Consider the following 288,358-nt stretch of genomic DNA (forward strand, 5'->3'; position numbering starts at 1 on the left):
CAAAGATGTTTTGTTATTTCATATACCAAATCTGTAGCAGTTTATAGAATTGATGACAATTTATTTTAAGAATTTGATTATGGGTGTTTGGGTTTTTGTAGTGGGTTTCTGTCTCATTGACGTATACCAGTATTTCCCTTTTCATGTTATTGTGTATATATATTTCTCTAATTCTATGGAAATTTATCCCTTTTCGAACCCATTGTATAAATATAGATTCTTACATTGATACCAGTGGATTATCGGATTTATCCAATCGAGATAGTTAAATTATCAATTTTAAAGTTCGAGCCGCCTCGGCGAGTACTTTAACATTTATAATTTAACTATCGAGATTGGATAAATCCGATAATCCACGAGTAACTATGTAAGAATCTGTTTCTCTAATGATTAAAAAGACATTTTCTTTTTTTGTTTACCGAAAATCCCCTTCGAGTGCCTTTCACATTGCACGAAGTTGTCAATTTCATTAACACCTGTTATCATATTTTGGTTCATCCTGTCAGCCAAAAAGGTCATGACCCTTAAAATCATCCAATGATCTTCTGAGATCACCAGCAACCACACGTTGATTAAATTTTTTTATACAATTGGTTCGAAAAGGGATAAATTTCCATAGAATTAGAGAAAAAAATTTAATCAACGTGTGGTTGCTGGTGATCTCAGAAGATCATTGGTTGATTTTAAGGGTCATGACCTTTTTGGCTAACTGGATGAACCAAAATATGATAACAGGTGTTAATGAAATTGACAACTTCGTGCAATGTGAAAGGCACTCGAAGGGGATTTTCGGTAAACAAAAAAAGAAAATGTCTTTTTAATCATTAGAGAAACAGATTCTTACATAGTTACTCGTGGATTATCGGATTTATCCAATCTCGATAGTTAAATTATAAATTTTAAAGTACTCGCCGAGGCGGCTCGAACTTTAAAATTGATAATTTAACTATCTCGATTGGATAAATCCGATAATCCACTGGTATCAATGTAAGAATCTATATATATATACTTCAGTGATAATTTGCACACACTTTTTTGTATGTAAGGCGTTGTTTTCAACACCAATATAAATTTACCTATACAGTAATTCAGTTGCATTATAAGGGCATACTGTAAAACATGGTATGGTACGATGGTATGGTATGTGGTATGGTATGGTGGTATGGTACGAATACCATCATACCATGGTATGCATGAATGGTACCATGGTATGGTATGATGGTATGGTACAAATTACTATACCATGGTACAAATTTTTATACCATGGTATAACTTGATGGTATGAAGCATTATGTAGGGTTTTTCGAAGTAGGAAATTTAGAAAAGTCTTTATGCTTTAGCTATTCTTAAACAGGATTTTATTAATTATCTGTTTGCTTATCTTTCTTTTTTTACCTATTCCAAAACAAACTCTTTTTTTCAATAAGAAACAGGAACAAGAGTATTTGTTGAAAAAATAATGTAAACAAAATATTCATTGGTTAAATTTTTTCAAGACATTTAGAATCAAAACAATTAATTTAGTAAAACTATCATGCTGAAGAAAAACAGTCAAAGTGTGGTTGGTGATTAGTTGTAGTTAGTAAGAATATAATCTGCTGTGACTAAAACTTTTGTTCAATTAAAGGACTTTTTTATTGCTATTTTTTTATTGCTGAACAAGTGTTATTTTGTCCACTGTAATTAATTTTGTCATATTAACATTTTGGTTATCGTCTGTTAAAGTCATTAAGTCAAATGGCTATCCTGCTATAAGATTAACATAGCATGTTCTCTAGGTCACGTAGTAAATACTTTTATATGATTTATATGTTTTATTTTTGTAAACAAAGAGTTGGAGAATATTTGGAGATTATTTAGGTCAGTTGGGGAATATTTGGAGATAGAGGTATATAAGAGCCCTCTGTTTAAGTGTTTTAAAAGGAGAATTGAAGGCTAGAAAAGACCCATACAATATGAAACTTTAAAAAGGATTTTGTTATTCTGGGCAGATTTTAGCATATCTTGGGAGAACTTGTAGATTTATATAAAAGTTGTGTTACATTACTTTTCAACTGTATTTAGTTTTGATATTTTTGTCCGCTCAGACTATTGCGTGGTTTTGTCCGCATAGTATTGGACACTATGCTTTGGGTTTTTTCTGTGTGCACAGTATTGGACATTGTTGCTTATTTTGATGCGGAATGTAATGAAATCCATTTGTGATGCGTGAAAGTGATGTACCGACGAATCTTTGAATGTACATTTTGTAAACTGTATATTATGTAAATATTCCTGACAAAGCCATTTTTTTAAACATAGGGGGGGGGGGGGGGGGGTCCATATATCACAAACAAAAATATCCGTTAACTAGTACTAAATGAAAACTATGAAAAAAATATATATAAAATTAAATTAAATTAAAACCTTAATTTTCATAAACCATAGATGTAATTACATCTATGCATAAACTTATTGAGCAAGTCTGTATTTAAAATATTCTATCATGGCAGATATAACATGTATAGGGACAATATGTATTCATAATATTCGATGGAACATCAGATGAATTTTTTTTTTTTTTGTCTAGCAAATGATTATAACCCTTTATTAAAGTCTCAACTAAGAAATCTCAAACGAAAAAATGTCGTTCTTAGATGTTGATGTAATTTTAATGCATCTTAAAATAACCATCTCAAGCTTAATTGCCGAAACACTAAAATAGAATGGTTGGATCCTATGGGATGTGTTGTTGCATGGGTGTTTTATAATAACACAATTTTCTTTGTTGTTGTTTATCCTGAATTTCAAGATATAACTGGATGTGATTATATTATTATTATTACATATAGTATACAAAATATTCAAATTTTGCAATTAATAAAAAAAATGAAATAAAGTTGTTTAATAAAATCTCACATAACAAAAAAGACACATTCCTTGGTTGATATTGTGTATATACTTCCTTGTTTTTATATATACATGAAGAAAACAAAATACTCTCTACAACATATGCTATCTATCCATGCATCAACAGATACAGAAGATTATGAAAAACTTGGTAATGATAACTAAATTATCTAGATTATAATCATAAGATATGCAGTACTTCCCAAAATTTCAAAGAATAATTGACAGCTATTCTACTGCCAGCAAAGCGTCAGAATGGGACATTATATCTATCTATCTTATCTTAACTTAGTAGTTATCTGATATGTTTAAATTGAGTTTTTTTTTCCTTGTTTTCTGTTCACAGCATAAGGTAAGGGATAGTCTAACTGGTTTGTCTACATCTATTTATTTTGTAAAATTTAATTTTCATAAATAAAACAGATATATGTACATAATGTCAACAAATAAAAAAAAAATCATATTTTAGATTTTTCAAAATTTCCTACTTCAAAAAACCATACCATGCTTCATACCATCAAATTATATCATGATATCATAATTTGTACCATGGTATAGTCATTCGTACCATGGTATAGTAATTTGTACCATACCACCATACCATACCATGGTACCATTCATGCATACCATGGTATGATGATATTCGTACCATACCATCATACCATACCACATACCATACCATCGTACCATACCATGTTTTACAGTATGCCCATTATAAGATAGATCTACTGGGCCTCAAAAAATGCTCAAAACAGTTACATAATCTATGACTTCTACAAAAATAATTTGTATCACTTTTGCTTTTTTTTTTTACGAAAAACATAATTTATTTTCTATGTTATTATTTAGTGTACATCCTCCTTGTTATATCTGAGACTTAATTGTCTGTTATAATGTATAAATCAGAAGTGTCTGGTATAGTCATTGATAGAGCTGCCCCTAATTATCTAAACTTTCTGTCAGAACTGTTTTGAGATGCTGGTTTCTAAGCAATATTTCATGGACAAAATATTTAGTGTGATTGATAGACCATCATTTTAAAATTTGTATCTGTTCGTTCACCCTGTTTTTACATGTTTTGGTCAGTATAAGGATATTACCAGTAGCTAGTAACGATATGAACCACACGGCTGTGTAATGGTGAGTGACTTTTTATATAGATCATTTTATCTTGTTTTACAGCAGGTATACTTTAATATTGAAAAATAAACACAACGTTTGTTATTGTTTGACGTCGTCGTTATTTTTGGCATTACCTATAGTTCTTGTTAAAATCTTGTTGGGTTTGCTACTATTTAACATATGTATACTGGCTTTATCTGCGAGTTAACGGAACCATTTCACGTGGAATGGAAGAGTACAATTTACTCAGCATTCTCAGTCTCAGAAAGCTCTTTTTGGAGCTACATGTATATTTAGTTATGTATATAGCCTTTTTACATGTCATACTTCTGACGTTGGCTATTTTAGAGGTCCAACTTTTTTTAAATCCTGCATCCTCATCTTAGTATCTCTTGTTAATTTACAAGCCATTCTAGCAAATTAACTTTCAGCTGAGAAAATCACTATAGTTGATGTACAGTGTGTTTTTTTAAAGTTGTTTATCGGGTGCCATTTGAGTAAATATGCGTTTTGAACATCTAGCTATAGTTATGCTCAATTTGGTGAACGGTGCCGTATTAAACATGTTGTTATGAATTACTTCTTGCTCTACACTATGTTGAATTAGTCTCTATGCAAATTTAAGATAAAAAAAACAGCAACATTTGAACCGCTGTTCCTTTGGTTTTTTTTTGGTATCATGTGCTTGTTTCTGTAATAATTTTGTGTCATGAATTGAAACACATTGATACTCTCTTTTTTCCATTTTGTAAATTTTTAAAAATGCATGTGTAGCAAACATGTCACAGCGGTTAGGGGGACGGTTTGGATCCCTCTAACATGTTTAACCCTGCCACATTTTTAATGTATGTGCCTGTTCCAAGTCAGGAGCCTGTAATTCAGTGTTTGTCGTTTGTTTATGTGTTATACACATTTGTTTTTCGTTCATTTTTTGTACATAAATAAGGCCGTTAGTTTTCACGTTTGAATTGTTTTACAATTGTCATTTCGGGGCCTTTTATAGCTGACTATGCGGTATGGGCTATGATCATTGTTGAAGGCCGTAAAGTGACCTATAGTTGTTAATTTCTGTGTCGTTTTTGGTATCTTGTGGAGAGTTGTCTCATTGGCAATCATATACCAAATCGTCTTTTTTTATATTGGTTTAATTTTACACATTGGTTCAGCAAATTGTGACGATAGGATTGACGGGTCCGGAAATATCGACTGCTACTGGGAAATAATGGTATATTGGATAGGGGCACATTTGTTGCCTTTGATGAGGTCACACACATAAAGTATTAGATGTAATGTACCTATTCCCACTGGACTTTTGTTATGGAGGTATGGATTTCCCCGCTAAATTTGGTTAAACAAATCATAAACGTTGAAGAATACGCATTTTAGTACTACATACCAATGTCCGAATCACTTAAGCACAGTATATTATGTTTCTGGCAAATATAGCAACATTTATTTTGAACATCTTGTCTATAAAAAACATCAGGAACTCAGGATTTGTCATGTAAAATTGTAACCTAAACATAAAAAAGTCAGACACAACCTTGAACAAATTCTTGGCCATCTTAATATCTACAGAGAACTTTGAACTTGAATTATTTCAAATAGGTCAGGATATGTTGAAATATACTTTTTATCGGTTTTGATGTACAAAAACAACATACTTGATGAATAAACATTAAGATAGTATCGAACAAGTATATGATACATTTCAAACTACCCTACGATCTCAAGATAAGAAATGTATATGTCTGAAAATGATCTTTCAAATCCAACTTGTAAAGTGATTGGTTGCCCGTCTTTGAACTACTTATAGAATAACTGGTGTAACCATTTCAAATGATGAATTTTACGTCATTTGCTCTCTGATAGAACTTTTTCTGTTTGGCAGTCATACCATATCTTTTTATTTTTACATAGACTAAGCTTCACTGAGTGGGCGAAACTATCCTCCCAGTTGCAGAGAAAGTGAATACTTTCAAAGTTAAATATAAACAAAACGAAAACATTATCTGTGGTTTTGGAATGATTTTAAGTTGTTTTGCACCATGATACCAGTCTGACAAATTTAGATAAAATTACAATGTTAAGACAGTGCTATTATTTGTCTACATGTGTGTCTTAAGAGTTGCCAGATTAATAGTTTTGTTCAAGCTTAAACACCATTTTTTGGTGGGGTTCGTGTTGCTTATTCTTTAGTTTTATATGTTGTGTAATGTGTACTATTGTTTGTCTGTTTGTCTTTTAATATTTTTCGTCCCTCTTTTATTTATTGCCTTTATATTGATCACTGAATTCACTTAATGACTTAAACAAGTATTTTATATTACCCAGTATTGCACAGTTTTCCCCGGAAAACCCATTAACATCCGTGTTTTTCCAGTATTTTTCACTACATACTATGCAATACTTGTATGAAACCCTTGTTATTGCCTACCGTGCATACAAGTTTGGTAAAAAGTGTATGTTGTTGCAGCTTGTCTGATACTATTGAGTTATCAATGATTATGACAATATATATGCATCAATTAGAAATACTTCACACTTATAATTCTACATACATTAGCATCAAACCTATTACATAACTTATTATCAAAATTCAATGTTATGCAGATCAAGGATAAAATCCCGTGGAGGAGAAAACTTAATTATTGGTCAGTCGTTTTGAATTGGTAAAAACTAGGGATAATCCATCTTTAAATGTCGCAGCAGAATTAGAATGTTCCTTACATTGTGTTGTAGTTACGTCACATGCCTTAGACGAAGATGACCTCACGACCCTTTTGATTTATTATTATTGTTATATCTAAGAATTATATAGTGTGACTCACATTTATATCATCTAAGAGAAAAAATAGTAGAAAACATATGTTCTTTAATTATCTTAATAATTATCCGCACGTGCTGATTGCCGGGAGATGGTAAATTGATGAGGGATTAACTTGCTTCAGTTCCTTTCCCCGAACATCACTAACCAATATCACCAGACAACCCCAAACAGATACTGACAGTTTGAAAACTAACAACTGTGGAATCTTTAGTGCAGTCAAATTCACAAACCACGTGATTTTATATTCCGTTTCTAAAGATATTTACATTTCTTATCAAAATATTCCATTTTCCTGTTGAAGATTTGTTATCTAGTAGAGTATGAGTGATGAGGCTGGGGTAATCCTAGACAGTCGTCATCACTTTCGGCCGAGCGCTCGGCACAACACGGAAAATGCATTGGAAGACAATACTATAACATTAAGGATGTAGTCGTGTGACTGAAAACTTTTCTATTCTATCAGCGGACCAATTGTTTTATATATTATGTATCGTAGCCGATTAAATTATCCAAGGGATACTTTAAGGAAAACTGTAAGTTTTTATATTTCATTGTTTTAGCTTGCTTGTTATTTGGTGGTCAGTTTCACTTTCCCTGCATCGACAACAGTTGGGCATCATCAACATATCAAGTAATTGTTATTGTTGATATCACGATTTAAGGATGAATTTTTTTTTTGACTTTTCGTCAAAGTTTCATCATTTATAATTGAAACCTATATAGTTATCTTTTTTAAACCCAGTCAGATTATTGTTGCCTTGAAATACACATATATATATATATGTAGGTTTAATTATCGTCTAGGATTTCGGTTAAATTTTTTTTTTTTGAGACGCGAGTAATGTCAGGTTGACACTTTATCTGTTATCTGTTGGCATAACTTTCCATCTTATTTATGAACAAAACAGACAATGCATACACGTGTAAAGACATTTTATTCATTCTTATAACTCTTATTGAACATTATTGCTAGTATATAAAAGGAATTCCTGTTTATTTAGGAGCAATTTAGAATTAAAAGATGTTTTGCAATTAAGTTTGCAATATTACAATAATGGTATTTCTTCGGCATCCGTATGTTGAATGATTTACAAAATGATGATTTGTAATATTCTCTCAAAGAATTACATGTTCTACATAAGAAAACTACTTAAGTTACGATAAATGGTAAATTATAGAATTATCTGGTCAATTTAAGGGGTTACTATATTGACATTAAGGTGTAACATTGTATGTAATAGCCCCCCATCTGGAGATTATCAGTGACCAGATCATCCAATTAACCTGTGTGTATGTGTATGTATGATACATGTAATAACTGTGATATCATCCCTGTAGTGCAGTTGGCATGTGTTATATGTTCCTGAGTAAAAGCATATGTAACATATTTCTCTGACATATCTCCTATCTGTTTAAAACTTATCTTTAAAACCATGTATTATCCATGTAAGAGAACGGCAAATTGCAAATTTCCATCGCAACACTAGCATGACTAGTGAATATTATTTTTCTATTTTAAAAGTTTTGTATACAGCTATTTTAATCTCAATTGCTAACGGGGAAATTTTGTGAAAACATGAAAAAAATGATAGAGTTCCTTAATGAATGTTTAGGGAACCACCATTTAACTTCAAGAATGGGTTACGGCTTTTTCATAAAAACATGTAAAAAAATATCTGATCCCTAATTTGATGTACAAAAAAGTTATTGCGGTCCAGTAGATGACAACGAAAAATATTCTGAGTACCTTATAGTATTAAATGTTTCTGGTTCTGACAAAATACGATACCCCCTTTTGAAGTTAAATGGCTGCTCCCATATCTGTTTTTAATTGATAAACTTATAAACAAAAACTGAAGTAAATTGTTTGTTCTCTTACTCTACATATACTGTGTATACTTCGGTCATTTCGTACAAGTCTGGTAGACAGAACGTTTCATGTGAGACAAATAAAAACCAATAAGAGTTGATAGCCAAAATCAAAACTGAAAGTAATACACCATATGCCTTGTTTTACAATATTTCATTCGGGTTTTATTTGTAACATTTAAAATAAAGAAAAGGGGAAAATTATTCTGACTGGGGTCTGGTATTTGAAACAATTTGATAATTCTGTAATGATTCTTACTTTATCTAAAAATCAGATTGTTTGGATTGAAATCAAAATTGGCTCTTACTCGAGTTTATTTGTTCCATTGAGTGCCAAATTGTGTGATCACACTGATAATATTATCTTTTACTTATCAAAACAGCAAATACGTTAAAAAGATAAGAAATTCTGTTGTGGGAGGTGGATTAGAACAATGTCGAAAGGTGGATTAAGGATGTTTCTAAGGGGAGACGGGTGAATTAATAAATGTCATGTTTCTATATTTAAGAAATTGTCATGTTTCTATGGGGTAGGCATGGTAGGTGGACTAAAGAAATAGTCTTGTTTCTATGGCGAGAGGTGGACTAAAGAAATTGTCATGTGTCTATAGGAGAGGTGGATTAAAAAATGAGTCAAGTTTCTATGGCTAGAGGTGGATTAACGAAATTGTCATGTGTCTATGGGTAGAGGTGGATTAAAGATTTGTCGTGTTTCTATGGCGAGAGATGGATTAAATCATGTTTCTATGGCGAAAGGTGGTTTAGAAAAATTGTCAAGTTTCTATGGGCAGAGGTGGATTGAAGAAATTGTCATATATGTATGTCGATAGTAGTAACATCAGGTCGTTGCTTGCATCTTGTAAAAGCAGTTGGTTCCGTCAATTTAGGGTATGCAGAATTTTTGAAAATTTGTTTATTCATGTAATTTGTATTAAAGAATTCGGTTCTAAAAGTACAAGTTTTTGTCAATTCTTGAAATTCGTAAAAGTACAGGCCACAATGGTCGTTAACTTTCTACAAATAAACTCCTCATATATACCAGGATTTAAAAATTGCATTTACGCCAGACGTGCGTTTCGTCTACAAAAGACTCGTCAGTGACGCTCGAATAAAAAAAATCCAATTGTTTGTTCCGAAATATATTTCTGATTCCATGTAGTTGTACAAGTATATACAAATGAGTTTGTTTGTTAGTTCATACTTTCAAAATATGACTTTTGTGTCTTAATTTTAAAAGGGACAATGTGATATCTACGGTTCCATAAGCTACTGCTGTTTAACTCTTTAATTTAGTTTCAAAATCGTCCTGATTAATATAGCGACATGTGCCATGATTGTCAAATAAGACAGCTATCTACCAGAGACTAAATATTTCAGCATGTAGTATAATGCGTTGTGGTTTGGCATTCATACACTGTAAAAATCGTGCTTAGGTGATACATGTTTAGATCTAAACGTGTTTAGGATTGTTTTAATTTCTAAACACATTTTTCAGTAAGCACATTTTAAACATGACGTGAATTTAAACACGTTTAAAAATGAAAGTGTATAGAAATTAAACACATTTTTCTAAGCTAAACACTATTATAAACACAATCCTAAACACATTGTACTGAGACACGTTTAGATCTAAACATGTAACAAAAAAGCACAAAAGATCTAAACACCATGTTTACAGTGTAATTTGAAGTATGTTATGAACAAAGAGAAGTGTAACAAACCGAATCAAACAACTAGGTACCCCACCAAAAAGGGAAATGGGGATTTAGCATTTGAAATGGCCAATAATTAGGAATGGTCAATAGAAAAAAAACCACATATCAACCATGACAAATATTCAAATAATTTTTAAGCTACTGTAAATAATACCAGCTGAAAAGGAAAGGAAAGATTTGTTATGTCTGGGATGTTTAATTTAATGATGTGGTAAATTAGGATTATTTTAAACGAATCAATCTTTCGCTTGATTTCCTAAACGTGTTAGTTCAAATCTCTCTATATAATACTTAAATCTCAAGCTTTACATGTAACCGAATCAGCGAGGCACTTGTATGTGATTAACAAAAAAATGATGTGGGTTATGTTGGCATTGCTGTTTCCATCAGCGTTTGCTGTAGTATAAAGCTGTTTGGTGCAAATCCACGTGAAAAGGAATTACATAATACTAGTTGTTGACTTGTGGAACAACAAACAAATATAAACTATAGACTAGTACTATTTGTCTACCGTTTTTGTTAGTATTGGTAATGTCTGACGTCTAGAAGAGTTTTGTTTATTTTCTTTGCTGGGTTGCTATTCCAATGACATATGCATTGCTTCTTTTCAATAAAATTAAGAAAAGGAATCATGGGAATGGGGAATGTGTCAAAGCGATAGCAACCCGACCATAGAGCAGACAACAGCTGAAGTACACCAATGGGTCTTCAATTGAGCGATTGAGTATGTACAGTGATAATGGACGTCATACTAAAAAAATATGTATTTATATACTAGTACAGTGATAATGGACGTCAAACTAATGCATGCATACTGGGTGGCTATAAATGTTTCGTTGACGTCTTCCCTGAATCTCCTTCATTAAAGATCTTAACCTGGATTTTATAGAAGGCCAAGCGCCCTGTAAACTATAGAATGGAATACAGCTAAAGATGATTAGGTCTGAAAAATTAATTATGAAAAACACATATGGGATGCCTGGACCTGGGTATATATTTATATATATAAATGAAATACCAACCAAACGATGACAATTAGGCGGTGGGTTTTTCTTTTTTTAATTGGTTTACATTTTGTCATCTCTTGATCTTTAAATGTTGACTTTTAACGACTGGTCTATTTGTGATAATAATAATAATAATCTTTATTCTCATAAACCATAAGGTACAACGGTACAGAGATATACATACATATAGCAATGAAAACAAACTTATTTATAATAACATCTTATACACAAACATACATACACACAAACATACACTAACTATCGTTAAATACACACATGCACATGTATCAGTATGTACAGAATATACAAAATAGGGGTTATGTTATTGCCTAGAGAACAAATGATTTATTTATTTGGCGTATAAATCTACATATTTTTTTCTAATTTAAACCTGTTATTACAACTCATTACTTCTTTGAATTCAAAATATTTGGCCTTTGCCACAAATTTTTATCAATTAGTTTTTTTCTGTCATTTTCAAATAATTTACATTCCAGAATATAATGATATTCATCACCAATACAGTTGTTATTACATTTCAAACATTTTCTATTTTCCCTTTCTATACCATTCCACCGTCCTGTTTCTATAGGAAGTCTATGATTTGTGGTTCTAAACTTACACAGCGTATAGATATCTTTATCTTCCAATATATTTAAAAAACATTCAAACTGAAATGTCTCCTTAAATAATCTATAATTTATAGATTTTGGTGAATTTAATAACATAAGTGAATGCCATTCTTGTCTAAATTGATCATGTAGGCGCATCTTTATCGAAGGGATAAGCCAATCTGCGCTTGGAAAAAGCTGAGTTGTCCAAATATAGGAAAAGCCAGTATCATTAAAAACGTTTCTTAAAAACTTTAACCATGGCGATTCAAAATGATTGTCGACCGACAATTTGTATAATAATTGATAAGATAAATAAGACAGTTTTTGAATCCTTTCCAGATAAAAGTCTTGTCCAAAATGCAATCATTTTTAGTTTGATATCTAGTTGAATAGGAAAAATGCCAAGTTCACCATAAATCATATAGTTTGGGGTGGATGATTTTAACTTAAGTAACAATTTACAAAATCGTAATTGTACTCTTTCAATACATTGAATATTTTTACAAAATCCCCATACTTCTGAGCCATACAAAAGAATGGGCTTTACCATTTTATTAAACAGTTCTACTTGACATTCAATAGCTAAATTATGAATGCGACCTCTTTTTAAAACCTCATACATTGCTTTTGTTGCCTTCTCTGCTTGCCTTTTTATTGCTTTACTAAAATTGCCGGTCCTGCTAAATAATATACCAAGATAGTTAAATTCATGAACTATATCTATATCTGCCCCATTTAAGGAAAATTTCAAATCTGCACAAGGCCTTCCCCTGGAAAACACCATGACTTTGGTTTTGTTAACATTAACCTTCAGTCTCCATATATTACAGTACTCTCCAAATTTGTTTAAATTTTTTGTAAGTCTTCTTTTGATTCAGACATTAGGACCGTATCGTCTGCATATAACAGAACAAAAAGTTTCAGATAAATGTTCAACTTATCTTCTAGTAAATCTGAAATAACGTTAAGACCTTGAAGATTTTCTGTTTCTAAAAAATCTTGCAAATCGTTCAAAAATAAGGCAAACAGAAAAGGCGACAAATTCTCACCTTGCCGTACACCAATATCACATGAGAAATAGTCTGATTTCTGTTTATTATATGTAATACAGGATTTAATATCTTTATACATATTTAAAATAACATTATATATTTTCCCTTTAATACCATTTAAAAGAAGTTTGTACCACAGAGCCTCTCTCCAAACCGTGTCAAACGCCTTTTCAAAATCGACGAATGCACAAAACAGCTTTTTATTTCTATATTTCAAAATTTCAAAAAATGAGTATAGAGCAAACAAACTATCAGTTGTCGAGTATGATTTTCGAAATCCAAATTGGTTTTCATTTAACAAAAGTGTTTCTTCAGAGAAAAGACATAATCTTTCATTAAGTATAGCTGTAAATAATTTACCAAGGCAACTCAAAATTGTTATCGGACGGAAGTTTTTTGGATCAAACTGGTTGCCTTTACCTTTATATATAGGTTTTATATTTCCAATTAGCCAAATATCGGGCAAAACGCCGGAGTCAAATATGAGATTAAATAGCTTCTCATAGATCGGAAGAAATAAATCTGCAGTAGATTTCATGTATTCATTTACTACATGATCTTCACCGCAGACTTTGTTATTCTTCAGATTTTTAATGCATTTAGCTATTTCTTCTCTGGAAATGTAGGCATTAATTTTATCGTTTAAATGATCAATATCAACATTATCAAATATATCTGTATTAGACATTTCTTGATTAGGGGGTTCTTCAACCGTTTGGTTCAGTTTTTTTAAAAAGTCGAATAAGTCCTCGAGCGGAAGATTTGGTTGCTTTTTTCTGTTTACCCCTATTCAAAAGATTCCAATACTCCTTCGGGTCGGAAGTTTTCATATATTTAAGTTTATTACGCATTTGCTTTCTATACTTTTTACTATTCGCATCGAGTGTCTTTTTATATCTTTTCTCTGCTTCTGAAACCTCTCGTTTAAGTGTATTTGTTTTTCTAAACTTAAGCTTTCTTTTAAGTTTACGATAGTTTTGTCTTTCGAATCTACATTCTTCGTTAAACCGAGGGTTATCTCCCTTTGGGCTTCTTATTTGTAGATTTTCGTTTTTGGGTATCTTGGTGATGAGACTACTATAACACAGTAGTATATTTAATCTAATACGAGACTCCAACTCTATCGGCTTTATTCCACTCCTGCAATCGTGGCCACAATATGCAGACAACACTGAGATTCTATGTATCGCACTCATTTTTTCAACACCACCATGCCATGGCTGCCACGTGTCAATCGTTCTACTTTTATTTAATGCTAGAACATTTATTTTAAAATTGTCAGTGGATATGTCAATTGACTGAATTCCATCAAGATAAGTTTTACATTTCGGTTAACTTATATATAAAATTCCATGAACTCTAAAACAATCTGAACATCTTAAATATCGTAGGCGTCTGTGCTACTCTCGTGTTTGTTGGCGCCTTGTTCAAGTCGAAATCATATCTTGTTTTAGCTTCATCTGAGAACAACGCCTTTCTTGAGTTGTTAAGAGTTAATCGTCTATATTCTTTTATTTTTCTTATAAAAATATATGACTAATTTATGATTTTTTTCAAAATACATTATACACCCTTGTTGCACTTAATTGTACTTTTGTGTTTCTTGATTTCCTTCCAAGTACAAACCATAAAGAAAACATAAACTGATTTGTGTCAATTATCAAAATTTGCAAAGTTTACGTAAAGAAAAAAAAACCAATTTGACACGTATTTAAGGTTAAATTTGATATTTAACAAGGAGAAAAAAAACACCATACATTCAATTTTGAATAAATACATTACCGTTCTTATTTCCGAGAAAACTGGAGTTCAAATATAGCTTGTGACAATATAGATGTAAATGATATTGGGGAATATCATTGGCGAATAAGGCAAACTTTTATTAATAGACTTTTCCGTTTGTAAACATTATACAACGTTTCACTTATTATTCCATTTATTCATATTTTATACTAGAATTAGGTTGAAGTAACGAAGTTAAGAATTAGTTAGTTGGAGTATAATTTGATGAAGACTATCTGTACGTAAGATGTCGTCGTTGATAAAAGTGAAACATTTGCCACTAGACATTATTGAGCAATCAATCGTCGAATTAAGATTCTATACGAAATAAGGTTTTAAGAAGTATTTGCTTATCATTTTTATACGACCGCAAATTTAAAAAAAAATTTCGTCGTATATTGCTATCACGTTGGCGTCGTCGTCGTCGTCGTCGTCGTCGTCCGAATACTTTTAGTTTTCGCACTCTAACTTTAGTAAAAGTGAATAGAAATCTATGAAATTTTAACACAAGGTTTATGACCATAAAAGGAAGGCTGGTATTGATTTTGGGAATTTTGGTCCCAACATTTTTGGAATTAGGGGCCAAAAAGGGCCCAAATAAGCATTTTCTTGGTTTTCGCACTATAACTTTAGTTTAAGTTAATAGAAATCTATGAAATTTTGACACAAGGTTTATGACCATAAAAGAAAGGTTGGGATTGATTTTGGGAGTTTTGGTTTCAACAGTTTAGGAATTAGGGGCCAAAAAAGGGCCCAAATAAGCATTATTCTTGGTTTTCGCACAATAACTTTAGTTAAAGTGAATAGAAATCAATGAAATTTAAACACAATGTTTATGACCACAAAAGGAAGGTTGGTATTGATTTTGGGAGTTTCGGTCCCAACAGTTTAGGAATTAGGGGCCAAAAAGGGACCCAAATAAGCATTTTTCTTGGTTTTCGCACCATAGCGTTAGTATAAGTAAATAGAAATCTATGAAATTTAAACATAAGGTTTATGACTATAAAAGGAAGGTTGGTATTGATTTTGGGAGTTTTGGTCCCAACAGTTAAGGAAAAAGGGGCCCAAAGGGTCCAAAATTAAACTTTGTTTGATTTCATCAAAATTGAATAATTGGGGTTCTTTGATATGCCGAATCTAACTGTGTATGTAGATTCTTAATTTTTGGTCCCGTTTTCAAATTGGTCTACATTAAGGTCCAAAGGGTCCAAAATTAAACTTAGTTTGATTTTAACCAAAATTGAAACCTTGGGGTCCTTTGATATGCTGAATCTAAAAATATACTTAGATTTTTTATTATTGGCCCAGTTTTCAAGTTGGCCCAAATCGAGGTCCAAAATTAAACATTGTTTGATTTCATAAAAAATTGAATAATTGGGGTTCTTTGATATGCCAAATCTAACTGTGTATGTAGATTCTTAATTTTTGGCCCAGTTTTAAAATTGGTATAAATTAAAGTGCAAAGGGTCCAAAATTAAACTAAGTTTGATTTTGACAAAAAATAAATTCTTGGGCCTCTTTGATATGCTGAATCTAAACATGTACTTAGATTTTTGATTATGGGCCCAGTTTTCAAGTTGGTTCAAATCAGGATCTAAAATTATTATATTAAGTATTGTGCAATAGCAAGTCTTTTCAATTGCACAGTATTGTGCAATGGCAAGAAATATCTAATTTCACAATATTGTGAAATAGCAACTTTTTTTTTAATTAAGAGTTATCTTTCTTTGTCCAGTATAGTAAGCAAGAAATATCTGCAAGAATTTTTTTTAATTGGAGTTATCTTTCTTTGTCCAGAATAAACTTAAATCTTTGTTATATACAATATATACAATGTATATTCACTTTTTACTACCAACTGGTAAATTTAAATAATCTTTACCATTCAGTGATAACAAGCAGTTTTTTTACATCTTAATATTTTATGATGTATTTAAATGAGTAGTAATTGTTGCAAACTCCATTAGAATATTTTAATTGAAATTAGTTTTGGAATAAGGGAAAGGGGGATGTGATTAAAAAATTGGGTTCAATTTTTCTCATTTGAAATTTCATAAATAAAAAGAAAATTTCTTCAAACATTTTTTTGAGAGGATTAATATTCAACAGCATAGTGAATTGCTCTAAGAGAAAACAAAAATTTTAAGTTCATTTGAATACATTCATTCTGTGTCAGAAACCTATGCTGTGTCAACTATTTAATCACAATCCAAATTTAGAGTGGAATCCAGCTTGAATGTTGTGTCCATACTTGCCCCAACCGTTCAGGGTTCAACCTCTGCGGTCGTATAAAGCTACGCCCTGCGGAGCATCTGGTTAATATTATATGGATAACTGTGTATGCCATTTCAAGTATGAGCTTACTACAAAAAAAAAAATGGAACGCGAGGCACAAGATTAAGGAAAGGCTTTGAGATATCGGTTCATGTGATAAACGATTACACTTAGGTCACTATCATCAGTAATACATATTGCAGCCTTGTCATCGTGTGTTATATATTTAGTTAGACTTGTTTACAAGACGTATCTTCAAGCCCCTCTTAGTGTATTGAAGTTTTGATCAATGTCGTCGAAAAAATTATAAATTTCAACGAAATAATATGTTTATGAATGAATGCATTGTTGTAAAAGAAAACTTTGATCAGTTCATAATGTTTACAAAATTAATTTGTGAATAACACTTGATTGTAATTTTTTTTTGAAAATATAATGGCGGAAAGTATCTTAAACAACTCTTTATGCTTAATATGCATCATATGTTTTTATAATTGAACGTTTTGTCTATCTGGCACACGCACTGCACCTGCTTGTGTACTTGTATAACTGCATCAAACTGGCTCTTTAAAATCTGAGGATCCTTTAAGGTTTCTGTTAGATTCAATTCAAACAATTTTACAGCAGCATCATTATCTTTTTACATGTTGTACGATGCTAAATTTCCAGATTCGCATATAGCATCATATTCGTGATTTCCTAAAACGTTGATTATAAATTAAAAGAACAAATCTGGCATAATAATTAAGTGAAGGTGACGGATACATGTATCGTCTGCATCTCTAGAGTTTTTTCTCTCTAAAAGTAGGAAATGAAAAGTCATGAACAAAACCCATTGGTGGACTCCGGATTTTTTTTCGTTGGTCGGGTTGTTGTCTCTTTGAAACATAACTCATTTTCATTCTCAATTTTGTTGTTGTCCCTTTTTTCGTCCACACCACATTTCCATTCTCTATTTTATATAATTTTCTCCATGGAACTTGAAGTCCTAATCAAAACATATATGCAGTAAAATTATTGTGGTCATATATATATAGAAAAAACACATTTCATTGATCGGCACAATCATATAATTATTGCATAAAGTCTTGTCACTACAAGATGTCATATTATCGCTTTTTGTGCATTTTTCCTTTGATCTTTTTTGTGATCATTTTCATATCATGCTTCTCGCTTGAGATGGAAACATTATCGCTAGAAACTAAGGAGACCACGTGGCGTTGCTAACGAAATTGACATTGAAATTGACAACGTCGTCATAGGTAAAATAGCGATAAACAGATTATCATTCGTCATCTCAACTTGATTGCTTTTCTCACTTTCGCTGTTCCAGCTCAAGCGAGAAAATCAATCTCGTTGAGATGATCAACGATAATCTATAATTATATCATTTAGAACACACAACGAGTTGTATGTTAAAATGCAAACATCTCGTTTGTGAACGATGTATAATGAATTTAATTATTAAAATATGTATGAAACATAAAAAACCGGAGATGAGAAATCAATATTATCATTTTGCTTCATATTTTTTCAAGGCAATTCAGGAAAGTTTGTAATAATTTCATTTCTCTAGCTCACTGTATACAAAGGAAGACAACTCTGTAATTATTTTCGTTAGCAAAATTATAAACTGACAACATCTTTGAGTGGATAAACATGATAAAAACAAACGAAAAAGTTGACAGTATATTTTTAAATTCACAAATACAATTTTTGTCGTAATCAATGAATTATCTTTGTAATGAAATCATTCTATAAGTTTAGAATTAGTTTGAATAATGAAGTAACTTGTCTTTCTTTCCCTTTATATTTGGAATATTGCCAATATCAGTGTTGATGATGACCTCATCAGATACCTTTATAATGAGCTACCGTCGAATAATGTTTTCAGTTGATAAATTCTTTCTGCCCGCGTATTACAGTAGATGTAAAACGCATCTGAAATGATTAAATACATCGGTATTTTATTTAGGCTGCATACGTACATCTTCTACAGCTATACTGTTAATTATATCTTAATTAATTATCACTGGTAAAGATTTATACAGAGTAAAAAACAACTCTAGCAAGAGTGCAATATTAACTCTAATATGACCTCTACTACTTATTCCAATGAGCGGATATTTGTATAGGCGAATGGTGGCTTTGCATTATGGGCGAAAATTTAGATTTTTGTTTTGCAAGTTTCTGTATAATAATCTTACCACACGCTCCCCCTTTATTGAGATTTCTTGCTTTTCAGTGTATATTTCGTCTGAGTTTGTACCGTTTGAGCATCTTCTTTGGGTGCCACCAGGATTTGTTTTTGTAAATATTCTTCGTGCATATAACTTATTGTGGAATCAGTTGAACGATTGACAAAGTTTTCATTATTAGATCATTCAACATATAAATGTTGATATCAAAGTATGCTATGTTATTAACCTTTTTTAAATCTATTATCCTGATTGTCATTGTTAAACTCATTCATACATATTTCACTTTTCACTTACAGGTTCATTAAAGGAATACAAAAATGAGACGAGAAAGAACGGTAAAGTAACTTTGATGTTGTCTAATTTTCTTCTATTCTTATTCCCGGTCAATGATGTAACACACCATGTATTCATGTCCTATATCTCACCACCAACACACTTTTGTCACAATATCTCACAATCTTGATGCATGCAAAATTTAGCACATTTTCACACAAAAAATCTTTAATTCTAGCAAGTGTTTTCTCCTCATTCGTTCTTGTGTTCATCATGTTTATTATCGTAGATTAATTATGTGATTTGGAAAAAAACGTTTTTATCAGTATCAGTAATACTACTATCAAATACTCTTTCAAGCATCCATAAAACATTTTCCATAAGACAAATCATTGCTCAGTTTGGATAAAGTTGAGGTGACATTTTATACCCGTTTCAGTATTTGAAAAGGTGACGATCAAGTCTTATGGTCTATGCTATCATAATTTCTTTGTGATCATGTGAATGTTTCTATTTATTCACCAAGGTCTCGAGTACATTTTGTCGTTTTCAATTTTGTTTCAACACAGAAGTTGTCTTATTATCATACCACAAAAATTTATACCTGCATATGTCAAGGTGAAAAGTCAGGACTGAATATCATAACATAAAGTCTACACTGCATATGGCAAGGTGAAAAGTCAGGACTAAATATCATAATACAAAGTTACCATTGCAGATGTCAAGGTTAAAAGTCGAGACTAAATATCATAACATAAAGTTATTACTACATATGCCAATGTCAAAAGTCAGGACTAAGTATCGAATCATAATATTATCATTTCATATGTCAAAGTGAAAAATCCGGACTAAATATCATACCATTTGGTTATCACTGAATCGGTCAAGGTGAAATATAAGGACTAACTATCATACCATACAGTTATCACTCCATATGTCAAGGTAAACTGTCAGGAATAAATATCATACCATAAAGTTATCACTCCATATGTCAAGGTAAACAGTCAGGACTAAATATCATACCATAAAGTTATCACTCCATATGTCAAGGTTAACAGTCAGAACTAAATATCATAACATAAAATTATCACTGTATCTGTGAAGGTGAAATGTCAGGACTTAATATCATACCATAAAGTTGTCACTCCATAAATCACGGTCAAAAGTCAGGATTTGATATCATACCAGTAAGTTGTCACTCCATATGTCAAGGTTAACAGTCAAAACTAAATATCATATCATAAAATTATCACTGTATCTGTGAAGGTGAAAAGTCAGGACTTAATATCATACCATAAAGTTGTCACTCCATAAATCACGGTCAAAAGTCAGGATTTGATATCATACCAGTAAGTTGTCACTCCATATGTCAAGGTTAACAGTCAAAACTTAATATCATATCATAAAGTTATCACTGTATCTGTGAAGGTGAAAAGTCATGACTTAATATCATACCATAAGTTGTCACTGCATATGTCAATGTAAAATGTCAGGCCTAAATGTGATACCATAAAATTATTACTGAATATGTCAAGGTCAAAATGATGATTAGAATATCATATCATAAAGTTATCTCTATATTTGCCAAGGTCAAAAAACAGGACTAAATATCATACCATAGAGTTATCACTTCATCTGTCTATGTCATAAGTCAAGACTGCAAAAAAACTTTACATAAAGTTACTAGTATCATATCTGCCAAGGTGAAAAGTGAAAAAAAAATATCATATCATTAAGTTATCACAGATTGTATCTGTCAAGTGCAAATCAAGACAACAGTAGTATACCGCTGTTCAATAATCATAAATCGATTTAGTATAAATAAAGACAACAGTAGTATACCTCTGTTCAATAATCATAAATCGATTTAGTATAAATAAAGACAACAGTAGTATACCTCTATTCAATAATCATAAATCGTATAAAGTCCTATCTTTGTGTTGTGTGTCTTTATTTAATGATGGAGAAGTTAGGTCACAGGCATTGATTTGTCGTTAAAGCCTGGTATACCTTTGATTATTGTTTACAATTGTGTTGTGCTCTGCTAATTTATGTTTATCAATTGCCACTATGTTTGGGATGATTATGTTTTGTTGTCAATGCTTTTTAAACTCTAAATTGATTAAGACTATTAAATGTTTTGACTATGCTCAAATAACTCTTATTTAAACGAAACGCGTGTCTGGTGTATTTCATTATAAGTCTGGAAGCTTTGTTGTGTTATTACAGTCAACTGGTCAATGACATTGATTGTGGACGTTTCGCCCAACAATTGCTCTACTAGTCAAGAAGTCCGCACCCGTGCATGCTTATGACAACAACACTAATTGATGTAGTATTTTACTGTTATTTTAGGGAAAGCTTACTCTCAGTCATAGATGGACCTTAAAACTAACAAATGGCACATCGTTTAATTTCAGATTTCTTGGTTTGTAATGTGTCTTCTGTAGACAAGTGGGATGGTCGACGTACTTTATTATAAGTCTGTTTTTTGATGGTATTCCTATATAACAGAGTAAAAATACTTATGAAAATATGTTTTACCGGTTTATAAAACGATCATTCAAAGCTTCTTGTGAATGAGTCATTTGCAAAACTTAATAGCAAATTACACAATTCATTTTAAAAAGCAGAAAGCAATATATTTTACGTCATTAGAATCTTAAATGATAAATTTAGCAGCTGAAAAAAATGTGTTGAGTTAAAAAAAAATGTATCTTAATTTACAATTGCTAAAATAAAGTAGCTTCAATCATCAGATCGAAAATATATGAATGAAAAGCAGAACTCGAGATATTTTGGGATTCATGTTTATATTATTGTTGCTAAAGATATCGGTTATCATATGATGGTTTCTATTTTTGCAAATCAATCAAAGTCCTACTCTGTATTTTGTTAGCCTTAAAATTAAATCATTGCATTTGTTTCAAAAATATTGATATCAAATATTACTTAACTGGAATTTAAATATTGTTGAATGAACTTTTTCTGTGTCCGTTGTCTCTCGTTTTGGCTTATGAGTATATACATGTTCATTTTCCACTCGATTTCTGGCCTACTTTAATAGGACCTTTAATATGCCACATTTTCCCATCCCCAACATAGGTTTTTCTATAAGTTTAAACTATATAATGCAGTAGATACTAGTATATGGTCATTCAATGCAAAAATCAGAAACCATGTAAATTTTTAACATTATTTATATGTTAAATATTTATTTTGGGGTTAATAGTTTTTGGTTTACATTTGTTTTGGTTGGTTTTGATTTGGTTTTAAATAAACTGCAATGAGGAAAGACAATCAAATCAAACACAAATGTAGGTTTTTTTTTGTGTATGATTTGTTTATTTTGAGATCTTTATAAAATCTTTCATTAGGAGGTGGTTGTTTTTGGTGGGTTTTTTTGGGTATTGTTTTCATTTTAGGGGAGTCTTTTCGTTTTCTTGTTATTGATTTCGGGCGTGGTCTACTAACTGTTGATAGTTTTATCGCTTCACGAGTCTCCAAGTCTGATTACATGCACGTTTATAGAACTCAAAGCGATACCATTAATGTTTGCCTTTAAATCCTTGTAAATCGGAAACAGACCTAGATAATGATTTATGTTTATCTACCCTCAGGCATAGATGGTCCTAGAAGCTAGCAAATGACACAACGCTTATTTTAAGATGTCTTGGTTTGTAATGTGTATTGTGTAGACAAGTGGAGCGTCCGACGTACTTTATTATAAGTCTGGTCTTTGATGATATTCCTAAACTACAGAGTAAAAATACTTAATGTGGTTTATCGGTTTATAAAACAATCATTCAAATCTTCCTTGTGAATAAGTCATTTACAAAACTTAATAGCAAATGATAAAATACATTTCGAATAACCGAAAGCAAACGTCTGGCGTAAATATAAAATTTCAATCCTGGTATCTATGATGATATAAAAAAAAAAGAGAAAATGTGGTATGAATGCCAAGGAGACAACTATCCACAAAAGACCAAAATGACACAGACATTAACAACTATAGGTCCCCGTACGGCCTTCAACAATGAACACAGCCCATACCGCATAGTCAGCTATAAAAGGCCCCGATAAGATAATGTAAAACAGTTTATTCACAACCACTGGGTGGATGCCACTGCTGGTGGAGTTTTAATTCCCATGGATATCACAGGCCTAGTAGTCAGCACTTCTGTGTTGACTTGAGTTATCATTGATATGTTTATAATTATAAATTTACCGTTAACAAAACTTTGAATTTTTAAATATTTAGGGCTTTTCTACCTCAGGAATAGATTACATTAGCTCTATTTGACAAAACTTGTAGGAATTTTTTATCCTCAATGTTCTTAACTTAAATACTTTATTTTTCCTTTTTAACGTTTTTTTTTTTTATTTGAGCGTCACTGATGATTCTTTAGTAGTCCAGTAGTCAGCACTTCTGTGTTGACTTGAGTTATCACTGATATGTTCATAATTATAAATTTACTGTTAACAAAACTTAGCTGTATTTGGCAAAACTTTTAGGAATTTTTGGTCTGAAATGGTCTTCAATTTCGTACTTTATTTTGGCCTCTTTTACATTGTTTTAATCGAGCATCACTGATGAGTCCTTTGTAGACGAAACGCGGGGCTGGCGTAAAAATAAAATTTCAATCATGGTATCTATGATGAGTTTATATATTACGTCATAATAAACTTACATGATACAGTAAGTACAAGAAGGTGAAATTAAATTTGTTGAGTTAAAAGAAATATTAAAAAAGGAAGCTCTTATCTAAATGTACAATAGCTAAAATATATTAATAACTCCAACTATCCGATCGAAAATATATGAATGAAAAGTTGAAATCGAGATAATTTGGGATTGATGTTTACATGTTATTGTAGCTAAAGATATCGCTTATCATATTGATGGTTTCTTGTCTTTACAAATCAATCAAAGAGCTACTCTACATTTTATTTGCCCTAAAATTAAAACATTACATTTGTCTAAAAGATATAAATATAATTAACTGATATTTAAATATCGATGAAAGAGCTTATTCTCTGTCCGTTGTCTCTTGTTTGGCTTATGAGTACCTGCCCATCTAGGTCTCTTTGTTCCATATATGTTTTTCTCAAACATTTTCCTTAGCATAGGATTTTCTATTAGTTTGAATTTTAAATTGAAGTAGATATATGTTTTAACTGTGGCTCCCTTACAAAAAGAAAAGACATGTATATCCTCAAGATTATGTATTAAAGTAAAGGTGTAGTAGTTATGGGTGTATTTGTTTTGATTTGGTATTTCGTTTTGATTAGTTTTGATTTTGTCTGATTGTTTAGGGTAGGCTGCAATAAGGAAATACAATCGAATTAAACACAAATATAGATGTTTTTGTTTTGAATTGTGTGATATGTTTTTTTGTGATTTTTTTTTTTAAAGTGGGAGATGGGTTGTTTATTCTTTTTATATTGTTTTCTTTTTAGTGTGAGTCTTTCTGTTTTCTTTTATTTATTTCGGGCGTGATCTACTAACGGTTGATAGTTTTACCACTTCTCGAGTCTCTAGTTATAATAACATGCTCTCATATAGAACTCAGAGCGATGCCGTTAATGTTTGTATGAAAATCCTTGTAAATCAGAAACAGACCTAGATAATGCCGAAACATTAAAATTACTCATCATCAACAGCAGGATTTTGTTGAAACATTTATTTACATGCTTTTATGCGAGATACATTTGATTATTCCGTGGTTTTCTGTTTAGTTTTATGAAAATATATGAGGCATTAATGTCAATTGAAAACTTTTATGAACATAAAATTTGATGTTTATGAGAATGTGCTGTTAACTGTTATCATTTCTTATGTTTATGGATATGGCTACGTCAATATATCTTAAAATAGAAAAAAGTTCCTACATTAAGATTAGTCGTGCACGAAAATTGTAAAAGTGACTCTTTTATTTTAATGCCCAAACAATCTGACATTGTAACAGAACATGTATATATGACCAAGCAAACAATATTATAACCTTCTGCGACCAATATTTCTGGCAATTACGAGTACATATACCTCCAAACTAGAAAAATATTAAAAAGAAAATTGAAGATATATATGAACGAAAATTTTGGGTCATATAATTGCATCAGTCAACGATATTTCAAGATTGTGCCTTTTCTTCCATGTTATGCCTCGTTAATGTCTTTTGCAATTCCTATTTAAGCTAAAAATTTTGAATGTTTATTTCGTACATCAGATTTTATTTTCTTGTTTGTTGGTGAACCATGGATTTTGAATAATTTATTTTAACTATAGAATCAAACGCTTTTCAGTCATATTGTTTTACCCATCCAATGGTTTAGGTTGTTGGTATAGTAATAGCCATAACGCTATTATATGGGTCCATAGTTTGTCAAGCAAATACACGAGTATATAGACTGTAAATACAACAATAAGATGATGTGGTATGAGTGCCAATGCGACAACTCTCCATCAAGGTAACAATTTATAAAAAGTAAACCATTTCACTCATAACAACCAATCTGCTTCAACAAAAAAAGTACTAGGATAACAAGAGGATAACAAGAGGGGAATTGACTGTCTAGTGAATTTAGAAATTATTTCAAAGTACCACAAGTATATGTATCTCATTGATATTTTTGATCTGTTAAAAGAAAAGGCATATCCTCAATTAGAAAATGGTAAACATTTTCTTTGTTTGAAATTGATGTAACACATGTGACTATTGGACCATTCTTTAATTCTACAGAAAGATGTTGTTGATATTTTTTGAATTTTTATATTTTTTGAATTTTTATATTTTTTGGCATCAGTTTTATTTTGTCTTGTTGAATAACACATCATTTGTTTTCTAAGCTAGTTTTCTAAATACATATAATTAGAGATAAGATTGCATTATAATTCCACTGATCCCCAGTGGTACTGCTGATAATTACAGACGGGAACCATTCACCTGTGGATTGACTGAAACTTATAATGAGATTACCTCTGATCAAAAGAGATTGATATAATACAGGGAAAACATCAAAATTACCACATGTACCTACCAACAGTGTGTTATATCTTCTTCTATTGTTTACACGCTCATTATAATCAACATAACCTGTGTCACGTGATTTACTGTTGCAATTATGCCAAACTTTCATGGCAAGAGAACTCAATTCTGTCTTCTTAAATTATACGAATATATCTCATTATTTATTGTTTTGTGATGGAATATGATAATATAAAAATATTTGAGCAGTTTCTCTGAGGTGCGTTTTTTCTATCATTTCAGCCTTCGTTCGATAGAGGATACGGAAGTCTAAGTAGCAGTCGGAGTCACGGATCGGTAAGTAAAAATTTATTCGGTGCTCAAGTAAAAATTCCGAACACAATCACTACTACGTTGCCCTCAATTTTGTTTTTATCTTTGGCAAAGTCGTTAAGATTTTATAATTTGCATGTTTTTATATAACGAAATAAGAAACATGTGTTCATGATGATTTCTGTAAATCGTTTACCAATAAATTATTCTGAAGACAATATAAGATATAAAACCATAATTAACCCCAAAATGCACATTTGAAAAATATCAAAATAAACATCATAAGCGCAATACTCGTGATACGATATCTTAATCGAATAGATGATTGGTGTACCGTTTTAAAGATTTTTCACAAAATTTTCCTTTTCAAAGTAACAATTTGGCAGTTTTCTATCATACTTCTTAAATTTGTTGTAATCATAGCTTTACAATGTATATATATGAGATAGTATGAAAAATAAGTTTTGCAAACAGACAATTAGAATAAGTCTGAAATGTCCTCCTGCCTTTTGAAAACTGTCAACGTTTCATATAAAAAAAATAAGTACTTTTTTTACGAGTTGAATGATACCATTTAAATTAGATTACGTATCTAACTTCAGATAATCGCCGAAGGTTGTACTGCCCCTGGTTCTCAAGGTCAAATTAAACATGCATATGTTGTCCATGGTTGCTTTGTACACAGATACTGTACTTGCTCTTTTATTCTTAAGCCTGCCTTTGGTTTAGTTCATCACTGTTGCGTTTGCATGACTTCATGATAAAAGCTTTAAACTTGCTACATATTATTAAGTTTGTATATAATGGACAGTACCAGATGTTTATAGTGAATTTATAATTTTGTTTTAGTGAATGCTAGAAAAATTGATACTATCTAACCAATCTAGTGTCCTTATTTTCTGGTTCTTGACATAGATACGAGTTGCGCAGCAGAGTAAAGTTAAGTTTGTTAGGCTTTTTAAAAAAAAATGACTTCTCGCTTGAATTGTTTTACCTTGTCTTATCGGGGCCTTTTATAGCTGACTATATGCGGTATGGGCTTTGCTCATTGTTGAAGGCCGTACGGTGACCTATAATTGTTAATGTTTGTGTCTTTTTGGTCTTTTGTGGATAGTTGTCTCATTGGAAATCATACCACATCTTCTTTTTTTATATTTCCAATTGTTCAAAGCATTGAGTAGTTGTATGATATATACATGATTTAAAACAGATATGTTCAAAGTATCAAACTCAAGATTTTTGCCGTCTTTGAGTCACCAATACGTGGTCGCAGGCATTAGTAATTAATTATTTAATTAGTGATTAATTCCGCATTGCCATGTGCACTTTATCTTATCAAACGTTACATATACAAAGGAGTGGGAGCATTTCTATCGACGACGATGCCATATGTCTGTCACTTTCGTTGTGTATTTGTTTTGTAATATGGCATTGTGTTAAAAGTCAAACATCACTGACAGGCAAGTTTCCAGGATTGTCATAGCGATATCCTTATTGTTCTTCCTAATCTAACTCGTAATAATCAAACAAACATCGACGTTAAATATTTTTTCTAAACATACTAATAATAGCATATTTGAAAGTGTTCTTTAAAACACTTATGATAATGTATAGACTTCTATTAATTTGAATACGGGAAAATGATTTAACGTAACACGATGGTAACTATAAAATAAAAAAAAGTACATTTCATACTTTCAAAAACCATCAATGTAAATAGTACAACATAGTCATATAGTCATAGTCATAATACAACACGGACACTCCGGAACTTCATACAGTCAAAAGTGGCAAAGTTTCGCGGGAAGTTCGTATAATAAAAAATCCAGCCTAAGGTTGTTGAGAAACAAAATATTTGCATTAGTTTGTTTAGTACCACATTCGCATACTGTTTTGTTTCCCCATATGTTAGAATGGTATTCTATAGATATTGTTCTCGTTAGTTACTTACTGATACGGTTAAAGGTTCAACTATAAAAGGGAACACACTATTGCGTTGCATTGACCACCTATTTTTCCAAAAGGGTGTGTTTTATCTTCAGCGTATGTCAATCGATGGTTCTGTCTTTCTTGAATTCAATAACACGTATTTCCACTTTTCTACTCCCTCCCTGTAAGATTTTTTCAGACTCTTGAGTCGTCTTAAGTTCATTTTATCTTAATCGAGTAAGCTTATTGATAGATATAAGAAGATATGGTATGAGTGCTTATTTGAAGCTTATTGATGGTCATCTTGGAAATAAATGTTAGTCTTGTTAGATTTAATATATTGCTTTCATAAAGAAGTGTCGTTTAAATGATTAAATAACATTTCATACGTAAAAAATAAAATTTCAGAATTTTCACGCATGCATTTGATTTTGAAGAGGTAAAACTAAAATACATGTCTATATCTAAAGTGTTTGCCAAAATAGAATATTACTCTACCAAAATGTTGAAATTTAGAAGCAAGCGCTATCTATTGAAAAAACTCAATTTGTTTGTCATGATAACCAGTTTCATAAGGAAAACACACAGCTCATTCCATTCTCAATTAAAATTAACCTTTTCATGAAATGCGTAAAAATAAATCAGTTGCCATCGAAACAGAGTTTTTCAATAAAGAACGAAAGCAATTTATTAACTTTCCTGATGATCGTAAAGTCTGCTTAAAAGTTGTGGCTTAGAAACTTTATTGCAAAACGGCGCCGCACCTGTCCACGCACGTGCCTTACGAAACCACAGAAAAATGCGAAGGAGGCAGCTAATAGGATTTTCATCCTTGATTTGTTTCTAATAAGTTCTCCCTCTTATATTCACCACATGTTCGTAATCAATTATTATGAATATAAACAGTGATAATGGGCCATGTAGAAGAAAATTAAAGAAAAAACGCTTGGACGTAAACGAGTAATTATATATACTAGTATATAAAATTGTGTTCACGAAAAGAACTTAAAGAAATTTGCTTGTAATGGCTCATTCATTTATTCTTATTTTCTAAAAATAAATCTGAACTGAGTTCCGATCTTTATATTATTGATAATGCCATTGTATCTACAACAGTTTGACAGTTCTTGTATACGTTGTTATTTTTTTCTCCAAATGCTATCACTTTAAGTTTAAGAGTTTGGACAAACAATGACATACTTTTAAATTTTCTGTTGCTTTTGAATGGAGATCGAAATTGAGAATAGAAACGGAGAATGTGTCAAACAGAGAACAAACCGACCAAAGAGCAGTCCATGGCCACCAATGGATCTTCAGCACAGAGAGAAAATCCTCACAGAGGCGGATCCAGCCATTTTAAATTGGGGGTTCCTAACCCAGGACAAAAGGAGGGGGGGTCCAATTACATGTCGCCATTCAAATGCATTGATCGTCAAAAAAAACCTGGGGGTTCCAACCCCCGAAACCCCCCTCTGGATCCGCGCCTGCCTCAGTACACCCCGCCGGAGGACTTCAGCTGTTCCTTAAAAGATATGTACTAGTTCAGCGAAATGTACATCATATAAAAAAGACCCTCTTTTTCTAAATGCCTCTCATTAGTAAATCAATCAACGTAGTTTAAACCCGGAGAAAAATTCACACAAAGAATAAAATATCATAAATGTGCCTACTCAACTATAAAAGTTCTGGCCAAAACTAATGTTATCCTGGTTTTTGCTCCAGTGAATTTCATATGAATGTAGCTATTAAGATGGTACCAAGCTGAAATAATGATTTTCTTGTGGTGCCATAAAAAGCGAAAATTAAATAATCTCAAAAGAACATGGGGAGAATGATTTTTAAAAGAGTATCTCCAACTCTCTCACAGTTTTGTTTATATTTCACTTGTTCGAACAGTTTTCCAGTCATTTGATCTTGTGTCGAACGTTTCTCAGGCATCGTGTTTATGAATAAGCAAGTGTAAAAAGGGAGAGGGATGAATAAATGAATCAGTGCTTAGACAAGTCTGCGAAAATTATTTAAGCAGTGATTCTTTTGACTTATGAAAATACAACACAATCGATTTTCAATATGGTACTTCTATGCGTGGTGTCATTTTTAAATGCTTTAAATGTTTATAGCTGTTTAACATCCTCTGTAACATGTAAAAAGAGCAATGACATTATCATCTCATTAATCAAGCAAAACATAGAATGTTCTATTCCTTCTTTGAAATAATCACAATGACGTCACTCTACTTTTGACGAATGATTCTGGCTTGAAGTACATAGAATCTATCAACAAAAAGTTAATTATAAACAACATAATTAGATATTTGTAATAGTTTGGAAAATTGTCAAGGACAATGTGTTCTGTTTAGCAAACAACAACCTGTTAAACAAAGACTGTTACCTGCCAAACTCCAACACGCTATGACATCATAAACATTTCAAACAGTAGTGACTTACATGCATGTACATGCAAAGTCATAATAAACTGCAGGTTCAATATTCACATTTGTATTTTTACTTCATACGACACACAACACAACAAACCAGCGCAAGTATCCATATGTGTTCGTTCCATTTTATGTTTTCCATTTTTGTGCTAAACTGACTTGTCAAATTCGCCATTCGATACATCAAACATAGGAAAGTATTTTTACATTACGAAACATATGGAAAAAGTCTTTTGTCAAAGCACCGGCGGTATTTTGTTTCACAGAAAAATCGTTTAGTATATATATATGTCTCTATAAATTTATAAAAACGTCGAATTTTTGCATATTACGTTACATTTAATTTTTTTATAAAGGGATTTGGTTGGTATGATTGTCAATGAGATGTATCTATCAAAGACCATAAGTATGAACACTTATTAATCAGGTGACCGTACTACCTTCAAGAATGAGCAAAACCCATTATATCGTCAGTAACAGCAACCACGTGATTACATTTGCTGTCATCAGACAGGCACATACATAATGTGGCGGGAACAGTCTTGCTCAACCTTTTCAAACATCAGAACATTTCACTATTTCTTTAGCCATTGTGCATTTATAATTTATAAAATATTTCAATTGATTCAAACGTGCGGTATAAAGGGGAAAGCAAAAACAAAAACAAAAAACAAAAAACAAAAAAACAATAATTTAAGTCTTCTTAGATTTAATCGGAAATACATTTTTAGACATTTTGATTTACATGTAACATCTCATAAAAGGTAAATTACCAATTTCTGTGTGCACGACGAAAGTTTCTGTATCTGTCAGAGAGTTATAACCTTAATAAAGTATGATGGAGACAAAAGTTTGGAAGTTGAAAGCTTACGTACTTGAGAGCATTAAATCTTACGGGCCTTACCAGAACAGTCATAATAGTCTTATAAAATATCAACTTTGCTTGGAGTTTCAATCATAGTTGTAGACACATTTATGATATGTGGAAAAGAAATTTCAGACCTGCATGCATTATCAAAATCATGCAAGTAAAGAACCACTTTTATCTTTTTTATTTTTTTATTACTAATTACCGTTTCGTAATTTATATGGTTTTGTATTGCTGAAAAAATAGTTTCGCTTATTTCCATGTTGTTTTGTTTTATCCAGGAATGTCTTTGCACATTTTGATCAGCATCTTTTTATACGACCGCAAATTTTGAAAAAATTTTCGTCGTATATTGCTATCACGTTGGCGTCGTCGTCCGAATACTTTTAGTTTTCGCACTCTAACTTTAGTAAAAGTGAATAGAAATCTATGAAATTTTAACACAAGGTTTATGACCATAAAAGGAAGGCTGGTATTGATTTTGGGAGTTTTGGTCCCAACATTTTAGGAATTAGGGGCCAAAAAGGGCCCAAATAAGCATTTTCTTGGTTTTCGCACTATAACTTTAGTTTAAGTTAATAGAAATCTATGAAATTTTTACACAAGGTTTATGACCACAAAAAAAAGGTTGGGATTGATTTTGGGAGTTTTGGTTTCAACAGTTTAGGAATTAGGGGCCAAAAAAGGGCCCAAATAAGCATTATTCTTGGTTTTCGCACAATAACTTTAGTTAAAGTAAATAGAAATCAATGAAATTTAAACACAATGTTTATGACCACAAAAGGAAGGTTGGTATTGATTTTGGGAGTTTCGGTCCCAACAGTTTAGGAATAAGGGGCCAAAAAGGGACCCAAAAAGCATTTTTCTTGGTTTTCGCACCATAGCGTTAGTATAAGTAAATAGAAATCTATGAAATTTAAACACAAGGATTATGACTATTAAAGGAAGGTTGGTATTGATTTTGGGAGTTTTGGTCCCAACAGTTAAGGAAAAAGGGGCCCAAAGGGTCCAAAATTAAATTTTGTTTGATTTCATCAAAATTGAATAATTGGGGTTCTTTAATATGCCGAATCTAACTGTGTATGTAGATTCTTAATTTTTGGTCCCGTTTTCAAATTGGTCTACATTAAGGTCCAAAGGGTCCAAAATTAAACTTAGTTTGATTTTAACAAAAATTGAAACCTTTGGGTTCTTTGATATGCTGAATCTAAAAATGTACTTAGATTTTTGATTATTGGCCCAGTTTTCAAGTTGACCCAAATCGAGGTCCAAAATTAAACATTGTTTGATTTCATCAAAAAATGAATAATTGGGGTTCTTTGATATGCCAAATCTAACTGTGTATGTAGATTCTTAATTTTTGGTCCAGTTTTAAAATTGGTCTAAATTAAAGTGCAAAGGGTCCCAAATTAAACTAAGTTTGATTTTAACAAAAATTAAATTCTTGGGCCTCTTTGATATGCTGAATCTAAAGATGTACTTAGATTTTTGATTATGGGCCCAGTTTTCAAGTTGGTCCAAATTAGGATCTAAAATTATTATATTAAGTATTGTGCAATAGCAAGTCTTTTCAATTGCACAGTATTGTGCAATGGCAAGAAATATCTAATTTCACAATATTGTGAAATAGCAATTTTTTTTAAAATTAAGAGTTATCTTTCTTTGTCCAGTATAGTAAGCAAGAAATATCTGCAAGAATTTTTTTTAATTGGAGTTATCTTTCTTTGTCCAGAATCAACTTAAATCTTTGTTATATACAATATACAATGTATATTCACTTTTTACTACCAACTGATAAATTTAAATAATCTTTACCATTCAGTGATAACAAGCAGTTTTTTTACATCTAAATATTTTATGATGTATTTAAATGAGTAGTAATTGTTGCAAACTCCATTAGAATATTTTAATTGAAATTAGTTTTGGAATAAGGGAAAGGGGGATGTGATTAAAAAATTGGGTTCAATCTTTCTCATTTGAAATTTCATAAATAAAAAGAAAATTTCTTCAAACATTTTTTTGAGAGGATTAATATTCAACAGCATAGTGAATTGCTCTAAGAGAAAACAAAAATTTTAAGTTCATTTGAATACATTCATTCTGTGTCAGAAACCTATGCTGTGTCAACTATTTAATCACAATCCAAATTTAGAGCGGAATCCAGCTTGAATGTTGTGTCCATACTTGCCCCAACCGTTCAGGGTTCAACCTCTGCGGTCGTATAAAGCTACGCCCTGCGGAGCATCTGGTTATCATTTGCCATTCCGATCGAGGGTTAATATTTACTTGCCAATCAGGTTTGATGGTGATTGATTTATACTGGTTGGAATCCATAGGGCTGAGCTATCTCGGGTGATGCACTGGTATTAACCCGCTACAGATAAACAGCTGATTGAGTCGCTGATGTCTGAGATGCATTAGATTGGGAGGTACCTTACGGGGGAATAATTAAAAACAAATCGATTTAGACATTGTTTTTAACATTTAAAAGATCATTTTCTGTAACCTCCCTTACAGTTTTATTTCACTGAACAATTCGTCGATCTTGGATAATACTTTTTTTAAGTTTTGGATCAATTAAGTTAATATATAACTGGTATAGATGGTTGTCATGGTAATAAAAGAACAAACATTTGTAAGTGGATGAGATAACATTGATGTACGTAATAGATATAATGTTAATTGAAACGTTTCTGTATATAAATAAAAGTACTAGCAGATATTCAGCATGATCTTAAGTTTGTTAGACAAACACTTAATCTTTCAGTTATAACATTTATACCGATTTTGGATTAGATGATTTAATACTGAATAAATGAACACACCCAATAAAGACATGGTTCTGTCAAAGGATGTCAATCAATCTATATATACATTTAAAGGACAGTATTCTGCTTTTAGTTATATAATGCAATTCACTCCTACCCCCCATAAAAAACAACCCCGAAACATTTGAATTCAATGTCAACATGGTCAATATGAGCAGATATAGTTCCTATTATAAAACCGCTTCCTCGGTCTTTCAACCATCCACATTGTTTTTTTATTACCCTGATATTCTTTCCTTTTTTTTCGATCCAAATTATTGAATAAAACCAAGAAAAATATTTTACAAAATGGATAAAATGGGATGTTGGGTATGATCGGGTATGCGTTAAAAAGACAGCAGCTGGAAGACTCATAAAAAACAACCGACATATTTCTTTGCTTAACTTGCTATAAACCTGGAGAATGGAGAAAATATGGGTATAGCCCAGGACAAAAACTTATGTAAAGTTATTTGAGAAAACCAACAGACCAATTCAAGTTAATAAAATTAGGCGAAAACTTTTTCTCACATGCATATAAAAATAAAATATGAATGCACACCATTAGTTCGACTTATATGTTCTATGTATACAAAGATAGCTGAAAAAATAATGACATGTCTTTTTTTATTTTCAGCTTTACGATAACGTAGGAACGAGTTATGCTTCAAAATACGGTGGAACAGGAAAAACTAGTAGTTATTTAACACCCTCATACGGATCATCCCCTCCTAAATCATATACACCAACTTCTAGTTCTAGAGATAAATCATACAGTCAAGGTCAAAGAGACAAGGCCTATACTCCAACTAATAGATACTCAGGATATAGCGTCGGAAGTGGCATTGGTGTGAGGGACCGAATACAAAAATTTGCCGGAGGCGAAAGCCGAGGGAACAAAGAAATGTATACACCTCTACATAGTGTAAGAGGAACCTCCCAATCAAGAGACGTTCCCGGTTATGACAAATATTCAACAAGAACTACAAGTTCAGACCCTTATGCCAATCGATCCGGTTATTTATCAGACTACGGTGGAAGCAATCGTTCTTTAGCATCTTACGACAGAGGATCTTCCCGTTCAGGTCGGAGCTACGGAGGACCTCCAAGTAGGGAGAGTTCTCCGATAAGTAGTAGATCATCACGTTACGGGGACTATACCAGTGCATCACCATATTCTACATACGAAAGTTCACCTTCAGTGTCACGTCGATTCGACCGACAACAATCTGTCGATTATTCCCCAAGGCGGGAACCAGATGAATCTCATAGAAGAAGAGATTCTATCAACGAACATATAAAGCCTCCTCCTCCTCCCTCAAAACGAAGGGAGAAAATAACTTCAGACGAAACTGATACTGATGATAGCGCACCTGAGGCTGAAAAAGACGGCTCGAAAGGCCGATTTAAGATATCCAGAGGTACCTCTCCTATGCACGAGGGCGAAACCCCTAGAAGAGAACAAAAAAAGAATAAAATAAGAGACAGAAAAGCTATTGCCAGAACAAAAAGAATACGAAATACTACAAGAGAAATAAGACGAGAAAACATTTACAAAGAATTCAAAGAAATGGCCGACGCATCGGTACAAACAAACGACGTAGCACCAAGAAGGCGAGGTCGACGCCAGGTCAGTGAAAGCGATGACATGAGAGATAAAGCAGCTCTTGCAGCAATGGCTATGATGGAAGAATCAGGTGGGGCAAATGGTCCGAATGATTCTTTTTATAAAACTCGAGATAAATTTAACGATCCTTCTGTTCCTGCCTCTCCTGGTTATACCTCATCTGATCCTAATACCAAGCGTTTCTCTCACAGAGACAAAAATGAATCCTTGCATGACGTTCCAGGAGAAAAATCTTGGAGACAATCTGTTTATGGTGATGAAGCAGAAGAAAAACGAGGTAGACCAAATCCGCGCACAAGTACACCAATGTCTGCAACAGAAAAACGATCAAGCAGAAACTCGCAGATATCTGACCGCGAGTCGAGACCAGATTACAATAGATCTTCATCCAGAGAAAGCATTTTGGATGATAACCAAAGTAGGCGCAGGCGCACTAACAGCAGAGAAATATTGGATGTACCTGGAGTTCATGACGAACAACCTCCGCCATTACCTCCAAGACGCTTACGAAGTAGGGAAATGCTTGATGCGCCCGACCCTGAGGCACCTCTTACACCAGAAACTATATCATTGAGAGACAGTATTGCTAAAGTTCACGAGTGGAAACAACAGCTTCCAGAACCCGATTCTTATTATGGTGACCGTCTAACAGCTAAACCATTGAAAGGAAGACGGTTAGATGGAAAGGCTCCAAGTGACCATTCTGAAGAGTATTTTTCTGCCCAAGATTATCCTCCGCCTCCGCCTCATAAAACAAGCAGAGATGTTTCACCAGATAGAGGGCGCACTGGCCGTGAACAGCGCCAATCTGGGGGTTATTACCGAACTGACTCACGTGCAGACTCCGTTCGATCAACAAGAGAGAATTCACCTTCTTATTCACGTGATACGTCGCCAAATAGGCTAAGGTCACGTCAAAGACGAAATCTTAGCCGAGAACACTCAATTGATAATGTGTTTGATGATGATCCAAGACTTCCAAACAAAGATTTCCGTAAATCTGCGCTCAACAAATCTGAATCTAATTATTTCGAAAAAGGCGATCCGGACGGTGTACGGTATCGCAATCAAGATGGCGTTCCAATGAAGGGTAATCGAAAATCAGGAAGTTCTTCCGATGCATTTTCTAGGGACGATTCTCCAAACAGAGCAAGGAGGATGAGAAGGGAAGGGTCCAGAGAAGATATAATTGACGACAGACGTCCGGGCCATACCAGTGATAGCTCAAATTTCGGTTTTAATAGAGAAGGTTCGCCCAATAGGAATCAAGCCAGACGTGTTCGAAGCAGACAAAATTCCCGAGAAGACATGCTGGACGACAGAAAACATTCAAGGCCTAATTCTAGAGAAGGTATGATAGATGATCGTAGGTCAAATATGTCAAGTAGATCAAATAGTCGCCATAACTCTCGCGAAGATGTTTTAGATGATAGGGGCAAACGATTTTCTGCGAGAGATAGACCTCATAGTCTTGCAGTATCAAACGAAAGTCTCGCACACTTAAGTAATGAAGGATCCCTTCGTTCTATAAATTCAGTCGTAACTGATGACGGCACTGTTAAAAAATCACCATCGTCTGCATTTTCCAACGAAAATCAGGCACTGCCGGACATTGTGAATGGCGGGAAACTGTCTCCCAGAAAAGACAAAAGTGGTTACATAAACCAAAAGCAAGACATAGATCACGTGTTAGATGAAGTTCATGGAGCACCATCCGATTTATCCCGCCGTATCGGAAGTCGTGGACCAAGGCCATCGTCTGCTGATGGATATTATATGGATAGTAAGAATATTGATGAAGTTTTGAATAGGAGGTCACAAAATCTGATGGATACACCTGTACCTAAAATCCCAACCCCCTTAAAGCCATCTCCTAATATCCTAGGTAAATATTACTCTGGAAGTGATGGCGTCACCAAAATATGCTTTCAAAAATATATTCCAAATCTAATTTGATTTCGATAATATTGTTAATAGCCCTTCGGAATTCATATCTTGAGGACGGCTTCACTCTAAATATTGTGCAACACTTGATTTCCCGGCATGAAAATAGTTTTTATAGTTTTCATTTTCTGACTATTATTTGTCCATCTTTTTCTAAATTTCTGTATTCTCTATTTTATAATTACGATCTAGTATAGTGTGTTGTGAGCGTAAAAAGGTGTATCTATTCCGCTTTTGTGGGTCCGTGGTTGTGTTATGCACGTTTTTTTTCTCTTTTTCTTTTAACTTTAAGCATTCAAGTGATATTAACGATAATGGTAATGCTTTTACGGTTGTTTTCGTCATTTTACATACACGCTATATACTTAAACATACACTACTCACAACTTCTCGTCCAATAAGAAATCAGCATTTCTCCTTTTGTTTATCATAGAACAAATTAGTGCTATAATTTTAGGCGACTATAGTGATGTTCAAGTTTCGTATACATCGATTAAGAAGAGGCTTTGTATTTATTTTTACTTTGCTGATTCCATTGATTGTAAAGGTAACTAAAATACTTTAAAATGACTGAAAATGAAGAACAGTCAATTGTAGTTATAATTAAACAGTCCCCGGTCTCTGAAAAAGATAAAATTGTTTTGGTAAAGGTAATATGAGGTTACTTTTTAATCCTTTATATCGAAAATTTCAAGAAGTGTTAAACCTCAAATAAGATCACATTGGCGGATCCAAGGGGGTCCTGGGGTTGGAACCGCCGTTTGTTTTGGCCGATCAATGCATTTAAATGGTGACATATAGCTGGAACACTCACTTTGTCCTGGGTTGAGAACCCTCCTTTTTAAAATGGCTGGATCCGCCACTGCATCAGATGTTTACAAGTCATAAGTCTGGCGTGAATTAGTAGGACTTTAAAACAGCATTATTTTTCATTTATTCTAGGTAAATAAAATAGTTCTTTTCAGTTTCAAATAACTTGGGTATGAGTTGAGTGTCCATCAAAATATTAACCACACAAAAAAGGATCTATTTAAGTTTGCAATGTCTTTCAAAATTGCTGCTAACAGCAGAAGCTTGTCACCTTTTCAACAATTCTACGTGCTAGCACTTGGTAATGAATATGCATGCGTAGTTAAGGTATTTTTTTTGTAATATATTTGTTATACGATACACACGGGTTGAAGTTGTTTAATTACTTGTTGTTAGTTGCTACAAAACGCTACAATGTGTGCATTTTTTATGTGACGAACAAGATGGACTTAACCTCTATTTCACATCGACAGAGACCATTTGCATATTCGTAAGATTGAAATATGTGCTAACATAAAATTCTAGAAATGTGTTTCAGTTAAAGTTTCCATTGTTACTGTTCTAGTACATCTCATGTGAATCAGAGTTTGGGTCCGTCTTTCTATGTACAAACGCTTTTTGTTGGGCATGGTGAAAGGCAGACTATTTTCGTCTGCAATGGTGGGGAATTTCCACTTATTCCAGTTTGTAGGCACACTCTATAATTCAGAGACTAGATGATAACTTAGTCCTGTTGTTCCTCTATATATAAAACTCATCTTCAATAGGAAGGAAAAGCGCCGTAACCCGAAGAGTTTATCTAGCTTAGATATGGCACCAACATCAAATCACCTAAAGGACAAAATTAATTAAAAATCTTTAAAAATCTAGCTAAGATGGTTCGTTTATACAGACGCATATAATGAACAAAATATATTTATTTTATTTCGGACCTTTGCAGTTTTATTAATGTAAATATAAGGAAATCTAATGTATACTATAATCCGGAATCTTTCATATATAGAGGCTCGCCTGGACCAAGTTATCTTGAATTATTGACTTCGCACGCACTTTCTTTCTATTAGCCCCTGTCTCGTCACGTCTATACGTCAAAGGATAAACTGATCTTTTTAAACAAATAATTTTTTGGTTTTTTTTTTAGTTTTTTTTTAAGTATTTATATTTCATAGATAGAATTGATCAGTTTGTCCTTCAAGAACCGATATTTTTATGGAATGTTTTCACTCTGTCCTTCTTGAACCAGAAATTTGTGATCTCCAATTCTTTGGAAACGCGACGCGATTAGTGGATGGTTGAGCAGCACAAAGACCATCATCAAGATCTATCCGCATCTTTTAAGTGGAAGTTTCTCGTTAATTTATGTTTGTTTCAAATGCATTGAGTTATGTATTGTTTTATTGGATAAAAAAATATTAACCAATTACATTCTATCGTGTAAAAGCATCATGAGAGAAAGATACAGGACGGTATAGCTCTTGCGCGGTTAAGATGTATAAAGGCGCCAAATAAATTATATTTTTGGGATTTCAAAAGTATAAAGTTTCACAATATCAAAATATGATTTTGGTCCCTTCATTTGCAAACATTAAAAAGAGACCCCGAGTTGAATTAAAATAATGTCGAGCAGATAGTTGCGAACATTTTGTGTAGAGTCAAAATATGTATTAATCTTCGTTGTTAAAATTTGTGTTGGTGGTAAAAGATTCTTTTTCGTATTTTCTCAAATTTTGAAAATGCTTTTGTTTGAAATATACTTCAACACTGTATCTTTCTTTCAAAATAAGTTATGATAAATTGTGTGAGATATGTGCATCTTTTAAACAATACATTGCAATGATAGAACAAAAAACACAAAACAAAACCAAGCACTGGAAGAAATGTATGTTATGAGTATAATTGTATTTTAAGTAAGTAGAATGATATATTTATTATGATTAGTAAGGGCTTTTTCAGTGCAGTGCTATATATACATGTATGATAAATCTTGACAAGTTATAACCAGAAACAAGAAAAGAAATAAATGAACCCGTCATTTTATCGCAGTATCCTATGCTAGCCAAGGTTATACATACACTTTATTCTACTTTTTATGTGTGGAATTTTGTCAAGGATAAGCATAATTTTGTGTTGATTGTTCATTTATTACTAGGATATAAAATATTAAGTGATTTTCGTCTTTTGCTGATAGATAGAATTCAAAATGTTTCGTTTCGAACTTTGGTTAAATATGAGGATACTCGAATTTCTGAAATGCGAGATAAAACGCATTTTTCATTTCAAGTTTAAATGGCAAAATATTCATTTGTTATTAAGTTTAAATTGGATTAAATCGCTTATTGAATATTAACTAAATATATAAAAACTTCTTGAGAATGTGATTTTAGAGTAATATGTCCTATTCAGAAAGTGAATGCTTACAATGGCATGCGGAAGTAAGTTTTTCAGCCACAAATTACAACTAATGTGAAATTTGTGATTTTAATGCAGAAGAGAAGTTGGTTGATATTGATTCACCAATCATCCCCAAGAAGGCCACCATCGTCAATGCTCCACCAAATAGAGGCTCAGATGCCAGGATGAGACGAACGATTTCTGAGACTGGGCAGCTGATGTGGGATACCCTAAAGAAGAACAAGGGATCAGTAACGATAACAGATATCTTACGGCTGTGTGAGAAACCAACTTCAAAAGTGATACGTGTACCAGGGGTAACAGAAGGATTCAGCGATGTCAACTTTAAAGGTTTCCCTAACGCCAATGAAATGTTGGAAAACAGTGGAGTCGATGTTAAAAAGGTAACTACCAAAAAAGACAAGGTCTTTATTAACACCTATTTAGCGGCTGCTTGTAAATGTCTGTGCATCCGTCCACGTACATTTCCCGTTAGAAAATCGTTAACTTTGAAGCCGTTTCCCTAGCGCTAATGAGATGTCGGAGAACAGTAAAGTCGATGTTAAATGTTACTACAAAATAACAAGGTCTTAATTCACATCGTTGTTGTGGCTTCTTGTATACGTCTGTTTATTTGTCCACCCTAACACATGTCCATGGCTTGAATCTCCTTTAGTTTCTATATATATAGGGGGATCATATATTGTTTGATATACTTGTATTTTGAAATTATTTAACAGCATGATCTTTCGTCTCTCATTTATTACCGAAATAAGTTAAAGTTGTTCATCGAAGAATACGGATTTCATCATCCAAATGTTAATGGTAAGTTTCTCCAAATAATCTCACAAAATCTCTAACACTATAGTAAATGGTTTTGTATAGAACTTCCAAAAATGAAGCCACGATAACCAATGGTATTGTGCATGTCCTATTCTGTCAAGTAATTATGGAGGTTGTATTTTAGCTGACTCGATTTTGCTGAGCACATTTTTTCAAAGCGACAAGGTTTTCCCCATGGAGCGACGGTTAACTTTAAATATAAATCTTAAATGTGTGTGTGTTAGAAGAGACGATATAAGCTAGATAAACGGCGAGGGCGGGGAGAGACAAAAAAAGCGAAAATATGTTTAATGTGTATCTGTTTAATATAATTGGTTTTTATTGAATTTTTGCACTTTTTGAATTTTATAAAAATAAATCTGTTATGCGATGTCATACATTTTGGAGAAACTGACCATCTAGTTTAGTATTGTAAGGGAGGTAACTCTGCCATCCTTATGGATATTTTTACTTTATACTTGGCCGCAAAAAGTTATTTGCAAAGATCGTAGTATTTTTTTTCAAATAATTTAATAACAATTATTTACCCACCCACAAACTTTTCACAATGCCTTATTATGCTCGTTTTGTATTTGCATTTAACGTGTTTAACTCAGTTTCACATGTAACATTTATAAACACTTTAAGATCATTGTTATAACATGTTTATTGTAATTTTGTTTTGCTATGCACATGTACTGATACTACTATAACACATATGTGACATGTATTAAGATCATGCAAGTTGTGAAAATATGGTAACAGGAACGGATTCTAAAATGCCCGACACAAAACCATAAAGGCCTACCCAGGGACTTTCTATACTATAACTAGTACTTAGCTATAGAAAGTCCGTGGCCTACCTCAGTTTTTCAAGTCTATTCAGACATTAATTCCAGAACCTTAAAAATCACAAAATTGTATTGCTAGATGGATCTTCCCGAAAAATAAAACTTGAGCAATAAGATATCAAATGAGAAGGGCATTTAAACCTTAAATGCCGACCGGCATGAAGAGGATAGGTAGATTATACCCTTGTATCATCTACGACCCATTTTGTGAAAGAAAGAAAAAATGGGATTAAGAAAAACAGTTTCGTTTCAGTTTCTTGTCATTATAAGGAATCATTATTTAAGTTGCAATTAATTTTATTATAAATTACACCGTGTATAGCGTCTTTTAACGAAAAGAGGGCTAATAACTGTAATTAGCTTACATGCAATGTGTTAATTAGTTAATATCACCACACCGTAACACATTAACATGTATAATTAAAAAAAATCACAGGTAATATGTCGTCTGCTAAACACCTGTTCTCAGTCCGCACAGGTGAACAAATGAATCATCAAAACAAACCAAGAATACATACCGATATATGATACAACATTTGATAACTGGTCATTAATTGGAAATATCTCTTGTGAAACAGAATGTTTATTTAATCTTGTTTAAAAAAAATCCGTTGTTTCAACTTTGGAATATTAAAAAAAATGCGTTTCGGCGCAGGAATACAGAACCAACCGGGTTCAGAGGTCAAACATGAGGAATCAATAAGATCAAACATGGCGACCTTCGAGTGTCGAGTGCAATATTTGGATGATACAGATCCATTTACAAGTACTAACTTTCCAGAACCGACTCGACCGCCTTCATTCATATTTCACAGGACTGTTCCTTTACAAAATCAGATTGGAGGGGTTCATAAATTGCTAGGAGCTCCTCACAAAGTAAGTGTAAAGCTTTTATGTGAGCTTGATTTCAGGTAAAAATGTTTACATATGATACCGAAGTGCAACAGACATCAGTTTATTTCAAACTCAAATTAACAGTGAAATGATTATGATTTTTAGAAAATTTTCATTTAAAAAAAACGTCGAATCGTATCTTGAATTTTATGTCATTAATAAATTAAAGAACAAATTATTTTAAGGATTACCACAATAATAAAAGTAAAAGAACATAATAATTGTGATACAAGCACCATTTATCGTCGTGTCATATGTTTTCGTATGTCATATGTTTTCGTATCAACCACATTTCGTCGGTTTCGGCTGCATACGCGTACATTGTGGCGTGTTTTTCGGTTTCTATATTTAGAACAACAACACCACTACAACTTGACATATTTAAAACATATTCAACGTCGCTTTTTAAAGACGTTAGAACAAATTAAATAAAACTGACCTATTTAGCCATTTTTATTTAATGTCAAAAATATGCATCACTAGAATAGCTATATGATAGAAAAAAATTCTGAAGGGTTAAAATAAAGTCCAGATATGTTTTTTGCAAGTCAGATACCGGATCTTCAAGACATATGACTGTCATGTGTTTTTTGGGCCGTTTTAATTACGAACCAGCGAGTTAAAATTAGTAGGGTTCTTATATAAAATGGTTTTCAAAATCTATAATTATTCAATATTTCATTTATAATTTTTTTGTATACATCCTTGATTCATGAAGATGAAACAGTCTTGACTTTTTATATTTAATCCTAAATTTTGAAAACTGCATTTTATTTTAGAAAAAATAATGTATTTTGTACAAACCAGGTGCCAATCTGAAATTAATCAAAATCTTAAAATTTCAGCACACAATTTACCAACCTAAAACTATTTACTAGTAATTTTTAGTACTGAAAAGTATTTATTTACTTTTTTTATGATTCAAGCGATCATTAGAACCACGACTTTAGAAAATATTAATTTCCGGATTTTGTAGTCATTTCCTGTCCGTGTACTGATCCAATTTTTATTTCATACGAAAACATATGACGCCGTTTTTTTGACATACAAAAATCGCAAAGTAATCGGAAACAGTAAAAAATCGTAGTAAGCATTGAAAAAAAATCTAGATACCTTAAATCAATCTACAGGACACGCTTTTTAAATTTGAGTAAACACCGGAATAAAAACTCAACAGTGAAAACTGTAAGCAGTGAAAATTGTTATTAGTACGAAAACACATTACATGATGATACTTTACCTGAATATTTGAAAACACTGAACAATTCAATATGTGACAAGCTGGCCACAGGGAGTCTGGGCTCATGGTCTAGTGCCTAAAAGCAACGACTGGCGTGATGAATGATGAAGGTCCCAGATTCAAATCTGATACTGGGTGCTGGAAAATTTCAGTATTCATCAGAAGGTTTTTTCACCCTTCAACACACATCCTTGGACACAAAATCAGAGTTTAGAATAGGGTAATTTAGAGTCCTCTGTTTGCCCTGATTTTGACCAGGAGATCAATCTGTGAATATTTCTTACTAGTCCAAATAATTATGACGTCTGGCAAGGCTATTTTTTTTCGGGGACGTTGTAGGAAGGCGTTCCAGAAAAATATTAAAATAGCCTTGCCAGACTTCATACTTATTTGGACTAATCTCTCACATGTCTAACATTCTTAGGTGTGTCTGTTCCTTAGAGCAGTCCAATGGTTCTGTCAGAGTACTAAATTTGGCTTCCTCCTCCATAATAACAGACTTCCACATGTACTACATGTAGTACACCCTTTAGTGTATGGTGTATCTGTTGTAAATATGGTAATGAGCTGTCTACTGACACATCCCCAATTAGCATTAACTAACCTACACGTATACATTTGTACATGGATTCCACTGTATGCTCTCCGCTCTTGAGGGGTGCTCTGAACAACAGAGGGATCAACATAAACACACACTAGCAGCCTTTTAAATCAACAAAGTCTGAATATAAAAAGGAAGCTTGCATAACATGTACATTTAAGATAAAAGTTCTAAAACTAGTTTATGATGTTTTTATACATATACATTGTATGTTGCTGCATTTGCATGTGAATTTTATCAGGGGTGTTTAATTTTACATGTCTTTATGCATTGCTTGAAGCTTGTTATATACTATAATTAAAAAAATAATTAGTAAAAAACATTGTGAAGACTTAAAAATAATTCCCTGTAGAACAATTTTGTCCATACAAACATGTATGTAACGGCCTTATTTATGTACAAAAATTCAACTAAAATCAAATATGTAACACAGCATCAAACGACAACCACTGAATTACTCGCTCCTGACTTGGAACAGGCACTACATAGAGAATGTGGATGGGTTGAGGATGTTAGCAGGATCCTAACCCTCCCCTAACCTGGTATAGTGGTATGACTGTACAACGTAAGAACGAACTATAAAAATCATTTGGAAAAATTAGTTGAACATTTTTCAAGGAAAAACAAATTGTACAACATTTGTATTTTTCTTGGCTTGCACCTGGCATTGCAATTGCAACAACGAAGGGACATGCCATTAGATTACATGCAGCTATGTATATAAGATGTGATGCATGTGACAATTATTCACTTCTTTTCATGCATTATATTACATTCATCATGTACATGTATTCATGTACATTGACTAATGGAAGGTCTCACAATTTATAAATATACATGTAGAAATGTAGAAAATATATTAGTTATTCTTATGTTAATGGATATGATTTCAATAAAGTTTCTGGTAATTTGTACCACTGGATAATGTGCTTTGTTTTGATATTTTCTTAAAACTATATGAACTTTTACTTTTGCAGCTTGAAGACTGTGCATTACAGATTTACCGCTATCACAATGGAACTCAGGGAGATTATGGAACTTATTTAGATCTTGAAACTAATTTAGATGAACAAGGAGAAGAGTTAGAAGGATTTCAAGACCAGTAAGTTTTAAATTGTCTGGTAATGATGTCATGAAATTAATAATAAGTTTGTCGTTGTCATGCAACATGTGCGATGTTAGAAATTTTAGATAAATTAAGAAATAATTATATTATTTTGTTGTATAGATGTACATGTACATATGTCTACTTTGTATGCTCAGTACTATACTGTAATGTTAGCATTTGTCTTTGTTTAGTTTACATTTTGTGCTTTAATTCCAAACTGCTGATGAATTCTGTTGGACCAAAGAAATAATTAGCAATTCTGTAACATGACATTTATATGTCCTTAAAACAGTGATTTGTTTGTTGTGTTTGTGATAAGATATAATGTTGTATGCAGTAGTGAGTGTTTCCTGCCTATTTGAGTAAGACATGAATACTGACACATTGTTTTTTGGGGTAGGGGTCTTTGTCTTTGTTCCCAAGATAAAAAATCATGTATCTGTATAATTCTGTATATATACTGTATATGGAGGTTAAATTTAAAATTGAAATTTTCATTTTGAACTCCTTTTGAACTGAATATTTTGTTCTGGAGCATTTTTTTTTCACGTGTAAGGACATTAAGTAATTTTAGTTTCTTCTTTACACATTCAAAACAAAATCCTTGTACGATGTACATGTAGTAAGCAAAGTTAGGACAGCTACATGTATTATCTCCCTTGATTCTGAGTTTCAGTCAACAAAGTATTCTGTAATATCATTTTATTGTAGCAAAAAACAAAGTGAAGAAAGGTATGTTATGTTTTGGTTGCCTTGGAGATTTTTTGTTTCTCCTTAAAAAAGGCAGTATTTTAAAATTTGTTACAATTTGAATGGTTTTGGAATTTTTCCGAGGTTTGAGTCAGTGGAAGGATTTAAGAATGGTGTTTGTAGCAAACAAAAGAATGGGTACTGAGTGATGATTTGCACAATGTAACAGTCCATGTAGATATATTAGAAATTATTAATAACTTTTTTTAATTTAGGTATAGATTTCATTTAGTTTCAGTACAGAGTGTGATTTTAATGCTTCAATTAACTAACAAATATTTTGACATTTGCTAACCTGATAAACACAAGTCTATAGTTTATAAAAAAAAGACTTTCTTTTCATCATAAAGTAATTTTGCATTTAAAGGATGCTGACTGTCATCATGGTCATAAATTTGGAAATGGGATTGAAATATTTCATGCAGAGAAAACAAGTTTAACCCATCCATATTTTTTCCATTAGATATTCTAGGCAATATTTTAATATTAACATTAACTAAACGTTGTGTGTGTTAACTGTCCAGCAAGTTAGTAATATCGTTGGTGATATTTTAATACTTTTGTTCATTTAGATGGTTTTTTTATTGTAAGATTAGTTGCTGTTTGTCCGACAATCCACCTGTATTCTAGCCCAAAAAATTGACAATTTATATGAAATGTCTTACAGTGAAAAATTTATAATAACTACCCGAAAAAACAATAAGCTATCTTTAGCTCTTAACAAATGTTAGGCAACATCATAGCTTTAAGTAATATTATTAATCAGAAATTATATGAAATTATACATTGACCACTTTAAGCCTCTGGTTTGTTTTTGAGTGAATCCAAACATTGATCAGAAATGCATGTTTTGTTGAAGAATGTTAAAAGCTGGTACAAATCTTAAACAGCATGTGGTTTTATCAACAAATTCATGTAAAGTTTATCTCATGTTATCAGACAAGTTACTAAATACAACCTGTATTTCCTGTTTCCTTCCGTAGTACGATATTCTAGCCAATATTGCAATTATCGTATAATGTATACAATATTGGTTAGAAGTTAATTTAGATTTACATCTATAGCTCATTGTCTTTATTTCAATAAAAACTCAATTTATACATGTACGATTTCCAAAAAAAATCTTAAGTATAATCTTTTCCCAACTTGCTTGAAAATATGACATGATAAGATTAAATAGATAATTTCTTTCAAAATTTTGTTTGCTGTAAAAATTTGTTCAGAATATGATTTTTCTTCAGACTTTCTGTGTAAGCCTTATTTTGATTTTGTTTAGCCTCAATTTAAACATGGTAATTGAAAATCTGGAATCTTATGTATTATAAATGACCTATTAAATTTAACCTGCTTTTGATAATGATACATGTACTGTCAAACTTCAAATTTTAAAATTCATATTGGCCTGCATCACAACTTCATAAGCACTTGGCTATGTTTCCTGTACCAATATTCTAGCACATGTGGCTAAATCTATGTTGAACTTCTGTTTTGTAGAAGGAAGAATGCTTTGATTTTACGAACACAGCTTACAGTAAGAGTACATGCAGTTATAGGTAAGTAATCACATGTAAATTAATACATATTATACAAGGACTTGGTGACCTTGTCAAAGTATTTTGATTGATAATGTAGATACTTTTTCTTTAACTCCATTCCCAAGTGAAGGCCTGCTACATGTACATGTATACAGATACTTTTTCTTTAACTCATTTACAATATTTTTGTCCCAGTGAACACAACCTGCTACATGTACATGTACATATTGTATTAGTATAGAATGTTTTCCAAACTGATTCAGAATGACTTATATATAAAACTAATTTCAGTTTGTAATAAATGTTCAATGTGCACATATATTGATATAACAAAATGCTGAGCTCAGCATAATATTTTCTAAGTTCACATTTTATTGATATAAAATATATATGATACAACTCTCCAACTAGAGACCAAATGACAGAGAATTCAAATATATATACATGTATATAATTTATAAAGAGAGAAATATTATAGTTTTTTGCTAGAGGGTCTATTTGTTTTTTTTAAACACACCCAAGATGACAAAGTGTAAAAAAATATCCTACTGGTTATGGGAAGTCCTTTTCAAAGTCAATCACCCTAAACCTTTTTGACCAACTAGTGTGTGATGTCAAATGGCCCGACTCTAGGGGGACAGATTTCATGAACAAAACTACTACTTTTATTTCAGAATGCTATTACTAAAAACTGTAGATAGTATATACAATGTATGTGTACATGATTTTAACACCTTCCTTGTTGAATATTGCTGTATTTCTTTTCGAACTTCATGTTTCTATTTTATTCCCAACTTCTAGTTTAATGATGTATTTGATTTCTATACAGTAATTTATTGAATTCTTTCTCCACTAAATCCCCATTCCAATGTCTTGTCAACATGTAAACAAATGACATAAAGCGTATTAATGTTATCTAACTGTGTTTTTAAAGCTTTAATATTTGATTATGACCTAACCCCCTGTGGTATTCAGCTTTCATTGTCACTGATCTAAGAAGGTATCAAAGTGTATAACTATCTTATGGTGGTCTTTAAACCTTAATCTAAGTATAAATATTAACTCAATCATACATGTATTACAATTATTGGAATTTCTTATTGTGTATACTAAATAAATAGTTACTGCATTTAGGGTGTAATAAATATTTGAAAGTCAATAAAAAATGACAAATGATCATAACTAGATTTCTTTGTCAACAAAGGTGGTGTAGGATTGAATTGATATATACATATTTATTCATTTCTTTATATACATACTTTTTGTTGGATTTTCGTGTTGTATTTTATGTAGTAGATGACTCATAAAAGTCATGACAGTACTTTATTAGTATTAAAAGGTATAGAAATTTTATGTTGTCAGCTTTTGAAGACTAGACAACTGCATATGAAATAAACATTTGATTAAAGATCTTTAACATGATTTGAATACATATATATGAAAGGATATTTATTTATTTTCTAATTTATTCAAAAAGTTTAAAAAATTTAAAAGATATATTCAAATGGCAACATGAAAATAAGACAACTGATTTATCCATATTCCATAAATCTACAGCTTGTGAAACTGATCCAACTCCCCCCCCCTAAAAAAAAAAAAAAATTGAAGAAAAAGTTCTGGTAAACTGGTAAACAGGAAAAGATCATGTAGTTTAATTTTGTATCAGATTATTCTCTTTAAGAAATACTCCTAAGTGAACAAATTAGATTTAAACAATTGCAACAGAACCTTGATTTCATGGTTACTTTAGTACAGATCTGTTTTACAAGTCAACCATAACTTTTAATTGTTTAACAGACCAGACTGGTTTACAACATAATTTGTCAAATCTCATGTCAGAATTATTACATATATATATTACATCATATTTATCAAAACATCTTACAAATTTTATACATGATCCATACTTATATTAGATATTGAATCATTTCATCTGTAAATTTTACATTTATTGATTTTTGAGCTACATGTACCTTCTTGCACTTTACAAGTTTGAATGCAGTACATAAATTGATGATAAAAGGCACATTTAATAAGATTATATATGTTGTACCCTCTATCATGTATACAGTATAGATAAGCTAGTCTAAATTGAAAACAACATGATTGTGTTGGTTTTATATATATATATATCTGAGAATCTCCCCCCCCCCCCCCCCTTCCTCAAACCCCTGCTCATAATAAAAGAAGAAGCAAAAGTGGTGAAAGAGTTTATTTTGTTCAAGTTGTTACAATAGGTCATGATAATTTTATGGAATGTGTCAGCTTTTTATTTTAACAACATTAAAAATTTAGTAAAGGAAAGTATTTTGCTTTATCATGACAGTTTCTGTAAAAAGTCATATTTATCATTTTATCAAAAATATTTGCTGACAACATTTGTTGACTACAAAAGAAGTGTCAAGTAAGAGTGAAACATTATGGGTCTGGTTCGTCACAGCAGATAATTGGTCTAGGAATGTACCTAATTATCCAATACCTAGGTCCTTAGTCCTTAAATCAAGTATATAGAGATAGGCCGAACAGTGTACCTAATTATCCAATACAAATAGTTTATTTGTCCATTACATAGGTCCTTAGTCCTTAAATCAAGTATATATATAAAGATATAAGTGTTACAATTTATTTACTTACATCTTTAGACTACAGTGCTTAGTGCAGTAAAGTGTTGACACATACCACACTTGAGGGCAACCTTAACGACATTTCAATCTTAATCAAGCTGAAGTTTACATTTCCTTTTATTGTTCATTTTGGTTTTGAAGTTTAAAATCTATAGCTAGTATTGATAATTTTACCCGGGTCACTGATAATTGTTGTTAAATTGTCTTGTTAAGAATGTTAAATATTTTATGATAAGTAAATACCCCTGTCCAATGCTATACTAGTTGTACTAAGTATTTTCTTGTAAAGTTGGTCAGTAGGAAATAAGTTGATTGTCACATTCATTTAACTGTGTAATAGGTGTATTAATGTCATTGACTTTAAACAATAAGATAGATAGGGATGTACAGAAAGATGGTCTTTCTGTATACAAAGACTAAGTCAAGCTATGGGATAAAGAGTCCCGTATAGATAATCTGTCGTGTGTTCATCTGTATTGACCTTTAACCTGCTCTTGAGACTGTCTAAGTATTTTAAGATTAAAGTACACATTCTGTTGTTTTAAAAATAAGATAAACTTAGATGCAACTCTTACTAAAATTTTCTGTTGAAGTTCTGTGGTTCTATTTGGCACTCCAGGCTAAGTTTATTCACAAATTAAAGCCGACTGCAGTGACAAACAATATACAAGTATGCTAAAATTCTTGCTAAAACAATAGTGAGTGTTTTGAATTGAACTCATTCACCCCTTTCTATCAGAATGGATACAAATACATACAAAAAAGGGACTTAGACATCTAGTGTATGTGGTCTTATCTGGCTCCGTTCATTAGATGTATATAAATTTAAAAGTTGAAAAAATAATTTTTAAAAGTTTATATTGCAATGTTTCTTTTTATTTCAGAAAAACTACTAAATTCCCATGGCAGAGAACTTAGAAGAGCATTATTTTCACTCAAACAGATATTTCAGGTACAACATACATCTTAGTACAAAATCTAATTACATGCATACCAATAGTTGACATGAAGTCCCAGACTAGAGACTACTGTTTAGTACTTATTATATGACACGAAACACAATAATAATTTACCTTAAGGACGTGTAGACCACCCGAGGTGAATGAATGCATTGCATTTAGAGTAAAGAGACTCAAAGCTTCAGTTTGATTTGTACCAGCTGATGCAGTGGTCATACCTACACAAACAATAGCCTTTCTTGTGATATGGAAAGGGGACTTGACTTCTACATGTTCCAATACTTGAGTTTAACACTTCAAACAAACCACAGACATGTTCAAAACTCTTTTTATAGTTGCAAACCCTCAAAATAAGGTTTTTGAGTTAAACCACATCAAATTGATAAAGGTATATGATTCAGTATTCATTCATAAGTATGTGTTTGTAACAGTTTTTGATTTTTTCCCCCTCTACAATGTAAGTCATTCATAAAATTCTTAAAATGCACTTCCTTTTCAAAATAACTGTGTTGGTCAAAAACCTTAATCAATTTATCCTACACGTTTTACACATTTGGATGTTCAAATTTATTTGCTGAAATTTAATTTGTGTTAAAACATGGTTCTGATCATACCATATAATCGCTATGACAATTTGACTAACTTTAGAAATTCTTCGTTATATCTTGTACAGGATGATAAAGATTTGGTTCATGAGTTTGTTAACAATGATGGACTGGACTGTCTCATTAAAGTTGGATCTGAGGCGGACCAGAATTATCAGAACTACATACTTCGTGGTAAGTGTTATATGTTATGGATATATTATCTGCTTATTAGTTTTACACATCTAGCAGAAAGATCTTAACCCCAAGAAGTAATTAATGAAATGTCTGTAATGATTATAAGTGATTTAAGTGTAATCTAGATCCACAGAACATAATTCTGCCATAAGAATAAGATCCAGTCTTAACTTTGGTGTGTTAGGCCCAACGACAAAACCTAGAAACATTCAGAGCAACAAGGCAAATCTGTTGACAGTTTTTACATGTTTTAGGCAGCATATTATATTTTGCCTCGTTGAGAGTCAATTAAACTTTAAGATCAGTGTCAGCTTTCATTTAATAGTTACTTAAATCAAGCTTGTAATGTAATCTTTATTAAAGCAAGTGTTTGTAAAAATTTTGTTACAGTTAGTTTAACCGATTTCAAAATCTTTCCAATTTACATCGGGCTATGTATTGGTAACAGCTGACATGGCATTTTCTTTTAATTTACTCAAACAGATTACAAAATATGTAATTTCAATTATTTGTCTGCATTCAAATTATAGATATGTGTAATCCATTTATTTCATTGTTAAAAACTAATTAATTTTAACTGCATAATTTTTAAATGCTAATCTATACAAAAGCTACATTTGTGCTGTAAATATATAGGATAACTTTTGTTTTGCATAATTTTTTGTGTTCTTTTGTCAATGGTAAATTCTTTCCATTGTTTGTTTATAATGGACGTACATAGTTAGCAGTAATGGAATATTAATTTGTGTATTTTATTGGATAGCTTCAGGGTACAATTTTACATCAATTAATGATTTATTAACAACATCCTGGTTAATACAAATATAAGGGACAATTCCTGCATTGAAAATGATATTGCAAAAATATGGGAGGTGGTGATGTCTTGAACTGTTAACATAAATTCAATATATATATTTAAGTTTTGTACTTTGCCCATTACAACAATTAAATAAATTTTTGCATTTAAAAATGATTTTGTAAAAGTAACAGGTGGGGTAGTCTTGGACTCTAATAAATTAAATTTAGTTAAGTTGTACTCTGCCCATTTTAAATAAACAAAAATGTTAATAAATTAGAAATCACCAATAAATAATCATATTTAGTCCTGGAGTATCAGTTTTCATTTCCTGTAAATAGATGAAGAATGTCAATACCATTTACCTGTTACCTCTCGTTACCTGACAACACAGCTATTGATTCATATTATAAATACTTCATCCTTTAAACAGTTTGAAGTTTTAAAAATACTAATGTTTCATTTTTGTGCATATAATTTATATACTTTAAAGGGTGAAGAAGTTCAATTTTTGATGAGTTATTTATTGGTCAAGTGTTTTGAAGTTTGTTAAATCTAATGACAAATGTTTGAAATGCATTGTGAATCTATTAGATACATTGAAATTTATAAAAAAAAAGTATATCTGTCAGTAGCGGATCCAGTGGGGATTGGAACCTACCCTTTTTTCCTGATGTTTAATGCATTTGATTGGGGACATATGGTTGCCCCCCCCCCTTTTTTAAAAGGGCTCGATCTGTCCTTATCTGTAGATAATTTTCAAGGATTTTCAGTATTTCTGAAGGCTTTGTTTGATCAGGAATCATTGAGAGTAAACAACAAACAATCATAACATAACTTGTAATCATAACACATAATAAAAATAGTTTTTTCTTCGTAAAAAAAAGGTAATAAAAGAAAAGAAAATATATCATTTAATGACTACAAACTAAATGTATCACATTCACGGAAAATATAACTAGTAATAAGGACCTACACTGTAATATTTAATGTCTCATTATTAATAATTGGTAAATCATATCCATTAGAAGACATCGACCCCATGAATAATAAAGAGAACCGTAATATTGATTTAACGATGTTTTCCTACTTAGTGTTTATACATATTTATTATCATACTTATATACAGCTATTTATTGTAAAAATATGGATGGATATAAAACTTATAACAAACTTATATGGACTAAACTTTATTGGCAAGTTCAAAACAAATAAATGGTATAAGAGAGAAATTTATGGCGAGTGTTTATTTTTACACCTGATCATCATTGGTATTTGGATATGGTGTTGAAGTGTGCATTTCATAACACCTGATAAATAGTTTAAGCCAGTTATGTCAACACTTTCTTTGGTGTCATAAATATGTTTTCTAAATCATGAAGTCAAAAACAACAAAGTCAATTTAAACCTATAAAATGTATAATTAAACTGTTGTTAGATAATTAAAATGCAGTAACAATTCAGTCATACCATCAGTTTTTGTCAGGGTCTGTGTGGTTCAATCTTTATTTAAGTGTAGGTTCTCTATTCCAATTTTGCAGTGGTAAATTCTTGTTGTATACTGAAAATTTACTGAACGAAGACACTCGTTTCTGAACTACTTTTGGTGTATTCATTTTGTCACTGAGATTAAAATATTTATGTTGTCCAATAATATGCTTTAAACAAATCATTTGAAAAAATAAGCATAATGTGCCCAGTTTCCTATTTAAGGAACATATATAATATTATATACGTTCCTGATATTCATTGATTTACTATTAAAAAAAAGAGGAACTTTGCTGGTCTCATTGTCTATTAATCTTTTGGAGACTGAAAGTTTGCCATCCTTTTATTGACTAAGATGTTTGAGTCGGTATTTATAAAATGTTAATTGACCTCCTAAGGATTTGTTTGTTTTAAGATTACTAACATAATTCATTTCCTCATCCACTCCAAGTTTGTAGTGGGGCTTTAAAGATTATTGTTGACATACTATTGACCTCAATAGAAACTATGTCTCTGTTAACATATATGACTTAATATAAGACAGACCTGTCATCTTTTACTTAATAGCCTTTATTCATCCTATAAACATTATAAAATTGAGAATGGAAATGGGGAATATGACGAAGCAACAACAACCCTGACCATAGAGCAGACAACAGCCGAAGGCCACCAATGGGTCTTCAATGTAGTGAGAAAATCTCGCACCTTCAGCTGTCCCCTATATAGAATTATGTACTAGTTCAGTGGAAAAGGACGCCCCACTAAACTATATACTCTATTTTCTACTAATTTATGCTTGTAGAATTGGGACTATTCTCATTGGAGAATTATAACAGTCTCCTTAACCAATATTATTAAAATTTGATAGATCTTTTGATGAAAATTTTTGATAAACTTTATTTTGTTTGATGAGAATAAATAAAACTTATTGGTTGCTGTTCAGTTAAAATCCTTGTCCCTAACATTTAATTGCACTAGACTTTCTCTGTGGTTACTCTTAGGTCCTTAACATACAGCAAGTTATATTTATAGTCTAAGAATCACTACACTGAATAACACTGTTTTATAAACAAATAAAAATAAAGAATATAAACCAAAATTGCTGAGTCATGCTAACCACAAATAGCTCTGGGTAAAGAATAAGTGCATAATATAAAACAAATAAACTTGTGGTTTAGTGATGATCGTCTTGTCTGTAGGTGAGATCTTGAAGTCACCCAGTCAGAACGTTAAGTGTAACATGTAATGGTAGGCTGGTCACCACATTATGGCCTTTTATTACACTTCAATTAAATATAATGTACCTTAATAGGGTACTAAGTGGGAGGTTAAATAGGACTTAACACAGTATTAATAAGAGGAGGGGGGTGGGGATGAGAACATTGTAATTGTTGTAATCTTGACTGTTTTACTGGTATTGATAACTGTCTGCCAACATCTTTATACATATAAAAAGATTATCTAATTTCTTGGTGAAATGCTTAAATGAGCATACATGTTACAAGTTGTGGGTATATATATAAAGGTTAAGGCTCAATGACAAAGTGCAATAACAGGGTTGAGTTCAATATCGAAACAGCTATGTAGCTGCTATCAATATCTATGTAACAACTAGTGTATAGCTACACGTTCAATAGTCAAAATCTATGTAGCACTTTGTAGCCGCTACGATATTGAATGCAACCCAGATATAAACCTCTGCAGTTCTGTCCCCTCAAAAATAGTTAAAACACTATTTCAGATAGGAAGTTGTTTTCAAAATAATACATTATAAAGGGATCCAACACTATTTCATAGGAAAAAAACAGCACAAATTCATAAGATTTATTTAAGGTGTTAGCGTTTTGTCTATTTGATAAATAACAATTTAATGCAAATGTGTTAAACAGTGTCCCTTTGTTGTCATTTTATTTTAATTTTCCATCTTGTGCAATGATGTACATGATGTAATAAATGGCTATATATGCATTACATAATGTATTTTACTGCGCATTTGAAAAAAATAAATCAGAAAGTTAAGATATTAAGGTGTTATGGGGCAAAATATTTTACTAGGTCCTAGGTACATGGTATTGTATTGAAAAACACCAAGGAGTCCAAACATTTGAAACAAATTCCAAAACCTCACTTAAGTGCATTCTTGAATCTAAATCAAAGACAACAAGTTAGACTTAAGACAATTGTAGGCTAACAGTGGTGCTATGTAGAAATTTAGTTTTGTAACTTTGTAAGCCATGTTAATTTTATGGTTGCATATAAATTAAATATGAACATAGCTGATTACATGTAAGTCATTCCTAATTGAATCCTGTACGCCTGTACATGTAGTCTATAGTTCAATTGTGACTGCAAGACCCTACAAAAAAAAATAACAGCTACGAAGGAATTATTGTTGATTGTATTTCGTGATAATTCTCATGGCTTAATTTTTTTCACCATTATCTTCTTGGTAAGCTGTTACATAAGTAGGCTTCAAAAGTTTAAAATTTTAACTACTTTGCACTGAAGTAATTTCATCCTCTTAGCGTGGGACATATTATGTAATAGATTTATCTAATTTTTAAATGTCTTGATGTTTTAGTGAGAATAGCATAATTATATATATGTAGGTGCCTGACTGCTTTCTTAGTTGTTGGGTTGCTGTCTCATTGACATATTCCCCACATCACTTTATATTCATATGTAATTGTCAACAGAAATAGGTTAGTCCGTTTCTTACAAATCCCCTGACCTGAATGATTTTACAATACCAAATTAAGAAGAATTAACCTAAATCTTTCAAAATAATTCTAAAAAGAAAAACAATAATATTGTGAAAATGGGAATGTACACCTGGTTTATTGTGGTATAATATCAACTCAGAGATTAGTCAATCTTCATGTAATTATAATTCAATTATAGATATCTTTACCTGTAACAAAAACTTATTACAGATTTAATTTTCTTATTGGTAATCGTGACTAACAAAATTTTAAAGCCTTTTAAATATTGTCAAAAAAACGCATGCATTTAATCTTTCATTACTGCATTCAGGCTTGAGTAATCAAAGGGGTGTTTAAAAAGTAAATAAGACTTCTTTGTCTGCCTTATTTTCAGTTTTGTGAAGATACTAAATTTTTAAGTAAATTTTAAACACATGCAATCATTGACCCCTCACTGTCCTTGGGAGAAGAAATATATCTAATTGTGGAAACTAGTATTGTCAAACTCTAGACAGATGTTTACATTTCTCAACAATAAAACGGATAAGTACAGACTGTACTCTATATAAATGAATAAACATGCTATATAAAGCCCACAAATTAAGATATTTTTTTCTCAACAATGAAACGATGAACTAAACCAAACAAACACCACAAATTAAAATATATTTTCTCAACAATGAAACGGTAAGTACAGCCTGTATCCATTAAACACCACAAATTAAAACATATTTTCTCATGTTGTGACTTAAAAGGAAGAAATCTTCATACACATTTTTTAAACCCTGATTTTTGTACTTTCCACCAATTGAACCTAGGATAGTCTTGGAATAAATTTCTATTGAAGTAAATGTTTTTGTTGAAACATATATACTCAATTAGCATATACTGTTCGTGCATTCACTTAAACATTATATGTGCAAGAAGCTCTAATCTCCTAAACATTCTATTATTTAATTCCAAAAAGCAATTCTGCAATATTCACTTCAAATATGTACCCATACCCATACTTATATTAATTTATATTTATTTTTCAGCCTTGGGTCAAGTGATGCTGTATGTGGATGGTATGAATGGAGTTATAAACCATAACGAGACCATACAGTGGCTTTATTCACTTTTATCCTCAAAGGTAGATATCCAAAACAAATAATGGACCATCAAATAGTTGTACAAATGTCCCGGTTGTTTTTCTTATCATAAAGTGTCTATTCAATTTCACTTGCTTATCCACAAAGGGAGACATCCATATAAAAATGAGACCACCATGGGCATCAATTGTTATGGTTTCAGTAGGAGACAACTATTTAAGGGACTCTAGGCTCATGAATTTCACAGAGATCTGGTCTTTTACCCTCGTAATGATCCTCTGAATGAGACTACAAATGAATGAATGTATAAGATCTTTTATGAAAGAACACTAACTGACTTATAAGGATAAAAAAAACTGTTTTCAATGAAATCTCATGTTTTCTCATTCAGGTCTTCATGTCTTTTTGTTGCAGGATAAAATTTGAAGTTAAAGGAACAATCTGTTGGTCTTATATTTCTTATAGAGATATAAGGCACAAATTCTTTTGCACAAATTGTATTTGATCTAAACTATTTTCCAATACATTTTTTGATTTTATAACATTTTATTATTTTTCTGTTCCTTGCTACACAGAGGTTGATGTGTACTTTCAGTTACCTTTTATTTATGTTTACTACGTGTATCTACAAAGAAATAAGTGGGAGTGACATTCAAGTGAAAAAACAATTTTACTTAAGGGGATTTAGAAAAAATGTTATTTACATTATTAGGGTCGACTTGTTATCCTAATTGATATTACATCGTAATCTCTACATGTAATGTTAAAAGTATTTGTGACGCAATACTTTGAACAGGTATAAGTGATCACCAACTCAGAAAATTGACGACAGTTTGATAATCAACTTTCAATAGGATTATCAAATAGAAAGTTCAATGAATTTGAAATTGAAAAATGTTTTGCCGAATAGCGAAAATTATTTTATAATCATGGTGACAGATTTTGTGACCCATATTTTTGTGAGGGAAAGATTAAAATGTGATTGAATGATTTTGTTCAGTATAGTTATATTACAGAATTTATTGATAAATTTCCCACCGTAGACACTTGATTTTTGTAATAAATTCTAACAGTTTTATAATGGCGTATCATGTAAATCAATTAATTGTGTTATGACATGGGTACAACACCCAAAATGAATAACCGCATACTATCCCACTTAAACCAACATACTGAGTAAAAAAATAATTGAATTAAAGGTAGAGAAAATATTTATCAAATCTGAAAGACAGTTTTAAGGTATCTAACATTCTAAGTTTAAAATAAATGAGGTTTTCTGAAAAGCCAGTGCACGATTATTGTTAAATCTTTATTATAAGATAAGGGTAAAGAAATTGTGGTTTATTAATTAGTGACAAATCTAACAGGTTGATAACCCCCCAAACATATGTTAGGCGACAAATTAATGTGGTTACACATCAATATTATGTGTTCTGTGACAACTTGTATTATGTTTGACATCCACAAATAACTGCTATCCTTAGTCAAGGTCACGGAAATATCACTTTCACATTGTGTTAAATCTTTGTGCAACAGTGTTAAAAGATTAATTACTTTTATAGATAACTATATTTTAAGTCCTATGAATTTTTTAGAACATTTCCTGTATAATCAATTTTCTCTCGATTAGTGTTCTGTTATCTGAGGTTATATTTTTGATGGGTACAATGTATATTAATGTACCTTTGCTCACTTAAGCATGGGTCCATCTTCAAATAATATGGGTCACTATGATCGACCATTCAAAGTTTCAATCACCATTCAGATTTTTCAAGGTTGAAGCGCATTTCTCTTATAGTACAATGGAAAGACTTTTACAAGATATTGTTTAAAAAAATAAACTATTCGGCTGAACGGTAAACTGAACAGAAGGACTAACATTTCTCAAACTTGAGATGAGCCCTTTAACAAAATAGAAAGTCATGTTCCTTTGCCTAACAGTGACCCTGTTGTGACTTTTGTTTATAATATAAAATTCCCTTTGTGTTAAATACAGGAAGAACTTAAATTCACCCTTTAGCTAAATAAGCTAAAGTAAATCATATTTCTATAAATGACAGTAATATTATTTGAATGACATGAAACCAGTTGTTAGCATCCAGTTATCTGAACATGTTGTGACCTTTTATACTACCAACAAATATTTTTGTGGGAAAGGAAGTGTAAACCCTTCCAGAGCACCTATATATCAATTCAGTATAAATGGGTGTTTGTAATATTTTTTAATAAATGATTTTCCTATGCATACATCTTTTTGAGGTTTTCACGTATCTATATTTTCAAAAAGCAATACTGATAGCCATTCTGTTTGATAAAATTTGAAAAGTGAAGATATTTGTATAAAAGATTTCCATCTAACCCTATTCAGGATCAACATCTGTAAAGATTTTCCCACAACTATTTATATCATTTGTTGGGGATTAAGGTAGATTTGATGGTCAGAATAGGTTAATATTTATACGTTCATGGTCAGGGCATATGCACTTACTTAACCAAGGGACTTTCTTATGTAACCTTGGTTGACCATACTAAGAACCAAGGCTCAGATGCACAAACATAGTTACTCTTTATATGTTATTTCTAGTATTTGTTGACTACAATGTTTTATTTCTATTTCAGTTTCGTTTGGTAGTGAAGACTTCACTGAAGTTATTACTAGTATTTGTTGACTACAATGTTTTATTTCTATTTCAGTTTCGTTTGGTGGTGAAGACTTCACTGAAGTTATTACTGGTATTTGTTGAGTACACAGAGACTAACACGATGTTACTTCTCCAAGCCATTAACTCTGTAGATAAACGTAGAGGTAATTAATGATATACATGATATATATGTCAATTAACAAGGGAAAGGACTTTCACAGGAAGGAAATGCGTGATGTAGATATAGTACTACTTCTAAATAGGGGGTATTGGTAGATTTATATAACATGGGGAAACTAGAGTTGTCAACCGGTCAAGGCTAGAAATGCAAATTAAATGTTACTTCAATGATGAAAATAAAAATAATATCATTTTAGATTATAACCTTGTTGGTATTATATTAACATCAGTTATCGTTGTTAAGAAAAGGGGATAAATGTCAGTAGGATGACCAAATAAAACACCCAGAAACATTTGAACAAACTTTCAACATAAAATCACTTGAGTGATTAATAAATACGAAAATAACTGCACCTACACCTTACATTTTCAAATAGACTAGACATGTATCTGTTCAAGTTGAATTAAAACATTTTTAAATGAGTTAACACAGTTTTTGGAGTTTTAGAAATTAGGAGGGAGTCAGTTTTCAATAATATTGACCTCTTTATGTAAACCTTCGCCATCAAAGAACGATTTTAAACATTAACTGTTTGGATAACCATTTCACCATTACAATGCAATACTTAGAATAAACAGTAGACAATTTAGTGAAAGGAAACGATTTTGCTGACAGATTTATTCTGGCTAGCACATTGACACATACTTATTTTGTACAGGATGTTTAAATTTAAAAGCTTGATAATAATAGGTATAGCTATTGTACATTGTATTCTCTCAGGTTATAAAGAAGATAATTACAATTCTAAAATGTCATGTAATTTAACAACAGACGGGACTAATAATATTATTGTTAGACTTCAAGTACAATTATTTTTTTAAATTTAAATGTTTTTATGATTGTATCTTTGTGAAAACTAATAGTTAGTTTTGTCATTACATTCACTGGAGGCAAAACAAACAAACAAAACAGAGATCTTAAAGTAGCCGTGGTTAAAGGTGTTAATTTTGTGACAGGAGTTTAACCTAGTATATGAAATGGTCAATAAAAAATACAGATAAAAGCCATGACTGCAGGCCAAGTCACGCTTGGTTGACGTCATTTACTGTTAAATCATTCAAATATGTGCTGGGAAATAAAGAAGTGAATAAAGATCTTCAGTCTGTTACTTCTTATAAGAAAGTTTCAGCAGGGAAACAGTTCATGAGACTTTCTCTATGTCTGTCACATCATAAGTCAACATAGACATTATTGCTAGCATCTGATCTTCATATTAGCACTTACAGTAATATTATATAAATAAAAGAAACTGTTGGGCATACATCAATAAATAGTGCAGGATATAATAGTATTTTCAACAATAAACAAGCGTCTTATACAATATTTCATATTATAAATATATATAGAGATATACGAAGATGTGGTATGTGTGCCAATGAGACAACTCTCAATGCAAGTCATAATTTGTAAATCATTATATGTCATAGTATGTATGATCTGCAACACAGAGCCCTGGCACACACCAAACAGAAAGTCCAAATTCAACAATCTTTAAACAGTTTTGACTCACAGGTTTAGGTTGCTCTCTCATTAGGTCTCATTAGGTCCCATATCTTTTAATCATACTTTTAATTCAGTAGATAAAATTAAATCTAGAATTGAGTTTCTAAATTTCTGACCACCTGTGTTTTTCTTTTGTAAATACTGTTTGTTTTCAGAGGTGAATTAATATAAATTTAATTTCGTATATAAACAGAAATATGTGGATAAAAAGTACACCAATTTGTTTTCTTGACCTAATTTTTAAGTAGGTTGACATTTTGTTGATTGATAACTGAAGATGGGGGATATAATGATAGAATGTGACATATATAATAGCCAAGCACCTTGTTAAAGTTTATCATTCTTACAATCATTTAAATAATCACCTTAGTAGACCTGTTTAATTATATCAAATCTCCAATCTAAATGATCCTAAAGATAATAGTAAAACTAGGTCTGTTTATTTGTAGGTAATAAGGTGGTTGTAATTTGCTTGTTTGTGTTCAGTTTTCACAGTATCTGATTAAAACAAAGATTAAGTGAACAATGAAAACCTGCAAGAAAATGAGGACAAATATAGTTTAATTTTCCTAATAAAAGAAATAAACAGCATATAGATAATCAATATTAACCCTATGTAATACAGGAAAATATCTAAGGGATTAGAGAGATGATGTGCACATTCAATGCATGTTAACAAATTCGGTGCCTAAAGACTGCCTCAAATACCTCACCAATTATATGCAACACTCCAAACCCCATTGATGAACCTTTCATTTAATTCATCCACGCTCACAAAAACACCTTCTATGAAATGATAGAAATAAGATTTTCCCTCTAGTTGAAATCTCCCAAAGTTTTGTTTCTGATTTATATCATGCTTGTCATATTTTCCAGGTTTGAGTGCTTGGACCAACATTATGAGTATTTTAGATGAAAAAGATGGAGGTGACACAGAGCTACTTATATACTCCATGACATTAGTTAACAAGGTGAGGAGTTGGGTCATGGTTTTCTCTTGGCATTCTGGCTTCCTCCATCAATAAACACTGGCAGCCACTTTGAAGCTCAAAAGTGGTGTTTAACACCAACAATCAATCCAATATCTAGAGCTTTGCTTTGCTCTGAATTTATTAAAAGAACAAGAAATAAAAAGTTTGCAAAATGCATCGTGCATTTTTGTGGCACAACTCCCCACCAGAGGCAAAAAAAAATCACTGTATGGGAAATCTCATACCACATATTCATATTACATAATTATTTTACCATAAATCATCCTTCCAAGTATCCTTTTGTTACACTTGATTTTGTTCAATTCACAATTTGATACAGAGAGCTTTGCAATTGTAACTAAACAATAAAACAGATAATACTTGCTTGAATTTTTTCCTTAAAAAGCTGGAGATATTGTCTTGTGTTTCTATTCAAATATAAGTTAAATTATTGAATAACTATTTTAAATTTTACAATTTTAGGTTTTGAGTGCTATCCCAGACCAGGACACATTTTATGATGTGACAGATGCATTAGAAGAGTTAGAAATGGAGCGTGTTACACAACGACATATAATGAGGAACGGAGCAGACTTAGATCTGATTGGTCAGTTTCAGTTATATGAATCTGCACTTAAACACGAAGATCAGGTGGAAGAAGAAGAGGAAGTACAGGGAGAACATCTCAGGTAAAAAAACCCATTAATAGTTACTTTAATCAAACTGATTTACATATTTTATATTGGCATTAAAAATAATTGTAATTGTTGTATAAAATTTAAATCTTGTAGGGTTTAAGATTGGGCACATATAGAATTTCTTTTTCTATTTCTTTATTGAAATCATTTTTAAAAGTAAATTTTTTCACAATAATTAGTAAAAAAAAATCTGTGCAGATCACTTATTGAACTGCCTCAGAGGAGGACTCATGCATTATAATCTCCTTGTATGTGGTTGGGTCAAACCAGATACTTTGAAATTGGTATTTGCTTCTTCTAATACCAAGATTGTGGAATTAAATGTTGGGGTAAAGTCTGACTAGATCCAAGTCTTGGTATGAGTACTACATCTTTTGAGCCAGCATGGTGAATATCTGACTCAACTTGTCACCCTTGCTCAAATTATGGTATGCACATATCACTGAATGATAACTATCTCCCTTTCGTCTTTAGTTGTTCTTAATATTGATGTTACTTTGTTCAAATAACAGCAGAAAATAATTATTTATTTGAAAAGAACTATATTTTAACAAACTATTTGTATTTTAGACGTACTCCACGGACTAAGAGTGATGCAGATGGTGTCAGGAAGAGCAGACGTTATTCTACAGGAATTCAACAAAAGAAATTACAGGGAAAGAATAGAAGTGTTCCTTCATTGTTGACATTACAAGACGAGAAGAAACCAGCAGCAGAACGCTATGCTGAACTCAGAAATCAATCTATACAGTAAGTTATGCATCTATAATAAATCATTATCTACTGAAGCTAACTTTAATTAGATACAACAATTTGAATTTTGGGTCCTCATAATACCAATGTTAGGCAGGAAAAGACAATAATTCAAACTTATATAGCAACTAGAATTCAAATTTAACAAATCGAACAACAAATATCTGAGTGAACTGTAACCACAAGGTCAAATGTTTTTGTTGCCAGTGGCTCCGCAATACCAATCATCATTTCTTAAAAATATATGCAGCCAAAGTAAACACAGTCTGTCATTTATGATACTTGAATGGTTCTAAAGACCAAACATTTATCTGCCAAGGGAGGTAAATCTTTAACTTTGTTAAGGGAGATAACCAGGTAAGGTTGTAATCAAATTGATGATTGTTAAAACTATTTTTAGAAAAGCACAAAAAAAAAAAAAATACATATAAGTGCAAGAATAGCTTATATTTTACCCATGCAGTTGGAAACTGTATGACATAGAAATACACAGATGAGAGCTCACCATTTTTAAAAGAGTATAGGAAAATATTATGAACAAGTTTTGTTCTGGATGTTTGGTATTCACTTAAGAACCACACTGTAATCTGCTATCAACAATTGAATTGATTTTAAATAGGTTACTTTACACCTTATTCAAATTTTACCATATATTTTTTGTAATTTTTTTAATAGGAATGCCTCATTACCACCAGAAAATATCCAGGATCAAATGCCTGATCCTAACAGAAAAAGACGTACAAGGTTAGATGAAATGATCCAAGATGTGGAGCCCCCAGACAAAGTGGCAGAAATGCCCAAAAATATCCAATGTAATGGTACTGCAGAACTTAGTCCTAAGTCACAAAATAGTAAGTTATGGCAGACATTAGTTTTTAGTTATTAGACAAATTGAATTTATACACATGTTGGCTATGAAACTATTGACATCGTTCATTCAAGAACAAACAAAACAAATAAAAACATGAAAAACAATAATTGTTTCTCAAAATGAGAAAACCAGAGTCTATACACTTTCTTCAGAATAATGAACTATATATTGTTCTTGGATGAACCATCATTTGCAAACTTAAGGCATAGGTATATGTTTCTGTGGCTGTTGAAATGATTGCATTGCTTTTGATTGAAGTAAATAAATGGCTTATTTTAACTGCTTAATTGATAAATGGTCAATAAAATTTAAGAAAATTAACAAGAAAAGTGTCAATCTCAGCATTGTGGCTGTATAAATGTAATAACCTATAGCTTTTATTTTGAGTTTGCAAAAGTAAGATTTGAAAAAAGGAATGTTTCTATATATGAGTGTTAAGAACTGTTTTCTTCAAGTTTATTTATATTTGTTGTGCACCAGTTTCAGTTGTTTTAAAGGTTACACAATGGGCTAAACTTACTATACGATAATCTTGATAATATCAGAAATTTATTCATTTATTAAAACCTGAAAAATCCTCTGGATGAATACTGGTGCTAACATCTTTTGAAAGTAATAGCTTATGTATAGTGGTCACTTCACTGAGGAGCACTTATAAGATGGGAAATGGGACAATTTTAGTGACCATTATATATAACTATTATATTTTAAGCATGTATATTGTTAATCAAAATTATTATTTTGTTGATTTCAATCTGTTTTATTTTTAAATTATGAGTTCTGTAAAACAACTTAATTACATGGATACTATTTTGGCATTCAGCCTTTTTAGCTAACTTTTCAAAGATTTATTTTACCCATTTTCTGACTTTCTAATTTATCCATATAGTCTGTCCTAATTGTGACAATCAATGTTCATATTATTTTTAAATTAAAAAAAATCAAAAAAATCCACACAATTCAAGTTGGTTTACAGTTTTTATTGAGAAAATATTGGTTGAACACCATGATTGGTCAAATATTAATAAGTTCACCGAATTAAGTTCGATAGAGTTGTACAAGAATCCTGTGATATGTTTAGGTTCTGATGGAGAAAAGACAGATTTAGGTTTGATTGATGAAAGTATGAAAGAGGATGATGATCTTCTTTCTCTGGCAGAAAGTAAGGCGGATGATTTAGTTTCGCTATTAGACAGTAGAGACAATGATTTAGTTTCTACAGCAGAAAGTAGAGACGATTTATTATCGATAGCCGAAAGTAGAGACGATTTATTTTCGGTCGACGAAAATAAGGAAGATGATGTGTTTTCGGTTGAAGAGAGTGCTAAGGATGAGGATGGCAAATCGTCTCCCTTTGATTCCAGTGGTAAGGAGTTGTCTCCTCCTAAGTAGACACTTCCAGATCACATGATTTTTTCCTTACACTTTTTGAATCACAGTTTTGTGACTTGATCCTTTTACATTTTAGATAATGTTTTACCAGATTTTCAAAATCTGTTGACATTTTGTGGCTTTTTTGCTATGATTTTACTTTGTGCATCATGTATGAATTAGATAAGCAGTTTAGAATTTAAATGAAATATATTACGAATGAATTTCATGAATCGAAATTCAGAAAGGATAAAATGTTGAATACATCTAATTCATACAAGTTGTACAGAAATTTATTTGCCAGATAGTTTTGCATTATCAGTTTTCTCATTTATTATATGAATTTCATGATTTTGTTACCTTACAATGACAGCAATGCAACTTACTATAAGAATAGCAACAGAAATAAAATTTCATCTCAGAAATGAATGGAGATTTATATCAACTTTTATTGATTCTGATATTCATTATTCAGTTAATTTTACATGGGCTTTAGATTTAACACAAACAAAACTCCCTATTTATATATATTCTATGCATTCATAGATCCCTCAAAGAATAAAAGCTGCAAGATTAAGATGCTGTTTAAAAAGATTTAGATATGAGCAATTTATTAAAAATCAGAAATAATGCCCAATTCATGTAATTATGTATACCTTGCCTAAAGAAACGAATCACAATATCTGTGCAAACAGAAAATTTTGCTATTTGAATTATAAGTTGCAATGTTGTTAGATATCCTTGGATGAGTTTGGCTTTTATTGTCACTTTTATTGTGTGAATCACTAACAAGGCATGGTCTGATCCCACAGATATGACTAGAACACGCAGAGATCGCAGGGAGAGACAGCGCTCATTTCTTAAAGATCAGGAGCACGAAAATATTCGTCAGCGAGTTGTCAATAGAAATGGAGATCGTTCATCTGTTGCCAGCAATTCATCAACTGACACGTGTAGTAGTGATAATAATATGCCTCCTGCGGTGGATATACCGCGGGAGACTGCAACCACTAACTATTCGCAACCTCTAGGTGAAAATGAAAGACTGGGTGGTAAGGTTCTGACTAACTTTTCCACTGTTACTAATCCTGCACATTTTAAAGTCGTATGATTTATATATATGAAGGTATTTTTGGAAGTAAAATTCCAAATATAATATAAAGCAGTAAATATATTCTACATGATTATCTACATGAATGAAAAATTGCACAGTGGAAGAAAACTACTACCTTGCTCGATACATGACCCATCATCAAAGGAGTCATGACAGTACACCAAAAAAATAGAGAAAACCAGAAAACATTATCATTTAGTGCACTAGTCATGCAAAGTTAGCAACATATGATTAGTGTAAACACTATTGCAATAGTAAACTAGTTACTAGAACCATTGATACCTTAGTGTGGCTAAGAAGTTTTCCAGCTTAATGCATAGTTGAAAGTATAGTATTTTACAGTTTATTTAATTCTGCTGGTTTTGTTCAGGACCATAAGTTAAGAATGTTTACTCTTAATAAAGAAGAAGGATGATATCTATAAAACTTAGTTACTCAATATTATACTCATATTTATGCATAAATGATTGTTTCCATGGAAACTTCTATACATATATGGTGAAAAAGTCAAATTTATAATATGAAATAAGGAATGGATTATGTTATGAAATCTTTGTATAAAAACACTTTCAAATGATAAAAGTTGTTTAAAATTATCAGCCTTATTTTTTTCATGCAATTTGATTGGTTTATAACTTGTTTATTTCAGATGATGGAAGACAGAAGTCTCATGGGTACTCAATAAATAAACAAAATGACATTGAAATGCGTAATAATAAATATAACGAATCTCAGAACGCTTTGGAACAAAATAATAATGAACTTAGTCCTAACAGTAGTAATAGTCGATGGTTACAATATATGCAAAAAACTAAAGAGGAAGAAGATAAAGTGAAGGAACGAGAATTAACAGAAAAAATACAATCACAACAACATCCTGATGTGGACGTCCTTAAAAATCGGGGGGAGAGTGTGTCAAATCTTAAAGATGCTTTATCACAAAACAATGGTGGAATTCCTATGATGAAACCTCAAGAAAATTATGATGACAATAAAATACAGTCAAATATCGATAGATTTCAACAGAAACCTGAAATTCAAAATGGTAGAGAAAAGCAAGCACCGAAAGGTGATCTAAGTGGACTTATATCTAAAGCTAAGGAGGGACTAGTTGTAAAACCTAATGAACCTCCTAAACCTAAACCAGCAACTCCCGAAATTGTTTTAACAGAAAGTGATTTACAATGGGACAAACTTAAGAAAAGATTACATCGGCCATTAAAAATAAAAGACTTAGATTTTACTGATTTATGTGACGATGAAGATATAGACGTTTTTGCTCCCGTGCCATTTGCAGGAGGGCCTCTTGGGATAGGTGGAATACCCCCTCCGCCACCACCCTTTGGTATAGGTGGTCCCCCTCCACCTCCTCCTCCCCCTGGAATGGGAATCCCTCCACCCCCAGGACTTCCAGGAGGAATTCCCCCACCACCTCCAATGTTTGGTGGAGGACCACAAAATAATGTAGATTCAAATTTGCCTCCTGCACCTGGGTCAACATTAAAAAAGAAAAAGAAGACATTAAAACTTCATTGGAGAGAAGTGAAAACAGAACAGCCCCACCCTGTAACTAAGGGAGAAACTGTATGGAAGGACCTTATTGATGTTAAAGTGGACCCTGATAAACTGGAGCACTTGTTTGAGACTCGAATGAGTGAAATCAAACAAAAGGTCAGTGTTGCTTTAGGGCATCTGTTTAGAACATTAAAAAAAAATAATGAGATTTACTCTGAAATACATAATCCTTGCTACCTTCATTGATTGTTATTACAATTTTCAAAACAAAAAACACTTTTCAACTGAAAAAAATTTCATGCTTATTCATCATTCATATTTTTACAAAAATAATTTTAAAAAAGAGGCATTTCTGAGAAAAATAATAAACTGTTTGAACAAATCACAAGGACTTACTACAACTGCAATCTTTGTTAAGGAAAAGACGGAACAGTTTTTTAAGGCAGTATTTAGTGGTGAAATGCATTATTTGAATGAACAGCAATAAAAAAGAATATAAAAAGTATTTTCTTTACTCTATAAAATTATTACATGGGATCATATATAAGAAATTTCTGTTCTTTTGTTGTTGTTTGAAATGTTGTTATGCAAAAAAGTATGTCGTTTTAATTGATGGTTTTAGTAGGATTCTGGTAGAAATAAAAATGCATGATCGTCAACTAATTCTCAAACTTTCTTTCAGGTAATCATTGTATCATATAATCATGATAATAATTTCACCATTTTTCTATTTCATACTGTGTGTTGCTGTCTCTATTTGGTCATGGTGCCTAATTTGCATAAAATTCTGGCTATTGCATGTATATAATTTAACAACAACAGGATGTGGTAAGGATGATGGGATAGCTTTCTATTTATATACCAGTTTGCCCTTTGACATTATATTTTATTTTTATTTTTACCCATGTCATTCCTATAGAAAAACACAACACAGTCTTCAGTAATGCATTGAATAGTACTAAATAAAGTTAAAAATATTTATGTTCTATCCCTGAAACTTGTTTTCCTTCACATAGTTCATAAAACACAAAATTAGAATTCTTGTATTGAGGACCATCTAATGGAGCAACCATGTTTTCCCTTATTTTTATCCTATGAAAAAGTATAAAGAGTATAGTTGCATGATTATCATTAATCCCCCAAAACCTGAGGAAAACTTTATTGGACACTATAATTTAAAAAGATATAGCAAAGATTTAGTAATATTTAGTAAAGCAATAATATTCTAAGGTAGGAGCAAGATATATGCTGTTACAGTAGATTAAGGCAATTATATATTAAAACTTTCACTGTAAAATGAGCTTTGATTTTCTGCTCCCTTAGTAGTTTAATTTGAACATATAATTTTGGGGATGTTCAGATATCTAAAGAAAATACCAAATGGAGCAGTTGAAAATGTGACAGGATGAATATTGTATTGACCAAAGCTCTCATTTAAATTTCTACAAAACTTTAAAAGCACATTCATTAATCTCCAGTTATCATCTCTTGTTAAAGATTTTACAACTGTAAATTAAAAATAAGTTTGTTAACAGTTTGTTAAATTTCTAACTTGCCAAGTTGTTCCACCTCACAACAGTTCTATTCCTCATCTCACATTACCAGTAATTTCACCAAAGTGATGCTTTTCAGACCAACATGTGATCTTATAATTAGTTTAGTTGAGTGTGTACCTTAAAAGCATGTTAGATAGTTCACCCTTGCATGAAGTGTTCTGTTTAATTCTAATTCCTGATCCCCTTACTTACTCAAGAAATGTTTTTTTGCTTGTTTGCTTACAATCATTACACATTAAGAGCATTATGACATTGGAGTTAAAAACAGATGACGGAGAACAACTCTTTTGATAGATATTTTATTAACATATAAAATCATATTCCATACATACAGAAAGCACATATTCATCTAAACAGTTCAACTACAAAGAAAGTTTCCAGTCAACAACAAAAAACATACACATTTATTCTAGATATTGACATCATCTTCAGCCTTCAGCCTTCAACAATATGAAACCTGGACTTCAGTTTTAGTCTTCAACAATATTTAACCAGGATACCATCTTCAGTCCTAAATGATATTAGACAAGGACATCATCTTCAGTTTTCAACAATACCAAGCCAGGACCTTCTGTTCTAAATTTTACACAATAACGTAGTTGTTTTTTATAGCCATCCTCATATTTTTTTTTGCACCTAGGTTAACGTTCTGTTTTTGTTTTTGCCATATTTATTTTAAGTTTATTTCATTGTCAATTTAACTGTTGTTTCCAGAAAGCTGAAGCAGCTGGTAAGAAAGAAATCAATGTCCTTGACCCCAAAAGGTCAAATGCCATTAACATTGGTTTAACAGTACTACCTCCACCCAGGACCATCAAAGCTGGAATCTTAAAGATGGACAACTCCATAATGAACAAAGAGGGTATCGAGGCAAGTATTTGTTTTATTGCTCTGTCATGAAATTGACTTGGACATATATGTTTATTTGTTTAGCCTCTCGTCCACTTAGATATACTAGAGGTAGCTTAAAAATTTCTTTCTTTACACTTTTCTGAAATCATTTCAGTTTATTTCATTACAATAAGGTGCAACTCTAGTTTTCGTTTTGTGTGTTTGTTGTTTGTCTTAATTCAGATTAAAGTTTTTTGTCAAGGTAGTTTTTGATGAAGTTGAGTCAACTTGAATCTTAGCACACATGTTACCTATGATATGATCTTTGTAATTGTAATGCCAAATTAGAGTTTTTGACAACAATATCATGGTCAGCTGAACATAGAAAATGATAGTTCCAGTGGGGCATCTGTTTACTATGGACACATTCTTGTTTGTCATGATTTTTAAGGAATTTTAATTTTACTTTTTCATTGTCTACGATAGAAAATAGATAAGCATTTGAACTGTTAAAAAAAATTAAATTAAAATTAAACCTCCAACAGAGTAGTAATACATTTACAGCATTTAGGTTTTATTTCATTATAATAAGGTGCAGGATCTCTGCCTTGGAAACAAAAATGATAATTGAAATAATTGAATATATTTGTTTTCTTCATCAATTTTATTTAGGAATTTACTTTGAACCAAGTGGGAATCTCAATTGTTGCTGTTTTATAGGGAAGTTAGTTATGATATTGTCTCATTTAATGACAAACACTGAGTTTGGTATTAGAATGATTGATTGATTGATAGATTATTAGATTTGATTAGAATCGCATGGAAAATAAAACTAAAAAAGGAACTTAAAAATAACAAATAAAATAATTATTACTTTACTATTACAGAAAATCTTAACATCTATGATTCCAACAGAAGAAGAAAAGGGGAAGATATTAGAAGCTCAGATGGCTAATCCAGACATACCCCTTGGAACAGCTGAACAGTTTCTTCTTACATTGTCATCTATTAGTGAACTACAGGCTAGACTGTCTCTCTGGTTATTTAAATTAGATTATGAAGTTATAGAATCAGTAAGTTTTTTATTTTCTGCAAAATTTTTGGACCACTGCCTCTGTGGTTACATAGGGATTAGGGAAGGTTATGGGGAAGATGTAGGTACCACATTCATAAAATATTAAAAAATAGCTTTATATTGACCTGAAGTTCTTCAATGATGAAGCTCTCAAGTTTTAACACAATACATTATTATAAATTATTAGGTAGTATGTACACAGATCTTAATATATCAGCCAAAACCCAAATTGTATTTGAACATAGAAGTTTTACAACTGTATGAAGTGGATTCATTATTATTTTTGAGATACCAATTTTTGTTGGTACAGATGAACCAGGAATTCATATGATCAACAAATTACAAATTTTATATAGGCTTTGTACACAGAAATCAGCAAACCATGAATTCAATAATTTACGAAAATGCAATTTTTCCTCAATCCACCAAAATTTTGATATCCACGAAAAGAAATGAATCCACAGTAATACTTTCTATCAATGAAAATGGGTAATATCAGAAAAACTAAAGAATCTACAGTTATTTGTAAATTAAGTACAAAAATGTATTAAGTTAACTACTACTTATAACATTTCATTACAGGAAGTTGCTGAGCCACTGTCTGACCTGAAGAAAGGAATAGATGAACTGCGGAAAAATAAAACATTTAAATGTATTTTATCAGTTGTATTAACCATTGGAAACTTTTTAAATGGAGCCTCAGTAAGTTTGGTTTGATTGTTTGTTTAATGTCTTATGTTGTGGGGTGGGCAGAAATATTATTGATTACTTCATGTCTAGTGGTAAATATTTAAAATAGATCCAACAAAAATGGCCTGTACATAAGAAAATGCCAGTACCAAGTCAGTAATATGACAGTTGATATCGTTTGATGTGTTTAAGATTTTGCCATTTGATTACAGACTTCCGGCTTTGAATTTTCCTCAGAGACTGGTATTTTTGTTAATTTACCTTTTTTGTAAATTCCTGACTGGAAATCCTTAGAATGAAATTCAAAACAGTGTGGCTGTGGCCATTGATTGACACATTAAATTCATCCATTGACTAAGACAGTTTAGGTGAACGTGTGTATGTAAGGACAACAGCTCACTATGCACTTTTAAAAGACTCTTAAACTATGGGGCCACCAAAGGTTCTCAACACCTAAATAAGTAATTCGAAAAATTAATCAGAAATAAAACGATGTTTTGATTTATATCAATTATATAAAATCAAAACATAAAGATTATTCCTGATTAATTTTTCGAATTATTTTATAGTTAAAGGCGTTTAGAAACCTTTGGTGACCCCACAGTTTAAATGTCTATCATAGGTACGTCGTGAACAGTGGTCGTTACAGACAAACGTTCACGTAAATTGTCCCAGTCAATGGATGAATTTAATCTGTCAATCAATAGCCACAGTCACACTGTTTTGAATTCCATTCTAGTTAAAAGAAACCAAGAACCATATCACATATATTTTTTGAAACAAGTTTCAAAACATGGATCTCTATATGAATTTTACTTTCTTGTGATGTTACATTTGAAAATTTGTTATTATTTTCATCAATAGATTCATGCTTGGAACAGCAATTCCATGATGAAGAACTTATTATAACAAAAACTTCCAACATTTGATTTATTTTTGACTTATTTTCTGTCTATAGATATAAGAAGATGTTGTATGAGTGCCAATGAGACAACTCTTAATCCAAGTCATAATTTGTAAAAGTAAACCATTGTAGGTCAAAGTACGTTTTTCATCATGCATGGAACCTTGGCTCAGACAGAACAACTATAAAGTGCCAAAAAAATTACTAGTGTAAAACCATACCAACAGCTTTAATCTACATGAAAAATGAAAAATAAGAAACACTTATGAACCACATCAACAAACGACTGCCACCGAACACCAGATTCCTGATTTATGCATTTTAAGTTTTAACTTGTTGCCTTTCAAGTTTAATTTTTAAGACTGATTAATAAGAAATGTTGTTTATTTCAGGCACGAGGTTTCAGTATTGATTATTTAACCAAAATACCTGAAGTTAAAGACACTGTACATAAACATTCATTACTTCATCATTTGTGTAGCATCATTAACGAACAATTCCCTGACACGACAGATTTATATTCAGATATTGGAACATTAGCTAGATGTTCACGGGTAAGTGTTCTTTTGTTGATTCTGAAAACACCATCCATTTATATTCAGTTATTGTGGTGTGACATAATTTAGATGTTAGGTGTAATTGAAGTTACATCTATGAACAATTACCAAACAGCACATACTTAATTTTCAGTTTATTATTATGTTTAAACATCTAAATTCTCAAGGGTCAATTCCAAAATATAAATTTTCTTATTACCTGCCAATGTAGTAGAAAGGTTTTCCAGTCTTCTGTCTTTCATGTATCAGGTTAAAAGTTTTGGTCAAGGTAGACATGTCATCTTGAAACTAAGATTATGTACCTACCGGTATGTTTATTATTATGTAACCATTTGATGTTTATGCCAAATAAGGATTTTCCCCCAAAATTTCCCGGTTCACTATACATGGAAATTGAAAATGTTTGATATAGACATGGTGTATGGATGGTCACATATTCTTACTGGTATATAAATTTTGGTGAGAATCTTTGCAGTTTGAATATAACTTACAAAATCATAGAAAATGACTAAGGATTATTTCTGGAACTGTTCGGAAGTATGTATTCTAACATACAGAACCAAATTGTATAGTAAAATGTGTTTTCTTATTTCAGGTTGATTGGGACGAACTTGCTAATAAACTGAACCGATTAGAATCAGATTGTAAAGCCTCATGGGATCATTTACGTGCAATCGCTAAACACGATGGAAGCTCAAGTTCTAGTATAAAGTCAAAGTAAGTTAATTAAACACGAAGGAAGCTCAAGTTCTAGTATAAAGTCAAAGTAAGTTAATTATAGTAAAAGTTGTGGATATAAATTTTAAGATTCCTGCGGCTGTCAGTTTTAAACTGGTTAACAAACTAAATTATATACATGAGTTATTAAACAGCAATAACTCATTGTCTGGTCTTTAATAAGTTTATTTGTATTCACTTTTGGCATATTGCATAGTTTTCTCATAGGCTGTTGAAGGAATGATGAAATTAAATCTTTATTTTATGTTAGTGAATTGGATATATGATTTATATACTTTCTGCTTCTAAAAAAGAACAAAAAAATATATAAGAAAAACAGGACATTAAATGTAGCAGAATCAATCAAAGAGTAGAAAATAAGAGAAAGTGTGAAATAACGATAAAAAAGGAGACTAAGAATTATGTGTGGTTACACTCGTTAATGATTTCTGTTTAGGTTTAGTACTCCAAGGTTTGTATTAAGTTCTGTGTTGAATTATGTTATATTGGCACATATATAGTATTTTCATTCATGGTTTACATTGCACATTAAACACATATTTCCCATATAAAAATTGATGTCACTTAAAAAAAAAAGAGAGAAAAGTAAAATTTAAAGTAATTAAAAGAAGTCATCAGCTTATTAAATTCACAATCCTAAGCTTTCTGCATACCAAAATGTAAGTCATTTATCAAATGGCAGCTTTGTAAAAAGATTATGCACACCCTTTGATATAAGAAAAATTAAAATGAAAGCAACTGTTTATAAATTGGCCATTGTTGTATGCATCATTTCAAATTGCCATCTTCTTCATCAATCAGAATTGACTGTAATAAAGAGTCATATTTTGTTCTTATTGAAAATACAGTGGTTGGATTTCAGTCTTATCTTAAGTAGCTAACAAATCATGATGAGACAAAAAAGAATGAAAACCAATTCAATTCTGTGGGTTCATTTAATTTCGTGGGTATCTTTTTTTGTGGATTGAGGAAAACTTGCATTTTTTTGTGGTTATTTGATTTCATGGTTTTGCCAATCTTTGCATACAAAACCTATATAAAAAAAATTATTCTTTGAACATTTGAATTCGGGGTTCATATAAATGTACTCACAAAGCCCACGAAAATTGGTATCCACTGAATAATAATGAATTCACAATATACAGTTGATTATTTGTTTGAAGTGTCAGACTTACTGTGTTTGGTTATGGAAAATTGTTTTGTGTCCATTACTGATCACCAAATAAATATCAAACATTTCACAAGGAATGGTTGAAACAAATTTCTATGATTTGAAATGCTTTAGTAGGAACTAACTGTAAAAAATAAACCATACATGAAATATAATCTGTATTCAGCTATAACACAAAAAACTAAGTTAACTGTAACCTTTTTTCATTATAAGCTGTTACACCAAAAAAACTTGGTTAAATAAGAGCATTTTTCATTAGCAATTTTTTACACCTCAAAAAAATAAAGTTAATAAAAAATTAAATTAATCTAAAATTTTTATTCAACTATTTGTAAAATAATGATTTTTTATGAAACCATTTCCAGGATTAATTCTTTCAAAAACAAGACTGGTCTAATATATAATTGTGTTTAAAAATGAAAGCTATACATATTTATGAAAACTTTCCACTGATTTTGCTTTTCTTTACAGATTATCAGAATTTTTAGCAGATGCTGCCGAAAGAATTATGATATTAAAAATTGTACATAGAAGAGTTTGTCACAGGTACACTAAGTTATTATTGTACATGGGATTACCTATACATACAGCCAAAGATCTCAAAGTTAATGCCTTCTGTAAGATTGTCAGTGAGTTTTCACTGGAGTATCGTACAACGAGGGAGAAAGTTATACAGCAGTTACAGAAACGAGCCAATCAGAGAGAGCGAAAGAAAACCAGAGGAAAAATGATTGTAGATGTATGTATATAACTTTATAAGATAAAAAGAATAACATGTAAATTTAATTTTAAAAAGTTTTAGGAGTAGGAATCCACCCTTCATTCAATAGACCACTTTCGAGTTCATCAGTCACCGGAAAAAACTTGCCAATAAGGCGTGCCTTTATGATGTCATTTACCAGATATAGGGGGTCGCCTGTATCCTTACACTATCAATATTCATCAAGCATCTTAGTGATCATCATTGTGCAGGATAAACTAGAAATAATTTTTGTTTCTTAGATACTTAAGTACAATTCCCTAATGACAGCAGTGCTGATTATCAATTATGAAAATTTAGTTTGCCGAATAAATCGTGCAATATAGTATTATAATTCTCAACCACTCGCTCAACATTGGAATGGATGTGACGATGCCCCTAAACGCATGAATAATGTTCACTAAAACCAGAGTTTTTTTAAGGAAAAGCATCAAACTCGAAAGTTGTCTATTTGACTGTTTTAAATTTCATTTGTTTTGAAATTTGATCTTTTCTCTTTGTTTCATAGGAATCCTTCAACTTAAGAAAACAAAATGATCATACCTAATATTTGATAAACATCATAAAATTTTATTTGAGTTTTTTGAAAAGACAAGTATAAGGTTCAGAAATTCAGAAATTGAAAATGCTGGAATTGAATACTTAAAGAAAATATTACTACCACAACAGTTTCGAAAAAAACCTTCATAAACGTACTCCACTGGATGTTAAGCAACCGGCAATCAATCAATCATAAACTAGCATTTTAAGGTGGAACCTAACACTACAGGGAGATAAGTCTGTTAAATTAGCTAAACGTTTGAATTATGTTGTGTTGTTAAGGGAATAGTAAGCTTCTCAATGATCAAAACTGGATTTTGTCAAACTGCTATATAACCAGTGTAATTTTTCTGATAAAATGAGTGGTTCAAAGTTTTTGAAATTTTTATATTTTTTTCAAATGGTCAAAGTAAATACTATGTCAAAATTTTATGAAAATTAAACGAGCCAAATTAATTTTAGTGAAAGTGTTGTGTACCACCTTAATTTTATACTATAATAAGATGATAATAATTTTTACAAGATTAAATCTAGCTTGATGACTTCTAATTTAAAGCCATTGGTTTAACTATGTTTTCCTCTTTTCCCAGACTGATAGATTTTCTATGACAAATCCAAAGGAAACAACACACAAGGATGATGAACTACAGAAAATATTATCTAATGGTTATGTTAGTTGTGATGATAGAGGATTCCCTGGTCAGAAACACAGAAGTAGACGACCTTGTAAGTATATGGGTCCCTTTGAGAAAGGTTTTGATGTTAGAAGATGAAGTAACATCAAAAGAAAAGCAGAAAGTCCTTTGATCTTTTAAAATAAGTAAAAATGTACTGTTAATATGTAAAGAGGGGGCATGACCAAATCTTGCCAACTTGTAGTTGTAATAATAATAATTTATTGTTCAGCTATAATATAAGGCAACTTCCGCTTGTAGAATTACCTTGTGATCTAGCAATTTAATAATATGGCTCAGGTTTTAGTTCAAAGTGATTTATATCGCAGTTTAATACATGTATAATCCTGACATTTATCGATCAATTGAATATATTTTACAGTTTGAACTATTTTGTTTTTCTACAGTGGACACTCTGAGTAATAAAAGTTCTCGTGGCTGTGTAACCACAGATTCTGAGATGTATGATACGGGTGATGATGATTTATTAGAAGCATGTGTTCGTACCGCAACGGCAGCACCAACCAGAAGTGCTCCCAGGGAGAGGAAAAGGGCCAAAAATCACAGAAAATCCTGTATGTATATGGTTATATGTTCATAAACAACAACACTACAAAATATCAGATTTTGATACATGGCTTATTTATAAATCAACAGAAATCATATTGTCCTTTTATAATCATAGGGTGGTTATCACTTAAACATTTCTGTATTCACCATTATAATAGAAGGCACTTATATTAAAGTTAGATATAGGACAGTAAAAAGAATTTATGTGACTGGATTGCAGAATCTTCCTGTGTTGAAGTATAAATAAGGCAGTATTTTTGGAGGGGGCTATTAGAGATCATGCTGACATATTGTTTGCAAGTTGGGAAAACCCTTTGTAGGAGTGTGTCATATAATAATATGTAAATATTACGTATCTTCTCTGGACAATAATATGAAATCGAGTAGGGAAAGAAGTTTCTTCATCCTACAAAATCAGCCTTTTCAGTCAACCAAAGATAAGAGTTTTAACGCCCTAAACCAATGGTTCCATATAAAATAATGCAATAATACAGTAACACAATATTACTTTTGCAGCCGAACGTAGAACGTCATTCCTGTGGTAGTTATTGGTAGGTCCCAAGTTTGGTGTGAAATTTACGAAATTACAGTGCTCTGTCGGAAGTAATGCTGTTGTCAGTTGCAGTTTAGTCAGTTTTCACTGAAGTTTTACAGGCAATGTATAGCTGAGCCATTAAGACCTATATAGTAATGGCCATCTTATCTCAATTGACAACGGCAATACTTCCAATACAGTGCTGTTACCTTTATTCTAATGCAATACTTCTTGTCCAAATTCTTGTTCAAATAAACATTCCAATGCAACTCGGCAACATAGAAGTCAATACAATAAGACTGCCAACTAAGCTCATTCAAGCCATTTCTATTGCATTAGAATTATATGTTTATTTTTACTCTCTCAAAACTTCTTTCTGATAACTTCCAAAAAATTAGCATAATTTCTATAGCAATTTAAAAAAAAATAATTTGCAACTACATGTTGGTTTTGAGAGAGCAGAAATATTTTATTTTTAAAATGATTTTGATTTTTTTTCTGGCCAACTTTATTTGAAGAATTTTGAATAATGCTTTCAAAATTATTTGGCTGTTTATGTAGCATGTCCTGATTTAGTGTACTAAAATCTCCCAGAATTCCTAGTTTGACCTATGAACTTTGGAATTTGCAAATAACTTTGCCTATAAATAAGTTCTTGTCTTGAGACTTACCAGAGAATATCGTTTCTACTGACCTGTCAACAAAGTTGAATGTGTGTCCCATAAAATCACTAACTTTAGATATTGGATTCCATCCTTATGATACTGCCTGTTGTCAGTTTGAACTAATTTTGGGTTTGGGTTTGTGAAGTATAGACAAAGACGAAAAAAATAAGTCAACCATTTTTTAATTGTAAAAATTAAATCAAGCGACTCTCTTCAAAAATATGTTTTTCTGTATCAGGAAAAAGGTTTTCTTGATATTGTATAGTACTTGATAAGACTGGAGATATTATAGCAATTCTTGCAAATAAGATTTCTTTTGATATTTATTATTTAACAGAATTGAGAAGTAACTGGTATGTGTTTTCAAGGTGTATTTGTCAAGCTTTTATCAGAGACAATGACATGTAAAATTGTATAAATTGTATGCATGGGAAGTTACGTGCAGTAGTGTTGCATGACGATAGATACATTGTACATTGTCTTTTTGGGTTATTTTGTTTAAATGCATATCTGATATTATGGAACAAAAAGTATATTTTTATTCAATTTTTAATACAAAAGAGTATTTTGGTGTCTTAAAACATATTTTAAAAAGGTCTGATCCATTCCAGAAAAAATCCTGATATTATACTTTGTCTACCTGGTACCTTATGTATAGACTGGCAAAGGTATTTACACTGGTTCCTGGTTTAGATGTACCATCAAGCTTTTTAAGAAGTTTGTCGTCATAAACGATTGCTGTGTCTTTCATGCATAACAACTATTCATCTAGGAAATCAGTTTTTTTTTTTAATAGCATCACATTTTCTAATATCAAATTTTTACCAAAAATAAAAACCAAGAAAAATTTTGATATGGGGCATCTTGAAGTTGCAGGGAGGTGAGAGCTTCTGCTGACAAAAGAATAGCAGGGGAAAAAAATGCTTTTGGTTTGTGTCTATGGATTTTGTATCATGAATTAATAGATCATTATAATTATAATAGGATAGACTGCATTCAAAGTTCTTGTTCCATACAGGAAAAGAATTTAATATAAGATTTTTTCTATGTAAAAAAATACTTTTATTTCAGAAAAATGTTATTAGTGAGGTTTCAAATTAATTTGCTTTCATACATTGGTTAACAAGTATTCACTTTCAGTCGCACACAACTATATCATTTAGTTAGATATATGCCTAATACTGAGGTTTGATATCATTTAGTTTCTACACGTTGATCTTACTATCATCTTGTGGTTGGGGTAATATTTATTTGATATTGACCTGAGGGGTAATATTTATTTGATATTGACCTGAGTGTAATATTTAGTTATTATAGCACTATTGACCTTGCTTTAAAGTCACTATTTAATTATGTTTCAGTTCGGGATAGTGACACTGATCATTATTAGGTAACCAGAAACTGCTCATTGTTTGTTAGACAATTTTTATTTGAATGTTTTTTTTGCCACTTTTTATTTTTCCCTCAGTGTATGTTGATTGTGGACCACAGATCTCACTAATGCCCCCAAAACACATGTGTTGGTTGTTGTACACATCTTAACAATAATTCTCCAAACAATAATCCCATTTGATTTCTTTTTTCGTTCATTAAATTAAATTCTTTTTGTTAAAGCATGAATTTTCTTTTTGACAGTTTTTTTGTCATGTAATGTCTATAAGTAACTAATCAATAAAACCAATAATAACTTTCTAGTTCTATGAATAGAAAGATTAAACTACGGGGAATCATTTTGTTGTTATTGTAGACAGCACATGTATTAGTAGAAGGGAGTTCTATATTTACATACACTGGCTTTGACTTTTAGCTAGAGATGTTAATGAAATTAAAAACTCAAGTATTTAATCCAACATATTTTCAAATGTTTTAAGCAAGATGGACAGATAATTTCTCTGTAGACACAAAGTCACACAAATTTCTGCTTAACTTAGCAATTATCTCAAAACTTCTTATGTCAAAATCTGGTTAAAAGCTGGTTTGTAATATGTGTAAATAGAGTTTTTTTTTACTAAGACAAGGCACACACACCTCATTATTGATTCTCTAGTTGCCTTATATATAATGTATAAGGATAAATGTGAGTTTATATATATAAAATAAATCTTGTTTGGAAAAGATAAAAGATGTTTTGAGATGATCCCTGACATTTGGTGTGTTGCACAATCACAAGTTAACTAACAAGTCCATTTTGTTTTTATCACAGTTTGGCACGATATTGTTTTCTGCATAATGAAAGAAAATTATAAGGAAAAATATCCTTTTAAATAATTGTTGGATTAAATGCAGTTAAAAAGTAAATTAAGCAGCTTGTATGCAGAGTATTTGAGAAAACTTTGCATTTGAAGAAATTGGTTTCATTATAAATCGTGTTCATTCTTTGTGTTACTGATTTGTCAGTAGAGAGGGGAAAGATTTTACTCTTGCATCTAAATGTCTTATTAATAGCTAGTAGCTTTTTCAGATAATTAACGGGTTAATGGCGATCACATTTAACGAGTCAGAGATGAGATTGGATCTAAGTGCTTTATCCATGTAACTGTTTAAAATCCTGACAACTGAGCTTCATTATGCATCTGTGAAGCTTTCGTAACATGCACAAGTTGTTAGTGTCTGTCTATGTGATATGTCTGTCATCAGTTCAGTGTATGTTGCAGTAAGAAGGCTTAATGTCTGTCCCTTAGTAATGTATGTGTAGTACGTTGTGTAAGCTCACCTATCCCCTGTAATACATGTTTGTCAGCAGTCCCAGTTGAACCAATGTTGCTTGAAAGAAATCAAGGATAAAGTTCAGGTGATTTTCTTTAATTTAACTCTTGAATTATGTTGGAATAAATATTATATACTGCCAGCAAGTGCCAAGTCTGGTTCAAATACTTGTAAAAATGATTTTAAACCAAACAATGTTAAAAGGCATGAAGTTAGCATGTAATTATGTTAAATTAGTTATTAACTCGTATGAATTGTTAATCTGTATTGCATGGAAATATTAAGATTTTTTTTATGCATTTAAATTAAAGAGGGAATTCTTATTTGAAATGAACAGGGTGTGGTTGGCAATAACATAAAACAGTGAAATGATGTGAGCTGGTTAAGTAGAGTTTAGAAAAGCATTGAATATTACATTACAGTAGAAAATACATGTTCTGCAATTAACAGCTTAGGCATCTTAACCAATTTTATAGATAGGTTGCACTGTATGAAAAGATTGAATAATTTCAAATATGACACAATATATTCTCATATAAATTGATCCATTTAGGAAATTAATTTTTCTAGAAAATGTAACGTTTAATGTGTTAAATACATGTACTAACATATATAGATTTGTGTGGACGTTTTAAAACATTTGTTGATTGATAGGACTAGAAATCTAGATTTATGTTTAGACCAGTATTGTCCATCTATTTATCATGTTTTTGTACATTTATGTTTTATATGCTTCTTAAATAAAACAGTAAAACCTGAAACTTTGTAGCCAAATAGAAAGTAATAATTTTCTTCCATTTGCAGTGAGAAGGACACTGAAAGGAGAAATGACAGCTGAAGAATGGGAAACTGTGGCTTCATATTCAGATGCTGTCTAAGGAAAAGAGATACAGACCGTGGTGAAGGAGGAAGAGAATGAAGCTAGCTCTGTCTCATTGCTGTCATGGCAACCTGATGCAATATGTACACAAATGACTACATCAGTCTTTCAGATAACAATGTCCCCATATAATCATCCATAGTCCATAATCCCATGACATATAATGTCCGCTCATTTACATATTCATGAGATTACGTCTTTTGCAACTGCTGAAAAATTTAAGTTATAAAATGCAATTTTGTTGCTCTATTGTAGCTTTAGATATTAAAGTTTGGAGTTCTCTTTATTTACGGGAACATGTGATATTAATATTGTAAAGATTTAACTTAAACCTTTTATTTCCTGCAAAAGATATTTAAAGCAGTGTTTATTTTAAAATATCAAATTTTAAAAAAGAAATGAAAAGAAAAGAAAAGAAATCCATAACTTAAAAAAAAACACTGTTTCAGATTGGTGCACAAGATAAAATCCAAAAATGATCAACCTAAGTGCACCAAAAGGTTTATGGCAAAGAAAATCCAAAAATGATCAACCTAAGTGCACCAAAAGGTTTATGGCAAAGAAGTAGAATTTTACAAATAGATCCTTACTTTTAATTGACAACTTTTATATTAGATTGTTAAATGAAGATGTTTTGTTTGAAGTTTCTTTAAGGCTGGCACTTAAAAACAGAAACAAACATATATAGCAAAGTAAAATTATTCTAAAAATGTGTGTTGATGTTGTAACTTATAAATTGAACATAATGATTATTAACTTATACAAAAAAAAATATTTAGTGCTTTAATTATAGAATGTACAGTTGCTATAAAAATGTTAAGAATTTTTAATGTTATATTTAATGTGTTCTATTTGTATGTACTCTTTTAATGCATTTTTGGTTATGTAAATTACTAATGTCCATTGTAGTAAATAGCCAAATTGATAAGCTTAATGTTCTTGTGTGGTCTAAACTGATGGTTTTAATAAAAGTCTGTTGGAATAGGCCATTCCTTCAATAGCTCTGGTGATAACCAGCTGGGAGTATGTGAAGCAGTTTTGTCTTACAAGGCCGTTAGATCAAACCACAAACTTTTGTCTTCCTAATAGAAATCTGTGATAGTTAAATGTTTGCTTGTTGTTAAGTATTTTAAACAAATATTTTTAGTGAAATGAGATTTCGAAATTCTGTTTTTATAAATGTTACAGAATGAATTTTATTTTAATTAATCTACAGTTAATTGATGTTTTAGAAGAAATATATTAGCAGATGACAATTTTTTTCTTTTAAATAAAAGAACAAAATATATCAAAAATATGAATATTAATCCCTGAAAAATAGTCATAAATGCCACTAATAACTCGTACATCTATAAAAATATGAGATATACTGTGTATGAAACAGATTTCTTTATTTGAACTTGAAAACAGTTGGTCCAAAATAAAGTTTTTAGATAAAATAATGTATGGAGATCAAATAAAATAGGTTAAGAATTCAATTAAAAGTTAATATCTTGCCAGAAATTCATCGCCACCATGGGATAGGGATTTAATTTGTTTATGGTGATTGTTGCAATATATTGTGGAGTTGGTGTATTAAACTAAATGTTTTAATATTTTACTTGTTAGTTGTTTTTTATTTGTCTCATTTCCATTCTGCACTGTTTTGTTTTTTACATGTACATTTTTGAGAAGTTTTTAATTTATTTTTGTTTGTTTTACATAGAAACATGCTTTCAGTATTACTCATGGGAGATAACTCATTTTTAGCAGGGATGTAACTCTTTGTTAGAAGAGAGATAACTCATTTTAGCAGGGAGGTAACTCTTTGTTAGAAATAAAATAACTCTGACAATCCATGGTCAACAGGGTTTTATGTAGAATGTGTTCAAATGTGTATAAGATTGGAATATGCAGGTTATCTAAATTAAATTAAATATTAAAAATAATAATCTTTGATGATATAGAGGGGATTAATTGACAAATTTATACTACACAATAAGTTAATTATAAATGAGATACAATGTATTATAGTTTGAATAATAAGCATATATTTCCTAGTCTTTCAGTTTGATGTTTTAATCATCATTCGTTTTTAAGGAGGTAAATCCAGATACAATCTGTTTACATGGCATTTAAAGAGTTGTCTCCACTTTGTCATTAAAACCTAGTCAAGCCACAATCCATGACATTTGTACATTTAACATATCATTTCTGACGGAGTGTAACAGTGTGGCTCTATTTGCTAAAAATCCTGCCATATTTTTGTGAATTACATCATTTTTTTATAACAATATGGAAAATAGAATTAAAATTTTTCTATAGAATTTGTTTTTGTTTTATTATATACAACCACACAGATAATGATAAACCAACAGATTACACAAAATCTCACTTTGCCAAGTTTTCACTTATCTGAATTTAACATGGGCTGGTCTTTAGAAATATAAGGACATTACTTTCATGATCAATGCTGAAAAACTTTATGAAAGGAGATGTAGGGACACATCAATGAGTATATTTAAGAAGATGTGGTATGAGTGCCAATGAGACCAAACTCCACCCAAGTCACAATTTGTAAAAGTAAACCATTATAGGTCTTACTACAGTCTTTAACATGAAGCCTTGGCTTACACCAAACAGCAAGCTATAAAGGGCCCCAATAATTACAAGTGTCAAACCATTCAAATTGAATAACAAGTCTAATCTACATATAAAACGAGAAACACTTATGAACCACATCAACAAATAACAACTATTGAACATCAGAAAAGATTCCTGACTTAGGACAAACATCACATCTAGAAGGCAATATGAAGCATGTTCGGCTCTAACTATCTCAATCTATTAAATTAAACAGACAGAAACTTTCAAACATAACACCAAATCCAAAATAACCGACAAGAGTTTATACACTGAAATATCTCGCCTCTTTTACTGACTTGATTATATGGTGATCGCCTCTTTTACTGACTTAATTATATGGTGATAGTCCATCAGAGACCAAATAATGTAGTTGTAATCAACTATTGGTTGCTGTACAGCCTTCAACAATGAACAAAACATTACAGTTTATCATGTTCTAAAAGGCATGGACATGTCAAATGTAAAACAATTCAAACAACAAAACTAGGACTGATTAACATAACAACCTAGAATTAATTGTCTTTTCCATCTTAACCCAAATATTCAAACAATTTGATTTTAAAATAGATTTAATCATTTCCCATATTAAACATCAGTAAGTGTTTGTCCTTGTGTTCCCATGTCCCATATGACTTCAGCAATGTACTCCATGCAGACTGATAGGTAACAGATGCCATTTTACATTCTAAATAACTGCTGCTTTTAATTTCTACCACAGACCTACAAAAAAGAAAATATAAAGTAACACATTTTTCTCTAATTCAAATACGTCTACAGATAAACTTGGGAGAGAGATCTATTTAACGGATAGTCAAGTTGAAGTCCTCCCTCAGAAAGTTTAATGGACATCCTTTATACAGTTAACTTCTTGAATATCTAACCCCCCCTTTAAAAAAAAAATGGGATATACTGTTTAACCTCTGTCTGTATGTCAATTCATGAATATTTTTCATTGTATCTTTCTCAGGAACTACATCTTAAAGATTTCTGAAATTTGGTTTCAGGTTTATATTAGTCAACTTTACTATTGGATGCATGTTTAGCTTATCATCAGTGAGAGTAGCTTGCAGTTACGCTTGTTATAGCACTTATGACCATGGATATGCATGGCGTGTCATAGTGAAATTCCTATCTCATTTTCTTGATTGTAACACTGTCAAAATCAGCTTGTCACCAATTTGTTTTCCTCCTATGAGTAACACCAGTGGTGACAAAACTTGCCTAAAAGTGAAGCAGGAAATGTTTACCCTTCAAGAGCATCAGAGTCTTGGGTTTTTGTCGTTTATTCGTGTAGAATTTTGTTTTTGTCTCTTTAGATTTATTTTAGCCACGTTTTAAGTCTGTTTTTATTTGAATAATGGTTTTTCATTGCTCTCTTGGTATTTTTTTGTTGCTTGAAAAAATCAATGATATGTATTACATTACCTTAATGATTGGGGTCTCTTTTCTTCAGGTATTAAATCTACCAGTTCACAAAATCTTTCAAATATTGCATAGCTACTGATTATAGACCTGCAATCATAAATAACCATTGCACACAAAAAGCATACTCTGAACTTTAGTTATCAATATTTTAAAAAATTAGTAAGATTGCCTTAATTTTAGTTCTAAAAAAAAATTGGTTTAATCCTGCTACATGTATTGCTGTCTGTTCCTTGTTACGAATCTCATCAGTGGCTGTCTTTAGTTAAATTAAAGATTCTTGTGGATTTCATCTTCTATGCAGTATTTTAATAATGAATGAATCTTTATTTCCTCCATGTATATGAAAATTTTGCATACAAAAAGAAATTAATAATTATTTACACAATAAACAAAATATCATACAGTTTGAGATAAATACCCAATGAAAAAAATAAAACATTTAGATAAACACACAATACACATATTCTAGTATACACAACAAAAACACAATGTTTTTCAATCAAAGTCTATTCAATATTCATCTAAATGCATCTAAAGGCAGGCTTCAACTGGCCCTTAACAATAATGTATAAGAGTTTACTATTGGTAGTAGAAGACTAATCATGATATTGTACATACACTTGTCTATTGGTGAACCCCTTATCATGACTTTCAATGGTTTTCTGTCTAATTGATGTGTCTCCAACATCTCCTTTCATTCATATCAATAAAAAACTTACCTCGATTTAGGATTACTCCAGTTTTTCTTAGTAAATCCTTGTCTTTTACCGTTCACTAAACAATCAGTTGTGTTTGGTTCATGCCATACTACAGCTGAAATATAGAACAAAATGACAATAGGCACCTGCCTCCTCCAAATCAATCAAGATAAACAGATAAGGAATCAAAATAGCAAATGCAATAAAAACCTGTTTGGTTGAATTATATCGTGCTATTTACATGAGTTTATCAATTTAAATCAAGCTTTGGTAAATATACTGAAAATCAAACATTAGAAAAGCATGTGCTTATTTTAAATTAATAATTTAATTGCCAATAAATTCAAAGTTTCTGGGCCATGACCTAGACTTAATAAAAGAGGGTAGCTCGGAGAAATAGTCCATGCAATGTATTTGAGAATATCTAAACTTTTCACACTATTGTATAAGGTCTAAATAAAAAGTATTGTAACACAGTCAAACCACTACATGAAATACTGTGAATAAAAGGGAAGATTATTTATGTACAAAAAATACAATTGACACTGAAGAAAGTTTATTGCTGAAATATTGTTTATGACTGTTTCAAAACAAACAGTCTTATAAAAGTTTCAAAACAAACATTTATGATTACTTTCACCTTGAGTTTAGAGACTTATACTAAACTTAATACCTGCTGAAGATGGGTTGCCATTAGGTACCAGATCTTTAGAATCTTCAAATTGTAGTTGTGACTGCAGCAGCACAGGGGAGTTAACTCTATAACCATCTGGTAAACCAGTCACTTCATCTGATCTGGTTACTATTGCTCTGTACAATGCTGACTTATTATATAAACATCTGTCAAAATATATAACAATCATGAAATTCCCTTAAATGTTTCCAATTATGTTATTATACATAAATATGAGTGGCTTATTTTACAGTCAATTGGTGAAGGACTTATGCACTTATAAAACTTATAAAACTTTTCATAGTTAATTCATAGAATTTTTTCACGAATAATTACCACATACAATCTTTTAATCATTTTCTTTTTAACAAAGCTAGAATTATAGGTTTCATAATTTACAATGAATACCACATGTGGAGCAATATCTGCTTACTCTTTCCTGGAGCACCTGAGATCACCCGAGTTTTGAAGGGGTTTATGTTGCTCAATCTTTTGTTTTCTATATTCTGTTTTGTATATTGTTGTTTGTCTTTTGGTATTTTGATAATTTTGCCATGGCATTGTTAGTTTATTTTCATCTTGTGAATTTGACTGTTCATTTGGTATCTTTTGGCTTTGTCTCTTTTATTACCTCAAACAAAATCCTTAATGAACTTACCTACCAATAGTAATACTGGTGAAATATATTGGCGTTGGTATAAAATGAGTGAGTAATGCCCCTTGACAACCAACAACATTCCATCTAGCTATCTTATCACTACAAGACATAGACAATGTACGCTCACCACGACCTGGTTTAATACGGAACACTCCTAATGTGTGATACTGGTCTCCTTCTCCTCTCATGTCCTGGTCCCCTGTACCAACACATTTAGCTCCTGTTCTACTGATATCATTAAACTGCTCCGCTACTTCAGTGCCCTGGTTCCCTACACAATCACAGTTGGCACCAGTTCTATTTGTTTGTTGTATACCTGCATCATTTAGAGTTTTATTATCTGGCAGTTTTTGTTTTTTACATGCTAAATGTTCTTCCTTGTCATGTATTCTTTTCATACATTTTTCATCAATTAAATTAATTTCAGTTTTAGGTGAAGATTTTACACTATTCTCACATTCATCTGGTATAGAATGATTCTGAGATTCTACAGTGCATGTCTTAGATAACTCTAATCCAATTATATTCTTTGTTTCATCATCTGACCTTAAGTCATGAACTTTCTGTTTACTAGAATCCTGTTTCTCTTCATGTATTTCCCTTGGACAATACCTGTCTTTGCAGCATATCCTAATTCTTTCGGAATCTTGACCAAACATATTTGGCTTTTTATTTGATTCTTTCTGTTCATTTTTTATTGGAAAGATAGAGGCATCACCACCTAAAGGTTAAGTAAATATTACACAATTGATCAACACGTAGGAAATATGTACTATCATGTATGAACATTAAAAAAAAATAATTTATTCAAATTTTTACTGTAGATTACATTTTAGTCTTGATTTACTTTATTATTCTAAAATGATCGTTAGTAATAGACATGCTTACTTATATTTCTATAAAGTCTCAATATTTTGTTGTCTGAAAAAAAAACATATTTTATGCAAACTTTAGGAGTCGACTTCTGTATTCAAAGAAGAAGATTGTGTATATACATGTACTTTATATATTTACTCAGAAGGGTTTGGCATGTGAAAAATATTTAATTTCAAATCTTACTTAACCATGACTGAGGAGCTGAACCTATTTTACTGGTTTAATCTTTGTAATTGAGATTTATAAATGCTAAATACAGCTTATCATATATCAATAACCTACCATAATATCTTTATCAATTACTCAAACAGAAAATTGTTGCATTGTCAATAAAACGTTTTCTTTTTGAATAGAGGTATAATATTACTTACATGGTGTGTGACTACAGAAGAAATGGAACCGTACATTCTCCTTTAAATGACATCTCAATGTATCAGGATCTGGTGAAGTAAAAACATGACTTGTCTCCCCTTTATACACCATCATCAACTGTTGGTATAGATACCTGCATAAGAAAATCATTTAAGTTACAAACAACTGGGTTTAATAAAGGTCATTTAATTATAAAAACCAATAAGAGATATCCTGCCATATGCTGCATAATTTTAAAAATTCAGAATATCTATTTTACTGTGATTGTTAACCATTGGACAAACATGGAAGACAAATTATGCATTATAACTATGCCATGAATGGGTCAATTAAAAGTGAAAACTCAATTTTCTCTTCGCCTAGATCCTTCTAACTAATTTGTCTTTTTATCATTGTTCATAACTTTTTTAAACTCTCTTGTTGGACACGCATATACTTACAATATAAAGCCTCTTCTTGCCGAAACCTCTCCATGACTGTCATTTACAATGTCACCTATTTAATAAATATAAAAACTGTTTACATATAACAATGGGCTTGTCTCTCACAAAAATCAAATCCATATTTACTTGAATATTTGTCCATAAGGCCATTTACTATTATCATGATAATAGAATGTTTCAATGATATGTGAAATGTATATGCCTTTTTTCTGTAAAATCTAAATACCATATTATCATTTAGCTCAGTGAAAAGAAACCTTGAGGCTATGACAATATATTTTCAACCAGTTTATGTTTTAGCAATAATAAGAAAAAAGCTTAAAATGATAAAGTACTGATTAAATGCCACTTTCAGCACTATGTGCAATGTGTTGGCAGTCAGTTTGTATTGGTGTAGGAAGCCAGAATGCCTGGAGAGAACCCTAACTTTGGTAGGAAAACCATCCAAGTGTTGACAGACTAGTGAAAAAGTAGGTTGACTACTTAAACTAATTGGTTACCAAGGCCCCATAATAAATGATAAAGTAATTCTTCCCTGATAATCATGATAATACATATTGTTTCTCTATACAAACATTTCTTACAATAGGATAATTCAGTGTTTACCTTACCAGAATGACTAAGCTGAGACTTCCCCAAACATTTAGTGCCAGTACCTACTGCAATAACTTCTGGATCTGAATAATCACCTGTTTAAAACAATGAAATATGATATATATGTAAAATCAAGATAGATACAGGGTTTATAGCATCATCCACTTCTTACATTGGATTATTTGCCCTTGGTCACATTGGATTTTAATTATTTAACAATATTCTAAGATAATGTTTCCTTAGTACCTTAATCAAGCTGTTTAGAGAAGTTGCACTAACAATATGAACAAGTGACTATTATTATATATTGCAATAGTGAAATAAAACAAATTTGATTATCTCCTTAATGAATCATTATGTTCAAATTCCTAGTGTTTAAACAAAATGTGATATATATAGAAAATAATGAATAAATTAATATAAGACAACTACTGACAAATTTCTTACTTGGTGGCAGCTCTAGTCCATGTAGTCTAGCAGATATTTTTTCAATCATTCTACTTATTTTAATTGGAGATTAGTTTTGAAATTTGCATAGGGCATACAACAAAAATCCAAACATGAATTTTATATATCAATTCAACAGGAATGACAGGGTACAATTAATGTCTCCAAGAACTTTTTTTTAATTTACCAGGACTGATAAACCCATAACAGCCTTAGCACAATGTACGTTCATGCATTGATTATGTTGATAGTACTTATTCATGAGAACATACGTGAGCTTTCCTATATCATACTGAAACTCTTACATTGGCTTAAGGTGCTAGCCAAGGGTCTGATATCTGCTAAGCATGATAACCAGATTATGAGGTACTAAAATATTCATTTTTATGTTAACATGAAATATACACATTGGTTTTGAATGGTGAGGATGATTAGGGATATCATCTTCGATTTAACAGTCATTAGAAATAAATATTCATTTAAATTCAAAATGGAAGTATGTACTCTTTGTGGTTATAACTATTCCTGCTAAAACTGTCCATTCCTTTCCAGGTTGTCCCTTCCCTTTTTTTGGCAGTTGTTTATATCTTTCAAAACAAAGGTTTGTAATTCTGTCAGCAAATTCTACATCCATTTGTCAGACATCTGCAAAACAAATGTACATATATAAACATGTTCCAAATAATATGAGTATTTGGACAATACGCATACTGTCATGTCCATATGGGTATATACTAATATGGTCTGACCATACACAGTATCATAGCAAAAGGTGTAACTAGAAGGTTTATAATGCATATTTTGAAAAAAATAACTATATGGTCCAAATACTCAAATGGTCATGATGGTCTGGCCTGATAATAACTAAACAAGTATACATGTATACTCATATGGTCTCAACATACACTTACAGGGGGACCATACACATATGGTTGTACTATCATGAGGAAACACATATAGTCATGACCATACACGTATGGTCCAGAGAAGCTCTACTTTGAGTCGACTTTGTCTGTTGTGACGTTTTTGATTTTAACGAACAAAACCTATGTTTTACTGGTAAATTATTAAACCAGGAATATCGTTACCATAAATTACTTAAAACCTTTACTAAATTTTTCCATAGATATAAAGATTTGGTTTTGAAGTTTGGTTGTACCTGTAGAAAACTTATTTCAAACAGGATAGCACATCCTCATTTTTACAGAAATGTTGTTAACTGTGCCCGGAAATTTAGAAATGATCCATGTAAACTTGTTGCTCCTTTAAATAAACTTATTCTAAAAGGTTACCTATTCAACACTGTAATAAGATCATTGAATATTGTTTTTATTGGTATAAATGTTGATTTTGTTATAAGTAGATTAAAAGCTAACTAAATATTACTGTAGATGTATTTACACTTGTATGCAAATTTGTCCGCCACTACATAACATCACACAGGTTCCCGTAAACTTTGACTTCATAATTCAAAACATATGACGTCACAACTAAAAACTGATTGTTGCTTGACGTCAAAAGGTTATTCGGAGGTGATATAAGGTAATTCGGAGGCAAGATACAGCTAAATACCAAAAGTGTAAATACGTTTATTATGTTATGTACATATACATTTTCATGGATCTACAATCTGTCGATACCTGTAACTTGGCATTGCACAAGGTCATGTTCTTCTCTGGCTGTTTATGACGTCTTTACACTAAATCCATTGTATGTTGGATGTGTACGGATTGAGTGTTTAGTATTAGAGGCATGATCTTTTTATTAGTTGTTAGTGGCTTTGAACTAGCTGTCAGATAACTGCGAGTACTCTTAGATCTGTTCATTGTGTCTTTTTGTGTCAGGATGTATAAGTACCCGGCCACTTGTATTTTTTGTCTATCTGATGAGTTAAGCCTTTATCAACTGATTTTTTATAGTTTGTTCTTACATAAATGTATGTCGTACTGTTATACCACTGTCCCAGGTTAGGCGAGGGTTGGGAACCCGCTAACATGTTTAACCCGCCACATTATTTATGTTTGTGCCTGTCCAAAGTCAGGAGCCTGTAATTCAGGGGTTGTAATTTGTTTATGTGTTACATATTTGTTTTTCGTTCATTTTTTACATAAATAAGGCTGTTAGTTTTCTTGTTTGAATTGTTATACATTGTCTTATCGGGGCCTTTTGTAGCTGACTATGCGGTATGGGCTTTGCTCATTGTTGAAGGCCGTACGATGACCTTTAGTTGTTAATGTTTGTGTCATTTTGGTCTTTTGTTGATAGTTGTCTCATTGGCAATCATACCACATCTTCTTTTTTATCAGTATATTTGGTCATTGACGTATATAGACGTCTATATAAGTCCTTGATTTGGTATATTTTTACTCCCTTATTTAGTTATTGATAGGATATCAAACTCCTGTGATTTATGTATGCAATACCGTAGATTTTATACAAATTGAGAATAAGTTACCAGAGTTGAAAGTCGTAAATGGGAGTCATGAAATATGCTAATTAATCTGTAAAGCAGTAAATTCTCCCAAGTCTTTTACAGGCAATAAAAAAACAAAAAAAAAAAAAACCACTTCTACTTACCGGAACTACTGTTAGTATTTTAATATTATCAAATACGGATTTATTCCGGAAAATGCATTTTTTTTTTGTAACTCTCCTTATTGTGCTTGCATTTTCGCTAGCCAAGGGTTACGATCCACTCCCGCTCTCTCGATAGCGAAGATGTGTCATGGTTCGTCCTTATTGACAGGTTTTTCATTCATTTGATGTGTTTAAGATTTTTATTTTGACAAAATGATTTGATTTATGATCATTTATATGGACTAATAGTTATCAAAGGTACCAGGATCATAGTATAATTTTAATAGTACCCTTTTTTGAATTTTACTCGGAATTCAGTATTTTTTTGTGATTTTACTATTCACCTATCATTTTTATTAAAAACACTCCTATACCACTAAGTTATACTTGAAAGATGGAATAGCTCAATAGTACAAGTCGAGATACAAGTACAAGTTTACATTACTTTGCACGTCATCATAGGATGTTATCAGTGGCAATTCATAAGAAAGATAGTGATAAAGAAGTCTAGGTTGTACACATTGGAAATTCATAAACATATATTTACGAAAAGTCTAGGTTGTTCACAGTGACATTCATATGGCAGTTAGTGATTAAGAAGTATAGGTTGTACACAGTGGAAATTCATAAACATATATTGACGAAAAGTTTAGGTTGTTCACATTGACATTCATATGGCAGTTAGTGATTAAGAAGTCTAGGTTGTACACAGTGGCAATTCATATGGCAGTTAGTGATTAAGAAGTATAGGTTGTACTGAGTGGCAATTCATATGGCAGTGAATTGAGTAAGTGATACATAAGTCTAGGTTGTACACAGTGGCAATTCATTTCGGGCAGTTAGTGATACATAAGTCTTGGTTGTACACAGTGACAATTCATTTCGGGCAGTTAGTGATACAGAAGTCTAGGTTGTACACAGTGGCAATTCATTTCGGGCAGTTAGTGATACAGAAGTCTAGGTTGTACACAGTGGTAATTCATTTCGGGCAGTTAGTGATACAGAAGTCTTGGTTGTACACAGTGACAATTCGAGTCATAAAGCAGACAGTGATAACAAGTCTAGGTTGTTCACAGTGGCAATTCATAAGACAGTTAGTGATAAAGAAGTCTTGGTTCATAAGACAGTCAATGATAAAGAAGTCTGCAGTGGCAATTCATAAGACAGATAGTGACGAAAAGTCTAGGTTGTTCACAGTGACATTCATATGGCAGTTAGTGATAAAGAAGTCTAGGTTGTTCACAGTGGCAATCGTGACATACGACAGATAGTGATAAACAAGTCAAAGTTGTAAATAGTGGAAATTAATAAGACAGAAAGTGCTGAACAGTCTAGGTTGTTCACAGTGACATTCACATGGCATTTAGTGATAAAGAAGTCTAGGTCGTACACAGTAGCAATTCATGTGGCAGTTAGTGATAAAGAAGTCTAGTTGTACACATTGGAAATTCACATAGCAGTTAGTGATACAGAAGTCTAGGTTGTAAATGGTGGCAATTCATATGGCAGTTAGTGATACAAAAGTCTAGGTTGAACACAGTGACAATTAATAAAACAGCAAATGATAAAGAAGTCGAGGTTGTACACAGTGGTAATTTATGGCGTTGTCAGTTTATTTTCGATTTATGAGTTTGACAGTCCCTCTAGTATCTTCGTCCCTCTAGTATATTTCGTCCCTCTTTCATTAGACTGATAGTGATACAGAAGTCTTAGTTATTCAGAGTGGTTATTTATAATACATTTTATAGTGATTAAAAAGTCAAGGTTGTACACGGGGACAATTCATCAGACCAATAGTGAGAAAGAATTATATGTTGTTCACAGTGGTAATTCGTATGACAGTTAGTGATGAAGAAGTCAAGGCTATTTACAGTAGCAATTCATAAGACATATAGTGATAACAAAAATTTTAAGTTGTGCACTGTGGCAAATCTTAGACAGTTAGTGATAAAGAAGTCAAGGTTGTTCACAGTTGCAATTCATTAGCCTGTTATTGATTAAGAAGTCAAGACTGATCACAGTAAGAATTCATAAGACAGAAAGTGATTAAGAAGTCTAGTGGGTTGTTTATAGTGGCAATACATAAGACAGTTAGTGATTAAGAAGTCTAGCCGGTAGTTGTTTTTAGTGGCAATACATAAGACGGTTTGTGATTAAGAGGTCTAGGTTGTTTATAGTGGCAAAACATAAGACAGTTAGTGATTAAGAAGTCTAGCCGGTTGTTTATAGTGGCAATACATAGGACGGTTTGTGATTAAGAGGTCTAGGTTGTTTATAGTGGCAATCCATATGCCAGTTAGTGAATAAAAGTCTTTAGGTTTTATACAGTGGCAATTCATAAGACAGTTAATGATAAGGAATCTGAATAAACACAAAATATCACTTCATTTTGATGTTTCAAGCCCAGGATGCATAGCTTCTTGAATACTCGATGAGCTATTGACATAAAGGGACGTTGGAATTTTAAAATACTAATGTTTTCTACCACAGGAATAGATTACCTGAGCTGTATTTGGCAAAACGTTTAAGAATTTTTGGTCCTCAATACTCTTCAAATTCGTACTATATTTGGTCTTTTTAACATTTTTTTTTCGAGCATCACTGATGATTTTTTTGTAGACAAAACGCGCATCATCTGGCGTAAATATAAAATTTCAATCCTGGTATCTATGATAGGTTTATATACTGAATACCGAAACTATTATGTTATTAAAGGTATGTTTGCAAAAAAGAAAGAGTTAGACAAATTGTTTTGAAGAGTTATGCTTATACAAAACTTTGCATATTTTGATATTTTCTAACTCTTAATATTCGAACAACGCTTATAAGTCCTGTATTAAGACGAAACGCGTGTCTGGAGTACAAATTTTCAATCATGGTATCTATGATGAGTCCATAATTGTCGGAATAAAAGTTAACATTTTTTTTTATAATCGTTGTGGTTTCCACTATATTAGCTGGCTTAACTGTAAAATATGTCGCGGACTGTTTTACATTTCCGCTTATATTTACATCCTGAAATCTTTTAAACACTTATAGTTTATGTCGTTTGTATTTTTTAAATATTCAATCAAAGTATTGTTAACAATGACCGCTTATATGTGCGTTTCTATATTTTGTCATGCACAATGAAAATAAGATTAAGACTGGAAATGGAGAATGTCAAAGAGACAATAATCCGACCAAATAATTAAAACACTTAAAGGCCGCCAACAGGTCTTCAACACAGCGAAAAAATCCCGTACCTGAAGGCGTACTTCAGCTAGCCCCTTTACATAAACGGCACAAGTTCAGTGATAATGGAGGCCATACTGAACTCAAAAACATATAAATGAGTTACATTACAAATCATACAAGACTAACAAAGGCCATAGGCTATAGCTACTGACTTGGGACAGGCATCAAAACGAACAGTCCGTTTTTATGAAAAAATATTGACAGTCACATTTGCTCGTTAAATGAAATATCTGACGGTATTTATGACTTGAATACACATTCCAAATAAAGGAGATTAAAAGTAATTTTGACAAAAGCAATAATCAAACGGTTTCTCATGATCATAAACAAGTGCATTTCTATTTTAATCCATTATTTGAATCCACATGTTTATCATATATATTTAATCAAACGGATTCAACAATATGGGTTAAGACAATACCTGAAACATCAAAGGTGCGCTTCATACATATACTGCACGACATTTGTTTGCATTTGACACACTATGAAAATCTGTGAAAGAATTATTTATTTTGTTAGATGGTTTGCTTATCTATTAAAACAATTATGTTTATGTTTTCTGTTAAGAACATAAGTTGTTTGATTATCACAGAAAAAATGTTGAGAGCAAACTGACTTCCATTGAGTTTGAAAATTAAATAAAAATGTTCATAAACTGATATTCATAAAAAAAAAAAGATGTTGTTTACCTTCCAACCTTTTTCAGAAAACGAATAAATAGCCAATGGACTTAACAAGTTCATTGATTTAACAGTTTGGAAAAGGTTTCTAACTTTACCTGGTAATGTGTCAAGCTCATTTGTATCTTAAAAGACCAAAGCTTTTTGAATAAGCCTATCAAGGCTTAACAGTGACGCATCTAGAGGGTTGGGGACGGGGGATTAAAACAATCTTTTTATGACGATTAATGCTGTTGAATGGGGACATACAATTGGAACCCCCTTAATCCTGGATTGGAACCCCTTTTAAAATGGTTTGATCCACCACTGCTTAATGCTTAAAAATGTTATTCAAACAATGGCCATTATTACACATGATATTGAGTATAATTCTTTTATTATAGCAAAAGATCACAGTGTAAAAATTGAAAGAAGAGTAAATTTATCAAAGTAACAGGCTTATAGTCTATGATGACAAATAGTTGAAGAGTTAAGTCACTAAGAGTAATAACAGTGGTGTACTCTGGTTGTGTCAGTTTTCTTTAGATGAGTAAAGTCACTAAGAGTAATATCAGAAGTGTACTTTGGTTGTGTTAATTTCTTTAGATAAGTAAAGTCACTAAGAGTAATATCAGAAGTGTACTTTGGTTGTGTTAATTTCTTAAGATAAGTAAAGTCACTAAGAGTAATATCAGAAGTGTACTTTGGTTGTGTTAATTTCTTAAGATAAGTAAAATCATTAAGAATAATAACAGTAGTATATTCTGGTTCTCTCAGTTTTCTTTGGGTGGCTTCCACCATCGGCACTAGTGTTGTTATGAATATCTTCGTCGTCTGTTTTTACAAATTCCTCACGTGCGCTCATTCCACGCACGCGCTGACATAATGTTGATGTGTACTGGTACAAATAGAAGGGCTTACTTGTTGGTAATACTATGTTTCTGTAGGAAGATCCATCAGATCTATTAAATAGAGATGCAATAATGTGAAATTATTATAAATGTAGACATTTTGGTCTTGAAATGCATTAAGTGAACATATGTCTGAACTTAGTTTGTTGTAAACTGCAAGTATTTTTACTTTTCTAGTAGTCTGACAGACGTTTTAACCTTGTTTTTTTCTTTTAACTTTCACAAAGGATTACTTCCTCTTTAATTTTTTTTTTTTTAAGTTTCCTTTGAATTCTCCTTTAAATATGCGACAAATATGTTTTAATCTCAAAATGTCAATAAAACAAAGACAAGGAAGACAACTTGAGATGTGCACGTCACTTGGACATTATCTGATCATTATCTCAAAGGCAATTATACTGTTCTTCTTATTTTGATGTGATTAACAACCATACTAAAGTATTAACATGAGGTATACAGTTTACATACAGAAAAGTTCCTACAAAGAAAGAATGTTTTGAATAATGACTTCTCTAATTTTCATGCTATTCTCACATTTCCTGACCGGTGTGAGAAAAATATTTCTAATTTTCTAGTGAAAAATTTGTTCTTAGCAAATGATTTGTGGAAATTTTATTGTGACGTTAAATTTTCTTTTGTTTCTTTTGAATTTTCACATAAAAAGTACACAACTTTCTTCAAATCTTTGAAAAAAAAGGATAAAAATCATTAGAGAAACAGATTCCACCACTATTACTCGTGTATTATGATATTTCTCCACTCTCGACAGTTAAATTGTAACTATTTAAAAAGCTCGGCAAGCCTCGTAAAACACTTTTTGCAGTTGTGGAATTTATATTTACCTGCAACAGTAGTATATCCTTGTGTTTCTATTATAGGTACCATCTGGAAGAATTCCGTTCTTTGAATTAGCATTGTTGTGGTCTTCGTCAAACCAATATATACTGCCTGTTCTGAATCCTATACAAATAAATTTGATCTTAATCTTTATATTTGGTAAGGATAAAGAATTTTAGAAATCTGCAAGATAAAGTCACGCGTAGTAATTCAATTATCTGTTCAATTACATATTGATACGAACTTTATTTTTCTAATACCTGTTCCATGTTGGTATTACGCTTTATTGAATAAAAAAAAAAAAGATATACTTAAAACCATTTCAAGCCTAGGTATAACCGCAGGGATATATACATTTTATTGTTATCGTATCAAATGGTACCATTTTTTTTTATCTTGATACGCATAACGACGATAACAATCTCCTTAGTAATGCATAAAATATTTGAAAAAAAGACAAAAAAACGCGCTGATTAAATCGAAAAACATAAACCACTGAGTCGTCACCAATGTCACTTTCGGTTCCTTGATATGGTCATATTAATCAAGTAACTGATTTCTCAACTTTGATAGTTTACTGACCTGTCCACACAAACAATAACATTGTTGAAACGAAAACCAATTTCAGCTCAACAGTCAGTTCTTCAGTCGTACATGATTTATAATAACCCTATCTACAATTGTCTGTTTATAAATTTTGAAATCATAAAGAAACTAAGTTTTCACCTAACACAGGAAAACTTCGCCTGAGATGGATTTGGCTACTTATATCTAAAATTATGTTCTTTCAGTCATAAAGCTGGTCAATTGTTTCGGTTCTTATAAATCATAGGCTTTTAAATATTTGGCTTTGAGGGTTCCTGGTGAAGGTTCACCCAGAAAAGCGCATTGGACGCATGAAATTATATAACGTGTTTTGAATTATAATCCTGGTACATTTGATAACTATCTTCCCAAAAGCCAATAAAAACTCCGACTTACCAGAAGGACAGGAACCCCCTTTCCTGGCAATACAATAGTTTCCACGTGGCCAGGATCCCGATCCACCATATGTTATTTTGGTACAGTAACACAGCTTTGTGTTTCTGCCGAAAATACCTGTTTGTATATAACAGTAAGACGTATATGCAAATTTATTACATAACTTTAGAATCAACTGGACAGTGTCAGATACATGTTCACAACTGTCTTTCGAGTCATATCACTTTCTAAGTCTGTTATTTAAATATCATCGTGTTGATATGCCATGATTCCTTTTTTCTTAATCAAACAATGTTCAAAGTGATCTGTTTGCGTCTCTTTTTTCAACTTATGTCTATATGTTTTTAATGCTAATGCATTTGTTTTTAATTTTGTTTTGTTTTTTGTATAAACGTTGAACGAACAGAAAGCTACAAATAATCGACAGAACTACCAGACACCATAAAATAGCACTCCCAATAATATTTCCCCTTACAAAATCACATGATACAAAAAAAACAAACACCCAACAACACATTTTTATATATCCAGAGACTTCACTTTAATATATTTTTGTTGATGGTTTGTATGATTCAAATTATTATTCCGATGCACATAATTTATAGTTACTAACCCTGTTTGAACAGGTACAAACAGTACATATTAACGTATATCGATGAATCAATCATATTGGATTTTCTAAAAGAAATCTTTGGATATATTTAATAAGTTATTACATGTTAGATTGCAGTTTTTGAATTGTGCCTTGCAAACTTTTAGCTGTAATTTCACAGATAAAAGTTAGTAAGACTATTGAAAAATAATACATCGAACTTACCATTAAAGTGATGGTTGTATCTGACATCGTTCACATTATGTATATCTTCATTATCCTGATATATACATCCTTCAGCCCATCCAGGTGGACATCCTGATTTTGATTTTGGAAGCGAGTACCTTCCACGTGGCCAGCTCACTTAAAAATTATTTTAGACGGTTACATCATGTTTTAACTAACTATAATAGTAGGGCTTATTAAGTTATAAGACTGGTATCGGTGGTGAGTTTTTCATCCACATGATTATATTCCAAAATTTACATTCTCTGAGGTTTAAATATTTTGCTAAACACAGTTATTGCATTTAAATTATTATTTTGTTCAATTACAAGCATGGCAAACTCGATACTATTCGAATGGCTTACACTAATTCTATAATAGAAATGGATGAAAAGTGCAATATCGCAGAAGCCATAAGACATATGAATATCATTCAGTGATATATGAAATATGAATATCAATTGGAAGATAACCGTGGTCATCTGAGATATTTTAATATACCCAACCATCCCGATACTGATATCCCATAAAGTTCAACCAACCCGATACTGATAATCCCATTATGGTCAACTAACCCGAGATGACGTCCATAAAACACTGAAGTCTAAAATCGAGATCTTAAACATGTTCATCAAAATGAAAAGAAAAACTTATATATACATTTAATAAAATGATGGCGTACGGAATGAGTTTCTGGAATACCAAACAAATTAATAATGTAAGAGTGTAAACAATCATGGCGTACGGGATGAGTTTCTGGAATACCATACACATTAATAATGCAATAGTGTAGACAATCATGGCGCTCGGAATGAGTTTCTGGAATACCATACATATTAATAATGCAAGAGTCTAGACAATCATGGCGCTCGGAATGAGTTTCTGGAATACCATACAAATTAATAATGCAAGAGTCTAGACAATCATAACGTACGGGATGAGTTTCTTGATTACCATATACATTAATAATGCAAGAGTCTAGACAATCATGGCGTACGGGATGAGTTTCTTGATTACCATACATATTAATAATGCAAGAGTCTAGACAATCATGGCGTACGGGATGAGTTTCTTGATTACCATACATATCAATAATGCAAGAGTCTAGACAATCATGGCGTACGGGATGAGTTTCTTGATTACCATACATATTAAAAATGCAAGAGTCTAGACAATCATGGCGTACGGGATGAGTTTTGGAATACTAGTACCATACACATTAATAATACAAGAGTCTAGACAATCATGGCGTACGGATGAGTTTCTGGAATACCATACACATTAATAATGTAAGAGTCTAAACAATCAAACGATATAAAGTATAAAACAAAAATAACATTCAAAGCCTTAGTAGTTGTTTATGCTATATCTGTTTCTTTATGTCGCCTTTAACCTGAGCGATAAATGTAGTTGTTTATGCTATGTCTGTTTCTGTCTGTCTTCTTTACATACCTATGACACAACCAGCGTTTGAGGGCCAGTCACAAACATTAATACGCCGGTTCCAGTGTAGTCCAACGGGACAGGGCATGGTATAAGAAATACCATGTCCACATTGTATGAAGGACGAACAGTCGTATGGATTGGGCAAATATCCATTGATAATTGTACTGCAATCTGAAAAAAATTACAATAACTGAAAACACCCTTCAAATGTTATAAATATTCTGTCATTGAATTATTAACTCGACTGATCATTTCGTTTAATGTTCTCTTATTACTTGTATAGTTTGATAGTACTTGAATGTTGGTTTTGGTTTTTGTTTTAAGAACTTAAAAGAAGGAAGTCTTATAATGTAATTCTATTATCTGTAAGCTACCAAAATGAATTAGACATTAAGGTTGTAGAAGTTAGTATAGTTTTAACATACAAGCGTGAACACAGATCATAGAGAGATCCTTTTTTTCCCACAAGAACTTTCTATGTTGAAATGTGGTGCACAGTGACAGCAATCCTATACCAAACACTAAAAAAGCAGCGTCTTTTATCTAATATTAAGTTTTAATGTTCAAGACTGTCGTGAAGGAGACACTTTTTTAAATCAGTGTCAATCGTTCATATATTTATATAAGTCTTATGTAGACAAAACGCGCGTCTGGCGTACTAAATTATAATCCTGGTACCTTAAATAACTATTATTTAAATAAAATTAACTATTGCCATCACATCCGCATATTGGCCAAAATACTATGACTGCATCGTGTAAATAATATGTACGTTCCTGTAATCAAATTTTGTGCATTTCAAACTTTCCATTCGGGAATTTTCTTTCAACACTTGGAATAACTTCTTTTTGAATACATAAACATGTTTAACATTGATTCTTTTAAGGGGACACATCTAACTGAGTGGGTTCAAACGCGCTGCAGAGATTAACGTAAAGCAGAAGCATGTATTGTCAAATGTTTCCGATAAAAAAATTCTGATAGCAGGAAAAGCGCTAAATAAGATGCGGACTTTAGGTGCATTTCTGCATGGTGTGATTCTAATATACATTGCATCCAAGAACCCGCAAGCATGTTACATTTATATGATTCTATTTGTGCTCCTTTGTAGTGTTAATTTCATTGTTGGCCCTGTCCACAAACAAACTGTAAAATCTTTTCAGGATCTTCCCAGTATCATAAGTAAAAAATTGTTCAAATTTCGGAAGTGTTTCTTTCAAGCTATATTATGTTTTTAAGTAACAACAGTATACGAGATATGGCAGATACAAATACAGATGATCTTAACTGCTACAACACTCAATGAAACTGATAAAATTTCATATTGATCATATACATTCAATCTTCTTCAGCAGGCAACACAGATGTTTAAAAAAGAGTTTTTAAACAACCTGGCATCATATTGCTGGTAGCACAATAATCATTGTTTCGGTAAATTTGTGTTTTTATGCCCTTTTTATTGGCATTATGTTTTTTTGTCTGTATGTCTGTCCGTCCGTCCGTCCGAGACGAACTTTGAAGGCCGTACGGTGATATATAATTGTTAATGTTTGTGTCATTTTGGTCTTTTGTGGATAGTTGTCTCATTGGCAATCATACCATATCTTCTTTTTTATATTTAAAGTACGTTGGGCATTTGTGTTGGACATGTTTATACAAACGTGCCATATATACCTATAATCTTGAAGATGATGTTGATTGTGGTCCTACTGTTATTGTTTTGAGATTTGACCTTTTAATTTTAAGGTGTAATATGACATTTCAGTGCCTTTTATAAATAACTATGCGGTATGGCCTTTGTTCATTGTCGAAGGCCGTACTGTGACCTATAGTTGTTAATACTGTGTCGTTTTGGTCTCTTGTGGAGAGTTGTCTCATTGGTGATCATACCCCATCTTCTTTTTTATAAGGAGATTGACCAACTAATCCACTAATGAGATATTGTAATTCTGACAACAACACACCAAATACTGTTGACGTACCATTACTGGTGTCTAAAACTGAACTTATCAGATTCAGCATATAAATTAATCAGTGATTTTGGAAATCAGACCCTTATACCAGTATAATGAGATATGCAAATGCTCCTTTAACTGTTTTATAGTACACAACATACCACGTATCATTGACTTCCCTTAAGTATTTCTTGTTAAACTAACCAACATGAAAACAGACAGTATTCTCCGAAATCTAACATGTCCAACGAATGCTATAGGCCAAAAACTTGTCACTTAAAAAAACAACTTTAAAAAAATGTCATCAATATAAATGTACACAAAGGTATCTGACATGTGTTGTTGGGTTAACAGACACCAGATAAAATAAAAGGGATATGTGACCATGGGACACAGATGATAACACTACTTGCAAATAAAAGATAGCGGAACAAAACTCAGTAACGGTAAAACTGACACTAGCCAACTGTGTGCTTAATCTGAATTTTGTGGTATTTAACATTGTTTGAAAGTTTCATACAATTTGTTTGTGGAAAACGAAAGCTAGGGAAAGGAGAAAATGATTTCAGCAATTTTTCCATTTATAAAGGGTCATAACTCTCGAACAGTAAAGATGAGGCCACCAAAATTCAAACTTAATCAATGTTTTGTGGTAATAAGCATATAAGTTTCATAAAATGTGTTTGAGGCAAACGAAATTAAAAGAGAGGAGAAAATAATTCCTTATTTTTTTTCCATTTATAGGGCATAACTATGTCGATTCAAACGTTATCTGTGTTTTATGTTAATAAGCATTATATATAGCTTTGAGCATTATGTATAAGTTTCATAAAATTTGTTACAGAACGGAAACCAATTTTGGGACATACGGACGGATATTGGTAATTTTAAATACCCTTCCTTCATGGCCGGTTTGTGTATATGTTATTTGGGAGGGGGTCGGTGTTGACCTAAAACATGTCATCAAATTTTTAAATAAAGCTATTATTATTATTATTATTATTATTATTATTATTGATGACGGACATAAAAAAGAATATCACAATAAAAAAATTTGTTCACTTGCTAGAGATCATTATTTTATTTTCAATATGATTATTAAAGTAAGAATTTTAGATGAAGGTATTTCACAAATATTATAGATTATCGCACCGCGGGTATATAATCTCGTAAAATTAAAAACAACATGTTTAATAATTTCATGCACCCGTAGCGCTTTTCTGGATTTAATTTCATCAGTTATATATAAGTGAAAAGTAAAATGCTTCTGTTAAAGGATTCTTTATTCTGTGAAAGATATTGTACAATATACATTCATTAATTACGGTGCATCAATATAAAGTACCTCATATATTAGGAGGAAAATGTACAAAACCTACCTGCCCAAACATATTCAATCATCAAGAACAGAATTAACATATTCACCATCTTGATTCGTTCCTATCTGATCTGTTAAACGTAAAATGAAATACTTTTTGTGCTAAAATAACACGACGGATGCGTGGGACAAGATATGTCTGTCCTTCCGTAACACATGCTATCACCACAAGATTTGTCTTTATTTTTTTTTTAGTGAGCTATATATTGTTTGTCTTTCTATCGTTTTTCTTTTCCTAAGCTGTTTTCTGTTCATCCTATATGATTGATTACTCATCTGATGGCTTCCGCTTCTTGTTTCTTTTTAAAACGGATACCCCTTTAGAGAAAAGAAGTATTCGTGTTTTTGTTGGAAAAAGTCCAGATATCCTGATAAATCATTTGGAGATCTGGGCAATTTTTGTCTTGTCGATTTGAATCTTCTTTCCATGGAGTACAACTTGCCACTAGTTTTCCTGTTCAAGATGGAACAAAGTTGCCTAAATAAAGGCAACAGTAGTATACCGCTGTTCAAAACTCATAAATCCCTGGACAAAAAACAAAACTAAAACTGTAGGAAACGCATTAAATAGAAGAGGAGAACAACGACACAACATTAAAATGTAAAACACACACACACACAGAAACGGACTAAGCATTAGACAAAATCCTATGAGAATAACAAATATAACATCAAAACCAAATACATGAATTTAGAATATATAAGTACCGTGACACGTCTTATAGTAATGTGAATTCACACTAAAAAATAAGAGAAAACATACGACACAACGTTAAAATGTAACATACAAAGAAACGAACTATAATATAACAATGGCCATATATATGACTTGGTACAGGAAATTTTTAAAGGAAAAATGGTGGGTTGTACCTCGATTTGTGGCATGCCGAACCTCCCTCTTTTATGGCCATGTGAAATATAAAACGGTCGATCTTCTGTATTTTTAAAACATGTGTTACCTATTGTGGTGTTGACAAAGTTCGAAGTGTTTAGTTTTGTTTTTGTCATTTATAAAAAAAAAAATGGTAATTTTTCTTTGAAGATTGGCATTTCAAATTACAACAATGGATTCGGATCCACAAACACTCCCCAGTCTGGGTCTATATGAGTAAGGGGAAAGTGTTTATAAATAGCTTAGGAGTGTTAAAATAAATTGAATCATAGACTGGAAAAGGTAGATGTTTCGTATGAGCCTCTATGGCTGATTGGCGTTTCTGGTTATTGCAAGGTTAATTCATTTGACACATGTTCTGTTTGTAATTCTATTAGAGTTTCAAAAGACAAAAAAGCAAGACAAATCATTTGCACACATTTGCATATTAAGAAAAATATAATCAAAGATTTTATTTTTAAAATTAGGGTTACTTTTTACTTTTTCGAATGTTGAGCATGTTCCAAGTTGTTTATAAGTTCCGTTATTGTACATCCTGATCGTCAGTAACTTTTTTTGTCGTTTTATCTTATTACATGTATATAATACAAAAAAAAATAGTGTTTTTAATTGGATGTGACATCAACCGCAAGACAAGAATAACTTTAACGAAATCTACTAAAGGACAACATTTATGAAATACAAAATGTATATTGACAAGTGTATATGACTTTTGTGATTACATTTACAGCAAATCCGAACCCGTTTTCTATGACCGCATTAAAACTTTATCTTTATACTTTCAGTTTGCATATGCTTTATATGTATTTTGTCTTCCGATTATTTCAATTAATTGCTTTATATTTTATGCAGGAAATTAAGTATGAAGATGTAATTATATGTTCTTGAATAAATTTGGGTGATGAATGTGGAGTAAAGTGGGGATTTGTTTAGGTTAGTTAAGGTCAAAATATAGAATGCCTGAAGCTTTCATTCTGAATTATAGACCTCTTTAACATATAATGTCTATAGTGTCAGTTAGAACTAGAATTAATCTTTTTGAGACAGAGCAGGAATGATTTTTTTGTATTTGATTTTATTGTCAAAACGATATGCACAACGAAATAACTGTGAAATAAACAGAAAATTTTATTAATTTGTTATATGGTTCACTCATCAATTAAAGAAATAGATTTCGGTTTTCTGTTAAAACCACAATTGGTTTGCTGATCACATGTTTTTTAATCAAATTCAAATTTTCGTGAACTAAGTTCTTGGAAACAAGATGTTCCTCCTTCCAACCAATCGGCTTAACTAATTCATTGATTGAATAGTTGGTAAACCAACTGAAACTAGGAAATGTTTCATGTCCATTAATAACTTGAAAGAACAAAGCTTTTTCAAATAAGAATATTAATCTATGCAATTTCCAATGTAATTTAACAATGGTCATTATCACACATGATATTGATTATACTTAATTAATTATAGACAAATTTACAGTGTAAAAAGAGAAACAAGTAATTCAGGAATAAAGTTTAAAAACTACTAAAATGAAATGTTTTCTTCCGGTGTTGGATCATTGTCAGAATTCATCAAAGTAACAAGCTTATAGTTTATGATGACAACAATTGAAGAGTCATTAAGAATAATAACAGTAGTGTATTCTGGTTGTCTCAGTTTTCTTTGGATGACTGCCACCATCGGCACTGTAGTTATGAGTATCCTCATCATCTGTTTTCACAAATTCCTCACGTGCGCTCATTCCTCGCACACGCTGGCATAGTGTTGATGTGTAATGGTACAAATAGAAGGGCTTACTAGTTGGTAATACTATGCTTCTGTAAGAAGGTCCATCAGATCTATTAAACAGATTGGCAGTAATATGAAATCATTATAAATGTAGATTTTCTTGTTATGAAATGCATTAAGTCATTAAGTGGGGTCTTTGTCAGAACACAGTATGCAATTTTGTTTTCGATCAACCGAAGTATTCTTACTCTTCGTTTAGTCTAACAGACGTTTTGAACCTTACTTTTTACTTTCATTTTTCATACGAACTTTTACATTGGATTACCTCCCTTTTATTTGATTTAGTTCAATTTGAAACAATCAAAATATTACAATGCGGGTTTGCCTGTACAAAGTCAGCATATGACAGCTGTTTTTTTATCCATTTGATGTGTTGGGGATTTTGATTATGACATTGGATAAATGGCTTACCGTTTTGAAGTGTCCTTTGATTTGTTAAATAAGGGACAAACTCATTCTCAAAATGTAAAAAAAATTATCTCAAATGCAATCATACTTTTCTTCCATAACATTTCAATCAAAGAAAGAATATTTTGAATAACGATATACCTGCAACAGTAGTATATCCTTGTGTTTCTATTATATGTTCCATCTGGAAGAAATCCATTCTTTGAATTAGCATTGTTGTGGTCTTCATCATCCCAATAGATACTGCCTGTTCTAAATCCTATAATAAGAGTTTTGTTTTAATTTTTTTTTTTTATCTATTATCATTTTATTTACAATATTACCATTGCAACCCCAAGGACAGCTGCATAGATATAATTTGTATGCTATTAGTATCAAACGTTACCAATTTTACTAAATTGAATGAACAGTTCGACAACAATGATCTGTTTAGTGATGATCGAGGCCAACATATTTGAAACAAAAACATAAAAGAACCTGTTGTAGAGATGATATCATCGAAAAGATAAACGAGAGAAAAACATAAACGTTTTTTTACAATCACTTGGTCGATGCCATTTCTGGTTCATTGATATGATCAAATTTAACAATCAACAGATAACGTAACTTTTAATTGTTCCAAATATTATCTTTTTCTAACGCTTTCTTAGCGTAGACATAAATACTAAATGTTATATTCCATAACTTCCGAATACCAATAAAAATTACAGACTTACCGGAAGGACATGAACGACCATATCTCGCAATACAATAATTTCCACGTGGCCAGGATCCTGATCCACTGTAGGATGTTTTTGTACAGTAACACAGCTTCGTGTTTCTGCCAAAAATTCCTAGTTGTATATAACAGTAAGTTGTATATCTATCACATAATTTTAAATTTATAAGGCAATTGTCAGTGATTTTCACAACTGTCTTTCAGATCATATCAAATTCTACCTCTGTTATTCAAATATCGTCTTGTTGATATGCCAGGGTTTATTTTCGTAGTCTAGCAATGTACGAAGTGATCTGTTCGCGCTTTTTTTCAATTTATGTATAAGTATTTTGAATGCTAATACATGTTATTTATTTATTTTTGTTTATATTGTTTCTTGATTAAAGGTTGACCGGACCAGAAGCAACAAATAAACGACAGAAATACAAGACACCACAAAAAAGTTATTCCAGTAATCGTTTCCCCATCAAAATCACATGATGCAAAAAAAAACATCATTTTTATATATCAAGAGACACCTCATAAATGTATTCCTGAGGATGTTTTGTATGATTCAAATTATAATTTCGATGCACATAATTACAGTTGATAAACCTGTTTGTATAGCTACAAAAGGTACAGATCAACACATAAAGATAAATCATTGAATTTGGATTTCCTATAATAAATATTTGGATATCTTTAGTAAGTAAATGTATGTAAGATTGCTATCGATTTAATTATTTAATGCTATCATTTCACAAATAAAACGTTTATATATAAATAAGACTATGAAACAGATAATACATCGAACTTACCACTGAGGTGATGGTTGTAGCTAACGTCGTTAACATTATGTATATCTTCATTATCCTGATATCTACATCCTTCAGCCCATCCAGGTGGGCATCCTGATTTTGATTTCGGAAGCGAGTACCTTCCACGTGGCCAGCTCACTTAAAAAATGAGTATAGACGGTTATATATGCAGCAATTTTTTAAGTAGCTAAAATATAAGGTTTTATCAAGGTGAAAGCCTTGTGAGTTTTTCATCCACATTATTATATCGCCAAATTTACATTCTCTGAGTTTTGCTAAAAATAGTTACTAGTTTGTAATCAAATTATTATTATGTATAATTAATATTAATACATAAATTGATTACTGGCCTTTTTATATTAAAGTAAAATTGTATGACGTGTATAAATGATTGAAAGCACAAGGTAGAACTACTTAAATCTGTTCTTTTTTTATAGACCAAAGATATTAATATCGAAGAACCAGAGGAAAATTTTGTTATTCATATACATATATATCCATAGCTTCATTTTAACCGTTACATAAGTAATTTCAGAGGGAAATTTGTGAGACACAGGAAATCATCAATATATAAGTGAAAAGTGAAATGATTTTTTTGAATGATATTGTACAATATACATACATCAGATATCTTAGGATGATAATGTACAAAACTTACCTGCACAGACAGATGCAATCAACATGAACAGAATAAACATATGCTCCATTTTCGTGCCTATCTGATCTATAAAAAGTAAAACGATTTTACATTTAAAAATGCTTGTATATGACAGTTGTTGTCTATTCGTTTGATGTGTTTTATCATTCGATCAGGGGTTTTCCTTTTTTAATTTTCCGCGGATTTCAGTATTTTTATGATTTCACTTTTTACTTTTATGTTAACAAACCACGTTTGTTGCAACACATGGAACAGGATCTGCCTGACCACATGAGATTACCACAGGCATATGATACAGTTCTATTTTTTTGTGAGTTATTTATATTGTTTATCTTGCCGTCCAGCTTTGAGTGTGCCAAGCTGTTGTCAGTCTGTTTAACTTATGAGGTTTATTCCTTATCTAATGGCTTCATTTTCTAGTGTTTTTTTTAAAATCGAATACGCCCCTAAAAAAAGAAGCATATATGTTTTTGTTGAAATATATCTTGATATTTTAATATCTCCATATTCTAACTTTATTCTATCCTTTCGGATAGAACATCACTAATGAGTCTGTTGTGAATGAAGCGCGCGTCTTGAGTACACCATTTCAATCCTGATATCGAGGATGAGGTTATGCAGTTTTCAACTTTAAAAGACACTTAATGAGCTGACGCTTGACATAACATATTTATTTTACATTGTAAAACATTAAGATTGTACATACTTTGATACTTTTGTCTCTAGTAATTTATCCGCAACCCGAACATAAAAAAGATGACTCTTTATGTTAAGCCTATATCAATTATATATGAGCGGAAATAAAATCATATGAACGGAACAAAAACACACTATATAAATCGATCTTTTAACTACAAGTACACTATTGGTTTAAATGATATAAAAAAAATAAACAGTTACTTATTGTATTATTTCTATATATAAAACACAGAAAAGAAAAAAAAAAATTCAACCCCAAGAAAACTGAAACCATGACTATTTCCCGTAAAATTTCAAAACCTTACCACCAAACCTTTAAACATGAATAACGAAGAACTACATGTAGTTGAAAAGCACAAGCACTTAGGAGTCTATTTTTCTAATAATGGTTCATGGAATGTCCATATTAATTATATTGTACAGAAAGCATACAAGAGACTTAATATATTAAGGAAAATAAAACACACTTTAGATAGAATGACCCTGGAAAAAATATATATATCGTTTATAAGACCTATCATTGAATATGCTGATGTTATCTGGGATTCAGGAAATCAATCTTTAATGAATAAACTTCCAGTTGGACGCCGCTCGTATAGTTACAGGGGGGACTAAGCTCACAAGTGCGTCGATGTTATATAAAGAAACCAAATGGGAGAAACTTTCAGTTCGAAGAAGTAACCACAAATTAATATTGCTTCATAAAATTTTAAATAATAAAACCCCAAATTATTTGCAAGAGCTATTGCCTGGCTATGTCTGTGGTCGACACGACCACAGTACAAGACAAAGTAATAATCTATTATAGGTTAAATCACGTACAAATCTTTATTCTGATTATTATCTTCCGTCTCCCATCAAATTATGGAATCATTTACCTTTAAGTGTTAGAAATTGTGAATCTATTTCTCTATTTAAGAAACAAATTTGTAATCAGAACGATCGCGTCCCTTTATACTTTTATGCTGGATGTCGGAATGGCCAAATTCTTCACGCGCGACTTAGAATGAATAGTAGTTCTTTAAACTGTCACTTGTTTCCAAGAAACTTAGTTACTTCCCCTAAATGTCGCTGTGGTGACTTAGAAACTAGCTCACATTTTTTATTATTTTGCCCATTATACTCGGACATAAGACAAGAGCTGATAATATCATTTGCAAGCCTAAAACTAACGGCACTAATGGACACCGAATTTCTATAAAATGGTTCAGATACAATTTCGAACGAAGAAAACATTAGTTTATTTCTCATGGTACAAAGGTTCATTATCAAAACTAAAAGGTTTACAAACTAATGACTCACACAATAAACCTGTAAGCATTTCGTCTTATCAGTTGCATTTTTATTTACTTTTCAGTTCATTATGTAACTCAACTGACAATATCAATATTTTTATTGTGTAACAGAGCATGTAGTTTTGATTTATTTGTGTATAATGTATTTAATTCTACCAAGGAAACAGATTAATATAAGCAATTGTTGCTTGTTTCTGGATCCTTATTGTGTATGTGATTATAATTTATACTTGTATATACCAAAATAAAAATATTGTTTACACCAAAAGAAAGAGAAATACATATATCTAGACTATATTATACCAAAGAATGATTTTGATTTGAAAAAAGTAAACATTAACTGATTGTCCTAAAATTTGAATGGAAAACAATATTTGATTATAAATTTTTCTCAAAATATTCCAGGGGGGTAAACATTATATATAATGAATGTCTGATACAGTGCTGAATGATTTTTAGGGTTGTCATTTCACATGATGGTTATAATTATTGTATTTTTGTTTTGAATAGGCTTCTATAAAATTTCTCTACACATTCCACTATTCCAAGTACAAAGTTCAAATACAATTCACATTTATAATATATATCTCTTCTTTGAAATTTCCTTATCCATAATATTCATTATGCATTTTCTTGATTATGCATAATTGTGCTTTTGATTTTTGTTTTACTTTTAAAATACAGGTCTGTCTTGAAGTTGTTATGCTTTATAAAAAAAATAAAAAAAATTAGTAACTTAATAAATAAGTTGAAGTTGTTTTATGAATTTGTTTTTTGTTACTTGTCCTTAGTGAGTGATTACATGTTAGTTAAATATGATTCATATATATTTTTAAAAAGTTGCATAGGGCTTTCGTTTTTAGTGTCTTACGCAATGTACATCACAATAATGTTATTTTTTGGTCTAATTTGATATTTACTTAATATTATCCATATGTATTCTATGTATAAGAATCAGTTGTTTCGAAAATGGATCACCATCTTTTTCAATAACATATATTTATATTTCAAGTATGCTGTATATTTTTATAGAATGGTTTTTGTTTTTACACTAATCACAACCTTATTCTTTTTTTCTGGATTCGAGCGTTCCTGATAAGTCCAATAAGTCCTGATAAACCGCGAAAATACTGTACTTGTGTACCACTCCTAAATTGTTCGGAGATCCTGATATTTAATTGTGTATTTAATCTTTGTCTTGTCAATTTGAATCTTCTTTCAAATGAGTACAACTATTCACCAGTTTTCTTTTTTCTAAATGGCGACCAGGTTCCCTTAAACAGACGTCCGTTTATAAATTTTGAAATTATAAAGAAAGAAACTTAGGATTTAACCCCTCAGGCAAAGTTGACCTTAGATGAATTGGGCTATTTGTTTCAGTTATTGTTTTGACATATAGCTCTTCAACTGCTTCGGGACTTCTACATGCCCCGGATTTCAAATTTTTGGCTTTGAGTGTTCCTGGTGAAGGTAAAGCCAGAAAAGCGCATTAGACGCATGAAATTATTCAACGTGTTGTTTCAATTTTTTTACGGACGCATGCAATTATCAAACGTGTGGTATTCAATTTTTTGCCTAACACAGACGATGTTCTAACTTTAAAAAAAACATGTGTTACATATTTTGTTTAGATTTGCTTCCGTCATTGTGAATAAAGGAATATTTTAGCTTTTTTCACAATGGTAATTGTTCTTTTAAGATTGTAATTTCAAATGAAAACAAAAAATTCAGATCCTCAAATAATATTAGTAAGAGGAAAGTGCATATAAACTGCAAAAAGCCCAGGAGTGTAAACAAGCAATTGCGTTATATCACTCATACCACATATTCCTATATGTTTCGTATGAGTCTCTATGGCTGATAAGAGTTTCTGGCTAATGCAAGGTTAATTCATTTGACAGATGTTCAGTTTGTAAAGTTATTAGAGTTTGAAAAGATAAAAAAGCAAGACGATTCAATTGCACACATTTATATATTATATTACATTCGTTTATTTTAAAAAATGAAGTTATTATGTTCTATTTTCAATGTTGAGCGTGTTTCAAGTTGTTTTAGTTTCCTGATAGTCGATAACTTTGCTGCCTTTTTATTTTAAAACATGCATTTTATCAATAAAGTTTTGTTCCTAATAGGATGTGACAGCAACCGGAAAACAAGAATTACTTAACGACATCTAGAGAATAACATGTAATCTAAACAATAGACAATCATTTATGAAATACAAACTCTATATTGTCAAGTGTTTATGACTTTCGTGACTACATTTACAGCACATCCGAGCCCGTTTTCTATGGCCGCAATACATTACAACTTTATTTTTATATGTTTAGTTTGCATATGCTTTATATGTATTTTGTCTTCCGAGTATTTCAATTAATTTCTTTATATTTTATGCAGGTTATATAGTATGAAGATTGCTGATTGATTGTCGGTTGCTTTAACACCACATTAGCACAAAAACCATGAGCCTATATCGCGACGAGAGCTAATTCGGATATTTTTACAATTCAAAGCATATTATATATTTTACATTTTATGGAAAGTTTCAATTTCTTTTAAGAATGCAACAATATTTGTAAATGGAACATTATTAGATAAATCATAGATAGTATTGATATATATTAAATGCTTCCTATGAATATCAGCAAAGTCAAAAGAACTAAACATGTTTTATTGTATACTTGCAGTTACAAGGTATAAATTGTGGTTCTACTTTTTTAATAAGATATTCATGTGTTATTCTAGTATGACCAATACGACATCTGGAAATGACACACTGATCTTTTCTGCACATAATATTATTGAAAGGTTTTCCTAAATTAGGTTTAATTGCATGAAGTTTATTATCATCTGTTTTCCTCCATTCATTTTTCAATATTAATATTAAAAACAAATTCTCTAAAATTATTAGATCTAAAGTCGGTATATGGTATATCACAGTTAGATAAAGGGTCACCCAGAGCATGCTTTGTCTCAAGGCTGTGTTTTAAGGATTCCAACATGACTCGGCACCCATAGGAATATTATTTCTTTAAGAAGAATTCTTAAATTCCTCATTACAGATAAAGTTTTGCGAATTGTTGGGTTTTAAATTTAGTATATTGTATAGCTTGTAAGCATGAAAGTGAATCAGATCATATAATAAATTTGGATTTATCTGAAGGGGCAATAAATTTCAAAGCCAAAACTATTGCTTCTGTTTCAGCAGTAAAGATGGATCCATCAGAAGGCAAACAGAGAGTTGCAGCTCTGTCCCTGAAGACAGCAGCAGATTCAACTCTGTCGCCATCTTTTGATTCATCAGTATAGACAGTTGAAACATCTGAATAACTGGCTTTAATTTTAGCATAGTGTTGCTGAATTAAAAGAGGATTTGTTTTATTTTTATTGTTTTCACGGATACCAAATATCATTTTTGGTTTGGGAAGTTCATATGGAGGACATTTGAAAGTTTCAACTTGAACAATATATTTTAAATCAAAAGAAGGATATATATAGTATGAAGATGAAATTATATGTTCTTAAATAAATTTGGTTGATGAATGTGGAGTAAAGTAGAGATTTGATTAAATTAGTTAAGGTTAAAATCTATACGCTGTTATTCTTAATTACAGACCTCATTAACATATAATTTTCATAATTTCAATTAGAACTAGAATTGATGTTTTAAAGATAGAGGTAGAGCTTTTGGTTTAATTGTCCAAAAGATATGCACAACGAAATTACTGTTCTCTTGGATGTGAACTCAAGCTTTTATAAGAATTCATCGACTGAACCAGCTAATACACATCCTGCAATTATGATCCCAATTCACAGCTTTTATGTTCGTCCTCTATTACCTTTTACTTTACGGATTTAAGAAACGATAAAAACCACCTAGACACATTTCGGATATCCACGTGCATATAAAACCGTATTCATAAAAGAGATGACCAGGATAATGACGAACGAACGTACGAAAGCGTAACTTGACGAATCGTACGAAGCGGGGGCGGTAGTTTATACATATTAATGAATTAATCCAACATAAACTCGTCCAAGTGAAATAAATTGCATGGTTCTGCATGTAGTATAAAGAAATATTATCTGCATGTTTATAAGCTTACTCCAATCATTCATAGATTAATGTTTGCTACAATAGAAAAAGGTGCACTCGATATCCAAGACTCTGTTTTAAAATTTGAGGTCCCAAAAGTGTTTTTTGGGGGTATGAAATGGTGAAAGCATAGATATCAAATTTTACTATATTGATATAATTTATTTTTAATTTTAAATCTTGTTTTCTTTTCCGACATTTATCTATCTTCGTTGGATTATCCCCCCCCCCCCACAGACAAGCCAGATAAGGCTGATTACAAGGAACCCTGATCAAATCAAAGAAATAAGTTCCTAAAATTTGTTTTTTTAAATATTTTGCACGTCGTAAAAGGGGATGCTATAAAAATAGATATTGAAGTTTATTACTAGTGTGTTGATACTTTTGCTAATCAAAGTGCAGTTGCATCTCTTATGGTTATTATATTTGCCGCTCATTTAATTAGCTTATTCATAATAATTGCAAATTTATACGAATACTATTATCCAATTTACCACGCATACGGGTGAGGGTCCAATCTTTGAGTACTAAGGGATATAACCCTAGAAAAATGGGACCAGATCATCCCACCCACGCACACAGATGGACCTAATTTACATTTCAACTGGCTGAGTATCACATTATGGCATTAAACAAATAAAAAAAATCAGACAATATAATTAAAACATCCGTTTGAAATGTTGGTTTAGACTTTCTTGAGACAAATACATTTTTTTGGTGTGACATTTGTCCAATTGCTATATAATAAGGCTTCATGTGAAAATCGACAATTTAGAACAAAGCTCTTATTTTAATTTATAGTTAACATGTAATTACCGGAAATTAAGTTGTTTTGCACCTATTTTTCTACACTAAATCAATGAGTTTATCACTAAACGAAATCTTTCCACATTTCAAACGTCAAAAGTAATGACCTATAGACTTGAAAGGCTTATTATTGGGAAGAAGCGACATACATTATTTCTCGCCGAAACTCCAAAGCGATAACCAAGTTTACAATTTACGAATGACATACATTTGTACTCCTTGCCTCAACAGCTTTTTCTGGATTTGAATCGTTTATTGTATTTCCGTTAGTTCTACTATTGGCGTCCAGGATCATAACTAAAATTCTTAAACGAAATTTCCTTCAACGAGGACCAAAACTGCATTGGCTAGAGGTATAAGGTAGGATTGAGATCTCACAAAACAGGTTTAACATAGCCGCATGTTTGCGCCTATTCCAAGTCTCTGGCCTTTGTTAGTCGTGTATGTATTCTTTAATTTTAGTTTGTTTATTTGTGTTGGAGTCTAGTATGGCGTCCATTTTCATTGAACTAGTGCATAATTTTATTGAGGGGCCAGCTGAGGCCCACCTCCGAATGCGGGATTTCTCGCGAAGTTGAAGGCCTTTGGTAGCCTTCGTCTGTTATCTCTTTGGTCAGGTTGTTGTCTTATTGAAGTATTCCCCATTTCCATTCTGAATATATTTAGAAATATATCTGGCTGATTTTATTTTGTAACAGCGGTCCAGGTTTTTGCCTAATGGTGAAAGGAGAATATGTCATGAAATCACAATAAGGCTTGCAATTTCAAGGGACCATTTTGATTTCTTTTTGTATTGTTATTTTGTGATAATTTAACAGAAATACAGCCAATTGCATTGATTGTGTAGGTAAAGGTAGAATCTTTGATTAGCTTGCTTGTAAGCTAAACAATGAAGTCAATATTATATAAGGTATACTACCCTCCTTTTATTATGGGTCAAAGAACGGCCTTCAACACGAAGCCTTAGCTATTATGTATTTTTTTCATAAGCTTGGATGGGTGTCGGGGATGTTCTACCTCACAAAAGCTATTGGTATTTTTTTTATACACATTAGTATCTGCATTTATCTTATAAATTTGTTGTGAGGTTCCAATGTCGTCATTTGCATTTGTGATGGACCAAGTAACCCTTGTATGAAATCTGATGACCAGTTTAACACTAAAAAGATTGCTCCGTCAGAGGTTGACAAGTATGATAAAAGACTACCATATGAGTTTTAGGGGGAAGAACAGGGGGGGGGGGGCTAGGTTGAAATTTGAAAAGGCAGGACATGAATGTGGTGAAAAAAAGGCCGGATGACAATTTATGTAATAAAAAAGTCAGGATAAACTAATAAAAAAGGCAGGACCGAATAGGGTGAAAAATAAAAAGGACAGAGACAGAGAAAGTGCAGGACAACATTTAACATACTGCCCCCACCCCCTCCTCATTTAAAAAAAAACATTTTTGAACGGGTTAAAAAATCCGGCATATTTTTTATATATTAACTGATCGATGAGATTACATATAAAACTTGAATACCCAATTAAAAAGACAGATAAAAAAACTATCCCACAGCATCACATTTACATATTGTGCATTCATATCTCAGTACGAGTATAGTAAAAGTTGTCGACGCACTCGAATACTCCTGAGCGTGATGTTTATTTCATCATGCGTCCAACAACTATAAAAAACTACATGTACATGATATCGTAACTTACGTAACACTTTTATACGTCTTTTATCGATAAATCATGAAACCATTTAAATTGGTATTTATAATGCATTTCTCTCTATTATCTTGATTGCATCCGAATATAAATCAAACATACAAATCTTTACATAACAACACATTTCGGTTTTAGGTACGTTTGTAAACGTACAATTACCGCTCCTTATACGTTCGTTCGTCGAGATAGATTCGTTCGTCAATTTCTGGTCATCTCTATTATAACATTAAGTCCATTTCACAATTTTGTTCAAAGATACAATACCTCTGCAACTACATCGTTAAACAAAACAGTACGTGGACATACATAAATATTCCTGTGCATAAACAAACCTGTTTTAAATCAAATTTAGATATAACTGTATGGTAAGCAGTGAACAGAAGAACAATTTCTCTCTCCTTTTTGGGGACATTACTTGGAAAACCCAAAGCCTCTCATATCTTGTAATATGATTTTAATATGACTCTTGTTGAAAAACAAATTTTAAATTTGCATTTTGAGGTCATTTCTTTGAACAGGTCCAACAGTCATAAACCCTTAATGTTCAGATCCACTTCTAACTTTAATTAATTGATAAGCAAAGGAAATATCTTCTTGGTATCAACCGCCCATCATTTGGTTTCATGATGACTGTTAAATATCTTAATTTTGGATGTCAACTCGGTGAAGATTTCCTTATCGAAACTCGTTGGATTTACCTGGTGGTACTAACTAGGTAAAACGTTTACAAAATGGAAACTAAAAAATAAACCCATGTAATCTTGTATGGGTCGTTGTCTTATGAACGTAAATCCCATTATTTTCCACGAGTAGATTATAGAACAAGGTTGAGGTCGATTTACAATGAACAAATAACCTTTTACTGTGATGGGTGTTCATTTTCATAAACGTTTGTTCCTGACTAGATCAACATCATTTCAAACGTTTTAAACTGAAGTATATCAGTTAAATGGCACATTAAATAACCATTTTAGCACAGAAAGGGTGGATGACGGTTGAACGTCCAGTGGCAAAATAACAATTCAATTAATAAGATATCATTTTTTAATGTTACAGTATAGAAACATGCTTAAACAAATCACACAAGTCCGACAAGAAATCAAGTATCTAGAAACTCAAACCAGTTAATATAAGGAATAAAAGTCAGAGTCGAGTGAAAGATCATTGTATAAGGAATGCTAGCAATGGAGGATTGTAATCACTACGAATAGTAACAGTAGTCTACTTTGGTTGTGTCAGATTTACTTGGATGAGTTCCATCATCACTGCTGTTGTTCTGGTTATCCTCGTCATCCATCTTCACAGATTCTTGTTGGACGGTCATTCCACGTACACGCTGGCATGTCGATGTATACTTGTACAGATAGAAAGGATCACTTGTTGGGAGGTTAATGCTACTGTATGTTGATCCATCAGACCTACGGTAAATAATGTATCGTTTTGAATCATGTATTATAAATAAATTTTAAATATGCCTGAGCATAACATAAAATGCTCGTCTTTCGTTTTAACAAAAGTTTCCAGTAATGCAAAATCGTGATTAATACATACAGCTGACAGTCTCGTACTTTTATTATTAATCAGGTAATTGAAGAGTTGGTGATTTAATGTCACATACTTTGCTGAAATTTGTACACAACTATTTATATTTTGTGTTAATACAACAAATAAGTATAACAATTGGTGATAATAAAACTTACTGTGAAAGAAACTTTAAAATCTCTTTTTCAGGTGATCTCTAATTTTTCCAAAAGAATCATCAATCACTATTGAAACACTTATAATTGTTATTGCAACTTTAATGGTATATTGCAAATTTGACATTGAAATGGCAATACTTCAACTTGTCAACTATGCAAAGCATTTAAAGTCAATAGACCATGTTTTTGGTGTCGGAGTCATATCATTCATACTAAAATATCATGTACAAATGTTAATACACCTGCATAACAATTGTTATTCATCTACCTCTTTTATTTGCGTAATAAATAGTATTTGATTTTAAAAAAGGGAAGTGTTTTAAATATGAATTCATCTTGACTGATGGACTCTGGCAGAATAATATCCACGGAAACGAGATGTACAATGTTTATACAACTACATTACAATATCATTGACTTTATACTATTGGGTTCTCGAAAAACTCACCTTATCCAAATGTTATACTATATCGAGACACGTCCTACTTTTTATAAATTTCCGAAGTGTTTTGAACACTGAACAGAAAATAACCTTTTGAATAATGACATACCTGCAACAGTACTGTATTTGAGTGTTTCTGCCGTATTCCCCATCTGGGAGTACACCCCATTTTGAGTTGGCATTTGCGTTGTCCTCGTCGTCCCAGTAGATTGATCCATTAGAAAATCCTATCAAGAGATATTCATTTCAAACGGTTATGATTGACTGAAGGATATTACACCGAAATGTTTACAATCAATTCATTTTGTCTTCAAAGGGATACGGTTGAATAATTTATTATTTGCTTTAACGCTTGTCCAATCATAGTCTGAAAAAAGTACAATTGAACTAACCATTCCAAACTATAGAATAGTTGCAAACTTTTTTCAAACAATTCTTTAATGGATATTCATATCAGTACACTAAGGCATTACACATTTAGATTCAAAAGAGGGTTATTGTGTTTCTTAAATACATGATTTGATCTCCAATTATTAAATTTATTGAGAAAAAATGTAATGCGGTCAAGCAGATGACAAAATAATGTTATGATTCCTGAATTTTTATCACTTAGCGTATATAACTTTCATAAATGAAAAATACAGATCTTATTTTAGTACTTACTGTCTCTGTGGTTGATACCTTATTGTGACAACCTCACCAAATGCCAATTATTGTATTTAATTATAAATCTAGACGAGTATTTTAGAGAATCGTCTTTTGGTATATATATTTAAAGGTCCCATCGACCGTTTAATTAAAATCCAGAGCAGGAAATTACCTTTGTTATATTATAGTTCGTGTCTGTGTGTGTTGTATTTTGGTGTTGTGTTTCTGTTGTGTCGTTGTTCACCTCTTATATTTGACGTTTTCCCTTCCGTTTTAGTTTGTAACCCGAATTTGTTTTTTTTCTCAATCAATTTATTATTTTAAACAGCGGTATACTTCTGTTGCCTTTATCTATGTAGCTGACTGTTGGTCAATTTTTAAATTAATCCATATAAAAATTTACACTATGAATGTTTATTAATAAAAAATACTATACCTGAAGGACACGAACCACCATATCTCGCAATACAATAATTTCCACTTGGCCAGGAACCTGATCCGCTATAAGTCGTTTTTGTACAGTAACACATTCTTGTGTTTCTACCAAAAAAACCTAGAAATATAGAAAGGAAAATGAAGGCTGTTTTATCTCCCGAAATTTTGACTACATATGCAAATGTACAATCGACTTGATATTTATATTTCTTTTCAATTAGGGAATTACTAGTAATGTGGTTACTTAATGATTCTTATATACCTATATGGAGTTATTTTCTTTCAGAACGTCAGGTCATTTTTTTTCAGAATCGACCCGGACGATACCATGTTTCAATGGTATATGCTCCAAGGCATAAAATAATGACCTGTGTAAGGTCATTATCTTCCTTGATAAACATGCAATCTATGATTTACTTCAAAATTTTATTCGTCTAATTTTTTTTTGTTGCCGATTTTGAAATTTATTTTCTAAAGTTCAACCGATGATAGATGTACAAGAAACCGTCATTGTAGACCCGCAATTTAATTTTAGAAACAAATAACGTGAAGTTTTGTTGATAATAAAGAAACATTATCATATAGGTCAGATGAATTTTAATGTAGACTTTCATAAAATAAATCCAGATTTGAAATATTCGTGTGTAAGATTTTGAAAATCTTATTGAGTCAAACTGAAAAGGTTGATTGCTTACCGTCCAGTGGCGAATATTTCATGCATGTTCAGAACGATACACACTGAATAGGAAATCATACTGTGACCTTCATGTATTTATATTCGTCTTCGTGTCAGTTCGTAACTTTTTCAAATTTATGTATACCTTTTACTCTATCAAATGATCAGCTAATAAAATAATTTTATATTCTATTGAATAACATTAACGTAACCCACGAAAGGATCGGGTGCGGAGGGTATATAACTTTATCCTGATTATCTTTTAATAAAATGTATTGCTATTCGAAAGACAATCTTTCTGAATTTTTCATTCGATTCAAGTAAAATGGTCAAATAAATAAAAACTTTTCCGCGATAGAAATAACATAACAAAACGAAAAAAAAAACATATCCCTCCCCCTTTTCATTAAGCTAAATGATATAATAAATAACTTACAATGTGTCTTGTATTTGTCATACACCGTTATCGGATGGTAACAATACATTTGTGTCTTAGTTGTGTTGTCGGTAAAAAAGTATACTAAATTTTACAAATCTTTATAAAATTAATATTTTTTTTTGACGGTATATAAGTCAGATAATGCATATTTTAAGTTTTTTTTTGTCGTAGAACACACCTCGGAGTGTTCTCCGACAAGAAAAATCTTAAAATATGCATTATCTATAACAGATATACCTCTTGTCTGTTCTAATTATTTAATGTTTTTTGTATTGGCGTTTGTATTTTGTATGGTTTTCATCCATTGAATAATTTCAAGAGGGGAAAATACCTTTGTGCGTGAATCACGTGGACAGGAATTGTTCGCAAAATTATAGAACTCGTAGGAAAAGGAATCCGAATCAAGTTTTGGTCGAAAATATATATGCTATACTTATACACGCACGTTAGAGTGACCTACATTTGCAAGACCGCAATTATGCTGGTAACTAATTTATAACTGCTCATAATAGTTTCATGTATAGATAGATATACTCATGACTAACATGACGAAACACTTTGTTTCCAAAAAGATATGCGTGAGTATAAAGTAGTATGCAATAGTTGCATGAAATACTGATGCACATATTACATTATTACATATAGAAATTTTTGACCATAGGCTATCTTGATATCTTCGGTTTATTGTATTGTTTGTTTGCTTCAGGAAAGCGCTATAGACGCATGACATTATCAAGCGTTTTTTTTTTTTAATTTTTCTATCACTTTCACATATGTTCCGAACGTTTTTGTATTCATTGCAGCTACTTTATGTTTATTAGATCATATAATAACCAATGAAGTAGACTTACCATAGAAATGATGGTCCGGATCTGATGGGGTAACAGAGTTGATATTATGTGTATCTTCATTGTCCTGGTACCTGCATCCATCTGACCATCCATGTGGGCATCCTGATTTTGATTTCGGAAGCGAGTATCTTCCACTTGGCCAACCAACTAAAACAAAGATAGACTGATATCCATTGTTCGTAAATATTTCTTCTTATATGTAACATTGGTTCTCACAGAATTATTGTCTGATGTGAATTTGATAATATCTAATTATCTAAAAAACTTTATTTCTAAAAATATGAAAAATGGCATTTTCTAATTGGTAGATTCTGAATTTCAACTAAACAATGTGAAAAAGATAGCTGAGACAATCTCGTTTTACATAGATTCTCAATATGTGTCTCGTAAAATTTCACCAAAGATATCATGCATCATTCTTATTTGTGTAATATCCATTTGATTTAAGTTTTAAATTAGATGAGATGTGAGTAAATGTACACGAAACAATTTCATAGAATATACGTTGTCAGAAAAAAACCAAAAATTGAAATGCAACTTAGATGACCATTTCTTTCTGTGGACATTTGAAAGATACCAAGCTGATGTTTTTTTTTGTATCATCAAAATTGCACCAATCAAACGGTTATTTAAAGTTAAGATGGGCTATGCATATGTTAGATCAAATGGCATATAAAAAAGACCTTAACATTGAAAATTTTTACAAAACTTACTTGCATTAGCAGATGCAATCATCAAGAATAGAATAAACATGTTCAACATATTGAAATGTTCTTGACTTGAATCAAAGAATCTGTAAATATTAAATGTAGAACACATAAGATGTGTTATTTACATTGTAATTATTCTTATTTAACAGTGTCGTCTTTGTTGAATACAGTTCAGAAAACGTTATTGTAATAATCATTTTGTGAGTCATAATGTTGATGCTTTTAACTATTAATGAATTTTAATTGTTAAAGATTAGTAAAAAATATGAAAAAGAAATATTCACAACTCTTCATAATTAATACAAACGCAACAGTCTCATTGAAATATTAAGATACATACCTCAAGTGACCTGATCTTCAACAATTGACAGATTGATTTTACTTGAGAAAAAGTGCAACTAAATAGTACGTTTTGACCAATAAAAAATCAAAGGAAATTAAACCTGCTGCGTCAATCTATGATGAAATAATAAAACATTTGTTGATTGTTTATGACCTTGCGTGTATTACGCAGAGAAACAAAAATAAAATAATACCATACTATATCGAAGAAAGCACTTGTAAACACCCTTGGTTTTTTTCGATGTTCTTGCGTCTGAGACTTTGTGTTTTGTTTACTATTGTCTTTTTGTCTTCCGTTTAATGCCATTGCGTCGTCCGGTTATCTTAGACTGATATTTTGGTATCTGTCACCTCTTTTTGGAAACATAATCGTAGAGTATATTCGTTTTAGTAATATTTACATTATTCTAATGTATGCTGGTAATTCCATCTCTAGTGAAAAACAATATACATATTTTGATGAGTAAAATCACTTGAATCACCTGCATTTTACAGCATTTGAAAATGATAAGAAATTAATTTATCAACAGCAATTAAGGGAGCTGGCTTGTCATGTTTAGGATTGTTTGTCAGATTTTCGGAATCCTCTGTTTTATCCATTTAAATGCCTTGAAAAAATTTGCCCGGTGACCCCCACTTTTCTTTTCGCAATTCTTTTTCATGTATAATGATAAGCCATATGTAAAAGTCTTATAAAATTTTAATTACTTTTTAACAGTTTTTGATAACTTTAACTTGTCAATGATAAAGCTACGAAAAGTCAATATTTTCCTGCCATAATTTCAATGGCTCATATCTCAGAAACAAGCACGGTGACCTATATATTTGTTTTGCTTTTTGGATTCCTTTATTAATTCCTTATCAATTTAAACTAGTGTTTTGAAAAGTTAATTACTTTGAAACTGAGAAGCGAGCTCCCTTAACAAAACAAATAATAGAAAAAAAAATTGATATTAAATTCTTATATAAATACAACAACTGATTATCGGCATATTTGCTATGATATAAGAAACATGCAGATATGAATCTTACAATTAATTTAAACAACGAAAAACATAGAATTATCACATGGTCAAACATTGACAGGTTTGCGGATATTTTGTCAAGTCTGATACATGAAGTTAAAGTTTTTGAATAAAGTTTATGACCCCTCATTAGACCCAAAATATAGCAGTTTTACAAAATTGTTAAAATTTAAACTTACAATAAAAGTTACACATTTCTGGTACTAGCATCATTAGATCATGTTAAAGGCAAAGGTTGTGGATTTTTCTATACAATTTCTATATGTTTAGCATTGAAACAACAACGGGGGAACATACCCACAAGAGAATGTAAACAAACTAAACATAGCCTCACCTCTGGTGCAAACATATTTCAACAAATGATTGAATTATTTTATATTCATCGATATTTGAGGCGAATTTTCTTTTTTCAATGACGGAAATCATAGACATAGAAAATATTAAATACAAAATTCCCATATTCATTATACATTTTTCGAAAAATATTAAAATCAAACATGACTTCAATCTCATTTTTTAATACGAACAATATCATTTGATCACAAGGTCATAACGTATTGCTTATACAGATTTCTATCATCCTGTAATAAACACTACACAGAAAAAATGTCGTTCTAATATGCGCTATTTTATCATATAGCCTTGAACATTTTGATACGAACGAACATCATGAAAGCTGAACGCGTATTTTATGTAGAAATTGCTTTTTGGCCATGTTTTTTTCTACATTGGCTAGAGGTATAGGGGAAGGGTTGAGATCTCACAAACGTGTTTAACCCCGCCGCATGTTTGCGCCTGTCTAAAGTCAGGAGCCCTTGTTAGTCTTGTATCATTTTAATTTTAGTTTCTTGTGTACAATTTTGAAATTTGTATGGCGTTCATTACCACTTAACTAGTATATATTTGTTGAGAGGCCAGCTGAAGGACGCCTCAGGGTGCGGGAATTTCTCGCTCCATTGAAGACTCGTTGATGACCTTCTGCTGTTGTTTTTTTCTATGGTCGGGTTGTTGTCTCTTTGACATATTCCCTATTTTCATTCTCAATTTTTTTATATAGATAAGATCGTTATTTTTCCCGTTTGAACGGTTTTACACTAGTTATTTTAAGGGCCTTTTATAGATTGCTACTTGGTGTGAGTCTATGCTCCATGTTGAAGAGTGTACCTAGACCTACAATGGTTTACTTATAAAATTGTGACTTGAATGGAGAGTCGTCTCCTTGGCAGTCATACCACTTCTGCCTATATATCTATTTTATCCATAAAATTGTTTTAGTATATACTATCGAGTATGACCCAATTATATAATGATTAGGGAGACAACACACCATCAACAGACGCCGCTTACATAATGTAGTGTTACAAAGTATTGAACGGAACGGATATGATCTTTGCGCAGGAGATTGCCTTCTTGACAGCTGAAGTGTTCAAGTTTTTTATTTTGCCATTTGAAAAAGGGTTTACCGTTTTTTTTTTGCGGTTTTACTTTTCACCTTTCATTGTAAATTTAATGAACATAATGTTCACAGAGGTGATTCAGAAGACAGTGACAAAGAAGTCTAGGTTGTTCACAGTGGCAATACATATGACAGTTAGTGACAAAGAAGTCCAGGTTTTTAACAGTAGCAGTTCATAAGACAGTTAGTGATAAAAAAGTCTAGGTTGTGAACAGTAGGAAATCTTAGACAGTTAGTGATTAAGACGTCTAGGTTGTTTAAAGTGGAAATGCATAAGACAGCTAGTGATTTAAAAGAAGTTTATGTTGTTCACAGTGGCAATTCATCAAAAGGTCAGCGATTAAGAAGCCTATGTTATGTACAGTGGCAATACATAAGACAGTTAGTGAATAAAAAGTCTAGGGTTTTCACAATGGCAATTCACAAGACAGTAAATGATAAGAAATCTCATTAAACACCAAATATCACTGTTTTTATGCGTGAAGTTTAGGATACAATATGCTAGGAGATAATTTCACGAAGGGCCTTTGTATACCGAAACAAATATGTTATTAAAGATATTTGTACAAAAAAAGAAGGGTTAGATAAATTGTGTTGAAGAGTAAGTTATGCGTATACAAACTTGGAATATGTTGAAAGTTTCTAACTCTTAATATCCGAACAACACTTATAAGTTCTGTATTAAGACAAAACACGTGTCTGGATTTGAAAAAAAAAATCAATCATGGTATCTATGATGAGTTTATAATTGTGAAAAAAATTGTGACATTTGTTTTTATAATCATTATGGTTCACCACTATATTTAGGTGGCCTAACTGTGAAACACGTCGCACATTTGTTTAACATTTCCGCTATATTTACATCCTGAAATGTTTTAATGTTTTTTTTTAAATGCATCCAATAAGAGTTGTGTTTTTAAAAAATGACTGTTTGTATGTGCATTTGCTATCTCTTGTCATATACAATAAAGATAAATTAGAGGATGTAAATGTGGAATGTGTCAAAGAAACAACAACCCGACCTTATAATTAAAAAAAAACAATTAAGACCACCATTGGGTCTTCAACACAGGAAAAACAATCCGTACACGGAGGCCTACTTTAGCTAGCCCCTTAACATACATATGAACTAGTTCAGTGATAAAGTAAGCCATACTAAACTCAAAAACATATAAATGAACCAAACAATATAACAAAGGTCACATGCTACTGACTAGGGACAGGCGCAAATACGAGCAGTCCGTGTAAAAGTTTGACAGCCACTTTTTTTATAAATAAGATTAAAAGTTTTTTTTTATAATAGCAATACTCAAACGGTTTCCAATAAACAGTGCATTTCTGGTTTAATCCAATATTTGAAACTACATGATGGTTATCATTTTAATTAAACCAATTCAACAATATGGGTTAATAGATATAGGAAGATGTGGTGTGAGTGCCAATGAGACAACTCTCCATCCAAATAACAATTTAAAAATTAAACCATTATAGGTTAAAGTACGGCCTTCAACACGGAGCCTTGGCTCACACCGAACAACAAGCTATAAAGGGCCCCAAAATTACTAGTGTAAAACCATTCAAACGGGAAAACCAACGGTCTAATCTATATAAACAAAACGAGAAACGAGAAACATGAAACATTACTGGTCCTCTACATACAAAAACTGCACGATAAGACTTTTCAAAAGCAAAACCTGATCAAAAGCTGCTTTGTGTTCTAAACAGAAACAGTAATTTATTTGTTAGATGGTTCACTTATCTATTGAAGGAACAGATTTCTGTTTCCGTTAAACCTAAAAGTGATTTCAGAATCACATAAACACGTTTAAGAGCGAATCGTGTATAACCGTCATTAGGAAAAGAGCTTTATAATCATCTTCCAATTTATGTGAACTATATTCAGAAAAAAACAAGATGTTCCTACTGTCAATATTTTTTTCCATGAACTGATGTTCCTTTAAACTAGATGTTCCTCCTGACAATTTTTTCGTGAACTAATGTTCCTCAAAAGTTGATTTGTCTCCTTAGAACCTTCTTTTCATAAACTGATGTTCCTCAAAACGAAATGTTCCTCCTTCTAAAAAAACGAGACAGCCAATGGACGATTCATTGACTGCATATTTTGTAGAAATAAATTTAATTGTAGCAAGGAATGTGTCAAGCCCATTGGTATTTTGAAGGAACAAAGCTTTTCGAATATCACCATACCTTTTCATATTATGTGCAGAGATTTTGGCAATAAAGGTTAGAGGTAATAAGAAAATACAGGGTATAGAAATTTGTCAAGTTGAACATAAACTATCTCAGTTTGCAGATGACACTTCACTGATTTTAGATGGAAGTGAAGAATCTATGGAAGAAGCTTAATTAGAGCTAGATTGGTATGCGAAACTTTCTGGACTAAGGATAAATTTTACAAAAACTGAAGTAGATAGGAAGTAAAAAATACAGTAGAGAAATGTTATGCCAGAACAGAGACTTATCATGGGGGTCAACTTCTTTTAAGCTGTTCGGGATAAACTTTGATATTGATCTTGATAAAATTTTAAACTTAAATTATACTGATAGATATCTTCAGATAAAAAATTTGATAAATACATGGTTTTAAAGAAACTTAACAGTTATTGGTAAAATACCTGTGGTTAAAACTCTTATTCTTCCAATACTTAATCATCTCTTTTTAACATTACCAAACCCAAATGCTGAGATGATTAAGAAAATTAATGATGAGATTTATTATTTTTTATGGAACTCACCAGTTCATAGAGTTAAAAAAGAAGTGTTACACATGGATTATAAGAATGGTGGTTTAAAGATGATAAATATTCATCTATTTATGATAGCTTTAAAATGTACATGGATAAGAAAATTGTTCAGTTCTAACTGTAAATGGTTAAATATTTTATTTACAAATATAGATAAAGAAAAATTGTTTAAACTAGGAAATAGTTACACAACAAATACTATTTCAAATGTCAAAAACAAATTTTGGATGGATGTATTTAAAGCATGGCAATATTTTGTAGATAAAGATATAAATTCTACATGGAAATATTTTCTTGCTAGTCCATTTTGGATGAATAAGAATATAAATATCAACAATAAACATGTATTTTATAGAAGTTGGTATGATAAAGGTATTGTTTTTGTAATTGATGTGATTAGTAATAGTGGAAAGTTTCTCTCCTATGGGGAAATAAAAGACAAATTTGATATTTCTGGGAATATAATGATGTATAATAGTATCATTTCAGCATTAAATAAGACAAAGAAGCTGTATTCAAGGGGAGATAAAAAGCTCACATAACCTATTATTCCCTCTTTTGTTCAAAAGATTTTAAAAAGGAAAAAGGGAACTAAAGATATATATTGGATGTTAATACCTAAAATGATTCCTAATGGGGAGAAAAAGTGGAATCAAATTTTGAAACTTAATGAATTGGAATGGAGAGAAATTTTCAAACTTCCTTTTGCAGTTACTAATAACACAAAATTACAAAATTACAATGGTTACAGTTAGAGTAAATCATAGAATATTAGCTACAAACAAATTTTTGTGTAAAATTAATGTCATAAATAGCCAGCTATGTAATTTTTGTAAGGAAGAAATAGAAACTATAGAACATGTACTATGGAATTGTGAAAATGTTCAGAATTTATTAGATGAAATAGATAAAATTATATGGTTTTTATCTAATGGTATAAGTCTTTCATTCACCAAAAAGATTTTTTTGTTTGGTGATGTCTCACGTGTATACAAGGGTGAAATTTCAAACCTGATTTTTCTGTGTCTTAAACAATATATTTATAATACAAGATATTTCCAGAAAGTTTTATCAATTCATGATGTGAAGAAAGTACTAAAAGATCTATATAATTTAGAGAAGTGTATAGCAGTAAGAAACAATAAACTTAAGAGTTTTAATAAATTGTGGATTCTATTTACTCATTTGTTTCGATTGTAATTAAAGTCCTATTATAATTCATATGTGAAAAACATGATAGAATGTTTATTTTTGAAGTTTCAAAAAAGTTACATCAAAAATATTCATCAGAACATTATATTTATTTTTCTTTTCTTTTTTTTTCTGTATTAATTTTTTCTTTTTTTTCTGTATTAATTTTTTCTTTTTTTATCTTTATTTTAAATTTTAATTAATTTAACTTATTTTTCCTCAAATTTTCCATTCTTAAAAAAACTAAAAAAACTTGAATATCTGCATGTTTGTTAAAATGATTATTCTAATATGATGAATACATGTATTTGTGGTCCTTATTTTTGAACTTTTATTAAGTTATTTTTTTTTTATTGCAAACGAAAAATGTTGTATTATATTGTAACTACAGCTGATATATCTTTTTGTAAAATGAACTAACAAATACTAACACATATATATTTACATGATCTATTGCTAACATTAACGAGGCCGGGATAAGGTACCGATATTCGATGTTTTCATTACTTACCAATGTACAGATTTCAAAAAAAAATTAAAATTAAAAAAAAAAAAAAAAAAAAAAAAAAGCTATTCGAATTAGAATTGCAAGGCTCCCACCGAAAGGGGCAGAGGGTTCGTGTGTTGGAACTCCTTTTTTTAACGATGAATGCTTTTGAATGGGGACATACTATTGGAATCCCCTTTTAAAAATGGCTGGATCCGCCACTGGTTCATTATTATTTTGATCAAATATTTTTTTTTTACAGATCAAATCAGAAAATAAAAAAAGAAACAAGTAATTTAAGAAGTAAAGATTAAAAATGACTGAAACAGAACTTGTTCTTCCGGTACTGGATTATCACAGAATTCATCAAAGAAACCAAAGTTATAGTTTATGATGACAACAATTGAAGAGAAGAATAATAACAGTATTGTATTCTGGTTGTCTCAATTTTCTTTGGATGACTGCCACCATCGGCACTGTAGTTATGAGTATCCTTGTCATCTGTTTTCACGAATTCCTCACGTGCGCTTATTCCACGCACGCGCTGACATAATGTTGATGTGTAATGGTACAGATAGAAGGGCTTACTTGTTGGTAATACTATGCTTCTGTAGGAAGGTCCATCAGATCTAGTAAACAGAGATGCAATGATGTGATATTATTATAAATGTAGACTTTTTTTGTGTTGAAATGCATTAAGTCATTAAGTTGAAACAATGTCTGAACTTTTTTTTATAATTTCTTTTTTGATCAACTGGAAGTAAACTTATGTTTCGTGGAGTCAGACATACGTTTTTAATTTGTATTTTTTCCGATCTTGTGAGTTAAGCCTTTTTCATTTTTTCAACTGATTTTATAGTTCGTTCTTATGTTGTACTGTGAAACCACTGTCCCAGGCTAGGGAAAGGGTTGGAATCCGGCCAACATGTTTAACTCCGCCACATTCTGTATGTATGTACCTGCCTTAAGTCGGAAGCCTGTAATTCAGTGGTTGTCGTTTGTTTGTTTGTTACATATTTGGTTTTTCGTACATAGATTAGGCCGTTAGTTTTCTCCTTTAATTTTTTGTAATAGTCATTTCAATGCCTTTTTTATAGCTGATTCAAGCGATATGGGCTTTGCTCATTGTTGGAGGCCGTACGGTGACCCATATTCGTTAATTCTGTGTCATTTTGGTCTCTTTTCTAATTGGCAGTAACACAACATCTTCTCTTTATCTTATTATAAAAAAAAGTCAAGGATAAAATTGAGAATGGAAATGGGGAATGTGTCAAAGAGACAACAACCCGACCAAATAAAAAACAACAGCAGAAGGTCACCAACAGGTCTTCAATGAAGCGAGAATTTCCCGCACCCGGAGGCGACCTTCAGCTGGCCCCTAAACAAATATATACTAGTTCAGTGATAATGAACGCCATACTAATTTCCAAATTGTACACAAGAAACTAATATAGAAATAATACAAGACTAACTAAGGCCAGAGGCTCCTGACTTGGGACAGGCGCAAAAATGCGGCGGGGTTAAACATGTTTGTGAGATCTCAACCCTCCCCATATACCTCTAACCAATGTAGAAAAATAAACGCATAGCAATACGCACATTAAAATTCAGTTCAATAGAAGTCCGAGTCTGATGTCAGAAGACGTAACCAAAGAAAATAAACAAAATGACAATAATACATAAATAACAACAGACTACTAGCAGTTAACTGACATGCCAGCTCCAGACTTCAATTAAACTGACTGAAAGATTATGATTTCATCTTGAGATGTGCACTGTCTGATAATTATCTACAAGAAAAGCGTACTTTTCTCCTTTTTTATGTGATTAACACCAATTATAAAGTACTAACATGAGGTCGGAAAATTACATAAAGATAAATTCTTATAAAGAAAGAATGTTTTGAATAATGATATACCTGCAACAGTAGTATATCCTTGTGTATCTATTATAGGTTCCATCTGGAAGAATTCCTTTCTTTGAGTTTGCATTATTGTGGTCTTCGTCATCCCAATATATAATGCCAGTTCTGAATCCTTAAAAAGAGATTTTTTTTATCTGTTATTATTACATTTACAATATTAAAGAATTTTCGACAGTCACGTGTTAACACTTATTATCTGTTTTATTACGCTTTGACACGAACTTTCTGATTCTACAAGTATTTTTGGGTTAAACATATTTTATTTCGGTACACCGCTTCATTAAATCAAAAATGAAATGCGAAATGTTTAAAACCATTGCAAGCCCTGTGACAACTGCTGGGATATTACTTTTAAGGAAATTGTATCAATCAATTTCTGTTTTTTTTAAGCATTTTCATTTATGCCATGTCACATACGATTCATTGATATGGTCATATTTATCAAGAATTTTAATAGTCTACCCATACAAACAATTACATTTAGGTAATGAAATAAAATTTCAGCTCAACAGCCAGTTCATCAGTTTTGACATGATTTATATTTTTATGATTTTAAGGTGAAACTCTATAGAAATATTGAATCTTAAATCTTCATAATAATCCTATCTAAAATTGTCCGTTGATAAATTTTGAAATTATAAAGTAACTTAGGTTTCATTTCCCTCAGGAAAAGCAGGTCTTAGATGGATTTGGCTATTTATTAGGGTCTTTTCGGTCATATAGCTCTGCCATTGTTGTGGTTCTTATCAATCATTGGATTCAAATATTTTTTTTTAGCCTTGCCGATGAAAGTTAACCAGAAAAGCGCTTCAGACGCATGCAACTATAAAACTTTTGGTTTTATTAATTTTCCGAAAGCCAATAAAACTACAGACTTACCTGAAGGACAGGAACCTCCTTTCCTGGCAGTACAATAATTTCCACGTGGCCAGGATCCTGATCCACCATATGTTGTTTTGGTACAGTACAGCTTTGTGTTTCTGCCGAAAATACCTGGTGGTATATAACAGTAAGTCGAATATGCATATATATCACATTATTTTAAAATCATCTTGACAGTTTCGAGTATATATAGAAAAAACTTTCTTTCGAGTCATATCTCGGTCTAACTTTGTTATTGAAATATCGTCGTGTTAATTTGCCATGATTGTTTTTTATCAAACCATGTACAAAGTGATCGGTTCAAGAATGATTCCAATTTATGTATATGCTCTCATCATAGCTACCAGGATTAAATTTTGTTTTTACGCGCGTTTCGTCTACAAAAGACAACTCTCCACAAGAGACCAATATGACACAGATATTAACAACTATAGGTTACCGTACGACCTTCAACAACGAGCAAAGCCCATACCGAATACTGAGCTTTAAAAGGCCCCGAACTGACAATGTATTTAACAATTCAAACCATAAAACTAGCGGCCTAAATTATGTACAAAAAAATGAACGAAAAACAAATATGTAACACTTAGACAAACAACAACCACTGAATTACAGGCTCCTTACTTGAATGTTCATAACATACTAAATGTATGTTCTCATTGCGAAGCAAGACATCTCGGCACATTACAAACTCGGGACATGTTAACTCGGCATACTGTAAACTCGGCACATTACAAACTCGGCATATTACAAACTCGGTACATTCATAATAAAAATGTATCAGATTTATTATTGTGCCAATAAAGACTAATCACTGCAGCCAATACAAAGAATGACATTTTTATTTGTCGTTAACTTTTCATTTAGTGTCTGTATGGTATTTATAGAGAGATTTTGTGTACATAATCTGTTTATATATATGTAATTACTCAATGGAAAATACTTCATTGATAATAAACGTTCTTGTCAGTTGATTGTGCTGCTTTTTATCAATCATTTAAAAAAGGACTACACATAGTTTTACTACATGTTACTCCAATTAAAATACACTGATGACACAATAAAAATAAGAGATGCATGGTATCAACCAGTAAGGAAGAAACCTAACAAAAAAGACTGATTGATAAATATAAGATATGGTTTGATTGTCAATGAGACAACTCTCCATTGCAAAGATAGGTTCTTATTGAAAACTATCATATTTGATGAAACTACTAATCTATTGCGATGGTGATACTAGAAATAAATCACTGAACTTGATATATTTAAACGAAATCATTCGAATATGGAAAACTCCTCAAATCTCAAACACTTTTAAATCTTTCTATTTGCAACTATATCACCCGAAAGACATGTAGAAACGGCCAACCGTTTTCCTTCCTTAACATAATGATGTGTCGTCATTTTTTATAACTATCTATCAGTTATAGAAGAGGGACGAAATATTCCAGAGGGACAGTCTAGATAAGCAAAAAACGAGGGCAACACTTTTGCCTAGGTAACTGCATCACCTTAAATACACATAGCATATATCAATGACCAGGAAAAAATGAATGTAGGACAGAAAGTCAAAGAACAAAAAAAGTCACAGGAAAAAAATTACAATTAATTTGGAGACATTTGTTTGAATATATAACAGAAAGATCTTGCAATGTTTTCTTTTTAATACAAAACACATTTTTTTTTATATCAAGTGACACTGTTTTCTTATTTATGTCACAAAACTATATATAACTTGTGACTTTTTGTCCTATAGTTTGTTCCATTTCTCAACTATTTAAAAAAATAATGTTATCTTTTTCTCATCGTAATTATTATATAAAATTTCTTTTTATGAACCATTGCCATAAATATATTCATTGGTGTGCCGAGTTTGTATAGGTAATGTGCCGAGTTTGTATAGGCCGAGTTTGTACTATGCCGAGTTAATACATGTCCCGAGTTTGTAGTGTGCCGAGATGTCCTGTATTCTTCTCATTGAAATTGATAGAAAACAAAAAAATGGGAACATTGGAAATAAAGGAAGAGGGGTAAAAAAAAAGCATTTTCCTGTCCCCAATAAGAGGAGGGATATGACCTTCATCGGGACTCCGGGATCGGGTGTTTTTAAACTACGAATTTCTGGATTGCCCCTTTCGGGATCCAATAATTCCTTTTTTTTTAATTTCGGGACCTCGGGATTTCGTTTTTTTTAAGCCTGGGATTTCGGGATTTCATGTTTTAAAGCCCGGGATTTCGGGATCAGGATCCCTCCTATCCCGGCCCCTCCAATAACCTTTTTTCCAGTCCTTTAAAATTTTACAAAATTCTTCCAACAACAAATTACATACTTTAAACTACGCTCTGCATGCCCGCGATTTCGCGGGTGTGTTCTAGTTTTCTTGATTATGCATCATTGTGTTTTGTTTTAAAAGTTTTGTTCATAATACCTGTGTTGTAGTTGTTATGCTATCTAAAAAACTTAACTTATTTACGTAATATCTTTTCTTTTCTTTTCTTTTGGGAAATTGGTATAATAGTTGTCCTTAGTGATTATATATTTTTTACTTATTTATGCTTCAAGCATTTATCATCAAAATAATGTTATTTGGGTATACTTTGTATTAAAATCAGGCATTTGGAGAAAGGACTTTTATTTGGTTTTATTATATATTCATTTTTAAATTATGCTTTATATTTTTATTCAATGGTTTTTGCTATTTACCTGATCACAAACTTATCAACTATTTTTTTATTCAAACGTGACTGCTGGGTCTTTAGACTGGCGCAAATTCAAAATAATTATCTCAGGGTAATCAAGTTCAAGTCATTTGATAGATGCTCTACTTGTTATGTAAAAGGTTTGAAGAAGCAAAAAAAAAGGAACAAGAGTCATTTGCTTGCACACATTCGCATATTTGAAAAAAATAGTTAAGTGATTTTTATTCTAAAGTAAGGGTTTTTCCTCTCAATGTTGAACACGAAACAAGCTGTTTATTATTTCCGTTATTGTACATCTTTATCGTCAATAAGTTTGTTGTCATTTAATTTTATAACATGTATATTATACAAAAAATTATGCTTCTAATTGGATGTGACTGCAACCGCAAAACAAGAATAACTTAAAGACACCTAGAGGACAACAGATAATCTAAACAATTATTTTATGAATACAAACTGTATATGCCAATTTCTATTGTCTATTTTGTTTTTGCATAAGCTTTATATGTATTATGTCTTCCGAGTATTTCAATTTTTTTCTTTACAGGATATTTAAAGTAGGCGAATGCAATATATCCTTTTTAGGTAACTTTAGATGTTGAAGTTAAGGGAAAGTAGTGATATTTTAAGGTTGATAAGTTCAAAATATAGTATGTCTGAAGAGATGTCATACTTAATTATAGATTTCTTTAACAGGAATCGTCCATAGTTTTAATAAGAGATTGTACACATCTTTTTGAGATAAAGCAGGAGCGATTTCTTTAAATTAAATTAAATATTACCTTGGAACAATATAACAGGATTTAAGAAACGTTTAAATAAAAACCTCATTACCTCACTTAGAACATCCAAGGGCTAAGATAAACTGCTCCATAATATAAAATTTAGTACATCACAATTGTGATAAAGGATTCAATTGCTCTGCAGTTAGATTTTCAACAAAAACAGACGTGGATATCAACAAACATTCCGACCCGTGGTATGCCAGAAAATGACAAACCTGTTTATGATTATCTTCAGATATTACTATTCGGTCATCATTGTTTCCCTATCCTTTTCATTTGGCATTACTTGAAAACCCGAAAGCCTTAGATATCTTGAAACATGAACAAAACCAAAATGCAGTATTCAATATGTAGGGTAAACTGAACGTAATGTGTCAAACAAACGAACACAACAACATCTATACCGCTTCCGCAGATCTTAAAATTTCCAAATTTTAGTTAAACGATCTTATACCCATGGGCACTAATTGTGCCCCTTTAATAGCAGACTTGTTTTTGTACTGTTACAAATCACAGTTTATGACTAAACTCAGTAAAGACCCGTCGAAATTGCATGTAATTGATAAATTCAACAACATTTTTAAATTATGCTTTATATTTTTATTCAATGGTTTTTGCTATTAAACTGATCACAAACTTATCAACTATTTTTTTATTCAAACGTGACTGTTGGGTCTTTTGTAGACTGGCGCAAATTCAAAATAATTATCTCAGGGTAATCAAGTTCAAGTCATTTGATAGATACTCTGCTTGTTATGTAAAAGGTTTGAAGAAGCAAAAAACAAAAAAAGTTAAAAAGTTTTTCAAAGAGTATCTGAAATATATAGTTAATAAATATAGTTAACCAAATATGCAGCCATAAAAAAAATCGTTTCAGTTTTCAAGGATTCGACGTGTCACTGAGTTTTCTTAAAATGAATTCAAACTTTCTCAATACAAGATACCTTTTTATATAATATAGTTATTGGAGTTTGATAACTTACTCAATTAGTGCAAGCGTGTTGTAGAACAAAATCCTAAAATTGAGACATGACCGTTATGGTATCTATAATGAGTTTATTTTCATACCAAATGAAACGTTGAAAACATTATAGCAAATTAAAATATAGTTACCAAATATTACCAAAATACATTTCCATGATATTTCCTTACAACTACCTACATTTTGACAAAAACATAAGACCCTGCTCCTTGCAAACACGTGCTGCCTGGCATGTTTTCCCACTTACATGAACAAATTAGATCTTGTAGAAAGTCCAATGGCATTTGTCCCTCAAAGAAAACTGGCTCTAACTTGTCATTTTGCGCAGTTTTCCAACAAAGGCACATGGGGAGCCATTATTTCGGTTGGCTAGATTTGCCGACAACCAAACTTTGCTTTGCCACATTGTACGTAGTACGTGTTGCTTAAATACGAATTCACATGCCGAAAGCTTTTCGTTTGAATTGTTTTACATTGTCTTATCGGGGCCTTGTATAGCTGACTGCGGTATGGCCATTTGGGCTTTGCTCATTGTTGAAGGCCGTAAGGTGACCTATAGTTGTTAATGTCTGTGTCAGTTTGGTCTTTTGTGGACAGTTGTCTCATTTGCAATCATACCACATCTTCTTTTTTATATTATAAGACTTTTATCTTTATTTATAGCCAAGTGATGTCTCCGCAAATTTAAATCGTTGTGATAATTCTTAAATTTGTATTTCGAGTCGTATAAAGCAGCTTCAAGCACTCTAGCAGCAACTACAGCACTATCAACATCATGCATTAAGGCTACAAGATTACCGAAACGGCTTGGTTTTGTCCTAAAGAGGTTGAATACCGACTTTTAATACATTCCAAAAAAAAACTTGAAGTGGAGTCACAACCACCAGAGCATGAATGACCGGCATAATCAGACTTTAAATGGAGTAATTATGTTATTACAATTTGACACCAGGCACTCTGCGAGAGTAACACATTTTCTCAAAATATCATGCGAAATATTCATTGATACTGAAAAAAAAGGTTTCAAAAGACTTTGTCAAGAGACAAGTAACAAAACTTATCAAACAGGTTGACAACATTGCTTCTGATATATCCAACGATATGCATTTGTACTTGGTTATTTGCACGATAATAATCCCTAGATATATAAACATTTTCCATATTTTGTAATAAAATATTCCAAAATTTCCTTTTCAGCTGATACTGATTTTTAATTCTGCTTACTTGTGTAGCTTTTATAACATAACCTATGACATCTTAATACGGGTAATGGAATTGCTGTTTCATTGCAGAATTCGTTCAAATAACTGAACAAATAATCAATCTATGACAAACGAGACGATTTTAATTTTGAAATTATCAATTTCCCCCACCTTAGTAGTAATATACCAACTTCACCTGCATATGGAATATACATTTCCCAACTTATTAGGTATTCAAGAGCTTGCAGCTCCTATTCAGACTTTGTAAAACGTCACCAGTGTCTGAGCAGAAAGTTGATGAACCAGGGGTATGTCAAAGAACGTCTCGTCCTTTTTCTAAAAAAGTTCATCGGAAGATACCAAGAACTTGTTGATAAATATTCCGTATCAACTTCACAAATAATACAAGATGGTCTTGAAGGATAGATTTTGCGTACTGACGTTTGTTATCATCTTAATTACGTATTATAGAATTCTTTTATAAGTCTTTTTTAGATAATCATTTGAAGTGACTCAGTGGTTATGTAAAACCACATACTTTGAACGGCAAAATTATTTCATTGATTGATATTACTTTTACTTAAGGATCTTGAATACTATGAATGACAAAAGTATTTTATTCAATAACACTACTTTTTCTGTTTAGTCTGTTTTTCATGATATACATTTGACGTGAAACTGTACTTATGTGTCCCGTCATACTTTGAACCACACCATTATTTTATTTATTATTATTACTTTTACTGTTAAGTCTGGTTTTTGGTATATCTACTTTACGTGAGTCTGTATTTATGTATGCCGACATACGACAAAATTATTTTTATGTCTACCTGTGCGAATTTCAAACGCGCTATTTTACACCAGTAATGATAACCTTCTATCATTTATGGGTAGACTTTACATAGATAAATTCAGCCGTATTTGACGTGAAACTGTTCTTATGTATCCCGTCATACTTTGAACCACACCATTATTTTATTTATTATTATTACTTTTACTGTTAAGTCTGTTTTTGTTATATCAACTTTACGTAAGTCTTCATTTATGTATGCCGTCATACGACAAAATTATTTTTATGTCTACCTGTGCGAATTTCAAACGCGCATTTTTAAACCAGTAATGAAACCTTCTATCATTATGGGTAGACTTTACATAGATAAATTCAGCCGTTTAAGAAAAGCAAAATGAGAATGTTAAATTAATGTATGCCTTTTTGTGCTTCTTTGTTACATTTGTTGTTTATGTAGAGATATTAAGATGATAACACAATATTGACTGTTGTACCCCTATTTTTGACATTTTTACTCTTTGAGTATGTTTGTTTTGTTCATGCATCGTTGACAATTTAATGGAATTTGATGCGACTGTCATATAAGTGAGAGGTTTAGCTAGCTATAAAACCAGGTTCAATCCACCATTTTCTACATTAGAAAATGCCTGTACCAAGTCAGGAATATGACAGTTGTTACCCATTCGTTTGATGTGTTTGGACTTTTGATTTTGCCTTTTGATTTTTGATTTTCCTTTTTGAATTTTCCTCGGAGTTCGGTATTTTTGTGTTTTTACTTTTCATCACGTCTCTTTGCTGTAGCAGTAATCAGACTTTTTCTTCCAGATTCTGTTGATGTTATTAATATTTCATCAACAACAGAATATGCATTTGTCAACACAAACTTCCACTTTCCTTTTTGTTTTGGCATCTACGATCTAGCGGGACCAGTTTTAGCGAGATAGTTAAATTGTCCATGTGATCGAATAAAAAACAAATCAAACACACCTGAAAACCAAACGAACCCTAAAATGAAATTCACTTTCCCAGTGCAATTCAACAAAAAAGAGTATACAACAATATCAAACAACATAAATTAATCACAAGGCTTTGGAAATTTTAAAATGAACAAGAAATATGCTTGAAAATGACTACAAATGACCTTCGCTAAATTGCTGAATGTGGGAAAATACTAGAAACCACAACAATGTCGGTAAATCTGTGACAAATATTCGGACTTGAAATCTGGATAAAAAGCAGATATTTAGCCAAATATTTATATTATTAGGAATTAATTTCAAAAAGTAAATCGGGTCGATTGAAGTATTATACGGCTTCACGGTTGTGCCTTTAAAATACACCTATACTGCACGTGCAAATAATGCTAGATGAAAAACTACGATTTTTACAGTGTTATTTTAAACCATTTTCAGATGCATTAAGCATTAAATTTAGGACTATTTGGAAATGCCCTTACATTGTATGAAGTTCACGAATAACTGTATTTACTAATTTCATTCACAAATTATTTTTTAGAACGGGTTTGTTGTGAAATTTGACTACCGAATCAGCAGTGGGGTATTCGATGCAAGTTGGGTAACGTCAGTCAAGGCTATTTTTAACGTCATTTGTACCACATTTGATATTGACGACAAATATTTATCTAAAGCTGAATAATCGATAAACAATTTAAGACCTTAAAATTCCATGAGGTATTTAGGTAATTTAAAATCGTTAACTAAGCGACTTTTTCAACATTCGCCGCTCCACTAATGGTGAACTGGATTATTTGAAACAATGGAACAATTTACTGTTTGTGATATTTAGACATTTCATTTACTAAACTGTACTAAAGGTAGGTCTGAGATTATTTCTTGTATTGATGTTCAGTTTCATACATTTGTATTGGTGCTCTAATACTTCAATACTTTGTTATATTTTCAATAGTATGTCTAAGGTGAAGAAAAAAACCTATTTAATGCCTCGTGGTTTGCACAGCAAATACCAATTTTTAGTTCCTTAAAGGACAAACATAAGTTTCCTTAATAAGAAAGTATATATTTACATAATTGAGGTCAGAGTATGACAGTTCTTGTCCATTCGTTTTTAATTCGTTTTGTTATTTTATTTTGCCATGCGATTATAAACTTTTCGAATTGATTTTCCTCTAAGTTAAGTATTTTTGTGAATATACTTGTTACATAATTGAGTTAAATATCTGGGTTTTTTTTTTATTGATGTTGCATCTTTAGAAGTGTGAATTGTTCATGTAAGTGGCATAACGAGGAGTTATCAAAAGACCCATAAATACTTTTCTGTTTTTATTTATCCTTTCCTCGCAAATATTCGTTTTTGAACATCCCTGGCAAATGGCAATCCAGAAAGCACTTAAGGTAGATTGGGTGTCTAAATTATAATCAATATAATGTCTTTATAATTTGCCAAAATTTAGTTTATATCCTGCTTTAAAAAGAATGGGTCACCGGACTTATTTTCACGCGACAGGTTGTGTAAAAATTGCCAGAATTTGTATAGATTTTCGGTCATAAAATGAAAACTACACCATATAATTTTGAGATATAATATGAGAAGATAGCTCCAATTTTATTCTTTCAGTTAGGAAGAAGAAAAAATGGGGTCACCGGACGCGTTTTCTTGCTACATAATACAATGGGTTCATTCCTAAACACTATCTGAATTATCTGTCCTTGCATTAGATTTGTCTAACCTTATTTGGCAAAGTTGGAAAAACCTGATCCAAACAAAAATATATGTTTTTTTGTAAAATACAATCACAAATATGTTAAAACATGGCGTTTTCTATATTATAAAGAAAAATCTTACACATGAATTACCCACTTATCTCAAAATTTGCATATTTGATAAAAAATCAGTGTTTTTCTATATTTTAATTTAGTTTCACAAGATATATAAATAAAAGAGATACGAAAGATACCAGAGGGATTTTAAAGCCCATAAGTCGAAATAAGAGCAACATACAAAAGTACAAAAAAAATTTTGCACAACTAAATAGTTTTCAAAGGTACCAGGATTAAAATTTGTACGCCAGACGCGCGTTTCGTCTACATAAGACTCATCAGTGACGCTTATATTAAAATATTTATAAAGCCAAACAAGTACAAAGTTGAAGAGCATTGAGGATTCAAATTTTAAAAAGTTTTGCCAAATATGGCTAAGGTAATCTATGCCTGGGAGAAGAAAATCCTTAGTTTTTCGTAGAATTCAAAGTTTTGTAAACAGGAAATTTATAAAAATGTATAAAATACACCAAACTATAGTCCTCTTGATTTTCTTTTCACCTTTCGCGATATAGAGTTCAATTGGAAATACCAGAATTTATGTCGCGACAAATGTTTTTTACTTAGATATTTGCCTTCTTTGCTGTGTAATTCCTTAAGTTATAGGTAATGCATATTTTAAGGTTTTTCTTGTCGAAGAACACACCGAGGGGTGTCAGGATTGAGCAAATGGAAGACCGACCGGAGGGAGGTCTTTCTTTGAACAATCTTGACACCTCAAGGTGTGTTCTACGACAAGAAAAACCTCAAAATATGCATTATCTGACTTATATACCGTAAAAAAACATTAATTTTATAAAGATCCTATTTTACCAACAACACTTAAGGATGTACACCTCTGAGGAGCCAAAAATTTCTAGAATTAAACTTTTTTTCTTAACCTGATTTTTAGGTTTATAAGACTGTAACAAAACAATTGGTGAAGAAAAAAATCATATGGTGGTGTGCTTCTTTTTTTGCTACGGCCCGTTGAAAATGCCCAATTTTGATGATTTTCTCACTTTTCATCAATTTTTACCTATTTTTGGGCTATTATCGTGAAAAAAATCACAGTTCCACAATTAAACTTTTTTTCATACTTTCCATAAAGATGAAGTGGACCAATCTGAATAAATTCAACTTACAAAAACTATAGGTAGGTGTTAATATAAGAAAGTTTTATCATATTTTGATGCTTTTTTGTGAAAAATTTACCATACTGCCAATTTTGTATTTTTATGATTTTTCTCATTTTAAAGAACAAAATGCATATTAATTCAACTTTTTTGTTATAAATGATTGAAAAAATACATATCTAAGAAATTTGAAAAGACCAAAATGAGATGGGATGTATATTATTCTTGTAAAATCATTTTTTGTATCCCTCACCCATTTTCTCAAAATTTTGACTAAAAATACTGACTTGAATGGTCGTAAAATTTGAAAACTGGATTATTCAAAAACCGTTCATGGTAAATGCACAATTTTTTCACAGAGTTATGTTTGATTATAATATTTTTAAAATTCATTGATATTTTCCACTTCTATCATATGTTTTGGAAATAATTTAAGAACGATATTTCAACGAGACTGAACGAGACTGAAAAGTCAGAAGAATACATCCTTAAGTGGGATATTCCTTTCTAATGCGTTTAGGTTTTAATACGCCCTTCGGCTCATTTAAAATGTGAAATAAAACTCACTAAATACTTTTGATATAAACTTTTAAATTTGTTTATCCATACATAATAAAAATGTTACTGTAACTGCATGAAGTAAGACACAAATGTATTGTTACCATCCGATAACGGTGTTTGACAAATACAAAACACTTTGTACGTTATTTATTGTACCACTTAGCTTATGGAAAAGGGGGAGAGGTATGTTTTTTTTATTTGTTATGTTATTTCTATCGCGGCAAAGTGGTTATTTTGTTAACAATTTTACTTGAATCGAATGAAAAATTCTGAAAAATTGTCTTTTGAATAGCAATACATTTTATTAATAGATAATCATGATATAATTATATATCCTCCGCATCCGAACCTTTCCTGGGTTACTTTTATGTTATTCAATAGAAAATAAAATTATCGTATTAGTTGATCATTTAATAGAGTAAAAGGTATACATAAATTTTAAAAAGTTAAGAACTAACACGAAGAGGAATATAAATGCATGTAGGTCACAGTATGATTTCCTATTCAGTGTGTATCGTTCTGAACATGCATGAAATATTTGCCACTGGACGTTAAGCAAGCAACAAAAAATCAATCAACCTATTCAGTTTGACTCAATAAGATTTTCAAAATCGTACACACGAATATGTTAAATCTAGATTTATTTTATGAAAGTCTAGCGATAAATCAACAAAACTTCACGTTATTTGTTTCTAAAATTAAAATGCGGGACTACAATGACGGTTTCTTTTACACTTATCATCGATTGAACTTTAAAACATAATTTCCAAATCGGCAACAAAACAACTATTAGACGAATAAAGTTTTGAAGTAAATCATAGATTGCATGTTCATCAAGGAAAATAATGACCTCAGACATTATTTTATGCCTTGGAGCATATATTATTGAAACATGGTATCGTCCGGGTTGATTCTGAAAAAGAATGCCCTGACGTTCTGAAAGAAAATAACTCCATATAGGTATATAAATGTATCAATTGGGTATTTCTCTAGCTTTAATCTTTTAAAATGAGAAATATTCTGATTAAGGTTGTACTGTTTATGGAATAAGGCAATATATGGTCATACTAGAAACATTTTCAGTGTTAAAATCGTCCATCTAAGAAAAAAAGAGGCCCACTTGAGGCTAAATTTAGATAGAAATTATATTCTCTTGTGTAAAGAACTGTTCACATTCTTGGCAAATAATGCAGGAAATATTTCAATACTGCTTGATTTTGTAGTCTATCTTTTATTATATCAGGCATATATAATTTTTCATTTTCTACTGTTTGCAAGGACTTTTGCGGGAAATTAATACTCCCAAGGGACATAGTTCAGCTTTTTCATAGATTAAGTTGTAATTCTTTAAATGTTTAAGATTTTAATTTTTGTATGTTAAAGATTTATTTAAAATACAATTGAAGTTGTTTTATGTTTAATCAATCATTAACCATATTTTATGTCATATGTTTAATTTACAAAACATTGTTTATAGTTTTCCAGATATTCTATTTATATCGACAATGCTTATTAATAATGTACTATAAGCAATTATACGTACAATATACATGTATATTTTATACATTCTGTTGTTTTAGACTCAATTGTGTTTTTTCAGGTTAGTTTTTCCTAAAGAAATCACAAATGTATATTTTGATAAGAATATTTAGACCTTTAAACATGATGCATTCAGATAAATTTAATCTGTTATACTCTGATTTACTATTTTTATGCACACACGAAGGTTTTTTTTTTAAAAGTGTGCTCCGCGCAAAATGTTTGTTACAAAAAACATCGCACCCGTTCATTCATTATACGAACAAAGTCCATGTTTGCCCCGGCCCAACCCTCAGATAAATATTGCACAGTTCCTTAAGGTGAAGTGTCTCTTTGTCAAAACAGAAATCTTTTAAACTTTAATAAATATGATTTACAAAATTATCATATTTCTTATATTTTTTTATTCGTAAATGCATTTGAATCAAACTTGACTTCAATCTCATTTTTGAATACGAAAAATATAATTTGATCACAAGGTCATAACGTATTGATTATACATAATTCTAGCATCCTGTTATAAACACTACATAGAAAAAGTAAAATGTTTTTTTTTATCGTTCTATTGTACAACATCAATAACTATAAATAATTTATATAAAATAGCCTTGAATATTTTGATACGAACGTGCAACATGAAAGCTGGACGCGTATTTTATGTAGAAATTGTTTGTTGTGCATGTTTTTTCTTACTATAGAAACGACCGTTGGTTTTCCCGTTTGATTGGTTTTACACTAGTAATGTTTGGGGCCCTTAATAGCTTGCTGTTTGGTATGAGCCTATGTTCCGTGTTGACGACTGTACCTTAACCTATAATGGTTTGCTTTTAAAATTGTGACGTGAACGAAGAGTTGTCTCCTTGGCACTCAAACTACATCTTCCTTTACCTCTTTTATATAGAAATTTCTTTTTAGTATACACTATCTAGTATAAAATGATTAAGAGATATAAACTCAATAAACAGGCGCCGTTTCCAAAAAAGTTGTAAAGCAATAAGGTTCATATTGAAAAATTGTAGTAATCTTTCTTCTTATGAAGTTTATCTTTTCCCATACGATAAACATCCAATAATGCAGGTTTAATACATAACTAAAGTTAAAAAAAAACTGACAGCCATGGTCAAAAGTTTTAAAGACGAAACATAACATATAATGTTATACCTTGAGTACTCAAATCTTATTAATAGATTCTTAATTTGATCTTAGATCAACAGAATTCCTGTTGCAAACGTTAATTAATCAAATTAAAAAAGTAAAACAATTAGGATAAAACGTTGGGAATGTGTGACTGTTTAAACAAGTGTTCCTTCCAAATAAAAAAGCCCATCGAGACAAAAATATCAGTTTTTGTCCATATACAATTTGTTATCGATCGTATTGTCCATTTTATCAATATCCTGTGTAAACATTTGTCGAAATTGTGACTTTGTTAAGTTTTTGTGTATCCTTGCCATCAAAGGATAGAGTTGCAATCTGATTTTTTTCAAAATAATAGCAATACATTTATATCTGTACTTTTAAATAAACAAATGATTAAAGATATTTTTTATATAATTCATTATTTTTGTTCATCATGGATTGAGAAACATAAACATATATTTATTTTTAATGGGAACATAATAAAAGCAAGCGCTGTAAATATGCAAGAAGTTGTCGTTGTTGATGTGGTTCATAAATGTTTCTCGGTTGTTTTTTTTTGTAATAGATTTGACCGTTGGTTTTACCGTGTTAATAGTTTTACACTAGTTAATTTAGGGGCAATTTTTATCTTGCTGTTTGTTGTTGAAGACTGTACTTTGACCTATATAATGGTTTACTTTTACAAATTGTGACTTGGATGGAAAGGTGGCACCCATATCACACCTTCTTATATTTATATAATGAGAAATAGGAAATTAAAACGAATTTACAAGTTCATCTAAGACCAACATTAAATGAGGGGTTGTAACCATGCTTTACTTAATGAAAGGAATAACAATAATTGTTTAATTTCCAAATTTACCAAAGGAAGACAAAACCAAAAAATGGATGTTATAAATCATGCCGGTATCCTTTCATTGACTTTTGAGTTAATATCTCCCTTACAAACTAGCTGGCCATTCGCAACGGTATCGATGAAGTGTTTCAAACTGAAAAACTGAAAATGTCTAGAGATCTCCTTTTATTCAACACAAATGCATATACTCAAAATAATCAAAATACAGACAATATTAGATACCACACAACGTAAAAGACAAAAAGAGTGAGCAACATGAACCCCAACAAAAATTGGGGTGATCCCAGATACTCCCGAAAGGTAAGCAGATCCTGCTCCACATGTTGATGGTACGTAATAAACAAAAAACGGTTTAAGGCTGATCTTCGACCTTTTATTGGAATATGTTTATACATTGTGACTTTGATTGAAAGTTTTATCATTAGCACTCATACGGTGACATTCCCTTTTTACCATCTTATGGTGTTTAATATCTCAACTCACTCGAATTGCTCGAGTGTAACGATAGAAATCTCTTTATTTCTGAAAATTATTACACCAGCGTTTTCGGTATTAAATACTAGTCAATAAAATTGATAAAGGAAATGACGGATGTGTCAAAAGGAAAACAACCCGACATAGAACAGACAACAACCGAAGGCCACCAACGGGTCTTTAATGTAACGAGAAATTCCCGCACCCGTAGGTGTCCTTCAGCTGGCCCCTTAAAAATACGTTTACTAGTACAGTAATAATCGACGTCATACTTAACTTCGAATTATACACAAGAAACTAAAATTAAATTCATACAAGACTTACAAAGTCCAGAGGTCTTGGGACAGGTGCAAAATTGTGGCGGGGTTAAACCTGTTTATGAGATCTCAACCATCCCCCTGTACATCTAGTTAATGTAGAGTCCGATGTCAGATGATGTAAGAAAAGGAAATAAATAAAATGACAATAAAACATAATAAACAGCTGCGCCATGAGCGCATGATACGCCCGACGTCTAATGTGGAAGTTATATGCAATAATCATAAATAGTTTCTGAGAAAGTTTTAAGCAATAACCATACTAGTATATAGTTTTTGAGACATGGCGGGAAACCCCCACCCTGGTTTTTTTTTTACAAAAAACTAAATATCACTAAAATAAAATTTTCAATCAAAACCAAAACGTATACAGATCTTTAGATTAATATAACAAAGAAGTGTGTAAAGTTTTGAGCCATAATCATAAATTATTTTTGAGATACGGCGCGACAGGTAAAAAAACCTCCCCTGTTTAACAAAATACTCAATAACTCAAAAATAAAATTTTGAATCATCACTAAAAAGTATACAGATCTTAAGATCAATATAACAAAGAAGTGTGTAAAATTTTAAGCAATAATCATAAATTGTTATAGAGATACGGCACATGTAAAAAAAAAACTCCCCCTTTTTTAACAGAATACTCAATCACACAAAAATGAAATTTTGATTTCATCATCAAAAAGTATACAGATCTTAAGATTATTATAACAAAGACATGTGTAAAGTTTGTAGTAATACTCATAAATCGATTTTGAGATATGGCGCGACATGTAAAAAAAAATCCCCCTTTTTTACAAAATACTCAATAACTCAAAAATTAAATTTTGAATCATCACCAAAAAGTATACAGATATTAAGATTAATATAACTAAGAAGTGTTTAAAGTTTTTAGCCATAATCAGGAATCGTTTTTGAGATACAGTGCGACATGTGAGAAAAAACACACCCCTGTTTTAGTAACCATGTGCCGTAAATCAAAAAGTTTTATTCTAATTTTCACCAAAAAGTATACAGATCATTTGACCATCATAAGAAACAACTATATTAAGTTTCATGAAATTTGGATATGTCGTACTCAAGTTACGGTGCGACATATTTACGCCAGACAGACAGACGGACGGACGGACAGACAGACGGACGGACGGACAGACAGACGGTACGACAGACAGACGGACGGACGGACGAACGGACGGACACCGGACATGTGTATACCATAATATGTCCCGTCAAAATTTTGACGGGCGTATAAAAACAACATACTACTAGCAGTTAACTGTCATGCCAGCTTCAGACCTCAATTTAACTGATTGAAAATTTATGTCTCTTCATCATATGAATATCAGGCACAATCCATCTCGGTAGGGGTTTATTACCATACTATCATAGAATATATGAGAAGAACATAATCCGTGTCATGCCAACAACTGTTTTTTTCTCGAATAAATGTATTTAGTTCTGATGCAAATACCCTATAAGTGAATACATATTAAAGCCAAGATATGCAATCTTTAATGACCTGACAACAGTATCGTAACTGTATCCCTTTTTAATAAGTTTTGTTTAAAGGATTTGCAAGCTTTTGAGGTGAATACTGACATTATTGTGCTTTATAAAGACTATTACAATAAAAGATTGGATGTGAAATACCAGAACGTATAAGATGTCTTGCATGTTGAATTATATTTACGAACTATTTCCTTATACCGATGATAAAATTTAGTAAATGTTTTGACCAGTTTGTGATATCGAAAACTTTGGTGTTATAATATTTCAGTAATACATAAATTTCTCTCGCTAAAATCTAATATATTGTTACATACATAAGCGAATCGTACAAGTTGAGATATATAAACACCATGAATTGGTGACAAGGGAACGTCACCATCTTTAAATGACTAATTAACGATAGGAAATAAAAGTCATCCCTTTTATCACACATTTTAGTATTAAGCATTCCGTTAATGATATAGATATCAAAATTGAGGAAAGCGAAGTGGTCATTGTAAGTATTAGCTTTATTTAAGTAAGTTAAACAAGATAATATAAAAAAGAAGATGCGGTATGATTGCCAATAAGACAACTATCCACAAGAACCAAAATGACACAAACATTAACTATAGGTCACCGTACAATAAATTTCTTTAGTATACATACTGAAGTCGTCATTATTGAGAGCCAATATACCATACAATAATTAAAAGTATTGTTAAATTTTTGTATCAAATGTTGTTTCGATGGGTCTTTGCTGATTTTAGTCATACATTGTAACTCATATCAATACAAAAACAGGTCCGCAATAAGTTGTGCACAGTTAGTCTCTATTGGAATTCCAATAACTTGACGATGTACGAAATCTCCAAAGCGAACAAAGATGTAATAAGGTTATAATGCATTTACTATATTTTATCATTGCTACATGGAAATCATTTGTCAATATAAACCAACATGCAGACCTATCATACGTTTAGGTACTCTACATCCATGCTTTTACAAAGCGCAATAATGACTTGATCAGAAGGAACTGTTGTCAGATTATTAAGAATGGCATAGAATGGCATATTTGACATCAATATTGATTCAGTAAGAGTCTTTGGATGGGAAATTAACTCATTTATTCGAAAACAAGTTGACATAATAAGGGTTATGATATATTTTAAATTGGTATGAAACTAAACCCCAAATAGTCATACCAGGCTATCAGTTTAATACGGCAGAATCACATTTCGCTTACATAAGACTCATCATTGATCCTGACACTAAGATCAAGATAGTTAGAAAACAAAACAAGTACAAAGTTGAAGAGCATTGATGACCGAAAATTCCAAAATTTTGTGCCAAATACGGCTAAGGTTATTTATGCCTTTTATAAGAAAATCTTTAGAATTTCGAATAATTCATAATAGATATTCATGTTTTCACTGAAGTTCCGACTACTCGGATTGTGATACCATCAGAGACGAAGCGGAAACCAGCAGTGGCATCGACCCAGTGGTGTTCATAGTTAAATTCAAAGGTTGCAGGCTTATAATTTAATACGCCAAAACGCGCATTTCGGCTGTAATCCACCATTTTCTACATTAGAAAAAGCCTGTACCAATTCAGGAATATGACAGTTGTTATCCATTCGTTTGATGTGTTTTGATTTTTGATTTTGCCTTTTGACTTTTGATTTTCCTTTTTGAGTTTTCCTCGGAGTTTAGTATTTTTGTGTTTTTACTTTTCGTAGACATAAAAGTCATCGGTGACGCTAAGATCAAAATAGTTAGAAAGCCAAACAAGTTCAAAGATGAAAATCATTGATGAACCCAAAAAATTAAAAAAAAGTTGTACAAAATACGATTAAGGTTATCTACGCCAGGGATGAGAAAATTCTTAGTATTTCGAATAATTAATCCTTTTGCAAACTGCAAATTCATAAAACAAGAGGGATTGTGCTGATTTTCAAAGGATGACGACATAATATTCAAATCAGTTTAATTAAGGTCTAGAGCTGTTATTTCAGTCACTACTAGAAGATCTTTGTTTAATTATGTATTATTGTTATTTTCCGTTGCTTCATTTGTTACTTTTTCTGTCATCGGATTCGCACTTTCTTTAAATTGAGTTGAACTGTGCGTATTATTGCGTGTTGCTTGATTCTACATTTGCTAGATATACATTTTTGTAAATAGGGAGAGTTGAGGTTCCACAAATATGTTAAACAACGCCACATTAATTCATTTATATGTTTTGGTGTTGAGTATGACGTCCATTTGCAATAAAGTAGTTCACATACATTTAGGGGCTAGCTGAATGTGTGGGTGTAGGTGTGGGTTTAAAGACCCATTGGTAGCCTTTTTCTGTTATCTGCTGTTTGATTGGATTGTTATCTCTTTGACATACACACAATGTCCATTCTATTTTTTCTTTTATTGTTATTTGTGTGTACATACCAGGATAAAATTTACCAATATTATGTTCCTGGCAACTAAACGTTGAACCTTTTAACCTTTTTAAACAGAAATTGAATGATAAAAGTATTTTAACGCTTTATAACTTAATACTGACATGTTTCACTTTTATGAAGTTGAGTTTGTGAAAGGACATCTTCCTCAAAAACAAAACAACTTAGTTAAAAACTAAGACCAATACCTGATGATATGGGATTAATTTGAAATGTCCAGTGGCAAAATAATTTTGTGAAATTAGATATCTATTTTAATGCATAGAAACACACTTTAACAATTTACACAGGCTCAACAAGAAATCAGTCTATACAAAACTCATACCAATCAAGGAGAAAAGATTAAAAGTAAGAATAACAGGTGTATATCTGGTGTAGAATCATTGTCGTAAGGAAACCTTCGAACTATGCAACATAATAACAGTAGTACACTTCAGTGGTATCTGTTTTCTTTGGATGAGTTCCACCATCACTGCTGTTGTTCCTGTCATCTTCATCGTCCGTCTTCACAGATTCCTGACGGACAGTCATTCCACGTACACGCTGGCACGACGAGGTGTACTGGTACAAATAAAAAGGCTCTCTGGTTGGTAGATTAATGTAACTGTAGGCCGAGCCATCAGACCTATTAAAATTTGATAATGTAGAAATCATGTATTGATCATAAATCTAACCTTCTTTAAATTTCTAGGAATATCATTAGTTAAAAGTGACCACGTGGAAAACATGTATATTTCAAAAGGGATTTGTAGGCGTGGTATATTTTAATACACGGCTAGTAGAGGTGTTATGTTCCTTTATTAAAAAACACGGCGTCGGAGAATTATAGAAACATTTAAACTGCTTAACACATAACGACACTAACGACGAAAAATTATAAAAAATACAGAAAAGGCTTATCAGTTGTTGCTATTGGCATTTTACTTTTTATATGGAAGACTTGATCCCTTTTGTAAGCCATAAGTAAACAATGCCTCATGTTAAAATAGTTTATAAGATATATTCGTTACACATTATCAAAGTGACCCAAAACGATATATATCGTTTTAGGGCACGAGAAAACTGTGTAATTAATAATATCTCTACTCATGTTCAAGTGTTTTAAATGTGACATATATCTGAACATTAAACTGTTTGCCTGCTTTTTGCTGCTAAACAAATACAAGTATTTTGAAATCGTGTATTATCCATAAAGATGATATTTTTCTTTTTAATACGTTTTCCCATTAAATCTTCTCAAGAACTACTTGATTGTAATAAAGATATTTAAATGGTATCTGCTAATATTTGTGACGAAGCTGTATATGTTTAGATGAAGCTATGTGTAGTAGTTTCTAAAAAATCAAATAGTCCGCTTTACATATTTCTCATTATGCGTCGTTTTAATGTAATTTTATCCGAATTTGAAGCGTACAGGTAACGTAATAGCCTCCACTTTGTAAGTTTTCATTTGTATGACGTCACGTTTAGCCATGACTTCTTTTTACCAAAATCATTCATGAATTTTCGCGGAATTTTTTTTTATTTGACAAATTTAGACATTTTTTCAAGATTTGTCGTATTTTTTCTTTTTGTAATGCATTAGAATCGGAATAACAGTACTGTAGTTGAAGAGTTGCCACCATCAATTTCGATTTCGCTACGCGTCGCCAGTTAAACTGCATTTGCGACAGTCAAATCTACAATTGACAGTGGCAATTCTTCAACTACAGTACTGTTATTCCTTAAATATAATGGTATATTCTAATTATGAAAATGAAGACTGGAACTGATTTCAAAGTGGTTTTTTAATAACACTGTATAATTGGTTCCCATCAAATAAGCCTAAGACAAAATTTGAACTATGCAAACAGTTATCAAAGGTACCAAGATTGTAATTTAATACTTCAGATGCGTGTTTCGTCTACAAAAGACTTATTAGTGACACTCAGATCAAAATAGTTATTAGCCAAACCAGTACAAAGTTGAAGAGCCTTGATGACCCTAAAGTGTCAGCGTCCATGAACCATAATGTGAGTAATGAACTCTATTTAAATGAGACTTGCAAATGGTCATAAATCTGCATACGGAATATCATTAACTAAGTCAAAGTGCGACAAAATAAATGAGCTTAAGTTAAAAACATAACTTATTAAATAGTTTTCAAAAGTACAAGGATTCTAATTTTGTACGACAGTTTCGTGTACATAAGACTCATCAGTGACACTCATATCAAAACATTTATAAAACCAAACAAGTACAAAGTTGAAGAGCAATGAGAATCCAAAATTCAAAAACGTTGTACCAAATACGAATAAGTTCATCTATGCCTGGGTAAAAAAAAAACACTTTTTTTCGAACAATTCAAAGTTTGGACAACAGGAAATTTATCATAATGACCACATTATTGATTTTCATGTCAATGCCAAAATGTTGACTCCTGGACTGATGATACCCTCTGGGACGGAACATACACCAGCAATGGCATCGACCCAGGAGTGTAAATAGTTATATTTTTTTGGTACAAGGATTATAATCTAGTACACCAGACGTTGACGAAAAAATGACATACCTGCAACAGTACTCTATTTTTGTGTTCCTGTCGTAGACTCCATATGGAAGAACACCACCATGTGAGTTAGCATTTGCATTATCCTCGTCGTCCCAATAGATATTGCCAGTGGAAAATCCTATGAGTAGATATTTGATTTAAACGGTCATTATTTATTATACTGTGGATACATTATCATCGTACTTCTTTTACATTTCTTAGAATATAATTGTTTAAAAGCAACCGCGTGGAGACAATAAACTTAAGATAAGTAGGCGGAGCTTCAATCAACGGACAGCAGTTGTAATACGTCCCTTTATAAAGACAACATAGTGTTTAGGGAAAACCTAAAAAGTTTCAACGAACGAAGAAATTTATGTGAACGATTGAAAAAAAATTCATGAAACACATTTAACGGTAACAAGTTGTTAATGTTGGCATCTGATTTAGATACACCAATGAAAGTAGGGTTTTAATACTAGTTGTATTGAAGACTTGATCTTTTTTTATAGGTCACTAGTCTAAGAACCATATGCTAAGCCAATCGATTAGATGAATTCGGTACAAAGTGTGCTACTGACTTAATATAACACCATATTGAATTTACGCAAACCTCTTTCGCCAAAACAAAACAGATTTCGCCACTTCATTATTTTTTTCGCCAAGTAAATATTTTTCGTGTTTAAAATGTACCTTTTTGTTAACCCCCCTCCCACACTCCCTTAAAAAAGATGACTTTGTTTATGATTATTCTGTCAAACTTATTTTAGAGTCTACATTTTAATGAATAAACACAAATATTTACTTTAAAACAAAAGACTTTTTTTAATCAAAAGGGTAAAATATGCATTGTATTTTAAACAACTTTTCTAAATTAACGAGGGGGACACTATACTTGGATTAATAAAGAAGATATAAGTCCTGAAATATAACAAAATTAATGGAAATGTTTTGATATGATCAAAACAGTATAGTTCGTAGGGAAAGTTTCTTTATAAGAAAAATACTGATGTGCCCTTTTGTACTAAGTGTATTTTACAACAGACCAAAAGCTTTCATCAAATGACATTGATCCCTCATAGCATGTGTAGTCATTACATCTGTTTAATAGATTTCGTCATAACGACAGTTTTCTTTTCGTGACCATCGAAAATTAAAAAAAAATGGGACGTAAAATCATGCTTGAAACAAGTGTGTCATTCAAACGTCTTTAAAGTAGTCTCCCTTGTCAATTACCTATATTAAAGTCAGAGGATAATTCAAGTTTTAAATCGGAGATTTTTCTTGCTTTTGAATATTTTTCGTTACAACAACAGCTTTCTTTTCTAAATTATCTTTAATAGGGGAGGTGACGTCAAAAGTTTGCTTCAAACACGTGCGTCGCAACGTGATAAACAAACTCTGTATGTGACATTAAGTAGAAGCCATTTAACCATATCATTTTGTCAAACAATTCAATCAACACCTTTATTAAATAGTCCTTTGTAGTCGATAGCTATAAAATGCAATCAGCTGATTTTTTTGTCTAACTCTTAATGAGGTCGAGGTAAATTCCGAATGTTGTCTAATCGGATGAAGTCCGAGAAACTCGAAAAAAGTAAAAAAACAAGATGGAGGAAAATAAATCGTTATATATATTAATTTCGCCAAATTCTTACACAAATGACGAATTTTTATCGGTATAATTATTATGTTTTCGCAAATTGCTAAAATGGCGACCGCCAGTGGAAACCCTGGGTCCAATGCAAGGACCCTATAAGTAAATCAATATTAACGCCAAAATATGCAATCTTTAATGACCTAACAACAGTATCATAACTATATCCTTTCTTAATAAATTTATTTAAGGTTTTGTTAGCTTCTGAGTTGATAACTGACATGTTTGTGCTTTATTAAGAGTGCTGTTTGTTTGATAATATTTAGTTAAAACTTAAGTGACAAAAACATGGATATGATGTTTGGAAATCAAAACTGTAGACAAACCTGAAGGACATGAACTCCCATATCTGGCAATACAATAATTTCCACTTGGCCAGGATCCTGATCCGCTGTAGGATGTTTTTGTACAGTAATACAACTTTGTATTTCTACCAAAAGTACCTAGACGTACATAAAGAAAAGTAAATGCTGGTTTTATTATTAAATACTTATCCATTTATCAATCTAATTAAACATATCAAAATCGGCATCTGGTTTTTTTTCTCCGTTTTTCCGTTTGTCTATTAATTAATGATTTCTTTAGATTTAGATATTCATTCTAAACAAGTCAAGTTACACGCTTGCGATTATTTTTTTATTTGATTGTTTCATTTCGCTAAATGCTTTTTCTTTGACTTAATTTTCTAATTCATGCAAAACAAAATCCGATACGACTGAATCATTTGTACTAAGATTGAATGTTCAATTTTGGCTCAGAAATCCAGTTATTTCACGGCGACAAATATCGTTAGAGACTTATACTTGGGTGTCCGATAATTCCATGTCGTGTTATCATACTGGTTATTAATAATTATTCGATAGATTAAAAATAATTTTTTGTGTTGATATGATTTTGAATATATGTGCTCACTCAAAGATTTTGTATCTCATGATTAACTTGCAAAACGGACTTTTTAGACGCTTTACATCATTATTTAAAATATGCAAAAGTTGACCAAAATACTAATAAATACATTACCTTGCAAATTATGGTAATACAGCATCCAAAATTTATACTGTCATCTTTACATATGTTTCAAACGTTTCGGGTTTTATTAATGCGTCAAATCTTTTATCAGTATCATTAATAACAAATGAAGTGTGCTTACCAAAGAAGTGATGGCTAATACTTGGGGTTACAGAATTGACATTATTGCTATCTTCATTGTCCTGGTACCTCCATCCTTCGGCCCATCCTGATGGGCATCCAGATTTTGGTTTTGGAAGCGAGTACCTTCCACTAGGCCAACTAACTTAAATTATAAAATAGATGTTTTAATGCATAGTTGTACAACTTTAGTAAATAGTTCGTCTGAATTATTCCTTACAAGTACCATCCTCTGATGCAGAATCTGAAAAAAATATACTTAACGCAGTTAAAATTTATCAAATTGGCTAACTGAAACTCTTTTTTAAGAATATAAAAATTGCATTTTATAATGGGTAGACTGTAAATTACAACGAACCTATATGATTTAAAAGTAGAAGTTATGAAATTATTTAACTTTGTGTAGACTTTAGATATGCTTCAAAAAGATTTGATTTATAATGATTCACCAGGGTAAATGTTATCAAGTCAGATTGTAATCTGTATTTAACAATGAATCGCACCTAATATAAATTTGAACAAAAAGGACAAAACATTCCTGCACAAGCAGATGCAATCATCAAAAACAGAATAAACATGTTTTCCATCTTGATCTGTTCTCAACTTAAATAAAAGAAGTCGTAAAAATATATTTATCACATAGTTCACTATTTATGTAGTATACATACATTTAATACTGGAATCTATTGACAAAAAGAAAGTCAGAAAAACTGCGTGTTAAAATTATTTTTTAACAAGATATATTGAAGCTTTGAATTAAAAAAAATTGTAATTGTTAAAGATTCGTACAAAATATGATTCACAAATATTTACACCTCTTCAACTGCATAACTAAAACAAACGAAACAGTCTCATTAAAATATAAAGATACATACCTTAAGCGACCTGAACTTCAACAATTGACAGACTGATTATACTTAAAAGAAAATTGTCATTAAATAATAAGTTTTGACCAATAGAATATCAAAGGAAATTAAAAATGCTGCGTCAATCTACAGTGAAAGTACAAGGACATTTTTGATTTCTTTTGACCTTGTTTGTACTGCGCAGAATAGTACTAAAACTTACAATATGATTATAATATGTATTATTCATAAAAAAACACGCAGAAATTGATACAGAGTAACAAACTTATCCTAAGTGATGATCATGGTTTAAAAAAGTAAGAAAATAAGCAGGTGTAATCAAAAACAAAAATCGGGGATTGACATAACCTAGACCAAGCATAAAACATGATACCAACAAAAACTGATATATTGTGCCTATAGTTTGTTTTCCATTGTATCCACGTAAATACGTAATTCATATGTTTTTTTTAAGAGGGTTAAAGAAGTGTCAACAACTTATGACAATTGTTTTAATACAGTCAAACCCATTAAAATCTGGGGATAGTAAGATTAAACAAACATATGTCCCCAGTACACGGATGCCCCACTCGCAATATCATTTTCTATGTTGTAAAGACCTTGAAATTGAGATGAGAACTCTAATTTGACATTGAAACTAGAAAGATCATATCGTAGGGACCATGTGCACTAAGTTGCAAGTTGATTAGACTTCATCTTCATCTATAACTACCTTGACAAAATTCTTAAACCTGAAGCGGGACAGACAGACGAACAAACGGACGCAAAGACCAGAAAACATAATGCCCCTCTACTATCGCAGGTGGGGCATCCAAATAGTTTCAAGTGCGTGTATTAAACCTATCACACTTTATTGTTTACTGTAGCATTCTTACATCCTGTTATTTATAGTACCTGGAAATTTCAAAGCATATTTTTTCGTTCCATTTCATACGTCAATTAATGCGCTATTCAAATTACAGATAACAATAGACTATCGCTGTTTGAATCACGAGTTAAAGTACAAATCAAACCCGGTTCAATCCAATGTGTACATGTAGCTATATTTTCTGATAATGTTTAATATGATAAAAAAAGGTAAGCAATGTAGATGATTATACAATCTTACGTATAAATTCTTTTGAATTATTTACATTGCAAGAAATTGCTCTACATAAGATGCAAAACCATTGTGGACAAGTATGATCTTGAAGCTTTTACCTTAAAACATTCTGTATACGACACAAACACTCACTTAATTAAACAAATATTAACAAATAGAAAAACGATGAATCATTAAAACAGTAATTACACATTCTATTAGTTATACTAGTTCGAGAAGGAAATATGCAGTTTTCTCAAGAAAAACAAATCAATATTAGAATTTTAGAAATATAACACTGAAATGACAACATTATATGACAGGACAACGGTACAAATAAATGCAAGAGCATTTAGGACATACATGTAGAAATAGAAAAAATAACAAGTTCAACTATAGTACATTTCTATAAGGAAATAGTTATCAAATGTGCCAGGCTTATAATTGTATACACCAGACGTGCGTTTCGTCTACATAAGACTCATCTCAAATCGTGGTTCTATGGCGTGAAACTAATTTTTATGCAAGCATTATGGTGTGTTTACAAAAGTTTGTCTGATACCTGATATCTTTAAACAAAAAAGGGAAAGAAATTGTTTTGGCTGAAGAACCCTTATTTGGAAGGTATACAAATGTATGTATTTGAAATAACCTGGGTTTTTTTACTTTCTGTGTGTAACTTACTTAGCATCTGCATATATTATTGACTATATTATTTATTGTGACTTTTTTTTTAACGCATCATGTAAATGAACGAAATTTGATGAGATTGTTATTAAAGTGAGAGGGTTAGCGCTATAGAACCAGGTTAAATCCACCATTTTCTACATTTGAAAATGCCTGTACCAAATCAGGAATATGACGTTCTTGTCCGTTCGTTTTTTATGCGTTTTGTTATTTGATTTTGCCATGTAATTATGATTTTTCTAAATTGATTTTCCTCTGAGTTCTATTTTTGTGTATATCGAAGTGGATATACAAGGTGTTATCAACTAGTCTTTCCCTGTCTGAATAAGATTAACTTGCATTAAAACCATTTGTTCTAAATATTTCTTATACTGTAATCGAACTTATTTTCGGGGACGCGGCTTTTTATATTCGAGGTGTTCTATTTATTTCGAGGTATTTATATAGGAGAAGATCGAAGTTGAACATATTCGCGACGATATGCATTTTCACGAAAGTCTCGTAAATTAGTTGATTAACAGTATATTTTTGTCAAATCATTTTTAGTTTATTTATAAATGAAACGCACAATTCTTTTTCACAACAGAAAATAAATGAGAAACAAAAATAAGGACAATTGTTTACAAAATATAAGCATATCGGTTTAAAAATTGAATGAACGTAAAGTAAATTCCGAAAGTAGTGGTATTATTTTACCTTATCTGATAAAGAAGTGAACTAATCGGTATCATTTGATAGGCCAGCTAATTGTTATGGTATAATTAAGATATGTTGTATATAAATCATTTGTGGACAAAATATCGCCAAAAAAACTACGTCAAAAATTATGACTCGAATAAAAGGCATAGACGATATTATTCACCAAATTTCTATATTTGTTATATGACAGACTGATATGTTCATAAATATAAATATTGTTTACAAAAATATTTGAAATACTAAGGCTTTCGACCCCAGGAATAGAGCACCTTGGCTGAATTCGGCAAAACTTAAAGGAAGTTTTGGTCCAAAAATTCCTACAAGACAATGCTCTTCAACTTCGTATTCTATATAACCTAAAACATGTTTTTGATTCGAGCATCACTGATAAGTTTTTTATAGACAAAACGCGCATCTAGCAAATATAAAATTTTAATCCTGGTATCTATAATGAGTTATTTACCTTGTTTCTCACTTTTGATACGGAAAACATCAATTGATGACGACAAGGTCATAACGTATTGCTTATACAGAATTCTAGCATCCTGTAATAACACTACGTTATAAAATTTTTGTCGTTCTTTTGTACAACATCAATAAAATGCGCTATTGAAAAAAAACCTTGAGTATTTAGATACCACTACGCAAAATAAAAGCTACACACGTACTGATAATTCATGAAGAATGGGTTCTGTTCCGTGCTATCAAACTATGACCTTTATTGGGAATACAATTTCAAAAATATATATTAAAATTTTTTCATTGGTATTCATCAAGATAATAACTTTTAACAAAACTTGGAATTTTTCGAAAGTCTAACAATTTTCTACCCCAGAAATAGATGATAATCTTAACTGTATTTGACAAACTTTTCGGAAATGTTGGTCCTTTATGCTCTTCTATTTTATACTTTATTTGGCCCTTTGAATTTGTTTATTCGAGCGTCACTTTCAGACTAAAAAGCGAGACTGGCAAACACAAAGAATCCTGGTATCTTTTTGGACACGTCTAGAATCTTTTTCTGCATTTTATTCTGGTCAAGAAATTAAAAACAAATTACAGAAATCCAAGATAAATTTAAACGTGGGAAGTCCTTTAAAACTGTCAATATAAAATTATCAACCCATGGAACGACTGAATTTGATTGCTTGAACATTACACATTCATCATAAACAATCATAGTTTTCACGCCATTTTAAATCTTATATTAAAACAACTAAACTTACTACTTAGTTCTGTTATATCAGTTGTTTGTCTTTTTGTTAGTTCATTTTGTGCTTCGTGCCCATCAGGTTATTTGTTGGATGTTGTGTTTAACATGAATCATAGGTAAAAAAAAATCCTACACGAGGAAAAACTTCTATAAGAAATAAGTTGACAACTATGACCGTGATGACATGTTCCTAATTATTTATACTATTTTGCTGATAATGTTTGGTATTTTTTCTGTCTACTATGGTTCTTGCATGAATACTTGGATATAAAAAAAAGAAGATGTGGTATGATTGCTAATAAGACAACTCTCCTTAAGAGACTTAAATGACAAAGAAATATATGAATGAACGAAAAACAAATATGCAACACATAAATAAACGATAACCACTTAATTACAGACTCCTAACTTGGGACAGGCACATACAAGAAGAATGAGGCGGGGTTAAACATGTTAGCAGGAACCTATTTGAAACTTATCTGAAAGGTAAAACCTTCTTTCAGAGGTCAATTGACGATTTCGGTCGTATATAGTTATGTCTTAATAGATTTATTTCTACTGACAAATATTTAAAAGAAATTAAATGTCTCCATATATAATTGTTTTGTTTGCCAAAAAAGGATAAAAAGTTATCAAAGGTACCAGGCTTATAATTTGGTACAAAAAACGCGCGTTTATTTCAACATAAGACTCAATATCATCATTCAATGTTAATAACTACTATACGTGGTCAATTGATTGTTAATGCAATGTTCCAATTCATTTATTTTTAGATCTCACGATTGATTTCACGATACTAACCGACCACTTTGGCTATGAATTGACATTTCAATGGCAATAACTCTAAACTGGAATGTACGAATTTGTTAAAGAATTCCAGGGGAAAAAAAACTTATTATTATGTTCGTCATTTTATTTTTTCTCTTACTATTTCTGATATTTATGTTATCGAAACCTCTACCTGAAGGCGTTTAACCTGGTCGGCTTCGCTCAAACTACAACTGTTTTACAGAAAACTCCAATGAAATGCTTCGCTAAGCGCAGCCTGAGACGACCGCAGTGGTCAAACATTGAAACTGAAATCAAAACATTAAAGAAATAAGATAAAGATTTGTTAATAATATAGCAGCATTGTTTGGGGGTAAATTCTATTCAATAATAACATCTTTCTAGTTGCGAGATCATTAGGTTTCATCAGCCGTGAGCGTCCTTAAATTGTAAGAAAAAGATAAAATCACATAACTACTGAACTCCGATGAAAATTAAAAACGAAAAGTCCTCCAGTACTGAAACCCTTCTATCCTTTATGGGTAGACTTTACATAGATAAATTAAGTCGTTTAAGAAAAGCAAAAAAAGTATGTTAAATTTGATGTATGCCTTTTTGTGCTTCTTTGTTACATTTATTGTTTTTATAGTGATATTAAGATGATTACACAATATTGACTGCTGTACCCCTATTTTTGACATTTTTACTCTTTGAGTATGTTTGTTTTGTTCATACATCGTTGACAATGTAATGGAATTTGACGCGACTGTCATACAAGTGATGGATTTAGCTAGCTATAAAACCAGGTTTAATCCAACATTTTCTACATTACAAAATGCCTGTACCACGTTAAAATATGACAGTTGTTATCCATTCACTTGATGTGTTTACACTTTTGATTTTGCCTTTTGCCTTTTGATTTTCCTTTCTGAAATTTCCTCGGAGTTCAGTATTTTTGTGTTTTTACTTTTTCAAATGGCAAAATCAAAAGCTTAAAAGTTATCAAAGGTACCAAGAATATAATTTAACATGCCAGAATTCATAGAACTCATTACTGACGCTTAGATCAAAATTGCTATTAAACCAAACAAGTACAAAGTTGAAGAGCATTGAGCACTCAAATTCCAAAAAAATGGTGCCAAATACAGCCAAGGTAATCTGTGCCTTGGATAAGAAACTCTTTAGTTTTTCGTAAAAAATCCAATTTTTGTAAACAGGAAATTTTTGAAACTGACCAGGATTATTAAAGTACAAGATCATTGAGGACTCAATAAAACAATGGATAACAACTCTCATATTCCCGACTTGGAACAGGCACAATACATTTATGATAAACAAAACTTAAAGATGGCAAACATATTTAAATCAAAGACTTGGTAAAGTCATAGCGAATTCTTTTTTTCTTGTAGATTTTTCAAAATTTAAAGACTGAAAGAAGGACAATCAAGTAATTTAAATATATTTACAGCAGGAAAAACTACTACCAAACAAGAAAAAGGAAAGACAGCAGACAAACTAAGAAAAACAACAAATACAAATTAATTTTGATTCAATCACAGATTGTTACAAATGCATTTAAAGGGCAGGGAAATGGAAAGAAATTGACCTAATATGATCATTTGAAAATATTCTACTGTTGTCTATCAATGATGTTATGTATAGTTTCTTTGTTGTTGGTTGTTCACTTTTCTGAACGTAAATATGTTCTTTACAACCAGAAAAGAAACAGTTCAACCATTTAAAACTCCTGAAGGTCAGGCACTGACATTGAATCGTAATATCATTGTTTCAATTTCTTTACATCATACAAACAACTTTTCACAGGTTGATCAGTTATAGTGCACCATTTTTAGTACAGAAAGGCTGAACAAATGATAATGATTGATGACCGATAAACTTTCAGTGGCAAAATAATTGCAAGAAATTAAATATCTATTTTTAATGCATAAAAATATACTTTAACAAATAACTCAACAAGTCTAACACGAAATCAGTCTATAATGTACTCCAACAAATCAAACAGGAAAAGATCCACTGTGGTGAACATAGTTGTCTGACGGATTCCTTCAAAGAAGGCGAATTACTATTTAGAGTAATGCCAGTAGTGAACTACGGTTGAGTCAGTTTTCTTTGGATGAGTTCCACCATCACTACTGTTGTTCCTATCATCTTCGTCATCCATCTTCACAGATTCTTCAGTGACATTCCATCCGCGGACACGCTGGAATCTCGATGTGTACGATAAAGTGCGATGGTATAACACGTTAAAGTCCGATGGTAGAACAGGACTTGTGGTTAAGACAATGTTTTTTGTGTTGCTGAGTCTTTTTAGATTTCGTTAAAGCGTCACAAAACATGAACAGAAAATAACTTATTAATTAATGGCATACCTGCAACAGTAGAATATGTTTGTGTCCCTGTCGTATTCTCCGTCTGGCGAAACATCCCCTAATGAGTTAGCATTTGCATTATCCTCGTCGTCCCAGTAGATAAAGCTTTTGAAAATCCTATAAAAAGACAAGTTATTTAAACGGTAAAGTTTGGTGATCATTTCAAGGAAAAATACAAATCTCTGTTTGCTTAATAGATGTACGTAATGACTTAGACAATCGATTCAAAGACGAATACATGTATCAGTCACACAAATACTATACTTACAAACCCCATTAGAAAAGGAAAGATTTCATTTACACATTAAACAGTTTAGGAACCGTTGCAGTTCCACAAATGACAAATTTAGTCAAACATTTTGATTGATAAATTTTAATGGCTAAGTAAAAAGAAACAAACTTAAAACGCCGAAACTAGATTGAACAATAGCTATAACTAGTTTTTCATGGTATTTTGACTCCAAAATCGCACACGTCGGTCGTCTTTGCATCCTTTTTCGTAGAAGATTTGCAACATTATTTTGTTTCAAATGTATATCATAATTAGATTAACGAAGTAAGCTTTATGAAACAACTAACGATTAGATATAGAACTATTTACCTCGGGTATTTTGCATTTTACTACGAGTAAACGGAAATATTGTTAAACATGTGCTTGAGTTTATATTAAATGGTCGAACAGATTCCTTATTGTGTCGATAGTAAAACATGACAACACTAAGATCAAAATGAGCGGTGTGATATAAATTTGGAGGAAAGATAGAATGTCTTATCATATTATAAAATGCGCTAAAGGGTCCTGTGATAAGGAAAATAAAGAATTTGTATTTAAACGTACAGAGTACTGAATGAGAGTCCTATTCACCTGCTTTATGATTTATTAAGATCTAATTTGTAAACCACTAGTAATGAAATACTGACATTAGTAATGAATCTGTTATATTCGTAAGGATACTCGCTCCTGTTGTCATTTAATTTTTGTCAGATATTCGTTATCCTCTGGTTTTATGAATTAACACGTGTTATAAATTACAAATCCCCGCTAAACCATTTTTTTTCAAGTCTTTATAACTTAAGGGGGCTCACGGGTCTAAATCTTTTTTTTTTAATTTAATATAGGAATTCTCTATATTTTTCTATAAACGAACTTTATCTTATTCTTAATAGAAAAATGAAATAAAAAAAGGGGGTCACCGTTCATTTACGCTCACCATCTGCCTTCGAAAGTAGCATACATTTTTGTTAATGTCCTTTTTTTCTGTTGAACTAATAGGAGAAATATCGCTAATATCGAAATAAAACTAAATTACAGAAATCGCTTAAATTTTACAATTATTTAGTTTATGTACAGCTTATACGAAAACAACAATAAAAAATATAGGTCACCGATGAGTTAAAAAAGATATTTTAATTTTAATGCCAAAAAATGGATTTTTTGCACCAAAGGGAGATAATTTGGAGCTTTTTCAGTATTATCAACATTTTAAAAGTCATCTTGGGCCAACACGAATTATTTTTTTGGAATGATTTTTGGATCATATGATAAAGTAACAACTACTTAAGGTAGTAAATAAAATTTGTAGCGAAAAATCGAAGTTTTTTTTTTCTCGGAAAATCTTATACCCGCCAGCCTCCTTAAGTTTAAAAGTACATATTTCAAAACCCTATGAAATTGACAAGTTTCAGAGAATAATTAACGACCAAACTTGCAATAGCTTAAAACTCGAAAACAAACACTCGCTCCCTTTATTTGTATAAAGTCAATTTCTAACACTTTTTAAAAAAAAAGCTTGTTATTTTGAAACATAGTAGCGAACATCCTTAATGACAAGGAAACACAAAAAGGGGAGGTAAACATTGCAGTTGAAAATAAAGACTAAACTAAAGTGACAGAATTAAATAAAATAAATATAAAAGTATGTGCTATAAAACCTGCAGACAAACCTGAAGGACAGGATCCACCTTTCCTGGCAATACAATAATTTCCACGTGGCCAGGATCCGGATCCACTGGAGTTTAGTTTTGTACAGTAGTAAAACTTTGTGTTTCTATTAAAGGTACCTAAAAGAATATAAAGGAAAGTATTTTTAAGCATTATAACCGTTTATTTTGTATTGTATTTGCTTTGGATATTCTATTTTCCCCCCTTGTCTGTAACTTAATTATTGCATGGTTGCTATTGATTTAAATGTCCCTTCGGCATGAGTCATTTTACACGCTCGTGACAATTTTTTTAACGTTTATTCCTTGCTTTCTTTTTTGTTATCTATTTAACAATTTCATGAGGGGAACTTACCACTAGGAGTTGATGATTTAGATTTAGATAGATTGGACAAATTTGAGTGATCACTCCAGTCAAGTTTGTGTCGAAAAATAACGTTAGAGACTTTTTCTCCCATATTTAGGTGTATAATATTTTCATGTAAAGCAATTATGCTGATTATTAATTCATTATGATTATATTGTTATCTGTAGAATTATTGTGTTATAATGTCGCTTCCGAAAAATGATTCGGACGCATATTATTTATAAAGTGTTCTCTTTTCAGGTTTTATTTAAGCGTCATTTGTTTTTATTATAATACCAAATGTAGCTTGCTTACCAAAGAAGTGATGGCCATTACCTGGAGTAACAGAATTGATATCATTGCTATCTTCATTGCCCTGGTACCTCCATCCATCAGGCCATCCCGATAGACATCCTGATTTTGGTTTCGGAAACGAATACCTTCCACCAGGCCAACTTACTAAATTTAGAAAATAGATGTTTTAATGCACAGTTGTACAACTTTAATAAATAGTTCGTCTAATTCCTTCCTTAAAAATAACATTAACCAATGTGAAATCTGAAAATGTACTTATCGCAATTTAAACTAATAAATCAATAAAATTGATTGATTAAAAACTTTTTCTTAGAATACAAAAATTACATTTTTTAATCGATAAACTATAAATTACAACGAACCAATATGATTAAACAGCAGAATTTATCAAATCATTTCGCTTCACGTAGACTTCAGATATATTTCAAAATATATTAAAATGTAATGATTCACTAAGATAAACGATAGGAAGGCAGATAATAATCTGTGTTTAACAATGTTACAATGAATAGTACCTCACATGAATTTGAAAATAGTTCAAAACTTACCTGCACAAGCAGATGCAATCATCAACAACAGAATAAACATGTTTTCCATCTTGATCTGTTCTCAACTTGAACAAAGAAGCTGCCAAAAATATATTTTATCATATAGTTCACTATTTATGTAGTATAAACACATTTAAGACTGGAGTCTATTGACAAAAAAGATCAGAAAAAGTACGTGTTAAAACGATTTTGTCAGACACATGAAATATTAAGTTTTAAATTAGAAATAAATTGTAATTGTTAAATAAAAATACAAAATATGAATAACAAACATTTACACCTATTCGACTGCATAACTCAAACAAACGTATCAGTCTCATTAAAATAAAAAAAGATACATACGTTAAGTGATCTGAACTTCAACAATTGACAGACTGATTACTAGTATACTTTGAAAATAAATGCCATTAAATAATTAGTCTTGACCAATAAAATATCAAAGGCAATTAACCTTGCTGCGTCAATTTTCAGTTAAAGCACAAGGACAAGTTTTGATTTCTTATTACCTTGCTAGTACTACACCGAAATAGTACTAGTACGGAAAATATCAAGGTCATAACGTGGCGGATACAGAAGTTCAGCATCCTGTAATAATCACTACATGGACAAGGTACAACTGTTATTGTCGTTATCTTGTAAACATCAATAAATATGCGCTATTGAAAAATACGGCTTTGGGCATTTTGATACATGCATGCAACCAAATTAAAAGCTAGACATGTATCTATAATGTTTTGAAGGGTTCTATTCCGATTACTTTTTTCGGGATAAACATTCTATAATATATATGTAAAACATTTACATGGATATGGTCAGAATTTAAATTTTAACAAATTTTGTATTTTTCGAAATACTTTTGATTTTCTATCCCATGATTACATTAATTGTATTTGACAAAATCTTTTGGAAAAGTTGGTCCTCACTGTTCTTTCACTTTTTACTTAATTTCGCCTTATAAATTTGTTTATTCAAGCGTCATTTTCATAGACAAAACACGAGTCAGTCTCGCATACACAAATTTGAATCCTGATATCTATTTTCACACAGAGAACCTTTGTCTGCATTTTAATCTGCTCAAGAAAGTAAAACAAAAATATCGAAATCAAAAGTAAATTCAAATATGTGAAGTCATTAAAACTGGCAAAAACAAACGTTATCAATCCATGGAACGACTGACTTTGTTAACTTTAACATTAAGGTCATGGAACAGTAAGTGTGCTACATTGACCTATAATGATCTAATTTGTTATAAATTGTTATTTGAATAAAGAGCTGTCGCTTTGGCAGTCAAAACACATCTTCCTTTTTTTATATATGTCGCAGATTTCGCTTAAACTTTTCATACAACCTTGCTTCGGTACACTACAACAGAAAATCGAAATTAATAATGCATTTATCTCTTTAATTATTTGAAATATTGCAGAGATATTTTCTTCTAATATGAGTGAATATTTGTATAGAAAGCACATAAAATCGGCATAAAAACCTATAAAATCTGTTTTAAAATCGCCACATCTCCAATTCTATCCATAGATTTTCTTAAAAAACTATATTTTGTTGACACATAAACTTTTGTTTTAAAATAATTGATGCCAGCTATACTTTATTGTAGTTTTAACATGGGTAGACATTATATACGTGATTATTTTTGCCTGAGCTATAGGTGGACAATTTACATCTCCTGATTCCTCAAACATACCCACCTCTTGACGGTTTTCATGGGAATCAACGCCATGGTGAATTTCATTTGCCTCATTATATATCATTTTATAATAAGTATGGTCCCTGTCATCTTTGAACTTTCCAAAAGATGACTTTGTCAAACTAGTTAACCCTTCCTGGCCTCGTCTTTAAAAACTTTACATTAAGTCCCAGAATACTTGTTTTGTTTGTTTTGTAGTGTTACTGGTGAATCTGTGTTAAAACGCTACTGGCATATAACAGCTGTATGTCTCCTTCAGCTACAAATGCTTTTTTGTGCATTGTAACATCTTTGCCGTCTCTCATAAGGGTTTTTATCATTTCTGTTATAATAATTTGATGTCGTGAATGCATTATCTTTCATTAAATTAACATTACGGTTGTATGATGGAGATGTGAGATGACGGGATATTGCTGCACGTATTCCAACTATTGCTGATTTAAAGTAATCTGTCCCTTTTTTTTTGTGCAGGCATGGATAGAAAAAGCATAATCTGCCGTTTAATGTGGAGCTTGCAAGTTCCTCAAACTTGTCATTTTATTGGTTTTTCGTGAACCATTATTTTATTAAGTTTAAGTAGTTATTCACTTAAATGTATGCTAATTTGGAAATGTATATGTCACAATATGATGTTTTAAGGTCTTTTTTCTTAATTTTTTTGGTTGACTAGTTTGTGTCAGAATAGTCTTGTCGCAGTACATTATATATGTACGTTGCACGAAATGCAAACATTTTTTGCTAATGAATTTTGTTTTTCTCATGATGAGTAAAATTAAAACTGAGTGACAATCTTGTTGCATTTATAAATGGATTGAAAATGGATTGGTGGTATATTGGTAATTACGCCTATTTTTTTTTTCTTTATAGGAGATGGGGTTCGATTCCTAGCAAGGGTCAATCCTTTTTATCGTAAATATGAAACAGTTTTGTCATTTCAGTACAACAGTAATAATAGCCTATACTTTATTTTATATTTTATCGTCAGATCGTATGTTTCAATGAAATTATTATATACATGCCTTTTCAACAGGAATGGGGTAGGTACAATGCAGTTATATAGCAGGAAAAATCATAAAAACAGATAAATATATACAATGATAGTTAATTGTTGTGATGTGAGTCAGTTTATTTACCTCTGAAAAGGCGCACTCCCCAATCAGTTTGTGGCTTAGTTGTCTCTTCCACTCTGGCATGAGCCAACATATCTATGTGCTCTCTGCTTGGCATTTCTTTGAACCTTTGTTTTTTTAGGGGTGATTCTGGTTCTAAAGCTGGTTCTGGTTCTAAAGCTAGTTCTAGTTATATAGCTTGTTCTGGTTCTAAAGCTTGTTCTGGCTCTAACATTAGTTGTGATTCTTCCAAAGGTTCAAATACTCCTTCAGCAAAAGTTGCTGATGAAAGTCCTTTATCAGATTGTGAGCTTTTGAGCTCAAACTGGTATATTGTGACATCAGTTAGCCGAGAAAACATTGATGTAACCGATGCATCACATATCTCATGACTGAAGACTCTTTTTGTTTGTCCTGATGAGATATTCTTGATAACTTACTGCACAACAGAATGTTGCTGTTTGTAGTGGTCAATAATTTTGAAGTTTTGTCCTTTATGTTCTACATTAAGTCTAATTTTTAAGGGGGTCGTTCTTGCATACTCCATTCTATTTTGTTTGTAAACAAGCAGACGATATATGAAACATGTTTTTCCGAGGGAGGGGTTTTAAAATTAGAACAGCCAACATGAACGTTGGGGTGTCTAGGTCTAGTATGTCAATTTCGAATTGTAACACATTGTTGTCATTGTAAAAGTATTAGTTACAAAATGTGTATCATTTTAGCGTTTGAAAGTGCTTTAAGTTAATGAAATACATTAAATAAATACCAATTTCGTTGATAAAAATCATTTTTCTGCCGAAGTCAATATACGCATGTGCAAACTACTTTTATTGGATAATAGAGCATGGTTTTGTTTACAAAGCTAAAGAAGCACGTCATATTTAAATTGTTGTCTAATAATCAATTTGATACCTCTTTTTTCTTTTTCTCTTTCCCAAAACAAATGGCAAAATCATAAGTTCAAACACATCAAACGAAAGGATAACAACTGTCACATTCCTGACTTGGTACAGGCATTTTCTTATGTAGAAAATGGTGGATTGGACCTGGTTTTATAGCTAGCGAAACATCTCACTTTTATGACAGTCGCAACAAATTCCATCATATTGTCAACGATTCGTGAACAAAACAAACAGACTTATAGGTAATAGGCACCGGCTGCGGTTACATGGAAATGTAACAATAATAAAAATAGTATTGTTACACTGGAGACTAAATTCCGGAACATATGGCTAGGTACAGACTTAATTAATTACGAATGTAACAATAATTATTGAACCTATCGTAACGGTTACATTGCGTTAGTATTACATGACATAGTTTGTTGAAAAACAAGTCCTATCTTAAAGAAAAACTTTGTTCTTTGTTAAGAATTGGTCCAAATTCTAATTATGAATTTACTATTGTGACGTCATTTGAAAAGACAACCAAGCCTAATTATGTCATTTATAAAGAACACAACTTTCTTCAATCTTTGAAGAGGAAGAATTAATTTCGTAAGATGTCGTCTTAAAATCATAACAGAAACAGATTCTACAACTATATCTTGGGTATAACGGAATTTTTAACAACCAACATTCAAAAGTTAAATTCTAATTATTAAAAGTTTTACTTCTCAACCATCTCAAGTAAAGAACTATTTCAACAACATTGATGCAGAGGTCAAATTTGTATGTAAAAGGCAGAAAAGTAAAATTTAATGATTCTTTTGCAGGAGGACAAAGATATACTGAACCATTCCGAATTCCAGCCTTTTTTCTATAGGTTTTATCATTTTTGAAAACTGTTAGGCATAGAGTCAAATATTTTTTGTACTCAATTATAGATAATCATAAATGCATTTAAAAGACAGGGAAAATGAAGGAAATTGACTTATATACAATCATTTCTATATTTTCTAGTATAGTCCACCATCGATTTCATGTATGACTGTCGCATAAAATTTCATTAAATCGACAACAATGCGTGAGGAAAACAAACAGCCATAATAGGTTAAAACGTCAATCGTAGGGGTACAGCAGTCAACAGCAAAACAAACAGCCATACTAGGTTAAAACGTCAATCGTAGGGGTACAGCAGTCAACAGCAAAACAAACAGCCATACTAGGTTAAAACGTCAATCGTAGGGGTACAGCAGTCAACAGCAAAACAAACAGCCATACTAGGTTAAAACGTCAATCGTAGGGGTACAGCAGTCAACAGCAAAACAAACAGCTATACTAGGTTAAAACGTCAATCGTAGGGGTACAGCAGTCAACAGCAAAACAAACAGCCATACTAGGTTAAAACGTCAATCGTAGGGGTACAGCAGTCAACAGCAAAACAAACAGCCATACTAGGTTAAAACGTCAATCGTAGGGGTACAGCAGTCAACAGCAAAACAAACAGCCATACTAGGTTAAAACGTCAATCGTAGGGGTACAGCAGTCAACAGCAAAACAAACAGCCATACTAGGTTAAAACGTCAATCGTAGGGGTACAGCAGTCAACAGCAAAACAAACAGCCATACTAGGTTAAAACGTCAATCGTAGGGGTACAGCAGTCAACAGCAAAACAAACAGCCATACTAGGTTAAAACGTCAATCGTAGGGGTACAGCAGTCAACAACAAAACAAACAGCCATACTAGGTTAAAACGTCAATCGTAGGGGTACAGCAGTCAACAGCAAAACAAACAGCCATACTAGGTTAAAACGTCAATCGTAGGGGTACAGCAGTCAACAGCAAAACAAACAGCCATACTAGGTCAAAACGTCAATCGTAGGGGTACAGCAGTCAACAGCAAAACAAACAGCCATACTAGGTTAAAACGTCAATCGTAGGGGTACAGCAGTCAACAGCAAAACAAACAGCCATACTAGGTTAAAACGTCAATCGTAGGGGTACAGCAGTCAACAGCAAAACAAACAGCCATACTAGGTTAAAACGTCAATCGTAGGGGTACAGCAGTCAACAGCAAAACAAACAGCCATACTAGGTTAAAACGTCAATCGTAGGGGTACAGCAGTCAACAGCAAAACAAACAGCCATACTAGGTTAAAACGTCAATCTTAGGGTTACAGCAGTCAACAGCAAAACAAACAGCCATACTAGGTTAAAACGTCAATCGTAGGGGTACAGCAGTCAACAGCAAAACAAACAGCCATACTAGGTTAAAACGTCAATCTTAGGGTTACAGCAGTCAACATTTTAATATAATATTAATCACTGTAAAAAATAAATAAATGCTACAACAAAATATCCCCAAAAGAAAATGGCATGAAAAAAAAACTGGCTTGAAAAAGAAAAATCGTTTATATCATGTGCCTCTTTTTTTCATTCAAATTGATAGCTTATCATCTTAATACAGATTTTAAGAGCAATAAACAAAATATACGAAAGTTAAATTTTCACGTTCACGCCAATTTTTTATATGACGTTATCACTCTTCTTACAGATAGATATTCCCCATTTCCATCCTGATTTTTATCTATTTTTCCCAGTTTGATAATGACAGAACAAAGTTTAGATCAAAACAAAAGATACAACTTTTATTGCGATGGTTGTTCACTTTTCTGTGCGTAACTATGTTCCATACAAATAGAGGAGAAACAGTTTAAGCGTTTAAAACTCTTAAAGGTCAGGCATCGAGATTGAATCTCAATATCATTGTTTCAACTTCTTTATATCAGACTCATAACTTTTCACAAGTTAATCATTTGCACTGCACCATTTTAGTAAGACTAAAAACAATTTGAATGATTGATGACCGCTAAACTGCCAGTGGCAAAATAATAGCAAGAAATTTAATATTTATATATTTTTTAATGCACAGAAACATACTAAAACAAATTTCTCAACAAGTCCAACAAGAAATCAACCTATAAAGTACTAATACTTAAACCAATCAAAGAAGTAAAGATTGAATGTAAGAATAAAAAGTGTCATTCTGTTGACGGATCGTTGTCTGAAGGATTCCAATAAAGTATGTGTTACTACTAAGAATAATAACAGTAGTGAACTATGGTTGTGTCAGTTTTCTTTGGATGATGTCCACCATCACTGCTGTTGTTTCTGTCATCTTCGTCGTCCATCTTGATTGTTTCCTCTACGACATTCATTCCACGTACACGTTGGCATGTTGATGTGTACTTGTACAAATAAAAAGGCTGGTATGTTGGTCGGGTCATACTAATGTAGGCAGATCTATCAGACCTATTTAAAATAATGTAGAAACCATGTACTGATCATTTATCTTACCTTTCTAGGAATATTAATGGTTAGATAGAAGTGTTACATTTCTTTATTAAAAACACAGACAGCGTCGGTTGGTTGGGTTAAATCAGAACAATTCACCCGACCATCAGATGTGCACATTAATTACGAACAATTGAAAACAAAGGAAGAAAAGGCTAACCAGTTGTTATTTTGGGAATTTTACGTTGATATTGAAGACTTGATCACTGTTGTAAGCCATATGTCAAAATGTCATACGTTAAGATGGTCGGTTAGATAAATTCGTTGCACATCATGTTAGTGACCCAATACGATATATATCATTTAGGTCACTAGGAAACTGTGTAATTAATAATATATTTAATCATGTTCAAATTTGACATATATCTGAACATGAACCTGTGTACCTGCTTTCCGTTGCTAAACAAATACCAGTATTTTGAAATCGTGTTATATCCATAAAGATGTCAATTTCTTTTTAATATGTTTTTCCCATTAACTCTTCTTATATGTGCGTAATTGTAAGATGATTACATGGAATATATTAATATTTGTAATATAACTGTTTATATATAAAAAAAAAAAAGAAGGTGTGGTATGATTGCCAATGAGACAACTATCCACAAAAGACAAAAATGACAAAGACATTAACAACTATAGGTCACCGTACGGCCTTCAACAATCAATGAGCAAAGTTCAAAGCCCATGAAGCTACAGGTAGCAGTTGTTTGAAAATCAGAAGGTACGCATTGCATTTTTCGCTTAATGCGTCCAAAAAATGTTAAACAATAAATCTTAATAGTGTTGTAAAACACACTATTAGAAAAAAGACCTGCAAGTTTATTTTTTCTTGCGCAAGTTGACTGTTAAAAAGAGGAAATTATCTTTATTCAGTAATCAATATTAAAACATTGATAAATATTATAGTATTAACGCGAATTAACGTTATTAGGCCTTGTATCTTAAAACAGGTGATAAACACGTTTAACATGTACAAATATTATCCATTGTCAACAAAATCTTAGATTTCCAAAATCTTTAAGATATGTTGACAGGATACTCTGGAAGGGACAAAGTCGATGTTCTCAGATCAGGTTTCATGAAAATCAGGAAAGAATATTCAAAATACGATGCTTAACCATTTTTGAATATATTTACAAACAATATAGTTGTATATTCTGGAACTCATTTCAATGTTGTTTTTTTTTAAAATTACACTCAAATAGTATGAACGTCAAAGCTTGATATATTAAAGGGAGTTCTCAGTTTCAAAACACTGGTTTATATTGATAAGAGATAAATAGAGGAAATAAAAGAGCAAAATAGATATATAGGTCACTGTGCTTATTTTCTAGATATTAGCCATTGACATTTTTGAGGGAAAATATTCTCTTTTGACTTTTCATAGCTTTATCATTGACAAGTTTAAGTTCTCAAAAACTATTTAAACATAATTAAAATTTTATAAGACTTTTACCGATGGCTAATCAATATAAAGGTGAACGATTAATAAATAGAAAAATGGGGGTTAATGGGCTAATTTTTATAAGGCATTCAAATGGTTAAAACCAGAGGATGCCAGAAATCACAAAACATGACAAGAGAGCTACCTAAATATGTGTATAAAATTAACAACAAATAAATAAAAAAAAACAAGCACATACTATTAGATATGTCTCATTTTTGCTGTAGTAATTTTGTTGGTATACTGTAAACGTAATAACACAAACTGTCAATAGTTAGGCATGTTCAATAAGCAAAACATCCATTAACCCGTACCGAGTGTACAGGGCCGAACATATTCGATATCATCTGTCAAACGGTTATTCCAAAACGGTCAACTAACTCGTGATGGCGTCCGTAAAATTTACTAAGGGATGGTGTCAACGTCACTATTTGGAATTCTTGGTAAAATAGCTTACTCGTGAGCAGCAATCCTCTATCAAAGAAATCATGATAGGAAATACAAGCCCAGGAATGTCATATCATTTTGGAATATATATGTAAATATATGTATCTTGAAACTTTGATTAATTCCATGTGGAGAACTGTTTTGAACTGTGCAAGTAAAAGTATGAATAAGCCAGGAGAGGAGTTATGTTCATATTTGCTTTTAAGGATATATATTGAATTTTCCATGATTTATATTTCTTGCCAGATGAAATAATTTTGCTTTTGAACACAGAGGATGGTCTTAAAGATATAACCAACACAAGAATCGAGATAAAGTTTAAGACTTCAAAATGGACAATAACAAGATTCCTTTTATAGCGATGACTTTACATCTAGTGTTTGTTTATTAAAAGCAAGCTTCAAATGGATATTCATGTTATATTCTTCAATCCATAGAGCATATTATGTGTGGTACATATAAAACAGATGGTGAAGAAGATTATGGAACATGTTGTGTTTTAATTTTTGTTCAAACAGAGACATGTTTCTGGTTCAAATGAACAAGAAATCTAAACAAAGAAATCTTACACATCTAAATGTATAGAAAAGCTAAGGATTGACAATTAGAACAAAAATTTTGAGTATTTGGTGTAATTTTCTCATAGAAAAAAAGAAAAGGGAATAAAAAAACATAATGGTAGCTGTTCAAAAAAAATCTGAAAAAGGGACATTACCTGGCCTCACGGTCATAAAACTTTCAAGCATGATTTTTGTACTCAGACTCGAAAATCAACCAATCAAATTGCTGGATTTCATGTTTCGAGCATGCTTTTTGTGCTTAGAGCACTGAGCAAAGTTTTATGCCTTCAAGGCCTGGTAAAAACATATCTTGATCGAACCAGTTCGAGGTTGCTAATTCTCTTTTTTTTAAAGATGTTTTTGCTGAACACTTTATTCTCAGGCGGGTCATAAAATCTGATTTGATATTTGAAGGAAAATGTTTTCTAAAATTTGGATATTGTCAATGTGGTAAAAACAGATGTGAAGCATATTACTTTAATATATTGTGTTAAACACTTTGATATATGATGCTTAACATTTTGAAAAAGAAAAACATATCATTTTGATATTTTGTTCTTAGCATTCTACAATTTATGTTTATATATTGTAATGCTGTTTCAATATGATTTCATAGCATAAATAAAACTATGACTTCATTTCAGTTATTATGTATAATCCCTGTCGTTATTTCTAGTGATAATACATATTCCCTGAAAATTTTACTGATTATATATAATTCCTAAACTGGCCAGTGATTCTACATAATCCCTGAAAATTTCAGGGATTCTACATAAGCACTGCTTATACAAATTCACTGTAACATATATACCCGGTTAAAATAAAATTCATGATGAAACCCACAATAAATCATGTAGTTAAAGTGTGATTGAGCCCCTGTATATAGCAACACCCAAGTTACACCGAATGGTGGTGCGCCTGACAGAGACGGAATTAACAGATTAGGTAACAGGTAACAGGTAGGACTCAAATCTATAGTGGGTTCCAAATATATGGTAGATTCCTAATCTATGGTAAATGTGACTTTACAAACGCCAAACAAATCAAATCTATTGCCGATTTTTGTTTTCTCCAAATCTATGGCAGATCTTTTTCATAACGGCACAGTTGAATAACGCCATATTACATTGTCGCAGCCGCTAATGATAGGGTATTTCCCTCTACAACAATTTGCTGGTGGTTTAAAGGAAGTTGTTACTTTATCAGAAAAAGGGACAAAATGTGCTGTACCAGCCAAAGCCCTCAATGAAAAGGGACACCGCGGTTTTCAGTATCAGAGATATAGGAAAAGAAGTTTTTTATAATTATTAAGCAAAGTTCAAAAAGTGAAATATCAAATAACCAGATACCAATTTGATTTAATTTGTCATCAAACAAAAAATTTATTAACAATGAAATAATATTATGTAGAAGTTCAAACTGTTCTATTTTATCTATCATTTTTTTTAAAACCTGCCTTCTTACTAGTTAGTTTGATGAATGGGTTTAACAGGTACCATTCACAGAATAAAAATGTTTATTTTTACGAGGCGCATCATCTCAATCTTTTAGTCTGGATGTAAGTTATATGAATTCATCATTTACGAAATGTTTTGGTTAACCATTATGGAATGTTTATTCACAAATGTTTATAGACATGCTCCCGTCGGCGGATATTTCCACTTATTAGAGACCAGTCATTGGTTGTATATTTGCTGTATTGTTTTCCTTTTTGCACAAAATTTGCGGTAGATTTGAAACAACAAATTCCACCACAGATTAGGAAATTACAAAACCTGCCATAGATTAGGATTGTTCAAATCTGTCTTAGATTTGGGATGGCAGGACGTCATATTTACCACAGATATCTATCTGCAATAGATTTGAGTCCTACATATATACTCAGTATGCCGGCGCTGCTGGAATGTTGCTACATAGAATTGGAAAGTTCACAAAAGTGTCAGAGTCCACGAACCATGATGAGGGGGCTGGGTTGTATAATATCTATGGAAATGAGATTTTCAAACCCTCATACATCTGCATAAAAATATCATTAACTATGCCATAGTGCGACAAAATAAATGAGCAGAATATAAACTATTTAAAAATGACATACCTGCAACAATACTGTATTTTTGTGTTCCTGTTGTATTCTCCATCAGGAAGAACTCCACCATGTGAGTTGGCATTAGCGTTATCCTCGTCGTCCCAGTAGATAAAGCCGGTGGAAAATCCTATGAACAGATATTTGATATGAACGGCAATGCTTGATTATAATGTGGATTCATTATTTTCGTACCTCCTTTAAATTTCTAGGAATATGATTTTTTAAAAGCAACCTCGTGGAGAACATGACAATAAGGGAAGTATTCGGAGCTTCCATACAGGGTCAGAAGAGGTGTTACGTTCCTTTATTAAAAGAACACGGTGTTAAGGGAAAGTGTTCAACGGATTAAACAATTGTCGGTGAACGATTAAAATAAACTCATAAAACACATTTGAAGCTAACAAGGTATTAATGTCGGCATTTCATTTTGGATAGACAATACATGTTTGTAATACTAACAGTATTGAAAACTGTATCACTTTGATAGGCCACTAGTCTAAATACCATATGCTAAAACAGTCGGTTAGATTAATTCGTTACATTGTTGCTAGTGACTTTATATGATACATATGGTACTAGTAAAGTCCATTAGGGGACCCAGGTTTCGCTCGGACCCCATATGGAATTAACTGACCCTACATATATCGTATCAGGTCGCAAGCACACTATAGAGTTATAATATTCGTTGGATAACAATTTTCGTGGATTTCGTGGAATTAGGTAATAGCGAATTGAAATGTTCAACAAATTACAAATAATCTACAGGAATGTATGCAAACAACGAAATAAATATACACAAAAAAATCCGTCATAAACTAAAATCATATAGATGGCTTAGAAAAATGAAAAGGAAAAGGTAATATGGCAGTTGGAAATATTAAGTTAAAAGAAGTGACAAAACAAATTTGGAAATATAAATGTTTGGGAATCGAAACTAGACATACCTGAAGGACATGAACCACCATATCGTGCAATACAATAATTTCCGCGCGGCCAGGATCCTGATCCACTGGAGGTTGTTTTTGTACAATAATACATCCTTGTATTTGTATTAAAAGTACCTGGAAGTAAATAAGGAGTAAATGCTTTTTTTATACATTAATACGTATTCATATATTCAATCTATTAAACAGTGTATTATCGGCTTCTGACTATTTATTTTCTAATCTTTTGTGTTAATTAATTATCACATGGTCGATAATAATTTTTCCCCTGTTGGATGTTTTTGTACAGTGATACATCATAGTATTTCTATCAAAAGTACCTTGAAGTGCACAAAGAAAAGTAGGTTTTATCTGTCTATAATACCACATATTCAATTTGATAAAGACTTTATATTTTATATAAGCATGTTATTCATATAGTACTTCCAAATGACATTTATTTGGTCCGTTTTTTTCTTCATTTAATTTATTTTTCTTTGGTTTGTCTTGTGAAGTTTGTATAATTCTGATCCGGTGAGAACATTCCTTTAGAAGTAGATGATTTATACTTAGATAGATCGAACCTTCTCGAGTAAGAACTCCAGTCAATTTTTAGTCGAAAAATATCGTCAAAGAATGTTACTTCTAGATTTGAAAGTCCGACATTCCCTTGCGTTGCAATGTGTTTTTGAAAAGATTCTCCGTAAGTGCAAATAGTATGCAAAAGCTGCCAAAAAAACCCATAGAGAAACATATCGCATTGCTACGAATACAAATTTTTAAACAAAGATTATTTTGATATCTTCAAGATTTATTGTGTTGTTAGATTGCTTCAGAAAAGCGCCCTTAACGCAAGAAATTTATAAATTGTTGTTTTAACTATTTCTTTGACGTATACTACGAACATTTTCGTATTGCATAAGAGACGTTATGTTTATTAGATTCAAACAACCGATTTAGTATGCTTACCGTTAAAGTGATGGCCCGGATTTGGAGTAACAGCGTTGATATTATGGGTATCTTCATTATCCTGGTACCTCCATCCTTCAGCCCATCCGAATGGGCACCCTGCTTTTGGTTTCGGAATTGAATATCTTCCAGCCGGCCAATTAACTACTATAAGTAGTAAGTGTATTTTAGTGCATTGTTTCAAAACGTACGTTACTATTGCGTCAATTAGATAATATGGATTCCTTAAACTAAAACATTATCTGAAATGAAATCTTATACTATACTTACTTAAGTTCAAATTTATTCTATCAATTGATAATAAATCTTAACCTATTTTTTAGAATATAAAATTGGCATTTTATAATGTGTAAAAAAAGTTATCAAAGATACCAGGATTATAATTTAATACGCCAGACGCTCGTTTTGTCTACATAAGACTCATCGGTGGCGCTCAGAACAGATAGTTATAAAACCAATCAAGTACAAAGTAGAAGAGCATTGATGACCAAGAATTGCAAAACGTTGTGCCAAATAAGGCTAAGGTCATCTTTTCCTGGGATGAGAAAATTCTTAGTTTTTCGAAAAATTAATAGTTTGGTAAACAGGAAATTTATACAAATGACCATATAATTAATATTCATATTCACCGAAGTGCTAACTACTGGGCTGGTGATACCCTAGGGTAACACTAAACGTTACCAGCAGTGGCACCGACCCAGTGGTGTTAAAAGGTAAACAACATGTTACAACAAAACAATAAGAAGTAAACAGTAGGATTTCAGGGATCATTTTGGTTTATATAGCCTTAATTTTTAAGATTAGTTTCGAAATATCTGAAAAACTCATAATTCACACCAAGAATACCAAGGCAAATTATTATCAATGAATAGTACCCATAAACTCTAACAAAGAACGAATCTTACCTGCGGAAGCAGATGCAAATATCAAAAACAGAATAAACATGTTCTCCATCTAGATCTTTTCTCCACTCGCAAATCAAAGAAGCTGTCAAAATTAAATGTTTTTTTATGATATAGTTCACTATTTGTGTAGTGTAAACGCATTTCAGATTTGCTTATTGAAAAAGAAATCAGAAAAAGTAAGTGATTTTGAAAATCTTAAAATGAATTGTAATTGTTAAAGATAAGTACAAAGTATGATAAAGAAATATGTACACCTCTGTCTAGCTAATACAAGGATAGCAGTCTTACTTAAATATAAAAACACGTACCACTGGTGATCTGATCTTCAAGAGTTGAAAGACTGGATTTACTCGAAAGAAAAACATTCCACTAAATAACAAGTTTTGACCAATAGAATATCAAAGGAAATTAAACATACTGCGCCAATCTGCAGCGAAATTACAAGGACAACTTATTTTGTTTCTTATAACCTTGTGTGTACTGCGCAAAACTAATTTTAATACACAATATAAATACGGTAAGTATTAGTCATAAATATAAATATAAAATGTATGGATAAAAAGTAACAAGTTTTATCCATAGTGTCAATCATGATTTTGAAATAGTAAGAATACATAAAAAATCTGCAAGGGCATACATCAACAAGTCATAGATAAAAACACGAGGCCACCATATCACAAAAAAAATGAATCAAAAAATGAGGCCAAACTTTGGAAAAAATGTCAGATAACTAGAAATGTCTGCTATCTTTATTTTTGACCCAGGTTATTAAAATGTCCTCATCTCATCAATTAAAAGAGTGGGGATAAGATTTTCTAAATAGCTGAAAGAATTTTCACAGATAACCAAAAGTGTACAGATGGCTTTCATCATATCATAGACTAGCAATAATGTTTAAATAAAGGCAACAGTAGTATACCGCTGTTCAAAACTCATAAATCCATGGACAAAAAACAAAATCGGTGAAACAAACTAAAACACAATCTGCTTACCCTTCCGGAGCACCTGAGATCACACCTAGTTTTTGGTGGGGTAAGTGTTGTTTATTCTTTAGTTTTCTATGTTGTGTCATATGTACTATTGTTTTTCTGTTTGTCTTTGTCATTTTTAGTAAATTTTACGGACGCCATCACGAGTTGGTTGACCGTTATGGAATAACCGTTTCAAAAATGATATCGGATATGTTCCTTACGTCGTAACTACAATCCCCTTCCCTTTCATGAATGTGACCTATCGAATTACACTATTTACCGGATGTGTTATCACATAAGCAACACGATGCGTGCCACATGTGGAGAAGGATCTGCTTACCCTTCCGGAGCACCTGAGATCACCCCTAGTTTTTGGTGGGTTCGTGTTGTTTTTTCTTTAGTTTTCTATGTTGTGTCATGTGTAATATTGTTTGTCTTTTTGTCTTTTTCATTTTAAGCCATGGCGTTGTCAGTTTGTTTTAGATTTATGAGTTGGACTGTCCCTTTGGTATCTTTCGTTCCTCTTTTAGACGATATTATTCACAAAATTCCCCTACTTGTTATATAAATCGTTTCACCTTACTTCTTACTTTTAATACGGAAAATAGAAAATATCAATTTAATGACAAGGTCAGATAACGTTTTGCTTATGCAAAATTCTAGCATCCTGTAATAAACACTACATGGAAAGTTAACAACTTATTTGTCGTTCTATCAATAAATATGCGCTATTGCAACGATTTGGCCTTGAGCATTTTGATGCGTACATGTAAAACAAAAGCTATACACTGACTGATAATTTATGAAGATAATATAAGGTTCTGTTCCGTGCTTTCAAACAATGATTTTATTTCGGAATACATATTAAAATATATAGGCGTTTTTCAATAAAAACGTACTTTCTTTGTTGAAGGCCGTACGGTGACCTATAGTTGTAAATGTCTGTGTCATTTTGGTCTTTTGTGGATAGTTGTCTCATTGGCAATCATGCCACATCTTCTTTTTTTATATTTCTTGCCCCAGCCACTTAAAAAAGTTTGTTCGATTTTTGCAAGTAAATTTTTTTTAAGTCAGTACATTGAATTATATTTATCATTTTTAAGCAAAAAAAACCCCGTTTTTTTTAGAGGGATTGATAAAATATTGATTCCTGAATGGTCCAAAACAACCAAAATGGCATGTCCCTGGGCCGCCTGTTCAACACTCATATCGTAAAAAATGTAGAAATAAATGCTTTTTTCACTTAATATAAGTTCTTTAATAATTCAAAAGTATGTTTAGAGCCAACATATTTTAATAAACAGCTTTTAACATAGGATTTTTAATTCATGTCAGAAAGTGTGTCCCTGACAAAATGATCATTAAAATTTTCGAATGAACAGTTTTATAAAATCAATGTAATTTTTGTTTGCAAGAGATATAAACATTAGGGTCTTACAAAAGAAGAGATGCTTTTCTAACGGCAATTGAATTGTTGGTAAGAAAATTGAGCACATCAAATGGACCAGAGGGATACCGTATTTTTGTTAATGTCCACTACGAAACGGGTCAAATCTCCTTCAGTATCTGGTTTTTAAGTTATGAAAAAATATCAATGTACAGCTTAATAATGATTTGACGGATACAGTCAGTCTTGTTACTAATGCAACATAGGAATTTGTGAGGGAAAAATAACATGTCCCCTGCGAAACGGTCACCTACGAAACAAGTATGGGAGAAATACATTTCGTAGTGCACGTGGACACTACCACTTACCATGCAGTCTTTTTTTTTTACACTTTTTCAAATATATTCGTGCAAAACAAATAACAAGGGTTAGTTTCATGTATTTTTTTTTTTATTAACATAGCTAGAATAGGGTTGATGCATGTCCCAAGTCAGGAGCCTGTAATTCAGTGGTTGTCGTTTGTTTATTTGTTACATATTTGTTTTTCAATCATTTTGTTTTACATAAAAAAGGCCGTTAGTTTTCTCTTTTGAATTGTTTTACATTGTCTTATCGGGGTCTTTTATAGCTGACTATGGGGTATGGCTTTGCTCATTGTTGAAGGTCGTACGGTGACCTATAGTTGTTAATGTTTGTGTCATTTTGGTCCTGTGTGGATAGTTGTCTCATTGGCAATCACATCATTTTTTTTATATTGATGTCAACTACGAAGTTTTTAGTCCACTACAAAACGGTTTTGTAAACTACGAAACGCATCAAAATGTCAACTATGTAACATGAGTTGTATCTTTATATGTGAAGTAGTGTCTAATCTTTATCGATAAAAAATGGTTCTTCAATTCAGAAAAAATGAGATTTTTCTAGTATATAAAGTAAACAAACTGGAATGTCTGTAGAAAACATTTAGAATTGCAAAAATATGTGTGTTTAGAAGCAGTTTCGTAGAGGACAAAAGTTTTAACTGTCCGGAAATGTTGGTCCTCGAAGCTCTCCATTATTAATTGGCCTTTTAAATTTGTCTATTCGAGTATCTATTTTCGCCAATTTAGAACCTTTTTACTGCATTTTAAACCTGTACAAGTAAACAAAAAATCCGAAATACAAGGTAAATTCAAATGTGGTAAGACCACTAAAACTGACAAAATCAGACGTTTTCAACCCATGGAACGACTGGATTTGATATCTTTAACATAATGCAAACATCATTAACCATCACAATTTTGTTTTGTTTTGAAATCCTAAAATAGGTAAAATAAAAGTCATTCACAGAGAATAACTCCTATAAGTAATAGAATGACCATTTAGACCAGGACTTATTCATTAGCTTATTTTGCTGAAAATGTTTGATATTTATGGTTCCTTTATGTGTACTGTGATTTCTGCATCAATGGGTAAAAACTTTTCTGAAAGGCAAAACCCTCATTCAGGGGTCAATTGACGATTTCGGACATTCAAACTTATGTCTTCCTTTCTAATAAATATCTTTTAAAAAAAAAAAAATCTCTGCATATATATACTGCGATGTCCACAATTGGTTAAAATCATCATTCAAATGCAATAATTCCTATATGTGGTCAATTGTTAATGTAATGCTCTTTTATAGCCAGATCTTATTATCAGTTTTACTGTTCAATTCTCAGTTTCATTTATGGTTTCAAGATAATTACCAGCCACTTCGGCCATGAATAGACATTTCAAGGGCAATAACTCTAAACGGGATTGTTGGATTTTTCTGAGATTCCAGAGGAAATAAACCTTCTAGTTTTGCTCTTACTGTTTCTGTTATTGAGGTATCGACCTCTGCCTGAAGGAGTTTTTATCTGGTTGGTTTTGCTCAAGCAACAACTATTTTAGAGATATACTCCAAAAATTGTATTTTGCCATGGTCTTTTTTCTTTACCAACAGTTGCAATGTTTGATGATGGATCAAATTTATAAGGTAATTTCTGTTAAACTAAATTCCCTATAAAATATTCAGGTAGTGTGGTAACATCTGTCCTTGTAGTTTTAAAGCTGTATTTTGAATAGTTTATGATCTATTCTTGTTACAGACACACACTTCATAATTCTATTCAGCTGTTTTTATTTACTGTCTTAATTGTCCTAATAAGTTTTAGTTATTTGTCCTTATTCGTTGATCGACGGTCACCAAGTAATGGAAAAATTCTAGCATGGTCTTAAAACCTAGAACTCATCACACATTTGAATTTGGACAAAAAGTCGATGATCAGCTGATGGTACAAGCATTTTATAGATTGTGACCTTTGGTTAATTTCTGTGTCATTTGGTCTCATGTGGAGAGTTTTCGCATGGCCAATTATACCACATCTTCTTTTTTATTATCAATAAAAGGTGTTTAATATCTGGTTGCTAATATGGTTTCGTCAAATTGCTTCACATAAAAGGGAAGTCATCAGATAATTGGACAATTTATACCCTGAATTGGGGTATACCAAACTCCTTTTCACCACACCTATATGGGGTCTTTTTAAAATTCAATTCAAGATAACTCTTCATCCTTTTTTTTTTATAGATGGTTAATTTTAAGAATCAACAAAATTCAGCATTTCATGAGATTTCTTTAATCAACATACAATGTATTATAAATTCCATCTATTTTCTACCCCAAGTTCCTTGCTTGCTGCCTCTCCTATTTGTTTGTGTATTATATTTGCCTCTTCTTTTGACAGGGACTTACTCATGTCTCTATATACTATCTCATAACAATGTGAATGTCTCTTCATCTTTGGATGATAAAAATTGTCAGTGAGACGGACTTGTTCTACTACATCACCCCCCACATTCCGCACCAAATCGTAAAAATCATTCTCACTATATCCATCTGTTATCCAGAAAGACATGTTGTATATTCTCTGTGGATAGCTGCTGACTTCCTGAAATACAAAAATTCAATACTATATAATATAAAAAAGAAGATGTGGTATGATTGCCAAAGAGACATAAGCATGTTTAATAAGATTTAAAATGAACTTCAGAGTGTATAGGTTATACTTCAATGAAACTGGTTCTAAACAGTGATGAAAAAAGGAACAGTAAAAGGTATGTAAAAGGTAACCTGCATGATGCTTGTATAATATGAAATATTGGATTCATATTGTGAATGAAATTGAACCTTCAAAGATTATTTGATTGGAGGCCATAAATCTATTCTATGGTCAAACCTAACCAGCTGCTAACAATGTATTTAAATTTTTAAACTTATACTATCGATTTATTCCAGTCAAACTTTAAAGAAAACCATATATTAAAAGAACTAAAACATTCTCTTACAATAATATTTACAGAAATTTGGTGGCTAGTTTAGAAAGTAATTCTGGGAATAGGCAATAAATAAAGGACTTACAGAAAATTTAAATATTTTTTTATGTTTGAACTTTGAACCATATTTAACAATAAATTTATAAAATGACATACAAATAACAACAAGATTTAGATTTTGAAATTGAAAGAGGGATGTATATTGGTATAAAAGCTGAAGCAAAAGTGTAAGCTATATAAGAACATGATCAAAGTTGAACTACAAAGTCCTGTTCTTCAAGATATATGATCTCAACATCTGTCTTATTCAAATTCTAAATTTTAAATATTTTTTCAAAATTACATGTATCTGATAAAATGAATTTTGTTTGTATTCTTTCAGCTGAAGATTTGTTTATTACTTAAAACTTTCTTAATTCTTGCACTCACTTTTTGAAGAACCTTCCAGAAAATATCAATGTAGTTTGAAAAAATAGAAAAATATAAAAAATTTGATCATGAGTTGTCTCCCATTGGCCTAGGTCTATAAATTGATTAAGAAATATATTTACTCCAGGTCAAAGTGGCTTCCAAATGACTTCATGTTTTGTCAATAAAATTGTTTATAATTTGTCCATTTGTTTGAATGTGTATTCATGTTTTTGTTTAAATGAACTATAAATGATTCTTATCAAATAATCAACTGTGCTTTATTTTGTTCTTCATTTGATGGTATAGCTCAAATTTTGGTCACCATGATTAATTAATAGAATAGCTTGTATCTTGTATCACTAATTTTCAATGGCTTATAAGTGCATTGAAATTTAAATTAATAGTTGAAATTATTTTCAATTAATACTTAACAAAATGTTTTGAAAACTGTGTAAAATTAAAAAAAAAAATGTCTCCTTAAAACTTGAATTTATAGATCTGGAAAATAGTTCATCCTCGTTATGACCTGAGATTTTCTTTTTCAATGCAGATCATGACTTCTATTTCATTTATAGGTTAACAAATATAAATAAGGCGCCAAAATTAAAACCATAAGTTACCTTATATTTAATTGGTGTACTAGGATCCTTTACAGCAAACTGTGACATAAATCCAGTGTCATTGTATCTCCAAAACTGTCTTATGTCTGGAATACTGTATAGTCTCATTGCTAAACGTTCTAATCCTAAACCAAAGGCCCATCCTATCTGATCTCCTGCACCAGCTAAAATAGACAGTAATAACAGATAATAACACAAACAAGAAATTCAGCAATTTTTGCTTTTCAAAAGGTCATTTCTCTAGCATGGTGAAAGTGACACTGCCAACATTTTAACTTGACTTGTGTTTTGTGGCAATAAGCACTATGTAAAAGTTTCATATCATTTGATTGAGGCAAACTAAGAATTCAGCAAATTTTCCATTTGTAAGGACATGTGTCAAAGGAGGCATAACCTTAAAACCATAAAATTGATGCCACAAAAAAATCAAACTTAAATTGTGTTTTGTGCAAATTGGCATTGTGTATAAGTTTCATAACATTTGGTTTAGGCAAACTAAAATTGTAGAATGGAAACCAATTTTGGAATGGACAGACAGACAGACGAAAAATTAATGTCCCCTGGCCCAAGACCACAATTAATGACCCTGCTTTTCATTGTTCACGAATATAGTTCCTTTTAATTAGAGTGTATTTTTCCTTATTTTTTTTTTCTTTCCCTTCCTCACTCATGTCTTAGATTTTTTTGGGTGGAAATGAAAGAAGAGAGGTGAAATAATGAGTGATTAGGCCAAGTGCAAAAAGGTGATATTTACAGTTTTTGGAATATCTCTTGACTTGTCCATAGGGGTATGGATGTGTATTGGCTAAATTTGTAAATGTGATTGCTTCAATCTTTCTGAATTTTGGATATATATATGGACTAGTACTATACATTACACACACAAAAAAATTGACAAAAGTGCATGGTGCAATGTTTTTAATGATACAAAAGGTTCTAAAGAACTAATAGAGAAATTAATTGTGGTCTGTGGCCTAAGAGGCCCAAGACCACAATTAATGACCCTGCTTTTCGTTGTTCACGAATATAGTTCCTTTTAATTAGAGTGTATGTTTCCTTATTTTTTTTCTTTCCCTCCCTCACTCATTTCTTAGATTTTTTTGGGTGGAAATGAAAGAAGAGATTAATTTTTTGGATGTTGTATTTAAACTGATTTTGATATGGAATGAGTGATTAGGCCAAGTGCAAAAAGGTGATATTTGCAGTTTTCGGAACATCTCTTGACTTGTCCATAGGGGTATGGATGTATATTGGCTAAATTTGTAAAAGTGATTGATTCAATCTTTCTGAATTTTGGATATATATCTGGACTAGTACTATACATTACACACACAAAAAATTTGACAAAAGTGAATAGTGCAATTTTTTTAATGATACAAAACGTTCTAAATAACTGATAGAGGAATTAATTGTGGTCTGTGGCCCCTACACTAAATCAAGGGCATAAAAAAAGCTGCTCAGGTAATTTAAACATTGAGGTATTTCTGCTGTGAATCTTTACTAAAGTATTCCGTCATTTTTATTATTTCTTGATTTTAACAAATACATTGTGTGAATAAACGTTTAAAATCATAGCAAGGGAGATAATTCATTCTTCTTAGAGCATATGTCATTCCTATCTTATAATTATAGGTCCTTTGTATGCCATTTCAAACAAAATTTCTAAAATTGGGGTAAAGGAACATTTTGGTAGAATTTGAATCAGTAAAACAGTAATAACGCAATGTCCCAAACTTTTCCAAACTGTTTTCCATTTTTTTTTATGTGAGTTCATATATAGCTGCCAGGCAAATCCTATTATGTTCAGGCAAAGTTTTTTTTATCTACCTTGAGAAGACTATATATACCTGCAGTTAGAAGTTCTTGCTCCATGATGCCACAACCCAACACCTCTAACCATTCTCCTTGAAATTTAATCTCTAGTTCCCAGGAGGGATGGGTAAATGGGAAATAAGCATCAACCCATTGTGTTTCTACATCTACAATATACATTATAATAATTAAATCAAATCATAATTCATAAGTATCAATAAGTGATACTATATAATGTCTCATCTTTAAATGATAACTGATATTCTGTATTGTGGTTCATTTCTTCAGAAAGAACTAGTGCTTTGAAAATATTATTATTTGTATTTATATTTCATACCTGCCAACTTTTCAAAATGCCCATGGGGGTTTTGCATGCGACATGGCTGTCATAGTCCTAAAATACCTTTTAAGAAGCCTTCAAATACATTTCAATGTTGTTTTTGGCTTCTTCATACTTTTATAAGCCTAATGTCATTGTAAAATTAATTGTTATGTTTAAAATTGTGGACACAATTGCTCTTTCAAAATTTCAATTTGGAAACCTCCATGGGGGCCTCTAATAGTGACAGTTGGCAGGTATGATATTTTCAAAAAATTCAAAAAATGCATATGATGCTTACAGGGAAATAATAACATGAATAATGATATGATAAATATGATAAACGTAAGTGTGATGATGATATATCACTGTTGGCTGGAAATGATAAGGTACTTTATAATATCTCATTTTAGCAAAAATGTTAAGATTTATCTGCTTATCCTATATTACGGAATTAAAAGTAATTGCAAATGTAATGTCCATTTTGTATGCAGATCAAAGCATAATACAATGTATTGCAACTCTTTCCATATGACTATACACAAACCTTTTCCAAACAACTCAAAAGCCAGATTTTCTAAAGTAGATTTTAGTTCATGTTCCAGGATCATCACAGCTTCTTTCGTGTGCAATGGCTGTTTGGTTTCAGTTTTTTCACCATTTTCAAATATCTGGTAATCCCCAGTGATGTTCATTTTAGAAAAAAGCTACAATAAAATTGTTCAATTTAAAAAAGGATGATATGAGTTAATAAACATGATAAAATCATGTTGTGACCCTTTATTAAGTGCAAAAATCATTTGCTGGACACATATATATCTTTTTTAACCTAAAAACAAAAGTTGTCACCTGTCAAACACAGGCAAAAGTAAATGTATTTCCAAGGTCAAGTTTAAGGGAATATTTTTTTCAATCCTTTTTCTTTTGTTACGGGATGTGACGTACTATGATAATTTGGTATTACCATGATTACCTCTAAATCTAAGCAAATGAACCTTCCAGTTTTAGCAGCTAACTATGATTTGTGTAGCAACATTGACATGTTAATATATTTTTTATTTGTTTTTATTGATACAATGACTCATGCTTACCCTGAACCTAAATGTCTTCAAAGTCAAATATTTTTCTCAAAATGGGATCATTATAAAAAGGTGAGAATATTTAGAAATTTATTTCTGCTTACCTCCTGGCCCCTATAGAGTCTTACTCCTTCTGCCTGGTGGAATATTGGATAATGACTTGAATCAATAGCATCCCTCCTATACACATCACCAAATACAAGGAAGGCGTTCAGTCCAGTTCTTATTAAATCACTTTGATGTGATGATGTATGGGCACGTAACATGTACTCAGAATTCAGATAAAAACTCTCAGACAGTTTCCTACTGACATGATCCTCAGGCACTAATAAACTATCAAAATTCTGATGTAACGTTACAACTGGGCTGATACTGTCATATACAGAAAACACAGGATTTTTCTGTCGATTTATAAAATTCTTGTAAAAGTAATCAACTATTTGTTTTTTCAATAAATTTAAAGGATGATGTTTCATATTATGTAAACCAATTCCAATTTTTGGTATTAAGCTTGATCGAATATTTGTAACATGATCAGTTTTATATGTCTTCCCTAACAATTCAATTGTACCATTTGTCTCTGATAACTTAGGACTTGTACAATAACAACATCTGATCAGCTGATATCTTCTCAATGATTGTTTCAATGTGGCATGTAAGACAGGACAAATCATCTTGGTACCAAAAGTAACCTGAAATATAGAAGAAAAAAAATAATTCTATCATAAGATCAATAAGAAATTCCTAATTTATAGTTTTGTTTACATAGATATAAGAAAATGTGAAATGAGTGCCAATGAGACAACTCTCAATCCAAGTCACAATATGTTAAAGTAGACCATTATACTGATCAAAGTATGGTCTTTAACATAGAGTCTTGGCTTACGCTGAGCAGCAAGCAATAAAGAGCTAAACAAATGGCTAGTGTATGTATGTATTCAGCAACTAGTTTGGCCTCATTTGCCATGTTTGCAGCTATACTTTTGTTTAAAAAAAGAAAGTATGAATATTTGACAATTACTAATGACTATTTACTTATACCAGTAATCTATTTTAAAGAAAATAATATCATGATTATTTTCATGGTATGTACTTGGTCTGTGTTCATGGTGTTAATGGCCATCACGAAATAAATATGTCTAGTTAATTTTTCAAAATTTTTCAACATGAATATATGTCACATTTAAAAATTTAAAAAAAATATAGATAGGGATGTAACATGTGTAATATCTGAAGGTTTTTGGAAAAAAGTCTATTTAACTGTGATTTTCAACAATTTTTCTAAGTCCAAAGCCCATAATTTTAGCAAAAATTAGTGGAGCAGAATGAAACTTACACTTGATCTGTAACTCATCATGGTTAACTCATATATAGAAAATCAGCCCAATATATGAAGGCGTTTGGAAAAAAGTCTTTAAAACTGTGATTTTCAACAATTTTCAAAGTCAAACTGTGTTGTGCAAGAATTTATTAAATATTTTGGGATGCTATGAATTAACAAAGAAGCTTAATTCATTCAAGTATGGACATCACAATTTTTATAATAATGGCAACTAATGACATAACAATTTGAAAGATTAGTTCTTCTTCTTTCTTTTGGTACCTCATTTATAACGTTTAAAGAAAGATGAGTGTAATTACATGAGTTTAAAGATGTCTGATTGGGAATGAAAAATCTTTGTATTGTGCTACCTTTTAAAAGAGGTATTAATGAAAGTATATATTCATCATTAAACTGTAAAACACCATTTTAATGCATGCATTTAAATAAGTTGGTACGAGTTAGAGTGAGTGGTACCAGTTTGCATTGGTACAACTTTTTTTTAGTGGTACGAGTTGACGTTGGTATGAGTTTACAATGGGACAGGATAACTATAATTCAACTTGTGTACTAGTCCAAGTAAAATTTGATATCACACTAAGGCAGCAACCATTTGATTTTTTTTTTTGGGGGGGGGGGGGGCTATGGATTTTTTTGGGGAAAAAAAGGTTGTTTATGGTTTTAGGAGAAAAAAATAATTTGTTTTTTACCCTGAAAAAAAATTTGTTTGTTTCTCCCTCAGCTGCCACTATGTGTAATGCTAACATTGAAAGAAAAATTGTTTTCGACTTGTCGCCAAAAAAAATATATTGTTCTTTGCCAAAGGAGAGAAAAAAAATAGTTTGTCGAGAAAAAAAATCCATAGCCCCACCAGAAAATCAAATGGTTGCTGCCTAAACTCCAAAACATTTAGATGAACTCAAATTAAGAATTTGACAACTTGTGTCCTTTTAAAGTTTCCTTTAAAAAAATAATCAACAGTCGCTACAAATTTCTGGAAAATAAACTTCATCAAGAGAGCACTGTGATGGTCAAAATCAGATTTTGCATAGGTCAAAAATTATGACGTCTCAAAAGACTATTAGGCCTATACCTTTTTGCTATGACGCCTTAATTACCATGCTTACAAGTTCCACCATTGTTGTAAGGTGTCAAAGCAAAAATATATGTTGTTTGAAATATATGCAAAGATTAATACATTCACCTTGACCATAGCCGATTAAAAATCTAATAGAGTTTGTATCATTCAAAATTATGCAGAGCGCCAGAGAGATAGGTTTATTGACAATATTGTGTTAACGTTGGAACCCCAATTTCTTTTAACCATCAATGCATTAGCATAGGGAAATAAAGTTGGAACCCCCTCTTTTATCCTGGGTTGACCCCACCCCCTTTTAAAAATGGCCGGATCCCCCTCCTGAATGGTGTGACCTGCCAAAACCATAAGGTCAGTACACAGATCTGCTATTTTCTTTCGATACAAACGTGATTGTCTGAAAATATGTCTCTATCACAATGCAATGCTAACAATGAATTTGCGACACAAAAAAATAATCAAACATGAAACAATGTCATACTAGTAGAAATAGTTAAAGAAGCTAATATTTAACTTTCGATTCCATGTTGTTTACCGAAAATGCAAGTCCTTCCGGGAGTCGACTCTAAAATTAGTCAAATATAAAGGGAGATAATAACAGACCGAAAACTAAAAACATGGGTTCAAGATCAAAAGCGCTTGCCTTATATAAGCAAATACTTCAAGAAAGTAAAAAGTTTACATCGTACAACTATAGGTTAGTTGTGAAATAATTTGATCCTTTGCCCCTTTTTAATCCGACATTCATTTTATTATTATCTAGATCCATTTTTTCTAGATAATTTCATCGGCTTATCTCTGATGGACAGGTCGAATCGGCATATGGTCAATTCGGCACCGATAGAAAAGTCAAATCGTCATTAAGACAAATCAACACCTTGTCATATAGTTACCTTTTTAACAGTTTAATGTCATTTCCCCATTTGACTAATCAATTCGATACCATTAAACAGGTCAGGAATAACCACCAATTGGTGGATTATACCTCAATAAACGTATTTACACTTTTGGTATTTAGCTGAATTTTGTCTCCAAATGACCTTAGATCGCCTCCAAATAACCTTTTGACGTCAGGCAACAATCACTTTTTTATTGTGACGTCAATTTTTTTGAATTGTTATGTCAAAGTTTACGGGAAGGTTCCATAGATACTATATACCTTGATTTCATGAAGGCATTTGATACTGTCCCCCACAAACGACTGATTGGAAAATTAAAGAGTTACGGAATATCAGAAGAGATAATATCATGGGTAACATCATTCCTTAGTGGTAGAAAACAGCAAGTACGTGTCAACGGCAGCTACTCAGAATTCAAACAAGTAACAAGCGGCATCCCTCAAGGCAGTGTATTGGGTCCAATATTGTTTGTCATCTACATTAATGATCTACCAGAAATGCTTGACTCAGATTGCTACATGTTTGCTGACGATACCAAAGTCTTTCGACAAATACAAACAACAGATGATAGTGATGCACTTCAAACAGACTTATCTCATCTAGAATCTTGGTCAAATACTTGGTTGCTAAGATTTCACCCAGATAAATGTAAAGTCCTAACAACAGGGAAACAACATGATAACAACCATAAATACAACCTGTGTAATACCACACTAGAACATGTTGACAAAGAAAAAGACATAGGAGTAACCATTGATAACAAACTAAATTTCGAACAACATATGAATGAAAAAATAAATAAGGCCAATAGTATTATGGGACTAATTAGAAGGACATTTACCTGCCTCAATGAGGAAATGTTCTTATTACTTTATAAAGCACTAGCAAGACCAAACCTCGAATATGCCAATGCTATATGGAGCCCATTCAAAGTTAAAGATATAACAGCACTTGAAAATGTTCAAAGGCGAGCAACAAAATTGATACCAACATTGAAAGATCTAGAGTACGAACAACGGTTGAAGAAGCTTAAATTACCAACACTTAAATACAGACGAATGAGAGGTGATATGATAGAAGCTTACAAATTAACATCGGGAATATATGACGAAGCGTTACCTAACCTACTCACATATAACACCACTTCTGCTACTAGAGGACACAACAAAAAACTGACTATCCAAAGATGCAACAAAAACATAAGATCCAACTTCTTCACACAACGAATTGCACCAATATGGAACAGCTTACCCAGCAGCGTTGTAAATGCACCAACTATTCAGACATTTGAAAGCCGCCTAGATAAATATTGGACAAATAGTGAAATGAAATATAACTATAGAGCAAAAGCTGACACAGGAACCGGAACCGAAACAAGTCAGCAAATAACTGAAGATCTGAGCATAGTGGAGTGATCCAGCGCTCAGTTACAGACTATGTAAGACTATGTAAGACTATGTAAGGGAACCTGTGTGATTCTACATAATGGCGGACAAATTTGCATACAAGTGTAAATACATCTATTTACGTATAATCCACCGATTGACATATAATGGTATAGACCAATTGGTGTATAATTCTTTGTTTTTCAAAACAAATTATTCCACCAAAATGAAGCATTGTCTTCTTAAAACCATATTATGGTATGAAAACTTGTCAAACTTTCCTAGTTTAGTATAGTAACATAACATATTGCATTTAATCAATAATTGTATTTGAAGTTTCTTCTATTGTTATCTTGTCAATTCTTGACTGGCAAATTTACCTGTAATTACCTTTCAATGGACATCATTACTGTCTGCAGTCATGTGATCATGAGTACAACTCCACAGGTGAATGGGACTCTTTATTAATACTTAACTTTCATTATCAAAAGTCAATTATGGTCAATAGTACAAATGTCTCAACAAAAGAATTGTTGTAAACATGCATTCTCAAGAGATGCAGCAGGCTTTGACAAAACAGAAACTTTCGGAGGACTCAATCAGGGTCATGAAATAGGTTGCAGATTGCAAAAGCATGCTCCTATCTCACATCAGCATTTAATTACAAAAAGTAGCATTATACATCAATTGGTCTATACAAATATACCTCAATTGGTGGATTATACGTCAATTGAGGTATAATACACCAATTGGTGGTTATTCCTGACCTGTTAAAAGATTAATATAATTTGTGTTACGAAAATCGTTACCAACCATGTTACCATGATTAATATTGTGTTACGAAAATCGTTACCAACCATGTTACCATCATTGAGAATAGGAAATTATGCCCTAACAGTCAGTCATTAAACAGTCATTTTCAGATAATTTAAGCGTCAACTTGGCTAAAGTTTCACTGTCATTGGTCAAAATAGTTATATTGTAATTTGATTTTAGGTAACCACAATTCTCAGATCTGCAGTGACATCACAAGATGTAACTGACCAATCAATGATTAGCATTAGTGGAAGATGCTGTGGAACCGTAGCTCTTAATTAATAGATGGTCCGCGAATAGTAAAAAAATAACATAAGGACCTAAAATCTACGGTTCCACAGCTAGGAAGATGTTAGTCCAAATAATTATGACGTATTGAAAGGCTATTTTTTTCTTTGACACTTATATTTTTTTATAAGAAAAAAAATATGATAGCCTTTCAAGACGTCATAATTATTTGGACTGGGCAGATGTATACTACAATGTATACCAGCTATAAATCATGCCCAAATTCTTCAAGGACTAGGAATATTTCTTTGATGGCCTTATGATTGCTAATGTAGGCAGTTATTGCATGAATTGACTGTTGTGATGCTGACTGGCCTGACACAGCATTATTACTTATAAACATGATAAACGTAACGACTATTTCACTGCATAATTGTTATCCTTGTAAATACATTCAAATCGATATTTTTGTTGAGAAAGGACCGAGGATACATAGTCATTACATGTACATGTATGTAAATTATTGGGGGTCTCATATCCCGGATCCTGCTTACTGTTTTGTATCCTGTGCATGCTTACACTATGTACGTAAGCAATTTTCATTTTTTTGTAATTTCCTGGGTCCTGCCAGACTTCATTTCCCGTTTTTACGGCACAATAATTTGTATTTCACATGTAAAGCTTACTAAAAATCTGCAATCCCACTTAATGCTTTGACCCAAATGAAACCCACATTATTTTGCATGGGATATTAATTTTTTTGAGGATTTAAAGTATTATGAATTTAAATGTTTGAAACTAAGTACAAATCTTGTACAGGTATATATGCAAACTTTGAAACTATGACAGCAGATGTTCATGAAAACTTTTTTCTTTTTTCTTGGTCAGTTCATATAAATTGGGAATCCATAGTAAATCTGACTATAGAAACACATGCATTTTGCTTATGACAACTGTTGTATGCATATTTAGAACATGTTAATTAATATGAATCTTTTATGTATTAAAATGGAAAGTGGTTTGGGATTTAAAATGCAAGTTTATGAGAATATTAAACTGTCTATTTTAAGATTTGTCTCCAACATGTCCAATGACACAGACATATTTAAAATTTATGCGCAAAATAAGAGTTTATCCTTATTTGAAAAAAAACATTTAATTTTCTGCTGTGTTGGCTTAGCCGCTTAGAAAATGGATAATGGTCAAGATTATGTTTTTTAAAATAATGTGCAAATAATGCAGACTTAAGGATAATGTGATTGATAAATATTTGGTTGAATTTGAAATATAGCAAAAATTAATGAAACGTTTAAACTATGTATTAAAATTTTTCATAAGAAATTGAAGTTTTATTTTTGCTGTTTCAGAAATTATGCTATTAGAAAAACACGAGAGGAATTTAGACAAAACAAAGAAGTTACAGATCCACAAAAGTTAAAAGATTTATTTAAAAAAGCCAAAGATAATCTAGAGATTGTACAGAGACAGGTAATATCTACTATTTATTTTCACTCTGTTCAACAGAAAATAAATCATTTATGTCATTGTATGTACTCTTCATGCTCTTGGCTTCTTATTTTCTGACGACACCCTAATTCCAACCATGAAAAAGAATATGTTTGTCTCAAATTTTTCCAAGAAATTATTTCTGTATTATTAAGACAAACACCATTATAGAGACTATGTGTCAGGTGTAGTGACCATCTTCAAAATTTATTATACACATAAAATGCTACAGGACAAATGTTTGCAATAGTCCTGTACTCACCACAAGTAGCATCAGTTCAATCAAGTAACATACAATCTACAAAAGAAAAGCACATAATTGAAATATGAACACTGCATATCAAATGCACATACTGTTATACTGAAGATTAATCTTCTATACACAAATATATACTACTTGTTAGAAGGCATCAAACCTAGTTGATAACTTTTCTCGTGCAGGCATGACTTTAAATACTAACAGATTTTATAATATGTGGTATGAGTGCTAACGTGACATCCAAGTCTTAACATACCTTCTTACTCTATTGTGATTACAATAAGCCAGCTTCCAATACTCTTAAATCTTGAACATTTTGTTAACAGGTACTGGAAGGACAAATGTATGATGGAGGCCATATTGTTTTTAACCTTGAACATTTTATTTACAGGTATTGGTAGGACAAATGTATGATGGGGGCCATCTTGTGATAGAAAATCAACCAAAGACTTCATAGTGTTTAATAGTTAAAGAGAGATTATGTTGCTTCATTATAAATGAGAAAGTAACTCCAGTGTTTCTGTGTTCCTCAAGATATAACACCATGATGTGATAAAAGACTCTCTGATCATTAAACATGTTGTAAATCACTTATAAACAGATTTAAACAGGTGAATACCAATCATATGTGTTTAATTTCAGTCTTCAAGGTAGAACATTGAAACATATCTGTTTTAAATGACGATCTTGAATAATATGAATTATGTTTGTTTGTTTCAATTAAAGTGTTACATGTGATATATATATTTTTTTTAATTTGACACTCATTCACCAGTTAGTTCAATTCAATTCTGTATTTCTTTAAACAATACAGTTGAAAATCTGGAACCCAATCAAAAAGTGGGGTTGATCTCAGATGTCCTGGAAGGGTGAGCAGATCCTGCTCCACATGTGGAAAAAGCTACAGCATATACATACTGAACATATATCTTTAGATATCAGAAGATGTGGTATGGGTGCATAAGAGACAAATCTCCATCAAAGCCATAATTTGTAAAAGTAAATCATTGTAGCTCAAAATACTGTGTTAATACAGACACTTGGCTCACACTTAACAGCAATAAAGGGCAAAAAAAAAAATGACTAGTTCAAAACCATTAAAACAGGAAAACTTAAGGTCTAATCAATATGCAATAATACAAGAAAAAAATCCATTTGTTTGCCCTAAAAAAATCCACATGTTTACAATTATATTTACATGTTTTTATGAATATCTTATCGCAGACTTTCCTTATTCACAATAAAAATAAAAAAAAACAACACTTATTTTGGCAAATAATGTTTTAAAATATGCCAATTGATAGTCATTAACTAACATACTGCTCAAACTAAAGGTAGCACAAGAAAACATGTTTTTAAGGTAAAGGAACAGTAAATGGGCTATGTCGCAGATTTTGCTACAAAATTGCATACAACCTTGGCTCGTTGAACTACAACTGAAAATCGAAAAATAATACATTTATCTCTTTTATTTGCTGAAAAGTTGCAGATTGATTTCTCTTAATATGGGTGAACATTGTATAGAAAGCACATAAAATCGGCGAAAAACCTTCTAAAATTTGTCTTAAAATCGCCAAATCTCTAATTCTACTCCATAGATTTTTCTTAAAAAACTATATATTGTTGACACATAAATTTCTGTTTTAATGATATAAAATAATCATAAGGTCACCGACTTCGTTTTTTATCTAATAATCAATTTGTTACCTTATTGGTAGTGAAAAACGTCAAAAATCAACGTTTTACGGCCTGCAACGCGATAACGTTACGATTATTTCGACGTTTTGTTGGATTTTTTCACAAAGAACGCAACGTTGAATGATGTATACTGTAAAAACGAAGTCGGTGACCCTATCTTTATTTTGCATCATTATAACGGAAATTTATGTATCAACAACATACAGTTTTTTAAGAAAAATCTATGGAGTAGAATAAGAGATTTGGCGATTTTAAGACAAATTTTATAAGGGTTTTCGCCGATTGTATGTGCTTTCTATACAAATGTTCATCCATTTTGTAAGAATTCAATCAGTAATATTTCAAATGATAATTGAGATAAATGCATTATTATTTCGATTTTCAGTTGAAGTTCATCGAGCCAGAGCTGTATGCCAAATTTTACTGAAATCGAAGACATAGCCCATTTACTGTAACTTGACCTTAACAGTAAATTTATAGAAAATGAAACATTGGAATGTATAACAAGTTCATCATTCAAATGTTGACAAACTTTATTTTAAATGTTTTATTTATTCAACAGTTCTTTTCTCAATGCTTTTTAAATTCGAACTTTATATATATGATTATGTAGCCTTTTAAAAAAAAGTAGTCTAGCTTCACCTATTAGTCTTTTGAAGACGCAATGCACGTCTGGCGTAAATATAAAATTTCAATCCATATATCTTTATTCCCATATGCAGGTGAAGTTGGTATATGGTATATTGGTACTAAGGTGGGGCAGTTTCTACATTAAAATAGTCTAGTTTGCATATATTTTGCTGCTGAGATGACTGTTTATGTCAAATTAGAGGTATAGGTCTAAAATGAGGCAGAGGAAGCTGTGTCTGCTGTTTACTTTATTCCATGTTCTGGAGGATATATCAAAATCATCCAATCAGAAAAGTTAATGTTAATGGAAAGTACATCATCAATATATCTGAAAGTGAAATTAAATGACATGGCTTCTTTGATCTTCTTGTTTTTGATAAGTGTCTGAAGGAACTCTGATTCATATGAAAATAAAAATAGGTCGGCAAAGAGAGGTACACAGTTCGTTCCCATTGGAATGCTGACAATTTGATGAACAAGTTTACCTCCAAATTCAACAATTATGTTGTCAATAAGAAACTTCATACTGATCACTTCAGTTCCTCTGTGTAGCATGTTTTACTTTTTCGTTCATTATTAACAAAACAGGCAGTATGGTATCCCAAAATAATAAATTTTAAGTGTACTCTACTGTTTTATGTTGAAAAGCATTGTGGATTATTTCTTTTAGACAAGTTTTCAATTTCCCATGGGAAATGGTGGTATACAGAGTTGGAAAATCAAAGGTTTAGAAGATCGAGATTAAAAATTATCGATAAGTTCTTTAGATTTTTTTTTAATTCACATATGCTTGATACCACGTGTGAAAACAGTTTCACAGTATTTCTTAAAATCCTCAGGTGAATGTTATAGCCTGCTTATACGTTGTTGTCTGAAAGTGTTGACATCCGAATCAAAAAATCATAATAGTTTCTTGTTTGACTGTACCTGTTTGATACGTGTTGCGGTTCTAAGAGATATATACTCTTTTTTCAGAGTCTTAATCACAAATATCGTTGATATTGTTTTCACGCTCTGGTCTGGAATATGAAGCACAAGGGGTTCTGGATGCGCATCTGCAATCCTATGTTTTAGACCAGCTGAGACCGGTATACAACTGCAAGATCATCAGTACCACGTTCTAATAGCCACCTTGCAACTTTTTTTATTAGTTCTTATCAAAATTGGTTGTCCCTATAGATAAAAATGAAGGTGGTGAAGGACACCAACGACAGCCAATAATTCTTTATGAGTCGCACAGTAACTATGCTCATGTTTTGTCATGGCTATGATAATGTAAGAAATAAGTCTTTCTTGCCCATCCTTTGTCTTAAGATGTTGATAAAACTTCTTTCAGTCGAGTTGAAGCTTCTTCACAGTGTGGAGTCCAGTTGAAAGCAGCTTATTGTTTCAAAAAGTTAATACAGTTGGGGCCAAAAAGGGCTCTTACCGGAAATACTCCTTTAGGAACGCACCTTCTATAAAAGGCATATGGTCCTAGGTAATTACGCATTTGTTTCTTGTTCTTGGTCCTGGACCATTTTTGGACAGCTTCCGTCTTCTCTGGATCTGTTTGAATTCTATTTTCAGAGACCATGTGAATTTTTTTCTCTCAAAAAAGAAGAACTTTGATGGTTTCAATGTCAATCCTAATAATCTTTCGAACACATGCTCAAGCCTTTCGGTTGGTTATTAAACTGTAGAAGCAGGGACAACACTATCATCCAGATATAATATGCTTTCATCTCCTTTCACTGTAACAACACGTTTAACACAATCTAGTAATCTTTGAAGACTATCATTACTATAAATTGGTATAATCCTTAACCAGTTGCAAATTCTGTCTTTTCTTCATCAGCTCCCAAAACCCCTTATTGAATTCAATACATACATCAAGGCAGTCATCTATTCATAGGATTATATATGCTATTTACTATGTCATTATTTCATTTACATTACGAGAATCGACACAAAACGAATTTTGCCTTGTCCTCCTTTCCTGGCAGTTAAAACAACAGGTGGAGACCAGCTACTGGTAGTGGATGCCATTCCTTCTAACTTTAACATTATTTGGATCTCACTTTTGTCGCGGAAAACTAGACATTGGGAAAAGGATCCGGCTGTGGCGGCGTTAGCTAACTTTTAAAAATCTTCATATTTTAGAAGGGGGAAGACCTGGATTCTTAATAATTCGTATAGGGATGCCTCTAGTTAGGAAGTCTTCGTCTGTTACATGCCCATTGTCCTTGACCACATATTCATGGCTACTCAAAAACGAGTTGTATTTTTTGATAATATTTATTTCTATCTTATTATGAGTAAAAGGATAACTATATTGGGTATGTGCATACTTTGCCAGGTCCTCATGCCAGTTTTCACTTTACCTCGACATCATTGTATGGATCAGTGAAAAGGGTTAAGTTTTGATGGTGAAGTCCATATTACAGATACTATAAGCAGAATATGTTGTTGTATGGAATGATTGTAAGGTATACATGTCCAACTGGCAGCTGTCATCCGAACTTGACCTCATTTTTATGGATCAGTGGTTATAGTTTTTTTTTGTGTTTTGGTCTGTTTTCCTCTACTGTATGCAATATGTTTACTGCATTTGGTGTATGGAATGATTGTTAGTAAACATTTTGTATTTGGCCGAAAAATGGAAAGGGATTAATAAAAGTTGCAAACATTATTTCCCAATCCACTATAAAGAAATATGTTTAGACTAATGATTGTAAGGTGTACATGTCAGCTGGCTGGTGTCATCTGGCGTTGACCTCATTTTCATGGTTCAGTAGTCAAAGAACAGTTTTTGAAATTTTGTCGTTTTTCTAACACTATATGCAATAGGTCAACTATATTGGAAATATATTATGATGTGCATGTCAATCTCGCATGTTTTATTTGACCGTGACCCAATTTTCACGGTTAATTGCTCATTGTTAAGTATTTGTGTTTTAGTCTGTTTTTTTTTTAAAACTTTATCAATAGGTCAACTATATTTGTTGTATGCAATAATTTTAAGCTTTACATGTTTGCCTGCGATGGTTCATCTGACCTTGACCTTATTTTAATGGTTCGTTGACTAATGCTTAGTTTTCTTAGTTAAGTCTGTTTCTTTGAAACTATAAGCAATATATAGGTCAAATATATTTAGTGTAATGAATAATTTTAAGGTGGTCGTGTATTTATTGTTTGCTTTACATGACCTTGATGTCATTTTTTGGACCATGTAAAGCTCATGTGATACTTGTAATAACGCTTTATATTAGATTAAAAAAAAGAAGATGTGGTATGATTGCAACTGAAACTACTCTCCATAAGAGACCAAAATGACACAGCAATTAACAACTATAGGTCATCATACGGCATTAAGACTACCAACATAATATCATTAATTCTTATAAGAGGCGAGACATTTCAGCCCTCTTATTTTTAAATCTGCCTCTTGCCAAAAGAAAGTTTTCTAGAAGCTATAATATTTTCTGTTGGTCATATAGTATATAGTTATGCAAAGGATCGAGACTTATACATTTCAAATAGATGTTCCAAATACGTCTCGGGTAATCCAGCTTTGTCTGGGATAAGAACAACTTTAGTATTTCGAAAAATTTATATTTTGCAAACAGTCAATCAGTAGACAAACACATGATACATAACAGGAGAAAAGATATCCTTAACGATACAAATCACAATTATACTGAACCATATGTGTATTTGATCATTTATGTTTCTTTTTTAATATTCGGAATTCCAAAAAATAAAAAAAATGTTGACAACCTGCTGAAAAAACCTAACCAATCGGTTAATAGTTATGTATTATGCTATGTATTATTTTGTACTTAATTATTTGTCTATTTTCCGTTTGGTGTTTTAAGCGATTAATTGTCTTAGTCGTTTATCTCGCCCTTTATCTTGTTTACCTGATGCTTTTTGTTATCTATTATCATGTGTTTCTTTGTCTAACATGTTCTCCTATTTATTTGTATTGTAGTCCTGTTACATTATGTTGTCATTTCAATGTTATATTTAACATTGCCATTAAAGTGCGAGGTTTGGCATGCCAGAAAACCAGGTTCAACCCACCATTTGTTCCTTTAAAAATGTCCTGTACCAAGTCAGGAAGATGGCCATTGTTATATTATTGTTCGTTTCTTTGTGTGTTACATTTTAACGTTGCGTCGTTTGTTTTCTCTTATTTTCTAGTGTATATTCACAATGCGATAAGACGTGTCACGGTACTTGTCTATCCCAAATTCATGTATTTTGTTTTGATGTTATATTTGTTATTCTCATGGGAATTTGTCTGATGCTTGGTCCGTTTCTGTGTGTGTTACGTTTCGGTGTTGTGTCGTTGTTCTTCTCTTATATTTAATGCGTTTCCCTCAGTTTTAGTTTGTAACCCGGATTTGTTTTTTGTCCATGGATTTTTTGAACAGCGGTATACTACTGTTGCCTTTATTTGAGATATTGAGAAAAGTTTGATAGTGTCTCTACTATAAAATGTAAAAATAATACCGCACTTCCAGGAAATTCAAAGCTGAGAGTTCTTGAAAAAATGTCAACATCAAAAACTTAAGCTAATGACCAGTCTAGATGTTCATTATCAAAAATCCAAACAACAGAATGAATTACATATATTCAATAGTTTTTTTAACATATATTAAATTGAAACATGCCCTTGATTACAACACACGATTATTATACACAATTACATCCAAAGATTTACATCAGCTAAATATCATATTTACAACATGAATATTTTGTACTTGGTTGCGTATCGGAAATTTGATGTTGTTAAATTATTACACCTTTTGATTACAACATCTTTAAGGAATTAAATGTTATATTTTTGACATTAAGCGTTGGTATAAATATGCAACTCCTATTGTGTTTCTGTACAAGGTATTTCATTCACCATGGAAGGACAACACTTGTATCTTTCTCTCCTGTGCCTCGTCGCTGTGTACACTTTTGGTATGTGTTTTTGTTATTCTCATTACATCTTTTCCATCATTTTAACGTCATTTGATTTTTTTAAATGTTGCAGTGTACCCTATAACATGTCAGGTTTCTTTTTTACAAATTAAAAGACTGATATGTTAGATGTGTGCCTTCATCATTATAAGTTTATATGTTTTTTTGTTATCCTTTATTCTATTTTCTTAACAGAAAGAGTCAGATATATTTAGACTTTCTTTGGAATCATAAAAGCAAGATAATTGTGTAGAAGTTTGTGTGTATACAAATATACAAGTGATATGTATAAAATCAAACATTTGTAAAAAGTAAATTTAGAAGAAAACCGAATATGCAAGTTCTATTTGTCTACATTTTTAACTTATGTATGTTTGTTTTTGTCCAGACATTGTTTTCAATAAATTGTAATTGTAAACGACTGTCATACAACTGAGCTATAAAACCAAATAGCTATAAAACCATGTTCCTACATAAAAAATGCCTGTACTAAGTCTAAAATATGACAGCTGTTATCTTTTCGTTTTATTTTGCTATTTGATTAAAGTCTCCTTTTGATTTTTCGTCGGCGTTCGGCATTTTTGTGATTTTTCTTTTTACCGAATGGATTGAAGCTAACGTTTATGTAGACGACCCGCGTCTGGCGTACTAAATTATAATCCTGGTACCTTTGATAACTATTAAAACCACTGAGTCGATGCCACTGCTGGTGGACATTTCGTCCCCGAGGTTATCATCCAGCCCAGTAGTCAACACTTCGGTGTGGTCATTTTTATAAATTTCCTGTTTACAAAACATTGAATTTTTCGAAAAACTAAGGATTTTCTTATCCCAGGCATAGATTACCTTAGCCGTATTTGGCACAACTTTTTGGAATTTTGCATCCTTAATGCCCTTTAACTTTGAACTTGTTTGAGTTTATAACTATTTTGATTTGAGCGTCACTGATGAGTCTTATGTAGACGAAACGCGCGTCTGGCGTGCTAAATTATAATCCTGGTACCTTTGATAACTTTTATCTTGCAAATAGCAGTATAGAAATACATGTTAAATAAGTGATCTCTAGTTGTTAATTTCCTTGTCATTGTGGTGTCTTGGAGGAGATTTGTCTTATTGGAAATGATATTACATCTTCAATTTTTATTAAGTTGCAATGATGTTTTTAAGGACATAAACAGTTGACATTGGTTTGGGATAAAAAGCTAAATAAATGACTTTTTCTGAATAACGAAATTGATAAATACTGATATGCATCATTTTTCTTTCTCGATTAAATCGACTTTTTGAAATTACTTGTTCATAAATTAGATCTCGTCAATGTATGTTTAAGTCTCGGCAACCAATGTTAAAGTCTCGTCGAACGATGTTTACGTCAACCAACGTTACAAACATGAGATTGGAGCAAATATTCAGTTGATCTTCAGAGAACATGTACATTTAGAACAATAATAACGGGATTTAAGTTAATAAAAACGCGTTTTAGTAGATAAACTTGTAATAGTTAACCTTTTAAAAGAAATCAATTATATTTTTTTTCAGCCTCAGCAAATCCGTATAATGTAGCTTCTGCACGTAAGTAATTCTTCTTTTGTCAATTTAAATTGATTTTCAGGTTTGAATTGTGTATTAAGTGAAAACAAATTATGCTAAAAAAGAGAGTAAAACAATTGTATACTTCTATAATCACATATCTAATGATAATTAAATTGAGAATGAAAATGGGGAATGTGTCAAAGAGACAACAATCCGACTATAGACAACACAACAGCAGAAGGTCACCAACAGGTCTTCAATGTAGCGAGAAATTGGAGCTAGCCCCGAAACAAATATATACTACTATATAGTAGTTCAGTGATAATGAACGCCATACTAATTTCCAAACTGTACACAAGAAACTACCATTAAAATAGTACAAGACTTACAAAGGCCAGAGGCTCCTAACTTGGGACAGACGCAAAAAAGCGACGGGGTTAAACATGTTTATGAGATCTAAACCCTCCCCTATACCTCTATCCAATGTTGAAAAATAAACGCATTTTAAACGAAGTTATTTATCATTCTAATTGATATCATAGGTGTGACAAGAATTGACTCTAAAATGGACATAAACCGATTGTTTTTGGATGACAGACGTTCATGTGTTGCAACGTCTCGAGTAATGTGTCACAGATTAAAATAAACGGTAATTCAAAGACATCATTTCCTGTGATACAATGTCGAAATCATTTTAAAGTGAGGATGTTTTTTTTTACCGCTGATGCACATTTGTCATACTGCGTCTGGATTTTGAATCAGTGTTTGGTCGTTTTTTGATTTTATACGGCCTCAACATTTACTATAAAAGAAGGGCGAAAGATACCAGAGGGCCAGTCAAACTCATAGATCTAAAATAACCTGACAACGCCATGACTAAAACATAAAAGACAAACAGAAAAATAAAAGTACACAAAACGCAACATAAAACACGAAAGACTAAACAAAACGAACCCCTCCAACAACTGAAGGTGCATTGATCTCTAGTGCTCCGGAAGGGTAAGTAGATCCTGTCCCACATATGGCACTCGTCGTGTTGCTTATGTTATTACAAACTGGGTAAATAGTCTAACTCGGTAGATTCGTGGCGAAAAGGGAAGCGGATAAAAGTCACTACATAAGAAACATATTCGATATCATCCGTGAAACAGTTATTCCATAACGATCAACCAGCTCGTGATGGCGTCCGTTAAACAAACAAAGGGATAATTTCAATTTCACCATTTGAAACTTTTGGTTTGAAAGCTCCCTTGTGAGCAGCAAGCCTCTATCAAGAAATCATGATAGGAAATACAGTCCCTGGAATATCGTATCAATTGGAAAATATATACTCTGTATTCAGGCACTGCCGGAGTATTTCTACATACAAATGGAAAGTAATAATTGGGAAGCTGATATCATCTCGTTTGTCATTTTTTTTTATCAAAATGTGCTTCTGTTGTATTGACCCTTTAATGGTGTACTGTAACTTAAGGCTCAAGTGAACTCGACATGTTGTGGTACTACAATTTTGTTTTACATTGATGTTTGCTGCTGTTATGTGTACGTTAACAAATGAACAACATTTCTCTTTTTTGTTTTGTTTTTTTCGATACACGAAAAAGCAAACAAATTGTTTCAAAAATATGTAATCAAAAGGGTTATTATGTCCAATAAATTAAATAATATATAGATACACATATCGTTTTTTTTTTAAACAATAATCTGCCAAACGTCCTGTGAACAATTTTGTTGAACTAAATGATATATCATTACAGGTGCTAGTGCTACAGCCTACAACCCAGGAAAATACAATCCAGGAAATAACTACAACCCATCAAAATATGGTAGGTAACATTTGATTATTTGACGTATTATGTGTGGCAGAAAAAAAAATCATCAGGAGTATTGTTAGATAATATCAATTGTAAAAGAAAGAAATATCAGCTGGGAATACGGCAGGTTTTTTCTCTCTTATTCTGTTCATAAATAAGGTTTATTATTTTCTCCCTGTTTTTATGGGCTTCCCTATATTGGATTTTGCATTTTATTTTATTGTGTTAGCAGTATATCAGTATGGTGAACTGTACTGAAACAACTACTGTTAAGTTTACCATGAATATTTGTTTATTTGTTTATTTGTATGTTTATAGTTAAATAAACACATTTAGATGAATTTGATGTTGACATAGAAATTGCAAACTTCTATTATGTTGACATTTGTAAAAACAAAAAGGGGCGAAAGATACCAGACATCCGATTGTAGCTCTGGTATCTTTCGCCCCTATTTTACAAATGTTAATATGAGAGTTGTTCGCAATCTCTATGACAACATCAAATAGATGTCAAACTCATAGATCGAAAATAACCTGACACAACCATGTGTGAGTTCGTGGTCAAGTGGTTTAGACCGAAGCCTACAGTACTGAAGGTCCCGAGTTCGATTCTCATTTGGGGTGCTCAAAATATCAGTACAATGGTAATTTTCACCCTCTCACACACATCTCTGTCTCCTACTTTGACCTGGAGATCAATCTTCTGATATCTCTCTGGTTTGTCGGTTTCCACCAAGTACCTCGGCTTCCACCATAAGAACAGACTTCCAGGTGTCCTTCGCGCTCCCTTGGGCGATGTTGGTTGGGGATTGTTCTGGTGGTGGGATAATATTGTAAAGAACTCATTTCCATTAATCCTTATGAAATGTACCTGGATCCGCTGTACCCTTGCAGTCAATCAAGGGGTGCGTCTAAACAGGCGGAATCTCAAAGTACATACATAGCTAAGTATTTTAAGAGTGTCTGCGATGCTTCATAAAGTATATCGCCTGTTGATTTACAAATTACTGTTTCCTTATCTAAATCATTTTTAAAACTACCAAGAAAAAAAATTCATATAAAACATTGAGAACTTATGATAAAGAAATGTTAGTCCAATTGTTCTGTGATACATAATGTATTTACAATTAACTCAGGAACACTTGATACATTAATTTGTTATCAAAGGTACAGGTATTTTAATTTAGTACGCCAGACGCGCTTTCTGTCTACCTTTCATAATCATTAAAAAAAAAGACCTTTTTGAATGTGACTTATAAACTCCTCCCAAACCGATGAAGCAGAAGTAGCCGACAGTAAGAATTAGTGATTATCAATTCTCCATCATCACCACTTTATTTTATACTGATCTATTTTGAATTGCAGCCATTCGGAAATTATAAGTTGTCGTATGTATCATAAACTAAGAGTAAGAGAATTTACAATAATATGAATTATCTGGGTAATATCAATCTACATTAGAAAATGCCTGTACCAAGTTAGGAATATGACAGTTGTTATCCATTCGTTTTCTGTGTTTGGACTTTTGATTTTGCCTATTGATTTTTGATTTTTCTTTTTGAATTTTCCTCGGAGTTTAGTATTTTTGTGTTTTTACTTTTATCAACAAATACAATACATCTGAAATTACAAATTACACATTTCATTCATATTTAAAAAAAGTATAACTTTCTAAAAGATAGACCAACATTGAAGAATTTTAGGACAAACAATTACAAAATGAAAATCATAGGGATTTTATCTATATTCTAGTCCATTGATCGGCGGAGTGAAATCTTGAAAGTTGTATTCAACATATGCATGGTTAATAAGAATAAACAATGTTTTACTATTTGATTTCAGGACCAACGTATCAACCTAAGATGAAATATGCACCTCAGTATGCACCAAAACCAGCATACTATCCAACGTACAAACCCAAGACGACATACCCATCTAAGTATGCACCAAAACCAGCATACTATCCAACGTACAAACCTAAGACGACATACCCATCTAAGTACGCACCAAAAACAGCATATTATCCAACGTACAAACCTAAGACGACATACCCATCTAAGTATGCACCAAAACCAGCATATTATCCAACGTACAAACCTAAGACGACATACCCATCTAAGTACGCACCAAAACCAGCATATTATCCAACGTACAAACCTAAGACGACATACTCATCTAAGTACGCACCAAAACCAGCGTATTATCCAACGTACAAACCTGAGGTTAAATACGCACCAAAACCAGCGTATTATCCAGAGTACAAACCTAAGATGAAATATGCGCCTAAGAAAAACATCTTAAAACTCAATCATGCCAAAACTTCTACGGCAATTTTGAAACATTCGAGCGAACAGACCAAATTACACGCATCAAAAGATTATGCACCATCCACATATGATGACTCGTATACAAGTAAATATAACCCTAAGGGAAAGTATGTAAACTTGCACCATGTCAAAACAAAGACGGCAGTATTAAACCACGCAAGCGAACTAACAAATTTGAAAGCTTCAAAATCTTACAATCCCTCTAAGAATACATATGCACCTTCATATGGCCATGACGACTCATATAACCCTACTTATGACACAAAGGGAAAATATGTAAAACTGCACCATGTTAAAACAAAGACACAGGTATTGAAACATGCCAGCGAATTAACAAATTTGAAAGCTTCAAAATCTTACAATCCATCTAAGAACGCATATGCACCTGCATATGGCCATGATGACTCGTATCAACCTAATTATGACCCAAAAGGAAAATATGTAAAACTGAACCATCTTAAAACAAAGACACAGGTATTGAATCATGCCAGCGAACTAACTAGTTTAAAAGCATCGAAATCTTACAATCTACCTAAGAATGCATATGCACCTTCATACGGCCATGACGACTCATATAAACCTAACTACAATAAAAAGGGAAAATATGTAAACTTGCACCATGTTAAAACAAAGACACAAGTATTGAATCATGCCAGCGAATTAACAAATTTGAAAGCATCAAAATCTTACAATCCATCTCAAAACGCATATGCACCTGCATATGGCCATGACGACTCGTACCAACCTAACTATGACACAAAAGGAAAATATGTAAAACTGAACCAACTTAAAACAAAGACACAGGTATTGAATCATGCCAGCGAACTAACTAATTTGAAAGCATCGAAATCTTACAATCCATCTTATAAAGCATATGCACCTGCATACGGTCATGACGACTCATATAAACCTAACTATAAGAAAAAGGGAAAATATGTAAACTTGCACCATGTTAAAACAAAGACACAGGTATTGAATCATGCCAGTGAATTAACGAATTTGAAAGCATCAAAATCGTATGCACCATCAAAAAAGGCATATCCACCAACATATAACGCCCCAAAACTGTATGCACCACAATACAAAGCTAAATACCAACCAAACACTTACAACAAATACCAGTGATAATAACAGCGCTGTAAAATTTGTTCTTGTGTATAAGACAGCTCTAATTTAATTTAGATAATCTGGATAAAGTCAGGATTTGTAAAGTAAAATGATAAATTATTTTTCTGTGTATTAAATGTGTTACAAATATTTTGTTTGAAATAAAGATATATCGGAATTGCAAGTTTTAATTATATCTTTGCCTTACAATGACTATTTATTTAATTTCCTTAGGCAAAATACACACATAACGTTTATTAATAATAAACAAGACAAGAAGATAGCAAACATGCTTAACTATAAGGTATTTGTCAAAAGTCCTATTTCTAATCAACAAATTGATTCTTGTAACATCTTTTAGTGTTACCATGTTACAGCGATGTGGTAATTCTATTAAATGATCTATTTCTGTCTAATAAGTTGATTCTTTGTGTACGTTGTACGTTTGACTGTCCCTTTGGTATCTTTGGTCCCTCTTTTGTAACTTTAATAGTGTGACAGTGATGTTGTTATTCTATCAAATGAATAAAAGCAACAGTAGTATACCGCTGTTCAAAACTCATAAATCCATGGACAAAAATCAAAATCGAGGTAACAAACTAAAACCGTGAGAAACGCATTAAATATAATAGTAGAACAACGACACAACACTAAAATGTAACGCACACAGAAATGGACCGAGCATCAGACAAAATCCCACGAGAATAACATATATAACATCAAAACGAAATACATGCATGATCTATTTTTGTTTAACAAGTTGTTTCTTTGTGTACGTTGTAACTTTAAAAGTGTGTCAGTGCTGTCATGATTATTCTATTAAATGATCTCTATCTGTCTAACAAGTTGATTTTTTGTGACAGTGATGTGGTTATTCACCTGAATGGTCTCACTGATACTTCTCTTATAATACAACAGCTGATTTTTTTTTGCTGATTGTTAATAGATTATACATACAAGTGATCACTGGATGTTTGTATGTATACATTTTTCCGTTTGCACATCCTTTTTGAAAGAATTTTTGCTCAAATGTAGACAATCCTGCACTCTCCGCCAGCAGATACATTATAAAGAATTCTTGCTTATCTGACACTTATCAAACCGATGTTATTTATAGGTCTGATTAATGGAGTTTATTGACAAAACCCGACATTTCAAGTTCTCATTATCATTCTATCTGAGGTCACCTTTGCCTGAGGTAGTTTCGACCCAGAAGTCCCTCTTATTTATAAATCACCGGCTTTTAAATGGTTGGTTTTGTTTTACATGAAAATAGATAAAGTGATAAATTCTTTTTCATCTTGTCCCAGCTTGAATATCTAATATTTTATCCGATTAACACCTACACATATTTGCTTAATGACACGTATTATTGTTTTTATTTGTTTTTTGTTGATATGTAAATATCATTGAATATTTGGTTCTTCAATATTTTTGTTTAAACGAAAGTGTTTTTTAGTATCAATTTGGATTTAAAGATAATGTACTTCAAACCTAAACTTAATAATTATCCTGTATCATGGCAAGTACAGTCGTATTAGGTTGATTTGTGTTGTATACGATCAAGGCGTCGCCCAGGGCCAAAACAGTTGGTCGAGACTCATGAAAACTTTACGATAACTCCAATGAAAACACCTAGTATACAAAACCTAAATTAATCAATGACTTAAACATTAAACTGATAGAGGACTAGTACGACTCTATTTATAATCATACTAGTTCAAATATGAACTAACTAGAATGATCTCGAATATCATATTAACCATTTGTGGATGCTTTTAATTTCTAAGCAAGAACTTCCAGACAATTTTAAATCTTGGTCTATTTCTGAAATAATTCTAACATACTTTAAGCCTGTATGCCAACATTCCCCATGTGAAATTATAAAATTGTTTTGTATAAACATTGAACGACAAAATTGAGATGACTAATAGTTAGATAATAGTCATTGATAAGCTTCAATAAGTGAGGCCAAATCACGTGATATAACTACATATCAACATAGTTTAAAAGGAGTTTGAAAACGGGTATCTAAAACGGGGTCTTTTGACTCATTAGAGGAACTAAAGATTAATCACCCAAGCTTAATATTTAGTTTTTTGTGTTGTGTTTTGAAAAGTTTGTATACCTTTTGATCGGTTATCTATATTTACATTGGCAATGAAAATGAAATCAGATTGTGGTTACAAGAGTGGGAACTCATCTGTCAATATCTGCAAAACAAACATTCGAGACATCTTCGATGAAAGCAGCAACCCTCTATGAAGTGTATCATATTATTTCTTAGGAAAAGAGTTTTCTGTTGCTCAGTCTTTGGTTTGATCCTAAATATCTTTTTTATTGTCGTTTGTCTTTTCTTTGTTTTCTGAATTTGTTGTCAGGCTATCGTATGTTTTTATGACACATTGATATACCAAAGAGGGGCGAAAGATACCAGAGGGGCGAAAGATACCAGAGGGACATTGGAATTCATAGATCGAAAATACACTGACGACGCCATGTCTGAAAAGACTAACTGACAAATTATAGTACACAAGACATAACATAGAAAAATGCAGACTTAACAACACGAACCCTAACAAAACATGGAGTGATATTAGGTGATTAGAAAGAGTAAGCAAATACTGCTCCACATGTGACACCCTTCCGAAGTTCGTATTGCTCATGTTATTACAAACCCGTTGAATAGTATAATACAATAGGTGGCAATCATGAAAAGGGAACGGGATGTTGTTACGACATAAGGAACATATTCAGTATCATGTGTGAGACGGAGATACCATAACGGTCAACTAACTCGTGATGGCGTCCGTAAAATTTACTATTGGATTTTGATTTTAGCATATTTTATTCATTAAGATATGAAAAGGAATGAGTAACAGACACAGCCTATACAATATCTCCCCATATATATCATGTCAAAGGTATAATTCGATTATTGACAATATTAAATTAAAGTGGAACATGAATTCTTCTTATGAGCTAATATCTGTTTACAGTGTAAATAACAAAATAAAGAGGAAATTACTCATTATTTATTTATGTACCTTGAAAGGTGCAAATATTCATAATAAGTCATTAGAAATATATACAAAAGGATGATTTATGCTGCACTATTTTGAACTCTTGGTTTATATTATGATGCATAGAAAATAGTTATAAAATAAAAACGTCTGAACCAGTGACAATCTACAATAGATTTTATCCCCAGTGATAATTAATACAGGTTTTAAACAGAATTACTGGTTAATATATAACTTTTATAGGTCTTTCCTATAGGATTTGAACCTCTAGTTTAGGTTTAAGAAACATATTTAGTGTGAAAATCGAAATATAAGAATTCAACCAATTGAATGTAAAACTTGTTGCTATTTTTCTATGTTATGATATTGTTTTTATTTGAGTAAATTCACTTACATGCAGTATAAGGGTGAACATCCAGAATTAAAGTCCTTAGTAAAGACAATTAATAGTAGAGTTGATATGAAATAATTTTGTGTCTGGAATTTGATTTCATTAAGGAGGACACATCTTTTTGTAAATTATTGGTTTAAAAAAAAAAAAAGCTGGTTTAGCAAGCTATGTTTGTCAGCAAATATATTTTAAATACATGTTTCTTCGTCACTTCAATGACTTCTAATATTGTCATTTTGTTTGCAACTCTCAGTGACGTGATTTTGATGGGCGATAACTCGGGTGAAAATCGAGATGGTACAATAAAAAAGTTATTTTCTGATCAATTTAAGGGGTAATTCTCCCGACATTTTATTTTAGGATTATTCGACATTCCATGCATTCAATATACAATCAGTCTACTTAGTACATGTTTGATCGAGCATGATTCGTTATACAGTCTGATTTTATATTTTTTTGCATTTCTGTTCGTCCGTTTTTTTTCTATTAAAGTTGCCGTTATTCCTTTGATTTGAGTTTGTTACCCATGTTTGTTTTCTCTCAATCTATGTACTTTTCAGACATTAGTATACTACTGTTGCCCTTTTTATGTCCTCTAAAATTCATGTTTAGTATCAACCAGATGCATTGCATTTGCTTCACCTCGAGCTTATAAAACAAAAGTCGACATCATATGATTATACTTGAGCATGAAACAGAATAAATACGAAAACGGTCATTCAAATAGGAACCTTATTATTTTATGGTAGCACAATACACAGATTTTATCCCTCCAATGCCCCAGTTTTATAACGCTGTAACTTTTGTTATAATGCTTGAAAATTTTAATAATTTTATTCTATAGATAGCTAACAGATTAGTATTTCAAACTAATTCAATGTTTGAATTATAAAACAATTTTGTGATCAATTATAATGATACGTGTGTTTACCAAAATTTACAACAAATTTCCAGTTTCAATTAGAATTAGCTTCTTCATGAATCCCCCGAGCTGGTTGATTTTATTATATGATGTTCCTTGAGTCATTACCTACAAAAGGGTGTCTCAGATTTTGGATAGAATATATAGAACAAAATTTACATCTATTTGCATATTATCTACTTTTATGTGGTAAGGATGTTTATATTAATTACAAATTTTTGAGAGAATGGAATACGATAGCGATAATTTGAGACGCCCTTTGGAGCTCATGATGTGTTGATTAAGATAACGTTGAAATTTCTTGTGTAGCTATAGAGATGAAAGAGCTAAATTCATTAAAGTGAACTGACCAATAGTTTGCCATTAATTCCATTATGATTGATTACATAATAATTGCAGAACAAAAATATTGCATTCATTTAAAAGATTATTCTTTTAGCTATCTAAAGATATATTCATTTTATTAATTTAGATATTGTTTTAAGAAAGTTGCCGCATTTTAAAAGTTTGGGATTGGAGGTAAAAAAAAAATTTTTTGTGCTACCTTAAATTGATCTTTACATATCAACACAAACAAGAGGAAAAAGTCATACATGGCACTACACTGTACAATTGCATATGGTGTAAATGGCAAAGAAACAACAACCCAACAATAGAGCACTGTAACATGTCGGTTTGTTCACGGGATGAATTATTGTATATTTATACTGGGACAACCTGAAAATGAATTTATCACTTCATCTTTTAGAACGTAGAACAAAATCAAACTGAAAGATGGTGGCTTATAAATCTGAAATTATTTTTTGATCAACTGGAATTTATAACAAACATAGATATAACAACCCCAATTCCACTATTCTCCTCACTAACATTCAGATATATTTCTATCAGACAAACTTCACCACTGTCCAAATGTTAGAGAAGACTTTAACGCTCACAAACGTCTTATAGATAAAGTCAGAAGCCTATAAGTCATCGATTGTCTTTGGGTTCATCGCTGTCATTTTTTTGTCTCGTTTAAAATGCACACCTACGGGTGCTGGAATTCTCGCTACATTGAAGACCCATTGGTTGCCTTCGGCTGTTGTCTGCTCTATGGTCGGGTGGTTGTCGTTTTGACACATTCACCATTTCCTTTCTCAATTTTTTTCTTTTTTCATGACGGTGAATTTTATCCCTGACTATAAGGACTCTTTATTTTCAAGGCCATACTAATTCTTCATATTTTCTTGCATTCGCTTCATTTAAAAGTTGGTGGAAAGTAGTCTTATTTTGCAATCATATCACACCTCTTTATGTTGATATCTTAAAAAACATTCACATAGGTGTCATTTATTTTATAAGCCTATCAAAAATATGCATGTTACTTGTGATCCATCTTTGCCAAAAAAAGAGGGACGTAAGATGCCAGAGGGACAGTCAAACTCATAAATCAAAAATTAACCGATAACGCCTGGCTAAAAAGGAAAGAAGACAAACAGACACAAAGTAGAACACATGATACAACATAGAAAACTAACGAATAAGCAACACAAACCTAACCAAACAACTAGGAATGATCTCAAGTGCTCCGGAAGGGTAAGCAGATCCTGCTCCACATGTGACACCAGTCATGTTGCTTATGTTAAATCAAATCCAATAAATAGTATAATTTGGTAGGGGTATGGGAATCGTAGATACAAATTTCTTGTTTTGGGATACAATAATTCATATTTTGTGAAGAATCACACTGAATCTTCCAAAAAATATACTGAAGATGATATTATTAAAATGCTGGACTTTTTGATCGACAATATATTTGTTGAGTTTGGAGGATTTATATTTCAACAGACAGTCGGTATTCCAATGGGTACTAATTGTGCACCCCTGCTGGCTGATTTGTTTTTTTTATTCGTATGAAGCAGAATTTATTCAAAACCTTCTAAAAGACAAAAAGAAATTTAATTTTACTTTCCGATATATTGATGATGTTTTATCATTGAACAACCCATACTTCAGCCAATACTTACATCTCATATATCCCATTCTAACATGACGTCCTTCAAACGCTTTGGGTACACACCCGTGGTAAAATATGAATATTTTTCATGGGCTGTTCCCATTGTACTCCCACGTCATATGTTTTTTAATGAATGAGGAACCCGACGTCATAGAATGATGACGTTTTAATTTAAGCATTTTACGGGAAAAAAACACGCTTCTGATAACGAAAATCATCACAACAAGGACGTAAACAAACGATGCTAAAATGTGGTATAAGCCCATTTTTTTATACATAGAAGACATATAAGTAAATTATCATTAAAATTCAACCAAATCTATCTAAATAAGTTTTGTGAATTGTTTGAGCATTTTACTTATTCTGTTTGCTCCGTTCTTTTACGCCAATCTAAAAGTGCGTTAATTTATGGGAACGGCAAATAATGGCCTCCACATAGAGCGCTGCGATAAAAAAAAATTGCCGTTTTTGTCCTATTAGAATCGAAATAATTCATGGGGGCTTGAATATATCTAGATTTTACCACGGGTTGTCCCTTTATGCCGATATTTTACCCCTCGCTATCGCTCAGGGTAAAATATTTGTCATAAAGGGCCAACCCGTGGTAAAATAACGATATATTCAAGCCCCCATGAATTATTTCTTAAGTGAACTTGAAATTAAGGACACTACTGATACTAGAAGGACTGCTTCATACCTTGATCTTTTCCTCAATATTGACGTAGATAGACGACTTCACACGAAAATCTATGATAAACGGGACGATTTCAACTTCCCAATGATCAATTTCCCATTTCTCAGCAGTAACATACCCTCTACCCCTTCGTATGGTGTTTACATATCACAATTGAGACGTTATTCGCGTGCTTGTTCACACTATACGGACTTCATATACAGGAGTGTGCTCCTTACACAGAAACTGCTCCAACAAAGTTATGAGGAGGACAGATTAAAATTGACACTCCGTAAATTTTATGGACACCATCACGAATTGGTGGATCCATATGATGTCTCTTTAACCAGACTAGCTAAGGACATTTTAACCACATGGTAGATTGTGGTTTGTCATTATGTCGTCTAATCTTTTAATTACCAAACGTGACTTATTCCCGATTGTGACTGTTTTGCTGAATGTGAATTCGCATTACTTTAAGACGTGTTTCTGTACTTGTTTATCCCAAATTCATGTATTTAGTTTACATGTTTAATGTTATATTTGTAATTCTCATCGGATTTTTTCAAATGTGTTGACGTCTTTTTATTATATTTAGGTGTTACGGATAGAAAAATTAATCACCGCCTCTTTATTAATTATATTAAATTTTGTACGATTATTTACGTTTGAAGTTGGATTCATAACAAACTGGACATATATATATATATTACAGTTAATTCCTATTAATAAGTATTGCAATATGCATTTTGTTTATATGAATTATCAGTATTTACTTCTAATACAATCTTAAATCAATCCTAATTCTATCTCACTTTTGAATGATAGTTTTTCATGTGTGACGTCATGCTGTTTCTAAATTTCATAAATTCAAATGTGGCATAACGTTTGTGCCTTTTCGCCATCGTATGTGACGTCACATTTTTTTAATTACGTTGACGCCTGGACTAATTCGGGTGTGTCTATTCTGTGATAAACTTAGCATCATGTATTCGGGTTTAGTTTTCTGTAATTAGTTAATACTTCAGTTTCATTATCATGTGATTATGTATATCTCTTTCATATTCATTTGTTAAAATTTACTGTTTGCATAGCATTAAGTGTTCTATATAATAAGGATGTTCTTATCCCGTGCATAAACACAATGCCGTATTTGGCAAAACCTTTTCAACTTTTGATCTTCAGTGCTGTACAACTTTGTACCTTTTTCACTTTCGATCTTTTATATCTTGGCGTTATGTATTCGGGTTTAGTTTTCTGTAATTAGTTAATACTTCAGTTTCTTTATGTATATCTCTTTCATATTCATTTGATAAAATTTACTGTTTGCAATAGCATGAATTGTTCTATATAATAAGAATGTTCTTATCCCGGGCATAACAACAATGCGAAACCTTTTCAACTTTTGATCTTCAGTGCTGTACAACTTTGTACTTTTTTCACTTTCGATCTTTTATATCTGGGCGTCACTGGTGAGTCTTGTGTGGACAAGGCGCGTTTTTGGCGTATTGAATTTCAAACCTGATGCTTTTTGTTATCTATTAATCATGTTTTTCTTTGTCTAATATGTTCTCCTATTTATTTGTATTATAGTCCTGTAATATTATGTTGTCATTACAATGTTATATTTAACTTTGCCATTAAAGTGCGAGGTTTGGCATGCCACAAAACCAGGTTCAACCCACCACTTTTATTCCCCTTTAAAAGTGTCCTGTACCAAGTCAGAAAGATGGCCATTGTTATATTATTGTTCGTTTCTGTGTGTGTTGCATTTTAACGTTGAGTCGTTTGTGTTTTCTCTTATTTTTGAGATATTGAGATAAGACGTGGCACGGTACTTGTCTATCCCAAATTCATGTATTTGGTTTTCATGTTATATTTGTTATTCTCGTGGTGTTTTGTCTGATGCTTGGTCCGTTTCGGTGGTGTGTCGTTGTTCTCCTCTTATATTTAATGCGTTTCTCTCGGTTTTAGTTTGTTACCCCGATTTTGTTTTTTGTCCATGGATTTATGAGTTTTGAACAGCGGTATACTACTGTTGCCTTTATTCATATTCATGAAAGGGACGGGGATTGTAGTTATGACGTAAGGAACATATCCGATATCATTTGTGAAACGGTAATTCCATAATGGTCAACCAACTTGTGATGTCGTCCGTCAAATTTACGAAGGGATGATTTCAACTTCACCATTTGGAACTCTTGGTTAAATAGCTTCCTTGTGCCAATTTCATCCAAAATGTATTTTTCTTGGCTCCGATTTTAAAAGGTTCTATTGGAAATGTTTCTCTGTAGGCAAAACAATTATTTTACACAAAGAGAAATTATGAAAATTGTCAATATCGTACGAATAATGCTCCAACATTATAACAAAATTGAAATATTCTGTAGGTAATCTACATAATGCACCTGTTATATCTGGATATATAGGAATATTTACATCAGATTAAGGTTATCCATTGTAAACAATGATTATACACACAAGGACTATACACACAAGTAATAAGTATCAACATAATAACAGTTGGAGACACAGATATTTTTATTTATCTAAGTTTTATTTTGTGGAAAGATGCATTATGAAGTCCACTGAAATTCATTTTGTTTTGATTTCCTTTATTGATCAAAATAAGTTATTGTTTTTTTTTATTTTTCATTCATTGTTTTTCACTTTTAAAACAAATACGATAATCGTCTACTTTATAATTATTTTTTTTTATCTTCACTAGATAAGTAAGTTAAAATACATCAGACAATATAGTGTCAATGAAAATTTTATCATTACTTGTAGTTAACTTATTGCATCAGATTAATGTCTCTTCAGTGATGTTCGAGGGAAAACTATTTGAAAGTCCATACCTTGCATAAACATCGAAGAGTCAATAATGGAAAATGGACACAAATATATCCCAACTAACAACAGTGATCAGAGCTACGAGTAAGGTACTATACAACTTATATACATAGTCATTGTAAGGCAAATAAATAAATAAATCTTGCAATTCCGATACCTCTTTATTTCAAACAAAGTATGTGTAACACATTTAATACACAGAAAAAATGAGTTATCATTTTAATTTACAAATCCTGACTTTAACAAGATTAAATATTGTTTTTGTAAAATACATTTGAACCTGTCTTAAACACAAGAACAAGTTGTACAGCGCTGTTATTATCACTGGTATTTGTTGTAGGTGTTTGGTTGGTATTTAGCGTTGTATTGTGGTGCATACGGTTTTGAGGCGTAATATGTTGGTGGATATGCCTTTTTTGATGGTGCATACGATTTTGATGCTTTCAAATTTGCTAGTTCGCTGGCATGTTTCAATACCGCGGTCTTTGTTTTAACGTGGTGCAAGTTAACATATTTTCCCTTTGTGCCATAAGTAGGGTTATATGAGTCGTCATGGCCATATGAAGGTGCATATGCTTTTTTAGATGGATTGTAAGATTTTGATGCTTTCAAATTTGTTAGTTCGCTGGCATGATTCAATACCGCGGTCTTTGTTTTAACGTGGTGCAAGTTTACAAATTTTCCCTTTGTGCCATAAGTAGGAATATATGAATCGTCATGGCCATATGAAGGTGCATATGCGTTCTTGGATGGATTGTAAGATTTTGATGCTTTCAAATTTGTTAGCTCGCTGGCATGATTCAATACCTGTGTCTTTGTTTTAACATGGTGCAATTTTACATATTTTCCCTTTGTGTTATAAGTAGGACTATATGAGTCGTCATGGCCATATAAAGGTGCATATGCATTCTTAGATGGGTTGTAGGATTTTGATGCTTTCAAATTTGTTAGTTCGCTGGCATGATTCAATAACTGTGTCTTTGTTTTAACATGGTGTAATTTTACATATTTTCCCTTTGTGTCATAAGTAGGGTTATATGAGTCGTCTTGGCCATATGAAGGTGCATATGCATTCTTAGATGGGTTGTAGGATTTTGATGCTTTCAAATTTGTTAGTTCGCTGGCATGATTCAATAACTGTGTCTTTGTTTTAACATGGTGTAATTTTACATATTTTCCCTTTGTGTCATAAGTAGGGTTATATGAGTCGTCTTGGCCATATGAAGGTGCATATGCATTCTTAGATGGATTGTAAGATTTTGATGCTTTCAAATTTGTTAATTCGCTTGCGTGGTTTAATACTGCCGTCTTTGTTTTAACATGGTGCAAGTTTACATATTTTTCCTTAGGGTTAGATTTACTTGTATACGAGTCATCATATAAGGATGGTGCATAATCTTTTGATGCGTGTAATTTGGTTTGTTCGCTGGAATGTTTCAAAATTGCCGTTGAAGTTTTGGCATGATTGAGTTTTAAGATGTTTTTCTTAGGTGCGTATTTAACCTTAGGTTTGTACGTTGGATAATACGCTGGTTTTGGTGCGTATTCAGATGAGTATGTCTTCTTAGGTTTGTACGTTGGATAATATGCTGGTTTTGGTGCGTATTTAGATGGGTATGTCGTCTTGGGTTTGTACGTTGGATAGTATGCTGGCTTTGGTGCGTACTTAGATGGGTATGTCGTCTTAGGTTTGTACGTTGGATAATATGCTGGTTTTGGTGCATACTTAGTTGGGTATGTCGTCTTGGGTTTGTACGTTGGATAATATGCTGGTTTTGGTGCGTACTTAGTTGGGTATGTCGTCATGGGTTTGTACGTTGGATAATATGCTGGTTTTGGTGCGTACTTAGTTGGGTATGTCGTCTTGGGTTTGTACGTTGGATAATATGCTGGTTTAGGTGCATACTGAGGTGCATATTTCATCTTAGGTTGATACGTTGGTCCTGAAATCAAATAGTAAAACATTGTTAATTCTTATTAACCATGCATATGTTGAATACAACTTTCAAGATTCACTCTGCCGATCAATGGTCTAGAATATAGCTAGAATCCCTATGATCAGTTTATTTTGTAATTGTTTGTCCTAAAATTCTTCAATGTTGGTGCCTCTTATACATTTTTTTAAATATGGATGAACTATGTAGTTTGTTATTTTAGATTTATTTCATTCGTTAATATATACCCAGATAAATCATATCATTGTAAATTCTCTGACTCTTAGTGAATGATACATACGACAACTTATAATTTGAGAATGGCTACAATTCAAAATAGATCAGTATAAAATGAACTGGTGAGGATGAAGAATTGTTAATTGATTTTTCTCACTGTCAGCTACTACTGTTTTATCAGGTTACGAGAAGGAGGTTACAAGTCCCTTTATATGGACGTTTCGTCCTCAAGGGTGTCACCAGCCCAGTAGTCAACATTTCGGTGTTAAACATGAATATCAATCATGTGGTAATTTTTATAAATTTCCTGTTATGAAAACTTTGACCTTTTTGAAAAACTAAGGATTTTCTTATTCCAGGCATAGATTACCTAAGCCGTATTTGGAACAACTTTTGGGAGTTTTGAATCCTCAATACTCTTCAGCTTTGTACTTGTTTTGCTTTAAAATTTCGATTTGAGCGTCACTTACGAGTCTTATGTAGACTAAACGCGCGTCTGGTGTAATAAATTCCAATCCTGGTACTTTTGATAACTATTGGTCCGAGTACACAGTTATTTCGTAGTGCATTTCTTTTAGACAATAAATGAAAATAAAAAAAAAAAGCCTGCGCTTTCTCGATAATATTTTTACAGTGTGTTGTACTACTTTTGGGACAAATTATATCAAAATAATAGAAGACTTCATCAGCTCTAACTCAAAATATGGACAATTTTGTGTTAAGGGGGTCTTGAAATCTTTTGACAGCTTCCGAAGTGCCAATTTTTGTACCTTTTTCAGCTGGACCTAATCACTACTAAACCTAAATATTTATGACCCAAATCTTTTTTACAGTGTCAATTCACCCCAAAACTTGCTATATGAGGCATAAAACATGGAGAATTACATTTGGAAGGGGTATAACAAAAATTGGCAAGTAACACACTGTCCACACTAAGGCCTATATTCGTGGACAACGAAAATCAAAGGACGATAACTATGTACTCGGACCTATTAACACTTTCAATTGTTTTTCTCTTTATAATTTTGAAAGAGAGACTTTCTCAAGTGTTCCTGGGTCAATTATGAAAGCATTGTGTTTCACAAAAAATATTGACTTTCATTTCTTTATGATAAGATATAATGCTTGTTCCTGAAATATTTAAAAATGATATAGATAATGAATAAACATAAAACATGAACATTGAAAGTTTTATTTACAGTTAATTTATGATTATGAACATATGATATTAATGAAAACGTGATACCCTCGAGGAAATAAATCTCCACCAGTAGTGGCATTGACCCAGTGGTTGCAAATAAACCAATCCTAGATACCAGGATGAAAAATACATTTGCGCCAGACGCGCGTTTCGTCTTCAAAAGACTCGTAAGTGACACTCGAATCAAAAAATTATTAAAAGTCCAAGTAGAGTACGAAGTTGAAGTGCATTAAAGACCAAAAAAATCATAAAACAGGTAAGGTAATGTATTCTTGAGGTAGACAAGCCTTAGTTTTTCACAAATTTCAAGTTTTGCTTACAGTTAATTTTTAATTATGAACACATCAATGATAAATCAATTGAACACAGACGGACTGACTACTTAGCTGGTAGAACCCTCGGGGAGACACTAATTCGTAAATCAACAGGCTACACTTTATGGAACAACGAAGACACTCTTAAAAAAAATAACCATGGCGTTGTCAGTTTATTTTCTATCTTTTATTATAAGAGTTTGACATCTTTTTGATGTTGACATAGTTATTGCAAGGAACTATCCTATTGACCTTTATAAAGGAGGGGCGAAAGATATCGAAGGGACTCTCTAAATGGTTTTAATTAACGAAACATACAAATAACAAGTCTTCAAATGTAAAGTAAAGAGAAGTTGTTTAAGTAGAATTCACCATACTGATGAACTGCTAAAACAAAATAATAAAATACAGAACTCAATAATGCGTCAAATTATCAAATGTAACATACCATATTTTGGCGGGTTGTAGTTATTTCCTGGATTGTATTGTCCTGGGTTGTTGGATGTAGCACTAGCACCTGTAATGATATATCATTTAGTTCTATCAACAGTCTCACTGGACTTTTGGCAGATTATTGTTTTACCAAAAAATATATATTCATTTATTTGGTTGACAGAATAATTTTTTTCAATTAAATATTTTCGAAACAAGTTGTTTGATTTTCCATTAAAACATACAATTACTATCCATTTTTGTATCGTTAATTACAAAAACGCAGAATTGGCGGTCGTTCATCAATTAGATGGATAAGGAACTATTCAGAAACCTTAGTGTGGGTGTACTTAATTATTTTACTCAGATCATACATAATGTCTTTATAAAGGGATTGATAGGATAAATAAGTATGCATTATTGGCTGTTGTAAATATACAGTATATCGTCAATGTCAGAAATATATATAAAAAAAAGACTTGCATGAGGCAGAGAAACTCGGGAAGGGCGATGTTTAATAGAACTCTCCCCTATTTGTGTACTGAAAACAAAAACGTTATTATTTTTTTTACATTTACCTAATCTTGTTTTTATACTGCAAATAAACTCATCATAGATACCAGGACTAAATTTTATATATACGTCAGACGCGCGTTTTGTCTACTAAAGACCCATCAGTGACGCTCGAATCCAAAAACGTTTTAAAAAAAGCCAAATAAAGTACGAAGTTGAAGAGCAACTTAAACTAACACATTGAAACCTATATAAATAGAAACTAAATGTCAAACTTATCTCATCACTTAATGAACACCTGATTGTTGAGAAAGTATTGCATGATGAAATTGACATTGCACAAACTATAGCTGTACTACTATAGTTAGGAAATAAGCACAACTAGTTGCAGTGTAAAACTAATTACCCGTTCGAAACGGCTGTTTCTTTCCGATCGTCCGCCAATTGTGTTATTTATGAGAAATAAATTATGTTTTCAAATCATTAATCAATTGATGTTGACCAAAGAAAAGGTACGTACGTGCAGAGGCTACATTATACGGAGCTGCTGAGGCTGAATACGAAATTGTATCCACTTTAATCCATTTTTTGTTCAAAATGTTAATTTACTATTTAGATCAACTAAATATTTTCTCTTATCTAATTATCATATTGAAGTGAACAATCATTTGACGAGGCTGACAAATCGGTTGTCGAGATTGAAAAATAAAATATCCACATTTAGAATATATCAATTTCTTTACTTAGAAAAGTCATTTATTTAGCATTTAATTCCAAACCAATGTCAAATATTTATTTCCTGAAACCATTATTGCATCTAAATAAACATAAAAAGATGTGTTATGCTTTCTTATGAGGTTGCTCTTAACACGAGACATAATGACACAGATGTCAACAACTAAAGGTCACTATAGTTATCAGCGGTACCAGGATTATAATTTAGTACGCCAGACGCGCGTTTCGTCTACATAAGACTCCTCAGTGACTATGTTTTAAAATATTCCTTGATTGCTATTTGATAATTTTGATAGTACGATAGTTAATATATAATGGCATTAATATTGGTTATACGAAACGTTTGATATCTATAATTACATTTACACTCTAGACGAAATAAACCTGCAACATATGTTTGAAAGGTTTTTCTAAGCTTTAAAACCAGGCTTAATCCACTATTAGAAAATGTCTGTAAAAAGGAATATGATAGTTACTGTTCATTCGATTTATTTCAGCTTTTGTTTTGCAATTTGATATGGGATTTTACAACTTGAACTTTCCTTGTTATTTAGTAACTTCGTAATTTTACGTTTTGATACATTTATTTATGTCTTTTTTGTTAACGTGCCGAATGCCTAAATAAATTGAAAATGATGGATATAATCATATTTAACTATTGAAGAATACAAAAAGATCAAATATGAAATCATTTTTATAAAATTAAGTTAATGTACTGTCAAAAGGTAAAACAGACAGTCATTTTGTCAGAAACGGGTTAAGCTAGAAAATGTATAATAAAAAATAGTGGAGTTTGCTTGGTTTTCTAGTTATGAAAAGTACTTTTTAGTGTCAAGGTCAAAACTTATATTTTTTGTTTATTAATTCACAATAAAACCCTTGAAATAGTGTAACAATTTCTAATTCGTTTTAATCGTTATATTAACTGTTGTGGTCAACTGCTTTAACCAGGCTATTAGCCTAGAAAACCAGACCTTCAACTTAATCCAATAACACCCGTGGTGCTATTTCAAAACTGTTGAAAGGTTTAAAGTCACAAAGTAAAAGGCATATAAGCACCCGTATCTGCAACAGGTTATAAAAGATCTAAATCAGATATTTTTTTTGTCGTTTAGTAGAAGCAAATCATAGTAATTCTGACGGTTTTGACATTTCAGAAACAGGTATTTATTTTTAAAATGAAAATCGGGCATATATACGATGTGCATGGCTTCTTTTCTTAACATTGAAGGCAAATCCACAGTTAAAATGATATCTATTTTATTTATGAAGACTGAGTAACAAAATCGACTTACCGATGATTTCCCAGACACAGAAACACAGGAGACATAGATATACTTTTAGTCCCTCCATTGTCGATCCTAAACCTTGTACTGAAAAACAATAGGAAATGTCTATTTATACTAATTCCTTAAAGCCAAATTAATTTGCTTGGAAGATTTCACCATTATAAATGTATAATTGATTAAATAACTACATGTTTTTGATTGTGATTACAAGTCAAGTACAAAATCTGTATGCTTCTAATGAGATATTTAGCTGATTTACAATAGTTCAGGGGGTTTCACTCTTTGATATACTTATCTGTCGCATAGAAAACGGAAATAACGCCGAGTATGCATTATTTTAGAACAATGATAATTTTACGAGTGACAACATTATTAAATGTTTGTTCACCGCTATTTTCAAAAGTGATATTGTATCACCTCTTTAATTTGGAATATTATTATATGTTTTGATTTATCTTACTCCTATATGATTTTCAATAATTGCAAATTTCTTAGTGTTTTATGTATATTTTAGAGTACTATGTCTTTTGTATGTCTTTTTCATTTGTATTGTAGTCCTGTCATTTTGTCATTTTAATGCTATATTTATCATTGCCAAAATAGCGGGAGGTTGACTATCAACAAAACCAAGGTTCACCCTACAATTTATTTTTAAAATGTGCCGTGCAAAGTCATGAAAATGACCATGATTATATTATAGTTAGTAGTTTTTTGTGTTTCTGTTGTGTCGTTGTTCTCTTCTTATAGTTGATGTGTTTCTCTCCGTTTTTTTTTTACCTCGGATTTGTTTTTTTCTCAATAGAGTTATCAATTTCGAACAGCGATATACTTCTGGTGCCTTTCTTTATTCGTTTATTGTTAAGTACATATATCCAGACATGGTTTGTTTTTGTTTGAATTGATTTATATTTATCATATCAGGGCATTTATAGCTTACTATACGGTGTATATATCTCCCAGTTGATACGACATTCCTGTGCTTGCATAACCATCATGATTTTCTTGATAGTCTGTCCCTTTGGTATCTTTCGTCTCTCTTTTTTTACTATGTTGTTATTTCTCATAGGTGTTATGGTGACCAGTAGTCGCAGCTGACTTTTAAGTCACTCAATTGTCAATTATACAATATCTTCCGTTTTTCATATTAGTATATCACACAATATCTATAATGATATCTTTGTTTAATATCGTACTTGTTAGCAGCAGCTTTCATGGAATTTATGATAGGAAATGCTAGTCTTGATATAAATCAACTGGGAGATATATAGTTCATATACAGGTGATGCTGAAATAACGCTACATAGAAATGCAAAGTACACAATTTGTAATCTAAAACCATGTCTTTCTTTTGATGTTAACAATTTTTCGAAACAATCATTTCCAATAGCTAGATATCAGTCAAGATATACGGGATACTTCACTGTATCAGTTTTATCATTTATTTCAAATTCTAAAAGTTCAACACAGTGATAAAACTTTGAATTACCTAGTGAGAGGACATCATATCATGTATATTATGGAAAGTTAGTATGCTAGCAAAATTATATTGTTCCTTAGACGTTTCTATATGAAGTCTGTCATACAAATGAAAGAACAAGTCGGCAAGAAGGGAAACACAATTGGTACATATGGGGACAAAAAATCACAAAAATACTGAACTCCGGGGAAATTCAAAACGAACGTTCCTAATCAAATGGCAAAGTCAAGCTCAAAGACTCCATACGAATGAATACAGCTATCGCATTTCAGAATTGTTACAAAAATTTTCTAAATGAGAATGTTTTTGATATATAGATAAACCTTTTGAAAGGTTTCCTTTTAAGGAATGCAAAAATAAAAGAAGAGGGATATTATGAAACAATGTTGATATTTTATAGATTAAGTGGATATAACAGTTTGTATGCATAAACGTTATATGAATGTACATTTGATGTTTTCTTCATATGATCTTATGAGCTAATTATCGGTTTTTGATTGAAAAATAAATTGACGACGGTTATATTCTCAATTTGGAAGAGATCAATATCAAGTATTCTCTATTTGAAACAATAATGCACATTTTAGACAGTTTAAACAGGATTTCCAGTTAACAAGTCAATATCGGGTATGAAAACCTCTTGAATTTTTTAACGCCTGATGCATCTGTCGCAAAAAATCAATCAGATGTCGGAAAAGTCTTTAGGTATATGTTGTTCTCCTGAAAGGTGCATTTGAGTATGTCTGCCATTATATATAACTATTGTTAAACAAATCAATTATATAAGATCATACTTTTCTGCTTATCTTTTAGGTGATGTGATTCCCTCGGTTTTGGTTTATAACCCGGATTGCTTTCGCTGAATCGATTTATGACCATTGCACAGTGGTATATTGCTGTTGTCTTAATTTATTTGACAAGAAGATCTTCAATATCTTTCCACCAAAATCCGTATGTGTGTATCTTTTGAAACAAGAAAGTTAAGCATGTCCGTTTAAAGTATTGATATTTACAGGAAACCGAAATTTTAAATAAATGTATATGTTTTCAAAATCATTCATCTCGAAATTTAGCACATGAAAATATATTCTTTTATTATATCTTTGAATCAACTTTAAGTGAAAAATAGGTTGTATGCAAATGATTATAAAATTGACCGTGGGATCGAAAATGTATCGTATGTCCATTTGTAAAATTAGGATTAGAAATAGAAAATCTTTCAAAGAGACCATAACCCGAACAAAGAACGGATAACAGACACAGCAAAAAAATTCCCGCGTCCGGGGTCAGGTTTCAGCTGTCCTCTAAAAAAATGTGTAAGTATGTAGTAAAATGGACGTCATACAAAAACATAAATATAAATACAAAGAGGTAGGGCCAATTTGCCGGGGATTTTTTTCACAGAAGAGCCAATTTCAAAAAGTGTCGACAGAATAGAATTTACTATAAAAACAAAAAATAAAAATGCTTTTTGATCAATATCTCGATTTACATATATTATAATATGTGTGATCAATAGTTAATTTAACCCTCAAAAAGGATGAAAGTCCAATATGCGGCTTTTCGGGTGTTTTTATGTGGAGAAAACAGGGCATCCCCCCAGAAGGACATTTCAAACCAAAAAAAGTTATGCTTTTTATGACTGTTGTTATTCATACTACCTTTTCCCTCAAAAATGAAATTGGTTTGGTATGTACTTAATACATAAAAACAACTTTTTACAGAAAAAATTGCAACATCAATAAATTGTACCGATAAAGCTTCTAAATAAGATATATAACGATAAGCATCGCCGTAGCTCCATCGGTAAATCACAGAACTGCCAAGAAATGATGGTTTTGAAGAAAGGGTTCGAATCTCGCTCAGAATGATTGCATTTTTTGTGTTGTTATATTAAATTTTAATGTTTCTATTATATTTTTCGGATGTTTGCTTGATTCATAGAGTTTTTCTTGTTCATTTTGAATATATAGTTTACTAGTATATCATTTTACATGTATAAAACAAATAATGATGTATCATTCATTGTGTGCAATCCTATGACTGTCCATACTCTGCACTTACTTTCTATTCATGTGTTTAAATTCATTAGATATATTCAAGGGACAACTCTCCGTCAAACTGATGTAGGTACCCGTGCATAACCAATAACACGAGAATTCATTCTATAAAAATAAAGCCTGCATGTAGGGGGTGTAATATACACAAAACTTAAAATAAGGCCATTGTATACAAGTTTCAAAACAACAAAAACAATTTTTCGAAACCTTTTTTGAACATGGTATTATATGTAAAAAAATGCAGTCAACAACAATTTTGTCGCAAATTCACAAAATGTATAGATACTAGAACTGAAATGTTTACCACCGTCCTTACACCGGTAACTTAGTCATCAGAAAATAAAACAACATTACAGAACAAATCGGTTACACTACAAATCGTGAATGATTTTAGGGAAAACAGCAGGAAGCTGTTGTGATAGTATCACAACGAAGGGTCGATTTGTTAAAATTACAGAAAAGGCAATATAACATGTGTAAGTAACACAGGGTGATCTATGACCAACTGATGTAAGATGTTCTCCGGTTTAAATATATACATGTATTATCTTATCTTATTTATTAGACGATAAAACCTTAAAAGACCAGGACAAATACAGATATACATATATTCAGAATGATAAAATCATTATCTGTATGTGTTCGATATTATTTGGCTCCTTGACAAGTTACGGGGTATGGCATCTTGCATTTTTGGACCTTTTGGATTATAGCTCTTCATCTTTTATATAAGCTTTGGATTTCAAATATTTTGGCCACGAGCATCACTGAAGAGACATGTATTGTCGAAATGCGCATCTGGTGCAAGAAAATTGGTACCGTTAATTTAATTACTACCACTGGGTCGATGCCTCTGCTGGTGGACTATTAGTCCCCGAGGGTATCACCACCCCAGTAGCCAGTACTTCGGTACTGGCATGAAACTACGGATTTTTGTGTTATTAAATTTTGCTGTAACAAAATGATAGAATTTATTATAAATTAAGGAATGTACCTCCCTCATGCAAAGCTCTGATTCCTTTCACGGATTTGGCTATACTTTTTGGACCTTTTGGATTATAGTTGTTCATCTTTTATGTAAGCTTTGGATTTCAAATGTTTTGGCCACGAGCATCACTGAAGAGACATGTATTGTCGAAATGCGCATCTGGTGCAAGAAAATTGGTACCGTTAATTTAATTACTACCACTGGGTCGATGCCTCTGCTGGTGGACTATTAGTCCCCGAGGGTATCACCACCCCAGTAGCCAGTACTTCGGTACTGGCATGAAACTACGGAATTTTGTGTTATTAAATTTTGCTGTTACAAAATGATAGAATTTATTATAAATTAAAGAATGTATCTCCCTCATGCAAAGCTCTGATTCCTTTCACGGATTTGGCTATTCTTTTTGGACCTTTTGGATTATAGCTCTTCATCTTTTATATAAGCTTTGGATTTCAAATGTTTTGGCCACGAGCATCACTGAAGAGACATGTATTGTTGAAATGCGCATCTGGTGCAAGAAAATTGGTACCGTTAATTTAATTACTACCACTGGGTCGATGCCTCTGCTGGTGGACTATTAGTCCCCGAGGGTATCACCACCCCAGTAGCCAGTACTTCGGTACTGGCATGAAACTACGGATTTTTGTGTTATTAAATTTTGCTGTTACAAAATGATAGAATTCATTATAAATTAAGGAATGTATCTCCCTCATGCAAAGCTCTGATTCCTTTCACGGATTTGGCTATACTTTTTGGACCTTTTGGATTATAGCTCTTCATCTTTTATATAAGCTTTGGATTTCAAATGTTTTGGCCACGAGCATCACTGAAAAGAAATGTATTGTCGAAATGCGCATCTGGTGCAAGAAAATTGGTACCGTTAATTTAATTACTACCACTGGGTCGATGCCTCTGCTGGTGGACTATTAGTCCCCGAGGGTATCACCACCCCAGTAGCCAGTACTTCGGTACTGGCATGAAACTACGGATTTTTGTGTTATAAAATTTTGCTGTTACAAAATGATAGAATTTATTATAAATTAAGGAATGTATCTCCCTCATGCAAAGCTCTGATTCCTTTCACGGATTTGGCTATACTTTTTGGACCTTTTGGATTATAGCTCTTCATCTTTTATATAAGCTTTGGATTTCAAACATTATGGCCACGAGCATCACTGAAGAGACATGTATTGTCGAAATGCGCATCTGGTGCAAGAAAATTGGTACCGTTAATTTAATTACTACCACTGGGTCGATGCCTCTGCTGGTGGACTATTAGTCCCCGAGGGTATCACCACCCCAGTAGCCAGTACTTCGGTACTGGCATGTTACTACGGATGTTTGTGTTATTAAATTTTGCTGTTACAAAATGATAGAATTTATTATAAATTAAGGAATGTATCTCCCTCATGCAAAGCTCTGATTCTTTTCACGGATTTGGCTATACTTTTTGGACCTTTTGGATTATAGCTCTTCATCTTTTATATAAGCTTTGGATTTTAGATATTTTGGCCACGAGCATCACTGAAGAGACATGTATTGTCGAAATGCGCATCTGGTGCAAGAAAATTGGTACCGTTAATTTAATTGCATAAATGATGTTTAAAATAAAATAAAATCAATATTAAAAAATCAATAGTCTTGGCCTTGTTTTTTTAGGAATACCTGTTCAAGGTATGAAAATAGATGTTGTGACGTATTTTCATGTACTATAATAACCATCTATCGGGCTATTTAAAACATGGTTTACCGTTCTTATCGAATGAAACAAATTGCCGGCAAATTGGTTTTACCTCTTTATAATAAAAACAGTCGAGACTTACAAAGATCAAATCTCAGTTAAACTGATTAATTAATCGTGTGTTTATCAACTGAAAATCAGGGCACAATTACTCCCGTTATGAGTTTAGTATCAACCATCATAGAATATATAAGAATAAGATAACAGGTATCATGCGAACACCTGGTTTTAGAACAAACGTATTTATTACCGATGGACACACCTTATTAGTGAAACAATATTAATATCAAAATATGCTATATTGGCAACAGTATCATAACTATATCACTTCTGAATAAGCCTCTTTAAAGACTTTGTTAACTTTTGAGGTACATGACAACATTTATGTGCTTTGTAAAGATTATTACAACAAAACAATGGATGCGAAATACCCGAACGTATAAGATGTCTGCATGTAGATTTATATTTAAGAATGATAAAATTGAGAATGGAAATGGGGAATGTGTCAAAGAGACAACAACCCGACCAAAATAAAAAAACACAACAGCAGAAGGTCACCAACAGGTCTTCAATGTAGCGAGAAATTCCCGCACCCGGAGGCGTCCTTCAGCTGGCCCCTAAACAAATATATACTAGTTCAGTGATAATGAACGCCATACTAATTTCCAAATTGTACACAAGAAACTAAAATTTAAATAATACAAGACTAACAAAGGCCAGAGGCTCCTGACTTGGGACAGGCGCAAAAATGCGGCGGGGTTAAACATGTTTGTGAGATCTCAACCCTCCCCCTATACCTCTAACCAGTGTAGAAAAGTAAAAGCATGTCTTTTTACCGATGATAACATTTTAGTAAATGTTTTGACTAGATTGGGATATCGAAAACCCTGGTGCAATAATTTTTCATGAATACAGAGTTTTATTCGTTAAAATTAAAGATATGGTTACATTCAAATGCGAATCAATCAAGTTGAGACACATAAACCACCATGATATGGTGGCAGGGGAATGCACCATCTGAACATTGACCATTCCCAATAAGATGAAAAAGCATCTTTTTTTATAAATTTTGGTATAAAGCTTTCGGTGAAAGTTATAGTTATCAATATCCAGTAAAGAGCAGTGTTCGTTGTTAGTATTAGCTTTATTTAAGTGTAAAAACTGAAGTCATCAATTCTTTAGCTACTATATCATGATACAAAGAGAAACAAGTGATCAGTATCTGGAGTTTCTTATTGACAACATAATTGTTGAAATGAAGGCAGATTTTTTCAATCAGTTGTCGGAGTTCCTAAATCAGTTGTCGGAATTCCGAATGGAACGACTGTGCGCCTCTCCTCGCAGAACTCTTCTTATTTTCATATGTATTTGAGTTCCTTCAGACACTTGTCAAAAACAAGAAGACCAAAGAAACCAGGTTATTCAATTTCACTTTCTAATTTATTGTGTAAGTTCTTTCTGTTAACAATTCGAACTTTCTCTGATTGGGGTCCAGTAATATATCACCTAGAACAAGAAATTAAAGTCACAATAGACACGGCTTCCTCCGCCTTTTTTTAAACTTAAACCTCGAATTTGGCATACACAGTGAATTCAGTACCAGAATCTATTACGCACGAGACGATTTTAATTTTGAAATTGTCAATGTCCCCTTCCATAATAATAGCAACATACCACCTTCACCTGCATATGGGATTTGATTTTGATTTTTGGTGTTTTAATGTCACTTTTATGCACCACATTTAGGCTACTTTGTGGCAGAAACAGTTTGTATTTTTTGAAAGAAGCCGGAGTGGCTAGTGAAAACCAACGACCTTCGATAGGAAAACAAACAGTCCTAGTCAATTAAGATTGGAATTGAGATTACCCGCAATAGTTTGGTTCGAACTCAAAAACCTAATGTTGACTGGTAAGTGATTACACTACTAAGACCACTTGATCTTCGATATATACATTTTCCAAGTTGTTCGGTATTCAGGAGCTTGCAGCTCCTACTCAGACTATATAAAACACCACTAGTGTCTGAGCAGAAAGTTGATGAATCAGGATTATGTCAAAGAATGGCTCCTCCTTTTTCTAAAAATAAATTGTCTGAAGGTACCAAGAACTTGTTAATAAATATCCCATTCCAACTTCACAGATAATACACGATGGCCCTGAATTATAGATTATGCGTACTGACGTTGTTTATCATCTTAATAAGGTGTTACAGTATTCTTTATTATTTGTCATTATTCATATTACTTTACTGTCAGGTGTGTTTTTTTGTGATATCCTATTGACGTGACTCTGAATTTAGGTTTTCTGTCATACTTTAAACGACAACATTAATTTATTTTTACCTTTGCTACGTAAAACGTGCGTTTTTACGCTTATACTTCAAACGGGATTTTAGTTTGATAAATACAATCTTATAATGAAAAAAACCAAAATGAGGATGTCAAATATGATGTATGCCTTTTTGTGCTTCTTTATTACATTGGTTTGGTTTTTATACTGATGAAGATTATAACACAATTTTGACTGCTATATCCCTATTTTGAAAATTTTTAGCTATGGTGCCTGGTTTTTATCACAAATCGTTGTCAATATAAGGAATTAGAAATGACTGTCATAGAAATGAGAGTTGCTATAAAACCAGTTCAATCCACCATTTTCTACATAGAAAAATGTCTTTACCAAGTCAGGAATACAACAGTTGGTATCCATTTGTTTGATGTGATTAGGCTTTTTATTTTGAAATTTGATTAGGGTCTTTCTGTTTTAAGTTTTCATCAAAGTTCAGTATTTTTATAATTTTACTTTTTGATACTCGCAAGATACTTTACAAATTCAAAATGTTTGCCTTTACTTTCTCAAGGTGATTTGTTCAGTAGTCTAGACTGATGCATTAAGATAATGTCATTTTATATTCAAGCAAGTTTTATAGTTAAACAGTTTTGTTGACTTATAGTTTGGAAAGATTAATGGTTAGATAATAGTCATTAATAAGTTTTCATAACTAATGCATAATCTGGTGATATAACTTGTCATCATCATAAAAGGGTTTTCAACTACGAGAGTCTAGAACAGGGTCGTCTGACTCTTACGGGGGAGTCTAACACAGGGTCTTTTGACTCTTCCGGGGGAGTCTAAACCAAGGTCTTCTGACTCTTCCGGGGGAGTCTAAAACAAGGTCTTCTGACTCTTCCTGGGGAGTCTAAAACAGGGTCTTCTGACTCTTCCGGGGGGAGTCTAAAACAGGGTCCTTTGACTCTTCCTGGGGAGTCCAAAACAGGGTCTTCTGACTCTTCCGGGGGAAGTCTAAAACAGGGTCTTCTGACTCTTCCGGGGGGAGTCTAAAACAGGGTCTTTTGACTCTTCCTGGGGAGTCTAAAACAGGGACTTCTGACTCTTCCGGGGGAGTCTAAAACAGGGTCTTCTGACTCTTCCGGGGGAGTCTAAAACAGGGTCTTTTTTACTCTTCCTGGGGAGTCTAAAACAGGGTCTTCTGACTCTTCCGTGGGAGTCTAAAGCAAGGTCTTCTGACTCTTCCTGGGGAGTCTAAAACAGGGTCTTCTGACTCTTCCGGGGGGAGTCTAAAACAGGGTCCTTTGACTCTTCCTGGGGAGTCCAAAACAGGGTCTTCTGACTCTTCCGGGGGAAGTCTAAAACAGGGTATTCTGACTCTTCCGGGGGGAGTCTAAAACAGGGTCTTTTGACTCTTCCTGGGGAGTCTAAAACAGGGACTTCTGACTCTTCCGGGGGAGTCTAAAACAGGGTCTTCTGACTCTTCCGGGGGAGTCTCAAACAGGGTCTTCTGACTCTTCCGGGGGGAGTCTAAAACAGGGTCTTTTAACTCTTCCTGGGGAGTCTAAAACAGGGTCTTCTGACTCTTCCGTGGGAGTCTAAAATAAGGTCTTCTGACTCTTCCGGGGGAGTCTAAAACAGGGTCTTCTGACTCTTCCGGAGAACTTAAGATTACAAAACACGATTTTTTAGTATGCTGCGTTGTGTATTGTATGATTTTTGTTTTTTTTCTTCTGATCGTTTTCCATATTTTCACCGAAATTGACAATAACAAAAGCAGTCATATTGTGGTTACGATATCTGCAAAATAAATATTTCGAGACAACTACCATGAAAGCAGAAACCCTGTATGTAGTTTATATGTTGCTCAATATTTGGTCTTATTCGTAATGGCTTAAAAGACAAACACACAAATAATTGCCACAAGACATAACATCTAGAAATCTAAAGACTAAGCAAAACGAACCCTACCAAAACATGTTAGACAAATGAGCTGAATAACTTGCAGTTTTTTCACATGTCGCCTTGTTAGCGGATATTGGATACGCTGACAAAGTGAAAATGAAATTATCCCTTTATCTATTAGAACGTAGAACAAAATCAAACTGAAAGCCGGTGACTAATAAAAGATTTCTTGATCGACATGAATTTATAAGAAATAATATCTATAAAAATCCCAATTCCACTATTCTCCTCACTTACATTCAGATATATTTCCATCAGAGATACTTCACCACTGTTCAAATGTTAGAGAAGACTTCAAAAATTAGAAAAGTCGTATATGTAAATTCCCAAATTCTATCATTCATTGACTGTCGCTGGTTTATGTCTGGTTTTTTTTCATTCATTTTAAGCTATGCCCTTAATTGCCTCATTTGAAACGTTTCCTTTTTGTTGATGACTATACCGTTTCCTCATAAGTTCTTGCATTCACTTGATTTACACGTTTGTGAAAAGTAGTCATATTTCGAAATCCTATCACACCTCCTTATTTTTGTATTATAAAACAATCATATGTGTGTCATTCATTTTGTAAGCCTATCAAAGATCTTCACCTTTTAATGCATCTTTGCCAGTTCATTTAAAACATCATATTCTGGGCTTTGGTTTTAATTAGGAATATTGCAAATCGTTTCTCTTTAGGGAAACTATGTTTGATACTCAAAAATCCATAAAAAGTATAGTCAATATCGTACCAATAATGCTCTTACATTATAACAAAACTAAAAGATTTAGTTGTGTACAGTATAAGCCGAATACATCTGGATATATACGAAGGTTTACATTACTTCCCCAGTGTACACAATGATTATTCACCAAACAAAATCCAAAGCTTCACAAAGACTATTCTTTGAATAATAAATCTGAGGGATTTTCTGGTTCAAAAATAATTTATAAAAAAGATAAGATGTGTTATCGTGTGTTTGTCTATGTTGTGAAGTTATACTATTGTTTCAGAAAAGGTTGAAGGTTTGGTATCATTAAAACCTTTAAATGTTTGCACCTGTTCTAAGTCGTCAGGAATCTGATGTACAGTAGTTGTCGTTTGTTTATGTAATTTATACGTGTTTCTCGTTCTTTTATATAGATTAGACCGCTGGTTTTCCCATTTCAATTGATTTCCAGGTTTAGTAATTTTGGGGCCCTTTATAGCTTGTTCTTTGGTGTGAGCCAATACTCCGTGTTGAAGGCCGTACATTGACCTATAATGGTTCACTTTTATAAATTGTTATTTGGATGTAGAGTTGTCCCATTGGCACTCATACCAGATCATCCTATATCTAAAGATATACCCATCCCAATTTCTTTATTCTCCTTACTTACATTCAGATATATTTCTATCAGACAACCTTCACCACTGTCCAACTGATAGAGAAGACTTTAACACTCACAAACGTCTAATATATAAATTCCCCAAGTTAGAAGTCGATATATCAATTCATCGATTGCCTGTGGTTCATGTCTGTCATTAATTTTTGGCAAACTGTTTTTTTACACAAAAGGAATTAAAAATAAAAAAAACCTAAAAGATTCAGTAGGTAGTCTCCTTAATGAAACACTTATATCTGAATGTATAGAAAGATTTGTATTTGCTCTAGCTTCTTGAGTTGACATTATGATCATATTACACACACGTAACAAGTTACACAAAAGCTTTACACACAAGTAACATAATACGTATAGACAATATATACAAGTAACAAGTTAACACATACTATACAAACTAGGAACAAGTATTAACAGAACTGCAGATAAAAACAGAGATGACTTTTCACTGAAGTCTTATTTTGTGGAAAGGACATCATGAAGTCGGTTGAAATTATTTTTGTTTTGATTTCCTTCATTCCCGGAATGACAAATGTAAAATAATTCAATCGGCCCGCTTTATGAAAAAAACCCACCAACAAAAACAAAAGTGATATACAGCAACAAAAGGATAACCACTGAATTACATGCTCATCAGATAGGACAAGCAAATACAAAATATGGCGGGTTATAACTTCTTTACTGATCCTTAAGACACTTGGGATTGTTTGTTTTGTGGCAAGAAAATCCACTTGCGTCATTCAATAATATGAAAAATAATTTGATTGATATTGACATTGTCAATTTTTTTTTTTATTATAACTCAATGTACAATGTAACCTTCCACCTTTTCCCACTTTTGTTAAATGTTTTTTCTGTTTATCGTAAACATTGAACTGTTCCTACATATAAGATAGTTCATTAAATAAGTTTTTACTACATAAGTAAGTTAAAATACACCGGAGAATATAGTGTTAATGAAAGTTAATTTATTGCACCAGATGCAAATTTTGACAATTAATGTCTCTTCAGTGATGTTCGAGGGAAAACTATTTGAAAGTCCATACTTAATTAAACATCGTAAAGTCAATGATAGAAAATGGACCACAATATATCACAACTAAGAAGAGTGATCAGATATATATGTATGAGTAAGATACTAAACAATTTATATACATAGTCATTGTAAGGCAAATAAATAAATAAATCTTGCAACTCCGATACATCTTTATTTCAAACAAAGTATGTGTAACACATTAATACACAATATCATTTCAATTTCCAAATCCTGACTTTAATCAGATTAAACATTGTTTTTGTAAATTACATTTGAACCTGTCTTGTACATTAGTATTTTTTGTAGGTGTTTGGTTGGTATTTACGGTTGTATTGTGGTGCATACGGTTTTGGGGCGTAATATGTTGGTGCATATGCCTTTTGTGATGGTGCATACGATTTTGATGCTTTCAAATTTGTTAGTTCGCTGGCATGATTCAATTCCGCGGTCTTTGTTTTAACGTGGTGCAAGTTTAAATATTTTCCCTTTGTGCCATAAGCAGGTTTATATGAGTCGACATGGCCATATAAAGGTGCATATGCATTCTTAGATGGATTGTAGGATTTTGATGCTTTCAAATTTGTTAGTTCGCTGGCATGATTCAATACCTGTGTCTTTGTTTTAACATGGTGCAATTTTACATATTTTCCCTTTGTGTCATAAGAAGGTTTATATGAGTCGTCATGGCCATATGAAGGTGCATATGCGTTCTTAGATGGGTTGTAAGATTTTGATGCTTTCAAATTTGTTAGTTCGCTGGCATGATTTAATACCTGTGTCTTTGTTTTAACATGGTGCAATTTTACATATTTTGCCTTTGTGTCATAAGAAGGTTTATATGAGTCTTCATGTCCATATGAAGGTGCATATGCGTTCTTAGATGGATTGTAAGATTTTGATGCTTTCAAATTTGTTAGTTCGCTGGCATGATTTAAAACCTGTGTCTTTGTTTTAACATGGTGCAATTTAACATATTTTCCCTTTGTGTCATAAGAAGGTTTATATGAGTCGTCATGGCCATATGAAGGTGCATATGCGTTCTTAGATGGATTGTAAGATTTTGATGCTTTCAAATTTGTTAGTTCGCTGGCATGATTCAATACCTGTGTCTTTGTTTTAACATGGTGCAATTTTACATATTTTCCCTTTGTGTCATAAGAAGGTTTATATGAGTCGTCATGGCCATATGACGGTGCATATGCATTCTTAGATGGATTGTAAGATTTTGATGCCTTCAAATTTGTTAGTTCGCTGGCATGATTCAATACCTGTGTCTTTGTTTTAACATGGTGCAATTTTACATATTTTCCCTTTGTGTCATAAGAAGGTTTATATGAGTCTTCATGTCCATATGAAGGTGCATATGCATTCTTAGATGGATTGTAAGATTTTGATGCTTTCAAATTTGTTAGTTCGCTTGCGTGGTTTAATACTGCCGTCTTTGTTTTGACATGGTGCAAGTTTACATATTTTGCCTTAGGGTTATATTTATCATATGTGGATGGTGCATAATCTTTTGATGCGTGTAATTTGGTCTGTTCGCTTGAATGTTTCAAAATTGCCGTTGAAGTTTTGGCATGGTTGAGTTTTAAGATGTTTTTCTTAGGCGCATATTTCATCTTAGGTTTGTACTCTGGATAATACGCTGGTTTTGGTGCGTACTGAGATTCGTATTTAGCCTTAGGTTGGTACGTTGGATAATACGCTGGTTTTGGTGCGTATTTAGGTGAGTATGTCTTCTTAGGTTTGTACGTTGGATAATATGCTGGTTTTGGTGCGTACTTAGTTGGGTATGTCGTCTTGGGTTTGTACGTTGGATAATATGCTTGTTTTGGTGCGTACTTAGTTGGGTATGTCGTCTTGGGTTTGTACGTTGGATTATATGCTGGTTTTGGTGCGTACTTAGTTGGGTATGTCGTCTTAGGTTTGTACGTTGGATAATATGCTGGTTTTGGTGCATACTGAGGTGCATATTTCATCTTAGGTTGGTACGTTGGTCCTGAAATCAAATAGTAAAACATTGTTTATTCTTATTAACCATGCGTATGTTGAATACAACTTTTAAGATTCACTCCGCCGATCAATGGTCTAAAAATAGCTAGAATCCCTATGATCAGTTTATTTTGTAATTGTTTGTCCTAAAATTCTTCAATGTTGGTGCCTCTTATACATTTTTTTAAATATGGATGCAATATGAATTTGGTTATTTTAAATTTATTTCATTCGTTAATATTACCCAGATAATTCATATCACTGTAAATTTTCTGACTCTTAGTTAATGATACATACGACAACTTATAATTTGAGAATGGCTACAATTCAAAAAAGATCAGTATAAAATGAATCGGTATAAAATGAACTGGTGAGGATGAAGAAATGTTAATTGATTTTTCTTACTGTCAGCTACTGCTGCTTTATCGGGTTACGAGAAGGAGGCTACAAGTCCCTTTCATTGGACGTTTCGTCCCCAAGGGTATCACCAGCTCAGTAGTCAACATTTCGGTGTTGACATGAATATCAATCATGTTATATTTTTTTATAAATTTCCTGATATCAAAATTTTGAATTTTTCGAAAAAACTAAGGATTTTCTCATTCAATGCATAAATTAACTAAGCCGTATTTTGCACAACTTTTGGGAGTTTTGAATCCTCAATGCTATTCAACTTTGTACTTGTTTTGCTTTATAGATATTTCGATTTGAGCGTCTTGTGTGGACGAAATGCGCGTCTGGTGTACTAAATTACAATTCTGGTACTTTTAGCATTTTCAATTTTTTTTCTTTTCATAATTTTGAAAGAGAGACTTTCTCAAGTGTTACTGGGTCAATTATGAAAGCATTGTGTTTCAGAAAAAATATTGACTTTTATTTCTTTATGATAAGATATAATGTTTTTTTTAACAATTGTTTGTTCCTTAGATATCTAAAAAAAAAATTAGATAATGAATTAACATAAAACATGAAAATTCAAAGTTTTATTTACATTTAATTTATAATTATAAACATATGATATTAATGAAAACGTGATACCCTCTGGAAAAAAATCTCCACCGGCAGTGGCATCGACTCAATGGTCGCAAATAAACTAATCATAGATACCAAGATGAAAAATATACTTGCGCCAGACGCGCGTTTCGTCTTCAAAAGACTCATCAGTGACGCTCAGATAAAAAAATGATTAAAAGTCTAAGTGGAGTACGAAGTTGAAGAGCATTAAAGACCAAAAATTCCTATAACAGGTAAGGTTATGTATTCCTGAGGTAGAAAAGCCTTAGTTTTTGTTACACATTTCAAGTTTTGCTTACAGTTAATTTATAATTATGAACATATCAATGATAAATCAAGTGAATTGCTGACTACTTGGCTGGTAATACCCTCGGGGGAGATACTGATTTGTAAATCAACAGGCTACACTTTATGCGGACTCTTTAAAGACTTAGTTATGGCGTTGTCAGTTTATTTTCTATCTATGAGTTTGACATCTATTTGATGTTGACATAGATATTGCAAACAACTATCATATTGACCTTTGTAAAAGAGGGGCGAAAGATACCGGAGGGACTCTAGCTCTAAATGTGTTTTATCAACAAAACATACAAATAACAAATGTTCAGGTATAGTAAACAGAAGAAGTTTAAGTAGAGTTCACCATACTGATATACTGCTAAAACAAAATAATTAAATACAATTTTGAATGCAAACTCATAAACAAGTAAATTTTAGCTCAAAATGGTCTTAATATATTTCTCTTTCACCAAAAGTTTCATTTCTGCAAATTTGTTGGTTAGTTTAAGTAAACAATGACATCAAATACAATATTTTTTGTCCAAGTAGGCCTACAGAACTCAATAATGCGTCAAATTATCAAATGAAGCTTACCATATTTTGGTGCGTTATACACAGGCAAAATTGCAACGCATGTAAACGCATGTTTACCAGGAATTTACTGTACGTTTCTAAACATGTCAGAAACGCATGTTTGGAGCACCGTACGTTAAACGCATGTTTGGAGAACGTATTGTTTACATGCGTTTATGGAAAACATGCGTTTGAAAACACGTGGTAAACAGATGTTTGTGTGAAACATGCGTTTGAAAACACATGATAAACGCATGTTCATGGTAACCATATGTTTGAGAACATATGGCTAACAGATGATCATAAACCGTATGGTAAACATATGTTTGGATGAAGGTTGCTTTACTTCCAGTTGCAGGTCAGATGCATATTCAGGCTATGAGATCATGATAATCAGAAATGAGCTCCAACCCTAATTTGTATAAGACTGACACCCTAACTCACAAAGTAACAGTTTGCAGGAAGATATGTCTCCCTACCTGGACACAAAATTCTGACTATGTGTTGATTCAGTCTGCTCTTACTTCTTAATGCTTTTTGCCAAGCAAAGCAGCTTATACCAGTTTTCAAGTCTTTGAATTGACTCGGTCCCTGTTTGAACCTTTAATAACCTCCTGCACTCAAGGCAAGCACTTTCAGACTAACTGAGGTGTTCTAATAACATGTAGGATATATGAACAAAACATGTCATGATGTGAATTATTCTTTTGAAATAAAACTTTCATGGTATCAATTCTATTGCATCATATGCGCATTTCGTCTGAATGCAGATGTTTTAATCAATAAAGAATCTACAGCTTTACAGTTTGCACTTTGACATGAGTTTTTTAAGGACTTTTAAGAGCGCTTACAAATTATATCATTAAGATGAGAACCCCTTAACCATCCCATCAGCTTAAAATTAAACCCATTTCTATACATCCGTGTTGAAGGCCGTACTTTAACCTATAATGGTTTACTTTTTAAATTGTTATTTGGATGGAGAGTTGTCTCATTGGCACTCACACCACATCTTCCTATACCTATGTTTTCTTAAAATGGCATGATTGATAATAAATTCTCATCTTTGGTAACAGAATATATTTTAAAAATTTGTTAACAGTATAATCAAATGTACATATATGTAACAAAAGTTAAAGTCTATTTTCTTCATCTTTTTTTTCTTCTTTTAACAGTTTCTTTCCATGGCTGATTCTGAAATAAATGCAAGATGCAAATTTTATAATAACAGCAACTAACTATCAATATATTTTGATTTTAAAACAAGCAAGATAATCAAATTAAGGTTGATATTAGTATTACTTACAGTGATACATGAACATCTGTATATTTACAAGCATTCTGTCAGTATTGCATTACAATTTATCGGACCACAGCTGAATTATCACGTTGTGATTGGTTAAACACTGTCACATGGTGACCCCTATGAGACAGTTTGGGGTTAGTCAGTTTCATAAGAGGTCCATGACACGTTAATGGTGACGTCATCTATTAATGTTGTTGTATTTCATTGTTAATTTTTTCAACAGAACGCAGAACAAAAGTCTGGTGTCCGATAAATTTGTTATACGGTTAACTACTGACCCCCTACAGATCCATAGAGGGTGAATAAAATTAATAGGGGATTTGGCCTCTGGCCTCACCCCCTATGGATTTCACTAACCCTCTATGGATCTGTAGGGGTCAGTTACTAAGCTAACCATATTACTTATAATATAGTCCCCTACCAGTTAAATTTCATTGTATTGGAACATATTTCTAACTTTATCTACTGTGGATTCATTATTATTCGTTGGATACCAATTTTCGTGGATTTCGTGTGGACAGTTGAACCACGAAATTAAAAGTTCAACGAATGACAATTTTTCCTATGGCTTGTATGCAGACTTCAGCAAAACCACGAAATTAAATATCCACAAACCTGTAAGTTTTCCTCAATCCACGAAAATTGGTACCCACAAAAATAAATGAATCCACAGTATAACTTGTCATGGTGTGACATGTGTAAACTATATAACAAATATCAAATCAAAGTGTTGAAAACTAATTATTTAAGTGAATTTTGTATAACCAAGGACCATTATTATGCTCAAAATCATTACATCAGAAAAAACTAGAGGCTCTCAAGAGCCTGTATCGCTCACCTGATTCTACCTGGGTTTTTGAAATCATATAAAAAAAAGATAAAATTTGGCTACAAAGTAACAACACTTCGCCAGCACCTCATTAAGAAAGGAACATTTATGCTATGTTTGGTTTCATTCCATTCAGTGGTTCTCTAAAAGAAGTCATTTGTATGCATTTCCCATAGGGTCCTATGTTAAACTAAGTCCCCCACTGGCGGCCATCTTGAATGATGGATCGGCTACAAAGTAACAACACTTGGTCAGCACCTCATAAGAAACATTCATGCCATGTTTGGTTTCATTCCATTCAGTGGTTCTCTAGAAGAAGTTCAAAATGTAAAATGTTAACGACGACGACAGACAACAACGGACGCCAAGTGATGAGAAAAGCTCACTTAGCCCTTCGGGCCAGGTAAGCTAAAAATTAAACTGGATCTGTTACTTGTCATGATAAAACAATATCATATCAATATCTTCAAGCATGAAGAAACAATTCCTGCAAGAATGTGTCCATAGACTAGTTCATGAATGCCCCACTTGCACTATCATTTTCTTTGTTCAGTGACCATGAAATTGGGAACAAAACTCTTATTTGGCATTAAATTTAGACAGATCATATCATTGGACTTCAACTTCATCAAAAACTACTTTGACCAAAAATTTTAACCTGAAGAAAGACAGACAGAGAAACCAATGCACAAACCGAGAAACAAAATGCCCATACATATAAAAGGGGCATAAAAAAGTGAGGAAAACTGGATGGACAGACCACAGAAAGCCTTCAAAGGGAACTAAAAAGTTAAAACCATTGAAAATCACATATATCAGAATACCTATTTAAACAGTGATTTTTTTTTTCTTCTCAAATAACTACAATTTCTGTTTGCATCCTCAGCTGTCACCTTTCTCTAGTTATAATTGTTTGATATACTTTACATGTCATTTTTAAAGCATAAAGGTACATGTTTAATGTGTTTTGTCTAACTAATATAAACTTCCTAATAATCCAAATTGCAAAATAATTATGTTTTAAATTTTACTCCTTTTTTGTTGTTGAGGGCAAAGAAATTCAAAAGTAACATTGTAATCCCACATGTAGCATTAATTCTGCACCACGAATATTGGCTGATGTGCAATGGATTAACACAGTAGCGCAAATTTTGATTAAGCCGAAGTGCGATGATGGCATTGTGACACTTTTTTATCGATAGCTTTGCTGAATTGCTAAGGTGGTAATTTGAATTTGTTTATCGTATTTTCTATATTATTTTTTAATGTTTACATGTGAATTTGGTCAAGGAAAATCCTGTTTACCACCCACTTCATTTAGCGGTGATATAATTTGAATGGTTGAGGTCACAAGTTGATAAAACATTCATATATATATATATATATTCTATATAACATAATACCTTGTCTTAACTTGCTCATGCTGGTGTCCATGTACTGTGTCTGTAATATTTTCCCCTTTTCTTTACTTTTCTTCACTAATATATGTTCCATTTCTCCCAAAAGTAAAAAAAAAAACTCAACTTCATCAGGCCCATTGACATATATTAGCTTGTTTTTGTGGAAAAATGACCTCTGAAATTAAAACAATTAAAATATTGATTTTATTACAATTTACTGATTTAAGGATTATCTTATGTAAATAATGTACCTATGTTTAGTAAACCAGATGCTCTGCAGGGCACAGCTTTATAAGATTGCAGAGGTCAAACCCTGAACATGTGGAGCAAGTATGACACAACATTTAAGCTTGATACAGCTCTGAATTTGGATTGTGATTAAAAAGATGACACAACATAGGTTTCTGACACAGAATAAATATGTGGTCTAAGAACTTAAACTTAAAAACTTAAAAATTTTAAATTGGAAAAATGGTTAAAAATTGACTTTAAAGGGCAATAACTACTTCAGGGGTCAACTGACCATTTTGGTCCTGTTCACTTATTTGTAAATCTTACTTTGCTGAACATTTTTGCTGGTTACAGTTTATCTCTATCCATAATAATATTAAAGATAATTTCCAAAAACAGCAAAATTTCTTTAAAATTACCAATTCAGGGGCAGCAACCCAACAACGGGTTGTCCCATTCATCTTAAAATTTCAGGGCAGATAGATCTTGACCAGATAAACAATTTTACCCCATGTCAGATTTGCTCTAAATGCGTTGGTGTAATTTTTGAGTTATAACCAAAAACTGCATTTAACCTCCATGTTCTATTTTTAGCCGTGGCGGCCATGTTTTTTTATGAAATGGGAATCTTGGTTTGATGCTGGGTGAGCGGACACATTTTTCAAACTAGATACCCAAAAGATGATTGTGTCTAAGTTTGAATTAATTTGGCCCGGTAGTTTCAGAGGAGAAGATTTTTGTAAAAGATGATGGAAATTAATGAAAAATGATTAAAAATTGACTATAAAGGGCAATAACTCCTAAAGGGGTCAACTGACCATTTTGGTCATGTTGACTTATTTGTAAATCTTACTTTGCTGAACATTATTGCTGTTTACAGTTTATCTCCATCTATAATTATAATATTCAAGATAATAACCAAAAACAGTAAAATTTCCTTAAAACTACCAATTTAGGGGCAGCAACCCATCAAGGGGTTGTCCTATTCATCTGAAAATTTGAGGGCAGATAGATCTTGACCTGATAAACAATTTTACCCCATGTCAGATTTGCTCTAAATGCTTTGGTTTTTGAGTTATAAGCCAAAAACTGCATTTTACCCCTATGTTCTATTTTTAGCCATGGCGGCCATGTTTTTTGATGAAATGGGAATTAAAACACAAACTTTATTCTAGATACCCTAGGAATCAATCAGATGAAGTTTGGTTTTAATTGGTTCTGTAGTTTCAGAGGAGAAGACTTTTATAAATGTTAACGACGACAGACACAGGACAACGACGACGGACGCCAAGTGATGGGAAAAGCTCACTAGGCCCTTTGGGCCCAGTGAGCTAAAAATGCTTATTTGGGACCTTTTTTTTGGCCCCTTATTCCAAAACTGTTTGGACCAAAACTCCCAAAATCAATCCTAACCTTCCTTTTGTGGTCCTAAACCTTATGGTCATAGAAATTTCATAGATTTCTGTTGACTTATACTAAAGTTATTGTGCAAAAAATAAGAAAAATGCTTATTTGGGCCCTTTTTGGCCCCTAATTCCTAAACTGTTCGGACCAAAACTCCCAAAATCAATCCCAACCTTCCTTTTATGGTCATTAACCTTGTGTTTAAATTTCATAGATTTCTATACTTGATTGTAAAGAGAGCTTCCAATTAAAATAAATAGTATGTTACTGCTAACATGGTTAATTTTCAAACTAACCCAAGAATACAAAATGTCTCCTCTATGTCCTCAACATTTACTTGTACATGTACGTACATTGTACATGTAAGGGACGACATCAAAAGATTGATGTAGGATAAAAAATTTAAATCAAATAGTTTGGGGGTGGGGAGTTTAAAATTCTGCAAGTTTTGTATATCTAAAATCGATATTCACATATATATCCCTATTGGTAAATCAATTTTTCCCAAATTAAGTTAAGAGGGGGGTGTGGGGGTCAGTGAAAAACTATGTGAAGTAAGTTTTTTATCCTACATTGTACATTGAACATTTGATGTCGTCCCTAAGTCTGAAAACAAAAAAATATTTAAACAACTTAAACATAACTTTCATGACATACCTCTAATCATACATTTGCAATGTTTCATTGGCCATGTTGGCTGCTGCTCCTTATTTGCACATGAATCAATACAGCACTTTTCAAATCCACTACTAGTCTAGATACATGTATAAATATAGAAATCATCGCCTCTAATGACTTCTGTTTTGTTGATTATTTTCCACTACTTCTTTAAGTGCTTGTACTTTCTTTAAAAATGCTAAAAGAAAAATGTTTAAATGCATAAACATGATAAAAGGAAGTTATGATACATGTAACTGGCAAAATTGCCTCACTTTGACATTTCAAAATAAGACTAACAGATTTGCCCTAAAAAATATGACTTTATAAAAAGCATTTCATCAATTATTTTAATGTTCTTCTGCATCATTTCAAATCAATATGATCAATACGACATTTTAATGAATGAACTGGTTATATTGCATCTCTGATTTTGTCAATTAATGTCAATCTTTGGGCAATAAACATAATACATTTACATGTATTAACATGATTAAGGAATTTGAAATTTTAAGTTACATGTGTATATGAAGATGTGGTATGAGTGCCAATGAGACAACTCTCCATCAAAATAACAATTTATAAATGTAAATTATAGGTCAAGGTACGGCCTTTAACATAGAGCCTTGGCTCACACCGAACAGCAAGTATATACATGTATGTATCACAATTTTGTGCTGTATTTGTGTCAGTTCTGACTTTAATACACCTATGTCATGTATGTAGATAATAAAATTGAGAATGGAAATGGGGAATATCTATACATTAAATGTCTATCAAACCATCTAATGCCCAATTTTTTTAATTTCTATAGAATTACAACCACATGATTAATTTAATAATTATCTTCCTTTTCACAATGAAAATGACATGAAAAAAAATAGTATAATAACAGCATCCCCCTTTTATAAAGTGACTTGTATTTATTTTGTACACTTTTAAACAATCTTTTGTGTCTGGCTTCATGCATTTAGTGATATTTCTTTTCAATTTGGTACTGGATATTGATTGGTATGCCTTATATAAAATTATGAGTGAGTTTTAATTCATGTTTCAAACAAGCAGATAGTACATGTATATGGGTATTAAAATTAGAAAACATTTCAGAAAAGAATACCCACTTTAGAGTGGTCCGTAACAGCGTAAGACACATGTAATCTTATTTTTTTTATTTAAATTACCTTTAAAGGAATTATTGAAGCATCATCACGCATGACTGGAGAAGGCCCCAGTTTGGCAGTCAGTGCAACCCCCCACTTTTATTAACATTTCTGGATCTGCCACTGTTGACCAATTTAACCAGCTGTGAAAATGAGATAAAGGTTACATGTATGTGAAACTTGGCATTCACTACACACAAAACAGTTGACCTATTACTTATTTGCTTGGAATGATCAAGATTTTACATAAACTAAAATCATATAAAATCAAACAGTGACTGTGTATCCCAAACTCTGTGCATGTATGATTGACAAAAGGTGGTCAATGGTTTTCAGGGTGTTTGGTGGTGTTTTGGGTGACGAAAAGACCCACCCCTCTGGATTTCATGTTTTTATGCCCCAGATTTTGCAATCAGGACCCCTCTAACCCCCCTAAAACACAAATACTTTGTTTACAAAATACCCTGTTCTCACAAGAAGGTCATAAATAAGGGACCGGTACCCTATTCTAAACAGCAGGGGGTATCGGGATCGTTCGCCCTGATTACATGTTCGCCCTAGGTTCGTTCGCACTGAGTTTGTTCGCCCTGATAGTCCGTTCGCCCTGGGTTCGTTTGCCCTATATTCATTTAAGATATGTATATGTTACATTAATAAACGAAATATATAAATATATATTTCAATTTATGTTCATGTATATCTATATATAGCTATTAAAAGTTAAATACAGAATATTTGGCAAATTTATATTAATTAAATAAAATTTTTGGCTGCATTGTTACGAACAGGTATTAGGGCGAACAGAAACTAGGGCGAACCAGAATCAGGGCGGACGGACCCAGATTCCCAGCAGGGCATGAAACAGCAACCCTAATTTTTGTCATATTTGTAATATAAAAGTAATATAGGAAGTACCCCCCCCCCCCCTTTTTCCCAGATACAAACATACCATTCATATGTCGAATAGTGTTGTATTATTATGTTTTATGATATAAACTCATCATGCTCAATGGAACTGAAAGTTGAAGTACATGAAGTATGGAAGATGTCTTAAATTATTTACAGAGTATGGACTATGGACGATGTGCACGGTGTGGCGGTACATGGTCGACACAGAGAGAATTTAATGCTTATATCTTTCTGCTTTAAAAATCCATTTTAAAAAATGTGAATGATAAATTTATTTTTACCTTTCTTTGTGCTTTCCAAGTGGCAAGTCACCAATCAAAACAAAAACACTTTCCGTTGCGTTGACTTTCATTTCAATCGTTCCCTGGTTTTTTCCAGTGAATCTACAAGTTATCTATTTCCATTTATTTGTTAATCGGTTTGGCCATCAGTTTGAACAACCAGAGTTGTTTATACCATATATCTCTGACTCTGTCCTTAGTTTAAAAAAATTGAAACCTCCATCCGCAGCTCGTGAGCGTCCATAGTATTGCGTCATAGTATACAAAATGGTAACGGTGAGAATTCCGGGTTTGCGTACTCGCGTTTTGGTTTGTCTGTTTCCACCGAGTGGCCCGGTGGTTTTCTCCGAGTACTTCGGCTTCCTCCACCATAATAACAGACTTCCCGGTGTCCTAGCACTCCCTTTGTGTTGGGTGGGGATTGAATTGTCCTTTAAAAATAATTGTCGTATAAATATACGTTAGTGACACATCTCCATTAATCCCTATAGGGAGTGTACATGGATGCCACTGTACCCTCGCAGCTTTCGAGGGGTTCTTCGGATATCGGAGGCATTTACCAGTACATACATACATACTCGCGTACATTTGCTAAAGTGAGGGTCTGGAAACCGTTTCGGGAGGAAAGAATAAAGAATGATGGACAAATTAAAGTGCAGAATATTGAGAAAAAATAAAGAAAGGAAAGAGGAGAGTAAAAATGCAAAAAATAGAACAAAGAACATTTGAGAATCATGGGGTTCAACTTCTAAATTATAAAATTAGACTGAATATTGAAAATTATTGAAAGTAAAGGACACATTATAAATGAAGAAACAGAGAAAATGTTAATGGTCTGAAAATATAAAGATTTTCGCAGGTTGTGCCAGACTTTACTGTGTTCGCTAAAAACAACTAAAATCAGAATGAGATGCATTTACGCAGATATCTTTATTTTCTTGGGATGCCAAGCATGTAATACGGTATAGAATTCGACTAAATTTTTAGGTTTGCAAGTGAGAAACAAATATAGACACAGAGATACAAATTAATAAACTAAGCTTCCGCTTGAAACACTATCTTTCATTACGGATATTATGAAAGAATCTCACCTGCCGACTGTTTTCTTGATCGCATCATGATGAAATTTTGAAAGTGAGTAAGGGATGTTTTGGAACAACGATTTATCAAAGAAATTGATTATAAAAACCGGAAATACAATATAACATTTGTATTTACTTTAACTGCTAAAACCTATTATATTTGTCATCAAATGCAGCTACGCGTGTGACACCTTCCCGTTTGAAATAATAACTTTAATAAAGCGTAGGTCAGTTGATTAGTAATCATGTTGATTCTGTTAAACTGACTGTTTTATATACTTTGAATGTTAAAAAACATGGAATGGTCTCTTCTGATACTTAAATATGTTGAAGTCAACCCATGCTTTGCAAATTTTAGGGAGGGGGACGCCCGCAACGCCCCCGCCTAAATCTGCGCCTGACATTTCTTTTTTCTTTTATGTAATAGTAGTTTGATAATATTAGTTGTCATATTTTTTTTTATAGTGACAGTGTTTGGGTTGGTCATGTTGTATAGAAAAGAGAAATTGAGAAGGACGTTTATTCTCAAGAGTTACAACTGTTCAAGTAGCATGCTTTGGCAGATTAGAGGAACATAATTTAGTGACTATTGTTTATCATGATTTTAACATGATAAAATGCTTCTTTCCACTAATTCTAAAGAGCCTCATTGAACAAGACAGAAACTACCTCAGACAATCTGACACTTACTAAGGGGAGACCATTTAACTTAAAAAAAAAAGGGGGGGAGTGTTTAAAAAAAAAATCTGACCCCCAATTTGATGAAAAAAAATATATTCTGGTCAGTCAAACAGATGACAAAAATATTATTCTGAATGTGGATTTCCCACATACCTAATAGTGTTTAATTTTGACAAAATAATTTGATTGATAGCGTCGAAAAACTAATTAAATTTGTACACACTGTGAGCAAAAAAAACTTCTGAGTCAGAAAAAAATAATCATACCCTCTCTTTTTGAAGTTTAATGCTTTCCCCCTTAATTTAAGTAATCATATAAAATCTGAAAACATATGTTTTTAAACATCAATATTTTTATAGGGTATTACTCAAAACATACGTTAACAACCTGTTTTTAAACATATGTTTACCAGGTGTTACTCAAAACATGCGTTTACCAGGTTTTTTTACAAACATATGTAAACCACATGTTTTCAAACGCATGTTTACCAGGTGTTTCTTAAAACATATGGTCAAACGTATGTTTCTCATGTGTTTTGTAAACATGTGTTTCACATGCGTTCATCAACGCATGTTTACCACATGTTTTTCAAACATATGGGAAACACATGGTTTCAAACACATGTTTACCACCTGTTACTCAAAACACATGGTAAACATATGGTGAAACGCATGTTTACAATACGTTTTCAAGAACACCTGGTAAACATGCGTTGCAATTTTGCCTGTGTAGCTATTTCCTGGATTGTATTTTCCTGGGTTGTAGGCTGTAGCACTAGCATCTGTTGACAGAATAACTTTTTTCAATACATATTTTCGAAACAAGTTATTTGATTTTTCGTTAAAACATGCAATTACTATTCATTTTTGTTTTGATAATTAAAACAAACAGCAGAATTGTCGGTCGCTCATCAATAATATCGATAAGGAACTATTTAGATACCTTAGTGTGGGTGTTCTTCATTATTTTTCGGAATATTTTTTTCTCTCACTCAGATCATACATAATGTCTTTATAAAAGGATTTGATTGTATAGAAAAGTATGCATTATTGGCCGTTGTGAATATACAATATAGCGTCAATGTCAGAAAAAAAAGTGTATCTGGCTGAGAAAATGTGGAAGGGCGATGTTTAACCGGATTCTAACCAATTTGTGTACTAAATAAAAAAACGGTTATAATTTTTCATTGACCAAATATTGTTTTTATTCTGTAATTTAAATTAACACATTGAAACCTTTATAAATAGAAACAAAATGTCAAACTTATTCTCATCACTTAATGATCCCCTGATTGTTAAAAAAATGTTGCATGATGTAATTGACATTGCACAAAATATAGCTGTGTTACTATTTTAAGGAAATAAACACAAGTTGTTGCAGTATAAAACTATTATCCGTTCAGAACGGCTTGTTTTTGTTCGACCAACTGCCGATCTAATGTGTTATTCATAAGAAATACACAATTATTATAAAATTATAAATCAATAGTTGTTGTCAAAAGAAAAGGTACATACGTGCAGAAGCTACATTATACGGCAGTGCTGAGGCTGAGACTGAAAACAAAATTATTTGTTTTTATTAACAGATTAAACTTTAGTATACAAAATAAGTGTTTATTTATATTTTAATCCCTTTATGTTTCGTCTAAATGTATATTTTCATTTTAGATCAATTGAGTACTTGTTACTTTTTTGTTTGTAACGTTGAGAGAGAGAGAGAGAGAGAGAGAGAGAGAGAGAGAGAGAGAGAGAGAGATGTTGCACATTGAGAATAACTAGATTTCCTAATTTTGGAAAAGTAGTTTTTTCGTTTCAAACCAGTGTTTAGAATAAGAAGATGCAGTATAATTCTCAATGAGTCATCTGTCCTCAAGATACCAAATGTCACAGAAATTGGCAACCGACAGAGAGGGCGAAAGAAACCAGTTTTATTATTTCTTTACAGCTATTTACAAGATAAACGTTAGCCTCAATTGTTTTAATCGGTAAGGCCAACAAAGATTAGAAAAAATATATTGCCGACTAATATCATTCTCACTTTTTTAAGTTCCTCTTTTTCTAATCCACATATATATATTTATCTATATATAATTTCAAATAGTATTGTAAGACTTCAAAGTGTGATAGTATTTCTATAATGTTTTAGACGAATATTTTGAAAAGTTAGATAATTGATTAATCAAATGATATCTATGGTTATAAAACTAATATGGATTATAATATGTCAATTTTCACATTTACCGAATTTAACGGCGAGTTCAAGTGATTATCAAAACTGAACTATTCTAAAAGAATTAAGTTTGTGAAAGCAAAATAGAATATGTTTTAAAAAGGAAAACAAATATTGGACTTATTCATGGAAATGATAAATATGAATTCAGAGTTTTTTTTTTTTTTTATTTCTTTATCATTTTATTTTATAGTAACATGGAAAAACCAAACGCTATGTTTACTTTCTAAACTGTTTGTCTGTTTGAAATTTACAACATAATTTGCGTATTAGATTTTCTTTAAGATCGACTTTTCAATTTGTATTTTCTACGCAGCATTTTTATACATGCATACACATATCTACTGCAAAAGTAATTTGTTTTTCCCTTTTTCAAATGTAGTTTAAACATATCAGATTTTATTGGTCAAAGAAAAAAGTAAAATCACAAAAATAATCAACTTGAGGAAAATCTATTCGGAAAGTCCATAATCACTTGGCAAAATCAAATAACAAAACACATAAAAAAATGAATGGACAAGAACTGTCATATTTCTGACTTGTACCAGAAGATAGAATAAAAGGTATCATACAATATTTTTCTCTGTGAAAATGTAGATACGAAATCTATTATACCAATTAACTAGATATTAAAAAGTGATATGTTACGGGTTTACAGCTAATAAAAAAAATGACTTTAATGATCGGAAAGATCAAATTAATTTGATTATATCGAGAGAAAAATACTTACCAAAAGTGTACACAGCAAAGAGACAGAGGAGAGAAAGATACAAGTGTTGTCCTTCCATGGTGAATGAAATACTTGTACAGAAACACAATAGGAGTTGCATATTTATACCAACGCTTAATGTCAAAAATATAACATTTAATTCCTTAAAGATGTTGTAATCAAAAGGTGTAATAATTTAACAACATCAAAATTTCCAATAACCAACCAAGTACAAAATGATTATGTTGTAAATATGATATTTAGCTGATGTAAAGCTTTGGATGTAATGTTGTATAATAATCGTGTTCTGTTATCAAGGGCATGTTTCAATTTATATGTAAAAAACATTTTTACATATATGGAATTCATTCTGTTGTTTTAATGTTTGATAATTGAAAGAAAATAATGAACAAATTTAAACTTATATTGTGTTTGAACTTTTGATTTTTCCATGTTATCACAGACTTTCTGCTTTTAATTTGCCCTGGAGTTCAGAATTTTTGTTAACTCACTTGTTTAAAAGGAATATTCTTTTAATAAATAAATAAATAAATACGAGAATTCTCAATATTTGATAATAAAGAAAAAGACCGAAGATACAAACAGAGCAATTGCAATGTGTGGCTAAAACAAGAAACGACGAATATAAAAAGAATAAAGAACAAACTAGTACATTAAAGATAATAATAAGTACGACCAGTAAGCAAGGTTCTGCCTCTGGGTTCTTCATAAGGTTTTCTTTATTGTGTTACTTAATGAGGTTGACTGATGTACCACTATTTTAACATGTTTATGTCTGTTCTTATGGCAAAATCAAGGGTACTTTATTCATATGATTTGCACCACGTAACTATTGCCCTTTTGAATTAATTACTTCCCTTAGTTTGAGATTAAAATATAAATTACATCAAATTTCTGTCATTAATCTAAAACTAATGTGTCTTTGAAAACTTTCTTTGGCGGATATTTACAAAAATGTTGTTTAATTCTAAAGGGAAATGCTAAAAATTTGAGTTTTTACGAAATGGGAAGGTTGAAATCATCATGTTTATAAAAATATTGGCCAAAATTGAAGAAAGCAGTTCAATTAAAAGATATTTAAATTTAAAATTCAACATACAAGGTGTTTCCCTATGTGCGGACCAATCATGAACGATATCTATTTGTATCTTGATTTCTGTTTTGAACCTTGCTTTTCTACGATTTTTTTTTTGTATTATATATAGCAATTATACTACGGTCACTCTTCCGAATTTTAAACTAAAAAGGCTGAAAGTTTCAATAACATTAACGGTACCAATTTTTCTGCACCAGATGCGCATTTCGACAATACATGTCTCTTCGGTGTTGCTCGTGGCCAAAATATGTTAAATCCAAAACTTATATAAAAGATGAAAAGCTATAATCCAAAAGTTCCAAAAAACTGTAGCCAAATCCGTGAAAGGAATCAGAGCTTTGCATGGGGGAGATACATTCCTTACTTGATAATAATTTTTATCATTTTGAAACAGCAAATTTAATAACACAAAAAAATCCGTATTTTCATGCCAGTACCGGAGTACTGGCTACTGGGCTGGTTATCCCTCGGGACTAACAGTCCACCAGCAGAGGCATCGACCCAGTGGTAGTAATAACATTAACGGTACCAATTTTTCTGCACCAGATGCGCATTTCGACAATACATGTCTCTTCAGTGATGCTTGTGGCCAAAACTAGACAATAGAACCCTAACAAAATGTACATTTCAACTATATGTGGACAATTCGTGGTACAGCATATGAATTGGCATTTTGGCATTTTTATTTGAGGGGCATTTATAATCCCATTGTAATGGCTGCCGTCATTATAAGGTAACATAGCCGCTATGCAAATTAGCAAAGTATCCCAACTTTTGCCATATGTTGTTCTGTTCACGCATCGTTGTATACATAGTATAATTTGAATGATACGACTGTCTTACACGTGAGAGGTTTGGCTAGTAAAAAACCAAGTTCAATTCACCATTTGCTTCATAAGAAAATGCCTGTACCAAATTAGGAATATGACAGTTTTTATCCATCTGTTTGATTCATTTTAGTTTTTGATTTTGCCATTTGATGATATAGTGACTTTCTGATTTGAATTTTTCTCGGAGTTCGTTATTTTTCTTAAAGTGACGTAAATTGTCAAAATACACATATGCGTCCGTATAAATTGAATCGTTACAGCTACTTTTCTTTGTCTACTGACGGACGGAAACAATATGAACAAAGAGAATGTTCATTAAGCATCATCTCAGATGCGGCTGCATTTGGAGTATATGCCTCAAGATTGATAAGATTTGATATTACAGAGGCCGTGCTTCCTATTATAGTTTCTTTGAAAGAGCTTTTCTGCTCACATCTGAATCGTTTAAAAAAATGGATTGAAGTCACGATTTTTAATATCTAAATGACTTCGTTACGAGTAAGATGACCGTAATGTCACAAATATTGACGGATAAGGGTAAAATGTGCATATTATGAAAATGGGCAGTAATGATAGCCTTTTCCTCAAATCCTGTACTCATATATCGTAAACTTAGAAATTTTTGTTGACGCGTTTCACATAAATAGTTAAAGTTATTGGGTACAAATAGTTAATCAAAGTAATCAAAGGTACCAAGATTATAATTAAGTACGCCAGACGCGCGTTTCGTCTACATAAGACTACTCGGTGACAATCATATCAAAATATTCATAAAGCCAAACAAGTGCAAAGTTGAAGACCTTTGAGGATCCAAAATTCCAAAAAGTTGTGCCAAATACAGCTAAGGTAATCTATGCCTGGGATTAGAAAATCCTTAGTTTTTTCGAAAAAAATTTGCAAACAGGTTTATAAAAATGACCCAATTATTGATATTCATGTCAACACCGTAGTGTTGACTTCTTGGTTGGTGATACCCTCTGGGAAGAAACCTCAACCAGCAGTGGTGTAAATAGTTATCAAAGGTACCAGGATTATAATTTAATACGCCAGACGCGCGTTTTGTCTACATAAGACTCATCAGTGGCGCTCAATGTGAGATTCGATTTTAGAACACGATGTAAGCCTTTTATGATGTTTTATGCTTTTATAGATTAGTGGTCTATCTTTTCGAATGTTTTCGTTTCTATTTAAGGCATTGTCATTTTATGTTCGACTTGTAGTGTCCCTTTGAAATCGTCTGCCTCTTTTTACCGTTGAAGACTTTTCTTTGTTTCTACATTGATCCCAATGTGATGGGATGTTTTGCGGCTGTCTTTCAAGTGAGAGATTTATTCACCTACATGTATAACACCAGTTTGAACCAACCATTTTCTACGTAAAAAAATGCCTGTTCGAAATCAGGAATATGACAGATATCATCAATTCGTTTGATAGGTTTGGGCTGTTTATTTCGATTCGGAACATTCCGTTTTAAATTTTTCTTGAAGCTCGGATTTTATTTTACTTTTTGGAAGAACATCAACAAAGCAATACATTGGCTCCTATCACGATATTCTTATGTTGGGAGTTCTACGCCTATTTTGATTTTATTCCTTATACCGACGCCCAGTAGACACGGTTCACCATGGCTCTTGATTTTGATCAAATTGATGTGTTAAATTTCTGTTAAGGTATTGCTCGATTACTGAAGGTCAAGCTCCTACCATGATCTGTTTAGTAAATCATTAAATTATTAGGTAAGTATGTTACTATATTCTTTTTTTTATAAATGTATTTAAAAAGAATAAGTAATCATTAAGTATGACGACAATTAAAATGAAACATATCAACATTCATGAGAAGAGTTCAATCAATGGGTGTAATTTAATTAAGGTCTGGTCCGTACATTAAAACGTGATTTTCAGATTATAATTGAACTAAGGACCTCGATGACCATCGATAATTTTGCATGGTTACAGAGGAGTTGCAGCCCAATTAAATCGGTCTCTTCCTTTAGTAGTATAGACATGTTGTCTCTGATGTTTGGAAAATAGGATTTTTAGATACCTATGAAGCTTTTGTAATTCAAGCGACAAACTAATTTAGTGTAAAGATGAGGATGACGATTGGAAAGTAAAATAATTTTTATTCTTTTTTTTTACCAATGAACTGGATGACATTTTACTTCTCTGAATGAATGTTTCACTAAAGAAAATATGTTCGTCTAGATCGATTATACTGTATACTTGAATATTTGTTAAATGTATTGAAAAATCCCACAAAATAAAAAAAGATTTAAACAACACATGCATTATGGTGTATTTCACATGCAGAACAAATGCTATCCTCTTAATATGCGATATTAAACATGTTTATAACGGTTTTACAAATTTGTTATTTGATTTTATTATTGTTAATACTAAACGGGGAAAATATTTGTGACGAACTTTTCTTGTGCGCTCAGTAAGCTTTTTATAGTCAGAAAACTAGCAGTAGCGGGTATACACTCATGTAATAAAGGGAGTGAAACTACCCATGTGATTCTGCTGCTTGGATTTTTTTCGACGTTATCAAGCCTTCTGGCAAAATCAAAGAATCGGATTTTCATACATCTGATCATATTTTATTCGCATTTAGATTCAACCTGTTTCAATGTTCATGTAATTGAAAGCGTAAATACAAACGGATGGAGCACAGTTTAAAAGTACCAGATCTTCTGAATATAAATTAGTCTTCTTCTAGATCGTACTAAATGGTCCAATCAATTGCATAGCAACTACGGAAAGGCAGTGACGAAAGGCTTTTGCGGGGTTTTTTTTAAATTATATATTAGTGTATTTGCTAATTTGTGGTCACTTTTATGGATGATAATAATACCTACTCGGTCGATGCCTCTGCTAGTGGACTATCAGTCCCCGAGGGTATCATCAGCCCAGTAGCCAGTACTTCGGTACTGGCATGAAAATACGGATTTTTCGTGTATTAAAATTTGCTGTTACAAAATATTAGAAATTATTATAAATTAAGGAATGTATCTCCCTCTTGCATAGCTCTTATTCCTTTCACGGATTTGGCTATACTTTTTAGACCTTTTGGATCATAGCTCTTCATCTTTTATATAAGCTTTGGATTTCAAATATTTTGGCGACGAGCATCACTGAAGAGACATGTATTGTCGAAATGCGCATCTGGTGCAAGAAAATTGGTACCGTTAATTGTATTACTACCACTGGGTCGATGCCTCTGCTGGTGGACTATCAGTCTCCGAGGGTATCACCAGCCCAGTAGCCAGTACTTCGGTACTTGCATGAAAATACGGATTGTTTGTGTTATTAAAATTTGCTGTTACAAAATATTAGAAATTATTATAAATTAAGGAATGTATCTCCCTCTTGCATAGCTCTGATTCCTTTCACGGATTTAGCTATACTTTTTGGATCTTTTGGATCATAGCTCTTCATCTTTTATATAAGCTTTGGATTTCAAATATTTTGGCGACGAGCATCACTGAAGAGACATGTATTGTCGAAATGCGCATCTGGTGCAAGAAAATTGTTACCGTTAATGTTATTACTACCACTAGGTCGATGCCTCTGCTGGTGGACTAGCAGTCCCCGAGGGTATCACCAGCCCAGAAGCCAGTACTTCGGTACTGGCATGAAAATACGGATTTTTCGTGTTATTAAAATTTGCTGTTACAAAATATTAGAAATTATTATAAATTAAGGAATGTGTCTCCCTCTTGCATAGCTCTGATTCCTTTCACGGATTTGGCTATACTTTTTGGACCTTTTGGATTATAGCTCTTCATCTTTTATATAAGCTTTGGATTTCAAATATTTTGGCGACGAGCATAACTGAAGAGACATGTATTGTCGAAATGCGCATCTGGTGCAAGAATATTGGTACCGTTAATTTTATTACTACCACTGGGTCGATGCCTCTGCTGGTGGACTATCAGTCCCCGAGGGTATCACCAGCCCAGTAGCCAGTACTTCGGTACTGGCATGAAAATACGGATTTTTCGTGTTATTAAAATGTGCTGTTACAAAATATTAGAAATTATTATAAATTAAGGAATGTATCTCCCTCATGCAAAGCTCTGATTCCTTTCACGAATTTGGTTATACTTTTTGGACCTTTTGGATTATAGCTCTTCATCTTTTATATATGCTTTGGATTTCAAATATTTTGGCATCGAGCATCACTGAAGAGACATGTATTGTCGAAATGCGCATCTGGTGCAACAAAATTGGTACCGTTGATTTTATTACTACCACTGGGTCGATGCCTCTGCTGGTGGACTAGTAGTCCCCGAGGGTATCACCAGCCCAGAAGCCAGTACTTCGGTACTGGCATGAAAATACGGATTTTTCGTGTTATTAAAATGTGCTGTTACAAAATATTAGAAATTATTATAAATTAAGGAATGTATCTCCCTCTTGCATAGCACTGATTCCTTTCATGGATTTGGCTATACTTTTTAGACCTTTTGGATTATAGCTCTTCATCTTTTATATAAGCTTTGGATTTCAAATATTTTGGCGACGAGCATCACTGAAGAGACATGTATTGTCGAAATGCGCATCTGGTGCAAGAAAATTGGTACCGTTAATTGTATTACTACCACTGGGTCGATGCCTCTGCTGGTGGACTATCAGTCCACGAGGGTATCACCAGCCCAGTAGCCAGTACTTCGGTACTTCCATGAAAATACGGATTTTTCGTGTTATTAAAATTTGCTGTTACAAAATATTAGAAATTATTATAAATTAAGGAATGTATCTCCCTCTTGCATAGCTCTGATTCCTTTCACGGATTTAGCTATTCTTTTTGGACCTTTTGGATTATAGCTCTTCATCTTTTATATAAGCTTTGGATTTCAAATATTTTGGCGACGAGCATCACTGAAGAGACATGTATTGTCGAAATGCGCATCTGGTGCAAGAAAATTGGTACCGTTAATTTTATTACTACCACTAGGTCGATGCCTCTGCTGGTGGACTATCAGTCTCCGAGGGTATCACCAGCCCAGTAGCCAGTACTTCGGTACTGGCATGAAAATACGGATTTTTCGTGTTATTGAAATTTGCTGTTACAAAATATTAGAAATTATTATAAATTAAGGAATGTATCTCCCTCTTGCATAGCTCTGATTCCTTTCATGGATTTGGCTATACTTTTTGGACCTTTTTGATTATAGCTCTTCATCTTTTATATAAGCTTTGGATTTCAAATATTTTGGAGACGAGCATCACTGAAGAGACATGTTTTGTCGAAATGCGCATCTGGTGCAAGAAAATTGGTACCGTTAATTTTATTCTTAGTCAAACATGTCTAATTGGTATATTCTACTGCAAGTACGACAAAATGTACACATTTCTTTTGATGTGCTGATTTGTTCCGAGACACACCTTTCAGTTTGTTACATTCAGTCTACATCATTGTTATTCTTCTAAACTATTTTTTGCGAACAAAGTGAATGTAAAGGTACGTAACAGGTATCTATAATTGGAACTAAATTTTAAAATTCTGAAATAAAATTCATGCTTCACACAAGCAGTTCGATAATCTTATTTTTGCGTGTTGTATTGGAGATTTTTCCTTTTCAAATCAAGCTCAGAACATATGACATCCAATATAATCACATTAAGTAGTACGAAAACAACCTATTTTATTGATAGAATGATTAAGGTTTATTTTAGACAAAAGTGTTTCCTTCTTGAAACGAAAAAGAATAATGACAGAAATGGTAAGTGCATTTCTAAGTCGTCCGTGAACATATCCCCAAATAAACTTTGTTTATATTCCACAGTCCCTGGTTTTGGGTGGATATACACATGTTTCTCCCCAACGTCATGTTTTATCATGTTGCAAGGCAAGAGACTGTAATTCAGTGGTTGTCTTTCATTAATGTCTGTGATATTACTTTTTTGTTAATTGACTTGACATTACAAAGTTGTTGGTTTGTATTGTATTTTTTCATGTCGGAGAATTATGGCTTTCTTACCAGCATTAGTTTCGCGTTTCAATAATGTGAGTTTTATACTTGCTCATATTTATCTCATTTTATTGGTGGAGAGTTGTCTCATGGTAATCATGCAACATCTTATTTTTTAAGGGTATCGTTTTTCTTAATTTGGGAATGATATATATTTTTTTCATTTTAGACAAACGAAAAGTTTTCAAATCCATGTTAAACGAGATAGTAAGCAGTTGTTAACAGGTTAGTGAAACCCTCAAATTTACCGACGGTAACTTCAGTTAGGTGGTCAATAATACAAACTTCTTTTGAAACCAAATAAGACTGTATCAATGTATGTAAAACAAAAATCTTAAAACAGTTTCGAGTATTGGAAAGAAAACAGAAGAAAATAAGTATTTTCGTGTTGTAAAATAAAATGAAAAATGCCTCGTGTGTACATTTCCAATTTATTATCCATAATTGTTTTTTTTTGTAAATATATGTTGCTGAACATGTATTTTAGAAATAATCATAGGGTTACTGAATTCGTTTTTGATCTATATCGGTAGCAATGGACAGGTTTTATTTTGTGATTTTGAAACAATTTATTAAGTTTAATGATATATTTATAGTGAGTTCTCATATTGGCCTGCACGGTTGCTTTTAAAAATCATTATGATAAACATTTACAAAGTAACAAAGAGTAAATAGATCTGTTGAAAAAAACAAATTCGTTACATCTCTTTGTGCCTCTAAATTTTCGTGCTGTATTCTTAAAGAGAAACTGATCATTATAGGTTTTAGAACCTTCTATATTGGCTACTTAATACTGATGTTTTGTTATCTTAGTGATATAGATACTAGCTACTGTTATGGAATTGAATTAAAAAAAAAAAAAGACTCGCAACAGTCATGAAATACTTCTTATCAAGTTCTCTTTGGATATTTTTCCGACTTCGACCGCAACGGTCGTAAATGTACAACGACACACAAAGCTGTCTGCGTTTTAGCAAGTTTTATTTACAGTTATATTGAAATACTATAATTAAGCTACCCATCTCACTATTATTATATGTATATTTGACAAATGGTAAATCAAAATGATTTGTCATTTAAAATTTACGGTTTATATAGCTAAGTAACAATATGCTTATGGAGGACTTACCTTGTTTGTATTGGATACCAAAGCTTCATAAAATTCCGTACAAACAACGGTATATTGCTGGCTCATCTTCATGTTCCACTAAAGAATTGTCTATTAGATTGACTAAAATTCTGTCCGCAGTGAAAGAGGGTCTTCAGAAATACTGTGCGTAGTGGTATTAACCATATGTGGATTCTTAAAAATTCTAAAGAACTTCTAGACAATTTCAAATCTCGGTCTCTTTCTGAAATAAGTTCCATCAAAACTTTTGATTTTTCAACCCTGTATACCACCATTCCCCATGTAAAATTGAAAAATCGCCTAAAAGAAATTATCCACAATGCCTTTCAACATAAAAATGGTAGCATACGCTATAAATTTATTACTTTGGGATTTCATAAAGCATATTTCGTTAATAGTGACAAACAAAAAGGTAAATCATGCTACACAGAAGAACAAGTAGTCAGTATGCTGGAGTTTCTTATCGACAACATATTTGTTGAGTTTGGAGGAAGACTTTTCCAACAAATTGTCGGCATTCCTATGGTAACAAACTGTGCGCCTCTTCTTGCCGACCTCTTCTTATTTTCATATGAATCGGAGTTCCTCCAGACACTTGTCAAAAACAAGAGGATCAAAGAAGCCAGATTATTTAATTTCGTTTTCAGATATATTGATGTTGTTCTTTCCTTAAACAATCCGAACTTTTCTGATTGGGTTCCATTAATATATCCCCCAGAACTCGAAATTAAAGAAACAACAGACACGGCTTCCTCCGCCTCACTTTTAGACTTATATCTCGAATTTGACTTACTCAGACTTTGTAAAACGTCATCAGTGTCTGAGTAGAAAGTTGATGAACCAGGGGTTTGTCAAAGAACGTCTCGTCCCTTTTTCTAAAAAAGTTCATCGGAAGTTACCAAGACCTTGTTGATAAATATTCCGTATCAACTTCTCAAATAATATACGATGGTCTTGATGTATAGATTCTGCGTACTGATGTTGTGTATCATCTTAACAACATGTTTTATTGTTCTTTTATTTGTTTTTGTTCTATTATTAAGATTACTAGTACTTTTACTGTTGAATGGTTTTATATGATGTCCGTTTGACGTGGCTCGGTACTTATACATCTCGTCAATGTGTTTGTATTGGCTTTCATTTTTTGGTGATTTGTTTTGTATATGTGACTCTTTGTATTTATTTTGTGCTTATAACGTGACTCTGTACTTTGAAAGATCCCGTCAGTATGATATTTGTCTATAATATGTCATTATGATATATTTCTATTATGAATTACTATATACGTTGAACCACAAACGTCAAAATCAATCAATGGCGTAGTGGAATTAACAATTTTTAGATTCTCATAAATTCTATGTATAACTTTTGGACTAGTTTGAATCTCGGTCTATTTCTGTAGTTTATTCTTACATACTTTTGATTTTTTAATTCTGTATGGGTACATTGCCTATGTAAATTTTAAAATTGTTTGTATGCACATTGAACGACAAATTTATGTGACGTATATAATTTTTCTGACGTCAGACACTCAAATCAATCCATGTGTTCGTAGATAGTAGATGTTTTTGTGTCCTGTTAAATTGTTCCTTTTTAAATTGTTATACGATGATGACTGATGTACCCATATTTTGACTACTTTATTAATTGTGACTGTTTATGTAACGCATCATGTAAATGTAGCGGAATTTTATGATACTGTTATTAAAGTGAGAGGGTTAGCGCTATAGAACCAGGTTTAATCCACCATTTTCTACATTTGAAAATGCCTGTACCAAGTCTGGAATATGACAGTTCTTGTCCATTCGTTTTTGATGCGTTTTGTTTTTTTGATTTTGCCATGTGATTATGGACTTTCCAAATTGATTTTCCTCTGAGTTCAGTATTTTTGTGATTTTACTTTTTATGCTATGTAATAAAATCAACGGTACCAATTTTGTTGCACCAGATGCGCATTTCGACAATACATGTCTCTTCAGTGATGCTCGTGGCCAAAATATTTGAAATCCAAAGCATATATAAAAGATGAAGAGCTATAATCCAAAAGGTCCAAAAAGTATAACCAAATTCGTGAAAGGAATCAGAGCTTTGCATGAGGGAGATACATTCCTTAATTTATAATAATTTCTAATATTTTGTAACAGCAAATTTTAATAACACAAAAAAATCCGTATTTTCATGCCAGTACCGAAGTACTGGCTACTGGGCTGGTGATACCCTCGGGGACTACTAGTCCACCAGCAGAGGCATCGACCCAGTGGTAGTAATAAAATCAACGGTACCAATTTTGTTGCACCAGATGCGCATTTCGACAATACATGTCTCTTCAGTGATGCTCGTGGCCAAAATATTTGAAATCCAAAGCATATATAAAAGATGAAGAGCTATAATCCAAAAGGTCCAAAAAGTATAACCAAATTCGTGAAAGGAATCAGAGCTTTGCATGAGGGAGATACATTCCTTAATTTATAATAATTTCTAATATTTTGTAACAGCAAATTTTAATAACACAAAAAAATCCGTATTTTCATGCCAGTACCGAAGTACTGGCTACTGGGCTGGTGATACCCTCGGGGACTCCTAGTCCACCAGCAGAGACATCGACCCAGTGGTAGTAATAAAATCAACGGTACCAATTTTGTTGCACCAGATGCGCATTTCGACAATACATGTCTCTTCAGTGATGCTCGTGGCCAAAATATTTGAAATCCAAAGCATATATAAAAGATGAAGAGCTATAATCCAAAAGGTCCAAAAAGTATAACCAAATTCGTGAAAGGAATCAGAGCTTTGCATGAGGGAGATACATTTCTTAATTTATAATAATTTCTAATATTTTGTAACAGCAAATTTTAATAACACAAAAAAATCCGTATTTTCATGCCAGTACCGAAGTACTGGCTACTGGGCTGGTGATACCCTCGGGGACTACTAGTCCACCAGCAGAGGCATCGACCCAGTGGTAGTAATAAAATCAACGGTACCAATTTTGTTGCACCAGATGCGCATTTCGACAATACATGTCTCTTCAGTGATGCTCGTGGCCAAAATGTTTGAAATCCAAAGCATATATAAAAGATGAAGAGCTATAATCCAAAAGGTCCAAAAAGTATAACCAAATTCGTGAAAGGAATCAGAGCTTTGCATGAGGGAGATACATTCCTTAATTTATAATAATTTCTAATATTTTGTAACAGCAAATTTTAATAACACAAAAAAATCCGTATTTTCATGCCAGTACCGAAGTACTGGCTACTGGGCTGGTGATACCCTCGGGGACTACTAGTCCACCAGCAGAGGCATCGACCCAGTGGTAGTAATAAAATCAACGGTACCAATTTTGTTGCACCAGATGCGCATTTCGACAATACATGTCTCTTCAGTGATGCTCGTGGCCAAAATATTTGAAATCCAAAGCATATATAAAAGATGAAGAGCTATAATCCAAAAGGTCCAAAAAGTATAACCAAATTCGTGAAAGGAATCAGAGCTTTGCATGAGGGAGATACATTCCTTAATTTATAATAATTTCTAATATTTTGTAACAGCAAATTTTAATAACACAAAAAAATCCGTATTTTCATGCCAGTACCGAAGTACTGGCTACTGGGCTGGTGATACCCTCGGGGACTCCTAGTCCACCAGCAGAGACATCGACCCAGTGGTAGTAATAAAATCAACGGTACCAATTTTGTTGCACCAGATGCGCATTTCGACAATACATGTCTCTTCAGTGATGCTCGTGGCCAAAATATTTGAAATCCAAAGCATATATAAAAGATGAAGAGCTATAATCCAAAAGGTCCAAAAAGTATAGCCAAATCCTTGAAAGGAATCAGAGCTTTGCATGAGGGAGATACATTCCTTAATTTATAATAATTTCTAATATTTTGTAACAGCAAATTTTAATAACACAAAAAAATCCGTATTTTCATGCCAGTACCGAAGTACTGGCTACTGGGCTGGTGATACCCTCGGGGACTACTAGTCCACCAGCAGAGGCATCGACCCAGTGGTAGTAATAAAATCAACGGTACCAATTTTCTTGCACCAGATGCGCATTTCGACAATACATGTCTCTTCAGTGATGCTCGTGGCCAAAATATTTGAAATCCAAAGCATATATAAAAGATGAAGAGCTATAATCCAAAAGGTCCAAAAAGTATAACCAAATTCGTGAAAGGAATCAGAGCTTTGCATGAGGGAGATACATTCCTTAATTTATAATAATTTCTAATATTTTGTAACAGCAAATTTTAATAACACAAAAAAATCCTTATTTTCATGCCAGTACCGAAGTACTGGCTACTGGGCTGGTGATACCCTCGGGGACTCCTAGTCCACCAGCAGAGACATCGACCCAGTGGTAGTAATAAAATCAACGGTACCAATTTTGTTGCACCAGATGCGCATTTCGACAATACATGTCTCTTCAGTGATGCTCGTGGCCAAAATATTTGAAATCCAAAGCATATATAAAAGATGAAGAGCTATAATCCAAAAGGTCCAAAAAGTATAACCAAATTCGTGAAAGGAATCAGAGCTTTGCATGAGGGAGATACATTTCTTAATTTATAATAATTTCTAATATTTTGTAACAGCAAATTTTAATAACACAAAAAAATCCGTATTTTCATGCCAGTACCGAAGTACTGGCTACTGGGCTGGTGATACCCTCGGGGACTACTAGTCCACCAGCAGAGGCATCGACCCAGTGGTAGTAATAAAATCAACGGTACCAATTTTGTTGCACCAGATGCGCATTTCGACAATACATGTCTCTTCAGTGATGCTCGTGGCCAAAATGTTTGAAATCCAAAGCATATATAAAAGATGAAGAGCTATAATCCAAAAGGTCCAAAAAGTATAACCAAATTCGTGAAAGGAATCAGAGCTTTGCATGAGGGAGATACATTCCTTAATTTATAATAATTTCTAATATTTTGTAACAGCAAATTTTAATAACACAAAAAAATCCGTATTTTCATGCCAGTACCGAAGTACTGGCTACTGGGCTGGTGATACCCTCGGGGACTACTAGTCCACCAGCAGAGGCATCGACCCAGTGGTAGTAATAAAATCAACGGTACCAATTTTGTTGCACCAGATGCGCATTTCGACAATACATGTCTCTTCAGTGATGCTCGTGGCCAAAATATTTGAAATCCAAAGCATATATAAAAGATGAAGAGCTATAATCCAAAAGGTCCAAAAAGTATAACCAAATTCGTGAAAGGAATCAGAGCTTTGCATGAGGGAGATACATTCCTTAATTTATAATAATTTCTAATATTTTGTAACAGCAAATTTTAATAACACAAAAAAATCCGTATTTTCATGCCAGTACCGAAGTACTGGCTACTGGGCTGGTGATACCCTCGGGGACTCCTAGTCCACCAGCAGAGACATCGACCCAGTGGTAGTAATAAAATCAACGGTACCAATTTTGTTGCACCAGATGCGCATTTCGACAATACATGTCTCTTCAGTGATGCTCGTGGCCAAAATATTTGAAATCCAAAGCATATATAAAAGATGAAGAGCTATAATCCAAAAGGTCCAAAAAGTATAACCAAATTCGTGAAAGGAATCAGAGCTTTGCATGAGGGAGATACATTTCTTAATTTATAATAATTTCTAATATTTTGTAACAGCAAATTTTAATAACACAAAAAAATCCGTATTTTCATGCCAGTACCGAAGTACTGGCTACTGGGCTGGTGATACCCTCGGGGACTACTAGTCCACCAGCAGAGGCATCGACCCAGTGGTAGTAATAAAATCAACGGTACCAATTTTGTTGCACCAGATGCGCTGTACATATCTGCGACGTGTAATAACAGACAAATCTAAATACGTAACAAACAGGAAATATTAGAAAAAGAATAGTAATTAAATAAAATGAACAATGTATATTTTGGTGATAATAATTATGGTCACTCATTATTTCCTGTATTTTTCTGTTTCACTCAGAACAGAGGTTTTCACACGATGAATGTTATTTTGAAATGGTACATTTTCTGTTTAATTCAAGGTAGGATATAAAATAACAAATATCAGAATTAAACTTGTTGTTTCTGTTATTTTCATTTCTCTTCATTTCTCTTCATGATTTTTACAGAAGCAAATGATCTTTAACATGGATGTTAAATGAGGGATTCAAGGCAATGCTATTATCTATACGAATACGTTAATGTTCTATTATTTTGTTTTTAAGTTATTCGGTAATATTTTCCTATGCAGTATAGTTCTGGTCATATTAATTATAAAAGAGTAATCATAGATAAAACAGTCATGATATGCAGCTTATGTTTGCACCCAACATGCATATAGAAATGAAAGGGAAAATAGGAACCCCTGATATATTTTTGAAACCTTGCGCTACACATGAATTATACTTCAAATTATTGATGTGTTTGGATTTTGATTTTGCCATTAGATAAGGGACTTTCCGTTTTGAATTTAATTTCTTTGTTATTTTACTTTGACATTTGATATCTCTCCATGCAGGGATTATAAATACAGAGCCGCGTACGGTCAGAATGGATATAATAAATCCGATAGTCACGCTCTCTTCACGTTGAAGAAGCTTGCATGACTCTCTGATGAATTCGTAGGTGGCCTGTTACTAGACAAAATGATGTCCCTATCCAACATATATACCCTTTTTATCAGCGGCAAAACATGTGTGAAATATTTGCTATTGGGTGTACATCAAAGCAATGAATCAAAGCAAGTATCAAACACCAAATATAAATCATTTAATTACTTTACATGTAGCACTACTCTAACTCCTAGAAGAGATTTGTATGCTGACTTCCGGGAATTTGTACTTGCTGTAAAATAAAATGTACAAGCTTAAAAATCTATATTAAAAAAAATCAAAACCTTATACGAGCTGATATAACTGAGAAATGTACCAGAAACAATGGATGAAAACAATTTTAATTACATCCGCGTTAAACGGAAATATTTTGGTTTATTTCCTCGAAACACAATTTAACGCAGATATTAATCGAGGCTTGCAATATATATTGGACAGTGTTAAATCTATTGACAAAACTATTGGCAATTGGGTTGCATGTAAATGGTTCGATCCACTTTATTTAAATTTAGTCTCATTGGAAATCGTACCACATTTCATTAATACATGTATATTATATAAGTACTATTAAAGTTAATCATCTAAATAATAATATTCTCATATAAATGCAAAGTCAAGTTTTTGAATCAATAAGAACATTTTCTATTCGTGTATTTTGATGAGAGAAAGTCTTATTACTTTTCTATGGAATGAATAATTTTATTAAAAAAATGCATTTTTGTGTGAATATTTGATTTATTTAGGATATCGTGGACTGATCAATTGCAGTCTTTTGTTACAAAAACTTAATGTCTTTGAATATATGTGAATATTATAAAATGTCTCTTGCAGCTGGTTCCCCAGTTTGTATTGGAATTTTCTACATACCGAAAGCACATGTTATTCTTTAGTTTTCTATGCTCTGACTTGTGTACATGCACTAATGTTTTTCTGTTTGTCTGTTTGTCTTTTTCTTTTTTAGCGATAGCGTTGTCAGTTTGTTTTTGATCTATGAGATTGAACGTCTCTCTTGTCTCTTTTTCTCCTTTCTTGAAGAATAAAGTTAAGATCTATTGTCAGGTGATTCAAAATGTCAAAACTTTTGAATATGCCTTAATGAGCCAATATGTTGTCGTAAATACAAGTTGTTACATCGATACTCATGATTCTTTGTGAACAAAATTAATCAGCATGCAATAATATGCAACCATACGGCTTTCAACAAAGAGAAAAGTCCTTACCGAATAATCGGCTTTAGAGGGCCTGACGTTAAAAATATGAAACAATTCAATTAAGAAAACCCTTTGTAGATGGGCAAGTGATACTTTACTGATTTTGCTACGTCTGTTGTCTGTTCACCTGAAATTTTTAAATATACATGTTCTAAACCTGCTACCATGCCTTTTTTATATCATTGTTAGTATGTGTATGTATCGTATCCTTTAAGCTGTATTGCTTTTGGAATAAAGTTGTATAACGTCTCGACAGCTATGCTATCATTTGTTCTTTTAAATGATAAACAAAACACTGTACGATAATTTAAACTCTGAAATTGTAAATACTCCGATTCTCGAACCAACATTGACATATCGGCTAGTTTGGTAGCATGTTGACAGTCAAAGTATCTCGCTTGTATTTTAAAAGAAAAAAGAGAATGTAGTCGGACAATCATCATGACGCTAAGAAAAAAATACTCTATTTTCAGGTCGAATCGAAATGCAAAAAGTGCAGCTGTATGGACAAAAATATGCAATGAAAGACAGACCTATTAGACTTAACTGTTCGTCGGATAGAGTTCCAGAGGGTTCCACTGCTGAGTTTCTAATGAATGGTAAATCTGTAAATAATGTGCGACTCCACCAGAAAAGATGCTTCAGAACAGTTGATGTCATAGTTTGTGTTCCTGGTGTGTGTCAATGTTCTGATGATGGACGGACGTATGTTTTCTACCTTACTCCGAACGAAACAGGGGCATATGACTTTTCTTGCAGAATGAAATTTTCTTCCGATATATCAAGCGAGGCTGGTCAATTTGGAACATATAACATAGTGACATATGTAATTGGTATGTATCATCAGATTTGTAAATATATAAAGCATATCTGAACTTTTTACTGGAAATATACATGACTAGCTACAGTAGGGATAATTATAGATTAACGTTGATCATCTCAACGAGATTGGTTTGCTCACTTGAGGCGGAATGGTCATAGAGAGAAAATGAATCGATTTGAGATGACCAATGATAATTTTTTGTATCGGTACTTTTCCTTTGACATTGATAATTTCATTGACAAACGGGCGTGTGCGCCCGTAGTTTCACGTGATATCCAATTATAAGTAGCCGGCAAATAAATGGGTTAACACTAGTAACTGGTTTAACACTAGCAATTTTGTTGGCGGCCCTTTATAGCTTGCTGATCGGTGTGAGCCAAGGCTCCGTGCTAAAGACCGTAAACTTATTTCTGTGTGAACTTAAATTACTTTTAAAAAGTGAAAAAAAAAAAAATGTCTCTAGTAGTTTATTTAAAAGATGTTCAAATAGTGACTTAAATAACAATTTTTTTTTGCAGAGCCAAAACCATTGATAAAAACAGAAAAGAATGATAATCTGATTAACCTAACATGTTCTGCTGTTTTCATTGAAACAACAACAGTTTTTACATGGAGTTGTGACAATGAACCGATAATGTCTGAATCATTATATAACACATCAACTTCCTGGTCTGTCGTTAGTATAGACTTATCACAAAAGAAGTCACAATCACTCTGTGTCTGCAGTGTGTCCCTCCCTGCTTTGAATTACACTAGATCAACTACCGCTCGTTTTGAATATAGAGGTAATATATGAACTTGTAAGTTCTTACTTTTAATCATAAGTTAAAAAAAACCTGGTAGTGTGAATCATATATCTACTCAGCACATATTCATAGTTTTCTATATAGAAAGATACCCGATATCATATATTGTTCTTCATTGCATTTCTGTTTGTTCCCCGTGTCAATTGTTTTCTCATTTATAGATTTTGTTTCAAATTGTTACTTAATAAATAACTCGTCATATTAGTTAAATACCTGTTGGGGTTTTTTTTAACATTTAGAACACATAAACATTTTTAGAATTTAGGATCTTGAATTCTCTTCAACGTTGTTTTTCGTATTGTTTTGTGATCGCTTTTAAACATTTAAGAATTGAATGCTTTTTTTTGTAACTTTATTGGGGTGTTAAAGAGTTGACCGAAGTACATTTTGCAAAATCGTACGCACTGTTAACGCTTTTACAACCCTATAAAGTTACAAAAAGAAGCATGCAATACTTATAATTCCTTTTTTTTTAGCTATGATCATGAAAACACGTATTTAATAAATTTTTTATTCATCACCTGAGTACTTTTTTGTGGAACCACGTGTTATCAAGAATGATAAATTTTATTGAGTGATGCAATTGCTTGAGGAATAACACGTGATGTACAGTTAGCCAATCAGAATAAAGTATTATAATGCAACATACATCTAATGTTATTTTTTTTATTTGAGCGTCACTGACGAGTCTTTTAAAGACGAATCAAGCATCTGGCGTATAGATATACACCTGTTATCTTTCATAACTAAAACTATCATTTAAAATTAAAGGAAAAAACAATAAATTGATCAACCAACCGTATTTCAACACAATGGTTCATAAATATTTTAAAATCATATTTATCTTTCGTTATGCCTTTTCATTGTACGCAGTTTTATGCTTGCAATAATTTCAGTCAATTCATATAGTAGATAGTCTTATCATGTTTGATCAATGTTGATTACAGATACAACTTCACATGAATCTTTGTTTTGTAATATATCAACACCAATCAAACTACCATGTAGTGATTCAGCTATACAAGACAGGGATGTTATTTGGAAACATCAAATAAACACAACACTGATCAGGACAATGCAAGCGAACGATCCAGAACTACGAACGAGTCTGTTTATTAAGAGTTGCACCCTGCAAGATATGGGTGTATACAGTTGCTTCGTAATCACACCAGACATTGATCAAACGTTTCCAGAAAACCTACAGCCATGGAAAATAATTGTTCTTCGAATAACAGGCAAGATTATAAACGTAACTTCACTTGTGACATTGTGACTGGCTCGGGTTTTTTTCAAATTAAAAGACAAGAAATTTTTGTGTAGTTATTATAGGAGTTCAAACGAAATATTGATAACAAAATTACACGAACAACATCTGTATGAAAATTTCTTACGAGTAGAATAACAAATTTACAGGGAGACAACAAAGTATTTTTTTAAGCTTCTTACTATATCAAAAGACAAGTTCAAATGATCTGGAATATAAATCTTATCTTAGAAAGGCGTCAGCTAATTCATTTGTATATCATTTTCAGAATTTATCCTGCAATAATGGATATAAGAAGAGGGATTCAAAAGTTAAGACCTATACTTTTTATGATTAATACCGTTTGATAACTTGATCCTGTTGTTTTAACTTTAACATGTTATTACAGGTCGCCCAGAATTATTACAAAATGAGGTTGTTTACCTCAGAAACGATTTAGTGTTCTCAATGACTTTCTACTCAAGCGAAGAATCCAATGTAATTACATGGTACCGACAGTGGATACGACTGCTTAATTCAACTCAACACGTACAGTCAACGAAACATACGAATCTTGATGTTATAGTTCGTGGTAAAAATGTATTAGTAGACGGATTTAAGAGTTCTCTTTTCTTAGGAAATGCAAAGAATCATCAACTGTACAATGTCAAGATCTGTGTGACAAATAAGTATGGCACGTCCTGTTATAGATATCCTGAATCAGATGGTAAATCAAATGAAATATAGTTTGCACGGTGATTTAATCTGAGTTGCTTCTTAAAGTTAGTATTTTCACCAGTGACGTTATCACATTAGCAACACAGCCGGTATCACTTTTGTAGCAATATAATTATGCCTACCATTCCAGATCTAGAACTTCTGAGTTCACTTCCGGTTTTGATTGTGTTCTTAATGCCCAGGCTTCATTTTCTACGTTGTGTGCTGAGTACTATTTTTTTTTCGTTTTTTGTTTTTTACCATGTCCTTGTCAGTTTTTTTAACTTATGATTTAAATATCCCTATATATAGCAGATACAAATAACAAAAAATAACGCCCTTATCAATGACAACAAAATTTGCAAAATCAAATATGACAAATATGTATAAACAAATACCTCTTTACTACAGACTCACAATAATCTTGTAACAGTTGTGCAAAAAGTAAAATCACAAAAATACTGAACCCCGAGAAAAATTCAAAAAAGGAAAGTCATTAATCATATTGCAAAATTAAACAC

General features: G+C 32.0%; 11 protein-coding genes and 2 long non-coding RNA genes across 20 annotated transcripts; 4 read left to right on the plus strand and 9 right to left on the minus strand.

The window, feature by feature from the left end:
* The first annotated feature begins 6,972 nt into the window (after window positions 1–6,972).
* On the plus strand, window positions 6,973–88,765 carry LOC134722066 (FH1/FH2 domain-containing protein 3-like). Of its 3 annotated transcripts, XM_063585520.1 has the most exons (27): window positions 6,973–7,374; window positions 19,652–19,690; window positions 26,903–26,956; window positions 35,611–38,485; window positions 41,842–42,149; window positions 47,131–47,255; window positions 47,973–47,993; window positions 49,506–49,564; window positions 53,055–53,122; window positions 53,803–53,908; window positions 59,935–60,029; window positions 62,683–62,794; window positions 65,191–65,285; window positions 65,769–65,974; window positions 66,554–66,733; window positions 67,412–67,587; window positions 68,689–68,973; window positions 70,742–71,763; window positions 73,878–74,033; window positions 74,882–75,067; window positions 75,652–75,771; window positions 77,056–77,217; window positions 77,816–77,937; window positions 79,601–79,868; window positions 81,020–81,155; window positions 81,511–81,678; window positions 86,384–88,765. In XM_063585520.1, the coding sequence occupies exons 2-27, from the start codon at window positions 19,673–19,675 to the stop codon at window positions 86,455–86,457; spliced, it is 7,197 nt and encodes a 2,398-aa protein (XP_063441590.1). In that variant the 5' UTR covers window positions 6,973–7,374; window positions 19,652–19,672; the 3' UTR covers window positions 86,458–88,765. The 3 variants fall into 3 exon arrangements, with proteins under 3 accessions (XP_063441590.1, XP_063441591.1, XP_063441592.1); XM_063585521.1 differs by lacking the exons at window positions 19,652–19,690; window positions 68,689–68,973 and adding an exon at window positions 69,791–70,030 and having other exon boundaries at window positions 6,975–7,374; XM_063585522.1 differs by lacking the exons at window positions 19,652–19,690; window positions 68,689–68,973 and having other exon boundaries at window positions 6,975–7,374.
* Window positions 88,766–89,635: 870 nt separating this feature from the next.
* Window positions 89,636–98,014, minus strand: LOC134722067 (tRNA-specific adenosine deaminase 1-like). Of its 3 annotated transcripts, none has more exons than XM_063585523.1 (10): window positions 97,848–98,014; window positions 95,775–95,915; window positions 94,841–94,918; window positions 94,227–94,281; window positions 93,786–93,919; window positions 92,539–93,259; window positions 91,881–92,047; window positions 91,229–91,322; window positions 90,510–90,596; window positions 89,636–89,804 (listed from the first exon to the last, which is right to left on the minus strand). In XM_063585523.1, exons 2-10 carry the CDS (start codon window positions 95,902–95,904, stop codon window positions 89,654–89,656), a joined length of 1,617 nt encoding a protein of 538 aa, XP_063441593.1. In that variant the 5' UTR covers window positions 95,905–95,915; window positions 97,848–98,014; the 3' UTR covers window positions 89,636–89,653. The 3 variants fall into 3 exon arrangements, with proteins under 3 accessions (XP_063441593.1, XP_063441594.1, XP_063441595.1); XM_063585524.1 differs by lacking the exon at window positions 97,848–98,014 and adding an exon at window positions 97,726–97,834; XM_063585525.1 differs by lacking the exon at window positions 97,848–98,014 and having other exon boundaries at window positions 94,836–94,918; window positions 95,775–95,895.
* A 4,109-nt stretch (window positions 98,015–102,123) lies between these two features.
* Window positions 102,124–116,161, minus strand: LOC134723084 (uncharacterized). Its single transcript, XM_063586723.1, has 11 exons — window positions 116,039–116,161; window positions 115,333–115,398; window positions 114,675–114,812; window positions 113,876–113,992; window positions 113,301–113,418; window positions 112,587–112,801; window positions 106,742–106,906; window positions 105,290–105,427; window positions 104,473–104,589; window positions 103,497–103,614; window positions 102,124–102,705 (listed from the first exon to the last, which is right to left on the minus strand). The coding sequence occupies exons 2-11, from the start codon at window positions 115,379–115,381 to the stop codon at window positions 102,483–102,485; spliced, it is 1,398 nt and encodes a 465-aa protein (XP_063442793.1). The 5' UTR covers window positions 115,382–115,398; window positions 116,039–116,161; the 3' UTR covers window positions 102,124–102,482.
* An 8,811-nt stretch (window positions 116,162–124,972) lies between these two features.
* LOC134722068 (uncharacterized) lies at window positions 124,973–130,217 on the minus strand. The gene is made up of 6 exons (XM_063585526.1): window positions 130,184–130,217; window positions 129,847–129,926; window positions 129,134–129,280; window positions 127,169–127,285; window positions 126,194–126,311; window positions 124,973–125,360 (listed from the first exon to the last, which is right to left on the minus strand). Exons 2-6 carry the CDS (start codon window positions 129,893–129,895, stop codon window positions 125,144–125,146), a joined length of 648 nt encoding a protein of 215 aa, XP_063441596.1. The 5' UTR covers window positions 129,896–129,926; window positions 130,184–130,217; the 3' UTR covers window positions 124,973–125,143.
* Window positions 130,218–137,497: 7,280 nt separating this feature from the next.
* On the minus strand, window positions 137,498–144,729 carry LOC134723085 (uncharacterized). Its single transcript, XM_063586724.1, has 4 exons — window positions 144,630–144,729; window positions 139,913–140,026; window positions 139,028–139,145; window positions 137,498–137,738 (listed from the first exon to the last, which is right to left on the minus strand). Exons 1-4 carry the CDS (start codon window positions 144,727–144,729, stop codon window positions 137,498–137,500), a joined length of 573 nt encoding a protein of 190 aa, XP_063442794.1.
* A 14,796-nt stretch (window positions 144,730–159,525) lies between these two features.
* On the minus strand, window positions 159,526–175,386 carry LOC134723086 (uncharacterized). Its single transcript, XM_063586725.1, has 5 exons — window positions 175,311–175,386; window positions 164,458–164,601; window positions 163,634–163,750; window positions 161,672–161,789; window positions 159,526–159,745 (listed from the first exon to the last, which is right to left on the minus strand). The coding sequence occupies exons 1-5, from the start codon at window positions 175,357–175,359 to the stop codon at window positions 159,526–159,528; spliced, it is 648 nt and encodes a 215-aa protein (XP_063442795.1). The 5' UTR covers window positions 175,360–175,386.
* Window positions 175,387–181,908: 6,522 nt separating this feature from the next.
* On the minus strand, window positions 181,909–190,165 carry LOC134722069 (uncharacterized). Of its 3 annotated transcripts, none has more exons than XM_063585530.1 (6): window positions 190,003–190,165; window positions 189,695–189,776; window positions 188,790–188,933; window positions 187,842–187,958; window positions 186,907–187,024; window positions 181,909–182,318 (listed from the first exon to the last, which is right to left on the minus strand). In XM_063585530.1, the coding sequence occupies exons 2-6, from the start codon at window positions 189,741–189,743 to the stop codon at window positions 182,102–182,104; spliced, it is 645 nt and encodes a 214-aa protein (XP_063441600.1). In that variant the 5' UTR covers window positions 189,744–189,776; window positions 190,003–190,165; the 3' UTR covers window positions 181,909–182,101. The 3 variants fall into 3 exon arrangements, with proteins under 3 accessions (XP_063441600.1, XP_063441597.1, XP_063441599.1); XM_063585527.1 differs by having other exon boundaries at window positions 188,790–188,936; window positions 190,003–190,164; XM_063585529.1 differs by having other exon boundaries at window positions 188,790–188,936; window positions 189,983–190,130.
* A 4,506-nt stretch (window positions 190,166–194,671) lies between these two features.
* LOC134722070 (phenylalanine--tRNA ligase, mitochondrial-like) lies at window positions 194,672–202,621 on the minus strand. Of its 2 annotated transcripts, none has more exons than XM_063585531.1 (6): window positions 202,585–202,621; window positions 199,737–200,324; window positions 199,101–199,260; window positions 198,270–198,401; window positions 196,423–196,586; window positions 194,672–195,006 (listed from the first exon to the last, which is right to left on the minus strand). In XM_063585531.1, exons 2-6 carry the CDS (start codon window positions 200,304–200,306, stop codon window positions 194,713–194,715), a joined length of 1,320 nt encoding a protein of 439 aa, XP_063441601.1. In that variant the 5' UTR covers window positions 200,307–200,324; window positions 202,585–202,621; the 3' UTR covers window positions 194,672–194,712. The 2 variants fall into 2 exon arrangements, with proteins under 2 accessions (XP_063441601.1, XP_063441602.1); XM_063585532.1 differs by having other exon boundaries at window positions 202,531–202,600.
* Window positions 202,605–207,880, plus strand: LOC134722071 (LYR motif-containing protein 4-like). Its single transcript, XM_063585533.1, has 3 exons — window positions 202,605–202,746; window positions 206,745–206,865; window positions 207,534–207,880. Exons 1-3 carry the CDS (start codon window positions 202,667–202,669, stop codon window positions 207,597–207,599), a joined length of 267 nt encoding a protein of 88 aa, XP_063441603.1. The 5' UTR covers window positions 202,605–202,666; the 3' UTR covers window positions 207,600–207,880.
* A 6,343-nt stretch (window positions 207,881–214,223) lies between these two features.
* Window positions 214,224–217,786, plus strand: LOC134723838 (uncharacterized). The gene is made up of 3 exons (XR_010108194.1): window positions 214,224–214,426; window positions 215,966–215,998; window positions 217,717–217,786. It is a non-coding gene; the product is annotated as an uncharacterized LOC134723838 (long non-coding RNA).
* A 1,849-nt stretch (window positions 217,787–219,635) lies between these two features.
* LOC134723087 (adhesive plaque matrix protein-like) lies at window positions 219,636–221,225 on the plus strand. The gene has a single exon (XM_063586726.1). It carries the CDS (start codon window positions 219,636–219,638, stop codon window positions 221,223–221,225), a length of 1,590 nt encoding a protein of 529 aa, XP_063442796.1.
* A 10,164-nt stretch (window positions 221,226–231,389) lies between these two features.
* Window positions 231,390–252,620, minus strand: LOC134723088 (adhesive plaque matrix protein-like). The gene is made up of 4 exons (XM_063586727.1): window positions 250,967–252,620; window positions 237,730–237,807; window positions 235,203–235,271; window positions 231,390–233,011 (listed from the first exon to the last, which is right to left on the minus strand). The coding sequence occupies exons 1-4, from the start codon at window positions 252,618–252,620 to the stop codon at window positions 231,390–231,392; spliced, it is 3,423 nt and encodes a 1,140-aa protein (XP_063442797.1).
* A 12,552-nt stretch (window positions 252,621–265,172) lies between these two features.
* On the minus strand, window positions 265,173–267,441 carry LOC134723839 (uncharacterized). The gene is made up of 3 exons (XR_010108195.1): window positions 267,399–267,441; window positions 265,954–265,992; window positions 265,173–265,220 (listed from the first exon to the last, which is right to left on the minus strand). It is a non-coding gene; the product is annotated as an uncharacterized LOC134723839 (long non-coding RNA).
* Between the last annotated feature and the right edge of the window lie 20,917 nt (window positions 267,442–288,358).

The sequence above is a fragment of the Mytilus trossulus genome, chromosome 6 (genome assembly GCF_036588685.1).
Source record: "Mytilus trossulus isolate FHL-02 chromosome 6, PNRI_Mtr1.1.1.hap1, whole genome shotgun sequence".
In the NCBI taxonomy this organism is placed as follows: domain Eukaryota; kingdom Metazoa; phylum Mollusca; class Bivalvia; order Mytilida; family Mytilidae; genus Mytilus; species Mytilus trossulus.

Coding starts and splice junctions, on each gene's coding strand:
- LOC134722066 (XM_063585520.1), top strand. Junction 47,256..47,972: donor TTAGAAGGATTTCAAGACCA/GTAAGTTTTAAA, acceptor ATTTTATTGTAG/CAAAAAACAAAGTGAAGAAA. Junction 68,974..70,741: donor GTCTCCCTTTGATTCCAGTG/GTAAGGAGTTGT, acceptor TGTTTATTTCAG/ATGATGGAAGACAGAAGTCT.
- LOC134722067 (XM_063585523.1), bottom strand. CDS start 95,904: ATGGATGTAGAATTTGCTGACAGAATTACAAACCTTTGTTTTGAAAGA. Junction 94,919..95,774: donor AATAGTTATAACCACAAAGA/GTACATACTTCC, acceptor TGTTTTAAACAG/GTGATTATTCAGATCCAGAA. Junction 93,260..93,785: donor CTTCTGTAGTCACACACCAT/GTAAGTAATATT, acceptor CTTAACCTTTAG/GTGGTGATGCCTCTATCTTT.
- LOC134723084 (XM_063586723.1), bottom strand. CDS start 115,381: ATGGAGCATATGTTTATTCTGTTCATGTTGATTGCATCTGTCTGTGCA. Junction 113,419..113,875: donor TGGTCGTTCATGTCCTTCCG/GTAAGTCTGTAA, acceptor CTCTTATTATAG/GATTTAGAACAGGCAGTATC. Junction 105,428..106,741: donor AAACGCTGGTTGTGTCATAG/GTATGTAAAGAA, acceptor ATAATTTTTAAG/TGAGCTGGCCACGTGGAAGG.
- LOC134722068 (XM_063585526.1), bottom strand. CDS start 129,895: ATGTTGAACATGTTTATTCTATTCTTGATGATTGCATCTGCTAATGCA. Junction 127,286..129,133: donor TCCGGACCATCATTTCTATG/GTAAGTCTACTT, acceptor CTATATTTCTAG/GTTTTTTTGGTAGAAACACA. Junction 126,312..127,168: donor TGGTGGTTCGTGTCCTTCAG/GTATAGTATTTT, acceptor ATCTCTTGATAG/GATTTTCTAATGGATCAATC.
- LOC134723085 (XM_063586724.1), bottom strand. CDS start 144,729: ATGTGCCTTTGTTGGAAAACTGCGCAAAATGACAAGTTAGAGCCAGTT. Junction 140,027..144,629: donor ACAAGATCTAATTTGTTCAT/GTAAGTGGGAAA, acceptor ATATACCACCAG/GTATTTTCGGCAGAAACACA. Junction 137,739..139,027: donor AGGATATACTACTGTTGCAG/GTATATCATTAT, acceptor TCTGTTTACTAG/ATCTGATGGACCTTCCTACA.
- LOC134723086 (XM_063586725.1), bottom strand. CDS start 175,359: ATGGAAAACATGTTTATTCTGTTGTTGATGATTGCATCTGCTTGTGCA. Junction 163,751..164,457: donor TATTAGCCATCACTTCTTTG/GTAAGCACACTT, acceptor ATGTACGTCTAG/GTACTTTTGGTAGAAATACA. Junction 159,746..161,671: donor AAAATAGAGTACTGTTGCAG/GTATGTCATTTT, acceptor AAATTTTAATAG/GTCTGATGGCTCGGCCTACA.
- LOC134722069 (XM_063585527.1), bottom strand. CDS start 189,743: ATGGAGAACATGTTTATTCTGTTTTTGATATTTGCATCTGCTTCCGCA. Junction 187,025..187,841: donor TGGTGGTTCATGTCCTTCAG/GTATGTCTAGTT, acceptor ATCTGTTCATAG/GATTTTCCACCGGCTTTATC. Junction 182,319..186,906: donor AAAATACAGTATTGTTGCAG/GTATGTCATTTT, acceptor TATTTTAAATAG/GTCTGATAGATCTGCCTACA.
- LOC134722070 (XM_063585531.1), bottom strand. CDS start 200,306: ATGATTTGTCCTGTCTTACATGCCACATTGAAACAATCATTGAGAAGA. Junction 196,587..198,269: donor GCAAGAACTTCTAACTGCAG/GTATATATAGTC, acceptor TGTCTATTTTAG/CTGGTGCAGGAGATCAGATA. Junction 195,007..196,422: donor GTACACCAATTAAATATAAG/GTAACTTATGGT, acceptor TTTGTATTTCAG/GAAGTCAGCAGCTATCCACA.
- LOC134722071 (XM_063585533.1), top strand. CDS start 202,667: ATGGGTTCAAGATCAAAAGCGCTTGCCTTATATAAGCAAATACTTCAA. Junction 202,747..206,744: donor TTTACATCGTACAACTATAG/GTTAGTTGTGAA, acceptor TTGCTGTTTCAG/AAATTATGCTATTAGAAAAA. Junction 206,866..207,533: donor TAGAGATTGTACAGAGACAG/GTAATATCTACT, acceptor TTTTATTTACAG/GTATTGGTAGGACAAATGTA.
- LOC134723087 (XM_063586726.1), top strand. CDS start 219,636: ATGAAATATGCACCTCAGTATGCACCAAAACCAGCATACTATCCAACG.
- LOC134723088 (XM_063586727.1), bottom strand. CDS start 252,620: ATGAAATATGCACCTCAGTATGCACCAAAACCAGCATATTATCCAACG. Junction 235,272..237,729: donor CTGTGTCTGGGAAATCATCG/GTAAGTCGATTT, acceptor ATATCATTACAG/GTGCTAGTGCTACATCCAAC. Junction 233,012..235,202: donor CTACAACCCGCCAAAATATG/GTATGTTACATT, acceptor ATTTGATTTCAG/GACCAACGTATCAACCTAAG.